A 237,461-nucleotide genomic window follows, 5' to 3' on the forward strand; every position below is an offset into this window, starting at 1 on the left:
GTCATGATTTAGGAAAAGAAGTGAAATAACATGGTGACCCTTACAGCCCATCTCAAAACAATCCTGTGTGAGGAATGCATGTTATTGACTTTCCCCTTGGTACATATTAATCTACAACATTCTTCACATCTGTAGGGTGTCAGATGCAGGAGAGAAACAACTGGTGCATGTAGAAAGCAGCATGAAGTAAAACTACAATCTGAGTCTCCTGAACAATAGTAAAATGCAGCAATCCACAAGGGTAAAGTGACCACTACAAAATTAACTGTGAGGATTTACAGCTGAGAATTAATTTCATCGCTATTATTATTTCAGGTAAAATAGTCTAAGTTATACACTAATTTATATGGAATCACAAAGGAAATCCTATTTCATTAAGTGGATTAAGCATTAATGTATTACCCTTTCCATTTTTATCTTCATTTCATAAAGTGCCTAACAGGAGGTCAAATTAAGAGACCAAATTAACATTTAAAAAAGTCATAGTGAATGTTATAGCACAGTGATTCTAGCCACACTATTCTTTATCATGATTGTATCAAGGCTATTTTAGCCTTGGTACTCGAAATTAATAACTGTTATTTCCACAGGGACCCATTTTTCCTGAATGTAAATCATTCAGCAAAGTCAGGCCGAAGAAACAAAAGCATTACTCATTTGAAACAAAGGTGTAAGCAGAAGAGGAAGAAAGAAAGCAGAAAGTGCTAAATCAGTTCCCCATTCTCCCTGTGTGAGCCATACAAAGGAAGCCCTCAGCAATGTCAACTCATGTTTATAACTGAAACCAATGGAGTCCACTCTAACCCAGTATGTCACAGCAGCTTTTTGAAGGCCATTCTTCAATTACTGACTATACAAAACAAGATAATGTGACCACTGCCCACATCAAAACTGACCCTTGTGCAAAGCCTTGTATAGAGTTACTCACCAGTGCAGGTCTCCAAATCAAATTCCAGCCACAGTATTTTGTTTGGTCGGTTTGTTTGTGGTTTTTTACACCACAGGCATTCTCCTGTTAACACAGTTTCCTAGTCTTTGCTGTTGTTAATTCATATTATCCTTAACTAACATTAAAAGTTTATCACTCCAATGTTACGAGATCAGTTTTCTAAGGAATTTCTATTTTACTTGTGTAATGTTGTTTATATGTCAAATATGTGTCAAGTCTGAGGGCACTGAGAGTTTAATAGCTTGGAGTGACTAGTGAAATCACATCTGGAAATCAGCATTGTTGGAATCTGAGTAATAAACTCATCTTACCATAATAACAAACAGGAAAGATTTCTGTGCAGAAATACATAACTTTGAGCAAATATTTTTTCTATTCTAATCTTCAGAAGCTCCAGTACCAGGCAGTAGGTGGACCATTCAATTTAATTAGTGCATCTGCTTTTTTGTCCTTTGCTGATTATGACCTTTCATTTGGAACATTTTTATACACCAGTGAAGATAGATTTCCCACATGACATGGGTGGGAAATGAGTAAGAAGAGTACCAAATGCAAATTGAACCTGTCCTCTGTAAAGGACTTGGATGTGCTGTCCTTCTACCCCTTTTTTCCACCAGCAGGCAACCCATTACCTCCAGGTCTTTTCCTAAGAGCTGCTGTTTTTGTGCAAAACATTTTACAAACATCCTATTCCATGGCTGGCTTTCCCATCATTCTCCTACTCCCACATCCAAACACAGCTTTTCTGTTGGCTGGTATTACTTCTCATTTTTGAGGGTCAGACTTCCTTTTCGTGAGATTCACCTCCATCCTTAGAGACTTCCCACACTATGAGAAGAACACAAAGGCAGCTCTGACCCCTCTGCCAAACTCTGCTTCCTGCTCTTCCCCTTTTCTTTCAGCAAAGGGCATTGTGGGTCAGTTGCTAGCATGGAAAGAAATGGCTTCTATCAGAGGCTGGTAAGCTCTATTGGGAGAAAAGAGGAAACATGACTGGGGATGCTAAGAGAAAGTCTTCCCTGGACAGCTGGTATTGGTTCTGTGGATAATGTGACTGAAAACATATCTATGGATCAGGTTACAGAACTTCTGCAAGTTCAGGCTATGTTTGGCAAATACTGAGGTTTCAAAAAACAGCTTGTCAAATTCACAAAAATTTGTATCCTGTAAGATTTGTGTCTCTGTAGCTAAAAAAGTTATTCTACTGCTAAGAATTATTGCTATTGTATTAAACAGGAACTGCAGGAAAGGAAAGGAAAGGGACAAATATGTCTAAAAAGTCCTTTTTTATTCAGCATGGGATGACTTTCTAAACACCTCTCAATGTCTGTTTTTCAGAGCTATTTTTGATATATCTAGTCTTGCAGAGATGTTTGGTCAAGATGTGCTGTGCTGATCCAGCTGACAGAAAGAAAAACTACCCTAAGGAAAAAGTCAGTTAAGGTCGGCTTTTTAATTGTCCTGTCAGAAGTACTGTTCAGAGTGAATCAGTGCCACTCAACCTGTATGTAGCCACTTTGGCCCACTGTACATCAAGGACAAAAGGTGTGTCAGGCAAATATGTCACCAAGAATGTGGGATTTTCCCTCTGAATGTGTGTCTCTCTCAGCTAGCTGTAGAGAAGGGGTCAGTCACTAATATAGACTACCTGGACTTTAAAATACCTAAACTGGAAAAAATAAATTATGCTCATGCCTGAGGCCATGAGTTAGTCAAAGACCATTTTATATTAACACACAACAGAAATATAGTTTTGTGCCAGCCCAGCAAGGTCAAACCTGTAAGACTGAAAAGAAGGGAGAAGACAATGAGATGCTAGTGTTTGTACTTGGCATAGATAATCCACCCATCTTCTGGTTTTGCACAAAACAAATTCTCATATATGTAGATGGGGAAAGGAAACAGGTACATTTGGTCCTAGCCTACAGTGCATTTGAAAAGACAAAGCTTAGGAAAGGCATGTTTGCCTGAAGCCACATTCTTCTTGACCAGGGAAAATTTCTTCCTTTCCTTTCCATTTGGGCAGGCAGTCACTGGTATGGACTTACAGATGGGACAGGTTGAGGAAAGTCACTTCAGTAGTTCAGAAACACAGAAAAGAGCTTGGAAAATAATGTTCAGTGTTTTAGAACTTGCAATGAGCCCAGTGTGAGGCAGGGAGATAACAGATCTAGCAGGATGGCAAACAGAAGACAGCAAAGGGGTAGAGGAGTTGTGGGTCCAAAGAAGCTGCTGAATGAGGTTCCGTCTGATCATCTGTCCACATGTCTATTGACCACATGGAAAACAATGTTGGAAAACAAGCCAGAATGGCCACACTGGTCAGTCATCCTGATGGCAGTCCTCCAACAGGTGGAGTGGATTATGGAAGGAAGAATGATCTGTTTTGTACAAGTTATTGCTGGATAGTTCCCAGATGTGTTAACAAAGCTGCATGCTATTCAAACAACCTCTCACAGGGTCTATTCTGGCTCTTCCTCTACCTCGACCCTAATCTTGAGAAAAAAGTCTGTTAGATAAGCCAGTGACCAGCTTACTTAAGGAGTCACATTTCAGTGGTCTCCAGAGCTCAGAAATACAAAAATAGTTTTGTATAAAATTGTGCAAGTTTACATGGTTCTGATATAATAATGTGCTTTTTTCAGGTACCACAAAAATGGCAAGACAGCTTACTGAGCTGTGGCTTTCTGCATTTACAGGTATGGTCCCTGACAGCTGTTTGCTTCCCCTCTGCAACTGGAATGAGACTCCTTGTCCTGGCTTTTCAGTAAGTCCATGGCAATCAAAAGTCAGGAAACTAGCTTAGTACATGTTTTCCTAAGCAATGAAAAGAGACATTCAGGCACACAGAAAAATCAGCAGACATAATGACATTAAAATACTCCTGATGATTTTGCTATATTTTCTAAAACACTGCTTTTGTTTGAAAACAGTGATGTTTACAGCCCCCTTTAATGCCTTTGCAATGTCAACTGACTGTGGCCAAACAGATTGAAATAATAGCTGTATTCATTTAATAGAGTGTTAGCTTTGAAGTTTAATTATCAGGGGTAGGAACTCTCCACATTCAGGGAAATGCAGACTGAAGTATAAAATCCCCTTGGCTGCAGATCATTTCTCTACCATGTCAGTGCAAGGAGGAATTTCAATTGCGTGCCTGCAGAAGTGAAATCAGATCTCTAGACTGTCCTTGTTGCCTCTCACAATCCCAAAATCTGATCCAGTCCATACAACCTCTCACTGATTTCCTTCCAAATCCTGACAAATTTTTCTCCTCTTTCCCCAGAGTGACCCTTGGGAAATAGGAACTTGACTGGATTGGATTCTTCCTTTCTACTGCTGTCTGTACCACCTTCGGAGCATCCAGCACTGCGGCTTTGGCACAGACATCAATAACCACATAAAAAATCCTGAGACTTTGGGAACCATCCCAGCTATCTGAGAACTCTCCCAGAAGAAGGAGGGACCTTTCTCTGCTGTTTAACATTTTGGGCACTCTTCTCACCTCCATAAGAGGTAATACACTCTCCTCCCACAGCAACAAAAATTGTTACTTGCATTGCAATAATGGAAATTGGGTAGATCAATCCAGCTGGCAGATCTGACCCATGCAGTCCATCCATCCTGATGTCTTTTATTCCTATGGCCTTGAAGGAGATCAAGAACAATCGTTAGGATGGCACACAGGCTACAAAACCATTTGGAAACCTCTTGCACTTTCAGGACAGGGTTGGGTATTTGGAGTTGTGAGTGGCCACAGCCACATTGGACACAGTGACAGTTCCCAGCCTGGCATCCAACCCCAGCCTGACTGAGAAATTCAGAACAGTTGATTTTAATGTTCCCAGGGAGGTAAGAGAAGAACAACACAAATCACATGCCTGGAGCAAGGCAGATCTGCTTGGGAAGTGTTGTTCCTCAGGATTTGGGGGTCTGTGAACATTAAGCCTAAGGGTTTTTAAACAGGATTCCAATTCTTCTCTGAGAATGTCACTGCACTTCATCCAAACAATCCAAACCTGCTGACAATCAAACCAATCTTTTCCAAATCTAGTAATGGCCTTTCCTCACAATGTCCATTCTCAGCTTATAGGCTTAAATGTCAGTTGTTTTTCCTAGAGTTTACTTTTCAAGCAATGCTTAAAATACTATATTTCTGAAACCACAAAACAATTTCCTTTTTGTTCATCTCCTATACCTCAAAAGAGATCATGGATTTAAACATTTCAAAAGTTAGATGTGCACCATTAAAATTTTTCACTTCTGTGCCAATAAAATCAATTACCACAACTTCTCACACAATTATTTAAAATGTCAAGGTGTTTTTTTTTTTTCAAGTTGAATAAACCAAATTACTTTGACTCAACTATTATATCACAATATCTTATTGCATTATTTTAGGATTACAATAAATGAACATATCATAATGATATGAAAATACAAGATCAAATTCAACAGCTTGATGGTGAGTCTAACCATCATTTTAACCTCTGACCTCTAACTTTAAAGCATTAATCTCAACACTGATTGCACAAGAATATGCAATGAACTGCCCATACAGTGTTCACGGTAAACAGCTTTGCACCTTCTCCCCCAGAATTAAAAGGTGAGATAGAAAAGCGCATATTTTCTAAAAAAAAAAAAAAAAAAAAACCAAACAAAAAACCACTTCGCTTCTGACAGATAAATCCCCTTAAGCTAAAAAAGGCAAATAGGATGTAATAATTAGGATGAGTTATCCAACATGCAAATCTGTTCCCATGGATTGCTCAGGAGCTGCTGAAGGTTATTCAGCAGGTTTATCCAGACACTGGATTCCTTTAAAAAAATCATATCCTGGTAAAAAGGAACAATGGAACAAATGGGTCCTGCCCCTTCACAGAACATCTGGCTGACATGTAGCTTGCTAAAAGAGTGTAAATGATTTAAAGAAAGGCTAAGCAGAAACGTACATCAAGTGCCATTATTTTATCACCAACTTTAATCACAGGCTGCTGTTCAGGATGGTTTAGAATGTTGGTTGTTACAGAAGAGATTTCTGTACCATTATTAGTACCTCTGAACAAATGCAGTGAGCATGGGAAAAAAAAAGACAGCAGGAGGGAGAGAGTGAGAGTGAGAAGGAAAATGTAGCAGCGGTTAAAGCATAGTTTAATAACTCCAATCTCAGTCACTTTTTTCATATGCATTGTATGTGCAAGTCCATAGTACAGCATAATGTGTCATAATTTGGCCTCCAATTCTGACAGCACTGCTTGACTTGGGCATTAAATCATTGCCCCGAGGAATTCACATTCTGGCAATTCCTGATGGTAGGGCTGTCATCTCCTCCCACACATGACCTATCATTTTTGACATGATTGAATCAAAATTAGTCAGTACATTTAGATGTAAATTAGAGACATCCAAGAATAATAATGAGCACAAAAATATAGCTCTGTGTAATTGACACGGCAACAGCTTAGTACAGTCTTCCACAGTGTCCTCGAAATTATTAATATCATGATAACAGAAGTACTGTATCAAAAAAGTGAGAAAACTTTTCCTTTTTTTTTTTTTTATTTTATTGTTAGAGGGGCATATTTAACTAACCCTTAAATCCTAGAGAAAATCTGTAAGTGTTCACCCACCTAACATTTGCATTACCCATATGGTCTTAACCAGAGAAAGACTTAACTGGACAGCCAAGGAGCACATGAGGGTGTCCTGCCCCTTCATATCCCATCCTTCCACCTTCACCACCATTCCCCCTTCAGACAGTGGCCACAGCCTGCCCTGGTCCCACCCCGGGTCCCTGAGGGGGGATGGCCAGGCGCTGCTTCAGGAGATGATGCCTTCCAAAATCATCAGGACTCCTGGGCACTTTCTAGTGCAGCCCCATAGCAACATTGTGCCCAGCATTTCCCCCCTTATAAGCTCCTTTTTAATGTATTTTACCAACCCAGACCGGTGAGACCATCAGGAAGAGTCCAGAAGCCACCAACACACTGCTCCATGGGCCCAACTCTCCCCACATCTCCCTGGACAGCTCTGTCCAGGCAGAACCCAGACTACCCTTGGGTTACATCACCCCTTCCCAGACCAGGGGAGCAGTGATGAAAATCCCCAGTTATCACACAAGGAAGGAGGGCTGAAACTCTTGAAGATAAACTATGCTGGTCCTTCCCTAGAGCTCTTTCCTTCCCTTGGCAAAGGGCCCTCCATGTCACCACAGCCAGAGGGAGTGCCCACACCAAGAGTGGGTGTGAGGGGTACAAGAAAGAGCCACTGACTTTAGGGAGGAGAAACACCCCAACTCTCTAAAGAGTGGGGTGTGTAACATGCCCAAAGTACTCTTCTGTGAGGTTGAAAGAAGAAAACAGGAGTAGCTCTTGATTTTTCTGTTTCCCTACTTCCAAAAGATTTGAGTGACCTCAGGGCCGGCAGGTGCCTGAGAAATCTTGAAACCAGAGCCACTTTACACACTGAGCTAAGGCAGACAAAAATAGGCACAAGATTTAGAAACATTTCCAAGTGGTTTCTGTGTTTTCCCTACAGAAATGTCATTTAAAGTTTCTGGTGGCAGTGCTTTACCCATGGGGTATGCCAGCTCTGGTGTCCTGGAGGAAAGGCTTCCCACCATCAGCTGTCTCAGAGCCGTGGGGTGCATCACAAGGGGAGGGCCTGATTTTGTTCCTATGTGCCCAACAGGAAAATAAACAACTGTTTAGAACTCAAACAGTTCAATGAATCTCTCCCTTTTTTTTTTTCTTTTTTTTTTTTAATATATGGTGGGAGCATTTACATGTGTTAATGTGGCACTCAGTGATCTCGAAAACCCAAGTCTGTGCTGCTACCTTGAAGCAAACCTAAAATCTCCTGGGGTCATGCCAACATCTCAATGGTTGCGTACTGAGTATCTCCCTAAAGTCTTTGATTACCATGTTGCCGGGGGAAAAAAGAAATTAGCTGGAACAATTTCTGTGTCAGTTGTGTGTGATGAAAGAGGAAGTGCCCAAGATTACTATGTCCTCAATGCACTTGCCATACCTTCACTCAACAGAGATGTTAATATTTTGAGTAACCAGGTGAAGCAAGTGTCAAAGCTGCTTTATAGGAATATGTTTTTCTGGAAGCCACAAATCATAAAACCATTTCTGAAACAATATTGCAAACACTACAAAAGTTTCCCTGTGCAGAGCATATATGGCCAGAAACACTGCTTAGTGAAACAAGTCCTGGTAAGAAAAAAAAATTCTGCTCCTTGCAACTCAATTTTCAGGGCTGATTAATAATTTGTACCCTGAACACTGAAGTTTTCAGGTGTCTACCACCTATGAAAATGTGGCTAATGAGGGCGTGCAATCTGTGAGACTTAAATGGCAAGGTTTACTGGGTGAAAACAATTTTTTTGCATACATGGTCTCACTAGCTCTGTTTAAACAACAAAATAGAAATCCAAAAATATTTCTGTTAAGAGAAGAAAAACACAAACAGTTTTTATGTATTTCAGGCAGATACCACTATTTTCTTTCACAAGAGCATAAGATGAAATGCTATTTTTCTATTTATTTTTGGGACTGTCACTGGATATTTTTTGCCCTTTGAGTTTGTCAAACCACCCAATATGTGCTAAAGCATCATATCTTGCATTCATAACAAATTCAGTAATGGGCCAGTTGCTTCTTGGGGTTGAGAACAACAGAAAAGCCAGAGAAAGTAAGCCTAAATGCAGGTGCAGGTTACACTGTATTTTTCTGGATTATATTAACTCTGTAAGGCCTATCAACTGGACTCAGAAAAGGTAGCAGCAATTAAACTCATGGAAAGATTGCGCACTGGATGAGCATTCTCATTCTTATTAACAAATTGTGCTAATTTAGCAAAAATGAAGGGCATTTTAAAATACTGTTTATATTTGATGCAGAATGCTACTGAAAGGGCTGACATTTGCCAGTGTAAAATAATGTTCTTCTGGCAACAAAGAAAGGGCTTTGAAACCTACACAGAGTGCCTGGCTTTCCTTCAAGGACTCTGTCTGAAAATGGCTGTCATCTCCCACTTTCTCTTAGCAAGGACTGATTTATTTAAAAAGCCTGTCTCTTCTTTTTTAACTCAAAGGATGTTGCTTCTAGTAGAGATGACCACTGTAGTGGGTAGAGACCAAAGAATAAAAATGAGGTTAGAAAAATGTAAGAGGGAAACCGAAGAAACAGAGGACAAAGACTGAGAGTAAATATATGATGGAGAAGGTAGAAATAGGACTGTAGTGCCTTTTTCAGACAGAACTATGGGATAGATTCAAAAGTTTCAGAAAGATGAAAAAAGAAGGAGTTGGCAAAGATCCAAGTGAATTTCCCAATTTATGGAGGATGCAGCTGAGATTCAGCGAAGTTCCAGTGAACTGCCAATGGGAATGAGCAGGAAGAGGAAAGGCCTGCATTTCAGTGTTACCAGAGGTAGAAATCTAAATTCACCATCTACAAATTCAGGATGAGAACCTCTCAGTAAAGTTGAAAATAGTCAGGACATAAACCCCTATACCTAACAACATTCCACTTGAAGTCCTTACATTTGGGAAAGTGAATTATGCTCTCTTAGCTTCTGGTAACACCAGTTCTGATAAGCTCCCCCTGCAGTCTGCACTACATTTAGCAATCCAAAAACTCAGGATATGGACAGAATTCTGCCTCTCCAAGCAGGAACAGAAATGAAACATTATTTCTGAAGTACTTGAGCAGGCTTCTAAAGGCTACAATAAGCCCACACAGCAGCCCCCCTCCATTTGCAATTGTTTGGCTGACTCAAGCATACACACCTGGCATTTGAGCCTGTAAGTTTTCTGTGCTGTCTAGGTGGCCTGGAAAGGCCCAGAGATGGCCTTGAAGAGCCCGGTGCTTCAAAGGACGAGGAGAGACTTCTGATCTTGTCTCGGTCTCGGTGTTTATTAATTGTTTATCTAAAAGATTTTCTTTCAGCCCGACAGAGGTCTGCACAGCAAGTCAGCCATGGGCACACTGCAAGCACCCCGGGGTGGTCACTTATCTTTATACCCGAAGTTACGTGTACAATATTTATCATTTCTCCCCAATACCTTCTACCCTTATTAACCGGTGCACTTTTAGTAATAACCAATCCCAAAGTGCCACCATCACCACAGAAGATGGAGGCCAAGAAGAAGAAGAAGAAGAACAGGACACGCCCCAATTCCTCCATCTTACTTCTTTAGACCCCCCTGTACCAAAATCCTAAACCCTGTGTTTTACACTCTAATTAACTTATCCCTTCACCATACACCCAGTGAAACCTTCCCAGTCCTCATACAGGCGTCGTCTCCTGTGTCGGATCAAAGTCCAGCCACCAGACACTTCTGGCAACATTCCAGGACTCCCGAGCCCCCCCAAGGGTGTTCTCGGCCACTCTGCACCTCCATCCTGAGGTGCTGAGATCCCACATGAGCCCTACCCTCAAATGCTTTACAGTGTTAAATCAAGGGGAGAAACTGCCACAGAAAACCTCTTGTCTGTTGTGTAAAACCTGTATAGCTGTAGTGTTGTATTTCCCCATGCAGCAGGGTGGACAATGTTTCCTTCTCTGTGAGAACACATGGGTGGGATTGCCCACATGAAGTCGAAGTGTTCTGGCTGGCGCCTGCAGAACCAGGACCCTACTCCTCAGTCATCTGGCTGGTTGTGCATAGTTCGTCAGATTAATTGCCAAAGCAACACTTACACTTTTGTATCTGCCTTTTTTCATGTCCTACTCTAATGGTACCAAGGAAACCAAATGCAAAAAACAAAGGTATTAAATATTACATTATAAGAGAGAGCATAAAGCGCCTTGATAAGGCTGACAAGCCAGCCTTGTGGGAAAATATTACAAAAAATAATTCTCTCGCAAACTTTAGCTGTGTTCTTTTGAAATAAGCCTTCAAAAATTGAGGCAAATCCCACCTCAGTATGACATGCAGCAACAATAAAAGACACATGTGATATACAAAATTTCTGTCTGATAAACAGACCAGCCAAGCTACATCAAATTAGGTAATTAATACTTACTTAGTTTGTCAGAAATGTTTAGGGGAGCAGCTGATTCCTGAAAGTGTCATTATGCATATAGGCCAGCTCCTCTGGCATTTCTTTACTTGACCAAGAAAAGCCTGATGCAGTTAAACCATAAGGTCTCTGTATACAGCTGTATTTAATGATTGCCTCTACATTGTATCAATGACTGGTCTAACTAGGACAAGGTGAAAACCCGCCTCCAGCTCTGTAGAGGCAGGAAAGCAGAGTGTATGTTTATTATCACCCTGGTGAACAGATATTCACAACTAAAATAATAACACATTGTTATAAATAGGGCAACTCAAAATCCACCTGGAAAGCAGAATATCAGTATTTTACAAAAGTGTTTTGGCAAAATAAACTATAAACCACATAAAACACATTCTTTGGAAATAGTTAATCTACTTTGCATACATAGGTAATTTTCCATGTACTTCCACTACAGCAAATGGTAACCATTTTGAAAATTCTGAAATAGTCTTCATAGCATCATGGAAAAATTCTGTTACTACAGAGCCCTGCAGAGATTATAGAAAAATGTATTTAATTTCCATATTATGTTTTGTTTGCCTCAAGTAACCAGGCTTTTTGCATGACAAGAAGTATTCAGGAAAAAGCATTTATCTTGGGAAAAAAAACAAGTGAACAAACAAAAACCAACAAAAAACACAAAACTTTCTTCCTCTTCCTACATTTGAAATTAAATGGGGTTTTCTAGTCTACAGAAGTTATCACGGAATGTGTCATTCCATGACATTACAGGATTTATGTAACCCCTGATGCCATCTGTGTCAAAGAAGACTGCATTCTGGAGAGTCATTAGCAAATCAACAAACACCTGGAGGATTCCACAGGAGAGAGAAAAAACAGGAATTTCATACTTGGTTGGCTCCTCTCATAAATCCCTTAAGATGATTCATGAAGATATTCTCATAGAACTCTAGCATTAATTCAGTTGTCTTTTTAGGCCCCATTTTCTGCTATCTGTAACACAGGAGGTACCATCTGTTGTCATACTGTATAACAATATTTCAGTCTCACATATATCCTTTATGAATAAAAGTGCATTTTCACAAGGATTGGTGCACTGTCTAAAAGATTTTTGATAGATAAAAGCTGTATAGGACAGTAACTGGCTTTATTTGCAGCATTCCAAATCAAAATATTTTCTTTAGACCATATTAGGTGTTATCTGGATTTCAAACCATCCCCTTTATTCACACATAATCAACAAATTCAAGAGTGAACCTCAGGAAAAGATCATCCTCCAATTCCCTGGGCTGCCTTGGAAGATATTATTTTAACTGCAGGATTCTCAAGAGTTTTCCCTGAACCCTTTACACACATTGTCCATCTGCATCTCTAATACTCTTGTTCCTGAATGCTACACCTGCTCTTAAACCAATGACACAGATGTTTTTTGAGCAGATATTGAAAAAAACCACAAGTTCTCAAGTGGCTGCAGTTCAGTTGGTCTTGTTTTGTATACTTTAGTCAATTTATTTCTTTTACTCAGTTCATTCCATGAGTCTTTCATCTAAAAATTGAATGGGGAAAAAATCAGCAGCTCACATGAGCATTCTATGCACATTTTCAGTCAGAAGATGAACTAGAAAACAAACTCAAGACACTGAACAAATACGCATCTCTTTTTATTGTAAACATAATAAACTAAAAATTACCCAGAGTTGCATTCTGATGAACATTAAAACAGTGGAACCAAAAAAAGTGGGATTTTTAAGAACAAGTTCCGATGTCCTCCATAGTAGAAAATATATTTTCTATTAAATGCAGAATTTATCATGGAGCTATACCATGACTCAAAAGAAATCCCCTTGCCATGTTTTGAGGTAAGGGATCACATAGTAAACAACAACCACATACTCTAAGTTTTGGATGCTTTAAAGACACAAACCCCTGTTGATCACCTTTCTTCTTGTTTCTTGCATATTTGATCATCAGTTAAATAATAGCATGAACTCTGAGACAATCATCATTAGGCTTCAGAGTCAACAAGATATTGAAGTGAAAGGACTGAATATAGGGCATTCTGAGCTGCTGTCTCCAGTTATTACAGAAGCTAGAGGCAACATGGCATCAATTTGCTGTCAGTCCAAGTGGGGAAGGCTATTTTTGCAATTATATGCTAGAGGCTATTTTTAATGAAGGATTAGAATTTGGAGCACAAGATGACAGCTTCCTAAAACAATAGGGCTTGTTCAGCTGCTGTGAGCCAACATCATTCATCTGCTGAGTCGTGGCCCTGATCCGTCAAAGCACTGGATCTTCAAGGAGACTATTTGCATATTTTTCAGTTTTATTACTTGAGCACCTGGGAGCTTTTTGTCATGGGCAAGAATGGCACTGTATGGACACCAGCAAAACAGCCCTGTCCCTAGCAGTTTGCAGTCTAAGCTTTCTTCAAGTTTAGGGTTCTGTTGGATTGAGGACTCCCTGGATCTCCTAATCCCCTTCTAGTAACACAGATATTATGAGACAGTGCGCAAGTACAGTATTTCTCTCTTCCAAACTGCACCAGTTAAAAAAATTACCAGGGAGGAATATTAATATGACATTAGGAAATCCTTACTTGGGCTAGAATACAAGGAGAAAAATGCCCATAATTCTGAATCCAGGATGATATTTTTTGCACTTTAGAATAGGAATGTTGTCCGTAATATTCTATTTTAGAAAGTGCACTCTCTTCTAAGGAGTCTGCAATTTGGCTTCATAAGTCACCAAGTTCTTTATTACGTAATTAATTTACCCCATTAAGCAAATTGCAAATTCCTTGGCTGAAAACAACTGTCTTACTGAAGGGTTAACATGGATTCTCAGCTGCCAACCCTTAAGCTTAGTGAAGTAACAGAATTAAAATGGGCTTAAATTGTCATTTTTGGAAGAGCTCTGTTTCTCTTAGTGTTTTGGCACATCATAACACAGGCTGTTGACATGCACAAAAATCTAATACAACATGGTGAGTCAAATTATTTGGCTAGTGTCACTCTGCAGAAGTCTGTCACTTTGTTAATATCCAGATTTGATGGATTTTGGAAAAATGTCATTCTATATCCAGTGTTCAAGCTCTTTCTGCTGGGAGTGTAGTGAAAGCTATCCGACCTCTTACGTTACATAGAATACTCTAGCAGGCACTTACCCTGAAGTTTTGTGGTCATAATTTAGCATGCAGCTACAGAATATTACACACAAATGTCTGCAGATAAAACAAACAAAGTCCTCTGTGAGTACAGCTCAATGGGAACTCAAAGTGTCTTACAGTGGCAAAAAAAAAAAGAACAGCCCTTAGATGCTTAAACAGGGAATGCAGGAACAAGAGAGGATTTATGGCAATGGTGAACACATGTGGTGTCCATTCTCTAAGAAGGAAATGGTAAAAATGGAAAATGTGGAGAAAGCATCCCAAGAGCTAAAGAAAATGCTTTACAATGGGACATTCTAGGAGCTCAGTATATTTACTCTTTTGAAGCACGACTGAGAAGTAATATGATTTCAGTAAGTAAATATCTTCTTAGGTAGCAAATACTGTGAGAATTTCTAGAAGAGAGAAGTACAGCAAGAACCCCAAGGGTGGGAAGCTTAAGCTTTAGATCAGAATAAATGTATCTGGGGTTTATGCTGCAGGACGTGATTAAGTTTTGGAACTCTGTTCTACTTGAAATAGCAGTATTCTTTCACATTTTTGGACTTCTTCCTTGTAAGACTGGTCACCACTATGAAGATATTCTTTCATTGGAGCACAAGTTATTTGGATTTTATGTCTGTAATTTAGGATATGTATGGGTCTGTGATAATACAAAGTCTAGATGACATGATCATTTCCTGGCCTTCAACTCTACATGTTCTGGGGAAAAAACAGATACAATTTCTTCAACAAGGATTTGCACTCTAAATTAAAATATTCATATTTAAAATAATCTCATTCTTAAGTCCCTGATTCTGCCCACTGAGTATATTATTATATAATATCAGATTAGAAAATTCAGCCCACTAGTAGGCAAACAGGGTCACCATTCCATTCCACTCCATCTTATATATGCGAGGAATACCAATAATCACTACTCCCAAGAGCCCATATTTCACACTTGACAAATGAGAGAGAAGCATAGCCAAAATTACAACAGTCAAATGTTCTGTTGATTCTACAATTATTCTTCATGAAAGGGCAGTGTACTAAGAATACTACCCTCCTAAGGATACAGTTACTTGTTTTGTCTGTATCACTTTAAATCTCATCAACAATGCGTGTAAAAATTACTGCAATAGGTGGATGTCATATCTTTCTCTCAGTAATACTTAGTGTTCACTGGCCAAAGACATTCAATTCAATCAATAATCAAAGGGAAAAAATAACAGTACAGTAAAGCATAGTTATCAGTCCAGGCTCTACTCAACTGGGTCATTCCAATAATATTAATTCAGAATTCTGCATGGCACTACAGCAGGTCCAGTGGCACTTGTGAATTACCCCATCCAGATTTTCCACAGCTAAAAAGATGCATCATAAATACAAAACCCCATAACCATCTTATATTCGCAGGGGTATTTCTGCACGATACATGATATAACTGGTTATGGCAAATCAACTACCTCTAGAAACTAGAATTTTTGAAAACCTTCTACACCCTGAATGCTTTCTGTGGCTTCCAAGTTAGCTAATATATTTGCCTGGTGTAGATCCTTTAGATTGATTGTACATTTCTAATGTGCAGTTGTGTATAGCATATGGAAAGAAAAATAAATAGTTAAAATGCTGCAAAAGAGAAGAGTTGAAATACATCCAGCTAAACAGAAATAAACACACACTTAATGGGGAAAAAAAGTGAAAAAAATACTAATTTTAATGTGAGAATGACAAAAGAGGTTTTTCTACAGAAAATCCAAAATATGTCCCACATTAGGGTGCACCCACAGAGCACCTGGGGCACTTGACCACTCCCTAGAAGATTCTGGGTTCACCCTGAGATGTCCAAGGCCCCACATCCTGACTGCAATGACTGCACTGCTCTATGCAGTGCCATAGGAAGGGAGGTTTTTAGAGAGAAACTTTGGCTGATCTCCATCTGTCCCATCTCTTCAGCTGGAGGAGCAGACAGTGTGGTTTGGCCCTCCACAGATACAGGGGAGAGACTGCAAATCTTGACAAATCTCTGCTGGTTCCATTTGGTTTTGCCTGAATTCCACCCAGATATTTATTTTCTCATCAGACACCCCGAGCTTGCTACAGCAGGCCTCTTTTGAGGGGTTTAAGCCACAAAACAAATTACAACAGACAAAAAAACCAATAATTTTTTGTGTCCTTTGAGTGCAAGGTTTTCAAATGTACTAAGTGATTTTGAAATGTTTCCATATGACACACACATGTCCAGCTGAGACCTCTTTAAAGTGTCCCAATTTACAGAGGTCAGATACTCTTAATTTCCTTAAAGTCTAGTGCCTTTCAAAGGCATTGAGATGAGCATTCAAATGCTGAGAAACCTAAAATCACTAAATTGCTTTGGAAAAACTTGAGCTAAAAATGTACCTAACTGCAAGAGATTGATTTCAGCTGCCTGACATCAAAACCCAACAGTTACCTTTTCAGAGGCCAAGAGCAAGGCTTACTTTCCCTGATAAAGTGTTCTCCAAAAGGAACTCATTGCATCTGACGGAAAATTAACACAGGGCATAGAAGATCACAAAAGACTATGACCTTTCTCCTATATAAATATTTAATCAGGTACTTGACCTCACCGGATTACAAATTAACAGTAATTGGGACCCAAAAGGTTTTCTCCTCTTAACAATTTTTTTCAATTGAACATGTTATTAAATTGGTTCAACTATTTTTTTTTAGTAGAAGGGAATTTGTTACTTACGAAAAATATATTGAGGGACATTAGGAAGACTGCCATGCCTCATACCAGTTTTCTGTATCCATGTGTTCCTCTTCTTCCCCACAAAGAAAGTCACCCATCTTACCTAAGTTTCAGCTGAAGAGATTGTAGACGCAGGGCACAATGTAGTTTGTCCTGGACCCCAAATTCCAGACAGCAGGTGAGATGCTTAGAGACCCCTGTTAATATCCTTTTCACCTTGTACATGTTGGCAACAGAAACAGGGAAACTTCCAACAAAGCTTTTGATCATTTTTCAAAGCAGCAGAGGATGGATTTTGATCTAAGCTGGGACTTCAGTTCCATTCAGGACAATGATTTTCCAGCCTGGGAATTTTGTGTGCAACCATCCTATTAAATAACATGCACATGTCGTAAAAATTATATGGGCTTGCCTGTCCACTCACAGAACTCATGAGTCCACAATCTGCACTCAAGCAAAACTACCACTGAAGTTTCCAAGAAAATATTCATTTGCCCCAGGCTTTCTGACCCCAAAAAAAAAAAAAAGTTTCTTTCTTTCTTCATTAGTGTAGCAGTCTCCACAATTTATGCTATATTTTTATCAACAACACAATTATTCTCCCTGCATTTTCAAAAGTTCATAAAGCATACGGAAAAAATTCATATGGAAGGAAACAGCCTGCACATTTATGGGAAAGGACTTTTACTGGACATAAAATAATTTGGTTCAGCTGTGTGCAAGTTAAAAGAGAAGAAAAAACAAATATAGCAATTTTTTGGGATTCGTTGCTTTTACTTTATATCTGTAATTAAAAAACAACTTTGAAATGACAACTCTCTGCTAGCACAGATTCATTCTTATCTGCAAAGGGCCATGGACATTTTTAATACCCTGCCCCACAGGAAAAATTCCCATGTCAAAACAATCTCTGCCGTCCTGAACAAGAAGGTCTTTTTCCCTGGGATTTCACATGGGCATCTTCAATTTCAGCAGGCATCACAGTGCTCAACACAGCTCAGTTGCAACCTTTCAGGTCTAGCAAAACCTTCTTTGGATGGCCAGAGTCTGCCCTGGATACACAATGTGAGGAAGAAGCCTGTGGAATGAAGAGCCTGCCAGTGACAGTTTTACATGTGAACTGGACATAGCATGAGCAAAAGGAAAACTCAAAGAAATGACAGTGGGAAACAGGTCTTCAAATTAATCCTACTATTTGCCAAATTAATCTCCATTTCAGGGCTGATGGAAGTACAAAGGTGACTTTGAGCCCAGTTTTGACAGGTAAGTGCTGGTGATCAAAGAGACATCTTGTTCTTGAAGATTTTCGGACCTGTTCATTATGTCATGAAGACCAAGGTCATGCTGACCTTCACCCTGGCAATAGCCAAAACCACAATAAACACCAGGTCCCTACAACCCACAATGCTGTACCAGGCTTGTGCTGGGATGGTTAACCAGGGGGATTATACAGCTCTTTCTTACAGTGACCTTGCAGTTCTAATTTAAAAGAAGAACAGGGATATCAGCCAATCCTAAAATTTAAATAAGTTTTACTATAACCCAAGTACTGAGATGATACATTTGTCTGAGAAGTCCATTTACTGGCTCAAGTCCCAGAATGCAAACCAGGTGATGTATCTTCACTGTTTTTTTCTGACAGCAGTAATCTTGCTGAGGTCTGTATTTCTGGGCTGTGGCAAACACCTGGTGACTGTTACAGTTCTTTGTCCATTTTGACTTCTCTAGGCTGTTCGCCAAAAATCACAGTTATACGTTGTTCTTTGATTTAGTCTTGTTTCTATGTCTCAGGCACCCATGTAGACTTGTATAGCCGAATTTCCTTTTTTTTTTCCCAGGGTTCTCTTGTGCCAAGCATTTTCTGAGCAAATTCTTCCTTATGCAAAAAGAGTATGCTCTGGTGTTCCTCTGACATCTATGGTTAAATTACTGGAGTCTTTATAGGTATATATGGGTATCTATGGGATTTGAGATGCCCTAATGTGTCCACCATGGCCTCCAGCTTTCACGTAGTAATGCACAGGTCTCCTTTAAGTCCTACATCATTCCTTGTGGATGTTTCAGGTATGTCTGTGCATCTTAAATGGAATAAGAAGAATCAAGGCTTTGATGTCTTATGTTAAAATGCATATGCCGTAGAAGCATTTGGGAGTTCAGAATTTGTGAAGTACAATAATAACCATTCGCTTTCTCAACAGTTATGCATCAGTTGTAACACATTTGATCACAGCTAAACCTGTGGTCTTTTCAATTAGTGATATGCCTTGAGAGATGCAATGCTTATTCACATAAATCATGTTTCACTTCTGATTTTGGAACCTGAAACATATCAGTACTATAAGCATAGCAGGCTAACTTACAGAGCTCTACTTGATGCATTTAAACCAGTCCCCCCTTAGGTTCACCATTTCTGATATCTGCCTCATCTGTGAATAAAGTGAAACTTCACTGGTATGTTTTTTGACTAGTCATTCCAAGGTGTCCTTCTTGATGAACATCTTCCCTACATTTTACTTTGCCTTTCTGTGATAGCTGCCATTCTTGTATGGCAGTTATCTTGTGTGGATCTCCAGATGATCCAATGTGAGCATGAGAAATGTTTCTGTTTTTTATCATTCTCTGCTTGTAGCTCACATAACTGCTTGCATAACTTATCCCACATTCAGGGTAAATACAGAGCTTCATACATTTATAGTAGTCATACACTGTGTTATAGCTCATTCTAGGTCACCTGGTTGCTTAAAATTACAATTTACTGTCACTAGCACGACCTCCATATTCACAGCCTTCTTTCAGCCTTTGGAAAAAAAATTGCAATAAGCTTGCTGGGTAATAAAAGCAATTGCAATAAGTTTGCTTGGTTTCAGTGGGTCGTTTCTTCTGTTTCATAAAAAGTTATCTATACTTTATGTCTTGTTTTTTGATTCTAGACAAAAATGACAGAACCTTTTATGGCTGTTGCATGTTCTATTTAGAATATACATTCATAGATCTGTCCTGTGTCACTGTCGTAGCCCTCGAGGCCTCTGCTGTAGGTGAATTAGGCATCATTCATTTTATGATCTACTTCTCTTATTAGCTAGACACTGGCAATTTGGAGTTGTTCAATTTGAGAATGCTTCTTCTTGCAATTTTTAGTGTTCTCCGCAATAATTCCTGATGTTCAAAAGTGCTGCTGCCCATTTCTCTTGTGTCATTCACATATATTTTCACTCCAGGACCACCTCCTAGTGTTTGGGGTGTTTTTCTGCAGTATGCTAAATGGTTTCCAAAAGACAATCCCAGGAAGCAGCATTTGCAAAATGGTGATTTGAAAGCAAATTTTGAAGTGTTCCATGTCCAGGGGAGCCTGCCAAAACCCTCTCTCTGTATCTAATATTCTGAAGAACTTGGCTTCTGCCATCTCAGCAAACATTTTGTTCCTTGAGAGCAAATGGAAATGTTTCCCTTTTTAAATGATCTTGTTCAGCATCTTGTGGTCACTGCAAAAATCTAAGACCAATCCTTTTTGCTATTTTTCTCCACAGCTACAAAGAACAAGCCTGTTTTATTGCTCTGACTGATCCTGTGAATGAAGCCATCTGTTGTCATGTTTTGCTGCACTTTTATTAGTGCCACATGTAAGACATTCTGCGTCTTCCATTAACTGTACCTGGAATGTCACCAGGTGACCCCTTTTTTCTGCAGGCACACTTCACTTCACGCATTGGCACATTCATGTCTGGTTCGGGTTGTTCCTGGGGCCATGAATCTACTGGGGTTTGGCACACATTTCAGTGACGAGACCAAACTTATGCCCATGGACCACTTGCTCTCCTTAATGCATTACCATAACGTCTTGTTTTACTCTTTGTGCCTTTGAACATCAGTGACACTTCACACTTGGCCAGGCCTGGAATTTGTCCCTTGCTTTCAGATTTCAGTCTCACCTTTGACTTCTCCAACTCCATACTTTCTTTTGAACAAGTGTGTTTCAGTTTTTCTCACTTCTTTCATTTGTGCTCCTGGGCCTAATTTGTGCATCACATGGAGGCCATTTGTGCTTTGTTTTATTAGGCATTCTTTTGACTTTGCAGCATCTTTCTTTGTGGAGCAAATGCACAGCTCACCTCTGCACACTATTTATTCATTTCATTACCTGCTCTAGTCTGAGTGATTTTGCAAACACATGGCTTGTTTTCCTTTCTTGATATTGGCACATATACTGGACTGGTTTATATTCATTTACATCAGCTGAAAAAGTTACTTTTGTCCTTTTTTTTAAAGAAAAAGTACCTGTATTTCTCCTCCAGACCTATTTGACTGGTGTTCAAGCATAGGCTCAAGCATTTAGTCTGAGAACTTTCAACTGATTCACCTCAAAATGTGTAGCTTTGAACAAGGGCACTTTTCATTGCCCTAAATTCACAAGGACTGGCTGGTTCTGAGACTGTGCTAAGTTAGTCCCTTGTTCCATCTACTCTATTGATAATGTCTCTTCTAGAGGATTTTTACCCCGCGATGGAACTTTGAAGATCAAATGTCCATTTCATTCACTTTGCTCTTGGGAAAAATAAGGTTTATATGACTTTAGAGTATATGAATACAGCCTCTACACATGTGCTTGAGCTTTCTCCTTACCTTTCCAGCATTCATCATCCTTTTCAAATATTGGTGATTTTTATCTACTCCAGGCACTGGTTCTTTAGCAGGGAGAAAAATAAATTCCATTTTTTCTGCTCAAGGAAAGTTTAGAGCCAGTTGGGTCTTCTTTTGTTTTTGTTTTTCTAGACCTTGAAACAGATCCTCTTGGTGGCCTGCTGATAAAATTGCTAAGCTACCACAATTGTGTCTCTCTTTGATGAAAGCAACATCTCCCATCCATGAGTCAGAAACAACCCCATAAGCCACACTGTGAGCAATCACTGCATTTCCAGTCCTTATGTCTCCACAGGCAATCACAGAAGATTTGCAGATCTGCCAGCCCTCCATCAGTTTGTGAAAGTTAGTCCTAATGAGGACAGGGAAATGTCACACCAGATTACACTTCCACAGATTTTTTGCCAAATCCAAAGCACTCTGTTTCCCTTCCCTCTTCCTCTTACCATTTGTTCGCCTTCTTGGGCTCTCAACACCCTGGTTTGTGATTCATTGCACAGGCAGACCTTCAGATTGGTGTGCCAGTAAGGCAAACTGCTAAATTTGGAGTTGTAGCTGTTATGGCAATGCATCACATACATACAGGCATCACCTGTAACTTCCTACTTTTAGCAATGTATTTTCCAGGAAACCTGTGGCATTATTTTATAAATCAAACCAAAATGGCCATGAAAAATTATGAATTTTTGTAACAGAAGATTTGAAAGACAAGCTAGCACATTTGGATCCAAATGAACGGTCAAGTATTTAATATACTGCAGCTAAACTCAGCAGACCGAAAGGAGTTTGTCTTTCCTTTTTTTCTGAACCTGCCAGGCTTCATGCAGAACTATTTTGAACAGAACAAAATTGTTTTGTCTCCTCTCCTAGGTAAGAAAACACCTCAGTGGCTGTCATCTCCATGAGATATTTCTTGGAGTTTTTCACTTACTTCTCTCCATATGGATACAGAGTTTTGCCTCATATTTGCTATTAGCACACAGATGCAAAGTTGCATAGTTGGACCAGAAATAGTTGAGATGTTTGTGTTGAAGTTCTGGTTTTTTTCCCCATTTATTTTTTCCTTTTTTATTTCAAAAGGAAAAATTGTCATGAAAGTGGTTAACTGTAGACTTAACAAATTTGGTGTAAGGACTCTCAAATTCATTTAGATCAGAATCCTTAGGACTAAATTGGGCCAATTGATCCTGGAGAAGAACTTCCCTGGTGTTTTGGGGCTTTAACTGTCATCATATTCTTCAAAAATGTAGCAGGCAGCTGAACACTCAGTATTCATCCCTTTTTACTAGGTTGTACTGCAAATACAAAAGTGAGTATGTCAAAGGGGCTACATGGAGTGCTGTGGTGAGAGGGAGATAATGTTAGGACCATTCTATTTTGTTGAGTTGAAATCTTATCCTGAACATGAGGGATTTCTGATCTGCGGGCTGCTCTGAGGAATCATACTGATATATTATTTTAAATATATATATATATATTTAAAAAGTCCCAAACATACTTCAACACACTGTTTGAAACAGTATGCATGCAACATTGATCCCAAATGAAAAATACTGATGTACTCTAATTCTCTTAGAGTGACTTGCTCACTTGTTTGCTTTTGGAAATGAAAGAAACATAATTCCATCTTTATACATGAAGGAATGTATTGTCTTTAATGTTTAATTCTTTATTCCCATTGTTTGACTTTATAATATAAGTCAAATATTTGCACTCAAGGAAAGGTATTAATCTCAAACCAGCCTAGTTATGTATATACGTTCAAACAAAAGGGAATCCCATTCTCATACAAAACCACTCAAATTACTTAGGTGCCTGCATGTATTCTGAAGATGGAATTGAAGGATTTTGGGATAAGGGAAGGGTCTGGAAATCCATCCAAAGGAGGCACCAAATTTAAATTTTGCAACCAGTATCGTAGTCAAATCTCTATTTAAATATCATTAATTGTAAATGTTATCAATTTCAAATATAACTGATAAATGGGAATTTTCTCAAAGCCTATACCATCCAGCTATCTATTATAGCATTAGAAAAACTGCTAAGTCATGGACCATTTAAAAAGAATTAGAAAGAAAAATGTGCAATTAGCTGGCCAGACATGTTATCCAATAGGAATGAAAAAAACAAAAACAACACAAATGGTGAAAAGACGTTTTTCCCAGCAATTTTTTCGTCCTCCGTTATATTTGAACATTAATTTTTTATTTTGTGCATAATTTTATCCATGATCAATTTTTTTAACCATGATCATTAAGCACATAAGGATTGTGCTTCATTTTAACAGTACCCACATTTATCCCCTAATGCTAAAAAACCTGTTCCTTTGCATGAGCCTCCTCTGCTAGAGTCAAAATATGCCATTGCCATGCAAGCAGCCCATCCCACTGTGCATTTCATTTGTGCATTGAGTGTTCTCTGTAAATAAGAAGAAAAACCTACAAACTCTTAGCATCCAAACAATTGTTTCTTTTAATGTAGAAACCCAAGCTAAGGTCTAAAATAGGCAGATATTAAACTTGATTAGTCTAAATATATGCCTAAGGACAGCTTTATGGTAATTCTGTGTATCGCCCCCTCCGCAGTCCATTGAGTTAAAAGTAAAAGCACAGACATGAGGCAAACATGGAAAATGCCATTACTGTATGTTGAGAAAAGCAGCAACCTGGTGTCTATGAAAATTTAATAACCATTGACTTTTTTTTTATTTCTTACTGAAAATCCAGGACAAACTTTTATTTGACAACCGTATGTCCTTTAAAAGAGATCCATAAGTCTTCAAATAAACCAGACTGTTCTTCCCTCTCTCTTTCCCCCTCTCTCTCTCTCTCTCTCAATCCCTCTCTGTCTCCCCTTTTAATGCCCACATCTCCACTATCAGGAACAAATATGATTTCTGATTGAACATCACTTTATTTGCCAGTTCTGTGGTCTTTTCTTATCTTGTTCCACACTTCTCAGGCTTTGTGGTTAAATTATGTATTAAGGTCAATGTCAAAACACGGAAGATCTGTAATCTACAGGGAGCTCCCTTTTATTCGTTATTACAGTGAAGGCTGAGTGCAACTGTCAGGGAGCTTGGGATGTGCTCAGCATGGAGGCTTGCTACACAGCAGGGCTCTACAAAGCCTCTCTCCTTGTTCTCCCAGGACGAACCCTTGATAGATTTACCCAGATAACCCATCTCACTTTAAAGCTCTCTTGTCTCTGCTTCAATCTGAAAGCTGTCAAGTGCACCTATATAGTAATGTCATAAATCAAACGTAAAATGTGTACACTGGAGACACTGCAAGTGTCATGTATTCACTTGTACTTTGAGATCTTCTAAAGTAAAATGGTGTCAGAATAAGGAAGGCTGGGAGGAATGTTTTTTTCCTTAAAAACGACAGAATATTTGAAGAGGTTGGCTGTAAACTTTTTTTAAAAAACTTCTGTTGTTATAAAGCCAGATTCTGGTCTATCCTAAATTAATCAGGGACAGCTATTTAGTAAACAAAAAAAAAAAAAGTTTCAGGAGGTCTATCTGTAAACAATGTGATTTAATGCAAGACTATGTATTGATTTTGTTTCTTTGGTTTTCTTCTTGACAAGCATTTGTCAACATGGATTTGTATTAGCTCCCAGGTTTGTTTATTAAAGACGCATCATTCTTTCCCTGAACTAGGAACAATTCTCTTGCAACAGGAGTACCACATCAGAAGGATCCTAAAACAAGATGCCAAGCATGACAAGAAAGCAAAGGGGGCCTCTATGTGGAACCTGCCATCACTGAACTTAATTTGTTTCATATCTTTAGATAAAGAGAATTTTAATTTTTTTATTGGCAGAAAAGGCTTGGCATTTCTTATGTAGTGGAGCCTGCATTTTATTTTTCTTACAGGAGGAAAGAGTTGCATTGCAACACTCATATTTCCTCATAATCAGATAACTCCTAGTAAAATATCCTAAAAATTGGTTGTGCACTTCAGGCTCTCTTGACTTTAAATGTCCTGACTCAAAGCACATCTATTTTGAGGCCAGTCTGCATATGACACACAAGTAAGGGAACCCGTGAATCAAACTGTATTGGGAGGTCATTAATCTGTGTTCCACACTGTGTCTCAAACAAGTTTACATCATTAATCTGCAAAGAGCACTTAGCATTTCTGTGAAAGAATCTCACCCGTTGAAGCCCTAAAAGAGGATTGTCTCTCCTTTTAAATCATTTGGAAGTGAAAAGTATCCAGTTCAGCTGGGATCCAGAGCGTGTGCGTTTTCTGGTGAAGGGCAAGGTGAGGCCCAAGAGGTGTTCTGCTCTGGAGACAGATGTGTGAGTCTGAGCTATAAACCAGCTGGTGCCAAAGGTCACCCCAGAGGGTGCCAGATTTTTTAGGCTGGGGAACCAGCCTGAACAGGATGTGATACTGGCTTTTTCATCCCCCTCCTTAGTGTGGATTGCAAATCTCCCCAGTTCCTTCACCAAACATATCTCTGGTCTGCTTAGGTTCATGGAGGTACTTGGATCTCTTGAAGCTACCAAGTAATTTATATTTATTTCTAATGTTTCTGATATTATATCATGCAATATTCAAAAAGGCTTCAGGTACAGGCAGTGACTTTTCCTGTACTCCATACTACTGATATACTACTGACTCCACACTTTATTACATGAGGTGTTACTCTTACACTTTCCTAATCTACATGCTCTGTCTTGTTTTCATTTAAAACAAAGGCCTTTCTGCATGGTAGTATCTGCTTCACCTTCTTTCAGTTTGAAGATGATGCAGAAATGTTTTGCCATCAGGATCTCAATTTGATCTATCTGGAGATGCACTACAAGAATATCAGAGTGGCCATGCTGGTCAGGTCAGAGGCCCATTTGCCCAGTTCACTGGACACACTTTTTAGCAGTTTACCCAATATCTGTAACATGGAAAAAAGAGCAGAGGAATGTCAAAAAGAACCTGAATTAAAGGAATCCAGGAAGCATTAAAGACTGTCTAGTCTTGTTGTCATCATCTGGAATCTTTTGATTATTCCAAGCAGGAGAGGACTTTGTGCTTTTCACTTTGAAGTGTAACTAGACCTACAACTCTATTAGTGTTCTTATGTAGAAAGACAAGACTTTATGAGGAGAGCAGTCCCAACCTCAGCATCTCCTTTACCAGGAGATTTTTTTGTTCTGTCTTAAATATTTCATTCATCATTATTGAAGATGAGAAAGTCTGAAAAAAGAGGTTTTTTTCCTGCCATTCTTCAGCCAGATTTCTTTGGAGTAATTCCCAAGTAATGGCAATACTCTATGTTACAGAAATTTAAAAGACTGTGATCTCACCAGTTGTGTCTCTGTATTGTAGGCTTAAATTCAGCTAGAGGAGGAATTGGCTGACAAAGAAAACACCTTGGCTGAATGCTTCAGTGCATGAATCTTTGTATACCTCTTCTTTATCAGATGAGCAACATTCTACTGAGATTGGTTATTACTAGAATTAAGGATTTGTATTTTGAGGATCATGATTTTACAGACTGTTTTAGTAAAGACAAGGTAAATAGAGCTGTGCTTTTAGATAAATGTACAGTCTAAGATATCTATAGAAAATACATATTTCTCTAAGAAAAATTGAAATTGAAATTATTTCACTTTCTTTAACTATACAAGATAAAAAGGCCAACCTGTATTCAGATTTTACTCAATCCTTCCTCACTTGTAACCTCTAAAAAGTACCTCTAGGCTCCAAAAGTACGTTTATTTATCTGGTTAATGTAGCAACTATTCTAACACAACATTTTCCTCCTTTTTGTTTTTAAAAAGAGATAAGTAGGTTTGTTGTTCAATGTTCTTCTTTTTGTAGAGGTAGAGGGTATACCCTAGAAGCTCATGGTTACATTATTATCAGGAGTAGCTGATCAAAAGAGGAATGAGCATTCAGCAATACAAATCACATTATCCACATTTTGCACTTTTAAATTCTTCTCAGTGTCAACATTCCTAGATTGCAAGAATAAAGAAAGCAACAAGAAAAGTCACTGAAACCCCTGCAGATTTTTTTAACAGGTCACTGTTAGGAGAGAGTTTAGGGCTTTCTTTAAATCCTTGCTTTTATATTCACAAGCGGTTGAGTGTCAGGCTCACCACTGCTCCACTTTACATGTATGCTTTCCACTTCAGAAGGAAAAGCCATGGTGCATCTGAAACAAACCCTATCTGAAGAGCCATGAAAATAACTTCTGACTACCAGGCCTAATTAATGCCTCCATGCTGACCTCTACATCCAGCCCATATCAAAAATGTTACAGCAGTGCTGATTCAACATGAACTCAAGATCAGGCAAGACCTGGTACTAATGAATACTAATGAACAGTAATTACTGGAACTCTGCCACAGAAACCCACTGCAGAGACATATGCTAATGGGCTTTACACAATCAGGCACAGGACTTCGTATCCACTAAGAAACTTCTGCTAGACTGAAAGCAAAAGGAACCATATGTCACATGCAACCCTGTTTGCATCCATTTCCTCCCTTACTCCCTCGTACCTGGCATCCAGTTTCTGTCTCCCATACTGGCCAGCTCAGACCCAGCTCAGGTCTGCTTTCCTTAGCAAGCACACAGGGTCATTTGCATCAACTTGGTGGCAGAGTTTGCTTTTTTTCTTGTTTCTCCCTCAAGATGGGCAAAACTCTCTCCCTTAGGATGGAAAAAAAAATGGGGTTTTAAGATTGGACAAGAGGAAGCTCTGGGAAAATCCTATTGCATACTGACATGGGCTATACGAAAGAGAGGGGCAAACTTTTTAGCAGGGCCTGTTATGGTAGGATAAAGAATAAATGTTTTTAAATGAAGGAGGATCTATTTAGATTAGATATAAAAAAGAAGTATTTTACAATGAGGGAAGTGAAACACTAGAATGGATGGTCCAAAGAGGTGCTGGAAGCCCCATTTCTGGAAAGCTTTAAGGTCAGGTTAGATGAGATTCAGCAACCTGATCTAGGTGAAGATATCTCTGTTCATTGTAGGAATGCTGGCCTAGATAGTGTTTAAAAGGAGCCTTACAACTCACAGCATTCTGATTCCATGAAAACATAACCTAAGGGAAAGGAATTTTAGAAAGATAAATCTTTGTAACCACTGTGTAGATAATATTTCTTGTTAGTGGGAGGATGTAATGGGAATATAGATCAGCATGTATGACATCTGGATTTCCCTGATACATATAACAAAAAAGGTACCTTCCAGAAGGAACACGTGGGATATTTTCAAATATGATGGTGTCCACTCTGACAAGCATCCTTCCTTTTATAAAGTCCAATGCTGATTCTGCCCTATTGAGACAATACCCAGACCTCAGTAAAAATTGATCCTGACATTACTTTGATTTTATTTTCATTTTTGAGGCCTAATCGTTGCAATAAAGGGATAGTCAAAGGAGTAAATGTCATGTAATCAAACCCCCAAATGAGATGTTTACGCAACAAATTTACTACACTGAGTTAGTGCAAGAGGCAAAATAAGTACATGGGTAAAGGAATCAGGCTTAGAGCTGGATCCAGCATCTAAGGTTCTCAGTTTGGGCAACATAGAGTTAGAACACCCCAAAATGAAGATTGAAGGGGCATTATGTATTCCTCCCTGCACTCACAGATACTTGAGTCACACAAGCTCTATAATACCTGTGGTTTTATTGAAGTCTAAGTGCCTGGAATTACATAATTGGAATCTCAGCTTTCACTTTACTTTGTAAGCCATTTTCTAACCCTGGTGGTTATGGGCAAGAGTTTATAAATATGACCCACATGATCACTAACGGCTCCAAAACAGAGTGTTAATTTAATAAAACAAATGAACAAACAACAACAACAAAACCTGCAAGTATTATTTGATTTGGCTTAACTAGGTTATTTAAAATAGCCTTCCCTTTGGAGTAGGTGTTGAATTACAACACTTGGAACTAAGGGCTGTGTGTAGACTGCATAGAGGATATGCTGTGAGTGCAGCCTTCCAAAGGATTTGCACCCATCTTTGAGCACAATTACAGTCACTGGCCCTGGCAGCTCCCTCTGAAACCTCTCAGCTACCAGGATGTTGCTGGTCACAGCCCACTCAGGCTGATTAATTTGCCATGTGTTGGTGGTAGCTTCTGTGCTGGCCCTCATGTCCATAAACACAGAAAGGAGCGTCAGGAAGGAAAAAATAACCAGCCATGTCAATTTCCACAGGGACAGAAAGAAAAAAGAAAGAAAAAGGGCACACAGCAGTTTTACTTCTTCATTTGACTGCGCAGTCCTACCCTTCCTCAAAAGATTTGAGAGAGTTCAACTTTCCCCCAGCAAGAGATGGGGAAAGCACAGCACTTGTTCACCTGACACAAGGGAGAGAAATGACTGACGTGACAAACAGCTGCATGTTGGGCCCTGGAGGGTCATGAGCACTAAAGAACACAGGGATCTGTGGTTAGCACTGCCAGTACTCAGTCACTAGCTTAGCTGTGATTTACCACTCTGTCCACTCAGATTTGTTGTTCTTTGTGACTTTTTGGTGCTCAGTTATTCTCCAGGTATTTTCTGCCTCTGATCCTCAGTCCCTGTCTTTTTTCTTCTCCATTTGCCCCTACTGAATGCACAGTTTTCCTATTAACTCACACATTCTCATAATTCATTTTTCCTCTGACATTTAAGTTCACTGCTCATTGAGCTAGGAATGGAATTTTGTGCTTTGAAGCATTATTTTAGCTGGTGTGTTCACTCAGAAAGGGTGATGGCTGGACCTGTTTACATTTAAAATTTCTATCTTTTTGGCTAGAACAGAAATATTTCATATCTTTCCCTTTAAATAGAAGCCTAAACTCTACAGAATCTGAACCTACCACATCACCTAGAGAAATGTAACAAACAATAAAGAACACTTCATGGATGAGCAGTTTGACATCTGGCTCTTACTTCTGTACTTCTGCACCTCCTCTCCAGCCTTCTCCCTTCTCCTATCCCTGCTGCATTCATATCTTCCTAACTGAAATTGAACTAAACAAGACATCATGAGGAACCTGTAACAGTAAGCAGAACCAGAGGTGTATTTATCAGCTGTACTATTTAGGAAAAACACACACCTGCCCACTGAAAGACCTCAGTGTACTTGACTTTCACTCTGAAAAGGCAAAAAACAGAATTGTTTTGCTACTTCCCAGTCAATATATGGAAATCCATATTCCTTGTCCTCTAAGATGTTAGTGAAGTTATTCCAATTCTATAAGTAAAGCAGTCCTAAACTCTTCTTGTCTCCTGGCCAGCAATCTTCTACCTGCCAAACAGCTCTTGCTCATTTAACTACCTCCAGAAACTCCCAGGGCTGCAGAGTTTACAGGTTATATTTCCTTCTTGTTCCTTTTTTTCCCCAAATAGGAATTTGATTTTTTTTCTCCTTGTCGATTGTCCAAAATTAAGAAATCAGTTTAACTACCTGGAGCTGACTGCATTATTTCTGGAAATAGATCCACAGAATCTTTAATTAGTTACTACAAGCAGAAAGAAAGAAATGTAATGTCTGTCTGCTTTGTTTGTAAAACTGCTCCTTCTCATTTGTTCATCAGAACAAAAGGCTTTCTCTCTGTCAGCAATCAAGCTGTTAAACTAGAATTGGATTTTTCCCAATTTTCCCAAATCAAGCATGTTTTTCAGAATTTAATATATTAACAATTTTGATCATCTTCATCAATGAATTCTTTTTTTCCCATGTTTTTCTCATAAAATTTTCCTGTAGCTGATGTAGCCAAAGATATACTCATTGGTAATAGACCAGACTTTGCTAACACAAAGGAGGTACACACTTTGTGAACTCTCTCAATTCAACCAGAAAACATGGGCAGCATTCATGAACATTTTTCAAGCTATTCAAGAGCGAACAGTAAGATACATCACCCAGTAAAATCAACATTTAAACACCTGCCCAGAAAATATATCTGAAGAGAAGTGCTCCTGCCACAAAGGCCATTCACTCATCAGACATATAGTCCCACAGCTTTAGAGTACACCAAGTCATAAAAAACAAGGTTTTATGGCAACTTTGGAACCTGTAGCCTTAAGTTTTGTTAAAAAAATACACTGTGTGGGTCTGGAGGTGAAAAGATGTGAGCTCAATGCCTTGAATACTTTGATATCCAGAGTGCAAGAGTCACATGCAAGCAGAAATAGATCTGTTTTCACACTCAACTATAAGCTTTGCCAGAAAGATTCCCATCCCACCTGGTAGTCCTTTCTTATACCAGAAGACAAAAACATACCCCTCTTCTAACTTGTCCTGTGGAGAACATAGTAAATTTGAGACACTTGTAAAAGCTGGCCTCTTTCAAAAGCTCATCTGCCATGTCTGAGTTCTTCCTTTTTACACATGGTAAAACTTAATGTGTATTTTTGTGAAGTATTCCAGGTTTCAATGAAGTGTGGAATAGCTGTTGCTTCATTCTAACAAAAAGTTTCTCTTAATTATTAGTAATCCATTGCTTTCTACCCATCTTGTTCATCAGCATTTGGGCAGTCTGGTAAGTATCTGAAATGTCTGAATGTTCTAAAATGCAGCATCTTTTTAACCTAAGTGGCAATTGGCTTCAGCCTTCAAAGTCCAAACAAAACAACACTGGCAATATGTAGCATTACTCTTTCCTGAGCTTGCTTCCAATGTCATGTTCTTCAAAGAGCTTCACAAATATCAAGAAAGTTCCCCACTTCTCTGTAAGACAAGAGATCAATATGGACTTTTTAAATATGATAGAATTCATGAGGGATGAAAGAGTTAAGCAATTTTAACCACAAAATACATAAAATTTAGCTTGGGACTTGAGCATTATAGCTTTACAGAGTCAGGTTGCAAGTTGGCTGAACGCATCACTGACAATCTTTAAAATATGTGGTAAGCATAAAAAATTCCCATGTCCCAGCAATGGAAAGAAATCAGATGCTCAGTGAGCAGGATTTTACACAGGATTAGTCAAGAATCACTTAGGGGATTCAAAGTTTAATGAAGGATGACAACAGGTCCTGTGTTTGCAACTTGAATCCTTAAAGACCAGTCCAAGGTTATCAAGACAGAGGTCAAGTCAAGGCAAAAAAGCATAGGTCTTGCAAGGCAAGTCACAAAGCACAGCAAAACTACAATCCATAGCAGAGTAAATAAAATATAAAGCATGCCAGATGGAGATACTTTTAAAAGCTAAGGAAAACTACAATCCCACAAATCTTTGGCTGACATCACTTCAAAACTAGTAGAATCCAAAATACCCTTCCCATTACTAGCTGGTTATGGGAGCGTTAAGCTGTTAACAGTTATTACATCATCAAAGAAGACATTGCGTTAATATGCTGTCAGAACAACATGCACCCCTTAAATATTTCCTAAAGAAATGAGAGCACCACTGTGAGGGGAAGGAAATGGTGTTTTAACATACATCTTGATGGTATCCTTGCATTGCATCATTCAGGGCTCGGTGAGCAGGTGCTTAAATAACATATTGAATAACTGAAGTTTCTGGTCTGGAGGTGGACCAAAAGAAGTGCGTCACGAAAATGAATCCTTCATCCTTTATGCTTTATTGTAAATAGCAGTGGAAAAGATCTGGATTTGATAATCAATGCTGAATACATTCTATGAATTCTGCAGATTTAGCAATTGGTAGGAATAGTTGCTCATCTTGGTGACTGCTGGAAGAGTATTGTTACACACAGATGTTTGCCTAAGTGAGTTTTTCCACTGACTCCACTGCACCACTGAGCAGGTCCTACAGTGCTGCAGTCTAATTTAGGTACAGGCAGATCAGAGAGTTTTTAAGTGAATCTTTAAAGACAAGCTCACTCAGACTCAGTGTTTCCATGCATCTTCATTCAATCATAGCTCAGTACTATTGGTTTTTACCAATAGTAAAAATAGTTTTGATGTGAAATGTTATGAGAACATTTTAAAAATATTTATAAAGGGTGGAATTAGGACATTGTCTCCAAATTCACACAAAGATTGAATGTATCACTTATAGAAAAATCACCTCTTTCTCCATTAAATCCCTTATTTTCTTTTATCTTTCAATTTATTTAATTGTAAATCTATTGTAGGAAAACCTCATCCAGAGTGACCTCATCATAATACATGTAGTAATTTGCCAAATAAATTTTTTTATGTTGGTGATAATTTCATTAAAGTTGTCATGCTGCAATGTTGGAGAAGTTTCTAAGCAGCTATGTCACAGGTGAGTAACTGTGCAAATGGTTATCTGACAGTAATGTGGGAGGAAGTTCTGTCAAGAAACACCAGATTTTCCATTTCGTGCAGGAAAAAGCTACTAAGAGTGTTACTGTTGAACCAGGAAACTGCTGGATTTTGCAATACCCCTTTGCGGAACCTTGCTCTCATCTTAAGGCCTATTCCTTTGACAGACAGAACATTTCACAGAAGGCAACACAGGAATACCCTTCAAGAATCTAAGAATCTCCATGGTTCTGCACCGAAGACATGTATGTTCATTGTTGAAAGCTAGTACTTGTTACTCATTCATCTTCACCCTAATGAGGATGGGGACTTGTTAACATTAGCAGATTTTAATTGAAGTAATTTAATTTAAATAAAGCAGATTTAATTGAATTTAATTGCATTCATATACCCATATACACTTATACATATGGAGGTCCAGGCTTAAGACAAACCTGTGGAGGCAAATGGACAAAAATAAAAATCATGTGCCTGTATGTGAATAATTACATTGCCAATGAATGGACTTTTGGTTGCTATGTACTACAAGAGAACCTACTTGAGGTTCCTCCTCTCTTCACCTTCTATAGTCAGCTCCACCAGTTGTACTTCATTCTTTTGGACAAGCTATCCAGCAGTAAAGCAAAAAGTTTCAAAATACCATAGATTTTTGTTTTCACCTCTCCCATCTCTGTTAGAATAATGGTGAGGTGAACAATTAGATTACACAATATGAAGAAAAAAAAATCCAGATCTTTAGTACTCTCTTTTAAATATAAAAGCAGAAAAATTTGTGCTTTTATATTTGAAAGAGAGTACTAAAGAGCTGGATGTTTAGAGAGTACTAGAGATCTGCACAGTGCTTTGCCCCCACTCCACCCTGTTACAATACTCAGCTCTGGAAAACATAGTTTCCTGTTGCTCTTTCTGAAACTCTTCAGCAAGATGCCTTTTTACTGAGAGCTGTGTGAACACGCAGCTGTCTCCTAAGAGTGGCAAAAGGCAAACCAAGGAAATGGGAGGCAAAATGGCCCCTGAAACCTTCAGAGAGAACTTATGGCAAGACAATGACGAGAACTCTCCAGGAACTCTTGTATCTCCAGGAGTTGAAGATATGAGATATTAAATAAATGTTTTATCTCTTGATAGTAGTGCTCAAGACACAAGGAGTACATGATCAATAGCACCTCCATGTCTACAAAAGAAAATTAAAGACAAAGGCTTTGAGAGAAGTCTGCCATTGCAGTAACTAACCCAAAGTCACAGGGGAGCGATATATTCCCTCTTTGGCTGTGCAGTTCTTCAGCCTTGTGCTCTTTTTTATGGCTTTTATTTCTCCATAATACTCTTGCCCTGATCTGGAATTGTTCTCGCTCTGTGTAGAAAACAGAAATCTTCAGAGTTTTGGCACTGAAGTTCTAGGTGATGCATCCCTTTATTTTGCCACTACTAGCCTTTCTGCATGCCTGAAAGTACTGCAGAATGAAGGTACAGACAGTGAAACCCTGCCACCCAAAACATAAAGGAAAAAGAGTAGAATTTACCTTTTAGTCAATCCCTGACTGTACTGTGTTATCCCTGCAGATACCATTCTGCTCTTTTCCCACTGTATCCACAGTGTCAAAAATGATAAGCCAAAAACTTTTTTTCATACAGCTGAAAATATATATTTCCCAAGTCTCCTTTCAGATTTGATTGTTCCATTTTTATCACAGATGAGATTATTTTGTATATGCAAGCATTCTTCCTTCTAGATTCTTTATTTTTTATATTGAAACTACCATTTCTCAATTTTACAGTAATTTCTTTTTACTCTTGACAAAAATCTTGATTCTTTCTCTATTTCTTTTCTGAACTAAAATATTCTATCCAATTAAATTATCATCTTTCTCCAGTATTTAGCATGAAGAGTCTCACTGTTTAATACATACAGTCATGTATTTCTTCTGTCCAGCACTTAGTTTTTTCTTCAACTTTTTGTACCTCAAGGAAGATTCATATTTCACCAAAAATAAAGAATAATAGATTAAACATATATCCCCTCTTACCTTCAAAAGATCCAACCTAACTCCCTCTTAATGTGTGGAGGTATGCAGCCTTCATCCAGTTTCTACTGGAGACAATGAAAATACAAATTTGGTCTTTAAAGCAGATAATTCAAGCCCTTGATAAAAATTACAGCAAATACAGGTAATAACCAGAAGGAGACATTATTTCCATAAATGGAGGAAGATACCAGTCTTGAAGCTATAAGTCTCCCGCTCGCATGTGGTTAAAATCCATAAAAATACTCTAAAAATACTCCTTTAAAGAAATAGTGAAAAAATATCAGAATATCATATGACACAATATAACCCATCAGAGTAATAAATCAAAGATTCTAATCATGATTACAGATATTATCTCTTATTACCTGCAAAAGAAAATATAAGCCAGATATCCTATTTTGTATCCAGAATGTCTCTAGCGGCTTAGTAGCTTTCTAATGAATATCAGCTTAAAATAAGCTCATCTCCTTAGAGAGCTGCTTCTGTGAAGGCAATATTCCCAAAGAAAACCCATGACTGCTAAATAACCTTTGTTATACTCATATGGCAATGATCTATTGGCCTAGGAAGCATGTACCTTTTGTATAATTCTCAATAAAAGGTATTTTTTTTCCCTGGGAGGTTTTAAGAAAATATCCCTTTTAAATGTTGATGTAAAACTAATTCTCTTTCCTGACTGATTAAAAAAAAATATTGCTGCTGTGAAGGAGAAATGTCAATGAATGTGACAGCAACCCAAGCTGCAGAAGAAACACAACAGTAGAAGAAAGACAAAGCCTGTAAGAGAACTAAATAAAGGTGTTTTCAAAACAATCTACTTAGATGATGTGAAAGCCTTTAAAATCTCTCATGTAAAAATTTTTTTTGTCACTTATGTGTATTTCACACCAACTTATATTGAAGAATCCTATCAGGCTCATGATGTAATTCTTATTCATCCCATGAAAGCTATTGGAAATTTACTACATAGCACCTTTTGCTAAATAAAGCAAATCAAAAGAAAACCCATTGTTATTTGAATATGCTTTTCTGACAGATATAGTGCAGTAATGGGGAAACTTTCAGCAACTAATCTGTACCCAACATAATTACAGTATTTGATAGTTTAGTTTTGACATATTTGTTACTTACCTCATTATCTTCCTATAAACCTAGATCATCATATTTAATTATATTTTAAAAACCCTCCATCCATACTGGAAAGTTTTAAGCAGCATTCTTTCCCTTGCTCTTTCAGTACTTCTGGAATATGTTGTTTGATTAGTGCATGCCCTTTCCTCATTTAAATATGCTAAAATACTCACCTCTTCTGATTAGCAGTCTGCCATGCAAAGCCTTTGTGTTGCACTTTCTAGTGATTTGTACTGAATTTCACTGAGATCCAAGTGTGTGTCTCCTCTTTTCTATTGAGCTCATTTATCTTTGACGGTCAGCCTCACATGTGCATTTGGTGTCAAGTGTTGGAGAGAGAAGCAGTCACAGAAAGGCCTCTGCTCCTTACTCTTAATTTTAGTACTGAAGGGAATGTGGATTCGATGCCTAGCAATTGCCTTTCAAATCAGCAGCAGAACCACAGATAATTATCAGAGTTTGGATTTGAAAATACTGTGCCAGACAAAAGGCTTCTTGACAAGTCTGCCTCTAGGGGATGGGAAAACATGGCAGGATGAAAATCACAGTGGCCTAGTACAACGAGAAAGTAGTATACAACCAGTTCTTGGGTCAAGATCCCACAGTGGTTTCAGCATATTGTTGCTACAATTCCCAGAGCAGGGGAGGGTTGAATAGGTACCATGTGTCTTTCTGTCTCAGTATTTCCAGAGCTTTTAATAAATCAAAAGTTCTTCTTTGCTGGGTATCTTTCATTTCAGCAGATTTCAATGCAAATAAAGGGCCAAAAACATTACATTGCAAAAATGGGGTAAAACCTGCCTTACTGAGGCAGTTGACAGCTCAGGTGGCAAAACTGAAGCCTCCAGCATCCCTTTATCACTGGCACACCTTCTTTGCTAACTGGGCAAATGTGGGAGCACTGCACTGCCCAAGGTATCCCAGCAGGGAAGAGAAAGGCTATGCTCAAAATTAAGTGAAGAACAAAAAAATGGACCTGTGTCTTCAAGTCTTTTATGTATATACTGCAAATCTTTTGAAGAGCAGTTAGTGTGTCTTTACTGAGAGACAGTAGAGCTGAAATCCCTCAGGTGTCAGATCTGAAACTTTAGAATAAGTGTCCTTAACACCTTCCCACAGGCACACCTAATTTTTCAGCTCAGTCTCTGGTTCCCTCAGATGAGCACTCATGGCACAATGTGTGTTAACCCTGAAAGGTACACAACGCACACAGCACATCCTACAGACTCAAGAGTCACACCAGCATCTCTGAGGTCAGTACTGAGCCTATTGGTTTTAAAGCTCTGTCACCATCCAACAATAGCTGTTCAAACCACTTAGCTGCATTGCAAGCATATGTGAGGGCATCAGAATGCAGCCAGCATAATCCATTCAAAAAGCATACCATCTGCAGAGCACCCAAGCTCCCACATCCAAACTCAGCTCTGCAGCTCCATCACAGCAAAGCCAGGAATGGGCAGTTTTCCTCTGGGACAGGTAGACAAGCTGTCCTCAGTCTGCCTGTATTAATGCTGGCAGCTTTCTTGTCCATGTAGCTGCTTCTGTACCGCTCAGAACTTGTGACACCTACTCCCCAAAACACATCCAGGTGGTATGGAGGGGGTAAAAAGCCCTTCTAAATCCTTCCATCCCTGAAAGCAAAATTTGGCCTTAATGGACAGTCAACTAGATGCAATTAAGAAGGGGTAACAGTGAGCAGCAGAGCAGAGAATGCCATCCATGGTTCACTGATTATTCCATAACAAACCAGATACTGGGAATTCTTCTCAGAGGAGAATGCTGAGATCCCATGAGGCAGAAAGGAACCTTTTGGAAGGAAAGTGCTGGCAGCCCAAGGACCCAAATATTTCCATCTAAAGCTATAATTTTTCGATGTGAAAAAACAATGAAAAAAGAAGAACTAAAAGAAAACACTTTTCCCCTAGTAAGGAAGTCTGATAAAAAGAGTTCTTTCATCTAGCATTTGATACTCAAATGCACTTTCCCATTCACAGTTGGATGGAGATTTTTTTCAAGTTCAACCCTAATTTATTTATCTTAAAGCAGGCAATGTACTGTAATTTTACAATAAAGGACTCCCAATCAAAGCTTACCTTATCCAGAGGTAATTAATACAAAGATTGTTGAATTAAAGATGTGAGTCTTGACACTTTGGCGGGGGGTAAGGGACATGGTCTCAAAGGCACAAATTATGCCTGAAACAGACCAATTAACACCATGTATCTTCTTTTATGTTAACTTCAATTAAGGTTTCTTAAAATTTTTAAAGTTATTTTCTTCTTTACAATCTCAGAATGTCAGAAATGTACATCAAAGAAAAACGCTTCAGTATGAACACCATAGGTAACGCTCATTTGCACACAAATCTGCATATTGGAAAGGAGTTCAGAGCCCATTTTGCATGAATTATTGCCGGATGTGAGTCAATGAATTAAACAGCTAAAAAATAACAACCATCCAAGTGATTATAAGCTGCACCTACTTATGTTGACATAATGAATTTCAAAAAAAAGCATATCAGAATTCAAGTTATAGTGGAAATAAATAGGTGATTTAAAATACAGCGTTAGCCAGGCACAGGCCTGTGTATTTTACAATACTTTTCAAATTCATTTTGCTTATCACGTTTCACATATCCTGCACTAGAAAAGGATATTTTTTTTTACCAGATGAAACAGAAATGGAAAAAATTTCACACTCTCATGTCTCTTGGTTTTGACAGTAAATCCATTGACTTTTTTTCAGTATGTCATCTGTGTAGCTTTTATTCTGCAGTCACCCATCTAAAAGATCACTTTGTCCTTGTACAATTCCTCCTGCAAGCTGCCATCTCTTCATTTGCCACTGATTTGCCAGAACTTCCTTCTTTTCCTTGTGCCAGTGTGCAAGCAACATATTCCTGAAACTGTCACAGCAAAAAGAAACATAGGCTAGCATGACTACTGCAGAAATCTATTACTAAAGATAGATTTGGTTCTTTGAAGGGTAAAATTATAGTCACAAATAAATATCCAACTAAAAAGCAGAAATTCAAAGGTTTTTAATATAAAGCCCTTTTTTTGAGTCAAATTTATTCTTTCTAGGATCTCTATGTGGCTCCCCTGATTCCAGTTTGCTCAGTCCTAAACAGAATGAGCTGCAAACAATAGACTCCTGTGCTGGGGCCTTTTCTCCCTCAAAACTTCCTCACTCATGAAACAAGAAATTTTTTTTTGAGCTTTTATGCTATTTGTAATTGTTTTACTGACTGCTTTCATTAATATATTTGGGGTTACAGATTTTCCACCAGAATTCATAATTAGTGTACCACAGGGCTTTTGCTATATAGAATTCAAACCCCAGATTGTGTAAGTGGTTATATATGTCAATTGGCACGCTGCTTCTCTCCTTGTTAGATGACATCCCTCTCATAAAAAGAATAATAGCTTGAGAAGTTTGAAGTTGACTGCATTTTTCAAAAATCAAGAAAGGGCTTTAAGAAAAAAGTGCTAAGCAGGATTGCAAAAATTCTTATTGCACATAAGGGGAAAACATTCCACAATGAGAGTGGTTATGAATGGGAACAGGCTGCACAGAGAGACTGTGCAATCTGTCTGTCCTTAGAGACATTCAAAACACGACTGGAAAAGCTCTGAGCAGCTTGATCTCACTTGGAAGTAAGGTCTGCATGGAGCAGGGGGCTGGACCAAACATCCTCCAGAGGTCCCTTCTGACCTAAATCTGTGCATGGCTCTAATATGTGACTCTACAGCCCCAATTAATGGAAAAAGAAATTGACTGGTTTAAAAGCCTGATGTAGTTAACAGCAATGACTACATTTTCCTACACATTCTTACTGCTCTCCTAATAACTGCCACACTCACTGTGGTGCTTGAGCCAGCGACAATCCAGAATGCATGCCCAGAGCAGAACTTGGGTGTTTTTGAGAGCTGTGGGTTGCACTTTTCTATAGGTTACAACATTTATTATAGTAATTATAGCAGCTTGTTCTTTAAAGAGCATTAGGAGAAGTGGAGCATGACCCCAGCTTCCACCACATTAAAAATGACTTAATCATTCCCAACCACCACAGGAACAAGTAATGGTTAAGGTCAAATGCAGGTTTTGTATGTACTTTGCTCTCTAAAGACCCTCAAGAGTTTGGTAGTGATAATAAATTTTACACCTGTATTACCTCCATCTTTTTATGTTTGTGATCACAGGGCGAAAAGGAAAAAAAATGAAGAAGAAAGAAAAAGCCAGATCAGCTTAAATTGTAAGGGCTCACATTCCATCTGTTTTAGCTCATTTTTTGTCTGAGATGTCAGTATTTTTTAAAGACCAGCTGTGATAAAACTTATCTTTGATCAACAATTCTGAAAACACTGGCCTTTGGCCAGACTCATCTGTTTCTTCAGTTTGAGCTCAATTAGAAGACTCTACTTTTTCATGAACTCTGTCATGAAACTCCTAAAGAACTGCAGTTCCAATGGGCTGGAACCGTTCTCTTGGGTTACAAGCAACTTGTGCTATCCCTGCTACCAAAGTGAGCTTTTTACTAAAATCAGTAACAGAGCTTGATCCTTCTGAGCATCCCAAATCTTGCTCACTGAGATTAAAGAAAGTACTATGTGTATTAAGAGTGATTTATGGCCTTAGTGAAGGAAGGCAATCTCTTTTGGTTTTAAACCAGAAAATTTCTGCCTGTAAAGAAAATTTCTGGCTGGTTTCTGAGAAGAAAAACTATGGTAGCTGATGTTTAGCCAGCTAATGGGATTGTATCAGCAAGCTGGTATTTTCAATGAAAAGCCTGTGCACAGACACTTACCTGCAAGAAATGCAGGTGATCTGTGTGCTGTTTTAGGATTCATAGTGGACCATTGTCCAAAAAGTGTGGAATCACTGCTGAAAGCAACCACCACTACTACAGGAAGAAGGGGTCATCCATTTAGCACTTCTTCTGAAGAACACCAAGTCTGACCAGGAGGCCCAGCAACTAGTGTTTTACCACCATAATACTGAATGCATGAGTCTGACTCCTGCTTGGTCAACCTCAAAGAAAATAATGGAGATTAAAAAAAAAAAGAAAAAAAATTAAGATGTCTTTCCTCCTTATGCACTCTTGCTTTATCTGGACATAAATAGTAAGGATTATCTATGTTGCCATCAGTCATCTGCCAGAAAAAAAGACTGAGGCCATTGGGCAAATAGCATAATTTCACACAATATTTTACCAGAGCAGGGTAGTACAGGAAGGGTTTGTTAGCTGTGAGTATCCATATAGAGACACGTTATTATGGCTATTTAAGCACCTAGAAATTATTAGAAATAAACTGTAAGGCATCTGAATTGGTGTGTCTGAACATCAAGAAAGCAGTGAATGCTTTTATCTTTGGCCAACTCCTTATGAATAGATTTGCAGAATTCAGTCTCCAAACATCATCATGGACCAAACTCTACAGAATTCTCACAATTGTTACTATTAGGCCAAGTAATCATCTCCAGAGCTAAATTATGAAAGTACTCTTAAGTTATTTAAAGCTAGATTAGACAATTCTCCAGAGAATATTAGGTGGCAGGGGGGGAAAGGGGAAGAGGTGGGAAATGAGGACTTTGTTATGATTAGACTGAGGCTATAAATAGGAAGATATTAATGCAGGGCAGCATTACTGAAAGAGCAATGCTGTTTTATGGGGTTTTTATAATCTGAAACTAGGGAGATTCTCACTTCCCACAGCAGTCTCTGCCATCCCCAATTGCTCCTATTACACTGACCAGCAATAACACCTTGTGGTTTCTCATTCATCTGCAGGGCTCTAACTTGTACCTTTCTTCCCAAGGCTTGTCAGAAACAGGGAGATCTTGCACCTTCCCCATGAGGCTGTGTGTGACTTTTGATTCCAAGGTTTACAGCTCACGTGCATTTGGTTGGTCCAGGAGGGCTTGGACTCTTAGAGCAGAAGTCTTAGAGTAATATGGTCAAGATAAGTTCACCTCTGTGCTCCAGAATGAGGAATGCATAAGATAGTCTCCAGTCTCCCAATGAGGAGCATGTAAAGATGTGTTACACATCCCCTTAGAAGTAGACAGCCCTTCAGTCCACACTTAATAGACTTTGGAAGGTGTCATGTTTTCTTCTGTGTGACAATATGTCTTTTGGTTCAATTAGCTGGAAGAGTAAGCTCAAGGTTAACAAGATGGACACCTAGAAATAGTGGGATGTTTCCTCAGCCCCCTCCCATTGTAAGGATTTACATGTATGCAAGTGAAGGTAAAGCAATATTCTAGTTTGGAAAAATCTGTCTTTGCCCACTACCTGAACCTAAAGATACACAACATGTACAAAGCACAGAAAAGCCAAGCACTTCAGGCAATATGTGCTATCCACAATGGCAGAATTCCAAGGGAACCCCGAAAAACAGGAGAGTGTGGTGCTTTGAGAAACTTGGCCACCTACTTTTTAATGTCTTTTTTTTTTTTAATTACGGGTGTCTCCTTCCTTTATCTGATTTTTGCTTGTTTGTTTCAAGAATTACTTCTTCCTTGACATCTCAGTCCAGAGGTAGTGAAAGTTATGGAAGGTGCTTCTTCATCTGTTGGATTTCTAATTCTGACCCGTAGCATTACATTACAGGTGCAAACAGGCATCAACATACTGTATGGCTTCTCAGTAAAACAAGCCTTTCCTTCAAGTGCTTTCTTAAAATAAGTTTTATGTGCCTATCAACATGAGCCAGAGTAGTGTGTATCTACATTCTGAATTCACAGAGAAAATGGAATGTGACACCCAGCATTATGGGATATTCAATTACTTCCAACCCACCTGCACACTGGCTTGTCAAGGCCATGTTATTGTGTTCTCTTCCAGCTTCTAACATCCCCACAAACATCACTCGGCATGAGAGCTTACTTTTTTCTTTCAGTCTTCAGTGTGCAGGTTAAAGATGAAGCTGAGGAAAATGTTCCATAGGCACAGGCACTGGAGCTGAGCAGATGGCTTCAATAGGCTTGGTGGCACGCACACATGAAAGCAAACATGCCTGAAGATGGGAAAACATTCTGCTGGCCTAATTCCCACCCTGATCTCAACCATTTTTCTTGTGATGAAGCTCTGCTTGTTACATTTGCCTGCAGGAATAGCAGGTGAGTTGTCGGGATGGGTATGTGAAATACCTACAGGATTTATCAAGAAAATCACTGTTCATGGAAATAAATTATACCAGCACTTCTGCTCTCCCCATGAATGCACAAGGGGGCACATTGTGAATCATATCACACCATTGACTATACTCTTGCCTCAGTTCTTGCCCTAAGTCCCCTCTGCTACTTACTGAATACTAGTCCTTTCTAATAGTTAAAAAAATCCTTGGTGCTGTGGCATTCCAGAAAGCACAAGCAAAGCTCAGACCTCTCTTCTAGAGCAGCCAACATCTTTCTTCTGCCTGATCAATGGTATTTTGCTGCAGCTCACACAGAAGAAAAGTCCAACACTGCGACAAGTAGACCTTCAGAGACCAAGGCCCACCCCTTCCTGCCACTGCTGTGTGTGGCCTTCTGGCTTAAAAATGCTTTCCTTCTGCTGCAGTCACTATATGTTTTAAGCCACAATTTTGTGCTAGACTTTTTCAAGGAAAAAAAGTCCTTCTAAGGATTGTTTAGGCACCCAGGGTGAGGCAGAGCCTGTGCACGTGAGGCTACAGAAATTATCACTGCCCTGCTTCAGTCACTTGCAGACACTGCACGCAGAATTGCTTGTGGCATCTCAACAGAAGACAAGAAGCCAAGAAACTGACAAGGAGGAGAAATACAGACCCTTCTTCTTTTTTTCAATTCTAAAAGAAAACTTTTTAAATGCAGACCTGCATTTCACTCCCTCTCAGTCTCATATATCATCAAAGTTTTTTCAGTAACAGTAACTTGATTTTAAGCATAATAATGCACAGAGGACTGCCCCCCCAACCCCAATCTGCACATACAGATATGCTACAAGACATTTTCCAAATCCCTCCTGCTGAACCTGGTTTAAAATCAACACTCAAACAGCAGAACATAGGCTATGGTTGCTATCCACTTTAACAGGTTCTTGTTGAAGACAGAATTAGCAGGAAGGCAAGAGGTAAAAAATCACTGTTGCATCGTCTCTGGCACAGACTCTGAAACACCACTGCTTACCTCTGACCACTTTTATTCAAGTGATTTATTTGAAGGATCTCTCAGGTCAGCCAAATACAGGTCCCCAGCAGAAAGCAAGCAGATAATATAAACAGTCAGTGCGTGCACTCTCATCCCTGCTTATTCTTGCCCAATATACTCATTTTTCCATTTCCATTTAGCTTGATGGGCACAGATTGGTAATTTCCCATCATTCTAATTAAATGCATTTGTAGCATTGATATCTTCAGAGCCATGACTTCTTCCAGGACAATAGTACAAGGAAGAAGAAATTCACATGACTATTAGGCTAAGAACATTTGACTCTCTCAAGTACTTATTTAGTGGTGAGCATTGGTGTCAGTGTTCTGTGTCATTGCTAGGGTAGGACTTTGATCCAAAAATGGTCTTACAGGAGGCTGCTGTTATCATTATCACATCATATGGCAAATTTTAAACATGACCTTTGGAAGGCAAAGGTAGACTTCCAAAAGATCATGTTAGGAAATGGAAGCTCTACCTGGAGAACGCCTAGACTGTTTTATTGTACTGCTAACTCTCATCATCATCAGAGGATTTGCATGTGACACTTCTCAGCTATTCACTGCTCTTTATTGCACAATTCCTGAACAAACCTGAAATTATAAAGCAGGAAAAAAATTCTTGGGTTTATTTTGCAATATTTGGGTGGCTGGATTCTCTGTTGCTTTTTATGATACAGTGAAAACCTTTGTGACGGCTGACTTGTGATAGAGCACTTCGTTTGTTCACAGCACTGAGCAGCCTAGAAACAAATGTCAGCTTTATACAAAGATGCAATAATTAAGTAAACTCTAAAAGTCTGTTGGCTTTTGAAGTAATGCTTTCTGTAAAAGTTGTGTAGCAGAAGGCAAACTAACCCACAGGTGACTGTCCCAGCCACATCTGTAAGAGCAAAGCTGCTTCTGTCACACAAGCAAACTCATATTCATTGCATTAAGTCCCGGCTCAATATGTTTTGGAAAAAACAATGCCATTTCAAAGCTGCAACTGAGAAAGGTAAGCATACATATTAAAAGAGTGCAAAAAAGATTCTTTAATTGTCTTCTTTTTAATATTATCCAATATTTTTGCAGAGCACAAGTCAGAGAAAGAAGCGAGGTGAATACAAGGATGATCATTGCTTCTGTTTATCCAAGAAGTCCAACTTCACATGAAACACTTTTTCTTTAACTCTTTGAGAAACAAGTCATTAAATAAGAGCAAGAGAGAACATATGACTCAGGTTAGGTTAAAAACAGTAATATACTTTCAGTCTCTTTTTACATCAGTTTTCCAGTGTTTCCTTGGCATGAATCTTATCTATACTGCAGCTAGTTAAAAGGATTCACCACTTCTGCCTCTCCTTCGCACAGTGATATCTGAGAAAAGCACCATCAAGCCAGGAGGACAACACTCAGTGAAAATAACTACTAGAGATGCCAGGCAGCATTACCAGGAGCTCAGGGAGAAATTCAGAAATTAATTACATCTAAGTAATTAGGAATGTCTATTTCTTGCAGGTTTTTTTCCTCAAGCACTTGCCCAGGACTTGTGGATAATATTTTTGCCCTTCCAGCTAATAGCATTTAGGGTGGAAAAAATTAAAGCAGATAATTTCACATTTTGCTGAATTCCAGTGGGTTCTAACTGGATCCAGCGAAATAAGTCTAGCAAAACTGCTCATGCAAAGAACAAATTCAGTATTATAATGTATTGAAATGCTGATTTAAGTATCGTATCAGTAGATTATACTGTCATCTAGTGGCAACTACTTAACTTGCATTGCAAAATACTGGAGACCAGTCTACATACTGCAAATTCCTACCACGCAATTTTATCTTGACCAGCTCTCAAAAACAGTCAAATGTTCAAGGAAACTTTCAAGAGCTTTCTCCATAATAATTGAAGACTCATATATGCATTGTGACCTTGACCCTCCTGTACACATTGAAAATAAAAAGCCCCTAGAAACTACCTCAGAAGATGCATAGATCCCCTAAACTTATCCTACTTCCTGAATAGTGGAAGGTAAAAATCATGAGCTGAAAGTTAGAGAAAAGCCAGAGCCCTCCATCAAGGTGCAAAGGAAAACATACTAGTCCCTAATACATCACATTAGGAACTATCTGGTGCTGTTCTACTCTTTTTTTATAGGAATGCATTTTACTTGGACGTCACTGACATAAGAATGCATGAAGTTAAATGCTAACTTGGAAACAGATTAAGCAATAAACTTTTTTCTTCCTTCACAGGAACTTCCAGATGTTCAGAGAACAGAAGTAAATGGAAGGAAAAGGACAAAATCACTAATAGATGAATATGAGCAATGATTTAAGCATGATTTAAAAACCACAAGTTTGTTTAAGAGCCACAATTCTAGGTGTCTGCCTCATTCTAACATAAAACTGCCCATAAAAATGGGCAGTTGATTAAATGATTGTTAGAATCAGTCCACTATTGACAGAGTCAGACAGAAAGAGCACAGTGGCATTAAACAGTTTGCCAAGCTAAAGTACTGACCAGTATGCTCAGAGAAAACCAGTAGTTTTCAATTTTCCTATGCCACCAGCCAAAGCATACAGTCTGGAGTATCTGTTATCTTTTATTTTTCTGAAGGATAATACAGATATGAAAGAGATTTGAAAGAGAAGTCCAAGGAGAAGAAGAGGGAAAACAGGAAAGAGTGAGCAGATTGAGCAAGCACTGAAGGATGAGCCCTAGGGAAAAATGTACAGGACCTTTGGGGCCAGATGCTGGCTGGAAGTGAGGAGTGTGGACACAGATGCTGTTATGGCTCTTCAATCATTCTGGTGTCCCGAGACAGGGATGAGTAAGGCTTGGGGGAAGATGCTCAGCCCTGTCTGTGCCCTTGTGCTGCAACACAGACCCCCTGCATCCCTCTCCCACGGATAAACCTCTATCTGCCCAGGGAAACAGGTGTTTGTGCACCCAAGAAGCAGCTCTATTTTGATGCTCACAATAGCACAGATTTAACCAGCCCTTTTGAAGACAGGTCATGCCTCTGACAGTCAGGTTCTGCCTGCAGCGCTGTGCCAGCATAACCATAGCTCACCTATACAGTGTCTGTGTAAGAGAAAGCATGAAAATAAATGCTGAAAATAACATCTAGCCCGCACCAAGAAGGAGGTTTTTCAGATATGTTGCTGTTATTGGTAATTTTTTGTTGGGACTTTTTCTGGACAGATGGCTCCACTCTTTTTTCAGACTATTTTATATTCAGTCTCTTGCACATATTGATATTTTGTTTGCTTTTATGGATTGCTGTGGGAGAGATATTAATGTTTACTGGACTAGACCTTTGGGTTGGACTTGTGCAGATGTCCTGGTTGTGAAATCCTATGTTCTCCATTACCTATTATCCTTCTCCCAAGCCATCCAGTTCTCCAGTGAATTCTCTTTTTATGGCTGTAACAAGTAAATTTTCTGGCTTTCACAACTCATGACAAATGGCAGTTTTCCACAATTTATTTACACTTATATTTTTGCAATTTGCACAAATGAAATGATCTACAGGAAGGGATTTTCAGTAGTATAAATACATGTTATCACAAAGAACACATTTGTAACAGCATTAAAGAAACTTCAAAACTAAAAAGCATTTTGATTGCAGCAGGCCATTTAACATGCATACTCCTCACTGAAATTAAGCTACATTAGCTAATCAGTGAAGAAATAAGAGAAGCAATATTTTGGTGTGAATTAACAATGCTGGCTCTGCAAGACAGTTAATTGAGATCTGAACCATAGGGAATTACAAACAAGAGACCAAAATATTCAGAACTAGAACACGTTCTAAAGTTTGACAGCACTCTTACTTAACAAAAAATTTCTTATTTTTTCATCAGAAAGGCATGACCAAAAAATCAAAACCAAGGGGTGACAAATCATTCATTTAACTGTGTTTGTAGCTCAGGTTTAGAGAGAGGAAAAGTTCAAAAGGAGGGGTAATTTTTTTATCCTGTGTTTCTAGACCTGTATTATCATATGGCTACTGCTACCAGTACTCACTGCTACAAAAGCAAGCAGTCTTGAACAAGAAACTGCTGTGCTAGGCACTGCACAGAAAGACTCAGGCCTTCCTTAGATATCTTGGATACAGGAGACAACAGATGGATGGAGACAGACCATGTTCTGCAGGGACTTGAGGGCCAGGCAGGAAGGACCAGTCCAGAGCACGGACAGCCCAGCTCCACTCTGTGCTTTGAGAACAGCATTTAATCAAGGAAAATAACCCCCTCCACAAGGAATAATATGATGAATTGTCTCCACTTCTTAGATGGCAAGACAATCTCAGCAGAAATACTCCTTGAATAAGCACAAGCTTTATACATACAGATGATGCTGATGACTGTCCTCTACTGACACAAGTCAGAGAAGCCTGTGGTACCCCACAAGGCTGCCTCAGCTGTCAAGGGATGATGTCCAGAAACCAAAAGTGTTTCAGAAAAAGCTGTTCACACATACATCTCTTCCATACTCTGTGCTCTGCCCAGCTCATGACAGAGCAGGGTTGAGTGTGCCCATTCTCAGCCCCTTGCCTTAACTGGTGAGGAAGATAGCTCTGCAACACAGCTTCTCTGCTATAGGCTTATCATTTAAGACATACTACTAGATAACTTCAGTTTTAACTGCTGTAACAGCACAAGAATTACATTCTTATGGACCAACCTAATGCTCATTTTGTACAGTCTTATAATCTTGTACTGATTACACATTTCACTTTTTCATTTATATTATGAACTCTCAGTTGCCAGGGGAATGTGGAAGACTGGAGACAGAACAACATGGCTAATACAATAGAGACCCATATTAGGTTGTAAGATTCAAGGTATATTTAATTTTTAAAAAGTTATGAAGAAGGACGCAGTAAACATAATAAAAATGAAGTGGCAGGTGGAAGTGGTTAATCCACAACTCAGTCTTCACAGAGGTTGATTGTCCACGTTCACACCTGCAGTGAGCTCCACTGCTGCTCTTCTGATCAAAAATTCCAGTCCTTGGATTGCTTAGGCCTAAGACTATGGCAACTAGGGTAAAAAACTGAAATCTGATCTGCCTTGGTAAGGGTCATCTTGTCTTCCATGGATGTAGTTTCTCAAATTGTACTTAATGAAGGCAGAAATCATGACTGGAAACTAGTGCTTTGCAGGATGTAAGATCTCTAGCAGCCCACACACCTATGGAGATGGGAACTAATGGAAAGCAGCTCCCAGGCTGCACATGCATGCTTCACTTTCTTCAAAGCATTCTCATCCATTGTTGGACTGAGACAAATACTAGACTGGCTAAACAGTCTTTTTTGGGGCACTTCTACATCGTCAATCTGTGTTTATTCCCTCAGAATTTGTTAAGGAAAAAAAAATTAAAATACTTTTCATTTTCCTGCCACAGCAAACAATAAACATTGCCCCAGATCTTCACAATACAGGTAGCAGTTCCTCTGTCTTACTACTGCAAGCACAGAAGGGTTTGCTGTGCTCTGAATTTTATTTTAACGAAGAAGTAAAAGTAATAGAATCAAAAAAAGCAATGGAGATTTTTTGTGGCATTTTGAAAGCTGCTCTGAAAATCTACCATTTTAAAAAGATATTATGTCCCATCCAAACCCTGGTCCCCAAGGCCAACCCAAAAAACAAGGCCAATGAAGAAATTGCTCAAGAACATAGTGCCTGTTTTCAATACTGACTGAGAAGGACAGGGAAAAAGTGCCACATGACCAGTGAGTCTGGAAGATTTTAGAGTTTGAGGCTTCGTCTGCAACACAAAAACTTAATACAAGAGCTCCTTCTGGTTTTTGACCCCCACCACAAAAAAAAAAAAAAAAAAAACCAAAAAAAAACCACACAACCAAAAAAACCCAAAAAACCCACCACCAAAAAACTAAAAACTTGTTTACTTCAAGAGTTTTTGGGCGTTCCCAAAGAACCAGATTTATTCGTTTGCACTGCTCCAAATTTTCATAAGAAAACTGGAAATGTGCCTGGTGCTGGATATAATCTCAAGGAATTTACAATCAAAATGGATGAGACAAATGTATTCCAGTTTTACAAATGTGAAACCAAAGCCTCAAATTACACAGAGTTAGAAATTCAATTTACATTCCTGAACCTGATTTGAAGCCTTACCTGCAAATATCTCTGTCCTTTATTTGTACAAATTTATTTTATAATTTGCCTAATTTACAAAGGCTACTAAATTTTACACCTGAACATAAAAACTGACACAGTTTAAAGAATTAATAGGAGAACAAACAATGCAGTCTTGTGTCCCATGCATACTGCCACAGCTGAACTTCTGCAGCACGGTTCCTTTTGGCTAGGCACCAGTGCCAGCCAAGGGAAATGAAAGAGCATTCAGCTGGCTGAGGTGGGATGAAATTAATGTGCCACAACCGTGTGCCAGTATATCAAGACTTGTCCTCATTCAGACAACCACTCTTACAAGAATGAACAATCGTGAACAGCAATATCTTAGTTATGAGAAGATTGAGAAGTAATGGCAGAGAAGAAGCAGAACCACAGGTGACATTAGTACTGGCCATACCTGCAGTGAAGCACTCTACACTTGTTCTGTCACTTCCCCTGCATTGTGGGAATGCAAAATAACTCTCCTTCAAGTGTTCTTTAGGGACCTGTATCCTTCCACAGAGCAAGATCTTGTTGGGTGCCATGTCTCACATGAATGGTGCAGGGCAGGTGTTCTGCACTGCTGATGGAGTTTCCCTTGTTTTGCTGTGTAATATCACCCTGCTAAGGGAAGAAAATGGAATAGCACCTTCTATTTAGGAATCCCAGACTGGTATGGCCATGAAAATCACGATGCTGCTTCATTTTATTCCCTACTCTGACTGCAATAAGTTTTCTATTGCTCTAATAAATTATATGTCTTTGAAGTGAGTGCTTGGTGTAGATTTAGATCCTAATGGTTAGTGCACTATTTTTCTCTTGATACACCAGAGAGACATGAAGTGACATCCTCGTGAAAGTTTTGTTCTAACAAATTTCCAGACTTTAGCTAAGTATATGTAAAGGATGGATCTCAGCATTTTGTTACTAACTGGAGATTGGTCCTGACTGTGAAGGATGTGAGCTTCCCTTGGGCTGCATTTGCTGTTCAGTATGCTCAAAGGGATTTGCTCTTGCTGCAGAGCTCACAGATTAATCTGGTCCCTCTGAGGCATGGAGAAGGTTTGAGCCAGGTCCTTCTAGTCAAATAACACATTTCACAGCTACGTATCTTCTAATAGTTCCCGAAATCACATTTCCAGCAGAATTGATCATATGTTCTAGTTTTATGCAGTCCTGAAAAGACCAAGGAGTCAGACTCAATGATCCTTATGGGTCCCTTTGAATTTGATTTTAATTACAAATAAAGTATCTGATACAGTAAGCATATTTCCTTGCTTATGAACCAGCTCTTATTTCTACTGATGTTTTTGTTCATAAATTGCTGCAAGCAGCTTGGACAAACAGGAGGTGGTTTGCCTGGATCATTTGCTTTGAATATCTGACATTTGTAATTTACACTGGGTGATTCCTACCTTAGATCAATAGTCAGACATTTGTCCTTCTTGATTAGATGATAAAATTTAATGAGAGAAGATACAAATAGATAATGAATAATAACAGCTCTTTACATTAATATTGCATTACACATTACTTAGCCCCAAACCCAGGCATTAACAAATCCAATGTAATTGACAAGCCACAGTTTAAGAGGCCAGCAGACATTGTCAAATGCAAGATGAGTGCAACCAAATTTCTTCCAAGTTCTTACATTGCAGCATCCTGACAGCTCTAGCCTATGCTGCTGTGGTGTCTCTAAAAAAATAAGGTTATTTGCATACACAGTTGAGTTTTTTGTAAGGCACAGAGACACAGAATTGTAAGAGTCACATTTTTCCTATCTCTTTTCCTTTCACCTAAAAATTACACTCACTCAGTTTATTTCTACAGAAACTTCACTAAAGATTTTTCCTTAAGTACCTTTTTGAATAAGGGCCAAAAATCATAAAATTAAGAACTTAGGACTACAGAAATAAAATTATTAAGCTAGTGCCTGGGGGAGCTTATAAGAAACCACCATAAAATAATAACAACAGTAATGATCTCATAAGAAAAGGGGGGTTGGTGTGCACATTTGTGTGTTTATGTTTATATTCAGTTGCTCCTAGAAAAGTGTATTACGCAATATAAGTCAGTAAAGCATCCATGGAAATTATTTTTAGAAGACACAATAAAGACCATACCAAACATACTAATATAAGAGCTGCTAGGAATAATTTCATGTATCAGGCACACTCTTTCTCACATCATGTGCTTGCAGGACTGATCCCTCATGGCATGACAGACTATGAGGGAGACCCTTGCTGGTACAAAGGTGCCATGTAAAGTCAACTCCACATTCCTCTGGAGATGGTTAAAAACCCCTTACAGGGAAACTTATTAGAGCCTCTGCTTTGCATAAAATAAACTCACACATAAAACTTTCAGGGTCCTCATCCAGAGTCCAGAGAGACAGTGAAAATGTCCTTTTCTTTTGATGAGTGTGGCATTGCCTTTCCTTTTTTTTCTGATTTGTTACCTCAGTCCAAGTCCAGCTCAACCCTTCAATTGTATGACAAAAAACCCCAGCTTCATAAAAGTTTTTCATGATTTCTAGAAATGAATTTTCTATCTAAAAATGGCAAGGCCTTGAAATATTCACAACATGATATGTCTGCATTTGGGTCTTTAGAGACCATAGATTCAAATATACTTACATCCCATTTTTAAGTGTTTCATTCCAAAGACTTAAAAAATCATTCTGCTTTTGTTAATGAAAACAGGTAAACAGGTTCTCTTGCACAGACACTTGCTCCAAGGATCTAAGGCTTTAAGACAGACATATTTAATGAAAGTACAATAGTTAACTTGTGTTGTCTTATAGCTAACTTTTGTTAACTATGTTAAATAAGGCTGAGCCATAGATCTGTAGGAAATAGCATCATTAAACAGTAAATTTGGCATAAACTGATCTTCTAAGGAGTGAGAATATTTGTCAAGTCAAATCAACTCTTACAGTCTGTTTTAGACACAAAAAAAAAAAGAAGAGGGAATGTCAGAAATGTCAAAACACTTCTCAGGAACATTGACACCTTGTATCCTCATTTTCCAAATAAGACACTGATATTTTCCATTTGGAAAGGTATTTTTTCCTTACGAATTGAACTGAGGTTCATAAAGGAGGTGTAAGAAAAGGTTAAATAAACTGACAATCAAACACAAGGAATTGCCTGAAGCCAGCTGGTCTTGGCATTGTTTTTTAAAACCAAAATTTTCAAATTCATTGTAACTAGCTTCAAGAAAACCCATAGCTTCTTAGCTGTGGGTTTAGAATTAAGAAGGATTTGCCTCCCTAAATTTGACTGCCAGTTCTGACAACATTTCCTTGATGACCTTGAGTACATCACTCAACAATCTGTATTTCACCTTCCCTTTCTATATAACTGAATTTCCCTTGGATTTTATTGAAATCATCTCATGTCAAGAATACCATTTACCAGTATGGATTGTCATTTACTTATCAGTTTATCTGTGACAAGGCTGCCCTGTAATGTCATTGTCATCTTATTAACTGGGAAAGTAGAGTTTCACATGTGTTTTTATCCTAGTATGGATTACAGCAGCTTGGTGTGGTTATTTCCATTCCTCTAAGTAATCAAGTGGGTTTTTAGCATGTTTGTAAGCATTCCTAAACTGCTCAGCTCACACTTGCCCCTTGGTGTTTTCTTCAAAAATAATTTTATTTAACTTTGAAAATTAATAAAGAGAAAGGCTGTTGAATGCACAGTGCAGCACATGATTCCTTCCCTGATGGGGGAGTTCTCTTGCCCGACCTACTGCATTCTCATGCTTTTTGCTTTCCTCTAAAGGAAATTGAGTTTCCACAACTGAGCTTTAACCACCAATAAAACACCAACCCTCTGGCACAGGCCATTACCAGCAAGGCAAAGCAGCTCACACAGAAGCAGGTACTTGTGCCTAATCTGTGCTCTGGGACCTCTCAGAAGTTTGGCAGCATCAATTACTGGGGCTAAGCCATCAGGAAGGTATTTACACACAGCAAGTTTCCAAATGCACTTGCTTTGTACAACACTTGGTGGTCACATGGGCTGCCAGGTGGCACAGGTCAGGGACAACAGGAGGCCTCTGCTCCCAGGGGACTTGTGAGGGATGCAGTCTTGCTGTAGGGCACAGCAGCAGCCACAAGTAGTGCAATTTCTCAAGCATTTGATGACAAAAACTCTCTCTTCCAGCAACAAGCAAGAAGTAAAAATATTAGACAATTCCTTGTATCTGTGGGTCTCATTTTGCAGCAAATGGAAGAATTTGGCTCCTTAACCATAAGAACCTGAACAAATGTGTTTATCTAAATTACACATAGATTTTCTATAATGCAAATGACCTCTTGAAACCATCCTACTCTGTCCTGCCTCAGCTCCAAAAGAAAACAGCCCAGGGACTGATCTCTCTCACATCCCCACCATTAAACTCTCTCAGCAGGATAGCCAAGCCCAAATCACAATATGGCAACAGCTCCAGGCAGACACTGGGCTGCCCAGCAGAGCACCAGACTGCCCCAGCCAGAGCCCACATCCAGCCCCTTGCTCTGGCTCCCGTTCCTGTGCTGCTACTGGAACACCTTTGGCGCACCAACAAACTTATCTGGGAGGGGAAGAGAGAATGTCACTGCTACTGTCTCAAGGATGGGATGCTACATCACACACCCAAGGCTGCAGCCATTGCCCGTGGGAGAGGCAGACAGAGGGCCAGGGCACTGTCCAGACACCTCAGCACTTCTGTCACAATCTGTCCTCTGAAAATGAAGAGCCTCAGCACACATCCTACGGCCCCTCTGGAGTACAAAGCCTGACAGCAACACTTCAAAAGCATGAAGGGGTAAATCTTCAGCTGATGTCAATTTAATCAAACTATGGCAATGAGTACCAGGAGGGGCTATTGACCATACTCAAAATCACTGACACACAAATGAGAAACCAAGGTGAAATTCAGGTGACCTGCAGGACCTATCATCTCTTTGTGGAAAGCAGAGTAGCTACTACAGACTGGGTTTTGATAGGTGATTTCATAGCTCAAAGACCATCTGTTTCACAGTTTTCTAGTTTGTGATACCAACAAATGGAAAAACATTTCTTCCAAGCAGAAGTACATACGTATTTTTGGGGATGTTTTTTGTTAAACACTTTAAGTTCGATGATATTTGATTGAGGGTAATGGTTTATGTAACTTAATCATTTTTGTTCAATTCCAGCAATGATACCTCACCAGTTCTTAACAGGACTCCAGTACAGGCTTAGCTGCTTTGCTGAACTGAAGTGAGATTTTATTCTCAACCCAAAGACAAGCAAATTATTGAATTTGCAAAGCAACTTTCTAGAATTCTTCCTGGAACAGAGAATTCAGAAAAGCATGAACTTCTTTTTCAATCTGAATCCACATTTATTTATTTTTTTAATTAGGGCAAATCCAGATTTTTCTATTCCTTCCTGAAACAGCCACAGAATATCTTCTATGATCTCATTCTCTTACAGAAATAAAAAGTATGCTTAACTCCATAAAATATGTGTTTAGCATGAAAACCCATAAATTTGACTAGATATTGTTCCATTTGTTAATACCTCTTTCAGCAAAGGACCATGATTGTGGATGAGGGAATCTCCCCAGGTTTCCAAACTATTAATACATATTTTTAACAGAGCATTGTACTCTTTTATACAGCAAATAAATAGTCATACTTATTTGCAATGGTCATATAAGCTTACTTTTGAAGACACTCACTCAATTCCTGTTGAAATCTACAGCAAATTTGTGATTGAATTCTATGCCAAATGTTCAGCACCTGCCTCCCTTCACTGCATGCCAGTATGGCCAACCTTCCATTCATGTACTTAAAATGTGTTTAGAACCTCCCACAGGTGTTCTGAAGATACCACAGAAGACTGATAATTAGTTCACATGCTACAGCTTTTCTTGGTACTCTACAGCTGCACATTAGTATTTGCAGACTTCTTGTTTGTCACTGCTAGGTACCGCCACATCTGTCTTCTTTCTTGCTGGGCTCTTCCTGCTATTATGATATCCAGATTTTAACATAAAAATAACTTGATTTTACATAGATTAGAGGAAAAAGTTTTATCAAAAGACCACGTTTTTTATTGTACTTTCAATGAAATAAGTTAATTTGAAACATGAAGTAGCCCTAGTCTCCAGAAAGTCCATCTCCCAGAAGAAAATCTTCCATCATTTTTTATGGTCTGTTCCAGGCAAAATCCCAAAGAATTTGGTGGAAAGTCATCTTTTCTGACTCTAAGGTTTGCCCTCCAATGATTCAATAATACAGATGATCAAGCCGTCAGAGATGTCTGAGGAAGCACACACATTTGCTGTGGCAGAGTGGCACAAGCAAGACACATTAACACCTATGCTGCCGCTACTGAGCTTTATCCAGCAGAGAAGATTCTTAAGCGAGAGGGATTTTTCTTTGGAGATTTTATTTGTCTCAGGCTGCCTTAAAGAACATTTTCTCAGAGCATATGCCTCTTTTTATTCTTTTCTTAAATAGTAATTACCAGAGCAATATCTCTGCAAGAAAAATATATGGTAAGAAAAAATAGATTTGAAAATTTATTTTCTTTAGAAATCTGGTGTTGTCCAAAACTGATATTGATTTTTTTTTTAATTTGTCTTGAGGAAGCACTGCTACATGCATTTTGACATGGTTATAAAAGCCATGCAAGAATGACTGCCAGATATTTGAAATGCACATCTTTTCCATTACACCAAGATGAATACTGCCCTCTGCTATAAATACAGGGTCTGGTAGCATTCCCATCAAAGTTAGGGGCAAATTTCCCATTGACTTTAACAGTGCAACAGAGGGCCTTTACAGAACAGACAGAGCACCTTTTTATTTCTGGATAGGAAATAGAAAAAAGTGAGTACCAAAGTTTCTGATCAAAAAGAAAACAAACACACCTTATGGGCTTTTTAATAACTTTTTCCTCAATAAAAGCAGTAAAGTTGGTCAGAAATTATTATATGTTTGAACAGAAGGCATACTTTCTTTCTAGCCAGGCATTATATCATTCAATCTCTGAACACAGAGATGTAATATAAAGTAATAAAGAGGAAATACAACATAAAGTAAGATTCAGACATATTAAATTGCTTAATGAAAACACAAGAAAAGGACTGAGTAGAAAATATGGTTTCCTTTATTGAGAAAAATTCCCCTTCAAAAGATTAATCAATAATAACATTCATATTTCCTTACGTATTTTTTACATTTATTTTTTTAGAAAATTATTAAATATCTTTATTGAATATAGATTGTCATCCTTCTGCAGCCTGGCCTGGCAGCATCCTGGATAGATTACTCTCTGCCTACTCTGTTTCTCCTATGATGCTGACTCTTCTAAGCAGCACATTTCACAGTTTCATTTCAGATCATTTTTGTCACTGACTTCTACCCAGTAAATGTAAACACATATTTGCAAATGCACCTGGGGAAAAGGAAATCCTGTAGGATCATGCTGCTGGTAATTTGGAGATGAGTTAAACACTTGTTAACACTTAACATTTTTATTCTCTTGTACTGCACAGCAGATTGAGGCTATGAGAGTATTGTAGACAAACAACCAAGATTACTATTTCCATATTCTTTGACCCTAATCCACTGTCCACAGGCTACTAAAGATTTGGAGTATAATGACCAGGATGGCACCCTCTGGGGATGAGGTGCTGGGCACAGAGCAGGAAGGGTGCAGGTAGCTCTCAGCCATATGAAGATATTTAAAAGTTCAACCACTCCCAGATTAGCCCATTTCCTCTCTATTTGTTCTATGACCTGACATCAAGACAGCAATCCCTACATGTATGGGAGAACTGGTGTTTTGGACAGCAAATATCAAAAAAAAATGAGACCAGAGCCAGCAGACAAAATAGAAAATTTGTGGAAGTTGAAGGTATTCCAGCACAGCATCCATGCTTAGGTTGTACCAAATCTTTGGCAACTGGTCCTCAGCTGGTTTAAAAAAAAATGCTTTCATGCTGACAAAAGCTTCCACAGGGTGTGTGATCTGCAAACAGCCAGATCTCCACATTTCCCCACCCCAAACCACTGGAGATTAAGCCCAAAACTTGTCTTCCCTGGATGGTACCCATGAGTGTCTCTTGAGGGATTTCTAAAAATTAGTGAATATCATCTGAGGCTCCTTTAACTGCACTTCATGAATAAGGAGCAGGAAAACAACAATGTGCAGAGTGCAGTGACTGGACTGAGCTGCACCCAGGGCTGGCTGAGCAGCAGCAGGCAGGTGAGGGGGCTGGAACCCCCCACATTCTACACATGCCACACAACACCAGCTGCAGCAGCGCAGCAGCTTCTGGAGATGCTTTGGGTGGTTGTGCTGGCATGAGAGAAGTCACAGAAGGGGGACAGACGGAGAGTAAAACACCACAGAGCATAGAAGTAATCTTATTTATATATCTGAGTTAAATCTGGCTAGTTTCTAGAGTATCACTATAGGCAGTTTGCAAGTATCATCTGGAGCATCATCTCCTTCCAATAGAAACCTCTAGTGATGGTTTATAAACAGAAATGCGGTCAAGCTAGAAATAAGCTGTTACACAAAATGCTGACATCTCTAAATACCAAGAGTATCTGATATATTTTTTTTCCTCACTAAAAATGTTGCATTTGTTTTTCTCAGAGGAAGTAGAAATTACAAAAAAAATCAACATTACATTACCTAATCTTTCTCATTTTCATTTTTAATTCCCTCAGCATGGGGCTGAGATAGCTCTCCTCCTTTGCACTGAGTGCCATGACAACCACCAGACCCACCCGGTATCTGCACTGCCATTCAGCTTGTTACCTCAGGAAAAATGTACACACCAAATGCTCAAACTCTTTTTAAACCTATTAAATATAAATAACTAATATGATCTGACCTAGATAGCTGAATGTAATGTACCATAACATCCCAATATAAAAAAAAAGACCCGTAGTGTAAATGCATTTATAAATGTTATGGAGACTAAGTAAAGTTGCTACAATGAGTTCATCAGTTTTATTTTAAGAGAAGTTTTCCTTAAACAAAATGTTTTCAATATCAAAAACAGGAGAATAGCATTCAAGAACTTAGGTATTCATTGTATGCTATAATTATAAATTTCCATGAAGAGCGTTGTAAAAGCATTTCATACATATGTACTTTTATAAATTATATACATCATAAATCTGGATAATTAATATCCCCAGAGAAAAAGTGTATTTTAAGTTGCCCTTAAAGATCTAGTTTTTGCACCTTATTGGAACCTAAAATGTAAAATACCACAGCTTTTAGCAGAATTTGTCAACAAAACAAGCTGTAGTCACATGCACACTCAAACACAAATAAGCAAAGTAAATATATATTAGTTCCTTGCCACTAGCCATTACACAAACATCACTTATGAATAGGTGCATCCAACTCAACCATCAGTCTTGTGTTTTCCTTTCATGTTGTAGTTTATCAATATGCTAGAAATCCCATGGGATACCAAATGTCCAGTTTCCATTTGACGTGCAAATACCAACAATATATCCAGTTTTACTTCTTGTCCTTATAAATTATGTTACAGTTTTCACAGATAGTTTATTTAAATGTCCCAATATTATCCCTAAGAAGCACCATTATTCTGGCAGCTGGAGAATAATGCAACAGAAGGTAAGATTCTCATCTGAAAAATTACAAAGAGCTGTTAAGATCAAGCTCACACTCTTCAGCTGATGCAAGCCGTGCATTTAATTAGCACATCTTTACCTCTGCCAAATTTAAATGACTGCATCTCTTGTTGATACAGGAAAAATGCCTAGCACTTGCACCCTTAACCTATAACTGCTTTTAAGATGAAGGGTTTGGAGTTTTCTGACTGATCTCAACTTTATTCAGTTTAATTCTCATGTTCTCTAAACAGTATTTTCCCATTCTACTGCAGCTTTCTTCTCAATCATTTCTTCGGTCTTCTTCCCTTGTATCACTGAATTCCCTAAGCCTTTATTTTGTATTTGATTTAATTTTTGTCCCTTAAATGTCTCTCTAAATACTTAATTGCTTTTTCAGTTCCCCAGATAACATCCAGAGACGTTCAAACATTAATGGCCTTGCTTCCAGCTACTGACCAGCCATATAAATCTGTTCACACACCACAACTCTCTTCATGAAAATTGGGTTCAACTCTGTCCTAAACTTCAATACAAAATCTGTTTGAAATCTGCTAATTTAAACCAGTGTGCCACAAAAAACCACAGTTGTCAATGCAAACCACCCACCTTCATGACCCTAATGTTTTGACACATTTGAATCTGTCAGGAAGTGCAAAACAAATGAATTTCATTTGTAGCTGGGAGACAAATAAAATTATTTTGGGTGGGGCTTGCCCCATAAACTAATTCCATTAGATTCAGCATTGCCTTTCATCTGGTACCACATCCATTCATCTTTTGCTCAGAAACAGGAAGAGGAGGCTGCTGCTTCTGCCATCCTTGATTCAGACCACATGAACCCCAGCTCAAAGAGGCACAAGTTGGCTGGGGGCTGGAATTTGGTCCACAGGAGCTGACAAAATAACTTTTTTCTCTGCTTGAGATCGAACTACTCACATAAAAGTGCAGCAGAAAGAAGGACTGTAGGAAAACTTAACTAAACTGCTCGTACATGTTGTCCTCTGCAATGTTCTACAATCTGTCATGTTCTTATTTCTCTCCTTCATCACAGTCTAAGTGGGGGGGGGGAAAGATAAACATTTAGCTAACATGTGAGATCATCTCAATGACTTATTATTGGGACCTTTTTTTATTTGTTTACAGCTGTTGCAAGAGAATTCCTTTCATTAAAGTATCACCTGGGCATGACTTCCAACACAAAATACATCAACTGGAATCAAGTATGAAAACTACCAGGTATGCAGAGCTGTGCCATAGAAATGTGTTGTTATCTGGTCACCTCCTGCATGTTACCCCATATTTTTAAAGTTTAAATGAGCATCTGAAAGAGGAAATTGATGGTATAAGACTGAGAGAAAAAATATGAAAAAACTAAAGTATCAAATAATCCCTGTTGAAAATATTTCTAAACAAAAAGATAACCAGAGAAATGAAGCCACATATATGACTCAGAATTAATTGCACTTGACTATTTATTAAATACATGTGCATTTCTATGAGCATGAAGAGGAGTCTTTCCAGCAAGTGTGAATGACACACAAGCACCATTAGCCACAGCCCCTGGGGATCTAAACCAAACAGATCATTGCTCATATAAGAAGAAGGTAAATAGGGTAGAAAATGTAAAAGTCTGACAAACTACAGGACTATGGTCTGACATTGCAAAGGATGATAAGCAAAAGCAAAAGTAAAAAAGGACAGTAAGTGATGTCAGTGGTAGAGAAATCAGCTGCATTACAGATACATAGAGGTACATAGTTCTGAAAATTTCTTTTTTTGAAACGAACAGTGAACTGTTTTTGCTGAACCAGTGGCTATCAGCTCTGGAGTAGTGTTTCTTTTACAGGCAGGCAATATTTCTGAACTGGGTTTCAACTAAGGGTCTTGGCAAACACCAGTGTGGATAACACAGGCGGATCCATTCTGGATGTGTTTGTGAAGCACAAGTATAAACATGACACCCAAATTTCCCAAATATTTCAGACCCAGGTGGACATTGTAGCAATCCAATGTGTGCCATGTTTGCATTTCAACACTGATCATGTGTATCCTGCCCCCTTCTTCAGCGAATGCAATCCACAAGATTCCGACAAGGATGTGTTCTTGCATTACAGCACACTAGCATTAGGGCTTTTTAGGGCTTAACTTACCTCTTACCTTCAACAAAGTCTTGAGTCTATCAGGGGGAAACCTTGTTTGGGGTTCAAAAGACAGGAAAAGGAGGTTTGGTATGGTATTTGCTATGTACAATGTATGTGTAAGAAAGAAAAGATAGTCAATTTCTAACACATTTAAGCGTAAGGACTTTGGCATCTTTAATTTCCCTCCTCCCTCTATCACCGCTATAAAAGCAAGGCTGCTTTTAAGTGTGTTATTTTTTATCTTGTTTTTGCTTAATTTTCCATTCCTCTAGCATTCTCTGTCACAAAAATCAATAGATACTAATATCATTACATGGTATTAGGGGGTGTTATGGGTGTTAGCTTTGCAATAACTTCTGGACACATAGACATGCAGTTTATAATTTGTCATGTACCTTTTCCCCCTTTGCTCTCATACATACCTCCCAGGGCCTCGTACTAAGAGACACCATAATGCACATCTCTCTTTTATGTGACTCAATTGGTCAGGAAAAAGTCAAATACATAATTACCTTTGCTAAATATTACATTCACTTGTACAACGCCTAGGAATAACAATACTTGCTCCTTTGTTTGTGAGACAGATATATGTAACAACACTTCTACTCAAAATTCAACAACTAAACCCACTGTGACAGTAAGTTTTGACACATGGAAAATGGACTTCTTGTTTCACGGTATCTTTTCAGACTGCACTTCATATGCACTGCATTACAGGGAGCAGTTATGTTGTAATACTCCCTTTCATAGCTATATTATGAAATAGTGCAAAAGGAAAGGAAAATGTTTTTTCAGTAGACCACCAAGACAGTATTGCACTTTGAGAGAATAAATAGTCCAGACCCATGCAGCATTCACAAACTGCTCCTCTGCACAGTCATGGGTTTTATTTAGACATTCAGAGCAAGAAATATTCTGCTGCAAGAAATATAGATGCCACTAGTTACTGGGAAAAAAAGTCTTTTATTAATGTTTTTTAAGACAGTTTTATGTGTCTCCAACATATCATTGACCTGATTTGCCGTAAATACATTGCTGTTTCAACTACCTGGAAAACAGTAACAAAACCCAACAGAAGGGTCCGTCAGTAATGAAGATACACACATTACTGCCTCACAAGTAGCTCAAGGCTGAAATTTAAACCAAAAGAGAAAATAATTAAAGCAGTAGATTGGAATTGCTCATTTTAATGCTGCCTAACCCGTCACAAATAATACAAAAATTCTCTTGTGATTTTGAAATCACTACACATTTTTAGTGAATGATGAAACATTACAAGGAAAAAGAGAGGCAGGCACATGTCTTTTTATATGATAGGAGAGTATTTGTACTATGTCATTATCATTTGAGAAGAAAGAGAGGTATTTATCTGACTCATCAGATTTGATAAGGAGAGAGAGGTGATTCTTCCTTCAGTGAATAGAAAACATAGATATATACAGATTTTTCTTAACTTACAGCTACAAATATACTGCATGCCTTCTCCTATTAGCTGGTGATGCAGTTTATAAGCCTCACTTCGGAAAGAGCAAATCTAATATCCCCAGTAAATGTTCAGGAATTTTGCAGTGCTGATGGCATAATGTATCTCAACAAATGTGACCTAGAGGGACTGCAGCATGGCAGATACAGAATGGGCACAGCCTCTGGATACAGTATGTGCAGGTGCCAAAAGGAGAAGAAGCAAGAAAATCCATTCCCTTCAGCACATTCACATCATTCCCATTTCCTGAAAGACAGGATAAGCACATACACCAGCTCCTACAATGTAGGGGGAAAAAAGGGTCCTTTAGCTGTGGCAGTAATGGGAGATTCTCTGTTTTTCTCTGCTTCATGATTTGGAAGAGCTGTCTTGCAACTGAGGTCAAGATTGTAAGCAAGGTTAATACAAGTCTCCCAGTGTTAAAAAGTGAAGACTCCTGGAAAATGAGTCTTCATTTTCCAGGAGAAGAATTTTCTCATACTCTTGAAAAATAAAATTCACCTGTGAGGCCTTTAGAGACTCCAGTGAATCACTTCTTCAATATGGCTACAAGTATTTCATCTTGTTTCCACAGAATAAAGAGGAACACGTAGAGGTAACATACACAGATCCTTTACCTCTCAAGTCACTTAGAACAGATGAATTTGAAGTTGCCTTATTCACCCTCAGAGGAGTTGTGTAAGGAGTTCAATATTCACAGTTATGTATTTTTAAGCAAAACACTTAAAATTATATCAGTAGCATACACGCAGATGGGTGTTTTATGTTATGTTTATATAAAAGCCCATTCAAGTAACTGTTTCAGCCTTTGGGAATGGCAAGAAGGGAGGCTTTACTTGATGAACTGCACAGAGTTACCACCGAGGAGTCCCTGCACACATCTCTAGCAATATAATTTTCATGTTCTTTCTTCAGCAGACAGCAGCATGGTCATTAGAGAATACAAGAAAGAGTTTTCCAAAGCTTAATAGGCTTCTGCCTTCTACATCTATCAGTACCTTGCCCACAAGTACAAGCTTTTGTACTTGATGGACCCACCAGTATGGGTTTGATCTACTTTAGGTTTTCTAGTTTTCCCCACTTCTCATGTCCAAAGGGGATGCTTTCAAAGTCCTATCCTGTACAGCATCACCTGGACTTCAAAATTCAAAGAGTTTTCAGCTGGTGCTTAATTTTACCCTTTCCCCATCCAGAACCTCCCTTCCCACTTCCCACTAGGCAAGGATGACAAGTCCATCATCATGCATATGTATTATTCTCAGCTGAATTCTGTCTTTCGCAATCAGACTGTGGTAAATAAAAGGTATGGCCTAAAGAGGATTCTGCTTTGGCTCTTATTTGCTTGTAAAGCAGAAAAGAAAAAAAGGGATTATTCTTCTCTTTTTGTAAGAGATGGGTATCGAAAGAAATAATTTAGTGTTGAAATTCTGTATCTACCAATCTGGTATCTTTTCTAAAACAGACTGTTCTGCAATACACTCATGCAACCCAATTATATGATTGGTTTTATCTTTTTATGTGCATTTCTTTCTTCCCAATGGCAAACTAATCATTAGACTGTGCACTTGTGCAAAGCAACCTCTTGGACAAATTCTACTTGAGAGCTTTACCAAATTATAGTTGTATTTTAATAAGCCCATGATCCAACAGACAACAAAGTAAACAGGAAAAGCTCTGCTGGAGCCAGACTCTCTCTGGGCTTTTCAGCTGTTTCTGTATGTAAAATTATTAGTTCATGTTTACATATTCATGCATGGGGGAGAACAAGTTCAGATTTGACTGTCAATATGTATATGTGCACACCACAGTTCCTCATTTGTTGCTATTAAAAAAAACTAATAAACAAGGCTTTGTGAGTTTACTTTTCATTAAAAAAACTCAATAAACACAAGTGCTGGCTTTCTCCTGCTCTCAGCATGTAACCTCAACATAACTCATTCTACCCAGTGAAAATTTTCACTGTTTATCAGTTTAAAATTGATCCCTCTTTTCTTGTTTACTGTTGCAATAATGGAATAATGGGTCTGGAGCTGAAAGAAAATAGGTTTATTCTTATAAATAAAAGAAACACAGTCATATTCATGATAACATATTTCCCTGGTATTGTAGAGTTATGAAAATGGAGAAAGGGGAAGGGAGTTGCCATTGTGCAAATTTCTGTTAAACAGATGAAATAAGTCCATGCAGTATGGCTTCCCTGTTCTGGCAGCTTCTGCCTCCCTTTATTCCACTTATATTTTACTGAGTAAAATTGTCTTCTACTGCATCTCTCTGTCTTGGTAAAGCAACATCCTGCTGGTCAAAACATTAAGTATTGCTGAAGTCATTGGTATCTCAAGGTATTCAACATCTCATTTAGATTCTGATCCAAAATATACTGAGATAACTGATGCATTCCTCTTACCAGAGTATGATCACATCACAATCACCTGGGCAGGCTCTTTTTCCACCAGGTATTCTGTAATGCTCTACACCATTTGCACTGAACTCAACTGTTCAGAAATTGTGGTGTTGACATGTGGCTAGGAAATTCCTTTATCCCCAAACACAACTGCATACTGCTGGCTAAGGCCATGCACCCTTAAAGTCAAAGATGACTCTTCCAGCAATATCAAGGGGAGCTACAGTGGTTCCTTTGGTCAGCATATCCTGGCCTGCAAAACCAACAGGATCTGTAATCTGCTAAAGTTGAAATCTTCAGAGGAAAACCAGATTTGTGTCACATGTTCCAGCACAGTCATAAAAAATTTTCACCTACTCAAGTGAGTTCCAAGTGTCCTTCTCCAAAAATACCTCTTCTACTCTTTGTGGACTTTGCTAAATATCTGGCTCATCTAAATTCACCACAGACAAAACAAAAGCAAATTAAAGAACTGCATCAGAAAGGGTAGTCCTGTCCTCTTAAGTACTGATACTTATTTTATGGGAGTCCAGCAGAGGTCATATGAGGGACAGTGACTTATTTTTTTTTACTTTTATCCCATCATTCTCTCCCTTCTCCAGGAGCAACATAGTCTCAGAGGACAAAGACTGGAGTTGGAGTAGCTCTAAGGAGCCTGGCTCATCCCCTGGGCTGCAGTGCATGATGTAGAATGGTCAAAAGCAGATGTATAATGGTCAAAAGCAATTCAACAAGCAACTTGTCTCTAATGATACCCAGAACCTTGGGGACAGGCAGTTCCACCCAGACATGTTGGTCTAGTAAAGTACTTGTCCCCTGCTCCATCTGTGTAACCATTTCTACATGGTGAAAAATAGGGCTGAGCTGAGCTTACCACCTTACCCATTGGGAACTGCTGACTATTGAATGCCTGATATCACAACCCTAACACTGTGTGGAAAAGGGTTTTGATACTTAAAAAGTCTTCCCAAAGGTATTTGATTCAGTAGGTCAGTCTCCTGCCTAGTCAACACAGTTTCTTCACTTTATTACAGAGCAGCCATTAGGCTGCAGTTTCAAGCAGTGTTTTCCCATTTAAATTATCTTACTGCATTAGGGTAGCAAATAAATACATGTGGACTTTCACATCATTGGCCTTGCCAAGTACAAGTTGGTACCCAGTCTCAACTTTCACTGAGATAACCTGAGCTGAAGATCTCCAGCATCTATCTTACAACATCTCACAAATCATGCTTAGAGCCTTCATAAAACCCTTTTCCTCCTTTGTTGCCTACATCTTCCCACCCATCTGTTTTTAAAGTGATACCTTTGAGGGGAAGTGAAGGTTTGCTGTTACATCTTGCATCTGTCCGACTGCCACTTTACTGCATAACTTCTGCTTTGCTGCATTCTCCAGCAGTCCATAAAACTGAGTTTAAAAAGGAAGCTCCTCTCTACAGTCCAGGTGGTGGACACTGGTTTTATCTCCCTTTCCAATATCTTAGAATATAATAATCAAATTTCCACAGAAGATCTATCCAACAGAACTTGAAGTTTTAGTTTATTTTGAAAAATCAAGTGTATTTTATATTTACTTTCCTATTATTTTGGTATAATACCTTTTCATTCAAATAATCTTGGATTCATTTTCTGCACTATATATATTCTTTTGTTCCCATCACCCAAGTAGCTGTTTAATGGTTAGCTACAAATTAGCATTTGCTTGATCTCAGGTGTCTTTCTGCCTAAAGAATTAGTGGTGCTTTTGATAATATATACTTGAAAGGTATATTGTCTTGAACATACCTCTTGAATATACCTCTTTTGACCTACTTGTTACCATAATGTTTGAGGTTTCTGTCAATGTGATTTCTCTTTATCATTTTTCTTCCCTTCCCTTTACCAGAGGCTGATTTTCTTCTAACAACCTATTTCAGTTCAGTAAAACTCCCTTTATTTTTTAATTTTCTTAGGTTATTGAAGTCCCCAGATTCCAAAAACATTAATTTTACATTTTGTCAAATAGAAGGAAGTTCAGTAGTTTCAAACAGAACCAGACTGAATAATCTTACCTATGTAATGTCCTTTTTCCTTCACTTTGAAAAATTCAGCAACTGTAGATGAAATTCTTGTTCCTGTGACAGGCTGAAATGAAAATTAGAGTAAGCTTTATTTCATTAGATATAAAATATAAAACTCTCTGTCACTTTAAAAAAATTATACATATCACATTATATAAGCAACATGCAGACAGTCCTGATCCATCTAGTAGGCATTTTATTTTACAAAGACCCCAATCTTGCAATCCAATCTGAACAGAAGAGCCCTTTCACTTCCACTGAAAGCCAGTGAATCTATTAGGCACTAGGCTTATAGAGGTGTTCTGGCACTTTAAAATGCAGACAGGCTCATAACAAAATCTTTTTAAAAAGGTACAGAAAATGAATTCTCACTCCAGCTCATTTCTGTGTGTATAACATAGCCCATTATGTTTTAGATGAAACAGGGCAAAAAAATTGAAACATAATTTTGGTTTACATTAAAAAAAAAAAAAAAAAAAAAAAAAAAAAAAAAACCCGAAAAAAAAAAACAAACCAGAGATTGAAATTTCTTTCCCATGGAACAAGAAAAGGATAATTTAGAGAATGTTCAGAGGATGGACATTTGTTTTAAAGACCTTTGAATTTGTGAGAAAACAATTCATCTCTCTGAACTCTTTCGTGTTCAGAGATGTGGTGGGTACTGCATTGTTTCCACTTGCAAACAATACCAACTGCAGGTGCTCACAAAGAGGTAAAAGGCTTCATTTTGCATCTGCATGTACAATCCTTGCACCACTAAAGAACCAAGGCTGGGATTGCTAAATTCTGATTTTTAAAAGGGGACTATTTTGTTGAAAAGCAGAATAGCTTCATAGTCAATATAACATGCTTTTAATTATAGAATCATAGAATGGCTTGAGTTGAAAGGGACCTAAAAGACCATCTAGTTCCAATCCCCCTGCCATGGGCAGGGACACCCTACACTAGATCAGGTTACTCAGAGCTCCATCCAACCTGGCCTTGAACACTTCCAGAGACAGGGCATTTACAACTTAATAATTATATAGTATTACAAATACACCAAAACGGCAATTATCAGATTTTAATTATTCACTGAGTTTGAAGATTTACTTTCCAGGTAATTTCTCAGAGATGACTGCATTTGTCTTCAAAAGTAACAACAATTTCACACTACTTTTTGTAGAATATGATAACAACTTCACTAAGTTTTATCCAACAGTGGAGAAGACCCAAACTCAGAACTGGTAGTTGCAATATGAATGAAAGGCTCCTTAGAATTAAAATATATTTGAATGCTTGGCTATATATGACACTATCTATTCTAACTATAAAGACCATAAATGGATATGTAATGATAAAGTATTTTAAATTATCCCTTACCAAATACAGCAAGGTTTCTGTAAATTTCATAGTGACTTTTTCTTGGAAAGAATAAATGTTTAGGAAATTACTGCAAACGAAGCTAACAAGTACAGACACAGAATAAGAACTCCTGAGATATCTCAAGCTGATTTTATAAATCACTCTGTAATTTATAGAGTGAGCTTATGAAGTTGATAAATTATCATTCCAGGATCTCACTGGAAATCTCCTTTTCTCTACCATTATCCTCAGCATTAGCTCAAAGGCCTTAATCAAGACCTCCTACCCTGCAGACACAGTGCAGCGATCCCAGTCGTGCAGCTGAGAACTGAGCAAGCACGGCAGCTCTTGGCTAAATCACTGCCTCTATCTGTAATTGCTAGTGTTTCACAGCTGCCCACACTGGGCAAGGTCTGGCTTATTTCATAAGGCCTTGATATCTACACTAAAACAAATAAAGAGAAACTTCAAAATAAAGATAAAATTATGTATCTTTATGGCATAACAACATCATACTTTTGCAATGGTTTTGAACATTTATAATTTAAAATTAGGAGTTAAGGAGGAAAAAGGGCAGAAATTGTTATTACAAACTGTCTTTGAGAGGAAATTGATTACAAATATTTGAGAAGTCTTTCTAAACAAAACAATTTTATCCATACAAATTGTTGTAATTATATATTCATTACCTCTGCCCACCACTGCTGAACAAGCTAAAACTGCAATGGTTAAGGCTTTGAAGAATTGGCCATTCCATGTTCATATGGACTTTTACTATCTCTCTAAAACTGATTGAGAATGTTTTCTGATTTATACTCAAAAAAAAAGTTTTAACTGCTTGACAAATATTTCATTGTCCCTATACAGCTCACTGCTGCCACTTGTTTGGAAAAATGAAAGGTAAGTTGAAAAATGCACCTTTTTCATTTTCATCTCTAATTGAATTCTCTCTTGACCCCCTTATTCCCCATGGCTGTATTTCAGGTTTTGATGATAAGAAAAAGAATTTTGTATTTGGATAATACAATTTTCTCACTTGCCTTCAGCGACCTTCAGCTCAATTTCCTCTCCCCAGAGACACTGTATATTATAGAATTGAATCAAATTCCTTATTCATAGAAAAAAAGTTCCAATTTAATCTGAATATTCAGCATTTTACACTGGTCAGGGTGATGGATGGCAAATTGAAATGCTTTTGGTTCAGGTAATCAAATGGTAGAATTCAGACTTGTATTGAAAAAAATAATGAAGTCTATTCAATATTCTCATAAGGTGCAAAAAATGCACATTACATGGTAGAACTGGGTTTTTTTCTTATTATCTAACCAATAACATCTCCACCACAGAAAGTATAGTAAAATATTAAGAATTTATGTAGGTTAGAAGATGTGAAAATCAGCCACCTTTGGGGGGAAATGCAGGCATCGTTGTAAGAGTGCTCAGATGAACGAGTACAAAACTGGGGGAAAAACAGACCTGTTCTCAGAATGTGCCTGCAGTGTTCAGTGGGGGGTTACTGAAGCCTTTTAATATGTCTTAAATGCTTTTTGAGAATAAAACATAGCCCTTTTAATCACTTCAAGCTGCTTGATATACTAAACCACTGCAATGTTTAATTTCCATCCCTGAAAGTTTTGTCAAATAATGTCATCAGGCATCTCATTTTTTTCCAAGGACTATCATTTGGAATATCCTCTTGCTACTTATGAAGTTCAACCCCAAAACAACAATTGATTTGAACAATGGCAGCTTGGCACCACACTATTGATGAAACTTACTTGGACATTTGTGCTTGGACAATATGTCTCCAGGAAAACAAGAGTGTAATGACACTGCATAAATTTACTTTGGCCTAAATTCCATCAATAGTTACTTTCCTCCCTTCTAGAGATGCACAGAATTACGCAGTTTGATTTTCAAAGACTGCATACCAGTTATTTCTTTTCTAATTATTTGGAGTATTTAAGCCACAAGGAATGCCTAACTGTAGGCACCACTAACACTTAATCAAAAATGTGATGCAGCAACCTAAATGTTAAGGCACTGTGTTAAAAATAAGTCCTAGGCTGCCCTTACTGACTGTACTAGAATTTGTTCCTTCTCTATGTTTCTGCTCTCACTTCACACACATGAACCTGGTGCACAGGCATTATCCAGGACAGCAGGATGAGGGGAACTCCTGTTCAGAGAAACTTCCCCATACCTTGCAGACACACCTTTTCAACTAGGGAAGAACATTTTTCATCAATTTTTCTTCCTCCACACCACAAGTAAGCAGTGCTCAGACTTGATCTTCCTCTGGGGAAAGACAGAGCTCTGCATGATGCTGGGCATGCTCACAGGGAATTTGTGTTCTCTAAGTAACCTATGGGTTACTTAGAGAACACAAATTAGCTTGTGCAGTTTCACAGCTTGTGCAGTTTCACAGGCACAGGGTAAAGATGGGGTGTGACACAAGTGCAAAAAGTATGCATAGAAGCACTCTGAGGAGCAGGATAAGTGCTCAGACTATCAAGGATAATGGCTTTTTTAGAAATACTTAGAAGTTAAAGCTCTTAATGTCTAACTAACTCTTAAATTAAGATATATTTGCAGGAAATGGTGAATACCTGTGACCCACCAGCAGATGTGGAGAGAAGAGCTGAACCTAAGAAGACACACAAATATATTAATTTCAGTCTGTTGTATTTTCAGGGTTCCCAGATGAAGGAAGGAATGATGCATCTGACTCCAGGTTCTTAGAAGGCTAATTTATTATTTTATTATTCTATATTATATTAAAGAATACTATACTAAACTATACTAAAGAATATAGAAAGGTTACAGACAGAAGGCTAAAATGATACTAAATAAAAACTTGTGACTCTTTCCAGAGTCTCGACACAGCTTGGCACTGATTGGCCATTAAGTAAGAGCAATTCACATGAAACCAATGAAACACTCACCTGTTGGTAAATGATGTCCAAACACATTCCAAGCAGCAAAACACAGAAGAAGCAAATCAGATAATTATTGTTTTCATTTTTCTCTGAGGCTTCTCAGATTCCCAGGAGAAAATCCTGGGCAAAGAGATTTTTCAGAAAATATGACGATGACATCAGTCAAGCCCCAGATTAAAAAAAAAAATTACATTTTTTTCAACTTTTCCCATAACAGCAATTGAGGAACCAAACAATACGTGCACCACTGTATGGCATAAGGGTGGTTCTGCAATGGAAGCCACTAACAGGCACACTGATGAACAAGAAAATAAGAGCCCAACTACCCTTTTCAGGTCCCTTACATCCTCTGGACTTGCAGGAATATAAATAACTAAAATGCACTATTTTATAGGTAAAAGTGAATAGATACCAAATAGATAGACAAAGTTTGGAGTGTGTTATATAATCAGAAACACAAAAATTAAGATGTCACAGAAGAGGTTTTAAGCATGTGATTTGCAAGTAATTCAAGAAGAAGCTTGTTCTCTGTCCTGAACAGGATGGAAAACAAGTGCATAGTTCTGACTAATCTATTATCTGCATTTCAAGGTCCAGAACTAAGGACATTTGCTGCATGAGTTTACTTCTGCTGAGCTATTTGGAACGTCTTTTGTGAACACCTCTATGAAAATATTAGAAGTGTAAAACAATATGACAGCAATTTTTACTACACAGTAAAAAGGAAAATTAGAAAAAATATCTTAATTTTGTTGAAAAGTTGCATTCCAGTCTTGTTCCTTCCAGAAGAGTTCTTAGTACCAGTCCTTGCAGAAGGGCTAAGTATTGAGTCAGGACAGTCAAGATATGTGAGGAAGTGCTTAAAAGTCAGGAAACAGCAGCATTGAAATACTAATACAAGCTAGTTTCATGTTACCATGGGGACTATTCCCAAAGGCCATATTAGCCTATGGTCACTAAGCCCCATGGGGGAACTTTCACAACCAAGGGATACCAACAGGCTCTTCTGGAGGGCAGTTCAGATCAGGAAACCAGCTCCAGCCCAGAGGAGTCTGCATTACCCAAATAAATTTAGCCCCTGTGAATACTCTTCATACATTCAAATTACATTCTTTAGCTGCAATTATTCTGCCCAGGATCATGTGGAACATTATGCAAGCTTTGTCTTCTTCCAGTGTGCACTTTTCTCATTTCCATAATAGTCCCATATTGGATCTATATCTTGGCAGTTGCTGACTGCTGTCACATTCACTTCTTTTTTCACCTGGTAGTATTAAAGGTAAATGTTAATTACAGGGACTATTTCTCTAACCTTGTCTCTGGGACAGAATATTTACTTGGGAACAGTATCGTTCATCACAGCTGCAGCCTATTTCATAAATGCCTCTCAAAAGCCAGACTCCTTGTCTGCTGCATATGCTGCCTCACTGAGGACTGGGGGAGCAAAGCAGCTCAGCCAGCCATTGTTAGTGCCCCTCCAGTGCTCCTTTCAGACCAAAGGACAAACATGGTTGTGACAGTGTGCAAAATACTCTGGCCCAGCGCTCAAGAGGCTTTTGTTCTTCATCTGTATCGTCTGTGTGCTAACCCCAGTCAGCCTGGAGAGGAGCAGAGGTTCCCATGTTAGCTGGCACAGCAGTGTGAGCCGCTGATACACTCTGAATGCACGCCAGCTTGGGTAGCAATTTAATAAAGCAGCTGAAGCTAATGCCATTTTTTGGCACCACATAAAAGAGTTTGTTGTAGGGTCACATATATGCATATAAAGGGTCATGTACCAGCAAATTTTCAGGAAATAGTAGACATGCACATTATTAGACTGAATTGCTGTCTGGCTCCAATATCTAAAATATGTAGCCAATTCTTAACCCTATGTCTCAGCATTCTGATGCACTTAAATCAGAAAAACGTGTAGGGTTTCTGTGTCTTAAGTGAAGTTTATAGAGTAGGAGAAGAATACAAAGTAGCACCAGATTCTATACAAAAAATACTTGAAGAGCAATACTGCTGGAATTAATGCCACTACTGACACAATATTTTGATTAAAAAACACTTTTCAAAATCTGAGATTGCCTCTAAAACCTCGATTTTAAAGAAATTAATCTGGGGCTCTTTTTTTTATTAGGATTTTTGAACCAATAATTTTGTATTTCCAATACTTTCTTTGCAACTACAAGGACTCCTTTTAACATGCACATTTAATGGGAGATAACATTATTACATAATCATTGGACTCTGGAGCTTTATAAGAAAAACACTAAATCTTATTAAACTTGTGATAAAATTATTGGTGTTGGCAACCTTGCAGACATATGCCGAGAGCTGCACAGTGTTTTCCTCCTCTAACTACTGTAACTAAAAGGACTTTAATGAGAGCAAAAGAATGTGGCTCTGTCTGCCCAGAATCTTTTGGAATTTTCACTTTTCCCTAATGAAAATGAAAACAAATACTTTTCTTTTTTTTTCCTGTAAGCTTTTACGGACATCTGAACTGACTTTCATAATGAAGAAGGATTAAGCAAACTCAGGAAAATTATAAATGTGGTTTGTATTAGTGTACTAATTAGCTCATAAATTTAGAAATAGTTAATCTTTTAGTTTTGCTGAATGAAAATAGCGGTCAAATCGCAGATCAGATCTTGTAAATGGAGTAATGCAGCAGTGAATTAAACCCCCCAGAGCATAGGTGTCTGATCTCATAGCATTATGAAAACTGGAAATTTTGCTACTGACTTTGAAGAGCACAAGGTGAATTTAGCCAAAGTTGTAAAATATTACTCAAGCAGCCAGATACTTAGCAAATAATAATAAAAACAATGTGATTTATTAGGTGTGTACTTCTCATTGTATTGTAATCCAACAACTAACTATATTAATTATTTTTAGTTCCGTGAGCTAATTAGAGCAGTGGTAGCTGGCAAAATTCTGTGGTTTACTGCAGTTTCTATTTATTGCAAGTATTTATGTACATGGATATTCAAAAGACCCTGCCCTATAAATATTCATGTTATTACAGAAACAGTTGTGGATACCAAGTAATAAAAATATACTTGTTCATTACATGATTTACATTTCTTTAGAACTGCCAAAGTAGAAAAATAGTAGAGGCACTGTTTTACACTGCCCAATTGATAATCTGATGAAGACTGCTCTGATGAAACAAAGAAAAGTAGATTCTATCCCAAAACAAGTTTAGGTCTCAGCTCTTCAGACTGGGTCCTAGCCAGGGGAAGGAGATGCAAGAGCCAGGCACCTGGGCATGGTAGCAGACAAGTAGCTGGCAGACATTACAGGCTGCTGGATACAAGAGCTCAGAGTCTTCTCTCCCCTTTAATGATTGCACCAGGACAAGGTTAGAAGAGAACTGGGCTCAGTAACACTCAACGTGGAGAATGAATGGACTCCCATTCTCACACCCCATAAACATCCTCACGCACACCTTGTTAAAAACCACCCCAGAGACTGCATTTCAAGCAGTGTTCCATAAACTCCGTGTGACCTGGATGCAAAGCTAGATAAAACCATCAGATAAAATACAGCACCAGAAGTATGTGAACCTGGGATTAGAAGATCAGGGTGACTTAATACAGAACCAACCTTCACATCTGGACTGCTGTAAACATCGTTCAGTCCAAGGCCCCTGTGGAAAAAAATAACACACCAACAGTAATTCAGTAAAATGTATAAGAATTGCTCATTGCTAGAGCCCTGCAGTGATATGCAGTAAGAATTAATCTAAAAACATGATGGCAAACAACTGCTGAATCCATTTTCTTCTTTGGCTTGTAGTGCACCTGCTCTTACAGTATCTACATTTTATACTCTTTTTTCTTTTTCTTGCAGAGATATAATATTCCTGCTTTAAACCAACTGCTCAGCTAAGGAGAGAGCCAGTGGCATGGCCTTATTCTAACTACATGGTGCATGTGACAAGGAGAAAACAAAATATGTCTGCAAGTACAGAATGTTTAAATGCCTCTACTCATAACACAAGCTGGCAGGTTACAAAATAATTTGTAATTATATCTCTTATTTGCTCTTCAGGAGTTGTGCACCAGCAAGCTACTAACCAGATCCTATATTACTGCAGTATTCTACCTCAAGGTGGTATGAGACAGAGAAAATTCAAGCCTCCCATGTCAATATTAGGCTCTTTGGAGAGCATTGCTGGCTGCCAAACACGTGCACCAAGTCAGCATTGCTGACATATTTTTGCCTGCTTATGATGCTACTTCTGGAGGCCATATGACCTATAGTTCACCATTCCAGCTCTATTTTTGGTAACCTGCTGCAAGACAGGATGGAGTGGTATAGTTAGCTGGTATGGGTACATAGTCCAATGGATTACCATTTACTACCATTTTCTTAATATCTATCTTCATTTTAAATGATGCAGCATAAGGCAGGCATCTCTTCATTCCCCCACAAATTAGTACCAGGACCAGCAATCTGAGTGACATCTTATGTCAGTAAAGTCTAACATAACGTATGTTAGACTTATCCTTTACTTAGTGGAAAGCAACATTTACACTCCTCTGAAGTGTCTCTGACTGCATACCATAAGCAGGTTTACAAGGAGCATCACCTTGGCAGCACAGCCTCCATGAACCCATCAGGCCAAACTTTTCAATAACAACAACTTAAATAAAAGTGACTGGTTTGTCAGAGTCATTCAGCACACCTGCTTCCAACTGAATTAGCACATCAGGAAATCAGGACACATTTATTTTAGTGCTTATATATAGGTTAGAACTGGACTTCATATTTCAAAGTTGTGAAATATGCCAACAAAAGCATTATAAAAGCATTATAAAAACAAAAGCTTAATCAAAATGCAATATTGTCCTTAAAGCAGCATTCAAAAGAGGTACTGTAGTTCTCTTCCTTGAGTGACAGGCTATCATGGTTTAACCCCAGCCATCAACCAAATACCACACAGCTGCTCACTCATTCCCCCCCCCAGCAGGATCAAGGAGAGAATTGGAAACGTAAAAGTGAGAAAACTCATGGGTTGAGATAAACTCAGTTTAAGAGAAAAGGCAAAAGCTATGCACACAAGCAAAATAAAACAATGACATTAATTCACTGCTTCCATGGGCAGGCAGGTGTTCAGGCATCTCCAGGACAGCAGGGCTCCATCATACAGAAGTGACTTGAGAAGACAAGAATCATCACTCCAAACATCCCCCTCTTCCTCCTTCTTCCCCTCTTTTTATATACTGATCATGGTGTCATATAGTCTGGAATAACCCTTTGGTCTGTTGGGGTTGGCTGTCCTGGCTCACAATCTCCCATGCATCCATAGTCTGCTCATCAGCAGGCAGTAGGAAAAGCAGAAAAGGCTTTGGCTCTGTGTAACCCCTGCTCAGCAATACCAAAAACATTTATCTCTGTTCAATACAAATCCAAAGCAAGCCCCATACCAGCTCCTGTGAAGAAAGTTAACCCCTCCCCAGATAAACCAGCACAAAGGCACATGAAAAGCTCCAGAATAAGGACTCAGAAAGATCCTACAGTGAACTGTATTTTGATCTCCGGCACATATTCCACCTCAAACTGCCAGTCTGTTTAAGGATGATAACTCTGCTTTTGAGGCCGGATGAGAGCACATCTGACACAGACCTGTGCAAGGAAGTAAATATAATACTCCAAAAACATTTATCCTATCTAACTTTAGACTCCTAAAATGTAGTTGTGTATGTTTCAAATACTAATTGAGATTCTTATTAAGTAGTGGGGAGGAACACTTTTAAGTCATGTTACAGCTGATCTAGGTTATATATCTCCCTCTGGATAACATTTATCAGGCCTTAGAAATGTTGCTTTAGCACAGAGAGATTGGAGACATCTCTTTATTACCTGTATGTCTAAGTTGTACAGACCCAAGGTTATCAGAAAGAAGCCCAGCTGTCACTGCAAAATGCTCATTAGAAATGGAAATATTCCTTATGAACACCACTGCCCTGTGTCACTGTACACAGTGACAAATAAAGGCAAAGGAAGACTTTGATATTTAGCCAGGAACGTACATCGGCAGTGCTGCTAACATCACACCTGCTGAGTCAATAGCAGTGAAGCAAGGTCAGAAAGGAGCTGTAGGCAACAGAGCAACAAGAGCTGAATGTGGCTCTCCAGTTTCTGCTCCGGGGTTAGTACCTCCACACTCAGCATGGAGGGAGGTACTGTGCTACACAGCCACACCAGCACGGTGCTGTTAGGCCCCAGCACTCCTGTTATTAACTGGCTCAAATTATATCAATGCACCACTCTCTTGCACTTATTAAACAAGTGCCTTACCTAAAGCATAGTCTGTGTCTTTTACAGCAATGCTAAGTGTGACCACATCACTAAACTTTCAGTTGGATACTGTATGCTTGGTACTTTAATATTTAATAATTATTCAATGGATTTTAAAGGAAACCATCTTTAAACCAGATGGATACATTTCCTAAAATGGTAAGACACTAGAACAGATTTTTGTTTTCCATACATTAAAAGCAATGTAAAAAAGGTTCAGCTTCTGTACTCACTATGTCAAGCAAGAACAAGGAAATAGCAGTCAAAAAGGATTTCAAGTTTCAATTCTCAGTGGAAGATCGGAATAAAGAGGTTCAGTTTAGGTATTTCTCCACTTTTGGCCAAGTTTGAGCCCCTGTATCTCTACAAAAACACACCCCTACCAGTAGATACACTGCTGAGTGGACCTGATTCAAATAGACTCAAGTTCAAAACATCTGTCTCAATTGCCACTACTGGCACAACCTGATGAGGATGCCCAAAGTGTTTTCTGCTTAACAGAATTCACATGGAATTGATTCCTCTCTCACACCAATGTTATCCATGACACAGTCTAATGAAGTCAGAGTTAGAATTGCTTTGAATCTACACTAGCATGCATGACAGAACACTATGACTGTGTGCATCTCTCAGAGGGGCCTTTTTTCATTTCTTTTTTTCTTATTTCTAATGTTCCTCTGGGAGATCTCATTGCCAGTTTCAACAAAGGGCATCATCTCTTTGCAGATGATATCCAACTCTACAACTCTGTCAAGTCAGTCTCTGATCCCCTTCTTCCCACCTGTCTTCAACATGTCAATCAACAGATGGCTACACCATCACTAAGGAATGCTTCAAAGGCATTCAAAATGTTTTAAAAGTCCTCTTTGTTCCATGTCTCTTGCTCTGCTATCAGTCTTCTTAATTCAGCCCTTCAGTTCTCCGCCAAAAATCTTGCTGCTATCCATAACACAGGGTTTTAAATTTCTTTTCTCTACTTAAAAAACTACTTCCATATTATATAGAGATTTATCCATACTTTGACATCTGCTTCCACTGTGTTATGTTGAATGTTCTACTCCAGTTTAAAAAATGCCGTTTTGTCCACTGTGGCTTTGCAAAGGCATATTTTCTAACTTCATCAACAACCAACCAATGGGCAGGAAACAGAATACTACCCCACTTCAAAGAGGGGAGACTCCCTCAAGAACTTTCAATGTCTTCTTACATGCAGAATCTCATTTTAAGACTTGTGAAAATATATTTCAGTGTTTAAAGCTGGAAGCTAAAGCCTTCTGATATACTCAGAAGAATAATACTGGGTTTTGCCAGTAGACTGTTATTATCTATCATTCTGGTATTACCTAAATGTAATTGTGTTGGACTGTGCCAGATTTCTCTCACAGCATCTTGGCTTTTGCTTCTTCTAAGCCCTTTCTTATCTTTGTGTCCTCTCCACAAGCTTCCAAAAATGAGAAAGCAAGCACATTCCTTCACTTACCCTATTTTACTCTTGCATACATTTTCAAGCCTTCCCTCCAAACCACTGTATCATCTTCAGTACAGCCCCATTTCTACAGCATTATTGTTCCAACAATTTGTAATAATAACTTTTCATAAATCCAGAGAGTGTCTGCTGGTAAAGAAATTGGCAGAATGTAAAATGGATTAACAAAAGTGAAGCATAGACACATGAGGAAAAATCAGTGCAGTGGGAGTAGGGAGTCTGATGTAAAAATACCAATGAGTCACTGATGCAAAAAATATCAAAGAAAAAAAACTATATGGGCCAATGGTCAACCACCTAAACCCCACTGATATATGCATCCATGGAGCCTCAAAGGGGTGACAGCCCTGAAAGCTGACAACCACAAAATCCCAGTGTATGTTTTCCAATACAAAAACGGGGCTGCACAGATCTAGCACACATCGTTCTCTTAGTAAGGGGATTATCCTTCTATTTGTTACTGCCTCCACCTCCTCTTTCATCCTATCATTTGCAATCCCATAACACTAGTGGTAACCATAGCCATTGTGTAGAAAGAGCATTTTGTGTTCTCCTTTTAACAGCATTTAGCAGATGGAACCAGCTCACTTTCACAGAATCACAGAATGGGTAAATTGTGTGGAAGGGATTACAGTGGGTCATCTGATCCAACCTCTCTGCTGAGGCAGGCTCATCCTAGAGCACATGGCACAGAAGGGCATCCAGATGGTTGTTGTACATCTTCCACAAGGGATACTCTACAACCTCTCTGGGCAATCTGGGCAATCTGTTCCAGTGTGTGGTCACCTGCACAGTAAAGACATTCTTGCTCTTATTCAGGTGGAGCTTCCTGTGCATCAGTTTCTGGCCCTTGCCTCATGTCCTAGTGGTTGGCAACACCAAGAAGTGTCTGGACCCATTCCCTTTTAATATGTATACACATTAATAAGGTCCCCTCCTAGTCATGTCTTCTCGAGGCTGAACAGGCCCAGCTCCCTCTGCCTTTCCTCTTAACAGAGATGCTCCTGTCACCTTACTCTCTTTGTCACCCTCTGCTGGACCCTCTCCAGGAGTGTCTTGGGCTGGGGAGACCAGAACCTAGATGGGACCTCACCAGGGCTGAGCAGAGGGGCAGGACCACCTCCCTCGACCTGCTGGCAGTGCTCCTCCTTGTGCATCCCTGGACAGCACCGGCCTTGTCCCCAAGGACACACTGCTGGCTCAGGGACAGCTCGCTGTCCACCAGGACATCCAGGTCCTTCTGGGCAGAGCTGCTCCCCGCAGGTCAGCCCCAGCCTGTGCTGGTGCCAGGGTTGTTCCTTCCCAGGTGCAGGGAGGAATTTGCTTTTGTTGAACTCCAGACAGTTCTTCTCTGACCCTCTCTGCAGCCGTCGAGATCTTTCCGAAGGGCTGCACAGGCCTCTGGGGTATCAGCCACTCCTCCCGGCTTTGCGCCATCAGCAAACTTGCTGAGGAAATACTCTGCCCCTTCATCCCTTTGCCAGCTCCCCTCAGAGAACCAGTGAGGAGCAGCCCGTCAGAGGCCGAGACCTTGTCAGAGCTCTAAGCTGAGCTCATACGGCGGCGGTGGCGGTGGCGCGGTCAGGGCAGGGCAGCGCCGGCCCGGCGGCCCCCTCTGGCCCGTCGCCATGGCGACCAGCGGCCGCGTCCCGCGGGGCGGAAGGGCCGCGCTCTCGCGAGATGGCGGCGGCCGGGCCGGGCCGCGCCGGAAGGAGGCGCGCGTTTGAAGGCGGCGGCGGCGGGAAGGGGCCGTGGCGGAGGCGGAACGGGGCAGGTGAGCGTGGCTGGCTGGGGCTGTGGAGTCACGGCGCTCCTGAGCTGCTGCTGCGGGCTCAGTGCGGGGCCCGGCCGAGCGGAGCGAGCTGTGGCCGCAGCGCCGGCTCCCCGCGCCGGGGCGGTGCCGGGCTGGCCCCTGCCCAGGACCGTTCCTTTCCAGGCGGGTGGCGCTTGAGGGTGCCTGAGCGCAGCCGCCGGCGCCGTGACGGAGTTGAGCTTCAAAAGTAGGGAGACGAGTTTTCTTCACTTTTAGAATCGGAATAACTGAACTGCGTAGTTATCGAGGTTCAGAAAGTTTAGGTGGTGCACTTTTAAAAGGCTTCTCGTTCTGCCGTGGGACGAAGATGAGCTTTAGGTTTTAATAGGATGTTCGCTTGCCAGGCGTTATTCGGTTCCAAACTGAAGTGCTTGTTTTACGGCTTGTTCAGCTAAGTATTTGTATATAGAATCATTTAGGTTTGAAGAGACGTCTAAGATCATCAATCATGTATCTTTTATCATGTGATTTTTGTATATAGATTAAATTTTGTGAAGGGCTTTAAAAAAAAAGCACACACGGGAGGAAGCATAGGTTTTTATTTGAACTGTACCAAATCATGAAGTAATTGGATGCTGGAAGTCTTTATAGTAAATTTTGTTTTGTTCTCAGTGTTTCATTCCAATCCTCTGTCTCTCTAACACACACACAAAAAAAAAAAAAAAAAAAAAAAAAAAAAACCAGAAAAAACTAAAAACCACCAAAAACCTGTTTTTTTTCAGGTGAGTAACTGAACCTGAAATCACACTGTTGCAGTTCTTGAGTTACATTGGATTTTACATTGGTTTTGAAAAGCTGCAAAAGTGAATGTCACATAAGAGGTTTTAAAATATCAAATGGCAAGGCTTTGGGAATCCCTCACATGGGGGGATGCAAGATGTGGAGTCCATATCACAACTTCAGAATGAAAATCAAGCCTCCAGTCTTAGTTCTAAATCTCTTGACTGAAAGACTTGCTTATTAAATCTTATTTGTTTTATCACTGGAGTTTAGCATAAACTGCTTAGATATTTACTTCTTAGTATGTTCAGTTATAAGTATTTTCAAGTCCTAGTTTCCATAATACATGTGTTTTTAACACATATTCTTAGAGGATATTTGTAATATTTGTTAGCTATCTTTTTGAAAAAGCCCAAGTGCAATTTCTTGTTCTCCAGTCTCCACCATTTACACAGTATGCTTTTAAAATAAGTTATCCATTATTTAAAAGAAATTATTGGAATTGACTCTGACTGATTTATGGCTTACACTTATAAAATGTTGTTGAAGTCACATGTTAAAATATAATTCTCAGCTTCTCTTGGTATCTTGAGGGAATCAATATTAACACTTTGTTAAATAATGCCTGTGAAACACTGAAAGGTGAATGGAATATTTATATGATTGTCAAATATTTACTTTGAATTTGAACCAACAAAACAGGGAAACTGGCAGAAAATGTCACCTGGCAAAGTTCTGCAACCTGCAGTGGAAATGAAGGTGGATGAACTCTTTTTGTGCTGGTTGAGTCAGCCTGCCACTCAGCTAATACTAAAGGACTGCTTGAGAAGAATCAAGAATAAGGAGAAAACAGAGTTTGGTAACACAGATTCAGGAAACAGTAAAAATAAGAACTTCACCAGTAAAAATTCCAATTCCAAGCAGTGCATATTAGGAGATACCAGATTGCCTTTGTTGTCTTTGAGTCCTCCTCAGCTTTCTACTGCTCTTCCATTGGCAACTCCAGCTAGCTCAAGGAACATTTCTAATGTTAGAGCAACACATCGATCCTCCGGGACCAAAGAAGTAAGTTTGTTTCTTTTTAGATTTATTTGTTTAAATGGAACTGACTTTTGTGTTTGTGGTATTGGCAAATTATGTAAGTAAATAGTTACCCCAGAGGAGGTATCAGGAGTGGAGTGAAGCAGCTGCACTGAACCTAAAATACCAATGTTTGTGTATTATTAGTGGATAGGTGGCCTGAGCTTCCATAAGACTATCTTGGGTCCTTGCCATCTAATTGTGGATAAATTTAAGTCCTTGTGTTTGTGTTCCTTTTGTAACAGACTGCCTTGACTGCAAATATTCCTTTGTCTAATGATACCAGGCACTGTTGTTAGTACAAGACTCAAATTTGGCTTCACTGGATCTGCATATTAACAAAGTAATTGTTTTGGTACTGCATGGTACACTCAGCACTTCCTTCCTAATGAGCGCTTTATTTGTAACAGACAATGCCCTCTGTGCAAGGATGGCAACCCTGCCCCCAACCTGAAACCTTCTTTTTAGGCTTGCAGTTCAGTTCAAAATCTAGTTTCTAGCTCTTTTCATAAAGAAAAACCAAACTGGATAGAAAATTTTGTCATGACTGACAAAATTAAGTGTTGCTTATGTATTATCAACAACCCTAGAATCATAGAATTACAGAATGATTTGGACTGCACGGGACCTTCATGACCCTCTAGTTCCAGCCACCCTGCCATGGACAGGGACATCTTCCATTAGACCACATTGCACAAAGCCCCATCCAGCCAGGCTTTGAGCACTCCCAGGATGGGAGATGCACAGCTTCTCTGGACAGCCTGTTTCAGTAAAGAATTTCAATAATTTCTTCATAATATTTGATCTAAACCTACCCTTGGTTTAGTTTAGATTCAAGCCCTTTTAGTTGTGTTTAGTTTAAAGCCCTTTCCCCTTGTCCTGTCACAACATGCCCCTTTAAGTACTGGAAGGCTTCTCTAAGTTCTCCCCAGAGCCTTCTCTTCTCCACATGGAACAACCTCAACTCTCTCAGCCTCTCTTCTTTGGCAAGGGACTGCAGCCCTGTGATCATCTTTGTGACCTTCCTCTGGACTTGCTCCAGCAGATCCACATCCTTCTTTTGCTGAGCACCCCAGAGGTGGGCACAGCACTCCAGCTGGGCTCTCACCAGAGCAGAGCAGAGGGGCAGAATCACCCACCTTGCCCTGCTGGCTGGCTGATTTTGTTGCAGCCCAGGATGTTTGGCTTTCTGAGCTGCAAGTGCACATTGCTGGGTCATGCTGAGCTTTTCATCCAGCAACATCCCCAAGTCCTCCATCCCAGGGCTCCTCTCAGTCTGTTCCCCACCCAGTCTGTTTGTGGCTTGGGATTTTCTTGTCCCAGATGCAGAGCCTTCCACTTGACCTTGCTGAACTTCATGACATTCATAAAGACTTCAAAGAGTTTTTATGCTGTTTGTGCTATAGGACTATAAATTCATACATTTTAATAGTACTGGAAGATTTTAAGAGATTGTAATTCCCAATTGCTCTATATACTTTGGTATCTAACTTATTGCAGTGTCCAAACCTGGTATCCCAGAGAAGCCTGTTCAGTTGGGTAAGGGTAGAGAGGATAAAGCTGGGATGTTTAAGAGGATCAGTTATTTATTGTTTGTTATTGATATGCATTGAGTGTGTAGACTTACCCTTTAAGCCACAGGAGTAACAGCATGACACTTTTGCACTTAAACATTTAATCTGAAGTGACCTCTTGGTTTCATAAATACTAATTTTCAAATCTAGTCTGACAACTTCCTAGCTCCAAAACACCACATGTCCAGTCCAGTGTTTGTCTAGATTGACTTTACAATAACAGGGACTTGTGTTTATGTACAATCACCAGCCAGACAGCAGGGCATGATGATTGATTTACTTTTTTGTTGTTGTTCACACTATTATATTTCCTGTTCTAGTAAAATGCAGATAGTCAGTCAACAGATGCTCAGTTTATTCTCATATCAGATAAAAGCAGGCAAAGCAAAAGACAAAGTTTTCTGTTAAAACTCACTGTTATTTACTATACTTGATCACTAACTTGTGTACTGCAATTTCTCTTCATGTGTCTTGGTTGATTGCTTGAAGTAAATTCCATACAGAAGAACTAGAAGAGATTAATGAAGAGTAACATCCTTGACTTAATTGGAATTGTTTGTATAGTGCTGAGAGAGAACCTAGAGGAATTAGGTTGTTCCTTGCTTGAGTAGGTTGGGGAGGGGGAATTTCCAATCATATTTATAGCTTTATTATTCAGGTGAACTAAATCTTCATCAAAAGTTTCTTAATCTCTAAGTGTAAATTGCATTTTCAGCTGGAATTAGCTCTTAAATACCACCAAGAATTGCATGTTCTGCCACAACAGTGTATTTTCTCTTAGAAAGCACAATGTACCCCAATTTCTTCCACAAACTACCTCACACAGTGTCAAAACTAATGCATCTGCTGTTGTGCATCTTATTATGTTTCTCAGATGAAGCCACAATGGTTCTACTTACCTCATATGAGTTTTAAGTAAGTTTGAGGCCCTCATCTTGTTTCTATAAGTGGAAGAAAATGTTTCAGATGCTGGACCTACAGTACAAGCTAATACAGATTAAAATTCTAAATATCAGTACTAGAAAATGATAAAAGTTAATGTGCTTAGCTCTGTGTGCATGTGGGTGATGTTAGGAAAAGGCTTTTACATCCAGTCATAAAGAGCTGGGGAATTATTTCTTTTTTGGACTATGTAAGTCAACTTAAGCATCTTACTAAACTTTTTCTCTTGTGCACTGGAAGTCTCATAAGGCAGCATACAAGCAGTTAACCTACTTTGGCATGATACATTTTCAGTATCACTGAGCTAAATCACTGCATTTGATTATGGGTAAGGCTGCTATATGCCTTTTTCCTGTTTCTTAAAGTGTTCCTGCAATTTTTTTGAAGGATAATACAAACAATAAAGCTGATAACATAAAACCACCATCTTTAAGTAATTACCAGGAAGTAAATATGATTGTGTAGGAAAACAACATTTTCATCCTACAGGTTTCTGTACTTGTTAGCAAAACATGTCTTTCTGAACAGGAAGCATTCTTAATTAGAATCTAATTAGATGTGTAATCTTTTTATACTTTAAACAGTAGCATATGAGCAAAATAAGTTGGTGTGCTGATGGCAACCATTAAACAGCATTAAATGTACTGTAGCTGTCAGCTATTGTATTCAAGGAGATCTTTGCTTTTTTTCCAGAGATTGGCTTATAATTGAAGCCTGTGGGTTATATTTCTATCCAAAATACAGAAATTGCCATGTATTTTGCTGAAACACTAATGTCATGCCAGAGGAAAATTTGCTGTCTTTCAAGATAGTTGGAGCCCTCTCCTGATTAGCAAGTCAAAAGTACTTATTCCAATAATGAAAGAACCTACATGGTCTTCATAGATTTTTTTCATCTGGACAGGTCACTTAAAAACATGTTAAAAGTAAAAAACATGTTGACTTAATCCAAATGCACATTTCAAAACCTTTTCAAAGCTCTGCCATGAAAATTCATCTTTCAGGGTGTTTTAATGCAAATGAAAACAAAACAGTGTTTGTTTAGGGATTTTTTTTCCTTTATGGGAAAAAAAATGACACTTTCCTTTATGCTTTACTTTGCTTCGCTTGCATGGTGCCATTCACAGTGAGGCAGAAATGTGACTGTCCCCATTGTGTGAACATGTTAATTGCAGAGTTCTGGTGCTTTGGTTATGTGATGTGAAGTGCTTGCTAGCACTTGGTATTCTGCAAGTAGGCCTGTGATTTCTATGTACTATATGCTTCAAATAACAAAAAAGTAGAGACAAAAAATTTCAGCATTCAAGTCTCAATTATTTTCTGAGTGTATTGTTGAAGAAATTCTAGGGCTGTAACTTTGAAACTAGAAGGATGCTGTAGATTTCTTCTAACCCTTATCACAACTGTAGATAGATTTAACAGTGTTTCTTGGAGTCTAGATTATCCTAAGCACATGGGGCATACACAATTGTACACTGGGCATCCTACTGTCAAAAATCCCAGTCCTCAAGGTCTAAAAGGTGCCATGGGCAAGATGTTTAATCCTGACCAGCTGGTGTGCAAGGCATCTGGGGAAATTATTCACAGAATTCCCTATGGGCATTTTGTGGGATGGTGTTGTAGAGAGAATGCGATATAATCAGAAGTACTTCAAAGTTATTTTCCATTTCTCTGCAGGGTCAACCTTTGATATAAAGGTACTTCTTGAAATGGTTTCTTTGTTTCCTTTATCTGATAAGCATGATGTTCCTGCTTGTTATCCTGTGGCAATTAAAGCTCATTTTCCTCCTATTTCTGTAACTTGTAAATGTTTTTACTTTTTTAATATATGGCTGCTTAGCTTCAACATGAGCAACATTCTTGCCAAATTTTTGTAATCAGTTGCTTGATTTAAACGTAGTGATACTGCTGTGATCCATTGTAGTTTAAAGAGAGGCTAGAATGAAACCTTTTAACATGGGCTGAAGTCTGAATAACACTTAACAGTTGCTTTTTGAAACAAATTAATTCTGAGAGCTCCGGGTGGAGAGTAGCTGGGCTGATACCATCATTTTACAAAGTGCGTCTGCATCTGAATTGCTGCCTCGTTCATAGCAGAACTGTGAACTCCAGAGCCTGGGCTGTGCTAGCATTGCTCTGCACACCAGGTTGTGCTGTGTGGTCCAGCACAGACACTCCCTAACTCTGTGTCAGACAGATAGTGTTAGTAGTGCCATGTCCTATCACTAAGTGGGCAGGATGCTGGACTTGGCTTTCAACTCAAGCCCGTGACTTAAAGGGAGACTGTAAATAACCTGCTATCAAACTGATGTACTTTCACAGTGATAACTGGGCATTATGAGAGATGTCAGCATTAGTGTGATCTCAATAAAGCTCCTTCTATGGTGCCAACAAAGAAAGGGCAGCCAAAAGTTCATATTAGAGTCTGGAAGAGTGCAGTTATAGGTGCTCCTATAAAATCATTATTAGCTTTGAGTGGGGTGATGTAATAGCAGTCAACATAAGCAGCACTGGTAGTATGTTGTGTTATTCATCTTAAGCTTTGCTGTACTGAATAGCTTGGAATAGAAGAGCCATTTTCCTGATTAAAGAACTAACTGTTCTTTTTATTCATAATTGAGAAACTGAATTGAGAAACTGTTGTAGGGTTATGATAATGCTCCTTATTCTAACTGTATCTTGTTACCCTGGCATGTAAATGTTACTCTTGTTGGCAGTTATATTGATTTTGTTTACACTTTGTGCTTTATTTAAAAAATAATGAACTTTTGTCCTCTTTCAAAGTGGCAGTTGTACTTGTGTCCTACTGGAAACTCATATTTTTATATGCTGCATGCAGTCTAAGAGTTTTTTGGCATTTCTAGTACTGAGAAATGGAAATCAGAATTTTTTAGCTTTCTTCAGGTGAGTTTGAAGCTCACCTGAATCCTGACCAAGGACAATTAAAATTAATTCAGTTGTGAATTATGACATTTATTAATGACAGTCACACCTGTGTGAGTAACTGGCACTTAAAAGCAAACAAAAAGAAGTTCAAAGCTATATCATCATCGCTTACAGGTCATTACTTTTCAGTAGCTTCTCTGTTCAGTCTTTTAAAACAAGTAAACTTAATTATAGCTTTATATCAGTCATTTAAACAGTCCTTTTTTTAAAATGGGTGCTCAGTCTGTGAGGAAATTAGGTATTGATGTAGATGAGATAGCACTTTTTTTTTTTTTAATCCAGTGATGCTAAAAACAGTGAACCTGTTTTTAAGAATTTCTTCATATGTCTTACATTTACTCTGTCAGCAAGAAATAAACTTGAGGCCAAAAGTATGTATGGGCTTACTTCAGCATAAAACCACAAATGCAGCTCATCCAGTGAACGAGTTTGTCCACTGTTGTTTCCTAGTCAATGAGTGCTCAGGACTTTTCAGCAAGCCATGTTATGAGAAAAATCTTCCAAATGCCAGTGGTAAAACCACATGACCAAGTCTTGGCAAATTAAGAGGTTTTGCACTCACAATTTTCTTACAGTTGCCTTGCTTTCATTGTATTTAAGTCACTGCATTGATTCAATAAGATACTAATTAAGCCTACTCATTGTTTTTCACAGTCAGCAACAAATGGTTACTAAATTTAGTGTTTTAAGTGTGCCATAATATGTAAATAACTCCTTTGTTATTTACATATAATATGCAAATGTTATGGTGTTGTGGGGTGCTGTTAGTGTGTCTTCCAGTTAACCCCATGATACCAGTGTCTGGTAGATAAGAATAATTTGTATTCTGCAAACAACAGATACAACTTAAAATGAGTCCATGGAAACCTACAGTGACCAAGATGTGTTTTTAAAAGCATGTTCCAGTATTTAATGTTAGATGTGCTCCTTTTGCATAGCAATCATGTGAAAAATAGCTAGAAACTGTAGAGCCACCTATGTACTGCTTCTTGACCACAGGTGCTTGCAGGAACGATGAGCTCTTGGGATATGTGTCCCTATGTGTCCCATTAACCTTGTGCATGCTGTTTAGTTTCATTTCATATGGAACTAGCCTTGGATATTTGTTCTGTACAGATCCTGCTAGAAACTTTGGCTGATTTCAGATTGAGTGGGATGAGCTGGAAGTCTAAAAGGAAAATGTACATGGAATCTACATGGGGAGATATAGGGGGAAATACTGAGTGGGTGCTGAAGAAATCATTGCCAAATACTTGCATGATGTGTTCAGTGTGAATTAGGTTCAGTTTGATTTTCTTGACAAAAGAAGCCTTGTAGAACTTATCAAATTACTTGATTAGGTGTTTTTTTTTTTTGATTCAGCAGAATCAGGAGAGCAGTTCTCAATGAGTTTTATTCCTTTAGAAGCTAGATTTGTATTGATAAACAATAAACAATCTTCCAAAATTTGTAAACATTTCTAGGAGATGTGATGAATACTGATGGATGGTAAATAATAATCTTTGTGACATACTTTACCCAAAGATGAAGCAAAGTATTTGAAATTATGCAATATTGAAACAATGAGCTAGATTATTCTTCTACCTGCAAAATCTTGGTGAATAGTCATTTACAGCAAATACTGTAACAGGAGACTTTCCTGTTGTAGTATCAGATTTTTAAACAAAAGATGACTAATTTTCTTCTCTTACTTGCTTTTAACATACGAAAAACACCATGTAAAATTTTGACTCCTTGCTTATTTATCAAGTGACAAAATTAAGCCCAGTGTTTTAGAACAATTTTTCCAGACTGCTTGAAAAAAATATGTAAAATTTACATAACGACTTACTTCAGATGGAAGTACTGAACAGGTTATACAGTGTTTAACTAAATTGCTGGACAGTTATAAAATGTCATTTATGTTCTTAATACCAGACTTCTAAATTACTGTCAACTTCTAAGTTAAGGTGGCACAATGTAAATAATAACAATAATAACAGTCTAGAAATTACTAAATATCCGAAATGGCCAGTGTGACTTTGTAAAGTTCCATAATGCATATCATTAAACTTGGTTGTAAAAGCTGTTGTCTCTTGTAGGAAAATTTCTGGCATTCTGAATCAGCCTGAACTAATTGTTTATTTTAATCTAAGTCTGCTATTCAGAGGCTTATATTGGTAAAATTACAAGTGCATGCATTGTGGACTGTAGCTTCATCTGTGGATAGCCTCTGTAGCATCACAGTTGATTGAAAATGTAAAAGCACAGCATCTTATTAGAGGAAATGTGACTAATTTGTGTAATCCATAGTAGATTTTTTCTTTATAGCTTTCTCTCTTTAATACTCACCTCATCAGCATCAATTTGGGTGGTCTTGGTTTTCATGATCTGATGAATAGGTTCATGTGAAGATCATGAATAGTAAATAGGCTTCATCTGCAAAACTATTCCAACAACCTTTTTCCCTTAAAAGTCAGTTTATGCTGTACACAAATAAATAAAATGTGAAGTGACTTTTTTTAAGACGGCAGAGAACATGAGAATTATTCTAAAGGGTTGTAAACCATTCCTTTGTTGTCAGGCATTGGTTTTATAACTTATTGATGCTTGCCGAAGTTAGTCTGTCAGATGCAGTTGACAAACTGAAAAAGGCCTTTGCTATGTCTTAGGAGTCCAGGCTGTGTAATCATAGCAAGGTGACATGTATCTTATCTTAGTTGTAAGCTGATAATGGCCCTTAGCAGCTGGTGTTCATACACGGCTTTCTTTTGGTAATGTGCAGAAAATCTGATCAGCCCCTCCTTCCTGGCCTAACATGACCACACATCTGGCATCTAACTGCTCTATTTTTACTTACTCACTGTCTTGTCTCCTAAGAATTCTGGATTCTCTTAAATGCTGTGGAAAGAACTGCCAGGCATTGTTCTGTCTAATCCAAGACTACTGGAAAATTTAAATAATCATTCAAGAAGGTATTTACATGCAAGACTTCCCATTCCAGTGGGGAGGCATTGCATCCTACAAGAAAAAAACTTATGTATCTAGGCCCAGATGCACATGAACTCCCTCCCAAGGCCAAAGGATCAGTTTCTCCTTGGGAAGGTAGATTTCTGAACTGCACAGTGTCAACCTCTAGCAGTTCATCAGGATGTCATACTCACTCCAGGAAAACTGTCCATGACTTTTAAAGCAATCAGTTTCCATAGCTGGTTGTTGAATATGAGCCTAATGACTTGATTCCTTCTGCTGTGTGCGCATTGTACGTGTTAGCTCCCTTGGGTTTTGGGAGTGTACTGCTGCAAAGGGATGACTCCCATCCAAAGGAGAGTTAGGCATGGATAGTAGTACTTGGTTATTCTGTTCAGTTCACAAGTGCATTGTCCTCCTGTTCTCTTTTCATGCACAGCAGTTACAAATGGGAAGTTGCTAGCAAAAAGTTAGTTTCAGGATCTTTCAGTATAGCAAAGGCGAGGTATGGACCATCTGGCTTAGAAATAATTCTTGATAACATTAAATAATGGTGGTAGTCTAGACTAGACAATGATGTTTGAGTGGAAAAAAAAAGAATTCAGCATTTTAGGGTTGTTTGGTTTGGGTTTTCTTGTTTTCTTAGTCTAGCAAAGAATTGCTTCTTTTGTTTGTCTTCTAGTATATTTATGTAATTTCTTCTTTGTATTTTTTTGCCTCATAGTAGCTGTGTTTTAGCAAACATCCTTAGCTGATTGACTTCTTGTATATTTTCCTGACCTATTTGTTTTTACTAGTGCCTTCTTTCTACTTTAAACCTCTGAATATATCTTAAATACTACATTAGTCATGCCATATTTTTTTTCTCTGTATTGAAAAGGTGCCACCTTGCCTTGCTTCTCTTAACTGCTGTGTTCTGCCCCTCACTATTAAGTTACTTTTGTAAAGGGTTGCATTAGTTGCATTACAGCCCTTTACAGTGACTGATTTGGAGGTACAACAATTTTCTTTCCACAGTTAACCCAGAAGCCACTCTTAGTTTCTGCACCATCACAGGCTGAGAATGCTGTTGGGCTCCATGCTGTTGCCATTGGGATTGCCTATTCAGCCTTATTTAAATTTCCTCCAAAAGCCAAACAGGCTTTCTGTCATCTTGGTTCATGTTTTATTGGGTTGAATGCTAGATTCCAGTAACTAAAGTTTTTATATGGCTGAAAATTATTTTCTTGGGGTCTTCCTGTAATGCTTTTTCCAGATTTGAGGTCACTTCCACTTAAGAGATTAAGATGTTAATATACTGCTGGTATATGCTTCTGACAAGAAATTCTGGTTTGCTAGGCAAATACTTAAGGGGTTTTTAAAGTTGTCTTCCAGGTTGTATTTCCTCTACAATACCCAGAATATTGTGTTATTTTTGCTGTGTTACTCTTGTGTATTTTCAGATCTTTGTTAAAGTGATGAACTCTTTGGCCACAGTCCTTGAGTCCAGTCATTCATAGTGTGTATCTTTAGCTTTGGAAGGAAGCTCTGAGCATGCATCTTCCCCCTGTTTGTTTATCTAGCTAATAATAGGCTGCCAGGATACTTGAACAGCTTCATGGCTGGCACCCAGACCTTCACCCAGTAAAGGATTTTGCCTTAGCTTTCACTGGAGAGAATTCAGATTTAGAATAAAAGTAACACTAGAACACTTCCAGTTCAGTCAGGATGAAAGCTGACTTTCCCCTGTGATTAATTCATGACTGAAAAGGTTAAAACAGATCTTAGGGGACTCATGACCACATTGCTTTATAAGTGCTCAGTCTCCTTAAATGTGGCAATACCAACCCCTTTTCCATTTAGATGGTGAAAATTATGTGATTAGTAGCCAGTTGCAATCTCTGGAACAACAAATTGCAACCTGTGAACAACAAATACCCAGGTATATAAATGGCCACTAGGTTGGAAACCATAGTGCTAAAACATATGAGACTAACAATGGGATTGACTTGGAGCAGTGAAGTAATATTACGAGAAAGCAATGCAGAATATTCAAAACACTGAACCTGGTTTGCTGGCTAAGTTATGATGGGTTCTGAGTTCTGTTTGAATAAAGGAGGGAAATACACACCTCCTTCAAAAATGGAGTTCAGAACATTTCTTTGTTACTGAGGCTCCTTCAGCAGGTTCAGGAGCTCCAGGCCTTTTAGGTTACAGACTGGCACTTCACTCTTTTAGGTTAGCTCTCAGTGTGACAATCCATCACCTTAATGACATAGCACAGCCACATCAAATGAGACTGTGCATGTAGCAGCAAATGGGAATGCATCACCTGGTTGAAAGGAATGAAAATAGCAATTTAGGTGAGAAGATGCCTTTCCTTACCTCAAATAAGGGCTGTTCTGCCTAACCTGAAACACAATCTGCCTTGCAATACAACCTTCCTGACCTTCCACATTTTGGTCTGGAATGGTTATCTGTTGCCAGAATAGGATTCCTCTCCTACTCTAACACCTCAGTGCTTCATCTCAAGTTCCAGGCACGCTGCTGTTGTGTACTGCATGCCCAGTTTTTTGTTGACTTCCCTGTGGCCAAGATTTATCCCAGGTTAGTTGATTTAGTCTTCCTAAAAGACAGTGAGTGACAGCCAAATTTGCTCAATGCAGTTGGATAGTCTGGTCATGCCAACCACAACATGTCTGACTCTTGCCTTGTCAATTCCTTTCTTGTTCTCCCGCTTCCAAAAGAAATAAATATCTTCATAACGAGCTGCAGTAGAGAAGTGGGAGGCAGGGACTGGACTGGATACTAAATTAAAACCAAGAAAGCAGGTGTTTTGTCATTATTTACTTTCTAACAGTGTGTCATAAACTAAAAAAAAATCCAGTTAAGACAAATCATGTTTCACTAGCACTTTTTCATAGTTTTCTTAATTGAACAGGAATATTTACTGTGGGATTTTAATGCAGTGTTACATATAGAATGGCTATGAATGGATAAATATGGCTAAAGATTGTATGGGAGTAAAATAGTGCCATTCAGTAAAAGAAATCTCTGACATAGTGGTGAAAGAGTTGTTTTGGGCTGTGTACATTTTGTGTAATCAGGAAAATGGCCTTATTTAAAGTAGGAGGGATGAAAACTGAGTAGGTTTGGCAAGGTCTTTCATTTTATGCTGTTTGTAACTAAACTTGTGCATGACAATTATGTTGATAATAAATAGCCAACATCTCTATCTTTAGAGAATTTGGAGGTGCTAACAATGTTCACAGCCTGGAATAATAAGAGTTACTGTACTCGTAATTGTAATGGTGATATTTGAAAAAAAACAAATCCATCAAAATAACTAAAGATTGCTATGATAAAGGTATATCCATTTAAAATGTGAAAACTCCACTAGTTATAAGTTATTGTACCTAAAACTGCAAAGGAGAAGGAACTGAAGGTCACTTGAATTTTCACAAAGCTTATCAGATTTCTGTTTCCATGAAGAATATTGATGTGTATTAAAATTTGGCCTCACCACCCCCATAAAATATATTTGAGATTCAGTACACTGAAAATAGAGTGGTAGTGGAGTCTAATGCTAGTGAAATGTGACAGGTATGCAATCTAGCATGTGGACGTTAATGTTTATAAAGCTACTTAGGCAAAAAAGTATCCTGTCAATTTTTTCAAATTTTGTGACATCATTTATATTTCTAATGTAACCTTTTGGTAAAAAATTATTTAAAGCAGTGTTTCAGTGTGGTAACATTAACTTCATTTCTGCTATGGTTTTCCATCTTAACATTTAAATTTTTAGATTCTTGAAATACAGTAACTGAGGTTTTTTTTACATCAGTCTATATCTATTTATTGATTATGTGAGCCATTCTGAAAGCCTGTCTGAAGCTCTTTGCCATTGCCTTCATTGTCCCAGTGTAATAGGGTTCCTACTAAAGAACAAAATAGTTTAAAAGGAATTAATTGCTGTGTAATAAGCCTTATCCTTCGGTGAGGTTCTTCATTGAAGCTAGACAGTGAGTGTTTTGTGACAGAAGGGAAAGCTGAGGGGGATGGGAGGAGGAGGAAGCTAGAAAATAACACGGCTGGCCTCTCTGCATTCCTGTAGAGCTTGCCTTTTTTAAAATTGGAAGCTGCTTTTATAGATGCTCCTCCAAATACGGTTTTCATTTTCCATAATGTCCCATTTAGACTTTGGAATGCCTGGATGAAAGGGCAGGCCCCCAAAGTGACTTCCCAATCTGTTTTTGCAATTCCAGCCAAGTTCCCTTTAATGTATGGAGCGGGCGAAGTTGAGCTGACTCTTATAATATCCCAGAAGTCGGGTGCAGCTGCTGCTTTAAGCGGCACTGAGAGATAATACAACAGCTCTGCTATTTACTGGGACTTGAGTGCCTGGACTGGCACACAGAGACATTATATGAAATCCGAAAGCATGAGGATAAAGGAGATTTCTTTGCGGCAAGATCCCGATCTAAGAAAGGAGTTGGCACTGCTAGCTCGAGGATGTGATTTTGTTTTACCTTCTAGATTCAAGAAGAGACTGAAAGCTTTTCAGCAGGTTCAGGTTTGTCTTTCTGTTCTCATACAATTAAGTTATTGTTGTCAATTGTACCTTTATAACCACTCAAACTGCAGGCAATGCTTGGAAGCTGTCACTCAGCTAGCAGAGTTTTGATAGTCTGTTCCATATATGATGATTTCTTCTGTGTTTTAAAGGACTGTGGTGGGGGTTTTGTGCAAAGAAAAGATGAGAGTTTGCTGAAGCACATACCACAGCTCAAGTACAATGTTTGCACAGAGGTATATGCAGTGCAAAGTTGGTACATTTAATGCTATTAGGCTTTTAAAGACTCTTTTCCTTAATCTGTATAATTGCAATCTACATACATTTCTCTGGGGGATTTAATTTTCCTCTTATCGGAACTGGGCATATAAAAAATACTGAAATAGGCTGTAACTTCACTAGCTCAAACATAATATGGTTAAAAGTGCTTGCATACTTGCCTGGTGATCCTGAATTCCTTTAGATTGTTTATTTTGAACTTTTTATTTGAATGAGATCAGTTGTTGCTGCTTGATTCACATGTGTACTGCTGTTGTTTTGTAGCAGTGAGTTAAAGCTACAATTTTCAAGTGTGCTTAAACTTGAGAATAGAAATATTTGAAAAGTAAAATCCGAAGGGAAACTACTTGTAGAGTCAATGTTGAAAGAGATTTGTTATCCTTTGGAGTGAGAAAAAACATACAACTTTTTTTGAGAAACTGAAATTTGGTATTTCTTTGAATACCCTTTAAGACATACAGTGATATCTGAAAGCATTCACTTTGACCTTACTTCACCCTCACTTCTAATTCATGTACTAAAATAAAGGTGTGTCAGTGAAGGCATTTGTGAATTTTTTTCACCCTTTTTTAATTAAGGAAAGTTTAGCAGTTGAATAAAAATTACATTAACTTAGAATTTCTGGCATTGTTAGTTATTCTAAATATAGCCTGCTACTTAATTTTGAGTTCAGAGCACTAGTGTCCCTTCCAGATGACCTTCAAGAGAGGGACATAGAGCCCTATGACCCTAAAAATGTATTGGACTTCTATCTTCTATATGTTTATTTAAAATTTGTTTCAAGTGATCTTTATAAACAGTGTTTATTCCTTTGTGCAAAGCAGAGTGCCAGTGTTGACTGTGCTGATTTACACCATTCAGCATAGACATGTGAGTTAAAGGATTTTTGACTTGTGTCTTCAGTGCTAAACTGGAGACAGGTACATTGATTAGAGATAGCAAGAAAAGAAAATATGATCTTAATTACCCAAAAGTAGTGGTAGCAGTTAATATTTGGGCACCTCAGAGGAGGAGGCAAGTTCAGTCTAGTCATGGCATCCTGTTGTAAACAAACACAGCATTACCTTGTGTGGTGCCCCTTAACTTGATCTGTCTTTCATCGAGCGATAGTTGGATCACTTGTACTTTTACAGGGCCTTTTTATGTTGACCTAGAAAACATCTCAGTGTAGTATGGTTCAGCATAGCTCCAAGCTACTAACTGCTTTAGAAAACAGCTTGTCTAATCTGTAGGGGCTCTAGGATGCTGCTGGCTATAAACTTGCAGTGAAGACAGTGAGCAAGTATTTTTCATTTTTTAACCAGTCTTGCACTTCCTGGGTAAATGGCAACTGTAGAATAATGTATGATAAATTACTTCATTAGATTACAAAATTTTTTGAGCAAAACAGAATTAACACACATATAAAACTAGAATATGAGGTCTGTCATTGCTCAATTTGATAGAAAGCATTTTCTCTTAAGTTCCTTTTTTAGGTGATGGTTTGCTTTGACCCCATGATGTTAAGGAGAACTTTTTGGAAGTATCATAAAAAATTAAATAGGAGTGCTAGTAACTGTTGATATAGAAGATGCGTATTTTTTACCTGCTGTTTTATGTTAATTCCAATTTATCCTCATAGGTTAGGTGTTTTTCAAATAATAGTGTTTATCAGCTACGTAATCATTGAAGAAATTTCATGTTAAAATTAGAGACTCCTTAGAGATTTTGTAGAATAACTTGAAACAAATTTTTATCATTTCAGTTGCCAAGCTTTGTTGGTTTTGGAATTTACAACCTCCTATTTCCCTGTATAGGCTTTCAGACACAACAGGTCATGAATATGATGTAAAATTAGAATGGTAAAGTCAAACAGAAATGGAAGCAATCTATTCTTCCATATTTCTACTACAATCTTGTAATTTTATAATTTGTTAAACAAATGACATATTCTCGTTAAGAGGTTTGTGCTATTAAAACCAGCATCTTAAAATAAAAAATTAGTAATGGTGCTGAATGGTGAAATAACATGTGGCTCAGAATCTGCTCTGAGGTGGGTTGGATTGACTGGTCTTCCACAGGTTCCAAGAATTCTAAGGCAGTGGCTTTTCATATAGGGCCATGTAAGTAAATAATCTGTGTAGGTAATCCCCTGTGGTTTAGAAGGGGTGGTCATTAGAGCATAGCACATCAGGTTTCTTGAAAATCTTTAAATAGACCACCAGTAGGTGGGTTGTTCTAGAAAGTGGAATAGGCTGTTCCTCAGTTTTAATTTATGGATGAGAATTGAAAAAACCTGAGCAAAGTAGGGCTTTATGGAAAGAGCTATTTCTCAAAAGAAAGATGAAGCAATACACAACTGTTGAAACATTCTCTGTTACCTTGGGGAGCTAAATTTCTTAGTAGGTATTTCTGGCTAAAATGAAGTAAAACTTCATTCCATCTTACCCTGATGTTAATTGTAAAAACAATGTCTTTCTTAAGTACTTAACGCCTATGGAATATATTGAGCTGGGAATGCAACGCTTGAAGGGTCGCTGTGCTTGTCCACCTTGCTTGTCAATTTATCTGAAACTTTGGAGGAAGAAGAAACTCTCACCTTGTCAAATGTACTGGCACCTTACAGATGTGAGCTGAAAGGCTCAGCACTGTATTTTAACCAGTGTCTGGTGACATCCCTACCTGTCAGAGCTGGAATATAAGCAGCACCATTATGCATGCTATATGAGGAAAATATACCTCAAGTTTGAAACATAATTAGAATAAAGTACATGTGTGTACACTGACATGCTTATACATTTAACTCAGTGTAAGCTAAACCTTGGAAAATGGGTATTTCTTGATATTTAGAGGCCACATCGCCTTACAAAACTGCAGAGTTCTAATTTTAAAACTAGACTTTTAAAAAATCAAATAAATTCATGCTGAATATAATTTTTTAAAAGGAGCTAAAACAAATCTACCCTAAGATTTTAATTAATCCTCTCAATGTTAGTGACAGACCTGTGCTGGCATATTTTTTGATACTTTTAATGAATTATATCTTTATCTGCTGTGCCTACTGGGTGATCCCTTGGTGTAGTTGTATGCGTCACAACTCAGTGTGAAAATGGAGAACTACTCATTTCATGACCACCTGTTAATGATACTAAATGCTGCTTACACACGCTATTTATGTCAGCTGTATGAGAACTATTTCTTCAGCTTCTGCAGTGTCTCACGAGATTGGCTTGCCTTCTGAGTGAAGTGGCTTTAGACTTTAGTGCCTCTTGATCATTTTTACCTTCCTTTGGTGCCAAAATGCTGCATAAATGCTTGTGGCATGTTCAAGCAATGAACACGGAGTCTGTAGGTACTAATGTGTGCTGGGCTGGTGTATATTTGTGATGTAGTGCACACAGTGATTCTTTTAGTCATGAAGATAATTCTCATTTCTGAGGCAAAACTACTTTCAAAAAATTTAATTGAGGCTGTTGGGTTTACAGCTATAGTCTCAGAAGAAGGTTGTGTAACAATTAGAGGCTTCAGGCACGACAGCTTTCCTGTTAACATCAGTTTTCTAATTTAACATAATTTGTAGACCTTTTAACACCGCAGGGAGAGGACCCAATATTCATTTTTACATAATACTTTTACATCAGGCGCACAAATGCCTTATTAAAGAACACAAGTGTTTGCTGGGAGGGCCAGAGATGGAATACAAATCTCATTCTGACTGTAGCTAATAGGTACACTTGATGTTAGCTTGCTGATATAATGCCAGTTTTCCAGAGCAGGTGCAAACGTTTAAAACAGAATGAAAATATATAGGCTGCCCGCTGAGACTTACTAGTTAACATGAGGTTTTCCATAAATTGTTCACTGCTAGTGCATTGCCAGGTTTTAAGCTCTAGTCTCTTAAAAAGAAACTGTAAATAAGCTGGTAGATTTTTGCCATTTCTGTAATGGAGACTCTTGGTTCAAACGTAAAATGTATTGGCTGCCTGTGATAGCAGCTTCTTTACCTGCTCATGTCTGGTCATAAATCTATTTTTTAAATTATTATTACAGAATATGTGTACTGTTTCTATAGAAAAGCCAATATGGTGAAAGTTTGTTACAGCTTACCTGCATTCATGGTTTAAGAGTCTAGATGTCAGTTCCCTCTGCAGCTAAGTTTTGTGATGCAGCAATTCATACATTGAAGAGTTCAGATGTACTTATTTTTTCTCTTGAAATAAAACATTCCCTATTCTTTTCTCCATTTGAACTAACACTACTAATAGTAGATGTTGTATGACTATTGGTAGTCCTAAAAAGCCTGAAACAGTTCAGCACATCTTCATATACAATGTCCTTTAACTTTTGCAGGGCAAGAGGGAGATGAGATTGTTTTCACAATTGTCCAAATGAGAATTTTTCAGGGCATCAGCAGACAAGCAGGTGACAGGATACTTGCTCCAGCTGTTGACTTTGCAGCTCTATAGCAAGGCTGAACTTGGTGACATTTCTTGTTTGAGAGGATTCTTCTTGAAGTCAATTGCACCTAGTGATTGAAGCTTGCTTGTTGTAAACATGTAAGGATAAAAAGCTATTGCAGAGTTTAAGTGGATGTCTGTCTTAGCTGTATGTGTTACTTTTGATGTTGAACTGATGGCCTGTCCTGACAAGGGCTGTTTGCTGTAGACAAATGTTAGAATTGCCTCGGGTGTACCTGTCAGTCCATTGGCTGTGTACAATCAAAATAATCATGTACTAGGAGGAACTTGCCAGATTGTGCCCCAGAAACAGTTGGGGAACAGAATACACTGGGAAGGAATAGAGGAACTGATTTAATCTGCAATCAGAGTATTTTCTGAGGAAGCTGCAACTATATGACTAACAGTACATATTAGTGATTAGGATACTTAATTTGACATAATTCATAAACTGTATCCTGTTTGACAACAACTCACAGGCACTAGCAGTTATACTATCAGTGACTAATTTTTCTACTGCTTTTGTCTTATGAAATGTAAAAGAAAATTAGAAAATTTTAGGAAATTGTGGTTCGTGGGGTAGGTTTTTCTGAAGACTCCTGTTTTTTTTTCATTTTATAATGTGTACCCTTTTTCGTTTTTAAATTAGTAAGGCATATGAAAGAGAGAAAATATCTTCACTGGATAAAAAGTGGCATCATTACCAGTGATGGCAAATTCTCAGAGCAAACCTCGCTCTAGAAGCATTTGGTAAAAGTTTTGTCAGCAAATGAAGCAAGTTACCAATGGATGTAGATGCAATGTGGAATGGTCTTGTGCCCCTTTGGGGGGCACAGGTAACTCTACATCTTCCATTTTGTGTTTGTGAAAACCCAAGTGTTTTCTGAATAAATCAATAAGTTCTTCATACTCCATATTTTTATATTGAAGCTCTGTGTAGCTGTACAAAGAAAAAGTATGCAGCCATATTTGGAGGTGTTTCTACAGCAATAATGCTTTTGCAATAGCATCTTCCAGTTCCCAGCAGGACTGCATGATTTACCTATGTCAGCTCTACCAAGCTGCAAATTGGGAGAATCTCAGTATTTCCAAAATCAGAGTTGTAGAAGAACTTGAGTGAGACTTATGTTAGTGCAGCATATATATTACTGAAAGGGAGGAGATTGGTAAGTGTGTGCTATAATGGTTAGGTATCATGCAGAAAAATACGTTTACCTCAGCCTTCACTAACAAGTGAAAATCAGATTTTGACCATTTGAAAGTTTCCCAGTGCTACTTTTCTTGTGTATATGTGATATGACTTGCCTGTGGTGGCCATTCACAAATGCTTTTAGTTGAATGTGGTTTTAAATTCTATACCCCAGATAGTATGTATGGAATGCATTTCATAGATTCAGGTGGAAACTTTTGCTGGATGCCACTGCCTACAGTCTCTTCCTACATTAGAATATGCTTTCCCAGATGGGTTTGTGTAGATAGTCCAGAGTTTTCCATGCTCTGCTGCAGTGCTGACACTTCAGTGGCTTTTTCTTGGGGATCATTTTGGCTATTTCAATTTGGCTTGGTTAAATAAAGGGGGAAAGTGTTAATGATAGTTGTACCATAATTCTTTATGCCTTATAGGAAGATTTTCAAGACTTATCCACGTGGTGGCCCTTAACACACCATTTTTTTCAAACTGGACAGGCTATCACAAAATTAAGAGTACTACTACTTACTCTGCTATCTTAAACTAAGAGGAGAAATTATCTTCATATAGCAAACAGCTTAAAAAAACCCATTTCATTTCTTACCTCAGAATCAGAAATTAGGGTCTTCTTCAGGCTTCATTTTTACTGTTACCTAGGATCCTTCCTTGTGTTACTCCTGTCTGCTCTAATCACTGAATCTCTTCTAATTTGTTTATGGAATTGCAGCACTGACATGCTGTAACATGTCAGTGATCCCAAAATGGGACAGAGCCGTGTACGGGTTCATCTCTAGAGTAAAGTCAATTCATCATTGAGGGCTAACATTTGCATTGAACACAAGACCAGATTACCACATGCCTTTTTACAGAAATAGACTTGAGAGTAAATGGCCAAGAATATGCATAAATGAGATGAGAGTGATAGTCCATTTATTTAAAACTGAGATGAATGCACAAACTGGATGCAGGAAGGAGAGTCCCACCGTATTTTTCTGGTCAGAATCTGAACACAGGATTGCTAACTGGAACATAGGCTGCTTTGGGAGATTTGCTGAACCATGCTCTCAGACCTTAATTCGGGTCTCATGTATAAAATTGGAAACAGTGTAGGTTAAAGTACCTTTTTTCTTCTAATGGTATATTGCTAGAATTTTATGGGAAAGTGTATTAATTTTTCCATTTCCTTCCCCCCATGTAGCACAAATATTGACTACAGACCAGACTGGATGAATGAAATTTTCATTCATCGGAGTTAAGGCTAACAGCAAAAGTAAGCTGGTGTAAAACTGCAGCAGGGTTAAAATTAATGGATGTTTATCTCTTACTGTGGAAAGAAAGAGAAGCATGTATGATAAAATTAGTCTCTATAGCCCATCTAAAAACAGCTGCCAGACAGTCACTGAAGGATAGCAAGCTGAAGTCCAGGATAGAAGGAAACAACTGGGACTAAAATGATTGTTGCCAGAGGAAAGACTTTTACATATATACCTTGATGACTGGTTTAGCATGGGTTCATTCTCTGTAGGTATCTCAGGGTTTGATCAGTTTTATATTTCTGACTAAGTTATGCAAAATTAATCACAATCTTAGCATGGTTTTAAGCCTGATGTAATCTGATTTTAAACAATACTGCTGCAGTACTCCCTGATCTTCCTTATGTTAGCAGCAGAACCACGTTGCTTCTAAGTGGCACCAACTGAGTGAGATTTGGTGAAGACAAATAAGGAGTTTTAATTTTGCTCTTCAGCTGTCTTGGTGACCTGAGGCAATTCACCATATTGCTTCAATGTCACTAGTGAAGCAAGTAAATTCTGTGGAGGAAGGGGAAGATGCAGGTGTGCTGTGGTATAGCTTATGCCATGCTGTAAAGTTCATTATTAAGATTTCAGATAAACTTAGTGTTTTTAAGATGATTTTCAGTGCAATAATTTCATTTTAGAATAATAGAACTTGGCTGGAAGAAGAACCCAGAAATTTTCAAAGTTTTAAGTTGTCCAAGGATCATCTTTCACAGAGGAGAAAATACTGTTTAGCACACCAAGCTGAATGGGAAGTAGTACAATCAGTGAACTCTTGCAGTAAAAAAATCTCATTAGTTTGGCTGGAAAGATGCTAATGAGGATGACACAGAAAGCAATAAAAGCATCACACTTCAACTCAAATAATTTTAAATGTTAATGTCTACCACAAGGTCAAAAGAGCTTATGTTACAGAGGGCATGTTTCTCTGGGCTTCTTCTGGTGAAAGTTCTGGTAGTAACCTTACTTTGTCTATCCTGAAACAGATTTTTGAAGGCGCTTCAGCATGTTAAAGTATTTTATATATTAGAACAGGTTTTTCAAAACTGTTGTCTTTCCTCCAAATGAGAATGAACCCTTTTCTAAATAATAGTAGTGCAAGTCTTATGTGAGATTTTCAAGACTTAAATTCCATAAAACTACTGATAATGTCAATTGTTTATCCAGAGGGAAATGTTGACTTTCACTTTGCAGTCAATTAGATAATAAGCTTAAAAGGAAATATTTCTGTGATTTTATTGGTCAGACTTAGATTGATAGCAATAACAGAGCAGAGGGATGGGAAGGCTGGTTAGGTGTTCCTTGTGAGCCTGCTTACTGACAACTTTTTATTACATTCACAATTACTGTTTAACTGATCAGCCATAACACACATTGTATTCTTAAGAACTCACTGAATTTAATAAAGACTCATTAAAAAAATTTTACCCTTTGAATCTCCATGTTGGCTTCCATTTTCTGTTTTGTGTCAGGGAACTTCATGCAGTTATCTGTTTTCATTGTTGGGTGGTTGCATGGATATTAGGATTTAAAAGTCTGAATTGCATATCTCTGCAGAAAATCCTCTTAGCTTATTATGCACTTTGGTTCATCCAGGTAAGTTTAGCATAAAGTAGAATATATAAGACTAGATGACCTAATCTGTTGAAGAACTAGATTAACTTATGTACTGCACATTGTAAGCAATATTGCAACAGACCTTTTTTCCTCCTAAATTCCTAGTTGAAAATTACTAAGGAATTGAACCAGCCTATTTTATCTATTTGATAGGCAAAAATCTCTTTATAGTATTTTCAATATTTAATGCCTTTTTTTTGGGGGGGGGAGATTGTGGTGCATCAGTTAGTAAAATCCTAATGTAAAGTTGGATGTAAATGTGAGGTAGAATTTTTGGGGTCCTTTTTTGACCCTGTTGTATGCATTCCAATGACTTTTCTCTAGTATGATCATTATCATGGAAATTCCTGTCAAATACTACAGCAAGAGCTGACTGCAAATTCTGTAAGTATTTTTAAATGTTTAAGGTTGGGCTTTTTTCAGAGAAACAGGAAGAAAAAATGTTGGTGTAATCAACATTTCTGAATGAAGTTATCTTATTCTGTAGTCCTGTCAAAACAATGTAAATACCAATCAGTTCAATCCAGATAGTGATAGGACGAGGGGGAATGGCTTTAAACTAAAAAGAGAGGAAAAATTCTTTACTATGAGAGTGGTGAGGCCTTGGTACAGGCAACCCAGGGAAGTTGTGGATCCCCCATCCCTGGAAGTGTTTAAGACCAGGTTGAATGGGGCCCTGAGCAACCTCATCTAGTGGGTGGCGCCCCTGCCCACAGCAGGAAGGGTTGGATCTAGATGTCCCTTCCAACCCAAGTTCATGTCTTAATCTCAGAAATGTCTAAAAGAGTATTAAATTCACAAATATATGTACTTTGCTTCTTTTGCCAGCAAGTCCTTTATAAGTGAGGTTTTACTCACTTGCATTTGAATCCACATGTTCAACCCCTTCATGGGGCTCAGTGTTTCTGCTTTGGCAGTTGCTACATGCAAATGTTAGAGCTAGACATTACTGAGCATACATTATTAAAATACCTGGGATCAATTCCTCCCTTCCTTGTTATTTCAGCAATATATCCTGTACTTGAATGATTATATCATAGCATCAGCTCTTACAATTAAGAGAGAAGGAAAAGCCCACCCTTTTAAAATTTCCACTGTCTTTATTTTTTGCTTATAACAAAGTTAACTCTGCTGGATGCCACTCATCGGGTGGTAGATGTAAGAAGACTGTCTAGCTTGAAGAATTAATTTCTCTCTTTGGAATATGGTGTATCCATGTTCTCTGGTATATACTAATATGTCACTGTATTTTAATTATAATACTGATTTATGCCATTTATATAAACAACTTCTGAAAGAAGGATTGGAAAAGGATCTGGAAAGTTGCAAAATTAATATTAGAAGTTTTGCCCTTTGAACAGTGACCTCAATGGGATAACAACTTCCATTTCCATTTCTTTCACTGTAAAAATCAAGGCAAGTGTTGGGTAGCTATGGACAGTCTTTACAATTCTGTTTCTCAAGAATGAAAACTGGTTGTGTATTAAAGGTTTTCTTGAATTCTCCAACAGACAAATCTTACAGAAGTTTATTTACATTACTGCAAACAAGATGTTTTCAAGGAATCCTCACTTCCCATCTGTTATATAAAACCTAAACTTCAGTGGCAGCTTTGCAATACACTTACAGATCCTGGACTTCATATATACTTATTGCAAAGTTTAATGCTCCCTTCAGTCCTGGCACTTCAACACACATCTGTTTGAGTTATTTACAAGCTTATATAGCTCTTTTCCTTATTTCCAAGCATGCTGTTGTTGGTACTCTTTCTCAGCAAGTTGCAGGGAAAATTTTCACTGACCAAGCAAGTCTCTTTTTTTGAGTTTAGCTTACTGTTACAAGTTTTAAAGGTTTTAACTTAAAACAACAGGAAAATGTAGATCACTTTCTAAATGTTAAATTGACCACTGAAATGGAGTAGTTGTGCAAAAAGATTAATGAACTATTCCTGCAGATTTTCCAGTCTAAGACTGGATGTTAGTAGGCTTCTGGCTCTTATTTTTAATGCAGGAATTCCCCAGTTAAAATTATAATTCATTTTAGAACAGCCCAATCTCATGCAATTAGTGCATTTAGATTGTTCTGAAATAGCAGAACTGACTCCTTCATCAGCTATGCAATATGTGCCTCTACAGAAGTAACTAGCACCTGAACAGAAAATAGTGACATTTTTAGAGCCCTTTTAGTATCACACATTCCTTCATTAGAGCACACACAGCAGAGCAGCCTCAGTTGTACAAGAAGCCTTTTGGTTATTCAGACTGAGAGGAGAATCTCTGGCCCTTCTTGGGAAGGTGAGAAGAGGGAGGAGATGTAATATCAACTTTATAGTGCATGAGTTGGAGCTCATGGTTTTGGACAATGTGCTTCTCTCTTTGGTACAGTTCCTATTCCTGTGTTGACTGACATTAACAGCACAATTCAATTGTCCCATTCCAAGTTGCTGGTGGCATTTAAGAAGCATTAGCATGCTCAGATCATCCACGTGGCAGATGCAGACTGAGAGCTGTGCTGGATGCCACAAGGAATGTTCAAGGGCATTTTTTTTCGTGCCCTAGATGGTATTCTCACTAGATGCCTATATGTAGGCACCAAATAATTCTAGCAGAAATGACTGTGATCATACACTTGCTAATACAAATGAAGCCTTTTTATAGTTTCTTCTTTTGTCAACTTGGAGAAACCAGCATGTGAAAATAGACATCTTTCAGTATAGGGAGAGTTAATTTGTCTTGCTGGGACAGATTTGTAGTCTGTATTTGGTCTTAGAATTAATATTCCGTCTTACAGGTTAAATATTACATATTTTTACAGTAAGCATGCTGAATTCAAATGTTTCAATATAACATTTTCATCTTAGAAAAATCATTTTTCTTCAACTATATGTTTGTCTTAAGTTCTGAATTGGTTGCTGAACTTCTTCCTTATAATCTTTGTTTTGAACGTGTTCCAGACTATAAGATGAAAAATAAATAAAAAGCCCTTATCTTATAATTCTTTTAAATAACTTGTGCTTGGATAGGTCTTAGTACAAATCCTGAATTGAGATTTCCATCTATATTTAAGAACAGCTTATAACCTGGACCAATGGAAATCATTTCTTGTGTAACTGTGGTATCTAAATTAGTGGTTTCTGAAAAAATATAGTATCCAATGATCAAATGGTTCTGATGACAGCTTTTCTTTTTCTCCTGGGATCTTTTCCAGTGTAGTCTTCCCTCTGTTTCTAGCTTTGCTTTTAAAAGAAATTTTCTATCTGAGGCTCTAAATTTCCCTAGCTGTGGATTTTGAAAATGCCTTGCTTCTTTGTACTAAGCTTCTTCAAAATGCTGATGATATCAACATTTGCTGATGATATCCTCATGACATCAGCAACATTCAGGGAATGTTAGTAGTCTGTGATTTGCACTTTCCCTTTTCTTGGATGAGGCATTCCTCATCGGGCACCTCTGAAAAGCTGGAGCACCTGCTGCTCTGTGGCCATTTGAGCAGCTCACATGGGAGTGGTTGTCACAGAATCACAGAATATTCTGAGCAATACTGGAAGGGACCCACAAGGATCATCAAATCCAGCTCTTAAATGAACAACCTGTACAGGGATTGAGCTCATGACCTTGGTGTTATTAGCAACATGCTCTGATCAGCTGAGCTAATCTTGTGTCAGTCCAGGCAGTTCTTGGAAATGGGGAAAATAGGGTAATTGCAAGAGCTCTTGGAAAGTGCTCATGGGTAGAGCTGGGCTTGTAGAATGAAACAAGGTGTTCACCCCGTTACAGACATTATTTGTAGTGCTGGTGGTGATTTTACCTAGAGAATAAAGCATTGCTGTCTTTAGACTTCCTAAAATTTTGGAAGTCTGGAGTTGGAAGGGATTTTTGATACCCTATAGCACTCTTATTTTAAACTACTTCATCAACTGGACTGGTGAACCAATGATAAGATATTAAAAGTTGTTACTTAACAGTATTCATAGAAAGTGATAGACATTGACTCCTGGTGTCACAGATTCAAGGTAACATTTTCTTCTATGGAATAAATCTTGTGACATAGTTAAGGTAATTCTGCAGCTGTGGACAGGAATTCTGGCTCAAATGCAGAGGAGAGGAAGGAAAGGTTAGTTCAGAGTTTCTTTGGGTTTGTGGGTTTTTTTTGTTTTTTTGGTTTTGGGGTTTTTTGCATATGTAGCATTCCAGTGAAGGGTCCTGGTGTGGAACTCTGCAAATTAAAATCTGTTGTCCATAAGCACCTAGTTCTTCCACTCACATAAGGAAGGACTATAGTTATGGTAAAAGAGCTGGGTATGTTTACAGGCACTTTGGCAAAGGTGATAAAGAGTAAAAACAAGGGTTAGGGTTTTTGGAGAGATTTTGAGCTTATTTTCCCCCTGTTATGATTGAAAATGAGAGATTAGATGCAGAATCTTTAACACATTCATCACTAGGACAAGTCACCCTATAGCAATGTTTTTACATTTTAATAGTAGTATTGGGAATAAGGACTTTAATTTGGTTTAATTGCTAAGTTTGAGTTGTTTCCTAACTCTGTTGTTACTTTACCTATTATCTTTGCTTCTATGCCGTATTTGGCATTCTTTTGGAAACTGACTACTAGGTAAATTCTTCTTTACTGAACTTGAAAGCTTTTAAATAAATTTCTCTTGTTACAGGTCATCTGGGGGATTTTTTTAGTGATGTGGTGTATCACAATTCTTGAGAAACAGCTTTCTAAACTCTCATGGTATATACTTTACCTAAAAAAAACCTCTCTGCAGGCATTGTTTGCTACCTTTATAAAATCTATAATTTTTTACAGCGAAAAACCCAAAATCTTCATCATAACTTTATTAAATAGGTTGGTGGCTTGTAACAAAGTTATTATATTTATTTCAAAACCTTGAATCTGTAAAACTAGAAGTATTTCAAAAGCAAATTCTTTCATAATATCTGTTAAGATGGAGGTTGAAAGGTTTTTTCCTGAAACAGATAATACAATGTGAGTAATTTCAGGTGTCCCCAAGAAGCTGTCCAATGTATCAGTCTTGAAATGTGATATGTGTTGAAGATTGAAGTTGTTTTTATTAAATATTTAACATCCTAGAAGTTTTTCTAAATGACCATTTTTGGAAATACTCATCAATTTTTCTGATGTGCCCGTATTCTGTAATAGTTTATTCAATTTACAATCTGAAATCTTTTTGAAGGTGTGTTGAAAAATAGAATACCAAGAGATTTAAGTCATCTGTGGAGGACTGTGTGATTTCATGGTACTTGACTGTCAAATGTGTATTTATCTATTTAGGTTCAAACAAAGAAGGAAGAAACTTTGCCACCACCACATAGTCAAAACATTCCAACTTTTTACTTTCCTCGAGGATGTCCTAAGGAAAAAGTAAATATAGATGCTGTGATTGCCAAAATTGAGAAAACTTTTTCTGAATTTCCGAATGAGAGGGCAACGTTAGAAGACATGGGTAAGGTTGCAAAGGTGAGAACTTGCTGGCCATTTTCTTTTTGTACTGTACTCCTGTGGAAAGGAAAGATGAGTTCTGTGTGCTTGCTTTTCTTGTATTGTGTGTTTCCATCTCCCACACATTAGTATTTAATGATATTTTACATCGTTGATAATAGTTATGTGGAAGTTTTTGCATTAGCTGTCTATCAAATGACCTTATAAAAAGAAACAAAACATTAAAACAAAACTTGAACTACTTTTTTTGCTGCATAAGTAACCAAATACTAAAGAACAAGATTGTATGTTGTTCTCCATTCCACATTGACCAAGAGAGTTAAGGCAAAAGCACTCCTAATATATGTTTTGTTTTCAGATATTCACACAGGTTGGAGTTTTTTTTCTCATTCTGCTAAACCTCCATTGCAAAGACACTGGTAAAGACAGGATGGTTTGGTAACTTGAGATTATAGCTCTCAAGTTATTCTTGAAGAGCTACTTTAGAGTTATGGCAGAGTGACAAAATACTTAGCTTAGAAAGCAGCAAATACTTTTTTAAACTTCTCTGTAAATTTAAAGACAATAAGCTAGTTAATAATGGACTTAAATTTCCATTTTTTTATATTGAATTAATGCTTGAAATCTCACTGCAAGTTGTGATCTTGCTGATGAGTTTCAGGTTCTCATCTATGTTCCTGTCACTTTGTCCAGGGTCTTGAAAAGAGAAACTGACTGCTCACAAGAGCGGGACTGGGAGTTTGCCTCACCAAAACTTTTTTACTGCTAAGCTGAATGATAGGATCCCTGTCTTCCACAGGTCCTTCCAACATAGAAGTACATAGAAGTAAGGAGGTAGGGAAGAGACCCTTCTCTCTCAGCAAGGAAGCTGAAAGGGTCTGGTCACCTGTTATTCAGTGATGAGGACAGTATTCATCACAACCACTTCTTTTATTCTGTTTGAAGTACTAGTTAAAATATTGCATGAGAAGTAATTGTACTTTTGCTCCAGTGACCTTACACATCTTGCAGTATTCAGTGGTTTTGGAGATCCTTGGGGATGCCAGCATGTCTGACTGCTCCCAGCTGGAGTCTGTTTTAGGCAGGCTGGGCTCTTGGCTGTTACAGCTGCAGACACTTGGGCTTTAGGTGCTTGTGCTTACACTGGAGTTGGGAATGTGTAGCTGTTGAGTACCCTAAAGCGAGATCCTGCTGCTCAGGGCAGGCTGGCCTGCTACTTAAAATTGGATACAGGATGTGCCATGCACGTGCAAAGGATGCAGATGAGTTGAGCCATCTTCTGAGCCAGACAAGTGTCAATTTGCTCCAGTTCACAGGGTCTGTAAGTGTGCTGTCTTGAGCTTAGCTTAAAGACATCCAGCTCTTGAAGTGGAGCTTAAGATGGACTCTGTTCAGCTGCTTGGAGCATGGACAGACAGCCACGCAACTCACTGTGTTAGTCCATTAGGAATGCTACAAGTTTCCCTGTGTTTTGCTCTCCACTTTTGGATTTCAGCCTAAAGTTGCTTTAAATAGATTATTTCAGGACGTGAAGCTGGTTTCAGAAACTGGTTTTAAAAAAATCTCTTCCCTAATGCTTTTTTCTTAACACTTGTAAATTTTGAAGGATCCATAAATAGAAGAGTAGCCCTCAGATAAGCAATCAATAAGCTGACTTGATGTATACTTTAATTGTAGGCTTGTGAATGCCCACTGTACTGGAAAGGTCCTTTGTTTTATTGTGCTGGAGGTGAACGAACAGGATACGTGTCAGTTCATAAATTTGTTGCAATGTGGCGGAAGTAAGTAGATTACTGTTTTTAGAAGTACTGGGTTTTTTGCATTGAAATGTGATATTTTAAGTTCTGAATGTGATCTTGTCTTGTAAAGGGGAATAAAACACTTTGCCATAATCAGCTGTTGTCAGCAAGCTTGTACATGGGAAAATGTAACTAAATAATACTTTAATATAAACAAATCTTCATTTACAGGGTTTATAGATTTTAAAATGTTTGGGTAAATGACAGTTCATGAGAAGTGAAAACCATTGCCCTTACTTGTAGATGCCAGTTCTGAGCAATGTGCTTTTTATTTTTAGCTCTTTTCTAATTTTAACTTTAAATTGTCCTTTCATGTAATCGATTACATGGTGTACCCACCTCCTTTAACATCAATTTAAGAGACATTTCTGCTTTGATAAGTTCACTTGGAGCATGGTTTGACATTTGTAATGACCTTTTTAATAAATATTGTTTCATAGGCCTTGCTCTAGGTTGCCTGCATGAGGTAGCATGAGCAATTTTCTGTGTAGAATACTAAGTAGAAATATTTCCATTTCAGAGTACTTCAGACCTGCTATGATGATGCTGCGAAGTTTGTTCATCTTCTGATGAACCCTGGATGTAACTACTTGGTGCAAGAAGACTTCATTCCTTTTTTACAAGTAAGTTGCAGTTGAAACTATTTCTAGGAACACCACAAAATGATGAACTGGCAAAGCCCTGAGTTGCTTGAACTAAACATACTTTTTCATGGTCATCATTAAAGTTTATTGATAATATTTAGTGCAACTGACTTTGCATGATCCACTGAGATGCTAGTGACTTGTTTTACAGTTAATAATTTTGTATAAGGTGAGATGTTTTTTAAGCACCCTGGTAAGATTTAAAATCAATTGTAGGAATAATATATGTATTAGAATCTTTGATGTTTCATAAGTCAGTTAAAGTTATTTAAGTCAGGTAGCCCTTTGGAGGGCAAAGGAGAAGTGGGATATGAATTCAAACCTAATATATCTTTGTTGGAAGAGCAGCAAACACCACCTATAGAAATGAGTGAATAAAACCTGAATTGACTTCACTGAATCATAGACACAGAATTACAAGGTAGGACAGTCAGCAGTGTTCAAAATCCTCAGCTTATCTAAAATACAGAGAAAAAAACCCTATTAAAAATATTTCTAAAATACAGGAAAGCTTTTGTTTATCCAATTTATTTAAAAGATTATTTTATTTTTAAAAGGTTTGTAATGTGATTTGTCTGAAGCCTTGGTGAAAACATAGTTATCAGTAATGATTGTGGTAGTTAGTTTAAACTGTTTTGGTTAAGGAATAGCAGGTGTGCTATTCTTTGCTAATTGTCTTAAATGGATACTAATGAATGCTCCTTGTGATATTGTTTTTTGTAGGATGTGGTGAATAGTCATCCAGGCCTTTTATTTTTAAAAGAAGCATCTGAATTCCATTCTCGGTATATTACAACAGTAAGTGATTTGTATCTGGAAAAGCTATTTTTTGGTTAACTAAGGAAATCAAGATTAGTCAAATGTCTCTAAGCATCTTTGTCCCATGGGAAGAGTAGAGTTAGAGCAGGCTCTTAAGTCTTCATTTCTACGTAACTAGAAATTTTGTGGAAAAGGAGTCATTCTTAGGCCTGATAGTTATCAACATTTTTAAGGAATTGCTGAATTTAATACTAGTAAGAGAAGCAGTGAATTGTAATAGTGTTGGATAAGTTAATGAGCATTAAATGAAGAGCAGGCTGTTATCTTAAACTCTTGATTGTGGCTGTAGACTGCATTCATTAGAATCCTGACCTTAGTCTGGGATTAATTAAATGAAGTCTTGAATGAAACATCTATATTAATATGATTATGTTCAGTATTAAGTGAAATAATGATAATATTGAAGCTGCTTGCCACTTGTCTCTCTGGGGACTTTTCTTCCAAGGAAGGTTTTTGTGCATGAAAAGTTCAATTCCTGTCTTCCCAGGGTTATGTGACTGAAGTATTTGTTCTGTACCCAAGGGAGAAATCGGTGACATTAAATTTTCTCAACTGAGGACTAGACAGTCGATTCCACTGAAGTCTCAAAAGATTAAAATTCTTCAAAATGACATTCAGTTCACTTTCTTTGTGCATGTGAAAACTAGCTTAATTAATATTCTCCAAGAAAAAAAAAGCCATGCATCCATCTTATATCCATCTTACACTATGACCCAGGTTAAAATTGTGGAAGGTTTTTTTTTGAGAGCATTTGGGTTTTGTTTGTTACATCCTTCTTACAGAGACTTGCTGGCCTATCAAGTATGTCCTGCTGCATTAGGTTTTGCTTCTTGTTATAATGATTACCTGAGCTCACAGAACTTTCCTGTCAGTTGTGATTGAAGGAATTGTTCTGCCTGTGAGTTGTTTTGTTTCTTTGTGGATTCTTCGTTGTGTCACAGCCTGCTCTGGTTAAAATTGTGAAAGCTTGCTGAATGACCTGAAAAAGAGTAGGAAAGAAAAGGTCCTGCAATGTCCAGTTACTTTTCTTTGGAGGAACAGCTTATTGGAGAAAGTTTAGCAATATTGAATAAATCGTTACTGGAAGTATTTTATTAACAAAATTCAGAATATTCTGAGTTGGAAGTGACCCACAAGAATCAAGTCTAACTCTTAAGTGAATGATCCATACAGGGGTCAAACCCACAACCTTGACATTATTTGCACCACGCTTTGACCACTGTGCTTGTTACAGTCTTCCAAAATTCTGTCCTGCAAGTTATTAATGATAATAGATTATTTTACCTATAATGAAAGAAGCCATTTCATACCTGTATTCAGTTAGCTTAACCTTGCTACATGAAGCTTCATCTAAAGGATACATCCAGCTGCAAAGCAAATGAGCCATTCTGCTGGGTTTTTGTATATACCTACACATATGTATGTGTGTATGCATGCACATTACATACATCTCTTTAGCACGTGTTGTGTAAGCCATGAAAGCAATCTGGTCTGTCTCCTAAGATATGTTGTAGGTTTGTTGGTCAGTCCCGTTATATATGGCCAAGATAAAGCTGAAATAAGTTTAAAATGTTTGCTGTTACAAATAAGATACTACATTTATTTTTTCAGGATGTTAGGTGCATATCTGAACTATGAGTTCTTGAAATGGTAGTCTCTGTATTGCAGCATTTCTTCTCCCTTCTGACAAAGCACTCTGCAGAATAGTAAAGTCAATTCTCTGACAATTTGCTTACGCTCTGCATCAGTTTACTTTAGAAAGCAGTTTAAGTTTGTTCCCAGTTGTCTTTACCAAACATTCAATTTTGTTTTTATTTTTAGACCAGTTAAATGTATAACAGATGAGATAATGACATGCAGACGGATTAAGTTGCAAAACTAAGGCAAAAACCTTTTTAGAAAAAATTGCTTTGTAGTGTAAGCCAAAAAAATAGGCCTTCCCTAAATTCACAATTAGAATTAAGTTAATTAAGTTTCAGAGGCAGGATAATCTATTCTTCTGTCTGGAGTCATTGAACCAGCTGTTCTTGTTCAAAGTAAGAACTGAGGAGCTTGCTGCTCTACAGTTTAAGTTTTCTTTCAAAACTTCATCAGTACATTATTCTTCTATTTGTAATTTTAAAATGATTGGTTAGTTTAAACTATTGATTTACTACAGTTGAAGTCTGAAGTGATAAAAAGCTTAGCCTGTAGTTGGGAGGACATATTAATTGCAGGAAAGGGATTCCTAAGGAGAGGAATCTTAGTACCTGCTCTCTTGCAAGTGAAGCACTACACATGCATTACTGAGTCTTGCCAGTTAGCAGGTATAATCAAACACCAGTTGAGCAGTTGTAGTTCATAATATGCTTGGGGTGTTTTTGGTTGTTTTTTTTTTTTGTTTTGTTTAGTGGTGAATAACTGACTTGAAATGTACACCTGGTTTTCTTAAGTCAAACTAATTGAGGTGAATCCTGAATTCAGTTAAGTAGCAGAAAAAATATATTTTGAAGTCATATTTCAAGTCTTGAGTTTGTAAACTAAATCTGAGAAAATTAAAGCGAATGCATGAGTTGCCCAAAATAGCCATAGAACCATTAGTTTGGAAAAGACCTGTAAGATCATTGAGTTGAAGTACATGTAAAATTTATTTTTAAAGATGTGTAGAGTACTCATATGAATGTATTTGTTTCTGGTTCCAGTATCAGTCATGGCACAAGAACTAGTTTCGTGCATAGATTATTTTATTTTGTTCTTCACTTGGAAAATATTAATGTTCTTTTAATGCTATTAACAGGGGTTTTTTTTCCAAATAGAATGAAGTAAAATGGGGAAAAACATTCTCTTTGCACCTGCAGGAAATATTTCTGTCAGATGTAGATTTGTTGTGTTTGTAGACTTCAGAAGTAGCAACATCTGCTGTACTCTTAATTCTTAAGCAGTCCTAATTCTATTTCTGTAAAATCAGTTATGAATAAAACAGTCTCACAGCAAATGCAGGTCTTTAAATCTGAAGTAATAAGATATATTAATAGGTTTATTTGATTGTATCCTGTAGATCTGGAAGACTTGAGGTAGTGAAATCGCCAATATACATATTTTGGATAGCACATAATATTCTGCAACATTACTGAGTGAGATATAGGTACTGCAGCATTGAAATAAAACTCATCTAGATGAGTTTAGATATAGATTTAGAAATTATTTGAATAGTGGATAATATGACACAAGAGAAGTTCTAACTAATGAGAACAATAGAAATAGGGGAAACATGGAGCTCTCTAATGCAGCTGTACTAAAACATCTTTGAGAAATATTTGGATGGGTATTTAATTACCATAGCTAAAGTTTCTTTCCATTTTCTCTTTTTTGCAGGTCATACAGAGAATATTTTATACAGTAAATAGGTCCTGGTCTGGGAAAATAACTTGTAATGAACTCAGGAAAAGCAACTTTTTGCAGGTTTGCAATATCTAAAATTTTGCAAGACAGATATTTCTGGAAGTTTTAAAAAACTGCATTAACTAAAGGCTTAAGGGAGTAACATAAATAGCATTTCTTCCTTTTCCAAAAAGTAATGAAGACCCAATTGCATTAATTCTCATACATTAGAATATGTTTAAATGTAACTTTTTCTATCTGGAGCTGTATACATGTAAATGTGTGTAGCAGAAGTTGGTCTGATCTGTTCATTCTTTTGTGAATGCATTCATTTTCTGCCACGTGTTCAGTTTTGCTGTCACACTGTATGGTGTGCATTGTCCCTGAAAACAAAAATTGTTCCACTGAAATAGCTTCCACTTAATATATTAACTTGTTCCACTTAAATATTAACTTAGTTATGAGAACTCAGACCATTCAAAAAATAAATCTTACAAACTCTTTAATATGTTCTGTTTGTCCTTCTGATAATAGAATGTGGCATTATTGGAAGAGGAAGCTGATATTAACCAGCTGACAGAGTACTTCTCATATGAACATTTTTATGTTATCTATTGCAAATTTTGGGAGCTGGACACAGACCATGACCTCTATATTGATCGGAAGGATTTAGCTCGACATAATGATTATGGTATGACAAATGAAGCACCTTTGTTTACATGTATTAAATAACCTGTAAACTTTGAGCTGAGGAAGTGGTTTAATGCCAAGGACAGTTTCATGAGTCTGTTGGTGTAGCTGGTCCTGCTGACTCAGTGAACTAAAGCAGGACAAGTCATCTGTGATGCTACTTTGCATCTACAAATACCAGATTTGAGGAAAATTCTGAATTTGAATTCTGATCTTGATAAAGAAGTAGGGCAAATATCACTTATGTGTTGGTGTATTATAAATGGTTTTATTTGGAAATTTTGGGTTGTTATCTTGGACAAAATCCATTTTACTGATATTACTCAAGTAGCATTACTTTTATGGCTAGATATGGATAGAGTAGAAAAGGCAAACATACCTTCAGGTACTTGGCTTATTTGGAGTTTTGCTAAATCAGCTGCAGTGTGTTTTGCTTTAATACTGTTAAGCACTAGTTAGCAAGTTTACATTTGCAGCATGTACAATATGCATTGACTGTGATTCTATAGTCTTGCATGCTTGTTTCTATTTTAAATATTCTTGTGGCTTGTATGGAACTGTTGGGGCTCTTTTTAGATCCTTGTGTCCACCTTCATAGTGTTCCTTTCAGGACTGGAAAGCTTACCTAAGCACAAAGTGATTATGGAGTATTATCCCACATTAAAAAGGATAAACACAATTCTGATTGCTTCTCAAAATTTGCCTACTAAAGTTTGACTGTGCTTTAGGACAGTGAGAAAGGAAAACTACTTTCATTTGAGTGGCTGCTCTGTTAACTTAGTACATTTTAGGAAGAAAGCACAACCAATACACACAACTAATAATTGCAGTGCCACCTGCAATTTAATTTTGCAGATTCTTAAGGATAAATTGAATATCCTTTACAAAAGTAGTGCTTAGTTCAGACATGTCTGTAAAATCCCTGAAATGGTTTCAAAATAGAAGCACGGATCAAAACCATGTCAAAAATAGACCCCTGTCAGAATCAGTAAGGTATGTTTATTATGTGTGATCGTGCCAGTTCTGGTTTGGCTCTTTGCCAAGGTCATGTAAAACTTACTGCTACTGGAAAACATGATTTACTTGTCAAAGAAGTGGGAAATGCAGTTTTATTAATCAGCCAATTTTATTACTTGTATTGCAATTTGATTACTATTTCTGCATTAAGTTTGAATTCAAAGCTGGGTGGTTGTAGTTTTGCTTTGGAGGCTTTGTGTTAAGTGATCCTCTCTAAAAGGACTTAAAGGGATTAATGAGCACTACCCCTGATCATTCTCACTGATCTGTGTATGTAAGAGGAGAGTTCCAGTAAACTCTTCAACAACAGGATACATGCAAAAATAACTTGCATAGAGTTGACTTTGTTTCAAACTTTTCTTCACAGCAATTTCAAATAGGATGATAGAGCGCATCTTCTCAGGAGCAGTAACAAGGTACTTGTTTTGTATGCTGGTCTAAATTCCATTTCATTTTTGCTTGTTAAATTCAGTGGTATTCCAAGGGAAAAAGATGACTCCCCTCACAAAGGAGCAGTGAATTTCAAGATGAGATTTGTAGTTTAAATTCTAGTAGTACTGGAGTGGTCTTGGAATGTTTGGTACGGTTCAAGTTCTTCACTCTCTTTACCCATATGAACACAGGCCACTGGGTATTGTATGATGGGAATGAAGAAGGAAGAAATCATTCTTTTTCCATCCCTCAAACCTATAAAATGTGCGAGGAGAACTGAGCTTTTAAGTACTAATTGTAAAATCAATGCTTATTGCATCAATAAATTTACAAGAATGCCTCCGGTTGAGTTAGTTCACATTTTTGACAGTCATTCTTCATTTCTCCCCTTGGGATTGACTTCCTCTTTTGTATTTATGGCATTTCATTAATTTTTGAAATGTTTCCTAGCACAATATCTGAGATAAAAAGCAACCAATCAACAGAAATAAAAGCTGAAATAAGAGACTTACCAGGAATATGTCTAGAGCTTACTCCTTTATCTGAGTTTTATGGGCAAGACAAAAACATATACCATATTTTTTCAGACATCTTGAAGTTAAAACATCAAAAAATGAATTTCATTATTGAAATGTAATATGTCTAGGAACTGCCTACCTGACTTTTTACTAGACAGGTTGACTCTGTGCAACTTACTTGGTTTCTGCATTTATGAGAGTAGAAACAGACAATTATGTTCTTGCCATGGACATTTACTTCCTTAAGCTTTCTGTTTCATTTTTATCTTCATATTTTCATTCCAAAACTTTTAGCTAGTGGAGTTCTGTAAAGCTTTTAAGTTCTCATTCCTTCTACCTGAATAGAAATTCTAAAAAGCCTCTGTACTTGTGGACAATATATCATCAAAAATTTTTGAGATGGCTCTTCTGTTAACTATTTAGCATCTTATGAACACTGGATCATTTAGTAGTAAATAGTTAATACCAACAACGAAAATAATCCTTAACTTTGCTTAGTAAAAGCTAGGTGTTCTAAAATAAATTTTCTATCTTTTTCCTCATTGGCCTCCAAGAGGTAGAAAAGCACAAAAAGATGGGAAGATTAGCTACGCTGATTTTGTCTGGTTTTTGATATCTGAAGAGGACAAGAAAACACCAACTAGGTAAGAATGAATTTGTTTCAGCAGGAATAAAGACTGATTTTGTTTTTCCAGTCCTTAAATGGGGACCACTGATGAACAGCTGCAACTCTAATGGAAGAAGCTTATACTATAAAAACATGAGTGGAAAAGTGGCCCAGTTCTTTGCATCATCTGTGTTTATCAGTGTCTCCTGTTGTAGCTGTAGAAGTCTAATTTATTGACTTTTAAGAGGCTAATTCAGTGTTATTGTTTCATAAGTTGTGTGTGGCCTATTTATAAACAGGGCCATAGGTTAAGGATGTTGCAGCTGTTTCATGATGCCAGTGATTCTGGGAAGCTGTGCAGCTCCTGTATGGTACTGATGAGAAACCTATCATGTGACATGTCACTAGCTTGTTCAATATGGGAACATGCCCAAAATACTGAAGTTGTCATGTACAATTCAATTTTCCATTGTCTCCCTTGATTCTCTTTTTTAATGGAAAACTATGTGTTTTAGTCTTCTCCTACATCCCATTAACACATGTGTTTTCAAATGCAATAATGGATGGTGTAGCAAATACCAGCAACTCTTAGCACAGTAGCTGGTGTTCAATAACTTTCCATGGATTAGTGGAATGTACTCTTAAATCTAGTTTTGCCTTTGAAACAAGCAACATGAATTCTTGAAAATCTGTAGTAAGTTTGTCTCTGCTGTTAATGACTGAATTTCAGCATTGAATACTGGTTCCGCTGCATGGATCTTGATGGTGATGGTGCTTTGTCTATGTATGAATTGGAATATTTTTATGAAGAACAGTGCCAAAAATTAGAAAACATGGCCATAGAACCTTTGCCTTTTGAAGACTGCCTGTGCCAGATGCTGGATCTTGTAAAGCCACAACATGAAGGTAATAAACTCCTTTTCCATCTTGTTTCTCTGGACTTAGTGCAGTCTTAAGAGCACTCACTTGGTCATACAAACAAAATGCCTTGAGGTTTTCTTTTCACTGACATCTGTTAAAGCTTAATAATTGATTGGTCATCCAACAGCAGGCAGGCATTCTTACCATACTAAAATTTAATATGCTGCTTTAAAATTCCTTGTCAGCTTTCATTTTGTGATTGTAGCCACATTTAGCCTTGAGTAAAACCGTGTCACTATCTAGCTGAGGTGAGGCTCTCAGGAAAACCTCTTGATGGTTTTCACCCATTTCTCACCTCTTGCAGTGCTCATTTGAGCTTCTCTGGAGGGAACAGTTTCTAAACCGTGTTTGTCTCTTAGACCAGTATTGACTTCGGTTACATTGGAAGCCTGCCCTTAGGAAATTCATGACAAGGGGGGATTAAAATTAACAGAATAATGAACTTTTCTGAGTTTTTACCTATTTTTCACATTTGAACTTTCCTTGACCTGCATTCTACTCTCCTGCATTTGACATGGTATCATCTTTAGCTGATACAACTTCAGTTTACCTTTTACACTTGAGAAAAACTTAAGAATACAATTATGGTTAGACAACCAAGTAAGTCAGGTTTATTGCCCACTTTCTTTCTAGTATTAAGAATATTTAAATTACAAGAAACTTAATTTTTTTAAGGCACTTGTCATTTATTGAGATGGGATTTTTTGCATGCTGAGAGAATTGAAATGGCTCAAAATCAGAACATAAAGCTTGATATTCTTATTTAAACAAGTTTAAATGGATTTGCTTAGTGAAAGCACATCACTAAAGGCAGATAAAAATTGTAAATGAAGAAGGAATATTAAGTGTGATTCATCTGAAAGCTCCATCCCTGATATCAATGGAATGAAGTCTTAGACCAACATTGTGTAATGCATGGCGGCTAGGGGGCATTTAAAATGAAGTGGGCCAAGCTCTGAGAAGCACATTTATGTTTTATGGTTGCTCACAATCACCTCCTGAACTCAGTAGTTCCCTTCCAATCTTATGTTATGCTTCTGAAAGGCTTTTATAATAATATTTCTGTTCTACATTTGAAATGAAACAAGATAGATGAGATGCATCAATGTCATGAGGATAATAAAAGAAGACTATCAAACACAACCAAGATGAGTTATTCAGGGTGACAAAAATGAAACCCAGTTGAGAAGGGTTGGGGTTTTTTTGTTTTTGTTTTGTTTTGGTTTTTTGGTTTTTTTTTTTTTTTAGTTTAAACTGAATTATGTTTAAAAGGTGGATTAAGAAAAAATCTGGTTTTCTAATACAAAAACTAGCAGCATAACTGATGTTTCACTTTGTAGCTTCGAAACAAAAGAAGACACTTTCATAAAGTATGGCTAAACTGTGATACATTTTCTATAGAATGCTCTGTGTGCAAAAAAGCAAACTTGAATTTCTGGAGACCTGAATTAATTACTTAAATTTTACTCCTCTTTTGTTGGTGTTTGAGAGACAGTGGTAGGCATCTACACAAGTGTTGCGTGTCTGAGCTCCCATTGCAATAAATGGAAACTGGAGAGCAAATCAATGAACCAAATATAGGAGTCTAACTTAAACTGGGAGCTTATGTAACTAGGATTCAAATCATTTGCTTGCTTGTGGAGAGCTGCTGCCACTTGAAATGGTTCTGTGCACCAGCCATCTGTGTGGGTCTGACAGATAGGGCACAGGTGCCACGGGGGATTTGTGTCCTCCTGCAGCACCAGTGACGAGCCAGCAGAACACACTGGGGCCCTTCATGACAGATGCAAGCGTGGCAACCATGTACAAATGGGATTTGGATTTTGCTTCCCTGTGATGTCCTTGAGTTACACTTTGTTAGAGGCTGGGACAGTATGCTGAGGAAATACTGTTCCAAGTCTGGCTTTTATTGAACTCATATTCCATAACATCTTCAGTTAGTTCCTATTTGATTAACAATGGAAGATTGTCTGTATTCCAGGTGAATCAATAAAGGGGAGTTGTAAGGATAGTCATCTGTCTTCCCTTGTGTATCTCATATTTTTTAGCCTTTCTGCAGAAGCTTCAATATTCAGCTTTGAAACAGGATAACATTTCTGAGCAACCTGACAAATGTTTCTAATGCTTAACACATCCATTGATTTGAGTCTTTAAAGTATCACACTATAAAAATCAAACAAAACACCTCTGAGCATTTAGCTTTCCTCTCAAGTAGTAAATATTGATCAGACTGGACAAGTGTGGCAACCTTGACTTTATGAAAAATTCATCTGTATGAAGCATAGTCACACAGTGTCATGTCTGTCATACATTTATCTGCTCAAGTCAGGGAAGAGAGAGGGCTGCTGCCATAGGAGATTCCTACCTGCTACCCAAGCACTCCTTGGGAAGGAATGGCTAACTCACTAGACTTCTGTCTTTGAGGAAGCTTAAACAAATACCTTAAATGATTTTTAATAGCTGAGGGATGTAGACTGCATCTCACTTCAACATTCTGACAGGCTGTGGGATATGAAAACCACAGCAAGGGAAAAAATATGAACCATTTCAAGTTTTGTACACTTTGAAGGGCACATCTCTAGGTATGTATTTCATCTGTTTGCATCTTTCCCATTGCATTAAGGATCAGTGACAAATGTTGCTAAGCAGCGATGACTGAGTAGTGATAAAGTACCTTTTGATTCCTCCACTTTTGAAATGTAATAATTTTCTCTCTAGTAATCTTATCTCATAATCTTCTTTACAGGAAAAATTACTCTGCATGATTTAAAGCGATGTAAGCTGACAAATGTGTTCTTTGATACTTTTTTCAACATTGAAAAATACCTTGACCATGAACAGAAGGATCAGTTCTCTATGTTGCGGGTGAGTTATGAGACTTTAAGAGTCTTTACAGCTACATGCTTAGCAATTAATACTGTTTATATTAATGAATTAATACTGTTTTCCCTAACATGCAACATGATTGTTTAGGATGGTGAAGGTGAAAGTCAAGAGGTCTCTGATTGGGAGAAATATGCTGCTGAAGAGTATGATATCCTGGTAGCAGAAGAGGCAGCAAGTGAGCAGTGGAACGACGGGTAAGAATGCAGCAGGACAGTTAATATGAATCCTCTCTACTAAAATACAGCCTCACCACCACTATCATTTATTTAAAAAAGAATAAACACTTCCTTCCCAAAACTCTTATTCTAGAATATGCATCTTTTTATAAGCCCTTGTTTTTAAATTCGTAACTTGGTGAATTGAACCTTCAGATGACTTTTGTTTTCTGTTTAAATCGGTGGTGAACTCATGGGAGAAACTCAAGGTGCTGCTCTATTTTAGTGTGCACAGTGGAGTCTTAGTATTTAACTACTTTGTCCTATGTCTTTCTCTGAAAGAACAGCTGATGAGCACATAATGCCTTTATAAAGCAGTTTTAAAGAGCAAAAATGCAGTATCTAAAGCTCATTCTCTGCACAGTCCTGTTAAGTAAAAACATGATGAAATTCAGTAGTAGTTGGGAAGACATGCATGAATGTGAGTCACTCTAACCCAGGACCTGGTCAGTGGAGCAGTGTGTCAGTGTGTGCTTTGAATTCTTTCAGTAGAGCTGCATTTCATACTGGGAAGTTCAGCATGTGATAGGAGAGAAAGCTAACTTAAATTCAGGGAATTATTACAGAACCCTGGTGCTGTTGTGGTTATGCTTATTATAAAATGTTGGGAAGTATGTTTTTCCTGCAGCTGCCTTGTTAGTGTTCCAACATTTAGGCACTTCTTGGCATAGTTAGACTCTTTCATTTTCTTTTTTTTCTTTTTTTTTTTCTTCTTTTTTTTTCTTTCTGTCTGCTTCTAGGTATGAAGCAGAACTGAGTCCTGTAGACCATCAGAAGGCCAGTGTTCTAAAGTATCAAATGGAGAAAAGACCATTTTTTGAAATGCCTTCCCATCTGGCTGATGTAGACTTGGATGAATATGGCTATGATGAGGATTTTGAATAGAGGTTACTGATGGTCAGCACTTGCAGAAGAGAAGGGACAGTCTGCAGCAGGTCTGCTACACACTGATACTTTTCAGTGGGGTTTTTTTCCCCACTGAAACATATCAATGGGAAAAGAAACACTTTCTTTAGTTTTGTGCTAAAAATATCTAATCACTACACTACCTTGTAAGCAAAAGAAGTGCATTTATATGGAATGATGAGATTTTTGTATTTATTCAATAGTTTATCGTTTGTAAAATAGATTAAAATATTTATTTTCAGATGTTGCATAATTCCTTTTTTGGAAGAATAACAATATTTGACTTAAGAGAAAAGTAATCTACTGTTTTTATGAGAACTGTATAATTCTCTTTAAGCTGATGTGTGGTGCACTGACCATCTCCATCTCACCTGCGAACAGGTGTTTCTGTCCTGGTATGGGAGGTAAGGAGACAATTTACACCTGCAGTGTGCTCATGCTCATAGACAGCCCTCTTTTAGGTTTTATGCCTTGGTAAGGAAGAGATGTGACAATGAGTGCACAGTTCAGCATTCATTTACAAGCAGAGTTTTGTCTGACAAGCTGTGCATATTAGTAGAATACACTAAAGTGAACACCCAAGACAAGCTGTTTTTCTTTTCTGTGTAGTCCTTGTTTGCCCCAACTTTAATTTTGCCCTTTTAAACTTCAGGTTTTTTGATGTTAATCATAAAAAGATTATTTAACAGTGAAGTCTGAGTGTTCATACTTGATCCAAAATGGGTGTGTTAATTCATGCAGAAGGAACCAATTTTTTTTTTAAATCCTTTGTATAAATGTTACTTGATCAGTGATGTGCACTAATTTGTTGTGGGCATTCAGTGATTTTGTCTGTCCTCCCCTTTGCTTGTTTGCTATTGACACATTCCATGGATATTCATCAGTGTCACAGCAGCTTGAAATTGTTGCCTCACTCGTAACTGTTAAACAGGTTTTGTTGGGAAAAAATGTAAAAAAGATGTAAGTTATTTTTTTGGTTGCAGTGTAGATCTTTTAAAATGTTTAGAAAACATGTTTGTATTTTCAAATAAAGATTTTCGTACATGTAATTTCACAGATGTCATTTTTACATACTTCGCACAATTCATGTCTTGCTAATAAAGAGCCATTCAACACAGGATGGGTTACACAGGTATGCAGTCTGGTTGGGTAATTACAACAAGCTGCATATGCAAAGCAATCAGCCTCTAGCAGGCTTTTCTTCATCCAAAAGAGTATTTGCTGAGCAGCTGGGAGAAACCTGTTGTGCTCAACTCCTCATACCACCTCCTGCACAAACCTACACACCTGTGTATCAAGAAACTCACTGCTGAAGTGCTGGTGAACCTCACTGAAGGAAACTCAAGTAATTGTAATACCATTTGAAGGATTTTGGTTAATTATTTCAGTTTTAATACAGACTCACCTATGTCAAATTTCTCCAGGGCTGGCTGGATCCCTTTCACTAACCTGCCCATGGTTTGGGGCTTTTAAGCAGTAAAGATACACAGCATTTCTGTGATGCTCTGGTCCCTCAGGGAAAGGATGACCAACTGGCATTGGAGAAGGTGATCCTGAACATCTGTTACACTGCAAGAGATGCATTTTCCTACCTTAAAACTTTTCTCAAGAAGGGGGCTTGTTACTGGACAGGAAACAGCCACAGGCTTTCCCACAGCACTATGGTGCAGGGTCAATCTCTTCTGCAGAGCCTGTAGCTGTTGTTGCCACTTTGTGTTTAATGAAGTGCCTGTTAAATCCTGCTCTCTATTATACTTGTGCTAACCAAATCCCTCCTTTCCTAAATAGAATGTATCCTGCTGTTTTCAGAGCAGTCCTTTTTCCTAAAATGAGTTTGAGGATTACTGGACCTTGCCTCTGCAGGGTAATTACCATCCCAATCCCACTGTTACAGAAATTAAAGTATCCATATGTTTGATGTGGTTCCAGGTATAACTGTTTTCCTAGTCAAGCTGTATTCTGCCTACCTGGTGAGTCCTTAGGCCTAGATAGACAAACCATCCACAGATGGATGAGGGGAAACAGCAGCAGCCCAGTCCAGGTAGGGGGAGTTACTGATGGAGTCATAGAGGAACCTGAGAATCACCTCCCTTGTGTCAGCCTGCATACCATGCACAAGGAGAATCATGGATTTCACTGTGGCCACTTCAGTGTACTCAATACCTGGGCAACAGTCATGGCTTTCACTTCTATCTTCATTGGAACTCCCTGCTCAGCCTGTGGAATAACACAACTGCAAAGGCCAGCACACATTTGCTGCCATTCTTTCTCCATCACAGTGTGGGAGTATCACTTACACATTCAGTACTAATGGATAGCAATAGTTCTGTAGTTTATTTTACATAGTTACAATCCAAAATATATATATATATATATATATATGTATATATATATATAAAAATAAAGCTGATATGATCACTGCAATGTACAATTCCAGGGAGCAGTGAGCAGGGTAAGTGAAAGCAGCTCCCACTCCCCAGCCGACTGCCACTGAAACACTCGAGTGACCATCATTTGCAAATTCTTAATGCAAAAACCCTCTATTTATGCATGGCCATATTTACAGTCTATTTACACTGTCTTTCCAGGATTTTTCCAAGTAAACACCACATGATCACTATACAAAGGATTTCCAGAGGAAAATACTCAGCTGGTCCGTTGTTTCTTTCTTTGTTACTCTGAAGCCTTCACACAGATTTTCCAGGAACATGTCCTGATGCTAAACACATTGTTCTAAGCAATGGAATTCAGAAATACTTTCAGATGATTGATCCAGGTTTTCCATTTTACAGGCAGGAAATGGCATTTGCCATCAGCCAGCAGGTCCCAGTGCTCACAGGTGAGCCAGGCTCTTTTCTCCCCTGCACTGGGTGCAAGGAAACACACACATCTCCATTTGGTTATCTTAAACAGTAAAAAACAGGCCAGCAGAGCACTGGCCTCACATGCTGCAGACAAGCTTGTCTCACCTGGTTCACAGTGTCTTTGATTCAGTGTTTGTCAATACCCTGATTCCAATCCTGCAGCCGTGAGCTTTTCCAAGGCAGCATCAAGGATGAGGATGCAGCTGAGTAAAGATGCTTAGAAGGCCCAACCCTGGAACTGCAGCAGCCACCTCAGTAATGCCCACAGCCAGCAATGGTGAGAAATCAACCATAGTGCTACAAGATGGTTCTGGCTGGAGGCCCATGGGCACAGAGACAACGTGACCCATGTCTCCTGCCACCTCAGTTTGACGAATTAAACAACTTGCAGAAAAAACACAGCGTGTACTTCACTTCTGGTCATCCTCTCAGTGTCTTAACTGTCCTACATCACAAGAAAAAAAGAGATTAAGTCAGTGCTCTCCTCTGAAGAAAATATCATTTAAGAGCCTATAAGGAATCAGAGTAACAGTGCAGCATTAAACCATTCAGCAACTTAGACATAGAGCCAGCTCTTATAAAGAGCTACAGCTTCCACAAAAGGCAAGAAGCATTTCCATATCCCAAAAAGCCCAGAAAAGGTACAACAGGAAAGGCACCATACTGCCTAAGTAGTGTAATTTCTGTATAGCTTTGATCTTTGTCCATGGAGTTAAATTCTTCTATTATCTATGTTCAGTAGGAGCTGCTTCAAGTACATGGGCCAAACTCTCTCATTTTAACATGCATATAACTGAAAGAAAAGGTAGTCCTCTTTAAAAATTTAAGCCCACCATATGTTAAAAAAAATTGGCTGAACTTTACAGCAAAAACTCATTTAAAAAGACAAAAATCATGCAAAGTCCGAATGTGGTGGTTAGATCCCAGATAACCAGTCACTGGAAATCAAGGAGTTGCCTGACTCACTGCAAAAATACTGTCTGCCAAACACTGAGTTATGTTCTGAAGTGCAGATAACGGGGAACAACCTGAAGGAACTGCTCAGCCCCCTGTAGTGGCTGACACAGAAACCTTTAGGGGGCAGAAGGGGTGTGATTAGCTGCAGCACAGGATAAACCACGGCCTTTCTCTCCCCTCCACCCCCTTCCTTGTACAGCCACTCCACAAGGCCCTGCTGTACAACATCCTGAGTTCTTGCACTGCACTGGCCCAAATGGCTAAAAGTCCTTCCCTGCTGCAGTGACCCAGTCCAGGGCTGAGCTGAGGCCAGGCAGACAGCTGCAGCTCTGCCAAACTTGGATCCCAAAGGCAATCAGTGCCCATGAGACAAGCCCTTGGCTATGCTGGTTGCCACTCCAAGCCCACAATGTTCTCATGCTTCCCTTCAAATCCCCAGTTTGTTCGGGGACAATTTAATCTGCCCAACAGCCATGACAGGGAAAAGGCAAGAAACATGGGATACACCAGCAAGAGCCCAGGGCTGTCCAGTGATCAGACACATTCTGAGTCTTGCAATCCAAAGAGCACAATGCAAACACCATTTCTGAAGCAGATATTCCCTGCAGGCCACACAGCAGTGCCATCTCTGCAATGTGTCAGTAAAGCGAAGCAACTGCAGCAAACGGCTCTTAACAAGGAAGCTTCACAGTATGGGGAAAAAGAAAGGGGATCCTCCTCTTAATGCATCCTAAGTGACATTCAATCCTTACAAACGACCTAAGGATGTCTTGATACTACAGTAAGGATTGCCTCTAAAATGTAGATTGAGCTGAAGGAGGAAACTACAGTTGCAGCTGGAAAGGGAAGAGGGCATCCTCCTTTTCTCATCCTGAAAAGGGTCACAAAAGAGCAACCCCTTTGCTGCTGCATGGCTACCCAGGAGACTCTGACCTAACACTGACCCACCTCAACTACAGCTGTCCTCAGAGCTGGAAAACCAGCCAGAATTACCTGGTCTGTACCAACAACATCAACGTCTTCAATTGTGTCTTCTGGACCCTCCGCAGAGACATCTTCTGTCTTAACCTCATCTTTGCTGGAAAAGAAAAACAAACCAAAAAATAGCTAAGTCTTGAGATATCTCATAACAGAGGCTGCACATGGCAGGGAATTTCACATAGTAAGATCTGCTGCTGATATCCATGTAAGGTAGCCTAAAGTTACTGGCCTAGGATTTCCCATTATGAAACAGGTTATGCTCTGAGGAATTTTCAATAAAGCTGTTCAGAAACAAAACACTAGTTTGAACAGGGGCTACCTTCATGTTTAATAATTTGTTCTACTTTACTTGTATTCTCCAGGTTCATTTAGCAAGTGTCCCAAAACCTGGAAAAGCATGCATCTTCCCAGGATTTGTGTTTCACCTTTTAACCTACTACCTCAATAAATGAACTGAATTAAAGGAAAATACTTCAACTGAGCACTTTGATTGCTCAAAAGTAGACTCCAGACTCCCTATTTCTGCAACACCTCTCTCACATCCAAGCTGTGTGGAGTTTCACTGTGGCATGTCTGCATGCTGCACACCAACACTTCTCTAAAAGAAAGCCACAGGGTAACACAGTGGTTAACAGCAGATCTGCAGAGACAAGAATCCTCTTTCATTTCCAGAAATGCAGAAAACACTTATTGTGTGGCTGCAGCAACAGCCAGAGAGTAACCAGCACCTAAGATCTCCAATCTGGACATGGGAAGTGGGACAGGGAACTTTCCTCCATCCTTGTCTTTTTCTCTGCACACCTGATAGTACTTCAAGAAAGCACAGAAGCCCTGTGACAGTGGCAGGAGAAAGCAGCAGATGTAGATACTGGACTGAGGAAACAAAAAAACACAACCTGTCCTTGGGACACAGCCCATAAGACAGGAGGAGCACACACCCTGAGCTCATGAAGTATTACAAAAACCAGAAGGTGGATAGGGAGACCCCAACTGTCAATGCCAGAACAGGTGGAGGAGCTTGTAAGACATCAAACTCTCACCAGTATCTTCTACGCATCCCTCCTGGACAAAGGAATGGCAAACGTTCCTGCAAGTGCATCTCCTGAGATTTCAGCCTCTTTCTGCTTTTCCCTGCTGCAGAGGACACCTGGGAAACACACTGCTGTTCTGGGGCTTTGCTTCCTGCTTCAGTCTGGCTGGTTTCAGGCACAGACCCTGCAACAGAGAGCGAACACAGTCATTCTTCAGCCTCACCCTCAGAGGTCCTGAGATGGACATTTCCAGTATGTTCCCCACAGCAGAGAAACAATTGGGCCAAGCTCAAAAGGACATCTGGAGCAAAGCATTCCTTATTGAAAGAGACAGCTAAAAGCCACTTAAAAGAAAATCCATTTAATTTGCCCACTGGTCATTTTTGCAATCTAGATTTATGAACTTGGCCCTGGTCCATAACTGCTATCAATACTGCTGAGTCTATGTAATGCTCAAGAAAGCAGGGCCTTTGGGGATACAAAGGAACAAGCTCTCTGAAGGCAAGTTATTGAAAAGAAGATTTATGAGAAAGAATGAGAAAGAAACTAAAGGACACTGTAGGAAAATTTCCTTTCCTCCACATACTACTGCATATGTCCATAACACTTAGCATGTTTATTAGCAATTGTTTTCATAACAGCTTTATTACATTTTAACTAAGTCCCACCATATCCATCAATGAATACTTCATTACAGATGGGCAGTCCATAAATGCTGCCAAAGCCTGGATGCAGCTCATCTAAATATAATTCTTTAAGGTAGGAGTATAATTTTACAGACTCCCTAGAAATTCACCAGAGAGAAAAACCCTAGAATATGATTTGGCCCAGATAATCTGGCCTGAAGACCTGAATCAACTTCTGGAAATACCTCTCCTGTCTCAATTATCTACAGGGCCTAAAGCAACAGTGTCCTAAGTTAACAATTAAAAGCAATCAACCAAGTCTCAAAGGCTCAGACAAATGCCAGATTTTAGTACACAGCATAATTCAGATAATCTTGAATTCCCTTCAGTCCAACCCTATTGCTATTGAGTGATCAAGGGACCTGTAACAACAACAAAGCTGAAGGCAAAAACCACACTTCAAACTGGGAAGTCCACAATATCCAACACATCATGGTACTCTACTGCTAATGCAAAACATTAAATACATTTTAGCATGTGCAAATTTGCTACAGCTAAGCAAAATAGCAGATACAGCAGTTTTTCCAGACAGACAAAAAATACAGCTGATCAAGAACTGGGAAGTTTTCATACCATTAGACAATTTCCTTTTAAAAGAAGATGTCTTAGATGAGCCCACAGGGGGCCACTCTCCCAAACTGCCAAGGACAGAGCTCTCCTCATCTTCATTTGACAATAAAGAGTTTCTGTACCAGACCAAAGGCTGCCATTTGTCTCCTCTGCAGGCCAGTGGCTCTGTTACATACCTCTGTAAGTAACTGTACCTGGAACAAAAACAAAAGCAAGCATAAGGAAACTCACTATCCTTCCATTCAATATCTTGGGCAGGTATTGCAAGAAAGGGTTTTCACTTTACTCTCCAAAGGTGCAAACAGAACTGTTGAAGAGAGGGCACTATTTTTCTGTGAAATACCTGATATGTCTGAACTATCTATTTAAAATGCAAACATCTTCAAAGCTAAAAGGGTGCTTGAATTTTTAGCATTAGAAACAACACAAGATCCCCAGAAACTACAAAACTACATCAGCTTCTATAAAGAGTTTCCTGTGCAGGGAAAGTCTGCCAATTGCTGCTGCCAGTAGCAACCTGAACAGAGCAGAAATTCTTCAAGGATTCATTTCTTCTGGTGGCCTTTTCTGCCTTATGAACACAAAGAAGACCCCAGGCAAGAGATGCTCCCTGTGATTCAGTAGTACAGAAAACAGTACAGGTCAGGCAATGGGGGTTTTATACCATGAATGCCTGTTCTGTCAAAATTTAAAAAAATAACAACCAATTAAACCACTTTTCTATATTACCAGCTCAAACTCAATCCAGTTCTCTCACTAAAATGTCAAGTGTTTGCAAGAAGCAGATAACTGCTCTATAGTTGTGACAATACATGGGATGTGGGAAACATTATCTCAAATCCTTGTTCTGTCTGATTCAGGCCAGAGATTTGACACTGGGCCTTCCTGAATCCCAGGTGAAGCTAGCACCTTTCCTGGAGCAAAAAGGCCATCTTCAAACACTCTTATTTGAAAAACAGGACATTTTCAACAAAGTCTTTCTGACCCATTCCTACTTAATAACAATAAGAAAAGAAAACCAAAGTCTGACTCAGGATTAGAAACCGGATATTCACCACATTTCAGCTACAGTCCATCGCTTTAAAATCAAGCCCAGTGTTGTTAAAACAGACCCCACCTTAGCAAATACCAGAAGTGACGGTTTTAACACCAGCCTGTGCAACATTTTTTTTTTTTTTTGATTAGGAGAGTGGCCTGGAAAATATCAGACATTTCATTTGCTTTGCAAAACAAGAAAACCAGTGCTGAGAGGAGGTCAGGGTAAGCACTGGCTCTGAAACAATTAGAGTCCTGGACTCTGGGGGCCCCAGGGATCAAGAAACCCTGGTAATGGAATTTGTTGGTTCCAAACAAGCACGTATTGTAACTACAGTTTCAGGGTCTAATCCAACTGCTATCAATGTCAATGGAAAGACTCCTACTGATTCAGGAATCAGGCCTTTCATGCTGCTTGCTATTCAGCAATTCATTTCTTGTGTGCATTTTGTGGCACAGAGCAACTGACAAGCCAGGTATTTTACTGCTAGAGCCTGTGCAATTACAGGGGAGAGGGTTAAAGTCCATATACTTCCATGGTGTTGAAATATAGTCCTTTCTAACAAATGCCCATATTCTGTATCTCATCTGTTACAGGTACGTTCACATATGTTAACATATAGACCTGGACATCAATCCTATGATTAAAAAGAAAAATGAAAAAAACCAGATGTTTGTTTCTCAAAGTTCATGTTGACCTAAAACATTCCATCCAATAATTTATGATGGAGCTAAACCTAAATATTTCTAAGAGGAAATATAATCTCCAGTCTCTGCAAGGCACTTATGGCCTCCCAGAATAGAAACTGTTATTCTAGAAATATAGTAGGAACGTACTTGTGGATAAATTGCAATTTCCCTTCTAGCAAATTTTATTGTTTCCCATTTGTTCCAAGCAGTAGATGGAAGGCCCAAAGCAGTAAGAAGTCAAGTGCATTCCCTACTAGGTTCTGTTATTCTCCACAAAACTTCTCCATGAATAAACCTACCTGAATGCATCAAATGTATCTGATACATTCAGGAATATACTTCCAGAATATATCCTCTGATCAAGAGGTTTAATATAGTCCTAGGGAAAAAATATCAGGATTTAGCTTTGATCTGCCCCATCAACAATTAAATATTTTCCTCTTGTTTGATTAAAAACAACTCCCAGAGGTAAATGAAATTACCGTTTTTCAAGGACGGTTTAACAGGAATCTACTTATTGCATGGGTGTGACCACAGAGGCTTACAGCTCTTTAAAATACAGACAACAATGGACAGAGTTATAACTGTCCAAACTGGGGCCTGGAGCACTTCCCTGATGAAGAAAGGCTGAGGGAGTTGGCATTATTCAGCCTGGAGAAGAGAAGGCTCTGGGGAAGACTTACAGCACCTTCTAGTACCTAAACAGACATGAAAAGAGAGCTGGAGAGGGACTTTCTATAAGGGAATGTAGAAATAGGAGAAGGCTTTAAAAGGCTTTAAACTGAGTGTGAGTTTAGATTAGACATTAGGAAGAATTTCCTGACTGGGACTGTGGTGATGCACTGGAGCAGGTTGCCCAGAGAGTTCTGCACTCCCCATCCCTGAAAGTGTTCAAGGCCAGGTTGGATGAGGCTTTGAGCAACCTGATCTAGTAGAAAGTGTTCCTCCCCATGGCAGGGGGGTTGGGACTAGATGATCCTTGAGTCCTATGGATTCTATGAAAACCAATTTTAGTAGCAGATCTCAAAGATTCTCATCTGAGAAAAATGCAAGAATAGCAAATGAAGTTATCCATATCCATAGATTATGGGTCAGCAATCATTATATGTTGACTACTTTTCTTCTGCATTTTGCACTCCAGCTTTGAATCAGTTTTTTCAAATGAATTGTGTTGATGGCAATCATTAATAAATTGTGTCATGTGAAGTAACAGGAAAATAGACATTTACTATTCTTGACCCATGTTACATAAAACCTGGCTGATGATTCCCATGGAAGTTCTCCTCTAATGTAAGACAAAGTGACATGGGAACAAGCAAGTTACACAGAGCTCAGAAAGATGTGACAGTTGGCTTTCCTCCCTTTCTGCTGACTTCCTTTCAAAAGTAAAACTCTTCTTGTTGTGTACTGAAGTGATTTGCTCAGAAATGCAGAAAGGCAGGTGTGTCTTACTGTCCCACATCTTCAAATGTGCTTTCAGAAAAATGGAAATACCTGGAAGTATCTCTGAAGTGCAGAGATCCAGATCCAAATGAACAGCACTGACTAAGGAAGTAATGCTAAAGGTCAAATAGAAGGAACAATGTTACTTCCATCTCAAAAATTATCAGAGCTGAGGCAGGTGAAGAAGGAAATAAGATACATACCCATATATCTCTCCAGGTGCATAATACCCTACTGATACAAAAACAAATCTATGACTCTTATAGCATTAAATGTAAGTATTTAAAACATGACCCACTGGATCAGGGCACATGCCTGTGTAAACAGTAAATTCTTGGATTTAAATATCTATATAATGAAGAGTGTCACATATATTTTTATTCCAAATATGTTCCATGGAATTCACATAATTGAGGTCTGAAGCTTTGGAAATAGATAATTACAAAATAATGATCCCTGCATTATTTCTTCCACAGTATTTTGATTTACTTTTCTGTTCAGAATAGCATTCCTGCCACTCCACTAACCAGTCAAGTCACAAATCTCTTCCACCAAATTAACAGCCTTTCCTTCAGAAGAACTGCCATATGTGGCCACAACTATGTGTAAGAAAAATCTAGAATGCTTATTGCAGATACAATCTGAAATAACTACTACTACAAAATTCAACAAGTGTGTCTCAAACTAACAGCCTGAAGGGCAGACTGATTTCAGAGGTTCTCTGAAGTGCCCTTGAGCAAATTCTGCCACGCTGAAGTTCAAGTGTCCTTTGTAGAGGGATACACAAATCACAAACTGTGTATGATGGTATATGAGAACTGAACTTACACTAGTCTTTTGTCTGGCTTCAGCAGCTTGTTGGAAAATTCACTGATGATTAACAGAAAGCTCAAGTTAGGAGGCAAGCATTTTCCATCTACTCCAGTAGCTCCTTGAAAAGCAAATTCAATCCCTTCCCTATTGAAAGAAAAACAGAAAAGAACAGAGTAATAAAACAGATAAAAGAGACAACTAATAAAAGCAATGACCACGGACAACATGATGCTACATGGCACATACTTGTGTATCATGGCTATAGATTCTCTAGATTTCACTTGGTCCCAACCAAATGTTAGTGAAAAGCGACGAGCAAGTTCTTTGATGTTTGCAAAGGAAGGAGAGGAGAAGTCCACACCATTACTGCTGTCTTGGCTTTCTGCATGTGTCTGAAACAGCTGCAAGAGAAGTCTCAGATAAGCAAACACAGGTAATCCTACAGGCAAACAAAGCATCAGGCAGACAGAGAGACAGACACAGCCACCTCACACAGAGAGAAGCCTCACAGAAGAGCGGGTGAGCCATGTGCTTCTGAAGCACTGCATGGAACAACGACAAGGAACTGACACAAAGCACACTGCTGTGCTCCTAAGACAGGCACAAACTAAAAAATAAAAATATTATGTGTATAAACAAAAACCTGATTCCTGAAGATGATGGTCCCACTGACCTCATCTCCTGTTGGGGCTTCTGAATCAACCCCCAGAGGCCTAATTTGCCTGAGATGCTTTCAGAGTAGCACAGTGCAGATACAAAGCTGCAAGTCTGGCAGCACCATAGTCCCATTTCGGAGAGTAAGAGTAGGTCAAAAACACATCTTGAGCTCCATTAACTGTGCTTTGGGTTTTTTTTTCTAATAGAATATGGAAGTAGCTTGTTCTTGTCAACCTGTTAACTTTCAAGGTCAGGCAAAGGCCAAAAAGGGCCTGTTGTCTATGTGATACCTAAACGCCAAGTCCTGACTATGTCAGCAGAATATATGTAGCCAAATGCTGCTTAGACTCATCTAAGCTCAGATTTCAAGGGCTGGTTCACAGATCTAAGCCCCTGGCAATATGTGTGAAATAAGCAAAGCTCATGTGTCAGTATCCTCGGGAGGAGCCTGCTCTCTGGATTACAGCAGGACTCCAGGCTAGAAGCAGCTCTGGCCATGGGCAGAGCTGGCAAAAGCAGCTGCTAAAATAGCTAACTGGCTATCAGTCAGCAGCTGCAAGCAACTGAGACCCTTCAGAAGAGCTGCAAACCACCTTCATCCAGAAAAAAAAAAAAAAGCTGAAAATACAGGGGGAGTTGGAGTGGCTAGACACAGGCACATCCATGGGTCCTCAAACTGAGAAAGAATTAAGGTAGTCCATAAAACACAACGTAAGATCCTTAACATTTATTAAGAGACATCATGTCCCAAGAAACACTTCATAATCTCACATCAGTTCTAATATACTATGCACTTGAAGATTAAAAACATGACCAAAAAACATCATGGACAAAAGAACCTTTTAAGATAGGGGTAATGATTTGAAAGGAGTTTTAATTGTGACATGCAAAAACAATATACATAGAAAAAGTGCAGGAAAGGAAGTAAATTCTGTCACTAGGTTTTCTAATGATTTTGAATAATTATGGCATGGGAGGTAAAAATCTTCACTGTGAATACAGGTATCATAAGAGGCCCTAGCCTCTTGCTTTTATCTTAACCTTACCTGCTGCAGACAGAGAATCAGTGTCTTGGCACTCTGAATTTTGTCATTGTACCTCGTCTTGCTTAACGTTTCTTTAATTATGTCTCCAAAATCACTGTAGGTCTATTAACAGCAACAAAACAATTGAGAGTTAGCATTCCCCTTCTTTCGCACTGGGAGAACACAAACTACATGACTGTTCAAGTGACACAAGAAGTTCCTAAAACACTCCCAATTTCAGAACATGCAAGTTAAAAGATGAAAACTGTGTCTTTTATAATATTTCATATGCAAAGCAATGGTATGCTCTTTGAAGAGTAATGTGAGGATCAAAATTACACTGAAATTGTTAAGTATTAACAACTAATTGATTGTCAATTCTTAATTCACAATTAATTGTAATTCTTTAAAAAAAGCAAAGCCTCACTAAATATGGAGTTTTCTGCACTTTACTAGTGCTTGCCAATGAAGCAAAGAACAAGATTCATATTCAGGTATTTCCAAAGTTCTGTCAGTTGACTCAAGGAAACTGCCCACTCCGATGATCTTGGTCCTCCTGAAACCCCCTTCAGAGTGGCTAAACCCTGGTCATCTAAACCCTGGGACTCATGTGAAATCTAGGCACCTCCATATGCACTGTGTGAGCTGTATGAATTAAGCTGAACACTTCAGGGTGAGAACCTAAACACGTGAATCACTCTCCAGCCATAAACTGCTGCTCTGCAGTGGCCTCTCTGGAGAAGCTGAGGAGCAGATGTCCAGACAGACACATCCTCTCCTCAATTTTCAGTTGCTTTGTCTGCAGTGAGGTACCTTTGTGGAACCAAGAGAGGAGCTCTGCCCCACTCCTGCTTGATTCTTTTGTGATTATCCCAGGACTCTGAGCCATAACACTTATTTAACACCCTCTTTTGCAAACACTGGAGACACTTTCAAAAACTAAAATGCACTGGTAGGAAAAAAAACCTTATCTAAAACATTACCTTCACATAATACTTATAGATCTCAGCAGCTGCAGTCATCTCTACCACGTTATACACTATTAACTTGCAATATGCTGCCAGAAGACTCCGCTTTTTGTGCAAGTCATCAAGTTTGCAAGCTTCATCCTTTCCCTCTTCTGTCAGATCTAGGAAAACAAAAGCACTGAAGCTTTGTTCTATTACTTTATTCAAGGTATCTCAGTTTAAATGACCAACTTTCACCTAAATAGCACAGACTCAGCTGTTCAGTAACAGGTGCCACTGCTCATTCCTGTGTACATCAGAAAACACAGGTTTATTCCCATTTCAAAGCTCCAGTTGGTAACAGTGAAAACAGTCTTCTTCCACAGTCTCCTACTCTGATCTTCATAGGACTTTGGCATTTCTACTAGTCAGAATCTCCAAGTACAACACTGCTCACAGTTACAGAACTGAACTAGCAAGTAGAATAAAAGGCACAAACATACCAAATGGAAGGGACCTGAAAAATTGCAAACACATTTTTTTCACAGAATAAAACAGATGGTAGAAAAGAGCACATAACTCACTGGAAACCCTACAAAATTGTCACACACAGTCAGCAAGAGTTCCAATTAAATTCTCCAAGTTCCAATAAAATTCTCAAAGTGCTTATCAACAAGAGTAAAAGGAAGAAAAGTCACTTAATACCATTAAGAACAAGTGTCTGGAACATGAGTTACTAGCTGGATAACTCGTGGGAAACAGATATTCTTAAGTATCTCTTTTACTTTTCATGGGAAAAAGATACTCTTAAGAGTTTCCAACAGTGCTAAAAAGGTGCTTGGGGAGAGTTTGTTGCAGTAGGAGAGCCAAGACACACTCTCCTGCTGCACATGTGAGCTATCAAATACCAAAAGACTTCAGTCTCTGACCTATAATTTTGGTGTGGACTCTTTCTGCTTCTAGAATGACTGTGGGCCTGGAAACAAACATAAGGCAAATGACTGATCAGAAGTATCTGAAAGTTAAGAGTTTAAACTGGAATGAAAGCTGCCAGCTGTGCACACAGACAAGCACACCTTGCATCACAAAATCACTTGTTCGGGAAGGAATCTGCAATAGGGTGAAAGGGATCCTTTGTGGGAAGAACTGAAAAATTGAAGGCATCACAGAAAAAAGGTTTCTCAGGCCATCTATCCCAAAGCAGGATCAATTTTATCAGTTTCAGAAACGTAACATAAACATCCTGAAACATAACCTGCTTCAATAATTCCCACAACTACAACCTACTTGTGCAATCTTTTCTACTGTATCTTTACTAATTCAGATTCTCTTACTATTTCCCTTTTGCAATTTTGGCCATGCAATGTTGCCCATCAGTGGTTCTTGTATATACACCATGACCTAAACTGTGTGGTGCCCAAACTGAACAGAGAACTCCATCTGAACAGCTGGAGAGGAGTCAGAGAAATCTAGAACAACACTTGTTTTCTCAAAGCATGGCACTTGAACTTGTCCTCAGAACCCCATCGAACAATCTATTTTCAAAACACTCTCAAAAGAAAATCAGCCTTCATAATTACAGCCTCAATACAGCATCCAAATGTGTTTGAAAAAAGGCAGTAGAGCAACAAACACTATTTCCCACTGGACTGAAAGCAGCCCTGAGGAAAAGGACTTGGGGTGCTGGCTGATGAGAAGCTCGGCAAGGCCCAGCAGTGTGTGCTCACTGCCCAAAAAGCCAACTCTGCTCTGGGGTGTATCCAAACCAGTGATGCCAGCAGGGTCAGGAGGTGATTCTGCCCCTTCTCTGCTCTGCTGAGACCCCAGCTGGAGTGCTGTGCCCAGCTCTGGGGCCCCCAACACAAGAAGGATGTGGACCTGCCAGACTGAGTCCAGAGGAGGGCCATGAAGATGCTCAGAGGGCTGGAGCACCTTGCTTATGAAAACAGGTTGAGAGAATTAAGATTCTTCCACCTGGAGAAGGGGAGGTTCTGGCGAGACCCTGTAGCACTTTCGAGTACCTAAACAGGGCCAACAAGAGAGGTGGAAAAGGACTTCTTTCAACAGCATGTAGTGATACAATGGGGAATGGCTTTAAACAGACAGAGGGCAGATTTATTTCTTGGGCATAAGGACTTGACTGTGGTGATGGTGAGACACTGAAACAGGTTGCCCAGAGAAGCTGTGGATGCTCCATTCCATGTTGAAGGCCAGGCTGGATGGGGATTTGAGCAACTTCCTCTAGAGGAAGGTGTCTCTGTCCATGGCAGAGGTGTTTGGAAGTATATGATCATTCACGTCCCTTCCAATCCAAACCAGTCTATAATTCTGTGAAATCAGCCCCACAGTCCCAAAATCAAAATCTACTGGTTCTTTACTCTGATGGCCTAGAAGGGTCCATGCACTGACACACTACAACACTGCAAGGCCTTCCTCTAACATTTGGACCATGGAAGACAGTATACCAAACACTTTACTCACCTAACCCCACTTTACTTCAGCCCTTTTCATCATACAGGTGAATTGGTTAACCCACAGTCTGCACAGATCAAAGAATTACAGGGTTTTTTTGTTTGTAAAGGTGACCAGCTAGAAAAAAAAACAAAGCAACTCACAAAATAACAACAAAAGAAAGGCCAGCCTTTTTCCCTGATACATTCACTGCAGATGACAAATGATAGCAAAAATAGTAGATTGTTTCTCCACTGATGATGTCTAACCTTTTTTTTCCTCTTCTCCATCCATGAAAACGTGTTCCTGGATAAATGAAAACAGTTTTTCCTGAAGTTCTGTGTTAGGAAGATAACCTAGAAGTCCAACTGCTTCTTCATTATTATTTGAATCCAGGTGACTCAAAATCAGCAACCAGTCACAGAGTATCATGAAGGCCTGTACCAAGCAAATAAAGCCAAAGAAGGATTTAGAGACCATGTTACTTTTTGTGCCAATTCCACTCTGCATTTCCATCAAACACAATCAAGTTTCCATCCCACTTGTTCCTTGCAAACTAAAGATTTCTGTTTGCCTCAGCTGTGATGAAATGCCCCAGCTAAATCCTTAAAAAACTTGTATGTTAGGATGCAGTGTACACAAGTATCATGCACAAATACCACCTAAAGATCTTCAAAGTTGCGTGGGCAAGAAGAGCTGTATTATGTTGAAATACCCCTCTTTTAACACATGAACCACTGGACAATTTCTGCATTTCTTTAAGTAATATTCATAGCAAAACATAAATGAAGCAATGATAGCAACCAGTACACTGGTCTAATTAGAAAACACAATGATTTTCATTCAGATTGAGGCCTTGATTCTGCAGATGGACTCATGCAGACAGCACTAACTTGTAGCATTTCAACTAACTTAACTTTAGCTTTTATTTAAAAGAAATAGTTGAAGACTGGGGTTTTTATGTGTTATTTCTTTGCTAAGAGACAAAAACACAGCAAAAATTTAATAGAATTAAAAACCAGTATGAAAAAAAGGCAGGCATTTAAAAGGAGATCTGAGCACAAATGCTCATTAAGTGACAGAAAAACACAAACCTTTTCTCTTACATCTTTTTCCTTATGGTGGAGGAAGCATGTGCAAATCTGACTGAAATGTCTCAGCTGCCTTCTTAGTGGAAAAAGAGTCTCCTAAAAACACATTTAGGAAAAACAAAAGGACCAATATGTTAGAGACTACGATTCAACAGAGAATTACAGAACAAACAACAGTTGCATCTTTCTTCCACTCATATTATTCATTTAAGATAGCACAGCTGATGACATGATGAAAGAAGCTGGCATTTCACAGAACAGCTTACTAGCTATGAACAACTGCATCTGTCACAGTTGCTGAGGCCAGTGGAATTCAGCAAGTCACAAACTCTTTGTTTCTCCATCTGTAGGGAGGGCAGCATGTATTCTGTTATTCACTTCATCTTATCTGTATAAAGCAGTGATAACAATGGAAGTAGAGTCATAAAAACCTCTGGTCCATTCCACCTAATGTTCAATGTGCACTGCCTTCTGGAGTTGGTTTTCTCCCTTCTTCCCCTAATGACTACAACGAAAATAGGGTTTAACTTTGGCACTCAGAAACTTAAGACACCACACTTTGTTAAGATGAATCCAGTATGGGAGACTATTTGGTTTGCTCGCAGCTGTACAGTAGACTTTCTGACCAGGTCTCAGCTGTACTGCACTGAGCTCTGAGCCATCAGTGTAAAAGGAATGCCCTTCAAGAGAGGCAGATTTCATGTTACGCAGCTCTACATGTATAAGAAAAGGGATTCATCCCAGGACATGCTGAGGAGAACCAGGTAAGGGGCAATACATTCTCCTAACACTGCTAGGGGAGGAGCAAGGGGAAATAACAGAGCTGCTGTCCAGGAATTTTTTTTTTTTTTTTTGCTCTTGGAACTTCTCTATCTGCCAACATCCAGATTTGGCCCTGCAGAGTGCACCGTCACATCTGCTTCCAATCAAAATTTGCTCCCATATGAAGGCCAAATTAAAAAATGTGCTGCCCCATTACCAAGCTGAGCTAACTGTGTCTGGAGTGAAAGGCAGAACACACTGGAGCAGTGAGAGATGTGGGGATCCAGGCAGGAATGGAACGGGACGGGAATAGGCAGTGAATCAGTGGCCAAACGGGTAACGCCCCAGCTGGCATTCCTCACGCCAATGTCCATGTCAGCGCCTGTCCTGGTGCACACGAGCACCAGGGAAGGGGACAGAATGACAAAGCAGCACCCACTGGAGTCAGAAATCATCATGAGGAGGAGCCCCACAGGGTACACATTCACACATGAAATAAAACATAAAAGAGTTTTCCTTTCTGGTGTCTCAAACTAGACTTTCTTCTGAAACATCTGCTAAAGCTTGATACTTTTAAAAATCATGTAAATAAATAGTCAACCAATGAGAAAATTACCACCTTCCTCATCCTTTCTGACAGAAATACGCAGGTTGGTAAATGAAGAAAATTTAAAAAAGAAACAAAGTTACAGAATGTCCTGGAGTTTTCACTTAATATTCTTTGCTGCTTAAAACAAGAAAACAACAAACTGGCAGTGAGACAAGTTCCTTATCTCCATCAAGCCCTAGGAATTTGATGCACATGTTTTGCAGTAAAAATAGCAGTGAACCATTGTTCCTGCAGACTGAAAAAGCACATACAGGTAAAAAAAAAAAAAAAAAAGAGGATAATATAGAGAGAAAATGCCTCAATTCGATTTGGTTTCCTCAAGAAAACAGACAAACTATCTTCTTATAAGCTTGCTTTTTCAAGAAATCTCAGAACAGGTAAATTAGCTTTAACTTCTATAAGGGTAAACTTCTATGAGGTGAAACTAGCTTCAAAATTACAGCAGCGACCAACCTTGGGAGAATTTTCCGAAACTGCAGCTAGTTGCCACAGGAGAGAGAAATAAGTGCACTGGAGAGCTGGTAGGATAATCTGCAAATAAAAACACATGTCCTTTATTTACATTAAAGGCTCAGCAGCAAAAAGCTTAAGACTAAACAAAGCATTCAAGCCTGACATTCAGCATGCTGCTCACATGAACACTTCCCAGTTGTATTTAGATCCTTAAAATAAATTTAAAAGGTTTACATATAAGCAAGCATTGCCCCCTGAGAAACTTCATTACTAAGGTGCTGATTTTGCAGAACTTCTGAGACATCTCCATGAGTTCAAGGGAAAGCAACCCACATATCCAAAAGTGTATTCCCAGAGGCTCACTTGAGCTTAGCTCCTTGGGAGTTCTTTAAAGCCTTTGATTAAAGACAGACTCCTCCAGAGGCCAGTTCAGAGCAGAAGCTAAACCTTGGTGCTCCAATGCTCCATCTAAAGGAGTCCACTTCTACCCACTGGTTGCAGGCTCTCTCTACTCAACTAAACTTCACCCCTTGCCAAAAAGTCCCCCAAGTTCTCTCCTGCAAAGAGGGGCTGGTTTCATTCATAACTGCTGAAATATTTCACCTTGCAATCCTAGAACACACAACTCCATCTTCATACAGAGTTTGAGGTGAGGCAACCAGATAACCAAAAGGCTGCAGTTGAGATAGCTGGTAATTATAAACCACCACAACAAGAGTCAACGTGTAAGCAACAGATCCAAAGTATTCCAATTTCTGGTTACATGCAATATAAAGGGGGTTCCTCACGGTCCCAATGATTTCATATGTACTGAAACTGAGACTATGCAATTATCGGAAGTACTGAACGTGACCAAGGATCAATCCAGATGTCAGATGTCCAGATGTCACAGTTCTGAAAACTTTCCAAACTTAATTCATATAGAGGCATTAATTTACAGATTCCAATAACCAAAGACAGCCTCAGTTTCCCAGACTGAGAAATGGACACAGTATCTTCCTGTCTCATAGGGCACTGACATATAAGATTATTTAATACTTTGTATTTCTTTGTGCTTTCATCAAGAAAAACTTCTTTCAATGTTAAATATTAACTACTCACCAGAACAGGCAAACTGCCGTGTTCTGTTTCAAACACCAGGAACTTTAAAGTCTTGTCATACAGATTCCATTTGGTGAGATCATGGGCACTGCAGATGAATAAGAAATAATAGTGATACACTAAGCAAGAAATGAAGATTCACCTGATCAAACAGGTTAAACGTATCCTATTTTTGCCTTCATATGATGTATAGAAATAACATTAAACAACTAAATATTAATTATGAGGGGGAAAAATTAGGTTTTCATCATCTAACACTGCAGTCTTTAGACCATAGCTTTACAGTCTACACTCCTACCACAAAACTGCAGCGCCATGAGGAGAGGAAAAAGAAACCTGAGTTCTGTATCTTTTCCTATACTTTATGCATAGTCTTCAAGTACCCAAAAAGGTCTAAAGAACAATGTCCTCAGCCCACTCTAAAAGACTGTTTCTAATAGTCTTGAGTATTCTCAACTCAACATTAGACTTCTCTGTGGAAAACCACAGTAGCCCCAGCAGGCTGGACAGGTAATACACACATTGAGAAGGCCCAATTCCCCTAACCTCTGTACTAGCTTGCATGACAATTTACCAATCTCTGGAGAGCCAAGGTTTTGAGAAATCATATTTAACAAAAGAAGATCAGATAAACTAAAAACAAAATGCAGATTACGCCTGCTACAAAGAACAACTGCATTCACTACACCCCCTTCAGAGTGACCACCAGTCTTGTTAGTAAGGCTGTGGAAAAACACCTAACTAGGACAGAGGCACCACAGAGGGGATCTCTGTGTCCACTCCAACATCTCAATTCTGTAGCATAAACTTCTCAGCCACATTAGGGCTGATGCTCAATAATGAGTCCAAAAATAATTCCATATCCAAGAGTACAGTTCTATTAAAAAGAAACTAAACCTTGCAGCACCTCTCATAGGGATCACTTTCATTCTCTTGAGAAAAAACCTGATAAACCCAACAAGCAATTCTCACTTTGCATGTGTAAGGTTGATACTTTAAGTACATGGGAAAATAAATTGTGTAAATAAAGATCTCACTTATGAAAAGCTGCTACTCTTCTCAAAGTAGAATGCATCCGGGAAATTTCTCCTGCGTCTGTACAAAATCCTCCTTCCTAAATCATGGAAGTTTGGGAAAGAGAAAGGAATTAGCCAGTGTGGGCCAAAGGAAAGACAGTGTTCCCTTCCCAACCAACCCACAAGCCTGGATCACTCTCCTCCAGCCCTCTTTTAACCTTTACCTTTAACCACGCTACTCATGTCCTGCTCTACAGTCAAAAGAAAACAATATAACTGCACAGGAATTTTGTACAAGGGAAAATCCCTGTCATTAATAAACCAATGGCAGCCCCCCTAGAGGTTGCAGTATTGCTAACACAGAGCAAAAAGTAGCAATTAGTCTAACATGGTCCCTCACACAGTTGCTAAGGATCTCTGGAAAGCTAAGTGTTCACATGGTGCTGACCTTCCCTGCTTCCAGCTGCCAGATCACATTCAAAGATAGCTAAAAATATATTAAATACTTTCCCATAGATGCAATTGCTGTAGTTTCCACAAGTATACTATGTGATTCTGGGGGACAAAATATACAACCAGGAATTAGAAGGGAGGAGTTCCAGGAGAAAAATCTCTTTATTTAGATATAGATCACACGACGGAGGAGTCGAAGAATCCCTGGTCTTGCACTGATCTTGTTTCTCATAAGTACACATTCTCCCACATTGACATAGATCTCTATTTACGACCAATAAAATTAATCCAATCTGAGGTTAGGGGATTTTTTGGCTTGACACATTTTGCAATATCCCTGTGTCCAATAAAAACTTGCCAGTGTTAACTCTCATACCATGGCATGACACCTGTTCATGACGGCACAGTTGATCAGATCAGCTGCAGGCTTCTGTTGTTCTGCTCAGCCAGCAAGCTATTCATATCCCACCAGCTGTTTCTGCTTTTTAGACCTAATGAAAAGCTTTGAGGGAGACTGCAGTCCTCTTCCAAGGAGGAAGGCATTATTTCCAAGACCCTCAAAGCTATACAATCTGCATTTTGCTTGGTTGGACTGCTGTTTGCTTGTTTTTTTTCCCTACATCCAAGTGACAGCACAAAGGGCATCCTATGTACAGTCAAACATGGAGAACTACAGAACTGTACCTTTTTGGGGAGATTCTCATCACCTGTAGACCAGCAGCACTCACTAGCTGATTTTGCACATAGTATCTTTGGCACAGCACTGGAGTAACTACAAAGCAATTTCTTAGGTCCCGAATATCTGGTGTAGCAATTTTGTTCCTCACAAGTACACATTCTCCCACACTGGCACAGATCAACAAAATAATTCTGAGGTTAGGGGACCTTTTGGCTTGACACATTTTACAACATCAGCATCCAATAAAAGCCTGCCAGAAGATATACAATGCCCAATTGGTGGCATGGGTTACCTTGTTTATTATTTTCCCAGCTCTATTCCTGCCAAAATATACTGCCAAAATATATCTGCTTCATTAAAATGTGAAGAACCATTCTTTTCAGAGGTGCAAACTCATCTTTTAGAGTTCTGCCTCCTTCAAGCAGAAATGGCAGGTGAAGAATAGTTCCATATCCTCCTTAATTTTCTTTGTCTTCCTCTTTTTCCCTAGGAAAACAGTCTGCTTACCCCTCAAAGAGCCACACTCACCTTTTGCCAGAAGCAATCTAGTAGCTGGTTAAGCTGTTTCATCAACTCATCTATCATTTGAGTTCGAGCACAATCCACCTGGCTATAGATGGCAATTTCCTCCCGGCAGAGGATATAATAAGTCCTGGAGGAAGCCTCCAGGACAGACATGTCGGAGTGTTTGGCCACAATGTCTTTTATCTCTCTCAGCAAAGCATCCAAGTGCTGCACGTGATAAAAGGGGCATTTATAGGTAAATTGTACAAAAATCCTTTTATGCTTCAAATCATTTCACTAGGCCCATATATCCCTATGGGTCATATAAACAAGATGAAACAAATGCCACTCTAAGCAGAAGAGGAGTAGAACTAAACACCACAACATTTTTTTTCTGTGTTTATAGCTCTCTTTCATCATTATGTCTCTAGATCTTCCTAAAGAATGAAGCAACTGCTTTAAGTTCTACTTTAGCAATACATGGCTAGCATTACATAGGGAATAAATGCCTTTCCAAAGGACAGGTCTGTCTTTAAACAGTAGAAGTTGTCTCCATCAGCAATGGAGAAAGTTTTGGATCATGTCAGCAACAGGGTTCTTCACTCTTAGTGGGAAGAGGTAATTTGTGCTATTGTGCTGACTTGCTCTCTTCCAGTTCAAGTTTTAGGCTGAAATTAACCTCAGAGTGTTTGCCTAACACTGCCTCCCTGTAAACACCCCTGCTCAAGAATATGTTAAGCTATTTCGAGGATTTCATCTATCCGTTTCTGACCATCCCTTTCCCATCAGCAGATATATTATCTCCATTCTTATCTTTCAGTCACTGTCATTCCCCAGCAGCTGGGAGTCAGCCTTCATGGAGAATGAAACCTATTCTGCAGTAAACTCCTGGGAGACACCAACTTAAGACACATGGCATAATCCACCCTCCCTCCAGCCAGGAATGAAAACACCCAGGGCTGGGTCTACCACACAAAACCACAAATCGTTATCCACCAAGGCCCAACCCCACGTATCAGAACTGACAAGCACTAAGGCCTTTTTTTGCAGCTCCAAACCAAAAAGTAAAGCCTGAATAAGAGCACTTTTCTTAAGGTATGAGACCATTTAATTGTATTTCAACAATTTTCTACTTGTTCCAAATCCTGTTAAACTCCCGACATTGTCACATAAATAGAGCATTCCACGTGAACAGATTATCCCAAATCCTATTCACCTTCTCTAGATGTCCCGTACTGCAAACATCTAAATCATAATACTGAGGAATCTGCAGAAGATTTGCCACTTTTTGTGCATCTGTTGAATACTGCAGAGAAAAAACAGGATATGAGTACATTACAGGAATTTTCATGAAATATTTAACATGCATTCATAGAGCAGCTGTTATTTACCTTTGCCAAGAGCTGAGGAAGCACCATAATAAAGTGCTCAGTAATTTTGGTACAATCTTCCAATTGGATTTTCTTCTCTTTTACTGACAAAATCTGCAGATAAAGAACTTGGTTAAAATTATAAAATCTCTGGGATTGAGTGGAATCTTACATATAACACAAGCTTAACTTATATTGCATTGTCTCAAGCATATCAACCTAAGATAGAGACACTTTTCCATGAACAAAACCAGATGATTTTTTTTTGGTTGATCTTAAATTAGATGCAAATTGCTGAACAGCTATATGTCATGGATAAAATGCTCATCATTTGTCAGTAACATGCTTCAAGTGGCTCTTCTCTAATGCTCATCTCCTTCAACATCCACTTCTAACAAGATCTAGAGGTGAAAAGACACTGCAAAACTTCAGAAAAATAAGTTATTTTATTTCCTAAGATACATCTCCAACTAGGAACAAGCTGTCTGGCAAAGTACATAAGGCAAAGATAATGTGATGACAGGACAATAAATAAGACTAAGATGCACTGACTTTTTTGGCTGCACCTCTGCCCACTGGAGGATGACCTTCAGCTGCTTCTCTGACTGTTGCGAGGATGATTTCAATGAGAGCGCTTTCCTGGGCATCACTCAGAGCTGGAAGTAAATCAGCCTCAGCATCACACAAAAGAAAAGTGAAGATGCAGCAACAATTGATGTAAAGCCTACTCATTTACCTGAGGAACTGTGGAAGGACACTAAAGAATGCAGTGTTGCTAAATAAACAGCTAAAGAGTGCTTGACTTCATTTGAAGGAAGTTATTTTCTACATTTAGTGAGTACCATTAATCCCTTAATGGCTTCACTTTTTGGGGCAGTTGGGCTTGCAAAAACACAGGCAGTTTTAATGAGGTCTCCTACTGACTAGTGTCTCATTTAGGACGAATCTTCTTTGAGTACCAAAATGTTCTAACGCACTGGGTCTACAAATTGATTTTAATCACACAATCAACTCCGGGTCTACAACAACTATTCACAGAACGGTTTGGGTTGGAAGGGACTTTAAAGATTTATTTAAATTCACTTTAAAATAATTCTACAAAAAAAAAAACCCTCTAGTGTTAGATGTTAGTGAACTCAATACATTACTCATTTTCTTTTGAGGAAGGAGTAAAAGCCTGACAATAACTGCATTTCAATCTATTAATACTTTTAGATTCTACAGTTTTGGACAAACAAAGCGAACACTACATAAGCATCATGGCTTAATTACACAAGTATTTACTGGACAGGTTCTAAACTAACATTACATAAATACAGAATACTGAATAAAACAAGTATGTTGATATAAATATTACACTAGCAGTGCATTGTTGCATCTGCTTTGTGGCACTTGGGGACAACAATCTGGGAGCAAATGGTACTGCAATATGAAATGATCCTAAACTAGCTAAGGCAAGGTTCAAAAAATAGCACGGGGAGATTCATTCAGACAAAACTAAATTCTTTGCTTACCCACCTTCTCCATCTTCTTCATAATTTTTTAATAGAAGAGTAGTCATGCACTCCCAGTCCTTCAGGAATTTGCCTGCCCAGTCCCACAAGCTGTCTACCAGGTATGCAACATGTTTGTGTAGCTAGGGATTAAAAACACAAGCTTATAGAAGCAAACACATCACTAAAAGAAATAAGCTTCATATGTTCCTCTCCCTCTGTCCAATGACAAAGCTCTGTCATTCACATATATATTCAAATGCAGTATTCCAGCACATTTATTTCCAGGACAATCAACATTTAAACACCATGTGTTCAACCTGATACAAAGCAGGAAAGTGGGATAAAAAATCAGGAAAAGTAGGCAAAGAATTGCAATTTTCCTTTTTAATACAAGTTTAAATTTAAATTAAATAATCTCTGAAACTATTGCTGTATATTGCTGACTGTAACAGCCAAAAATGCAGTCACAGGACTAGAAACAAGTCATCCATCCAATTCTTTGCAGAAAGATTCAAAACTGCTGTGCCTGAGACACTTTGGCTAGATAGAGATCAGCACCCCTGCAAAAGCTAAACAGTGAACTGTTTATCAGCACTTAAGCTGATAAAACTCTCATAAAACTACAGTCTTTGGTCAGCATGGAACCATGGTACAGCAACCCACATCTGCCTCCAGAAAGACATGGACATATACCAAAAAACCTTAATTTGGTGGCATTAGTTTTTCTGGTTGTTTCTAGAAACTGCCTCAGCACTGATTCTCTCCATCAGCACACTTGTAAATTAGGTTTAATACAACAGAACAGAAATGGCTTCACTAAAAACTTAATCTAGAGAGTAAAAACATTTCTAACTCCACACATTTCAGAGCTCATCAACAGAAATTGCTTTCAAAAGCAAGAAGATAACTGATTTAACACGCAACACTGGATTTAAAAGGCTTACTGCACGGCCAGTTCTCACCTCACTCTCCAGGAAAAAGTGTATTAATCTTTTCAACTGGTCAGTGCTCGCCCCAAACTTTCCTCCTTTGGGCTGAACTTTATCTCCCCCATGACTAAGCAGCCTGCCAAAAGAAAAGCAAGTCAGTCCAGTTCTGCCACATTCTCCTTACACTCATTTACCAATGTAACACTAATTCTGACAAGATCACAAGGACTTCTTTCTCTCAAGTGTCTACTTATTGACCCCAAATCTCATTAGACTTTTTTATAAGATGAAAGGAAAAAAGATTGTTTTCCATTGAAAAGAGAGACATGCTATCCCTGTGGATGCAGAGACTATTTCTGACAGTTTCACCAGCACCCTGCCACCCGTCTGGATGATGGATGCAGATTCCATAAACTGACCATACAACAATGTAGGCATTTGCTCATGCTTGAAAAGAGGCTTGCTCTAGGCCAAATTTAAAACCTTAACAACACAGCAGAGATATTACCACACAGCCACTATTCACATCATAGTGCATCTTGGAACTGCAGCTTCTTAAGGAAGGCACAGTACCTTGTAATTATAAGAGGCAATTAACATCACAAATACAGTGGAAACTCTGCTCTTCCTCTTCTGTCTAAAGTATGAACCACAGTATGACACTTCCATTTCCCCCTTTATCCAAAATGGTTCTGACTACTACCCACAAAAAGTGCTAATCTCAAGATAAATACAGGAAGGCCATCCCTGCAGATTAATGTAAGGCCCAAACAGCTTGGATTTAAGAGCTAGACCACACTACTAAATGTCAGCAAAAGCTTGTGCATTCAGGAAGAGTTTCTGCTGGCATAATTTATGCCAGCTAAGTAACCTTAGTTAAAATATGCAGACATGGAAGAGATTTTGTGCAAGCTGAGAAGAAGGGGCAGCAGGGGTGGAAAGCATAAGCATTTATACTAAAACTTAGCAGTATAACCAGGGAAAGGAGGGTGTCACTAACATCTCTTATCACACCAAAACAAACATTCTATACTGGAAAAAGTGCTGGAGAGAGGCAAACAAGAACAAGGATGAGATTTACAAGGTCAAGGTGTTCATAAGGCACTGGCAAAGTTATCAGGGAAATAACTTTGGTAGCAAAATGCAGCTGAGTTCTGACAGGAGAAACATCTAATTTATGAGAGCATATTAGGACCAACACAAACAACTAAGTCTAGCAGATGTAATAGCAGATTCATCAAAACAGAAGTTACTCTTCATTTGTCTTTCTGTTGGACTTAGCTCCACAAATTCCAGAATGCCAACATTTCAGTTAGACAGGAAAACACAACTAGGAAGAGATTCTGTATGCATGGAAACATGATTATTATTTCTGAATGTTCCCCCACAAAATCCTTGCCTAAATATTTTTATTTTCATTTATTTTTGTAAGTCAAGATTATTTCTCTCAGTGCTAAAGACAGAATATTTGTCTCTTCCCTTTTTAGCATGCCAACTCCATACAACTTCATGCAAGCAGTGTTATAAGAAGCCCATTTATAAGAGTTACTCCTGGGGAAGATAAAACCTGTATTTCATTAACCTGACAGGAAACTGGGAGGGTTTTTTAATCTGCTGCATCTCTCATTATTCAAAGCCTTTACAATGTATAAGGCAACTTCCAAAGGGAGACGAGGAGGCCATTTTTGTGATTAATCATCAAACTATGAAAATCCAGCAGATGCCAGGTGACAGATTAGCTTGTAAGAAGCAAATAGGAAAGTAGAGAGAAAGAGGGCATGTTCTCAACATAGCACGGCACTTGTGGATCAATTAGTTTCAAATTCCCTGTGTTAGTCTTGCAACTTTTCTCATACCTATTGTTTCAGGGCTGTGCAGAAAAACATGCAATTATCCCCAGACAGCATTTCTCTTCTGATTACCAGAAGAAAGGTGGCCCATACTTTCATCAGAAAAATTAATGCTTAATATCCCCCTTAAATAAATCCACCTTAATTCCAAAACTAATGAGACTATGCAAGAAGTAGGCAGGCAGAGATACCTTTTATAAAGGAATTCCCCAGCTGCTACTGCAAGCGGCCGGTGAGTGGCATAAACAAACTGGTATAACATTTCACAGTCTTCAGCTGATAACACATCCCCACAGTTCCTAGGCAAAAATAACAACGGAAGTTATAGGCCAGGTTTATCTGCAAAGAATAGCATGAATGCTATGTCCAGCTTTTACTAGGCTTGATTCTCCATAACCCTGCAACTTGTTTACACAGCTATGTGTAAATTTTTGTAGGACATTTCTAAAAATGCTCTCAAACAAAATTGGCAGTGTTCTTTTACTCACTGTGTAGAGAAACAGAGGTTTGTGTAAACCGTGACAAACCAGGCCCACTGCATGGACATGAACAATAATTTAAAGTATAATTACAGTTGATCAGTGATCACGGAAAAAAGAGTAATAGTAATAAAACAGGAAAATCATGCATTTACTCTATGCTTAGATGTTCACCACAGAAGATAATAAACAATTAGAAACCTTCATTCTGTAGTACAAATTATTCTTAAGTCATTTATTAAATTATATATATATAAAATATATTCTAATATATTCTATTACACTAGAATCCCACAAAAAAGGAAATCAAAACACATTCTTGATGGCACGCTTATGGCTGTGACCTCTCTGCACAAACACATTCAAAGTCATGACTTTTTCATTCAGCTACACATCTTGAGAACACCACATGCCACTAGTAAACCCAGAACACTCTCTGAGAGATAGAAATGGTATTCATATCAACTATTTACAAAAAAGAAACTGAAGCATCAAGGTTGAATAACCCAATGAAGAGGTACCAGAGCAGTGAAGTCCAAATCCAGGATTAAAGTTTCCAAATAACTGCTTCTTGCTGCCACAACAATGTCACTGGACTAGGCTACTTCAGAAAATAAAAGAGCAACCCATGAGATCCTGACACTTACTACACCCAGCTGAGAGGAAAGGGTTTTTATTGATCACTGCATTCAATCCTTGAGTAGTAACATTTTAAAACCATCTACACCTGTGGTCCAACACCCTCTCTGCAACTGAGGATTCATGCTATTCTTCAGCTAAGGGTGATGTCTACAGAAAATCAGCAGTCTTTCCTATGCTTGCCCATTTGCCTCCAACCCATTGCATCCTTTAGCATCCTCACAAGTCACAAAGCCCCAAAATATCCTCCAACCTGACTGAAAAAGAAGTGAGCTCCTACTAGGTGAGATTATCACTGGAGCATCCATTAAAAAGTCTTTAAATGAAAGCGCTAATGGTATGTCTCCAAAAATGATGAATCAGTCTCATAGGATAATGTGAAATAAAAGCTGCCTTACATATTTAAGGCAGGTTTTGGTGGACTCTTTAAACATGCAATTACCTAGAGAATATATTTGCAGCAATAGAACATATAGGAAGTGTAAAGGAATACATATCAAGAAATCACCATAAAGAGAAATATTTATGTCACTATTTAACTATCTACAGAACTGAGAAAGTACAGTAAAAATGTGTTTATTGATGTTAAGCAGTAAAAAAATAAGTAATATGGTTTTATGGTGCATTAGAGCACATGAATAAGCAGTGGTGTGTCCTGTGAAGCCATGAATGATCAAATTTATTAAACTTCTACAAGTTTAACAAGTGAGAGTAAAACAAAGAATGACAACAAATAGCACTTACAGGAATAAAAAGACATGATATAATAAATATTAAAAGGCTGTGGGGAATTTACAGAAAAAATAGCAGTCTGACAATGTTTCTTTCATTTTTTAATGTCAATCTATTATTGAATTCTTTTAAAGCACTAGTTTCCATGAAGATGTCTTTGTCATTTTTTCTCTATATATTTTTCAAAACAGGTGGACAGCTGGGAATATAAGAAATTTCACAAACATATGGTGATCTGAACTGAACCAATTCAGAATCATAGAGCACTGAGGATGGTCAGCACCTCTGCAGAACATCTGCTCCATGAGGATCAGCTACAGCAGGTTGATGTGTCCAATCCATGAAGTCAAAGACTCTACAACATCTCTGGCAATGTATTCCAGTATTGGATCACTCCACAGTGAAAAACCTTCTTCTTGTGCTTAAATGAAATTTCCTGTATGAACATGCCACTCAAATGCACACATTTTTTCTATTTAATTTTTTTTCTTCTTTGTATTTCAGGTTTTCTCTCTTTAGCACATTTATAGAAATAATGAATGCAATACCTGAATGTTTCTATTTTAAAAGAGTTCCTTGACTAAATCATTCAGATAGCTTGAAGACCTAAGCAATACCTATCTCTCTGGATAGAAATCAAGGACTCTTCCTCTCCAGCACTAATGAAACTGCTTTTCCATAGGTATTTTCTACCCTTAGAAAAGGAATCCTGGTACACACCAAGTTGAACATGAGCCACCAATGTTCTCTTGCTGACAAGAAGGTGACTGGTATCCCAATGGTATCTGCATTAGGTGTTACCAGCAGGTTTGGGGACGTGATCCTTCCCCTCTACACAGCACTGGTGAAGCCACACCTGCAGTGCTGTGTCCAGGGCTGGGCTCCCCAGTACACAAGACAGACTGGGGAGAGATCAAGAAAGGGTCACAGAGATGATCTGGGGATCATCTTTCCTGGAACTGGAGCATCTCTCCTTTGAGGAAAGGTCAAAGGAGCAGGGACTGTTGAGCCTGGAGGAAAGAAGGTTCAGGGGGATCTTAGCAATGTGTGTAAGTACCTGGTAGTGGGAGAGACAGGCTTCTGCTCCTGGTGCCCAAGACCAGAAGCAACAGGCACAAACAGAAACACAAGAGGCTCCTTCTGAACACTGACAAACATGTTTTTACTGTGAGGGTGGCAGAGAACTGGCACTGGCTGCCAAGGGAGGCTGTGGAGTCTCCATTGCTGGAGATACTCAAAAGCCATACAGATGCAGTCCTGGGCAATGTGCTCTACGAGGCTCTTCTTGAGCAGGGGGTTGGACCAGACAACCCTTCTAACTTCAGCCATTCTGTGATTTCCAAAATCCCAACTTCTCCATTTTTAATTTTGTCTTCTAAGAGGTTGGGAATTTATCCATTACATTCATCTAGTGCAGTATTATTTACTCCCTCCTCAAGACATAAGTAGGTGAGATGCTGCTCCAGCTGCAAAGGAAGCACTCCCAAACAGCAGAGAAGCAAAGGAAGGCAGAAGAATCCATTTCCTTTGCAACACGAGCTGACAGACACTCCTGACACCACTGGAGCACCTGATCTTCTGCCTTTTCCTTTCTTGAGTGGGAGGGAATACCTGTGGGCACTACTACTACTATTACTGTTCAACCACCACTCTCTGACCATGATGAGGTTTAGGCTCATAGCTCCCTCTGAAATGAGTGCCCAGGCATTTTACCTGCTTCTGCAAGCAGCAGCATTGACTACACCTGATACCACCAGCACTAACATTGCCACACTGAAGTGTGCCTTTCTTTTTTACATCCATCAGGATATCGTCAACCACACAACAAATACTTCAAATACAGCAGCAATACTGCTGCAAATTTACAGCCCTCAGCATGCCAAGCAACAGATAAAGGTTAAGCCAGAAGTGCCTGCCAGTGTTTAGGTACCTAAAAATAAACAGGCATGGCCTTCCACATACCAATCTCATGACATACCACTTTCTCTGCACTTCAGTGTGAACATGTCCCAGTCTTCATGTCCCAGAGGAAACTGGGACATTCTAGAGGGAGATCACAGACCCATTTTGTTCCGCATATGGCACCAGTTGAAAGATTTCATATTTTGCTTTTTGTTTTATTTGGTTGCATGCAAGAGGTATGACTGCTGGAGTAGCTTGACTTGGTCTATGCTGTCTGCTCATACCAAGGAAAATCATCAAAATCACAAGAGTAAAATAAAAACACACCTGACACACTTTAGAGTTTTACTCTAGCCTTTGTTTTTAGTGGTTGTGCAGGGCAAGATCTGGTACACATTATTGTGATGACAATCCAAGGTATAGCATCTCAATCAAAAAAGAATCTGGTCACTTCGCATTTAAAATTAAGTCAAGTTAAACATCCAAATCTGCAGATGCATTGTAAAAGTAGTATATGTGCACAGAACACTATCAACCAAAACACCATGTATGTTAAAAGTATTCTAATGTCTGCAATAAAATTTTAAATACAAAAACCATGTACTACTAAACTGTTCTGCAATTTCACTCTCACTCCTCTGCTCTCATTGCAGGTTATTTCAAGACACACTTCGGTGATCAGCAAAATGACAATATGGTTGCCACTAAAATGAAACAATAGTCCTTTCCCACCCACTGTACAATGGGATTAGCATGTTGCAATACACTGTGATTATGCTGTGGCAGACCGATGTGTTTTGTGTTTAAAACTCAGTTTAATTTCTAATTACGTTTAACTAAAGTAAATCAAAGTCATTTTCCCCTGGGCTATTTACATATTCAAGCTAATTGTGGATTTGTGCCCCTACCCACACCACCTGTAACCTTTCCCCATGCATCTACTGTGGTTTCCTTATTTTGCTGTCTTTTCCAAAATCCCTCTACGCTTTTAGGTAGTTAAGCACACAAAAATTAACAGAATTGTCTAGCAGTAGGTACACTGAACTAATTTGCCTCCTAAAAGGCAATGTTTTTTTTACCTTAGTCTCTCATTGTCACTGATGCTTCTCCTTCTTTATTTCCTTCCTAGTTCTATTCCCTGTCAGATCCTTTGCAACATTAATGCTAACAATTATGCATAATTCAGTACCATTAATAATTTCTATTATGCTAAACCTCATAGGCTCATTTCCGTTCCAGGATCACATCATGCTGTATAAAAACAGAAATCTACTAGCCCAAAGACTGCATTCAATTGAGACAACATGCAACAACAAGAAGGAAAAAAAACTCTCAGCTCACAGAGATACACAAGAAGAAAATACAAATATGGATTTGAAAAAAAACTAAGTATATGCATAGCAAGAGAAATCTGAATCAGCACTGGGATTTTTTTTAATAATATAACACACATAAGTGAATTGAAAAGATCAGTTTTTTCACTGCCTCTCTAGGTATCAAGAGAGAGAATGTAAAGGCACAGCAGCTTTATGGGGCAGTAGGATACAGAGTAGTCAGTGTACATTCCACAGAACTGGAATGCAGTGATGGCTGAGAGATGCTCAAACCTGTTACTACCATACATGGAGCACAGCTTTCCTGCCACTGTAAAACATCACAAAAATGGTAAATTAGCACCAAAGTCTTGCTTCTATGCTGACCCAAAGGACAACTATGGAAGTCAGTCAAAGAAAGTTACTGACATAATGTATTTTTCCCAAGAAAAATTACCCAACTGAGTAATTGGAAGAAAAAAAGCTATTACTGGATGACGCATGTCATGACGTAACAAAATATTTACTCCAAGATTAGAGACATGGTCTGAAGGTCTGTACCTCATCAATGAAGATTATTTTTTTTAATTAATGATTCCTGATCAAATAGAATTCAGATAGAGGTTCTTTCCAGTAGCTTTAAAAATAGCTTTCAGAAACTTGATCTGAAAGGTGTCTCACATCTCACTAAAAACACAAGTTGGGTCACTTGGATTCAGTTGCCAAATTTGCAGATGACAAAAGTAGTCATTCAAAGACAAGCCAAGACAGCGTGGCAAAAGTGGCAAAAATTTTATTCCACCACTGCATACTAGTAGCCATGCCATTTACACAAGCTGTCATTTATTACTTCATCATCCCCTTTGAGGCAGGGGAGTTGCTGTCCCCAACTCAATTTCATGCTTTACTGCATGTATCAAGCAGCACTACTGCTCAAAAACCAGACACACTTTTTGTGTGTATCTGGATACACACAAAAGCTTTGAGCTATGAGACACATCTATTTGAGACATATTAGCCCTGCAGGTTTTTGTTTCTGCACTGCCAGCATCAAGTCCTTTCTGTCACCATTGTAGGTACTAAGGCATCAGCTTTTCCCCTGCTAGAAAAGGACCTTGATGCAGGCTCTTGTTAAGAAGCCTGTGCATGTGACTGGCTATATTGTTTGCATTCTCCTCACACAGTTACAGACTGGTCAGCACTACTCTTATCAAAGAGAAGAGCTGTTGTTGAATTTGCTTATTGAGTCTCCAATGCACACTTTCACCACTCCAATAATTATGCCAAATCAGCAGGGCTCAGACCAGCTGGGGGTGTACCGTGGAACAAAGCAGGATGGCTATGCAACAGATGAGCAAAAAGAAAGAATGTATTTGCTAGGTCTCTACATAGCTTAATTAAAAACAATTTCATAATGTATTAATTTTACTTATGAAAATTGCATCTCATGATGGAAAAATATCATTCAGAAAACTTTATATGGCATTTATTCACACTGGAAACCATATTTAAGCAAAATTCAGAAAAAATTGCTTCAGGGAAAAAGAAACATTGATCAAACTTTTATAGCTGCAGTTTGCATTAATGAGAAAATGATCCCTTATAATAAAGCCAGAGATGATAAACAGCTGCAGTGCCAATATAGCTCTTGTTAATTCAGATACGGAACAAGTGCAGCCCTAACTGGTGTATGGAATCTTTGTACTTCAACAATGGTGAGCTGCTCCTCCTAGCACAGGGACATGTTATCCATGGGCCCTGCATTGTGCTTTGTTCCAACAGCTAGGCACCATGGGGAACCAAGGGATGTAGGCATGGACACTGAACACACAGGAACAATATAACAGGAACAATATAACCCTGGCTACTACCAGTGAGGTCCAAACAATGGCACTACCTTCAGAAGAGGGTGCAGTGCTCACAGCATCATATGCTGTTCTGATGTGCCTATTGAAGGAGCCCTGGAAAAATGCCATTCAAACCAGTGGAATGTGAAGTGAGACAGGAGACAATCAAGCAGCACCTCAATATACAAACATACTTGAAATTTAATGTAAATGTCTACAGCACCACATTAGTTAGACCACTAAGGTCTACATGCTCCTCTAGCAATGACTAATACTTCTGGCTTAAATAGAGAAGCAAATCCCACAAGGCTATTGGATAATGTCTCATGCTGTACATGGAAATAAGCATCTACATCACCAAAATTCAACTTACACTCTCAGACAGAGGAGACACTGAGTCCTAACATCTCAACTGTATTATCAATGGAATGCAATGAAGTTCTTATTCCCATTTTGCTTTGAGAAAGAGGGACAGAAAATTTATTCTACACATATTTTGCAAATAAAGACATTTCTAAAATAAACATGCGGCTCAAGGATGTATCAGAAAAAGATTTATATACTTCTGTAATACTAAGTGTAATTCTTCCCCACACTTCCAGCTTGCCATTATCCTACCAAAGCTATGGCTGGCAGGTAAATTTCCCAAGAAAACAACTCTTCTGTTAGTCTTCCACCTCAGCAAAATCACACACTTGATCATTTCCTGTCAGTCTGCTATGGGCTCAAAGGCTACCAGATTCTCTGCCCTGGAGCCAAGAATCTGAAAGTCCAAATTCCATCAACAGCCTCAAAGCTCAAAGCTTCCTGCATCAGGTGCAGAGACAGGGAAGAGGGCAGAGTTCTCCAAGCTTCTGGTCAAGACCTGGCAATCCTGGGACAGAAGGTGGGGTGGGGACCCCATCTGCAGTGGGAACTTCCCCCAAGATTGTCAAATGCTCTTTTTGAGAAAAGCCAATATTAAAAAAGGTGAGACTTCCTTTCAGAGGGAAACACAGATATAAAAACGTAGTTTTCAGACTGAATCTCAGCACAAGGGCTTTCTTAACACTGGCATTTCCCACAGAAAGAAAATGTCATGTCTTGAGCAGCTTTAACTGTAACTCATATCCTGCCAGAAGCAACTGTTTCCCAACAAGTAACTGATTACAGGAAGATTCATCAGGTTTGTACCTGGATCTTGTTGCCATTAAAACAATACAGTAAATTAAAAAAGAAATTATTTACTGCGACATAAGCATCAAGAGTTTCATGGCTTGAACTGCTACTTCATGGTCCTTGTCCAGAGGCATGGACACAATTCGATCCTAATGGATGTAAAATGACAATAAAAAGATGTAACATGGTTTGTTCTCAATAAACATGTATTTTTTGCTACAGCTAGATCATCTACACTAGTACAGCAGAGATTTATTTTTATTTCTGCAGCTATTTCCTAAGAGACATAAGGCAACTTGATTACTACCAAGTAGTTCCCCAGCCCCTGAAAATTACAGCATGTTAATTTTTTAACGGAATTAATCATGCAGTAATATGATATTTTTTATACATGTAATGTATGTGTTCACAAGAAATTAACTACACACTACAAATTAAAAGTGACTGACAACTTGTTTCTTAGATGTTACTACTGGCACTTCAGTATGTTAAATGAAGGTAAGCCTCAAATTACAAGCATTATCTAATCAGTTTCTCCCACTAACAGTAAAGTGCCTGCACCTACACATTACAGAAGTCAGTGCCTTGCTGAAAAGACAGTTAAAGTCATAAAGGTACCTCATGGCATAGCAGCAATATTGCTATGCTCCAGAATTCACAATATTGTAACTTAGTACACAGGCAAACAACTCAAAAAACTGAAAAACTTCCCATCCCATGAAACCAGGAACTTGCACACCTCAGTGTGGCCTATATCTTTAAGATACTATTACACCTTTAGACTTGCTTGATTTGGAACTATTTTAGTTTCCCCATTTAACACATGGTTTCTAAATCTCTGCATTCATTTTCCTTTGCACCTTCCTTTTTCTCACAATCCAGTTGGAAGGTATCTAAATCCACAAGTCCTGAGTCTGAACACTCAAGGGTAACAGAGGGAGCGTGTGTAACTCCTGTTTGCAGGAAATGGATTGATGGCTATATGATTACACTCCCCATCACTAAGAAAGCATACTTTAAACTTTGAAAATGGTATTTTATGCGTAATTGTTTTGATTTCTTTTGTTTAGAGGGGATGGAGTTGTTTTGGGGTGGGGGTTTTTTGACTGGGGGATGGAGTTAGCAATAATCCATTTATACTGCATCCTCCACACAGGGAAATTGCAGCACAAACAGCCTGGAGCTATTTCATCACTCTTTATTGAATACCAATCCTGCGTTTGGTTACAGAGCTTACAGCAGTCAGAAAGATAAGGGACTACCACATAATCATTTAAAACAGGGGTCAATCTTAGATAGCTGAGTTTAATTCTGAATAATTTATTACTAAGATACCAATATTAAGCCATTTCATGTTCTTGGAGGATATGTGATAAGCATTTTTCACTATTAGCAACTGCTTTGACACATAGGTAAGCCCTGCACCTTTTGCAAAAACACCATGGGTTTGCTACCACATGCAGGCATTGATTTGTCCTGACATTGAATCATGTCCTGATTCACAGGGACTGAGATATCAATCACATAATCTTCAGCTTTCTTACTCAAATACTGAGAAGGTGCAACCCTGCTAGGGTAAGAGCAGCTGACAAAATCCTTAGCAAGGCCAGAGTTAAAAAAAAGTAAAGGGCTAACTTCTTAAATGAGTTGGGACGTTGGAATATGACAGAGTACAGGGTCAGTGAAGCCACAAAACAAGCACTGAAAACTACAGTGTATCACCTGATTTGTTCAGAAAGGACATAAGGGATCCTTCTTCAAGATTCATACTGACATGGTAGACCAAGAGAGAGCCATTCCCACATCAGTGTGATACATGGACAGTCAGTCCACTATCAAGGTTAACCCATTATCAGGGACAGCAAAAAGAGGATCTTTAGCATAGGAAATTCTTTGTCATCTGCCAAAGATCCTGTAAAAAAAACTGGGCCAATCTGGATAAATGGTGGGGATAACTGACCACAGTGCATGCTAACACCATTTTGTGTGAACTAAAGTGAAATGGAAGAGTTCATAGAAACAGAGGGAAACATCCCTGCAAAACTCCTTCTATTCAGTCAACAGTGTTTCTGCAGGAGTCTAAGCTCCTCCAAAGTGTTTCTGCAGGAGTCTAAGCTCCTCTTAGTCAAGAGAGTGGGGAGATAGCTCTGATCAAAACATCAGGCCCTGTGTGTACACCCAACCTGGACTTAAAAAAACAGCAAACAGTAATTCATTTACCTTGAACCTGTTAGTAAAGAGATCCATCCTGGCAACAAGTTCTTTTCTGCTATAAATTCCCTGCAGCCCCAGAAGACACTTCAAGCGCACTTCAGCTTGCTGTAAGACAAAGAGAAATTGGCTAACAGTAAAATACATGTATTTTGTTAGTCACCATCAGCATTTACAGCATGTAAAAAAGAGCTCTTTGTGGGTGCCTACAGCAGACTATCCAAATGCTGCCTCATCTTCTTTATCAATGACATCAGTACCAGTTTGTTTGTGTGCACACACACTCATCTCCCTCTCTTACACACACACAGAGGAAGCCTGCAGTGAGCCAAACTCAAAGGTAACATCAAAGTTTGTGTATGGCTCCCTAAGAGCCATACACAAAGAAACTCTCACAGACCACTGTTAGTAAAAGCAACAGAATACAAAAGATACAGGGATTGTGCTATTCATCTGTTAAAGATACAAAGACAGGAGTATGGATGGCCTGCTTAGCACAACCAGCACTCTCCCATACATCAGACTTTGCTTGCTTTTTGTCAACAGCTGACTGGGACAATTGCTAAACACAGACAAGGAGTCCAAGAAATTACAGATTTCTCTAGATTCCCAGAGGAAGAGGTACAACTTAGAAATGCACTGTGGATTCTTATAGAGTCAAGCACCATGCCTTCTCCCTGTTTCTGTTTTACACTAGAACATGATATTTTAAGTATTGTAGGGAAAGGGTTGTTTTGAATTCAGCCTAATTAGTTAATTTAGGCAAAATATATTTATCCATACAAGGTGTTATTTCATACTATTGCTATGCTGCTTCATAGATGCCTCAAAAAGAAATCTTTTCCTTAGCCAGCTTTTCAATTAGTTCATGCATATTGTTACATCATTCAAAGGAAAAAGCTTTAAATAGAACTGGGAAAGTGATTTTGATGATCCAACATAGAAAAATCATGTGTTCTGTAAATTTATAATGCTAAGCATATCAGCAGAGATACTAAGATGAACTGCAGGCTTTGAATCAGTCTCTTCATATTTCTTCCTTAATTCCTCTTGCTAACAATAGTAGTAAGAATAAACATAGAAATCCAAGAAAGGAGACCACCTACATACAGGCTATCCATTGCTACAAGTTCCTGTTCACCTGCTTAGATGGAAAGCCAAGGATGATACCCAGGGGCAGGCTTTGACTAACAGCTCTGTTTAAGACAGCTTTTTGCTAGAAATATAAAGTGAAAGGTCAACAGGTAACAATATACACTGTTCTGTAATCTGCCCATGACACACCAGCAGTACTTATTCTGTATTATATTTTAAAGTCTCTGAGGAAGAGACTGCTGCCCACACCTGCTGCTTCCTACTGCCACAGAACTCACTCACAGACAGCCCCAAGGTGGCACCATCACTGCACACTGGCACAAACTCAGCTCAGCCAAGGTACTGCAAAGCTGGCTTGGTTCTTTGGTTCTTTCAGTTGCCTTTGGTTCTCTGTCACAACACTCTGCTTGTGAATAGGGACTGAAATTGTTTGTGGGCAAAGGGACAACAGTGTGCACTGGTTTGCTGAATGGTCATACAGCCCCTGGCACACACCTGGAAATGTCATTTGCCAATCAGGTGGAGTCAAGTGTAGGTCTGCAGACATAATGTTAAACACATTAAAGTGTACATCTCCCTTCTGAGGTTTCTATCCAAAAGCTCTCAGTCACAACCCCACACATGTATGTTCCTTTAAGTGTTGAGAAAATTAACTCTAGTAAATAGAAACATATAACTACTTCTGTGACTACTTCTGGTATTTTTCCTAAGTTTCCATCTGCATTTTCCTTGCTTCTCCTTCTCAACCACCTCACCTTTTCTAAATTCAACATTCCCCATAGTTTTGGAAGGATGTGAAGTAATGTTGAATGATCAAGGATATCTCACTACCTTCAGGTTCTTTCAACAGTAGCATCAGCAAACACAAACACCCAGCCACTTACTCCCCTCATCAGAACTACCATTCTAATCTCAACAAAAAACCTGCCTGTCTGGTGCTGCAAAGCCGTGACAAAGTGAAGGGGAATTATGTAAGCACATTTTCAGGATACTCTGAACACATACACTCTGCCTCAGCTGTATCATAGCACATTTTGATCCTGACCTGATGACAGAAAACATCAGTAAAGTGGTGGGCAGCTCTAGTGACCTCTGAGAGCTCTGCACAGGCTCCAGCACTGCTTGAACACATTCAGTTATGAGATTTCAGCCCCACCACTATCACAGAGATGGGGCCAGTCAATAAACCTTACAAATACAGGCTGGGACCTGGATGGTTTGATAGGACTGCTGGGTCAACACTTCCCAGACTATGAACTGGGAAGGTCTACTTCTGAGTTACTCCTGGATAGCAAAGACAACCCAACTGTCATTTGAGGCAAAACAATTTTAAAAACTGCTCTCCCTCCCCAGCCTTCCCAAAAAAATCCATGACAGTATATAAAAAACACTGCTGCCCCTGTTGGTGCTCTCATTTTGAAATCAGGCAATTTGCAGTAGTGGTACTGCAGCCACCAATAGTGGCACACTACCAGGTCTCAGCCAAATGCAGAATATGGAAGACACTCCACTTCATCTCACTCTGCTTGCATCTGCATTGCTTTCAGATTAAAAAAGCCTACTTCCAGTTCTACTTCTTTTCTACTTCCAGTTTCCAGTAAATGGCAGTGGGTGAGCTGTGTGCATTAATTAGAGACACCAGCTGTTAATCTTCACTGCAGAGTACTGCAAATGAAGACGCATCATCTTCAAAAAAAAAGGCATTTTCTTTTGAGAATTCTCCAGATAAAAAGATATTGTGATCAGATAAAATGCATGCAGGAACAAACGACAGTTCCCGACTATTTGTCGCCCTAAAACCCCAAACGCCACCTTCAGAGGGAGGGCGCAGGGCGGGAAGCGGGAGCCTGGCGCGCCCCCTGCTGGCCCCGTGGCAGAGCGCAACCCGACCCGCACGGCGCGAACATCGCCCGCAGCCGGCACAAACAAATCCCGCGGGTTCCAGCATCCGCACAGGAGCTACAGGCGCCTTCAAAGGCGGCCTGCAGAAGTACAGCGTGCCGACTTCGCTAATTAGCCGCTCCCGATAAACATTCCTATCCCCCTGAAGTCTCTCATGCTTTCTCAAAGCAAGAGAAAAGGAGTTTTTTCACAGAAGCACAGAACAGTCAGGTTGGAAGGGACCACAATGGTGCACCTGATCCATCTGGTTGGTCCATCTGGTCCAACCTCCCTGCTCAAGCAGGGTCATCCCAGCACAGGATTGTGTCCAGATAGCTCTGAACATCTCCACTGAGATGCCTATGACCTCTCTGGGCAATCATCTCTGGGGAACAGTCACCCACACAGTAAAGTTCTTCCTCAGGCTCCAGTGCAACTTCCTGCGAATCAGTTTCTGCCCACTGCCTCTTGTTCTACTGCTTGGGGTTTGAACTCACTGACTTTCTTTTGGTTTTTTTGCTTGTTTGTTTTGGTGGTATTTGGAGGAGTAGCAGGACTTCCTTTAAACCTTTCAGAAGTAGCAGGACTTCCTTTAAACATTTTCTGTATCTGTCTAACTCTATAGGAGAGATGCAACATTGAAGACTATTCTACTACAAGAGAATAGTAGTAGACAATATTTATTTTTTCATTCTTTATAATAATCTAAACAAAATGTTCAATGTCCATCAAGCCTAAAAGCAGAACTTCAGTCAACATCTAACCTTCTCAAAAGATATGAGCCATTTTACATTTCAGACATAACTCCCAATTCAGTGACATATAAATATAACTGCACATACAGGGATTCACACAGAACTGGTGTTATTTAGTGTTAAAATGGCTTTTAAAATATAACCTGAAATGGGGAAGAAAGTAAATTCTTATTGTACCACGGCAGTCTTAAACATCTACTCTCAAGAATTTAAATGCTAGGATTCTTTCAAAAAAATTAAAATTAGAAAACTAATGTACTGCCCTAGGCAAAAAAAAAATTAAACTTTACCTTATCGTAAAGCATCCATCCAACATATTTTAAGTAGCTGTCATTCAAAAAAGCATCTGGGTATGTTTTAATCCAGCTGCCAATTTCTTCCATGCAAGTTGCTCTGATCTCGGGGATAACATCCCTGTGAAATTATAAAATTGTAATATTAATACATTAAAAATTAATTTTAAAACCAATTATGTTATTTGCAATATTTTTATGTTCCGGAATTTCAAAAGCATGTATAATTCAAAATATTCCAAGTATCTTCATATTAATGTTATAAGTTACTCTTCAATCAGTACTTAGACCACTCTTAGCCACAAACTATTTTGCAATTCTGGATATCTTCTCATTCACAAATACACTGCTCTACAGCCAGCAGGAAGAACTGAAAGAACACACTAGAGAGGTCCTTTTGGAAGCCCAGATTCTTAAAAATAATTTAACTGCTACACTTTGCTTGACACCATCAGTGCCTCCAGGATGTTTAACTTGATTCTCCTATCTGTACAACCTGAGCAGGAGTTTCTGGGGAATGCAGACACACGTCACAGCTTTATTTTCACTCTTACCGGTAACGGGTTAGAAACGTCCCTTTGAAAATAGCATTCATCATGTTCTGTATCTCTAGAAGCTTATGCTCATACTGAAATACAAAGAGAACTGAATGTTAATATTAGTCCCACAATTCACTACACATGAAAAATTTTCATCAGGGCCCTTAGAATACCACTGCGATGCAAACTGCTCATGTTTACATGTGGTACCAACATAAAATGAGGGGGCTATATCTGCACTAGCAACTAACCTTTTTATGGCTACATCCTGAGGAAAGTATAACAACTGCTAGCCTTGGGAAACAAGCTACTTGTTTGATACAGTGAGTCTTGATCTATCAGAAATCACACAGAAAGATACAGCACAAAGCGATCCTCACATACTTTTCATGTACTCAAACAGAGATGGAAAAAATGCAAAGAAATTTTCAAAATACACAACAAGCCTATTAAAAAACTGAATCCCAAAAATTTAGGTAGGAATTTCTAAAATGCAAGTCACCTAATAAAAATATTCCCTCATCCACAGCATCAGGAAGGGTGACAAGTTTGGGTTTTCCCTCCATCACACCTATCTCCTCTGTCTTTGAGGATAAGATCAGACTTACAATGATACTAAAATATCCTGTCTCACCCAAACACTCCTCTCCACAAAAGGGGTATTGTCTCAGAGAAGCCCACAGACACCTAAAACTCAAACCAGAGGTAAGTGATTCTAAGGTCAGGAGACAAGGAACTATACCTGATGTTCATTCACCAAGTCACCCTCTCCCTCAAACCACAGTTATTTTTTACAGTTACAACTCTGCCTCTGAGAGCTGAAAAGGAGCTGTCTTTGAGCAGGGAAGAAACAACAGAAATTGAAAAGCAAAAATTATACAGGACATCCCTGAAGTTCAATCCATTTTTGTGGAATGCATTACTTACACAGAGATGACACTTTGTCTGTGTCCCTTTTGATTCACTGTTAAAACTTGGGCTTGTAATTTGTACAAACATATACAAAACTGTACTTCCACAACACCAGAGCTACTGAGACAATGAAATTTTTGTGTAAATCCATATTTGTGTGAAGATCAAGAGCTAATGATGCCAATTTAGAAAAGCAACCAGTAGGTGAGATATCACAGGTTGACAGTCCATAGGGCAATTTTTACTTTAGTCATGTTTGTACCACTTAATCCAGCCAGTCACACCTGCTCTGCACCTTGCATAAAAAAAATATATAAACCTCAGAGAACTGCAGGGACCCAAGAGCAAGCAGCCAGCAATCCTTTTACACTTTCACAAGTCTCCCATACAAGACACTTCCCTAACCTCTTTCCTTTTTCTCTCTAGCTGATCAAGTCTGTAACTGGTCCTCTTGCCACTTAGCCTCTTCTTCTCCACCTCATACAATCTTTGAGCATTGTGCTTGTTGACATCAAGGTTCAGATGGACACTTACAACTGCTGTCAGAAGTTTCATTGCTAAAAAAGAAACAAACCCAGCACAATTAGCTTAGCTCAGAGACATGCAGCATAAATATATTCACCACTTTACCACAAAAAGGATATGGTTAGCCAAATCCAGCTTATATAGAAAATATGAACACGACTAGATTATAGTAATTTGCTTTAAAATACAGTGTTTATTTTAAAGGCAGACAATGATCAAAAAAGGAAAATTAACTTCTATTTCTGGTGATTTAGAACTTTTGGTCAGAGTTCTGGTCAGAAACGTAATTTACTGGGCAACTCTCTTGTAAGTTTATGCAACTCTGACTTTTCTGCAAGAGAACCTAGAATTGTGGAACAGCTGATTGTTGGTAATCAAAAAGAAAAAAATTGAAAAAACAGTGAGGCTGGCTCAGAAATTGCTGGGAATCTTAATATACTACTGGAATGGACAAAAATCCACATTCCTTTAAGGATTGCTGGATGATTTGAACAGATTTCAAGTAAGTTTTTTGAGCCCTCAAAGTAAACAGCGTACTTTAGAATAAATTATACTTTAAGTGCTCTTTGAACAGTAAAGAGGGTATTTACTGGCTTTTGGGGAAAAAAGTAGTAGCTTTAGTACCATCACACTGCATGAAACAAAAATGTGTAATAAGCTATGTTCTTTTCTTGCACAGAGACCACAAGAATAGCAGCTCTCCAAAGGAAGCTTCTTAAGGTGAAGCACCTACTGCAACCTCATCACATTAGTTAATGGAGGGAGAGAAACAACAAAAAACTGTGAAAAATCAATCAGTTACTGAAAAATATAATATTCAAAACAGCAAAATTCTGAAGTCAGTCATGTCAGGCATTAAAGATTTCTTTATAAAGAAAAATTATGTTAGATCTATCATATCTAAAGCATTCAAATTCAATTCAGATACACATGGGAACAAAAAGTTTATATTATGGACATTCATATAACATACACTAGGAGGAAGGTACTCTCAGTGCATAAGAGAACTGCTCCAGTAAATAGTTTTTCAATTTAGAGCAGTTTTGTTAGTACACAAGTCAAGAGAACTCAGCACCTCTAGAGCAACTCTGCAAGTGATTTTACCTGCCAAAGTGCTTGTGTGCCTGAATGCTCTGACCATGGAATCTGCTAACCCTGTAAGCAGCGAGATGATGGCATCCATCAAGTAGTTATCATACAGGATGCTGCACTGGCACTGCTGCACAAGCACTGCAATGAATTCACAGAAATTGGCCTTGAACTTCTTCCAGTAGGGCCCTGTTCTGATCAGCGGGTAGTCTTCATTGTCCTGCACAAGAGAGACAAGTTGAGAGAAAACACACTAATTAGTTCTGCTTGTACATTCCCATATCTCCCACTGAACATCAGAGAGAGTTCTGCTGACAGACAGTTTCACTTCATCCCCCATAACTTTTTCCATTGTTAGTATTCCAAAGTAGGGACAAGCAACTAGGATACAAGCAAGCAGAGAGAGAAAATAGCTTTATTTGAGCTACACTGTCATCACTGTCATAACAGCTCACTTTTGAAAGCAATGTAAGCAAGGTAACTGTGAACAGACAAGAGGGAGAAAGTGTGGGAAGGCAGAGCAGAGTAAGTAACTTTCACTGGCATAAACCATGAGCACCCCTGGCTTATTCTACTTTCTCACAGGTAGCAGTGCTTCCCCACTTCCCTATCCTTCCTCTTCCTGCAAAAGTAAGGTAAAATCAAGGCAGAAAATGAAGTAAGGGAAAAGTGGAGATAAACAACTCTGGCATGAACAGGACAGGACTGTTCTCCTCAGCAGCACTGCCAGCTTGAGCAGTTTATCAGGCTAAAGCTCAATGCCAAATACTCAGTCATTCACCTATACCGCCTGCACCTGGGTCTCCAAAAACCCCCACAGAAACAGTAAGTGAGCAATACCTTTGACATCATGCAAAAAGCAAATTACAATAAAAACATAAGTGTCCACAGTATGGTTGATACTGCCAAGAGGAAAGCAGACAGAGGGAAGGTGAAATGACTTCTCACACGAAATAGTGGAAAGTATACTAGACAGACTTTGTAAATGGCAGCCTCAGACAGTGTGAACATTTCATGTACACCTCACAGATCCCAGGAACGGCTCAGAATATGAATTTGCATCTTTATAGTTTCCATGTGTGAGTGAGGTCAAGGAACTCCAAAACTTCACTCACTGTGGAAAATCTCCTCCTGAAGGCTGGCCACTGCTCAGCTGTCCTTCACCAGTGGGCAACCACCTTCTCAGCCCCATTCTAACACAGCATCACACTCAGCATAACCTCCCGTGCTTCTGAAGTACACTTCATGCTCTTCTCCTGTAACTATGTTTCCAATGCATAGGGACTGCTGCTTGCTTTAATGAGAAATGTCAATACAGAATGATCACAGGGCTGGCTGCAACCCAAAGCACATCAGGAATTTGGAATATGCTCCTGACCAGGCTGTAAGAGTCAGTTCAGAGCCTAACAGTAGCAGCAAGTGCCAAAACAGAAAGGTAAGTTTCCAGCAAGCCTCATTTAGTGCTCCTTGATCATGACATGGACAGTAGAAAGACCATCTACAACTTCAGGAAATACCTACTTTATCACCATAGCTTATTCCTCAATCTGAAAATTAGCACAAAATACACAAAGACTTGTTACTTTTTAAGAGCATTTCTACTGCCCATGTTTTTCACACTGGGATACTCTTTAATGGTAACACGCACGCTGTAACCATATACACAACATGAGGGGCATGCCACCTAAAGTGAGGCACCTAACTTGGGATTCCCTTAGATTCCTTTCATAAACAGTAGAGAGATAATTCTGCTTCTAGAAATCAAGTCAGATTAGACCCTTAACACAGGTTCTTCCAGAGAACTATTCAAATCACTCAACAGAGTGATGTGAGCTCCTGCTCTGACTGAACCAGAAAATGTTTCCTTCTTTCATACAGAGTCTACAGAAAGAGAGGAAAGTCCAAATGAAGTGCCAACAAGGAGTTCAGATAAATTCCCCACAGAAAAAGCTATACTACAGTTGTGGGAAACAACAACAGCCCTACCATGTCCACCGGCCAAGTAACTGTCAGGATCCAAGGATAGGCCATGAATTTCTTATACTGCAACCCAGTTTCCTGTAATGCAAGAGACAAAATTTTGAAATTTGGTTGTTAATGAAATGGCACACACAATTCATAGACAAAAGCATTTCAAAACATGCAACATATTTCAAAGGCCATTAGAACTTCAGCCAATGTGTGCTACAGGCGGCCCACACAAGCCAAAATACTACAAAAAACCTAAATCCTTCTCATCTGGGTTTTGTTGGTTTTTGGGGTTTTTTTTTACTAACCAATGACAGAAGAAAGACACACTTTTTATATAAAACCTGAGTTGTCTTGTTATGAATAGGAGACAAGTTGTTTACAAATTTAGAAGCAAACATATACAAGGTATAACCCCCATTATTAATTCTAAGATATGGCTCCACAGCAAGTCTAAGTACATAACCCTTTTCAACGTTTGGTACCTAGATGTAAAACATCTAAACTCTAAAAAAAACTTTCTGAGCTTTTCAAATTAGAGAAGAATGTTTTCAGCACTAGTGCAACTTGATTCAAGATGTTTTCTGCAATTATTCCAAAACAAAAGGCATTAAATCTAGAGTTCTTTATCAGGTTCAGTGAAGCACAAGTATTTCTGTCCTCATCTAGCTATACAATTAAGCATCAAAGTTAACTCTTCCCTTCCTAAATGTCTAAGCAACAAAATGGGAAAGGAAAGAAAAACCACATAAAAACAAAGAACTGCAAGAAGTAAATGTCACAAACAGGAAGAAAAGCAGAAGAAACAGATTATCTTAAAATAGAAGAAAAACAAAAAATGGTGTCAAGACAAGACTGCCTCATCACTGAGGAATACCATGGTTCACAAAGATGAAATAAATGCCTCCATGACCCTATTAAAACCAGTCTCTGCTTCTAACATCAGTACAAGTTTTCACAGAATTACAGAAAGACTGAAATTGAGAGGGACTCTCTGAGATCATCTAATCCAACCCCACCTGCTCAAGCAAGGTCAGCCAGCATAGGCAGCCCAGTGCTGTGTGCAACTAGCACTTCTGCTCTCAACCCCTGGAAATGTGGTTAGCATAACTAATGCAATTTTAAGAGCAAGCAGCCCTTCTCTGTGACCAAGCAGGTCACATATTCATTCCCTTTCCCTCATTACCAGGCCCTGAAGGTCCTGTGAACCAAGCAGACAAATCAAACAGATTAACTTCCCTCCCTCACAGTCTCACTGTTCCTGGGCGCCAGACCAATCACTCCCTTCCTTACCAAGCCTGTAGATCCCAGGCATTCAGCCAGGCAGGTGGTGGCAATGACCCAGTCAGAGAACAGGGAAGCATCACAGCACCCAGAGCATTGTCAACAAAATCAAGGTACTGCAAGGTCTAACTGGTGAACTCTGACCACAACTCCTACTGGACAATGAGACCTGAGCTATATTATACATTCTATATTATGCTATTATATTGATTCTACTTATAGAAATCCTGTGCCATTTTAATCATAAATTCTGCTCTATACTAATAATAACATACTGTTAACAAATAAAGCTTTAATTTTTAACTACAATTGGTGCCATCATCATTCTGTCAAGGATCCCTCAAAGTACACATCCTTTCCCTCAGTGTCAGGTGATGCCACGAGCAGTCAAATAATATCTGCAGAGACTCCACAACCTTTCTGGGCAACCTGTTCCATTGCTTGATCATTCTCTCAGTAGAAGTTTTCTTGTGTTCAGGTAAAATTCTGTCCATTTTAGTTTGCACCCACTGCCCGTCGCTCACCATCTCACTCCACACCACTGAGTGGAGCTGTGCTTCCTCCTTGTCCTTCTGTCACATCAGGTATTTTATGGGCCAGATTCCTTTGAGCCAGCCTCTTTCCAGACTGAACAGTCTCAACTCCCTCAGCCTCTCCTCATATCAAAGATCATAAATCATCTTTGTGGCCCTTCACTGGCCTCACTCCAGTAAACCCATCTCTCTCTTGTTCTGCAAGGTCCGAATCTTGACTCAGCACTCCAGATGAGTCTCAGTAGTAGGAGCAGAGAGGAAAGATCATCCCCCATGACCTCTTGGCAATGCTCTGCCTAAGGCAGTCCAGGAGGCTGTTGGTCAACTTTGCAGCAAGGGTGCATTGCTGGCTCATGTTCATTTTGTCACCCACGCCAAGAGCTGCTTTCCAGTCTATCAGCCCCCAATGTGTAGTAGTGCACAGGGCTATTCATTCCCAGGTTCCCAGGCCTTCCTGTTGTAGAACTTCATGAGGTTCCCCTCTGCCAAACTCTCCAGTCTGTTGAGGGTCCCTCTGAGGAGCAGAACAACCACCTGATTTGGCAGCTAATCCTCCCCATTTTGCATCATCTGAAAATTTGCTAAGACTAAACTCTGCCTCAGTGTCCAGGTCATTACTAAATATGTAAAACAGCATTGGCTACAATATCAAGCTGGGGCTCAGCACTAGTGACTAGACTCCAACTGGACCTTTTGCCATTGATCATTTCCCCACAGGCCTGGTTGTTCCACCAGTTTTCAGTCCAGCTCACTGACCACTTAACTAACTCATACTTCACCACCATGACCATGAGGATGTTAGGAATTCTTTTCTTTCCATACTGAACTCTATTAACATTTCCCACTAACATTATGAAGAATTCTAAGAGGAAGTACTGATGCAAGGATGTAGTGCTGCAATTAATTAACTGAACAGCAATGCCATGGTTGAATCACTGAAATAATCAAGAATGAATCCTCTGAATGCTAGAAACAAAGAATAAAAATTCAAAGGCAAGATGATGTTAAGCAAATATCTGGCAATATTTTCCACTCTCGTTACTACTTTCACTATTACTGTCATTAGTTTTTAAAAAATGTTTTTGAAATCCCAGTAGTCCCATATGGCACTCCTCCTCGACTAACTTAAACCACTAACTTACAATTCCATCTTATGAGAGAACTCTCTTTACAGAGCATAGAGAATACAGCTTCTAAGGCAACTGCAGAACCTGCCTTTTTGCCCATGAAGACAGGTGAAAAAATTACAGAGCTGTGGTATTTCCAGGCTGATGGTAAAAGTAATCACATCTCTGTCAGAGTGCCTGCAGTATCATGACTGTTGTTCAGGGCTAATTTAGTTGGCAAAGAAGTGCCAGACTACTAATTCATATGGCTAGACACATAGAGGTTCATTTCTGTCAAAAAATTAGCCCAAGTGCTACTACACTTCTAAAATGAAGAAAAACATGTTGGCAAATTCATTCTCTGTGGGAATTTCTACAGCAGCTGGTCTTTGAGAGATGCTCAATTAAAACAAGGCTGATGGCTGCTGCTTGACAAATCAATTCAGAAGTGACAAACATAAGGGAAAAAAGCATGGAAGAAACTGTGAAAGCACTGCAGAAAATTTAACGTTGCCACAATTAGCCAAGGAGCAGTCAAGCAGTGAAACAGCATTGTAAAGCTATGTGCCTTTCTTAACAATCCCCAAGAAATTAAATACTCACTACTGCTTTCACAATTATCTAAAAATCTGAAACACATTTTTCTTCTTTCACATGATGTAATACAGTTATTAAAAATCATAATTGTCAGTAAAGCAGAAAGAACATTTTCAAATAAAATATCAGCTAAAAATATCTGAATTAATTCATCAGTAATCCATATTACTATTTTTTAAAGGACCTATCAACCAAATACCAAAGGAGCCATTTACCTGCTGCAGTGCTGGGTTATATCTACCTCTATAAAGTCATTGCAGTCAGCCCTAGTAAAACTCTCAAAATAAAACTTAACTTAAAAAAAAATCTGCTGCTGCTGCTAAAATGGGTCATGATGACAACAAATTTCTCTTGCAAAAAACTATATTTATTTTACTAAATTAATGCAGAGCAGTAGTAATGGTACAGAGCTCCTGATAAGCAACAGGAATTCCATCCAGGCTGGCTAATAAGGTAGAGACTATTGTTTATATAAAAAAGACATGCAAAATTAAAGTAGCACCTACCTTATCAAAGGTCTCTGTCATTTTTTGCATGACATCTTTCTTGTACAAACTTTGAAACATCTCTGCTGTTACCATGCCTAAAAAAAAGTAGTGTTTTAAAAAGAATTACTCACAACTCTATAACATTAATCAAGTCCAAACCACAGTAAGAACTTTATTAAATTTAGAAACACTGAAGACAGGGGAATTCTCTTTTACGTATGTACACTGGTACAGGCAACATACACAGAAAAAGATACATAAATTAATTTATAGGAAAAAATATTGATGAACCAAAACTGAAATTCCCATTAGAGAAGTCTGCTCTGTGCTGTCTGGAAAGGCTGTTTTCTCTGTTCATTTATTTACTTCAAGGATTGACTAAAATTTTACCCACAGGTCAAAACTAGTCAAAACCCCCAAAGTATTTCTCATAAGCGAAGGCATATTAGTCAAAGACCTAGAGGGGGAAAAAAAAAAGAGATATGTAAAAAGTACATTTCTAGCTGCTTAAATACACTCAGAAGTTTCAAACTAATAGGACAGTCTTCTTAAATCTCTTACTTGCCATCCTGAAGCATTTCACTAGCAGACTGTCCCCAGAAGGCAGTGCTTCAATGTTTGTTATGAAACAGACAGCTTCACAACTCTCTAGCAAAAGCAACTGCAATGAGGCAAGAGACTGCTTTTCTAGCCACCAAAGCAGGGAGCTGAATCTGCTAGCTGCTTATTTTCAAACAAGGACACTAGCAAAACAAAAGATACCAAGAAATACAAAACAAATGCCAACTGAAACACTGGATTTTAATTAGAACACTCATCAAAAGCACTGTCCCTATGTGAGGATTCTCCAAAGCAATGTGACATGCCACTTCAGAAACCTGACCCTGCAAACCTTGTTCAAATACAACTCTCAGAGCTGGAATGCTGCTAGCACAAAGAATTTAACCAGCAGCATTCTTTTCTATTTTGCCTGCCCATCTGGAGTTCGTCTTAACGAACAGTACAGATCATAAGTTCATGATTTACTGCAGAGAAAAACTCCATTTCAAAAAGCACACTTCAAACTCCTCTCACAGACAGTGGAAGGGCTGTGAAGAAGGTAAATTACCTTGACAGCCTGAGCACTGAATGAAGAAGTTGATGAGATCCAGAAGTGCCACATTCCTGTCTTGTTTATAAGCTTCAACCCAGTCAACTACTACAGACTAGAACAGATTAAAGAAGCTCATTAGTCAGGAGATGAAGACAGTTTGCCACACTCCACTGAAGATACCCACAATAAAGATAAAAACTAACACTGCTCCATCTCCATTAAATTACAAAACCAAGAATAAACTCCAAGCAATTCTCTTCCATTTCTAGTAGTTCTAAAAGACTCTTTCAAGTCTTAAACTGCTTTAGACAATGTTGTTTTTCACAGATTCTATGCTTCCTGTTAACAGGGAAAATTACCACAGTTTTAATAAATGTAATATAAAGAAAAATAAAAAAGTTGTCCTCCTGAGTTCTTGATTGCACTGAGGTAACAATTTAATTTAAAAACAAATAAATAAACACAAACAACAAAAAATCCAAACACACATTTAGCCTCTGCACCATCTAATTACTACTAAATCCTACCAGCAATTTACCCTGGAGGTTCTCTTTTTCTCTAGGACTTGATTTGTGCAGTAGGTTTGAAACAGTTCACACACTAACATAAGGCAAAAAACTGCTCCAGATTTCATTTCTAGGGCAGTACAGTCTACAGCCTGTAAGTGACATGGGTCTCCTGGGACAAGCTTTCCAGGCTTCAACCCATCAGTAGTTCCACACAGGTCTAATAAATTCCAGCAGCAACAGAACTCAAGCCCTGCTGCCTTCCCATGATGGTTGGCATAGCTTGGCATAGCCAAGCTCTTCAGACAGCTCTACAGAAGCTACCCCAGCTATAGCACAAAGGTTTCACATCCAAAATATAAATGCACTTTTCATGCATGTGCACACACACACACACACACACTCTTTGCTTACAAACACTACTCACCAGAGACATATCTATAACTGTACATAAAAATATGTGGGGCTCCAGATTTTCAAACACATATACAAAGATAATAAATGTGCTTAAAGAATATGGGGAGGTAGGCTTCCTCACATTGAAGAAAATTGCTAACTGTAGAGATGAGCAGGGAACCTGCCTATTATACTAGCTGCTGGCAAACTGCATTGGAATGAAGGTAAAGGATTAATAGTACAAGGCAAGCACAGGGGAGGAAAAAAGGAGGAAAAAAGAAATATGAAAAAAAGGAAAAAAAAGAAGGAAAAAAAGATAACCTGATTTTTCAGAATTCTGGACAACTAAATTTGCTATTGATGAATCTCTTCCACATTTTTTTAAATAATTATCTCTTTGTATATTAAGGCATTGTAGACTGGTTTAGGTAAAATTTCCTTCCTCTTTTTAAACATCTGACAGCTACCTCTTCACTAATTTACTGAAGCTGCAAGATGTTCTTTCCAAGAGCCACCACACTCACAGCAGTTTTCCAATCGAACATGTTTCTTCCCCAGCTAAGCCAAAATTTAAATGTTCCACATTACAAATAATGGAAATGACCACTGTTTATTACTCTTTCCTCCACCAAATGCTTTCAGAACTCAGTGCTGGGAATACCTGCATGGCCTGCTTCCCCATGCTAACCACTTCAAACAAGGTAACTGCCTCAACCACTTCTCCATTCTGCAGCTGGCTCACTCTTCTGCTAGCGGGAGAACTCCTCCTGATGTTTTCACACTGCTCTCGGACCTTCCGCTTCTCCCTCTGAAACGAGTCAAACACAGTGTGTGAGAAAACACAATACAACAGGCATTCACAGACACCAGCTTATTTCACTCTTACTGTAAACACTTCCCCAGGCTGCACATTTTATGCCCCAAAGACCCCAACAATTCCTTACCAAATTTGACCATACTAAAAGGAAATGAAAGTAAGGATTTACCAGTTTGAATTTTACCCATTTTAACAATGAGTCATAAACATAGGAAGATGTAACAGGAAAGAATTTTTTGCACAGTTGCACACTACCCAGAAGGCAGTTTTCAGCGGCAGCTGTCATTTCTGAATAACAGAAAGCAAGCACAGAAGCTCTTCCACATCTTTTCCCTCACAGGTTAAACTGACTACCTGCCAATTAACATCGGCTGCACACAAAGGAAGAGCCATGCAGAAATGAACTGACCACTCAAAAGCCAGCATTGAGGCTTTGCTGCCAATGGAATTTGAGGGTCAAGCTGTATCCAGTGACCAGCTTTAAGATGCATTGTAATTGCTGCATGCAGTACTCAATTTTGTAACAACTGAATGAGACACAAAATAAACTCCACAATTTAAAAGAATTAAAACTTTAAAAAGTTTTTAAATTAACTTACTGGTGTTTTCAGGTTGCCATTTCTCACACAGGTGCCATTCTGAGCAGGAGACTCAGGCACAGTCTCATCATGGACAGCATTCTCTCTAAGGTGCAATAAACATATTGAAGGAGTTAGCAGCAAGCACTCAGGACTACACACTTCAGGATAAAGCCAGAAGAAAAGCAAATACATGCATTTTAGGATTTTTAATTTGTTGTTTGGTACTGGTGACATTTTTTCACTAAAACCCAAACAGCTAACTTTAAAAGCACAAAAGAAATTTGGGGCCTTTTTCAGACTACTGGCTTTCCTGTAAGATATGCAGATAATCAGAAAACCAGCTAAGCTATCAAAGGTATCAAGGAAGTATAAAGTAAGTAAATGAAACAGAAAGCTGATGTTGACTTAATGCAGCCTTTGTTGACTTAAGAGCTTTGCACCATGAACCAGTAACATAAGTAGGCATTCACTCTGTGGGTGCCCTAAGCTAAACAAAGCAGCTACATTTGATGTGTTGACATTTTAAAATGAGAAGAACCTGGTTTACTTTGTTTATTAAACATGCCAAAGAAAAAAGACACACTAAAAACTTCATTTTCAAGTCATTGCTAATATCACGGAGGAACAATTGTATAAAGAAAGATGCACCTTCTGGGAGATCTGAAGCCATACATTTATCTGCAATGAAACCATGCCATTTTTCATCATTCCCAATGCTAACAATGTGCTTTGCCAAAGGTCATGTTTGAGTAGACGAGCTGGATCCCACTTGTGCAGCAGGCCCAGTACTGGAAGCTGGCTGCAATGGCCTCCTTTAAACTACAGTGGCCAGGACATGAAGCCAGTTGACTTGTACTACAGGAAGGCACAGAAAGAAAGTAAATATGAGAGTGTACAATTACTTCTGTTTTCATGACACTACTGCAACAAGAGCGTGTATGAACACAAGTGACCACTTTACAAACAAAGAAAACCAGTGTGTTACACTATCAGATACAGTCAACTCTCCAGTATCCAGAGTGGGCAAACACAGATGGAGAATTAACTGTTCTATGAATGCAGAGCCAGCTCAACTCCACCTAGGTTTATCAATGCCAGATAAGCATTTTTATCATTCTTTTTCCCACAATTGTTTTGCAAACAAATTCTGAGACCGAATAACATCAACTGCAGGACCAAGGTCCCAACATTATTTTGTTGGTAAGAGCAGACAAGTTTTATTTAAACATGTCTCTGTTTACTTTTTTAATCTACTGAGACACTTCAAGAATTGATGTAGAATGAGACTTCCAAAGATTCCTATAAAAATTCTATAGAAAAATAAAATTGCACCAAAATATATAAAATTTCTAAATACAATTATGCATATGCTTACCTTCTCTACAGAGAAATGGAAGTTAAATTCTGTTTATTATTTGCTACAGAAAAGTTCAAAACATGCCAGTGTTTGATAGATGGGAGGAAAGAAAATAACTCAGGATGAACCAATCCTTATACCAACTGTGCGGACTTCTGCATGCGAAGAGTGGGATAAACTATAGCTCCCAGCGCAGTCAGTATTCTATAAGAAATCATTCACAAAATTTTTCAATTGTCTTCTTTGATTTAAAATTGCAAGCCACAGAGATTAAGTAGCCCAAGTACTACCAGAGACTTCCCAGATGAAAAGAACAAACAGCAAGGGACAGCAATATGCATTGCTTCTCTGATGCCAGTTTGCTCTTCTCAGATCCTTCTACAGACCACAAAACCAAAAAGAATCCAAACATGTTTGGCAAGGAGCTGTTTCTCCTATGTGATTAAATCCTTCCACTCTTGATTTCAAAGCAGAATGCATCACTGTGGGGCTGGACTAACAGGTTTTTACTTGCACTGTTTCACACGAGCTGCAACTCAGGTGCCAGCCAGCACTGCAGTAACATGGGTTACCGGTTTCTGCATTGTACCTCAACATAACACCCAACCCACCTTCAAAACCTTTTCTGCAGTGTTTACAAGTACTATTTAGCAACTTACTCCATCCCAGAAAGAAAATAAAAGCACTGCATTTGATTATAGCAACTATATTTGAGTCCAAGTTGGTTTAAAACATTTAAATAATTCAAAAATCAGAACTGCCACAGGACAGTTCCGTCAAGGACTTGTCTGATCACGTACTGCTTTTACTATCTCTGTGTAGAACATACTTCTTTGAAGGTTTAATTCACACCTCTCCTTCCTAAGAACATTCTGAAGGACAGCTCTCTGGATGGTATCTATTGGCCTTGTGCTACTTGTTTCATTTCTTACGCCAGACAAAATATACTTGTAGCAAAAGCGGCCCAACAAAGTAAGGAAAAGGCACATGGAGCAGCACGTTACCAAAGCTCAGCAAAACCTCCAAGAGTGGGAAGACCACAGACCTACAGCTCCCTCACTGTAGGAGAGAACTGTAGGTCTGGGCCAAATAAAACATAGCTGGGGTGAAACCTTTTACAGTAACTGGTACACATGCAACTAAACATCTATCTTAAGCACTCAAGAAATATAACTAAGCACTAAATACTAGTATTAAAAAGCCATTTAGTTTCTGAACTGTTTTGGTTATCAGTGCACTGCAGCACATAGCTATGCCTCAGGAAGCCCTGGCAACAACAGACAACTTACATAAATGTAGAGGTTGTTTTTTAATCCAGGTACTACTAATTTTCATGTTTCTCTTTTCTTTCTCTCTCTTCTTTTTTTCTTTTTTCTTGGTAGCCTTTAATACTGGTGCTTCCAGTTAGGCTATTCGTGAGGCAGGTACAAACATTTGCAGAAACTAGACCAGCACCTAGAAACTGAACCCCATGAAACCACTGAGCAATTAAATGGGATATTTAAATGGAATTTTCATTTGCACAACTACATTTCTGTTGAAGAAACTGTTAAAAGAATTAAGACATCCTCTTATTCTCTTAAGCAAAACATAGGTATTACTGTATCTAGCTGGAGGAAGACACGGGGGTCACTTCTGCAGTGATCCCTATGTCTATCTCCATTTAACATCTCAACTATAGGAGTGCAATGGTAGGTTTGACAAATTTTGAACTAGCTGTTGTTTTTTTTTCCTCTCTTTGTTATTCTACACTATGTTGAGCACTTTGTATGCATACATTCACTGCCTCATGCACTGGAAGAAACAGCTCTCAGCCATTTAGTTGCTTCCATCAGCAACCATTAAGAAAGCATAAGCAGAAAGCCATTTCTGTTTCCACCTTTATACTCTGTTATGTATGGCTCAGAGACTCATTTTTACCTTGTGTTCATGCCACAATGTTGTCCTTTCACTAGCACTTGAAGTATTACTTATCAAACACTTTAAGCATGAAGGAAGCCAAGTCCCACATCTAATCCTCAGACCCAATATTACTGTGATAACGTCTGAATTCAGTTTTCTTATCTTGTAAACATTTAGAATAGATCTGGTGACTCACACTTGAAAAGAAAACATATCTTTACCAAAGAGGCAATATATTCCTTTTGTTGTGTAAAAGGAACAATTAATCTGTGCTACTGAAAGAATCCTACCTGTAAAATTTTAAAATTATAAATTTCAAAACAACTGCTTCATGTATTAGAACCAATATAAGAAGCTCCAATAAGCAACTGCCATGTACCTGCCTAACACCTCTGAAGGTAAAAGGCTGGTTTCAGATGAAACATACTGGAATGGACATATGGGAAGCTATATCTATCATCATGGACTACAACTCTCAGCCTCCATTAGAGCATAATGAAGCAAAGCACACGGAGCAAACAGGCCCAGAACACGAGAGGATCAGAAAAGACCAGGCTGCAATGAGTTCAAAGCACACAACAGCGGACATCTAAGAATGGTTTTGTTTGGTTCTTTGAAACCAAACAAGAAACACCCAAATGTTGTAACTTTACCTTTTATTTATTTATATTTATTCTAGTGGAACTTCTAGTTGCCATTGCATAAACAATTATATGAATACTTTATCTCATCTCAACAAACGACTTAGAAATACATTATAAAAGGAAGAAGACATGATGGCTCCCTGATAAAAACAACACAAAATATACAGAAGCAATGCCCCCAGCAACGCCTACAGGAAGCTTGCAGATTACTTAGCACTCTTCCCTCCCAGCATCCCCAAATTCTCTGATGAAGGGAACACGTGCACTGACAATGAATCTGCTCCCTTTTTTTTTTTTTTTGTAAGGTAGGGTACACATAGGCACTGTAGTGAATAAGGCACAGAAAAGCTTGCAAAGCCAAGCTCCCTGTCATAAACAGCATAAAACACTACACTAAGGAGATGCTAAATAGTAGACGAAAGGAAATTAGATGAAGATATTAGTAACAAAGCACAATGCAGAGCAAACCCCTTTTTTCCCCTTTCCCCCAAGGTGACACACCACAGATTGCCGCGGTGTCTGCACACAAACCCGAGGGACAGCACCCGAATTTACCCACACATTTTACAGACAACCTGTGCCAGGTCTTACTTTTGGCTGGGAAGGGTACTGGCTGCGTTGGGCTCCGCTATCATTTCCGCTACATTATTTCAGCAGCACAAACAAACTGTCACGACCTCCTGAGGAAACTTCGCCGAAATCGACAGTGTTAAAAACTTAACAACCCTTCGGCTTCTGCGGGCGGAACAGCGGCCGAAAACTGTCAAGAAAGGCACACAAAGAGACTTAATTCCACGCAAACCAGCCCAGAAACAGCCCCCGCTCCATCCCCCGCCCGGCTGCAGAGAAGGATGAAACAGAAAGAAATGAAACCTACCGACAACCGTGCAGTCCCTCCCTGGCGCTGCCCAGCGCGGCCGGCCCCGGCCCGGCGTCAATCACGGCGGCCGCTGGGCCCGGCAGGGGCGGGCAGCGCTGTCACATGGGCGGCGGCGGCGCTTCCGCAGCGGCCGGAAAGACGCGGCCGCTGACGGTCCCTGCCCGCCGCCCCGGGCCCGGCGGTGCCGATGGGGCCCAGCCGCCTCTCGTGGTCGCTGCTCCTACGCTGCCGGCGGGCGGCGGCGGCGGCTCTGGGCGCGCCCCGGTGCCGCCCGCTGCCCGCCCGCCCGCTCAGCGCCTCCGCCCCGCTCCAGGCCCCCCTGCGCCCGCCGGGCACGGGCGGCGGAGCGCCCTGGAATGGAGCGGCGGGCCCCGGCGGGGATGTAGAAAAAGAAGAAGAAGAAGAGGAGGAGGATGAGGCGGCCCTGGAGGAGCTGCTGGCCCCGTCTCCGCTGGCCCCGGGGCCCGGCGCCCAGCGCGTTGCCGTCGTGCACCCTGCGGTGAAGTGGGGCCCGCAGAAGTCGCCGCTCACCACGGGTGCGGGGCTGCGGGGGCGGGCGGGCTCGCAGGGAGCCGTACACCGGGGGGTCGGATGGACTGCCCAGGGAGGCGGTGGAGTCTCTGTGCCTGGGCGTGTGTGAGAATAGACTGGCGGCAGCACTGAGTGCCGTGGGCTATTGACATGCTGGTGTCCGGTCACAGGTTGGTTGGACTCGGTGATCTCAGAGGTCTTTTCCAGCCCTATTGATTCTGTGGCTGTGCCGCTAGCGTGAAGTGGCCCCGTGTCACAGCGGTGAAACCGCGACCTGTGGCTTGCCAAGGACAAGCTTGGATGGAAGGTCTCGGTCGTTCTCTCCTTCTTTGACAACTTTTTAAAAAACGAACCGTTAGTGAGTGCTGGCAGGCCTGTGCTTTGACTTGCAAACCACGCTGACTGTATTTTGGTCAGGAAGCAGTCGGGTGTCCCCCTTATTAGCACAGCGTTAATTGTCCTCAGCCCTGCTGCCTGCCCAGGTGGGCTGGAGTCCTTTGGCCTTAGGGCTGCCCAGAAGTTGGCTGCAGAGCAGCAATACCCTCCTGTCCGAAGAAGAGAGTGCACTGAAGATCAAGTCCTGAATAAATCCTCTCGGGCACTTAAATGCTTTTATGCAGTTACCTAGTGAAGCACCAATAATTGCTCTGTAAGGACTTTTTTTTAGGACTACTATTAGGTTTCTCTCAGAAATCATAACTAGCTAATGTATAAGCATTAATCACACACAATTAAAATATGTTATGAACTTGATGCTTCTCTTTGAACATTCTCTAATTAGAAGGTTGCAATGTAAGGGATTAAAGCATCTTGTAAGTTAGCTTTTTATGTATAGAATCACAGAAGGGTTTGGGTTGGAGGAAACCTCTGAAGGTCATCTTGTCTGACCCCTATAATGATACAGGACATTTTCCACTGGAGCCTGTTCAGAGCCCTGTCTAATCTGGGCTGAATATTCACAGGGAATGTTTACAGGACCTCCACCTCTCTGGGCAGTCTATTCCAGTGTTTCACCACTCTTATTGTAGAAAACTCCTTCTTTATATCAAATCTAAATCGAATCTCTTGGTTTAAAACCACTGCCCCATTTTATTGCAACAGGTCCTGCTAAAAAGTCTATCCCCATCTTTCTTATAAACACATTTTACCTACTAAAAGGCTGTAAAAAAGTCTTTCCAGGAACCTTCTCCAAGCTGGACAGCACCAACTCTCCCAGACTTTTCTCATAGGAGAGGTTCCACCTGTCTGGTCATCTCTGTGGCACTCCTCTGGACCTGCTCCAACAGGTCCATGACTACCTTGTGCTGGGACCCCAGAGCTGGGTGCAGCCCTGCAGGTGGGGTCACCAGAGCAGAGCAGAGGGACAGAATCCCCTCCCTTCCCTGCTTTGCTTTGGATGCAGCCCAGGACATGTTTGGCTCTCTGGGCTGCGAGCACAGTGCTGGATCGTGTCCAGTTTCTCCTCCACCAACGCCCCCGAGTCCTTCTCAGCAGGGCTGCTGTGGTCTGTCCATCCTCCAGGCTGTACCAGTATCCTGGGAGCTTGTCCTGACCCAGATGCAGGACCTTGCACTTGTTCACCCTCACTACTCTTCCATGGGCCCACTTCTTGCGCCTGTCAGTGTTCTTCTGACAAGATGGCAAGGGACACTTTGTTTATACTTATTATTTTATTCCAATTTATTATGCGATGAGCCTAAATCATGTTTAGTTTTATTAGTGCTGCTAATTCTAACAAATTCTCACATTGCAGAATAAAGCTTTTAACCTTTGCAGAATTGATGTAAGTGACGTAATTTTACAACTGAAAAGTAGGTAAAATATAAAGACACCTTTCTGTCCAAACATACAGAAGAATAGCAGTCCTTCTCCATTTATTTAGGCCCTCCTTAGAGCCTGAAACCTGAACTAATGTTTTGGAATGATTTTTGAAGCACCACAGATCCAATAGGAAATCTGTGTATTTTACAAAAAGTGCAATATGAGGAAAAAGTGGATCATGATTATCTTTAAAATTATGTTACCTCTTGGATCAATGTAACCTATTTAGTATATAAATTTTATTTTGCTGTCTAGGGAAACTTTACAAATGTGTTATGAAAAGGAAAAGTTTGGCATATCAAGACTAGAGTTGCTGATCTGATATTCTTCTGTAGCCTTTGTGATTTCACAAAGTCCTCAAAACTCATTGCTTTGCAGTGTAGATGGTAAAAACTCAAAAGTAATTGATGAACTAGAATACAGGATTCAAATCTACTGGTTTTAGCAAGTCACAAAGCAAGTCACAAACCAGTTTAGGTCCTTTAAGTGGCTGTGAAGTTAGCAGCAGGATATGCTGTGTTAGTAATTTCCAAATTATTGCTGCAAAACACCAAAGTGTTAATTGTGTGGTTTTGTGCTCATCTGAAATAATAGATTTTCCAGCTAGTTATTAATTTCACTTGTTGAAGAAGAAAGCTTTGTGATCTCTTTCCTGACAATACAATTAAAAATTCTCCTAAGCCAACAGCCACAGAAATAATTTATACTGTCAGAAAGATGCTTTGTGTGATAAAATTGCATCAAACTGTTCAATTACTCTGATTAGAGGTAAGACACTTTCCTCCTTGTGCTAGAGGTTAAAAGAAGTACTGTAGTTATTGGAGATCTGAGCAGAGTTCTGATGGTACATTGTAATATTCTTTTCTTTTTTCTGTTATTGTTATGTTCCTGAAGCTGAATTACAGATTGCTGAAGCCGTTGCTCTTGTAGATACTCTTCAGAACTGGACTGTTTTAGATAAAATAATTATTCCTACAAAAAATCCCAACAAGAAGTTTGTTTTTGGCAAAGGAAACTTTCAGGTTTTGACAGGTAAGGACTGAGATCTTTCAGCACTGCATCTCTCTAAATGAAAGACTTTTGCAGACAAACTGTTCAAGGATAGGTGTGGAAGCTGAAGAGAGGGAGAATTTTGTTTATCCATCATGCAGGTTTCCAGGCAAACTTGAAAGAATTTTTAAGGTTACAAAAGCAATGCAGAATAGACATAACCCCTGGTCACTGAAAATGTGTGAGTTAACTTAGTCTGTAACTTTATGTGATTGACCTAAGTGAAACTGATGCTGTTCTTGGCACAGTACTAAAGTATGCTCTATGAACAAAGACTATGGTGCCATTTGATGTTTTATGAGCATTCTGCTCAGTGCAAAATGGTTTATAGTCTGGGCATTTTAAAAAGAGAATTGACATTTAACACTGTATTTTGCAATCATTATCCATTTTTTAGAAAAGATTAAAAAATTGCCCCATGTGACAGCTGTCTTCTTGAATGTGGAAAGAATATCTTCACTAACAAAGGTAATTAAGCATAATATCAAATCATCTTCTTTGCATCACTGTTGTTTGGAAGCTGTTGATGTTAGGAAAAGGGGTTGGTTAAGATTCTGAATTTACAAATGTTAATATATGAAGCACCAGGTCTGAGTTTTATTGAAAAGAATCTTAATACCTATTGCATTTGTCCAGTTGATATATGTTTCCAGCATGTGCGTGAAATTTTCCAGCAGCTTACTACAATTTATTATAGACTCTGCTCCCACATTTGACACTAGCCCTTTTTAAAATGTTGAAAACGTTACTCAAGGTCTTTTTTACAAAATTAGGGTGTTAACAAAGATTTTGTTAGGAAGAAATTCAATATTTTGGATTAGCTATGTGCTCAAGTTTCTATATTTATAATAGATAGCATTTTTTTTCCCTATGCTGTGGATGCTGAATTGTATTTTGAATATGAGGTGTAAATTCAGAGCAGGCTTATAGTTGAATGTTTCAAATACTTAAACTTTCATTCCTAGCCCTTAAAAAGAAGCATTGAGGGGTGCAGCATACTTCAGTATTTTAACACTGGCAGTAAAACAATTGGTACATGAACTACAGATATTCATGGGCAAACTAAAATAAAAACTTTTTTGGGTTTTTAGTATGTGCAGCATCATGCAGGGTGTAAAGTGTATGCAAACTTTACAAGCAAACATTAATGCTTTGCTGGTGGTTTCAAATGCTTTCCCTGATTATAAAATGAAGTGGTGACAAATATCTCTAACAGATGGTTATTCAAATGCTTCCATTTGTTGATGAAAGGGAAGTTGAAAATGTTTCACTTCAATTTCCTAGTTTTTAGGAAAACTGTTTATTTTACAGTTGAATTCTTTCAGTACTAGATTTGTTAAAAAATGTTTTCTTTTGACGAATATAGATCTTAAGACAAAATTAAACAGGGCTGATTCAGGCAAGTATTTGAGAACATGTATACAAGCATTCTGGATTTTAGAGATGGCATAAGGAAACTGCTGCATATTTTAAGTGTCTTTTGCTGAATTAGAGCAAGGATGAGGGGTTTGGGTTGGTTGGGTTTATTAATTGTTTCATTGAAATAATTTTCCTGCATTCCTCTCTATTTGTTTACAAGTTTTAGTAATCTTTTTTATTTTCCTATGTTATCCCTAGCCATTCCCATTCCACTATTTCATAATTATTTTTTACAAGGATTTAACTACTGACGTTCTTGATTCTGAGATATGCTGTAAGACTTGTTGCAAGAATCCATAAAGGGCAGTGGAAGGATTCTCACTGAATTTGATGGGCCTAGACATAAAGTTTTACTCTCTAAATTCACTTTAACTCCTCTCTGTCTGGTCAACCAAATTTTGGCTTTGCATGCTCATAATGATTGCCCATCCATTGCAGTGGAATCCTGACTTCCTCTGAGTCCATCAGCTAACTAACTGCACTTGCTGTGTAGGAATTGATCTAGAGATACTGTGGGGGACAGAAGACATGTCGATTATTTTGTCTTGCATGGCTAAAGAAAGAGCTAGAAGGTGCCTGGGGCGTGCCAGTCTTTGACAGATACACCGTGGTGCTTCACATTTTTCGCTGCAATGCGCGGACGAAAGAAGCAAAACTGCAGGTAGCACTGGCTGAAATTCCACTTCTGAGGTACCTGGGCTGTGCACATCACATATCTACGTGGTTTAGTGAATATTTCTTTACAGTAACAAAAGCCAGCAACATTTACTGTAAAGAAAAAATACATCGGGTGTTCAATGATTGATTAGAGCACAGAATTATTTACTAGAATGCCATTATTTTAAGCTTCTGCAGTGCTGACAGGCAAAACCAGAATGTGTTCAATAATCTTACAAAATGTATTTTTCATGAAAAGGTCCCGGTTCTTTCTAAGACACAAGATGGATTGCAAGAATATGTAGGAATTGGATATGTATATCCCATATATAAAATTGTTGAGTGTAATAAGGAAAGCTATAAACAAGGAAGAATAATTTGTATTTAAATTTTTCATATTTCTGCATTCTGTGGCATAGAAATGTGTGCATGGCAGTTGGTGTGAGTTATGTGGATGTTTTTGAGGTATAGTTGGCTCTTTGAAATTTCAGAATAGCAATTACAATTTACCAAGAGAGTTGTAGGCTTTTTCAAGCTACAGTTGAGCCAGAAAAATTAATTTGTTTTTTTTTTTTTCTCCAGGCTTCTTGCCATGAGCAGGTTTTATTTACAACTCAGTCATTTAGTGGTTTTATTTGTACTATAAGAATAACACTACTGCTTCACAATTTTTAGGTATTTTGGTATAACTGGATTTTTAAAAATTGCATCCAAGTAACTGTTACTCTGCTGCCAGGTCAAATCTGAAAAACGAGGTGTCTCAGAGAGATCAGCAGAGAGGAGGTTCAAGATACATCATGGGCTCAGGTAAAGTCTAAATAATCTCATGATTTAGCGGATTTTTTTTCTCCATGGCTTTTAAACAAATTTAGTTGCTTCTTATTTTATTTGGAGGAGGTCAGGAGGAAAAACAGTGTTCTGTGTCTAATTAAACAAATGTACAAAAATCTATCAGAAAGTAAGTTAAATAATAAGGTTTGGGTCTGTGCTGGTCAAGTTTTTTGGTCAGTAACTGGTGAAGGATAAACTATTTGCTTGCCACAGGGATTTTTCATAAGTGCACATGGATATTTTAGAGTGGTTAGCATATGTTTGATAATTACTTATTCACTTTTTTAGGCAAGAATACATAGTTTTAGTGGCTTATTTTTAACCTCACTAGCCCTAGTGCTAGCTCACTTGATTTCCAAATGCATCACTTGCTATACAGTTTCTCTTGTAAGCTGTTCTGCCAATTACTCATTTGTATTTTTCAGGTGAAACATTTCTAGAAACACAGAATCGTGTCTTAAAAGAAAGGGAACTTAAAATCAGGAATGCCCTGGAGAAACTAAGGAGAAAAAGGGCTTTACTTAGAACTCAGCGCAGAAAATGCGAGTTCCCAATGGTCTCAGTAATGGGCTATACCAACTGTGGTAAGCAAAACCTCCTGAAATCATCACACAAAAGAGTTTATATTGTCTAGTTTTTAATTAGAAACTCTGGCCAGATTCTCATTTGTGTGTGTATAGGCTTCGTATTTTAATTAGTTTTTTTTAATTGTGTAATGAATATTTTTCAGTTAGGATGTAGTTAGGAAAGCAAATTAAGCTGCTTGGTTTTTTCAGTCTCCAAGACATGTTTTGGAGAAATGCCTAGCACCTATTGTGCCAGAAAGATTTTATATACAGTGCTAAAGACTGCACTGTTATTGTCCCTTTATATGAATCTCTACTACTTGATCAGAATGGGCACAGAAAAGTACACGGGTGTTTAGATCACCATGAAGACTTGAGGCGTAGGAAGATAATTAAGAGTTGGCTATTGATCTGAGAAACCTGCTTAAGGAGCACTGTAGCTTTTCGTGGATTATGTGTAGCACTCTGAGATGTGTTCCTAGGAGAAGCTAAATAAAGCTAAAGAGGTTTTTTTCTGCTTTTTTTGGTGTGGTGTGGTTTTTTAGCTTACACAAGTGAATTCTTAGTCAAGGCATAAAGAGATATTGGACTAGAAACTTTTTTCAGGTTGGATTATCTTAAGACAATTTCATTTTCTCACTCAGCTTCTTTAAAAAACAAAACTATCTTGCACTCAAAGATTTGGATTATACTGTATGTTTTTCTTAAATGTCATACTTCCATACTTTTCCAACTGAAGATAGATGATATAGGCATAGGTATAGGTATAGATATAGATAGATATAAAACAGTTTGGCATACACATAATTGAAATACTTTATTTAGGCTATATACTGAGCACTTTAATGACTAATTATATGAAGTATTCATTGAGTCAAATAAATGTCTCTATTATTATGTTCATGAGGAAATGTCCAATAAAGGCCTCAGCCTAATAAGGTATATATTATTAGCACTTATCTTTATTTTTTTTATTTAGCAAGTAAATTATTTCATTTGACAACAGAAGCACCGAGGAGTGTGTAAGTGCATGCTTCCCAATGCTGTCATGGCAGTGCTCTTCAGGTGAGAGATGTAGGTAGATCAAATGAGGTCAAATGAGTCTTTGATCATCTTGTGATTTCACAGCACAGCTGTACATACCAGTATGTGATTAAACATATGTGACCTTAAACCCAATTCCAGGTTATAAAATGTAAGACTGTCTTTGGATTTCCTAACATCATATAGATAACTGATGACAAGCTACAATTAAACAACTCAGGTGTAAAAACATATGTTACATTATACATTTCACCCGAGCCTTGCAAATTAAATTTTACTTGGAACAAGCCATTAAAATACTGTTCTTTTTTATTTAATTAGGAAAAACTACTTTGATCAAAGCCTTGACTGGGGAAGCAGGACTTCAACCCAGAGATCAGCTGTTTGCCACTCTGGATATTACAGCCCATGCTGGCTATTTGCCCTCACATATGCCCGTTATTTATGTTGACACCATTGGGTTTCTGACTGATCTTCCACATAATCTGGTTGAGTCATTTTCAGCTACACTAGAAGAAGTGGCTTACTCAGTAAGTCATCAACTATAAAAATTGGGAAATCAAATAATTTCATTTTAGATAATCCTCAAACCTTCAAAACAGGGGAAGTTAATTGAAATGCTGTTCTTAGCAAAGTATCTGACTGACTAAAGTAAACTCCTGAGATAATGATGTAAATATCTTAAAATAAATTAATTTTCTGATGCTTTACTTATGTAAAACATACAACTACAAAGGGATTTCAGAAGGGGCTTATTTGGAGTATATGTGTCCATCTCCATGATACTTAAACCAGATAAACCAGATTTTTCTGATAAAATATCTGAACAGTGCATCCAAGTGAGTCAAGGCTAACTTTCCTGGGAGTTAAAAATGAATTAAAGCATCTGAAATTACCTAGTTTTAACTTAAGGTTGCTTGTAGTCTACAAGTGGGTGATTGTGATGTGATGCAGGCAGCATGTAATAAATATAAATGTACTTTAGCAATTATTTTCTCATTAAAGTTTGTTTTCCTGTGCTATAACAAAGTGTAAAGCTGCATACATACACACAGGTATTTAAACAAAAACCCTGTATTATGAAAGGTAATGAAATTTAGTGGTAGCTAGATGCCAGAATGCTGCTAAAGATTAGACTTAACCATGTAATAGCAGGGCTTTCAAAACCTCGCTGAAACCATCCTGTTTGTCATTTACTTCTAATTATTTTTCAGAAGTATAAAGCAATGTCTCGAGCAAAGATGATGAAACTATTTGAATGCAAATGTTGAGTTTGGTTGCTTGGTTTTTATTATGGCAAACATTATATATATACTTGAACCTGGTACATTTTGTATAAAGCTTTTTAGTGCAGCATCAGTATTAGTATCCTGAGAGCTAAGCATAAGGATAGTATTCTATATTTTGAATGTAAAAATAGAATTACAAGTAACGGGGAGGTTTTTTCCCCTCTGTTTTTGAAACAGTTTTGCAGCCATTACTCTTCTGAAAGCTTTTTTCAGAGACCATTCTTTTTAATCTCCAGTGGTTTTGAAGCCTTACTGTTACAAAGCCTTGGCTTTGAACAAAATGGATCAGGTATTATTTGAAATCTGATTCTGTGACTAGCTTGATTGACAACATTTGCTTCAGGTTTGTGGGAGGCAATTTGTACTCACTAGAGGTGTAAGGCTAAGCTGCTGCAGATTTTCTTCCATCATGGTCTAATAAGCAGTAGCTTAATACTGTTTTAGTAGTTAATTTTACAGTGCTAATCTGCCAGTGTATTACCAAATGGATAGGAAAGTATTTTACAGTAATTAGCAATGCAAAAAATGGTATACAGTCTCTACAACCTGGTAAATGGTATTGTTTATTGATCTTTGCTAGGATCTGATAGTTCATGTGAGGGATATTACTCATCCAGAAACCATCCTCCAGAAAGCCACCGTTCTGTCAGTTCTGAGGAATCTCAACCTTCCTAGCCATTTACTGGACTCAATGGTAGAAGTTCATAACAAAGTGGATTTGACAGAAAGGTAAGCAGGAGATGCTAAGTGTACTTAAACATTTCTTATGTTCCAGAATCTTTTTCATTCTTAGTGTAGAAAAGAGATCCCACACTTCAGAATATATTTAATAGTGTTTCTCAGTCTTTTACATATGTAACTATGGTCTGAAAAAGAATTCATTATCTTTTAATTACAAAAGAAATCACTTGAGTCATACAAGAAGTGGCCTCTGTAGAAGGTGTCAGTACAGAGTTACTCAGTTAAATTGTCCGTGCTTGGAATATTTTCACAACCTAATCTTCATGAACAAATGTGCTAGCAATTCATTTTCTTTCAGGTATAAACCTGCTGAAGAAAATGCTTTAGCTGTTTCTGCTCTGCATGGGCATGGTTTAGAAGAACTGAAACAAGAAATAGAGAAAAAAATACTGACAGCAACAGGGAAGAAGATTCTAACAGTTAACATCAACTTAGAGGGACCTCAGCTAAGGTAAATAATTTTAAATCATGTGAAGGACTTGGAGAAGTATGAAACACTTAATCATTCATGTCTGAAAGTTTTCAGATCATATTATACTGATTTTAATCTGCTACCTCTGTTAAGAATAACAGATAATTATCAATGTTTTGTGACCTATTGACAAAAATTAGCCCCATTAGAGAAGTGAAGTGAAACACTTCATCTTTTAAAGCGTTACCTAGATAGGAACCTTCGAAACTAGACCAAGAATCACATTTTGTGCCATGTGTCATAGCTTTAAGATGCTAATATGCTTTCACATTTACAGCTGGCTCTATAAAGAAGCAACAGTTCAGGAAGTAGAGGTCTTGCCTGAAGACGGCACGGCCAGGGTGAAGGTGATAATCGGCAGTTCTGCTTTTGGCAGATACAAAAACCTCTTTCCCAACAGTGAGATTTTCATGTCATGAACCTGCATCCTGTTCCAGGAGAAGAAACTGATCTCCTCAAGAGGATGTGAAATAAACGACCTGTTAGTCTCACTGCTGAATAGTTTATTTTTCTTCCACACTTGATGGTTTTGGCGCATTTTAGAAATGGACGCTGTTTCAGAAAACTTCTGTATGGAAACAATAAGAGCTTTGAGCTTAATTTTGTCAGCAAGTACCAGGACAGCACTAAATTATTTATGTTAAACCTGTTGTTGGCTATAAACTGAGGACCTCAAACACATGGAATGGCATCTGACTTAACCTACAGGAAAAGAACCAAGTTTCTTACATCATACAAATTAAGCTTTTTATTGCCTTTTTCAGAAGAAAATAGTATTTATTATAGTTAAGGTATTTCAGATGGTCTTTAGAAAAGGAAAGTTAATGAAGAAAATATTGTTCGTTGTATATAAATAATAAAGATAAATCTGTGTTCAAGCAGAATGCGTGAATGTAAATAAAATAACTGCCATGTCTTATTGCAGTGAAGAAAAACAAATCAATTAAGGCATTAAATAAAGTTAGCTGTGAACATCTTTTACCCATACAGTTTTCTTGCCTACAGTAATTTATCCACAATACCTATTACTATGTCAGTTCTTGGAGAAAACATTTAAGGTACAGCAAACCTTTTCACAGAGGAAAACAATAGGAAAAAACCCACAACAGATCCATTTCTTAAGTTACGAATTACAACTGAGAACCAATAAAACAACACCACATAAAGGAAAAACCAAATATTGCACTCCATATTACAGAGAGAGATCAAGTTTTATTAGAATAAGAAGGGTAAAAAAGAGGGCACAAAAGATAGGCAGAAAAACTTCTGCAAACATTAGCAGACATCTGAATTTAGTTTTGTATATAAAGTGCATCTCAAAAGTGAGGTGTATGGATGAAGTTGCATAGTGAACTTTACAGAATAATTGGTCCTGTTTTAGTCCTGATGCTTGACATTTTTCTTGCTTTCATGATGATCTGTTATTACACAGTTCATTTAGAAAAACAGAATTAGTATGCAATGGGAAATAGCATAAACCTCTTAGTTTTGACATATGCAAAAACTACTTAGTGAGAGGAAAAATAATTACAAAGCTACTAAAATAGCTAAATAACAGACCAGGTGTGAAACCCCAAATGAGCATGATAGAAGCCAAGAATCTGTATTTCTAGGGCAGTTTAAGTTAAGATCAGGAATTTGTTTCCTCTGTGTTTCTTTTCAGTGTAAGGCATACTTAGGCAACACCTAGTAAAATGTTTAACTGCCACAGACAAACTGTGTAAGGGCCTCGTTTTGGTGTCTTTATCCCTGCAGAACTGGCATGACTAAGTGCAAATTCAGTTACCTCTTAAAAATTCCAAATAATTTTGGGCCTACCCTGTTTGTAAGGTAGCTCACAACTGATACTCAGCACATTGTTGTGTGTATATAGAAGATCATTTCAAATTGGATTGTCAGTGCAGCATCTCTGAGATATCAAAAATATTTTCAACTGTTCCTTTTGTTTATTTAACAGAAACTATGAAAACCAAAAAGTCAATTTCAGACTGATATAAAAGAGTAAGAATTTGGGTTACAATTAGTGCAAAATGTCCTTACAATTATAAGAAAGATAAAATCTTACCACTAAATCATGCAACTAATGATATTTTCCTCCTTCTTAGTCCTATGGAAAACAAGATTGAGTTCTTGGGACTTTTAGTATTGCCAGCTGCTACAGAATCAAAGCATCTCCAAAAATTACACCTATGCATAGTTCTTTAGAGACTTCAGCAAGGTACCTGCCCTCTTTTCTGTCCAAAGGCCTCAAAACCCTGATGGTGTTGGGAGACCTTTTCCTACTAAGCCTTGAAAGCATTACTGGTTTAATTTAAGTGGACCTTTATGAGATTCAGGATGTTTACAGCAGGGCACAATAAATGCAGACAAAGCCTCTTCAACTTCTCATAGACCAGGAAGCTGAGAATTAAATGCTATTTGTTCCACTTCACATTGACAGAGCAATGGAGGATTAATTTTTGCGTTAAGTTCTATCACATCTTTGACAAAATCATTGTTTCCTATAAAGTCTCCAGCAATGATGTTAATACATTTTCTTTTTGGTCCTGGATGCTGCTGCTTTATCCAGATTTTCAAACATGGAAGACTCTGGAGTGTCATTTTCTTCAATGATCCAAATGGGTGTACAAGAATATACCTTAAATTTTCAGTAAGGTTAATACCTGCCACAAAGAATTTTCCTGAAACAAAAATCAGAAAGTGACACATTAAATATTCTTTTGAGGAGAAGAGAAACTTCTCAGTATTGCATTACCTTCACATCTCGTTCCAGTGGGGATCATTAAAATACTAACTTCACATTCTTTCTGTATTGTTTCATGTCCCTATAACTGTTTCCCCTTGTTGCAACTGCATGCTGTAGTAAACAATTCCTGAGCCACACTTGGTTATCCAAACATTCCAGTTTAGCTAAATTGGTCTAGTTACCCATTGCAGTCTGAAGGTTCTCCACTGACTAGTCCTCTGTAAATTACTCCTCTCTTTCTGTGAGGGTTCTTTCCAAAGGCTGAGCCTTCCCCCAGTGGATGGGAGCGCAGGGTGCACCCTCCGGCTGGGGAGTGCTCTTCTGAAGCGGCTTCCCCGTCACCACCCTGTGTGTTCACTGCAAAAGCTGTGCCACATGTTCTGAACTGAACCTCTGTCAGACTGCACTTCACCAGCATGCTTGAGTGCTGCTGTTTGTGTGCAGCTATGCCCTGCTCGTACTGCTCTGGTATCACAGAATCATTACAGTTGGGAAAGGCCTCCAAGATCATTGAGTCCAACATTTGGCCAAACACCACCATAACAACTAAACCATGGCACTAAGTGCCACATCCATTTGTTTCCTGAACTCCTCCAGGGATAGTGACTCCACCACCTCCCTGGCCAGCCCATTCCAATGCTTAACCACCCTTTCAGTGAAGAAATTGTTCCTGATTTCCACGCTCAGCATCCCCCTGACCTGAGGCCATTTCCTGTTCTGGTTGCCTGCGAGAAGAGGCCAATTTCCACCTTACTACAACCTCCTTTCAAGTAGCTGTAGAGAGTGATAAGGTGTCCCCTGAGAGAAACCTTGTAGGAACTTCCTTTAACAACAAGGTTAGTGGAATGAACTTCTGTCACCATCTGTGCTAAAGCAGGACTGGACTGAGGAAGCAGCCTTCTCCCCATGAGGAGGGTGCAGTAAGTGTGTCTGCACTGAGGGCTCACTTTCTGTGGGTCACACCAGCGAGGTGGCCACCACAATCTCTGTGGTCTGTGCATGTGTGCATGCTGACAGTATCCACACAGCACACACAGGGTGGTTATATTCCAGAAGGCAACAATTGCCCAGCTTCCTACTTGTTCTGCATGGCTGTAAGTGCCCCTTCTCTCCTGCGAGCGATCTGCCTGTGCCTATGTCACAGACACATTTTCTGAAAAATCCTTTCCTTAGAATTTTTCTCCTGAGAAGCTGAGAGGCCTCAGGAACAAAATGTAAACAATGGTTATCTGCTGCTGTGGAATGCAACAGGTGGATCTGTGATTGGTCTCATGTGATTGTTTCTAATTAATGGCCAATCACAGTGAGCTGGCTCAGATTCTCTGTCCGAGACACAAGCTTTTGTTATCATTCTTCTTTTTCTATTCTTAGCTAGCCTTCTGATGAAATCCTTTCTTCTATTCTTTTAGTATAGTTTTAATATAATATATATCATAAAATAATAAATCAAGCCTTCTGAAATAATGGAGTCAGATCCTTGTCTCTTCTCTCATCCTGGGACCCCTGTGAACACCATCACATGCCTACCTGGCCGGCCCATCCGCTTCATGCGCTCCAAATACCGGATAAGAGCGCGAGTGGAGGTTTTGTTTCCCCACCAGTACGGGATGGGAGGCCACAGCTCACAGTGCTTCCCCAGTTCCATCTCCTCTTCGTACGAGACTATAACCTGGTGGCCAAGGTGCCACAAGGTCCGCAGCGTGGGCACCACCTAAAAGGAAGCAGGCCCAGGTTGAAATCAGCAACACAGCATCATTCCCTAACTCCACATACTGTGAGACATCACCTTGGCACAGATTCAGTTCAGATAGTTTAAATGAGCAGCCCAGTATGTGATGGGCTGGTCTACCAGCTGCAGGACAATACGACCCTAGGAGCTTCAGCAAATTCCTCCTTTCCTCAAACAATTCAGCTATTATCATGTCCATAACTCAAGGTCTTACACCTGCATAATATTAAACCATCCCTGTCTCAGCCCTCATGCACAAGCCATTGCTGGAAGTTTGTTAAGGGAGGAAGACTGAGACCATGTCTAGCAGGAATACAGACAGAGAGAAGCAGGAATAATTTTAGCAGATTTGGCACATTGATGCAAATTTGGCACAGTAACCACCAAATAAAACTGAACTGCTTAAAACTTAGTAATACTAAATGTGAGTCACCTAGAGCTACATTAGTTCTCCTTTCTCTAATTGGAAAGTTTATGAAACTGGGATACTCCAGACATTTTTAATTGAGAGAGAGAAAGACCTGAGTCAGACATTTTCTCCATCAGGTGGATGGGCTAAAATAGCTGTTAAATTTAAGTGTCTCAATATGAAATTACATTTTCCAGCCTCAGAAGTTACCATCGGAGAGAACTGAGGCCCTCTGACTAGTCTGATTTACAAAACCAGTATATTTAACAGGCATTGTTTCTTCTAAGAATGTTGTGGTTAAAAACTACATTTGCAGCTTGTGAAAAAGAAATGGTGGCTTTTTGATGTTCCTATTAGGTTATTAACTTAAATAAAAGCCAAAGGCACTTGAAAATTAATAATATAAATATTAGAAGAAAGCTGTGGGTTGAATTAATCCCTCTCAGTTCATCCACAAAAGAAAGAATGCAAGCTTCTATTAGGTCAGAAAATATTGCAAAATTAAGACACAAGCTTCTTAAGGTACAAAACTTTGTGGTTGACTGAAGCCTTTGCTTTACTCCAACTGCCTTTCTAAAGCTGAAACCTTTTAAACAAACGAGCAAAGATGTGCAATAAAAGCCAAAATAACAAGCTACCAGAGATGTGTATATAAACACAGGTGCTTATTATGCAGACAAAGCAGAAATTAAAGTCTAACAAGGGATTTTTAAACCCTAGTAATCCAGATCAAAGGAAGACACCTTGAATAGTTAAGACAATTAAAATTTTAAATGCAGTGTAATATTGTCACACTGTGGCCTGTGCCAGTACTACATACAGGCCTTGCCTGAGCTGCTGCTTCATAAACACTTTCACATTTAATTCTGTACAACAACAGAGATGTGGTCTTGAAAGACAGGTAGCAGTAGGTAGCAGTTTATTTTAGAACAAGTCAGCAAGTACTTGGATATTCAATGGCAAATCTGAATCTGTGATTGTGAAAAATCCCACAGATGCCTAACCTGCAATGGTACCACTAGGAAAATGGTGAGATCCACTGTGCTGGTCACAGACCCCATAGATATAAAGTTTTCCTACTCAAGGGTAGTACTTGGTTTGGTTTTTTATCCAGTTCTCTTCCTCCTTCCTCCCGGACACAACTCAGAAATGTTCTTTCTTCATCAAGTGATCTCAGACCATTCTTTCAATACATTTATTCAACAAGTTGTCATCAGCAACATCATTTTCCCCTTTTGCAGTTAATAACTTTCTTCTGTTTAAGGCTGGCCATGTGCCTGAAAGCAAATTTGACCACCTTCTCCAGTATCTCTGCTCATCCACAACTTACACACTCAAGTTATTTGGGGAAACAATAAAACAGTGTCACTCAGGTCTTCAGTTATTCAGCTGAGGCCTGAATATTCAGAATCCCCAGTTTTGCTGAGAATTGTTCTATTTTAACTCTGCTGTACAAAATGCTTTGAAGTGGTAATACTCACATGTTACTGATACACCAGCTTCAAAGGCAGAATTTGAATCATAAACAGGGTCATCATTCTCCTGCACCACTCACATCTCCAGAGAAAACCCTCTGTTCCTCTGCATCTTTGAAATGTTAATTGTTTAACTACTAAAAGCTCCCACACCTTGTAAAAAAACAGAGGGAGCTAAAAATCTCAACTTCTAAACTCGAGCAATCAAATATTTTCTGATTTAAATTAAGGCTTTTCTGGAGGTATGGGTAACTGTAAGACTGGTTAGGAGTAATGCCACCAGAAATGCACTGAGGGCAGAGATGCAATTAAGAGGGACCTCAACAAGTTGACAGAAACCTCATGAAGCTCAACAAAAGCAAATACAGAGTCCTGAACAGACTAATCCCACACACCAGGACAGACTGATGGAAGCTGGCAAGAAACTTGCTTTGCAGAGAAGGACCTGAAGATTCTCATAGGCATCAAGCTGCACATGAGCCAGTAGTGCCCACCTGGCAAAGGTCAATTGTGAACTGGGCTGTATTAGCAAAGGCACACACAGCAAATCAAGAAAAGGGGATCTTCCCTTCCATTCAGCAGCTGTGGGACTGAGCTCAGGTATTGTTTCCAGCTGGGGCTTCCCCAGTATAAAGAAATCACTGACGAGCGGGAGTGAATCCAGAAGCACACCAGCAGAGCCAGCAGAGGCTGGAGCAGAGGCTGGAGCATGACAGGCTGAGGGAGCTGAGTCTGTCCAGCATGAAAAGAGAAGACTGGACAGGTCTTACTGCTGTCTGCAAGTACCTAACGGTAAATGTAGAGAAGACTCCTCAGATATGCACTGCAAAGGATGGAAGTCAGCAGACACAAGAGAGATTCTGATCAGATAGAGAAGGAAAACAATGTTACTGTGAGAGTGGTCAAATTTTTCATGGAAAGGTTGTGAAATCTCCATCCTTGGAGTTAATCAAGAATGAACAGGACGCAGCCCAGCGAAACTTTGAAGCTGGTCCTACTTTGCGTGGTGGTGTTGGACCGAATGACCTCCAGAGGCCACTTCCAACCTAAACTGTTTTAAATAGAAAAAAAATTAATTTAAAATTTTTGCTGTGAAAAGGCAGAAAATGGATTCTTTAAATACTAAATAATAAATATAAGATGCACAACTTTTATTTTCCTTTCTTTTTTCTTTCATTTTCCTTTCTTTTCCTCTCTTTTCTCTCTTCTTTTCCGTTTCCTTTCCAAGAAAACTCAGACAGGACAATGGATGACAGTTGTCTCTACTATTGTCCCACATACATAACAGTCAAATTTCATTCCCTCCTCCACACTGTGGAATGTATGTTTGCTTTATCTCTTCAGTTCTATTAGATAATGACATATCTCTGATGCAGCAAACAGTACCTTTCCAAGGTTAAAAACACAGTGAAAGTAGAATATATCTAAAAATTTCCAATTAAAGATCTCACTGTGGTATATCATTCTTTTAAAATGTGAAAAAAAGGATCTCATACTTACATTTCTAGGACACAGTTTACACTGGAAAATCTCTTTTATACAGGCAACAAGATGATTATGAAGTCTTTTGGTTAATCCATCAAAATTCCTGCAGGCTATGATAACAACTTCCTGAGGATGAGTTTCTAACCACCTCAATATTTCCCACAGAATATCCTACAAGAAAGAGATATGGCAGCTTATAAGTTATCTGTGCTATGCAGGAGAAAGGACATTCAATCAACAGAGCAGTGATGGCGGAGTAGACTCACAATCACAATAACGAAAAACTGTGTTTTCTCAAAATAAAAAGTGTTTCTGTAATTATATAGGGCTTTTAATGCCTTCTTCCCTTGAAGAACTTCTCTCCTTACCATGGAAACAGGAATGCCCTGTATCATCCTGGCACAACACATGATAAACCCCAGAACATCAGGCAGTGGAGAGCAGGCACAAAGTCTGGTTTGAGGATAAGGAAAACATTGATGCTCCAGTATCATGTGCAGCAGCTCAAACTAACTTCCAGCCCTGCTGATTTTCTCTAATTTGAAGTCCTCACAAAAGAAAAACAAATAACCTACTCAGAAGAGCCAGGATTATGATGGCCCTCAAATGAAAAAATGGCACTGGTTTCATAGCCATCACAAAAGTAAGGAAAATACCTGCACAGTAACAGTTGTGTAAACCATATGCACAAAGTACAAATTCATAGAAGGATCATTAGCCTTGTGGGCAATCCTGAAATCCAGGTATCGAACTCCAGCCTCAAGTTGCTCTGTCACGGTCAGGACCTGAAAGGTGAAACAGAAGACAAAGCCCTGAGAACTTGAAAGAGATTTGTTTCTTTAGTTTAGAAAGCTAAAGAGGGGTACAAAGTTAGCTCTATGGCATTTTTCACAGGTCTTTCATCTTTAAAATGTTACTGTATGGCACCAAATTGCAACTTGGAAGCATTTTGCTCTCTGGCAAGAGGGATTCCAATTTCCCTGCAGCATTTACTGCAAGTACAGATTAGATTAGTTTCAGACAGTTGCCCTTGTTGTGTTCTGAAAGTTAAAGACCAATTAACCTGTGCATAAATACATCATTGCTCTTCACACAACTATTCATTTAAAAAACAACTGCAGGATCAGGAAGTTAGAAATGCTGTATTTATCTTATTAGATCAAAGACTTTACCATGGTTGTCTCTGCAGACCTCACACATCCTCAACAGAAAGAAAAACAAAAATAGAAAAAACTACTGGCTACTGTTCTTTTTCAAGATATAGTTTCTTATGAAGTTTGAATTAACCTGCAGAAGTCCTACAAAACAGAGGCACTCCTCTAGATCCACCTCCCTCAGAGCACTTCCACTGGATTTGAGGGCTGAATAGAACACATGATAAAGCTGCTTCTGAGGCAAAAAGTTCCAAATGATATGTCTTTTCCTTATGTCAAGACTCTCTTAGCAAAAGAAAATAGAATCAATTTAATTAGATATGTTTAAACACTAGTTTGTCTTCAGCCTGCTAGGGATGAAAAGTTAGGTTTCAGAAACCATACATTATACTGATTTAAGTCAGAAAGGATCAGAAAGCTAAATCAGCACAAGGCATTGCTCTTGAATATCTAGATTCATAGCTTTAGCACTATGGCAGAGCTTAAGGCACATGGCAGGATGCTCACTTTGCTCAGTTTAACCCCCTAACTTTCCTGGTTTTTAGACATGAATTTAGCCTCCCCAGGCTGTGCCCGAGGCGCTGGGATGGGACAGACCAGCCCCGGGTGCCCCAGAGTTCAGGGATGCAGTGGATCTGGCCAACACCTCCTCCTGGGCCTGCTGGATGTCCACCAAGCTGAACTGATCCACATCCCTTTGCTTGGAGTATGTTGGAGATGGGACTGTACATGGCTGCAGGTAATTTATAACCTCTGTGGCCAGAAAAAGCACCAAATGAAATTGCTGCTCTGAACTGCCCTTCGGATTAATTTTCTTATCTGTTGACTACACAGGAAAACAAGACAAATTAGACTCTCTAATTAGTCAGCTGGGTTTGGATACTGGATTAGGCAGCGTGAACATTGCCCCCTAAAGGGCAAAATTCAAAAGGAAGCCCTGAGGAGCAGTGCTGCTCAGTGCCTCAATCTCACAGCAGGCATCCAGGCCATGACTGGAAGTTCCACAGCCATTACACAGGAACCATTTGGGCCTCCAGACTGACAGCCACAGCAACTGGGGCTCAAGCAGGCAACTCCCAGGCACTGGGCCATCCAGGAACTTGGGGATCCTACCATCAGAAGGGCTCCACGGTGTCTGCTCTGCATTCCAATGGGTGGAGTCATCTCCCCACACAGATAACTGGAGCACAGCAGAGCTAAGGAGGGGCAGGATTGTAGCTGTGCCTCTTCCCTATCACCACTGGGACACTTCCTGCTTGTCACACTGGGTTTGGATCTGAAGATTATTATAATGATGTTAAGAGATTGTTTGTCACCAACAGGGTCAATTTGTCAGCCACAAACCCACAAGTGAGGAGGTTTCCAAATCTTTCATTGGCTAAAATCCCCCTCAAAAAAGCAGCTCAAAATAAACAAGGATCTGTGCTAAGCAAGTGCCCGTCAATGTCAGCTCATGATTGCTGGTTCATATTTGATAGCTGGTAATGTCTAAGATTCCAGTTTGCCAGAGCTGCTCGAACACAACAAAAGAAACCTTAGCATGCTTATTGATATTTATCAATTATTCAGTTTTAATTCTCTAATAATGAACTATTCCTTCAATAAAAACAAAACCAGAAAGATTTTTGGTACCTCTTTGATGTCAGGAAAGTGTATTCTTTGTAAGAATCTTCAAAAGCTGTAGCTTAGAACATGATCATCAATTTTGTCCTTAACATACATTTATGAGGAACAAAGAGATAACAACTAGCTTAATATTTGCACATTTCAAAAAGTTAACTAAACCTTATGTGATGGACCATACCTTCACTCTTTTAACCTTTATGGGGAAAAAAAATCCCTTCAACAAAGGATTCTTCTGTTTCTGCTGCTGGTGAAATACCCAGTATAGGTGGGGAAGGCAACTGACATCTCACACAACAGTGATAACAGAAATGACAAGCAAAGTTCAAGAGAAAAAAAATCTCTGTTAATTACATTAATATTAAATTTTATTTACCACTACAATAAACATGTGAAAAATGGTTTCTAGTACCAAGTGGTCAGCTTTAAACAACAACTACAAGTATCATCCCTGCCTCACCTGCATGCTTTTTGCCCATAAAAGATGATTAGATATGTGTGGCTCCTATCTCATACTCTGAAGTGCTGGATTTTGAAAGAGTAATTTTCTTCATATTGGCTGGAATAGAACTGTGTTTTGGATTTGAGCTGGAAAGAGCATTGATTACACAGGCATGTTCTTGCTGTTGCTAGGAAGGGCTTACACAGAGTCAGGGCCTTTTCTGCCTCTCAGAAGAGCGGGGGCAAGGGGCTGGGGGTACACAAGGAGCTGGGAGGGGACACAGCCAGGACAGCTGGCCCTAACTGACCACAGGGGTACCCCACATCATAAGGAGTCATGCTCAGCATATGAAGCTGGGGGAAGAAGAGAGGGAACACCAATGATGGTGTTTGTCCTGTTAAGACACAGTTACACATGATGGAGCCTGGCTTTCTTGGAGGTGACTGAACACCTACATGTCCATGGGAAGTGGTGAATTAATTCCTTATTTTGCTTTACTTGCCCATGTGGCTTTTGCTTTACCTATTAAAAGGTCTCTATGTCAACCCACAAGTTCTCCAGCTTTTATCCTTCAATTCTCTCCCCTATCTCACCCAGGGGCAATGAGAAGCAGCAGTGCAGAGCTGAGCTGCTGGCTGGGGTTAAACCACAACACCCAAGCACGGCATCTCATGAGAGCACAGATTTCTGGGCAGCAGGCTATTCTGTCATTGCACACTCTCAGCCCTGCAGCACAAGCTTCAACTTTGCCAAGGCAAGAAGAGAACACCAGACAATGGTTACCTGTGTTATAGACCACTTCATGATAATGGGGTGCACAATGCAGGGCAGACATTTGTTTAAAAACTTCACCAGCTTGGACTCATTGCCACTAACAGCAGAGCGTTTATCCAAACAGTAGGTCATAGTGTCGTGACTCCCTGTAGGATACAAAAATAAATGTACAGAAAATCTCTTTTCTTAACAACTCAAGACCACATTCCATGGCTACATTTCATGTGCACATCTGATAGGCCACCACATTTGCAAGCCACACACCTACATATTCTGAGAGCCTCTGTAGTTATGGCAAAAAGGTGGAATTGTCTACAGAGGTTGGTCACCTAACATTAAAAAACTTAGTGTGAAATAAACCATCTGAACTACATATGACCGTTGTTTGCCTCAAACCACAATAAAATGGTTTGTTTCAAATGGCCTCTTCCCTCAAAATAATTATCTTGATGTGAAAACATATTTTTTCAGGGAATAAATAGCTGAAGGCTGAATTTATCTAGAAATTGTCCTGTTTTCAGAGTTGTCCAAATGCAGGATTTCATTGTCCAATACCCTCACCTCTGCATGGGAAAATATGACTGAAAGAAGAAATTCATCTTCTTACACCTTTGACTGGACCAACACTTAACTTGGCCCTTTAACCATTTATATCTTAAATATCTGCTAAAAATGTCCTCCTGAAGTAAACCCCCACCTGCCCTACAAAAACAACAAACAAGGTGAGTGCTTGAGGGTTCCTGAGGCAAATCCAAGTTTATGCGTGAAAGATGAACAAGACCCTCATTTGATGGACTTCAAAAATTACCTGACTCTCTCCAGAACAGGGAATTATGCAGGCATGGGAGCCAAGACCAATATGCCCAAATACTTTATTTCCTTGAAGTCTTAACAAATCTGACACATCTCTTGCATCGTGCTTAGATGAAAGTATTGCTACTCATCATTTCATCAGGATATGGAACCAGTGATTTTGCTAGCTTTCCTGTTACATTATTTCTTCCAGTTTTATAAAGCATCAATAAGAAAAGCTAACAACTCAGTGAAGTGACTTGCTTGGATCTAAACAGAATATCTGCAAAGAATTTGCTTATCATTTTGAGGTTTAAGTCTTCTGTCAAAAATTAATTGTTCACTAGTGCTAGGAAGTGCTTTCTTGAATTGTCAGTCTTACTGGTACCAGTGGTAATATTTCTAATAAACACAGTAAAAAGGATTGGTTTGGAAGTAAAAATTCTTTGGAACTGTCAATAATAGTTTGATGTCTCAATCAATTTTCTCACCTTCTAACAGCCATTTTTAATATATTTATATCTTAAATATCTGCTAAAAATGTCCTCCTGAAGTAAATCCCCACCTCCCCTACAAAAACAACAAACAAGGTGTGTGTTTGAAGATTTCTGAGGGAAATCCAAGTTTATGAGTGAAAGATGAACAAGATCCCCTGTTACTGCTTTAAATACCCAAAACACACTCACTGCAGATGGGAGATCAGTATTGAGAGTAGGTAATAAAAGAAGAATGTGTTAGAAGATGTAGGAGTCAAACTATTAAATATCCATGGACCAAATCCAAGTCTGAGAGAGATAAGCAGGATTCCATTGATGGGTGTTGCATCTATGGATGCCAACCAGCAAATGGATAGCAATCTTTTACTCACGAGTCTTTTGTGATGTCATGAGTTACAGTAATGAAAGGAAGATGGGTACATCCATGACACAACATATATGATGCAAAGATAGTGAGCTAGCACCAAGCCAGGTAGCTCCAGACCTTGATTCCACCCCTCCCCAGCAGCACTGTGCTGAACCTGGTGCAAGCATAACACTAATTAATGAGATTTGCCGCTGTCTCATCATCATGCTTTCAGAATCCACTCTGTCATGCTTCTTGCATGCCTTCTGTGAGATAAACTTCCACTTCCAAATTGGGTTTCCTCCCTCTGGAAACCTGCCAGAGCTGTCTTGACCTGATTGGTCTTGATCTGTTTGTGTTCTGACTTGGGCTAGATCAGCTTTATAGGTCAGCTGGACAGACACCAAAATATTCTAAGCTAATAGCCTGCAATGCTCTGTAAAAGTCCTCTAGTGTTTGCTGAAATGGACTTGCCTTCAACTGTTCTTCATGCCTGCTATCCCTGCAGGCATATTCACAAGAACAACAAACATTTTCAAGAATAACAAGGTTATTAGGAGGAGAGCCAGGACGGCAAACAAACCCGTCAGTAGGTTCTCCACTTTCTAAGATGGCCAAGAAACACCAGGGGAAAGTCTTTTAGAAACATCATGGCTCTCTTTCCAGCAAAACAAAATCCCACTGTGTGTGCTACTGACTTTTAAATGATTTTTGCAATAGGAACAAAAATAGAAAAAGAAAAGACTATTACCTCCTTTCTTCAGTCATAAGACAGATACATATTTTCTTTTTTCCTCTTATGATGGTTAAATAAGAAATCTAGAGGGGTTTCTTTAATAGCACCTGTTGTAGTCCTCTTACACAGACTTTATCCTAAACAGAGATGTGCTTGTTTTGAAGTTAAGATCAATTCAAATTACATTATCTAAGAAGCGTCCATGAAATAAGTTTCTGGCTTTCAATTTTAATTGGAACTCCATACTCCATTACTTCACAAAAGGTAGAAAAAAGCCAAAACACTACAATTTTTGGATTCTCCCAAGGCTCTACCCACTGAAGACAAGACTTTACACTATCTCTAAATATATGCCTTTCCTAAAATTAACCTATGATCCTGTGGCCTACATAAAACATTCATCTACACACTGTGCTGCTTTCCCCCCAAGCTACCTGTCACATCTACTGGTGTGAGAGAAAACACAGGCTAGACTTTTCTTCAGAACCATTTTTGAAGTGGAAACAAAGGGAATCACTCAAGAGCTGATGGCCTTCAGTGCCTCGGAAAAAGTCAAGGCAGCAGAAAGAAGCAATAATATGACCAAAGAAAGGTTAATAATACACAGATATTGTTTAAATGCATTTACACATAACACGATAAATCCAGTTTTTATAAGCTGGGTCATGTAGAAAAGTAACAGTCTACATTAATAAAAAAAAAGTTAATTATAAGTCTCAATTCTCCTTTTTCTGCAACTTCACAGTTTCTTTTAGGCAGTACAAAGAAACAAATAGTAAGGTAAACCTTAATTCTCTCCTCCTGGAAACATTTTATTATATAGGAATTCACAAGAATTAATTAGGGAAATTTTATCATTGCCCAAATAAGTTAATCCTTAGATTATTAATAGTATCTCACAAGATAATGCAAAGTGCCTCTTTATTTTTATTTCTAAAAAAAAAAATAAAAAATTACTTTGTTACCCCTCCCCTCTAAGAAACACCAAACATTACAGACCAACATTATTTACATAACATCGCACAAACCCTCCCCCACACGCTGACCCAAATAATAAACATAGCCATCCTGAAATGGGACAAACAGGATATTCCAATGCTTAAATGGTAAGCTAACAAAACAGTGCAGAACAAAAGTTAATCTTTACCTGGAAGAGCTAAGTTATAGAGGGGAATATCCCAGAGCTTCTCTGGTAACTGTGACATCCATTGACCATTTTCATGGCACACGTGAACGAAGGTTTGCAAAGGGCCTTCCATTGGTATGTGCTCTGGGACTTCATAGGGTGTTCTGGGAGGGAAAAAGGAAAGAAAAACAATAAACCATTCCAAATAAACCACTACATCTACTGTGGTTGAATTAAGGGCATTGCACCTGTGAAGGAAGAATTTACAGATGTTAAAAAATGCCAACCCTTCCCTCAAGTAGATGCAGAAAAATGTCAAGAGCTTGCAGCCACAACATGTGCTGCTTTTGATAACACTGTCTCCCAGCACAATGCCAAAGGGTGGATTCCAGCTTCAGGTTTGCAAACTGACCAAGTGAAAGAAAAAATAGCCAAGGCAAAGGCAAATACAGCCAAGCCAAGGCAAATATACAGAGTTTCACTGGTATGGAGAAATTGCTATCTGTATTGGCTGTTGTGAAACCACAAGGAGTACCTCCCTCCAGTGTGAAACTGTGTCCATTCCTTTACCCTCTGCAGTCCCAGGAGCATGGCAAGGGGACCAAGGGCAGGGCTGGGACAGGGGCTGGGTCTGCTACCCTCAGGTCCCTAGAGAACACTTACCTTCAAGGATCCAGTCAGGTGCCACAGGAGTACTCTATGAAAAGCCTTTACAAAAATGTCAGGACACTGGATTTGCAGGTCATTCCAGCATCTGGGGTCAAAGAGGAAAACTTTCCTCTCCTTATTCCTGCTTTGGAGAACACCAAAGATGTTTTTACCACTCTTATGAGTCCATGATCATAAGTATTTCAGTTTGGTCTGACCTTCCTGAAACTACTCTGGAACTGTTCTTCTCTGAGATCCTCTGCAAAATTTGTAGTGGTCATGCAGGAGTGCCAGTGGAGAAAGCCCAGGTGAGAAATCATGCCATCACCAGGGCCTGCTAGAGTTATCCTGTTCATTTTTAATTTTATGATCTCCTGGATTGTGAAGAACACAAAAATAAGTTCTCTGTGTTTTGGGGTCTTTTGCCTAGTATGTTCCTAGTTCAGGTGGGGGTCTGAGGATTAGAGCCTTCCTTCTTTTCACTGCTTTCAAGACTTTATTTTGTCACAGATAATGTGAGAGTTTCTTCTGGCACAGTGATTACCAATATCAACATATTACCAATATCACAGCTTCCTTTTTAATGTTGTTTTTAAAAGCTGTCAATGTAAAAGATTCCTTCCTGTCTGCTACAGCAATCTCAGTCATATACATATTTTTGAGGTTTTGTTCTCTGCAAACACCCTCACTGGTCCCTGGTCCCTTTTGCTGCATCTTAGCACATTTACACACATCTTAGCACATCTACACACATTTACAGTGCTTATATGAAGAACATTTCCTTAAACATGGTGCAATATTTTTTTTTTGACAGTCACATAGGGTCATCTGAAAGGCAACTTCAGGAATTGCATTTCTAAGCTTTATGTCCATACCACACAAAAAGATACAATCTGCTTTTATACAGCCAATGCACAAAGCATCACCTGCCTAGCCTGCCTTGCTGTGTCTTTGGTGCATCTTTGAGTTGTAAGAAACAAATGGTCTCTATATGCCACAGCAGCCATTCTTATTCTTGGGAAAATATTCAGATCTCAGGCAGATCAACTCACCCATCCTCTGGCTCTGCACTTTGATATGATGAGCTTCTGTCCCCCACAGACCCCTGTTTCAGACAACAGATGTCTGAAGCTCATTTTGTCACCTTTTGCTGTTTCATGCTTCATCACACTGCACACCACAGCTGCTCTGCTCTAGTCTCTGCACCATGTAGCATCAGCATGGGCAGGGGCTGCAGGTGCTTAAAACAGCATTTCTGTTTAAAAAGACTGGATGGTCTCTCTTCTTCTCCAGCTCTGAAGCTGGCAGGAGCTCTGAGGTTGCAACACCCCAGTGTACAGCAGCACTTAGGCAGGTCCTGTATGCAGACTAGAGACCTGACTATAAGCATTGCTTTTGCTCTTCTGAGTGGGGAGATTTGCACCTCCCTTTCCAGAGCTTCTGGGGCTCTCCAAAGCCACCCATGCTCCCCCAGAGCAGGCACCCATCACCCCAGGGACCCACAGCAGTACCCTTAAGCCCTGCCATGCGGTCACACCTTGTCCTGGCACAAGCTCCTTTGCAACAACAGCACCCCCAGGATGCATCCAAGGGTGCAGGTCTGCCTGCTGCCACTCTCCTCCTGCCGTGTGCTCCCCTAGTTCACCACAGAGTCACGATAGCACATGCTCAGGAAGGCCCTGCAGAGGCATCAAGCCCTGCAATTGCCTTTACTGAGCTGTACAAGAGATCCCTTGGCATTGTCCAGCCAAAGCCCATGGGCAGCACGGCTGCCATCATTGCCCCAGCCTCAGCAGGACCAGGGCACTTCACAGAGAGTGTCCTGCTGGGCCTGAGGAAAGCCAGCAGAGAGCAGAAACAGCAAGACCAAGACACACTGCAGTCCTGCAAACACAGACATGTGAGAGATGCACATCTCCTTCTCCTCCTTCCCCTCTTCCACAGAACCCTGAGCCTGGGGATGGCAACTGCTGGCAGTGCATGGCAGGAGCTGCACCATGGCCATCTGCTGATCAAGTCCTGTACAGAAGTGCCTGGACCAGGTTTTGTCCCACTCCCCCATGCAATGCAAAGCCCTAGATGTTCACACTGCCACCTCTAAACTCAGCTGCTGCCTTGTGTTTGAGGGGCAGCCTTTGGGGAGAAACCAAGGCTTACTTGGAGAAATGAAACTGCAACTATTAGCTGCTGCCTCTCATGACTAAACCCTAAACTTCACAAATAAGAACTGCTTCTTTATTCCCCTTATCCAGATAGGTAAATTCACCCTACACACAGTACTGTCATAAACTACTGTGTTGGGTTTGCATGACAAGATTTTGGTAGTGAGGGAGTCTACAGAGCCGATTCCTGTGAGAAGCTGCCAGAAACTCTCCCCAAGTAGAACAGAGCCAATGCCAGCTGGCTCCAAGGCAGGCCAAGGGTGAGCCATCAACAACAGTGGTAGAGCCTCTGGGGTAACAGGTTCAAAAAGGGGGAAAAGTTGCTGTGCAACAGCAGCCAGGACAAGAGAAGCAAGAATATGTGAGAGAGACAACTCTGCAGACACCAGGGCCAGTGCAGAAGGAGGGGCAGGAGGTGCTCCAGGCACTGGAGCAGAGATTTGCCTGCAGCCCATGGCAAATACCATGGTGGGGCAGCTGTGCCCCTGGAGCCCATGGAGATCATTCTGGAGCAGAGCCCTCCACCTGCAGCCTGTGGAGGGTCCCACACTAGGGCTGGTGAGTGCCCAAAGGAGAATGTGACCCCATGGGAAGCCCATGTGGAAGCAGGCCTCTGGCAAGACCTGTGGTCTCATGGAGAGAGGAGCCCACACTGGAGCAGGTTTGCTAGCAGGACTTGTGACCCCATGGAAAGGACCCACACTGGAGCAGATCACAAAGAACAGCAGCTGTTGGGAAAGACTGATGTTGGAGAAATTTGTGGAGGACTGTCTCCCACAGGGAGGGACCATGCTGGAGCAGGAGAGTGTGAGGGGTCCTCTCCTGGGGAGGAAGGATTAGCAGAAACAATACTTGATGAACTGACCTCAGTGCCCATTCCACATCCCCCTGTGCCACTGCAGGTAGAGGAAATCAGGAAATCAAAAGTGAAGTTGCACCCTGGGAGAATGGAGGGGTGGGAAGTAGGTGTTCTAAGACTTGCTGGTTATTTCTCATTACCTTACTCTGATTTCATTGGTAATGAATACAATGTTTTCCTCAAGCCGAGTCTGCTTTGCCTTTTTTGTGGTGGTGCCTGGTGAGTGATCTCTCCCTGTCCTTATCTTGGCCTATGAGTCTTTTGCTACATTTTTCTCTCCCTTGCTGAGCAGCAGAGTGATGGAGAGTCTCTGGTGGGCACTTGGCTTCCAGTCAGGAGCAGCCCACCCTAACTACCCTCACTCCCCTTGCTCACGTCAGCATCTGACCTTCTCTGGGTGCTCTGCATACAGGCAGCAATCACATTTTGAGGACTTTACCGGGACACATGCAATATACAGCAATAAAACCTGCAGACCTATAAAGCCACTATATTTTTTATATATCTTATATTCAAATCTTTGAGATAAGAAGAAAGGAAAATTTCATACTCTTGATGTCAGGTAAGTTATGTAATACTATTGAAGGCAGATATTAAGCAGGCTGTGTTAAAATGTTTAAATAAGGATAAGGCATTTGCCTGCATCCAGGGCACCTGTTTAGAAAGAATAATTGAAGTTGTGATATGAATTACAGAAAAGAATTCTGAATTACAGGAAAGAATTCTCTTCCTGAAATGAGTTGTTCTGATTTGATTTGTCCAGCCCCAGGACACAGAGAGCACCGGGCTGATGTCCCTGGCCCGGAGCGGCTGTGCCCGGCCGGAGCGCGCTGGGCACGGCTGGGACCCGGCCCAACGCCGGCCAACGCAGCTCCTTCGGGGCGGCAGATATAATTAAAGCACCATTCGTGATGACATCAGTCAAACATGTGCTGCAGCCGACCCAGAAGCTAAAAAACCTCCAGGGCAGTTACGGGAAACCCTGTGAGGAGCAGCGCCCGGGCACCCGGCGAGGAGGAGCCGCAGCCCCGGCGACGATGGGGGCGATGGGGCCCGGGGCTGGGCGCTGCCCCCGCCTCCCTCCCTCCATCCCTGCCGCTGCCGGGCCCGCCGAGAGCCGCATCCCTCCCTGCCTCCCTTTCTCCGGGCCGCCGCGTTACTCACGGCGGGGAACGAGTCCGTGTCCATGCCGGCTCCTCGGGGAGCCGAGCGCTGCCCAGCCCGCCCGGGCCCGCAGCAGGCGGGGCGGAGCTGCCCCGCCCGGCTCCAGTGGCCGCAGGTTTGAGGAAGGTGAAGAAGGGGCGGGAGGGATGAAGGAGAGGAGGAGAAGTGGCGCAGCCCGAAGCGCAGAGCCGCTCTCTGGGCTCACGGGGCATTGCTCCAGGAGGAGCCTGAGGGCAGGCACAGGCGCGGGGAGTGCCAGGTATGCCGTGCTGCTCCTGCATTTGACGTCTATTAATGCAGGAAGGCTTAAGATAAATATTTACAAATATATATATACGTTAGAAGTACCTTACTTTTCTGCTGTGTCTGTCCAGTAAAGCTTGTCAGGGCCTCAGCTGTGGTGAAATTCACTTATGATGCCACCTGGCAGAAATCTTGGCAAGCTCTTCAAAAAGCTTTTCTGTGTAAAGAGGCAGGAGGTAAATAGATGAGTGAATGGCATGTAGAGGCAAACATGCTTACCCTCGGTGCAGGGTGTGTTCTCAGCCTTCCCAGAGAGATGGGGAAAGGATCTCACCTACCCCTTAGTGTTCCAAAGGCACACTAAAACACACATTTCCCTAAGTAAAGAATGGTGAGCTGAAACCCCAGCTGAAAGAATGGATAGAGAAGATTAGCTCCCCTTTCCCCACAGGGCAGCATTCCTAGAGGGTCATCTCCAATGGAGCTGTGATGTAAGTGCTCTGGGATCATACTGCAGTCGGGATTGGCAACACTTCAGGCTGCTGCAGTGTTGTGCTGCTTAATGCAAGGATGTATTTTCCAGACAGGCCTTTTTCACTAACTCATTTTTGCATGAGGCAGAGCAGTGTATATGCACAGAGCAAAAGTTGTGGTGCCAACAGCAGCAAGGTCAGGTTAACATTCAGCTAAAAGAATAATTTCCATTGGTGAATCCCAGGACAGCAGGGCTGCCTGGGTTTCAGGGAGATGCTTACAGTTATGTGTATCAGTCCAGGCTGCTGTTTATATATCAGGTCTTACAGAGTATCACAAAACTAGCTGCCAGTAGATGCAGAATAGATGTGCACCAAGTTTAGCACTGGGCACAAAAAGGATGAAATGCCAAAAGAAATGAAGTAAAGCAAAGGAGAAGGTAGGAAGGCAAAGACACTATTTGATGGCTGTGTGGTTTTTTACCACCACGATAGACAATAGCTGAGAACAGTTACAGAGAAGTGTTATTGTGCCCTTTGTAGAATGAAATAAGCAGGAAAGTATTTCAATCAGAAGAGGCTAGGAGTAAAAATCAAAGTCAACTTTAATTCTTCATTTTCTTATAAAGTTAAGACTATGAAGGTGTGACAAAACAACAGTCAGGCAGTCTCTGGATACTACCATGATGAATACAGTACAGCCAGACATGGTTCCAGCTTGTGAAACAAACCAGTGTGAAATTGCTTGGACTAAAAGGCAAAACATGACTGTGGAAAGAAAAAATGAAAGGCTATTTTGGTGTGGATTTGAAATGAGTAACAGAAAACTCAAAAAGGACCATGAAACTGAAATCCCACATTTCATTCTGAAGGCCTTTATGCAGGACTTTACACCCTAGTAACATGAAATGTCTGCTGAGTGATGTGGATATGATCTTGCAGGTCTCACCTCAACAGAAATACTCTATCAGGAAATCTCTAGCCCTGTCCAAACCCTTCTAATTCCTACCCTTTCAAGTCTGAGTTTGTGTCTCAGTTCTTTGTTTGCACTAGAATTACTAGAGATGTCAAGAGAGTTGCTCTTGGTTTAGTTCTGAGATCACAGTCTCTCAGGAAGGATTTAGGAATTCCATAAGCCAATGAATGACAGGAAGTTAATCAGCAGATGATTAAAGCCCTGAATAAGCATGTCTTCTGAGGAGCAGTCAAGGCAAGGATAACTTTTAGCAGTATTTGCAGAAATAATGATAAACAAATTTCAAGGTGAGGAAGCAGGGACATGAAAAAGCCCAAGATTTTCCCTCCTCACAAAAGAAATGTCTGCATTAAAAAGACAGGACAGACCTCAAAAGATAAAGAACTTACCTGAAGGAGCTTATCAGGTTTTGAAGCAATCAGTACTGAAGAGGTTTGAAGCTGGTAGCATCTGAGTGAGTCAAAACAGGCAGATACATCAGTGTGGGGATTGATGGAAGTGCAGCTCTGATTTATAGCTGTGGGTCAGAGTGAAGTTTCTGGTTAGTTAGTCACAGAGGCAGCAGTCATAGAACCTTAAACTGGACTTTATATATTTAAACACTTTGGCATACCAAAATATGATGCTCTCAGTCTGAGAGAAATCAGTTGATTTGTTCAGATGAATTAGAGGTTTGTGACATTATTTTGAAAATGTACAGTATTTGAGATGTTGCATGAGACTTTTGTCTTCCAACCCAGTTTTTTATTTTCAGATATGGAATACCTTTATGCTGTAATGTACAGAAATTATATAAAAATATACCACTAAGCATTTGAACAACTTTAACTGAATTGCCTGGATTTGTGGTGTTTGCTCTGAGGACGTGTCCAACGCCCTGGGCAATGTGTGTATTTGTCCCTGTCCTGACTTACTGATAAGTCCTTTCAACCTTCACCTAATTTCTGGCTTTGGAACAAACAGGCAGCTTAATATTTCTGAGGGGAGGTTGTGTTTCTAGGGGCAGCAGCCATGATGTGTCCTAAAAGCAGGGGAATCACTGAGGAGGCTGCTTGCAGCACCAGGGAGGTCACTCTGGGTAATAAAAAGACCTGGGAAGGAAAATGCAGCCCAGACCTGCTGAGAGCTTGAAATTGCTGGTCTGTGTTTGCTTCTAGAGTATGAGACCACAATGGCTACTCTAGCTTGCTGTGAGCAGGATGTGATGAGGATGGGAGGCAGTCTGGAGCCCTTCAGTGATGTGCCTCTAATAATCTGGCACCAGCTGGCAGGAAACCTTAGGCAGAAGCATTGGGGTGGAATTTAGGTGACCCAAACACATTGCAGCATGCCAGTTCCACCATGACGAACAGCTCTGGCTGTATTTGCAACAGGCAAAGCCAGTGATAAAATTCAGTGGCTGGTAAAAATGCTGTTGGGGTGGTTAGACATGGGGTGCAGTGTTGCTGAGAGGAAAAAATGGAGTTGAATTTTATTAGTGAAAATTTTAATTGAAATTTTTAAAACGTGGGGGAAAAAAATCCTCAAATTCTTCCATTTTGATCCATTCCCACCAATGTAAGAGAGGCTTCCGTGGGCATGGATCTAGGCGCAGGCAAAATAATCTTCCTCTCAAACAAAAGAAAGTGAGATTTTAATTTCAACTTAACTACACCATTATTGACAAGAAGAGTTAAAATGCCCTAAAATACTTTTGGTATTTTTGTATATATATACAGCCAGCTTACCTCATGTCTGGCACTAACAGTGTTTAAAACAAGGTAAGAAAAGCTCTTCCAACATGCACAGGAGAGCTGCTCGTAATGTCCTACTAGGAAGAGAAACTTAAGGGGAGATAAACAAAACTCTCTCCTCAGACGCAGCATCTGAGAAAACATGAACAAGAAGAGAAGTGGGCTTTGTTGCTAGAACCTTACAGAGAACCTAGGGAGAAACAAAAAATTAAATGCATTCTCATCCACCAGAAAGGATTTCAAGTTACAGGTAGAAAGGAAACCTCCTCATTCCTCCCTTTGCCATTAGTTTGTTATCTAACCCTTCAAACCTGTGGGAATCCCCTGCCCTGCATGAATCTCTGTCTTTTTTGGGAACAGGTCACAAAGCCCTCTACTCAGATGTCCCAGTCCCTGGAGAAGCTGAAGAGACTATGGACTCACTTTGCATCCACAAAGGCAGCTCTCAGTTCAGCATCAGAGGCAGCTGCCTGGGCAGTATGAAGCTGAAGCATTGCCCTGGGAAAAGCAGGACCATCAAGACACTGTTCCCTGTCCATGTCTTTCCTGTGTGCAGCTTCTAACTTGGTGGCACATGATGGGGAGGAGGAGGAAGGACTCTTTTTGTGCTTAAATTCGTCACTTTGATGAAGCTGAGGGAGTGAGTCATGGGTCCTTCAGCACCATAAATAGCATCCCACTTCCCTTCTGTTGTCAGCTGTGAAGATTAGGCTCCTGGGTCCTTCAGGACAAATGTCCAGTACTGGGCAAAGGTTGGAGGTAACAGTGTCTGGGTCTTTAAGCCATCCAGACTTTAACTCCTGTGGTTCTCATGTTGGTTTAGCCTTGGTGACCTTGAGTTGATAATGGGTTGCTGGGAAATAACTGAATATTCTTCTAAAGCTGATGAGTTCTTCTTCTCCCATGTATTGCTGATTTGCACTGTCACACATAACCTGCCATGGAGCAAGACCTTTTACAGTCCATGCTTCAGCAACAAAGATGACTCACAAGCTGATACAGATCAGATAAACTGCATCCTCAGTGCAGAGCCAGTCCTGTTCTGTGCCCTGCAGAGAGTCCATGAATCTTTTGCAGTTTCATGGACTTTGTGCTTCTTTTTGGTCTCTGCCTGCATTTCACACCTATTGGGGCACCATAGCAAAAGCAGGCAAGGATGGATGTCTCAGGTAGTGCAGGTATGATCTGCAGTGATCTGCAGTAAATGTTCATCCTCCAACAGAACTTCACTCTGCAAACAGCACCAGTCACCCATGGCAGAGGATTTAGATGCAGAAATGGTAGAAGCTGAGCTCAGGATGTCAGTCTGGGTCAAACTTTGCTAATATTAGATGCTAAAATCTACAACAGAAAAATTATATAGATTTCCCAAGGGGACAGATAACCTAAGAAAGTACTTCATCTCTTGTTACTTTTGCTTATTTTATTGCAGGGTAACAAAGCACCATGTTGACCTCCCATACTATCACAGGGCAGTAATTAATAGCATAGTCATTTATAAACTGCTTGATACATATTACTGGCCCTTTTTTGTTTTCCTATCCACATCTCCTAAATCCCACTGACCACTGGTAGATTGTTTTCCACTGGTACTTGTGTCAGGAATGTGGAGGTGAAAAATTGCACAAGGGCTGCAGCTCCAGGGTAGTCCCACTCCTGCACACCCAGGACAGCAGTTTTGCTGGAAGGGTTTGTACAAACATTTCAGTTAACTTTTCCCACCAACAGTTTGTGTTGTGGGGTTTTTGTGCCTGAGCTAATTAATCAGTATTCAGACATCCACTAAATATGCCCATCTTAAAACTCTATAATAGTATAATAAGTACCCTTCAAGTTGTCACATAGCATTTTTAGTTAGAGGATGTTGCTATCACTGTGTAGAACACGCAGCCTCCAATGTTGTCTGGCCATAAAAGCAGATTTATCAAGCTCCAAAATGTTAACAAACCACCTTCCACTAAAAGAAGGGGTAAGAAGCCATTCCAATGCACTGAAAGCTCAGCAGTTGTCTGCATGAATGTCACAAGAAAGACACAGAGAAGCTCTAGCAGTGACCAAACCGTACATGACTGTAGTTGTTTTCATGGTTCATTTTCCATGGCAATTTTCTTTCTCTTGGACTGCAGATGCAGTGAGACTCTTGTAACCACACCATGCCTTACCAGGGAAAAAATACACCACCTGTTATAAAAAAAAATAAATCCTACACAACACTTAAGTGAGAAGACTGTTTTCACAATTGGCTTTTCCATGGATTAGAGTGTTCGTGATCGACAGGTTTTTCTGTAAAAACAAAACTGGATTTTTTTTTTCTTTCAGTTATACACCTCCATATCTATTTTACCTGTCATGGCAGGGGCAACTAATCAATTTATGTTAATGAAACTGAGTAATAAATCTCCCTTACAGGAGCATATAAACACATTTTTTTACAGCACACATGTTAGAAGCTACAGGAAGGAAGTACATTTGTGGCAAGTTGAAATGCAAGTTTTTCCTGTTCCCTGGTTACAAGTGAAGAACATGATGTCACACTCATTGCTCATTGTTGCACTTATTGACTTTTTTATATGAACAGCTGGGCTAGAAAGATTAAAAAATTTCACTAAGTTCATGGGTATGATAAGAACCATCAACTAAAAGTTCAGCCATTGTTGTAAATGTATTTGAACCATTTCTGATCCTGAAATGGTCCTCAGGTCCTCTGATGTAGACAAAACTTTGTATCAACCTACAGGGTTTGACCCATATTTTCAGTCTCTGCACCATATTGAAAGGAAGGTTAGGGCTCAACTAGTGGGGAAAGGAGGTTAACACAAAACCAAACAATTGATGGTTTATAGGAAATAGAACCTGGCACCTAGGAGAGTTGTTTCTTTTTTGGTATGGGTTTTTTCCTTGTTAGGTTTGGGCTTGGGATTTTTATAAGTAGAAGGGAATTTTTTTTTAAGGAAATAATTTATGCAGTTGCCTAATCTGGTACAGTTTTTCTTCCTACTTTCTTACCCACGGCACTTTTTAAATCACATGCTGAATTGATGCAAAATCTTATCAACTGTACCATGAGGTTCTTGAAAACAGCCTCTCTTCAATGTTCTGATAACCTGACTAACAGACCCTTGGGTTTTAAACCAAATGAAAAGGAATGGGCATTGCTTGTGTCTTGTGGAGGTCACATAGAATCCTAAAATCATTAAGGTTGAGGAAGTGACCTTTAAGGTCATTGAGCCAAGCCTTTAGCCCAGCAATACAATGTTTACCTCTAAAGCATGTCCCCAAGTGCCACATGCACAGACCAAGATGGCAGAAGGTTCAAGAATGGGGATTTTTTGCACTTTCTTCCTACTGCCATAGGTAGAGGGGGCTGACACCCTTGCAGAGGGCTGTACACTGTAGGGCGCACTGGCTGCTGGTACCCGGTCTAAGAGGGTCCTGGTGATTCACCTTTAAACATCTGTGGGCCTTTACATCAAAAACCCTGCTGCATCTCCTCGTGTAGTTGTGTTGTGGCACCAAGTGAACCAAGCCCTGAGCAGCCCATCCCATCCCATCCCATCCCATCCCATACCATCCCACCCCAGAGCTGCCTGGCTTTGGCAAGAGGTTGAAAAGGAGACCCCTGCAAGGGCTCTTGCAGCCCCAGCAGTGCTCTGGTTCCAGGCCAGGAGATGTGACCAGAAAAACAGAATTAGAAGGAGGCACTCTAACACAGTTAGAATCAAACAGTCCTAGCCTCATGGGACATACAGTTAGCCAGGCTAACATGATTTTTTAATTGGGGTTTCTTTCTAGCAGGTAGGGTGTACGCAGCCACACTCTCATACACCTGCTTCTACCCTCTTCATATCTTCTCTTTCTTCCCAGCTGCTTCTGGATACAAGCTAACAACCCTCTAAAGTCAACAGGGGGAAAGGAGCACATCTAGCATGCCCATCATCTAACCTTCTTCAGACTGGCTCAAACAGAGACATACTGCTACCAAAGCTTTCTGGTTGATTTCTACACCCTTCCTAAGGACACCACATTACTAAAGACTCACATTTCAGGTGCCCTTACTTTTTCAGTAGTATGACCATAGTCTCCAACCCCCCTTTTCTTCCTGCTGCTTGTCCCTTTCCTTTTCATTGATGATCATCTCAGCAAGGAAACTCAGTCACCTTTCAAAACACCTGCTTTCCTTAACACAGTCAACCAAGGGATGCAGAAAGCACAGCCTCATACATGTCAGGCTGCTCCTTTCCAAGCCTGCTTTTTCCCACTGGGTCCTGTGCTCTGCAAGGACCATGCCTACTGCTTGGGGCACAGAGCTGTCTCTCAGCCCTGGAGCTGAGGAGCACAACAGGGAGTGTTCCACACCTGTCTCATGCACACAAACCTCTGTGCTTCTCATTTCTGTACAAGGGGCTTGAGCAGGTCCCCCAGCTTGGACAGCCACAAGAGAAGAACCTCAGGACAGAGGCAGCCGAAGACACTGAATTTTTTTTTTTTTTTGCCTGTGAGAGGAAGTATGATAAATTTGAAACTGTGACCCACGGTGGTTCACATTAGCACTGTAAGACAACTGTGAGGAAAAGAGATCACAAGATGCCACCATGCAAGAGCCAAAAGTTAGTAGCTGGAGAGCAAGTGGGCAGCTAAAAGGGGAACACAGTTCTGCTGTCTCTGCATTCATATTTACCTCACTAGGTATACTGCTGAGAAAGGAAAGTGCTGGTGCCACATTCCTACTATTGCAGCTTGAAAAAAGATTGTGAGATTATTTAGTTAAAGCTAATAAATCACTGCAGGGCTGGGTGAAGGGGAAAACAATGGTCCTAAAAGGATAAAAAATTTTCTGAGAGCATATCCATAAGGCATCAAAACATGTGAAACTCACTCTTCACCCAACAGACTTGAGCTGTTGTGTAAGCAAAAACTCCCCAAATGATTTCAGGCTTGCAGCTATTAGCACGAGGTTGAGAAATGCAAGTTTGTTTGCTCTTACGGTGTCAACTCCCTTTGCTCTCACAGACAGAGTTTAGGAGAGGGTAATGTAAAGGATATATAGGATACAATTGTGCAAGCACATTTTTGCAGAGGTCTATGTTCTTTTTCATTGCCTTGCTTATGGGAGTGTGACACCCTAGAGAACCAAAACCAGTGATATGCTTGTGTCAGAATGCTGGTGTACAGCAGGAGAGTGGTGTGCTTGCAGCTTACCTTTGCTCAGCATGGGCTCTGTGTACCACCCAGATTCACTCTGATGGCAAGCACTGGTGGTCAGGATGTGGTTCTTCCCTCAGGTCATCCTGTATGGGCTTTCTACCAGTGTTTTCAAAGAAAAGCCAACCAACAGTGATGCAGACAGAGCTGCTATCTTAAAGTCACATGTTAGAGTAACCACCCCAGCCACAGAAGTGCCCAGCTTGCACAAGACCTTGGCATGATAATTGTGGCTAAGAGAAGTATTTGCACAATCTCCAGTTACTATTTAATCCAACACCTAGGGCAAAATGTCAGGCTATTGTCTTGCAAAAGTGCAGAGTGATGTCAAGGGCTGTAAAATTTCTTGTACAAGCTTTCTCAATTCAGGCTCAGAAAAACACAAATAAAAACATGACTCATATTCTGACAGAGCAGCTGAGGCTCAGCCTGCACTTTGAGCAGTGCCTGACCAGGCATGTCCCTTCATATTCCTGTCCCTCTCAGCTCAATCAGGCAGGGCTCCTTCCAAAACAAAACCCTAACATTTTGCTCACCGTATAAGAAACAAGAGCTGGGGAACTTGTTTCTTCTCCACTCTACTTTACACACTTGTTTCTCCACTCTACTTTAAAACTTATCTCCAAAGGTTAGCCCACAGGCAACAGGCACAGCTTCGCTTGAAATGTGTGCAGACTGACAGGAGTAGTAACAAAATATGGATTTTCCTGCAGTTATTCAGTAAGCCTAGAAGTCTCTAGGGAATTTCTTAAATACACAAAAGTTGTGCAGGTGCCCCCAGGGAACTGGAAAGGAGTACAGATATCTCCGAGACAGTAAATTCTGAGGTATTTAATCCTTGTGTGGGCAAACAGAAAAGGAAAGCTCCTTGTACTAGGACAGCCGTGGTTCACGTAATCATGTCCCACTGTCATTCCTCTCTACACACAGTCTTCAGCTTCCTGGGAGTATTATGCTCCTTAGCAGCATTTTGATTGCTTTACCCATCAGCTCTTTGTATCATCTGGAGTTTCATCTGAACCAAACCTGGCTTGCACCTGGAAGTCATTCCCATCAGAGAAGAATCAGAGCCACAGAGCAGGGACTATAGTAGAGAGCAATTTCTAGAGAGTAAGTCATTCCATCCCAAACTAAAATCAGAGGGACCACAGCCTTGAAATTGCCATTTCTCTCCACCAGCTTCCTTTGATGCTTCTGGCAGCTAGCTCCCCATCTCCAGCAGAGACACAGCTCTGATGGAGCTGCTTGGTCACAGTTGCTTCAGGGCTTGCAGAGAAGGTCGCTGGCACAGCCAGCAGTGCATGAACAGATGTGCCTGGTGGCTCCTGTTGGCTCAGGGTGATGTGGCACCACAGAGCAGGCTGGAGTCAGGCAGGGGCACACAGTTCATCACGAGCCAGAGCATCTGACAGAGACATGGCACACACTTTTTCTTTACATCCCAGCACTATGTTGCCACAGAAGGACAGACAGCCAAAACCTGGTCCAACTCTGAGCCTGCTGCTACAAAATCATATTTAAAACATAAGATTGAGGGTTTCTGTAGGATATCAATACCATGTGTCATTATGCCCAAGAACTGTGGATTGGTTGAAGAGTCACAGTGCTAGATTTAATGTAGCATTAGAATGTGGCTTCATCATGAACTGATTCTACCTCAGGTCTTGTTTCAGATGCATCATCTATTTTCTGGAGTATCAAATTCAGCATTTAAAAGGAGTTTCAGTAAGAAGGGATGATGCCAGCAGAGGTCAGTGCATCACCGTACTCAACCTCTTTTACCTTATCTGGTAAAAAGAAGTTCAACTTGCAGATTGTGAATCTTTTTAAAGGGGAAAGTGATTTTAAAAATATTTATAAGTAACATGTTTGGAGAGGAATCATCCTAGTCACCAGCTCATCCTGAGAATTATGATAGAGGAAGAATGAACAACAAAAATCCCCTACTTCAAAAAAAATAAAGAACTTTTATGAATCTAGCACTTACTGACATCAGTTTCTCCATCACTCCTCAACTACACAAACATTTAAAGCAGATGCTGAAAATAAATGAAGAGTTTATAAAATTACCCTTTGTGGTTTTAATTATAAGAAAAGTCACTAACATGACAGGAGATACCCCTTATCTACAGTTCACCCTGTCTTTGCATCAAATCAACTGTTCACGGAAATGAGTGGTTGAAATGGATAAAAACCAATTGTTAAACAGGAATTTTGCTGTCTGCCCTATTAGGAAGTCCCTACTGACAGACTGTAGAAAACAGCAACTTGTTCTCAGTGACCTGCTTCTTATGGAAAACCTAGAGCAAATTCCTAGGATAGGCACCCTAAAACCACCCTGGCAGCTTTGATGCCTGCATGCCAAGCAGAGAGCACCTACACTGAAGAAGTGGTAAGGAGCTGACTCATGTTACTCCTACTCACTCTTGTGAAAGTGGATGCAAACAGACCTCATTGGCATTGGCAGAGAGTGGGAGAGTGCAGCAAGACCAGCAGAACCCAAGCAGGAAGGATGGGGTCTGAAGGGCTTACTATCAGCTTTCCTGGGCTCTGACATTTACCTTCCCCTCTCTCAGCAGTCACTCCCACTAATTCCAGTTACAGCAGACCCCATGTCACCAAAGCCCACACGGTGTTAGTGGAGTAGGAGGCAGCAGATGGGGCTCTGCTGGGGCTCTTCAAATCTGCTAAAGAGTTCTTAAACAGTCTGGTGTGTGCATCAGTTACCCACGAGTGCTGAGATGATAATGCTGATGTCTCTCCAGCTCTTCCAGGAAGATGGTCCTTCTGTATCTGTACAGTTTGCTCAGGGAAGTTGTGATGATATCAAGAAGGAATTCTTTATCATGAGTGTGGTGAGACACTGGAACAGGTTGCCCAGAGAGGCTGTGAATGCCCCAACACTGTCAGTGCCCAAGTCTAGGTTGGATAAAGCCTTGGGCAACCTGGTCTAGTAGAAGGTGTCCCTGCCCATGGCAGGACAGGGTGAGATTAGATGATTTTTATTCCTTCCAACCTTTAACATTCTGTGGTTCTGTGATAAATTGTGGTTGCCCCATCCCTTGCAGTGTTCAAGGCCAGGCTGGGTGGGAACTTGGAGTTACCTGGTCTACTGGGAATTGTCCCTTCTCACGGCAGAGGAGGTGGAACTAGATGATCTTTAATTCCTTTTCAACCCAAACCCTTTAATGATTCTTTTATCAAGTGTCCTTGGTATCCTTTACACCCCACTCTCATACCAGCAGGGTAATGGACATAACAAGCTGCAGAGAGGGTTATTAATTGTGAAAAAGGAAGCTCTTATCAAATGAGGGGAAACAAATTGAGCAATGCCAGGCTCCATCACCCTTAACAGAGATGATTCCTGTGCCAAACTACATAAATTGCCTTTGAGAATAGAGTTTGGAGAAGCCATCCAGGCACTTGGAAGGTAGAAGTGACCACTACCACTACACAGCCTCACCACGCAAAGGCACAAGCCTGTGACAGCACTCAGTGACCTCCCAGGTAACATTTTGACCTTTTGACCAGTGCTACCAACATCTGAGGGACAAGTTCAGGTCACCAGAACACAGAAGTGGGATTCAGGTCAATAAGCTTCACAGATACCTGCAGCAGAGACATCTACTGATGCACTACACAGCTAAGACTCCTTTTGCAATCAAAGGGAGTAATTAATCAAAAGTGTGCACTTTATCAGCCTCTAAAATCAGTTTGCTGAGTTACACCCTAAAAATGCCTTTCTCTTGACCACATAGTGAAGAATTCATTGGTTTCAAAGCAATAACCTTTTATTGAAGGTTATTGAGATTTGGAATTGTGTCTTCCAGTGAAAAGAGCTCTGGCCCAGGCTGAAGACTGGCAGAGGCAACAAGAGCACACTGCGGTGGGTAGCCACCCCAGGAGTAGTGTCTGCAAAGTATTGAGAGATCCCAGACTGGAAGACACAATTCCAGATGCCAAATTGTTCAAGGCCAGCAAATACACAAGATAGCACAGACAAGAGTGTCCATAGTACTCATTTTTAAAGCCAAAGTGAGTCTGCCTGTTCCCTGCTGTGCAGAATCTGGCAAAGCATTTGGGACGTAGCCCAAAACCCACCCACCCATTTACAGCTTGCATGAGTCTTGTTTTGGTGCAGGAGGAGGAGGACACAACATCAACACCAACTGTTTCTTTGACTTTCAGGTTGTCAATACTGCAGCACACTACACAAACAAACTCAATAAAGTGATGCTTTACGCAGCTCAAACAAGCTACAATCCTAGACAAATTTAATCTGCAGCTCTTTCAAATGGTGCCTACTGTGGATGAACAGGTCCATGGCAGAATAAAGAGGTGGCTGCCTTGCTGACATGGCATGGCACAGTTTTCAGATCCAGTTCTGCTGTAGGAAGAAACTATATAGATTTGATAATTTCTTATTGGTGCTGTTCACATCCTTGTTTTCTTTCAGTACTAACAAATAATTTGTTTTGTCAGTTTTTTAAAATATTTTCTGAATACAGAAATGAAGTTTGTGGCTGAATCATACCCTAATCTTCCTTTCTCCTTATTTAAAGACAATTGCTATCTTTTTCTTCCTGAACCTTTTAAGACATTACCTGCCTATAACATGTTCTCAGGTAAAACATTATTATCCAATATTCCTTGTGAAGTTCTTTAATATCTTCATGAGGAAACTCATAATCCCTTGCTGACTTGAAAAATTCTAAATTTTTCTTTTCCTGTTCAAAGTTAACATCTTCACTTATATTGCTGGTATGGACTATAATATCCTTCAACTGAAATCATTCTTCTAAAGAAAGAAGCAAAAAATGTTATTACAGAATTTTACCATCTGAGTACCATCTAGAAATATCTTTTCCTCTCTTCTGAACAGCTGACTAATCCATCCTTGCCTTCACCTTCCCTCTGTTACAACTGCACTTCTAAAATTATATTATTATACCTCTTGGCAGACGCATCTTGTTTTGAGCTTTTATTTTTTAAAAGTTTGTTCCTCTATCTTCATGTTATATTTATCACTCATCCTCAGTAGTCTGACCTAGTTTCTGCTTCTAGCTTGATCCTTTCTTGTGTTTAAGGTTCATGGACAGTTCATGCTTTAATCAAGCTGATCTCTTACAGCACTTTCTCTCTTTTTTCACAGTGGGGTAGTATATGCCTGTGGATGGATATTGTGTCATTGTGTGTATTTTTTGTAAAGCACTAACCCTTCAACAGCTTTTATTGAAGTCTGCCTTGTGTCACTCAGCTGCTATTCCTCCATCTTGTACTGGAATAATTATGAATCTGTTTTCTAATGGCCACTCTTCAGTGGAATTTCCAGCCTCAAATTCTCATCCATTCCTCACAATTGCAATGAATACACAAAAATCTCTCCTTTACTTTCCAGATTAAATCAAAAATTTTCCAAGCAATCTACTATATTTCTTTCCCAGCAGATATTCTTCATTATCCCCAGTAACCTTATGCAACATATAACAATCTTTTTTCCCTCCGCAGTTCTTTTCTGTTTATGCTACAAACCTTGGGAATAAGATGCAATTTAAAGGTCTATCTTGCATTCAAAAGCCAAATTTTGCAAAATTTATGGATAGCACATGTTTTGTTTGATAAGAGCACAAAGGTCAATTTCAAGATAGCTTCAGTCATAACACAGCACAACCCGGGGCACATGAGATCTTGCAAGTAAGGTCATTTCATGTGCTACTGATGTGGCATCAGAGAGTGAATATGTCTAGACAGCCCATGCACTTGTCTCCAGTCAGTCTGGGGTTTGCCTACAGGGTTGAAGGGTCTGAGCACTGGAAATCAGTGGATCTAGGAGTATGCCAAGCTGCTGGCTGCTCATGTATGTCCTGTTTAAAGTCATTGTAATATCACTGAATCACAGGGAAGGGAGAATACTGAGGAGACCTCTTGCATTAAAAGCATGCTTTTTCCAACACAGCTGGACATTCCCTTAAAAATATGACATTTCTTTATATAAAATTCCCCAAATATACGAAATCTATGTAATTATGCTACTTTCAGTGCTATGAGCAGAAAGAATGTTAAAAATTTACAAGTATACATGTGCACACAATGTAAAAATAAGGCAATTCTATAACACTCAATGCAAACTCCATTTATTTTAAACAAGTATGGAGTTTTTTATAGTCCATAAAAATACAGCATAAGAATAAAATAGTCATATTGTGATATTATATTCATCATGTACCAGCACACGGGCCAAATGTCCATAGAGGAGGCAGATGTGGAATATGTCATTTCAAATAATTACTAGTCAAACATAATGCAAATTATAAAACATAAAGCTGAACTTATATCCTAGGCAGACTTCAAGGTCCTAGGTGTTCTTCAGACAGAACACAAGGAAGAAGAATCTTCCTTTCTCTACTGTGTATGTATCACTAATAGGCTTTATAGCAGAGCCCAGAAAAAAAAAACACTTATTCTCCATCAGATCATATATGGGGCCTGGGATCATACCTTAGCAATTCTGCTTTCATTCTACAACAAAATGTTTAGGCATTCTTAATATTTGATATGTAAAATCAACATCTTGATTTTATCTTGATTTCTGTCTGCATCTGCAAAGATCCAGAATAAAGAGATTTGAAAAGCACAAAACCACCCCTATGTCATTATAAGGTCTTCTTTTCAAGACTGCTAAATCCATCATTCTGACCTTCTAAGTTTTAGACAGATTAAGTGAAGAAGATTTTTAAGTTCTAGATACCTTGAGGGCAATAGAACTTAAGAGAATTTAGCCACCTGCACCACAAATCATGGAGGCCTCAACAGCTTACTCTTTAAGGTAAACACTTCTTTCAGGAAACAGAACAATGGGAAGGATGAGAGAGATGAGCTAGCGTTTTTCAGAAACTACTTAAACCAGCTCAACAGGGAATAAGAGGTATCTGCACTTGTCTCAGGGATGTAGAGATGGGCTTAGTGCTAAAGGAATAGAACACTTCCAACTGAAATGGCTCCTTCTGTACTGAGCACAGAGAAACCTCTCCTTGCAAGTGCCATCAGGAATTCATAAAAACTTAAGAGTTAGCTTAGACTAACTAAGTTAGCTGAAGTTGTCTTCTATCAGTAAGAATCTCCTTCTTTTAATTGTGCTGGTACCTTAAGTGTTGTGTTACTCTGTTTGCCTGCTGTATTGTGTGGCAAAGACTGTAGGTACATTTTCACCTGCTGTGTCATGGACACTTGGTGTTTCTGCTGATTTCTGGTTGATTTCTGATTCTCTAATGGCCACAGTGCAGGATTACTGTATTTATCAGAGTGGCTACTGGGAAATGACAAGTTTACAGAAACTTTGCTGCATGTGTGAGAGGAGTACACTACAAGAGAGCAGTGGGACATAGCATAGGCAGTTATATGGTACAGAGGTGGGGTGGCTTTCCTGTCCTCATGGAGTACCCTCTAGTCCTGTTGTCAGGGGAAGTAATGCTTGTGAAACTGGTGTCTTTACATCAAACAGGTAAGAAATCCTTCATCACAGTTTATGAGGCCTCTTCTTTGTCACACAGAACAGGTGCTGGTTTATATCAATGCTGCAAGGGCCCCGACAAAGGAGGAGTGATGAGGATGACTCCATTGATATCAGAAAGCTAATTAATTACTTTATTATCCTATATTATTCTATACATCTAAAACTGAATCTGCCAAGCAGTCAACATTGCAGACAACTGCACACACTGCACAGCATCTCGTGACTGTCCCCCAACAGTCCCAACATACACAACAGCTGGCCCTGACAGGCCAAGGAAACAAAACACCATCACTTTGGGTAAACAATCTCCATGCTGCATTCCACTTTGGAACAAACACAGGCACAGCAAATGATAAGAATTGTGTTTTCTTGCTCTGAGGTTCAGAGAATTTGAATCCCAGAAATATTCTTGGGAAGGACTGTGCCTTGCTTTTCTCTGTGAAGAGAAATGTGAGGCTACGTTGGTTAGATAATTTAATCCAGTTTGGACCGAGGTGGGTCAACAGGTGCAAAACTTAGCAGAGGTGGCAGTTTAGTACTCTTTTCTTTTAAAAAAGACATAAAATGTCCACTATAGTCTTATTGTTCCCCAGATCTGGTTCTTATATCACAGATAACACAAACATTCAGTACACAGGTAGTACATGCAGTACAGAATGAAGGAATATTTTAGCACTGTTCAGGGATTGTTATCCTTGGGCAATGTATCACTGGAAAATCTTCTTGTCTGGCTAGTAATAAAAATTATATCAATAAACATTTTCTCCATTCCTTTCTGATTATTTTATGCTGATCTCAGAGTTCTGTCTCTAAGGCACATAGGAAAGGTTTGAACTTATACCCTCCAGCATTACTTGAATCTTCTGCTACTTGAATCATTGACCTGGTCTGGTCTTGTAGCCTAAAAAGAATGAAATTGTTTCTGCATAAGCAGAAACAATTATAGTAGATCTTTGACCACTGCCAAGTTGATTTTTGTAGAGATGGTCAAAAGTATGTGATAAATATGGTTTGTATACCACAGAGATAGGTAAAAATAAAGGAGCTGGCCCACATGCAAAGAATGCTGCCCTTGTTTTATTTGGGATTTGGGGAATTGGTTGTGTCTAATGGTTAAGCATTTACCTGTTGGACCAGTCTTCCTCAAGTAAATGAGTCAGCAATAAAAGGAAGAAGGTGTTTTGAATGTCCAAAAAACCTCCAATTTACCAAAAGTAAGCAATTAGTTACTGACATTACAAAATTTTAAAATTTATTTCAGTTGGAGTATATTTCCCATTGGAGGCCTTCAAAGCATCTAACATTTCTCCTACATCTAGGAAGGGAACTTATTTATTTATTTATTTATTATTTAAAATTTATTTATTTATTTACTTGTATATAGAGAGTTACTGGGGGAATCACTAGGCACCCAGGATGAAGATACCAGCACTGGAGGTATATAAATAGGTCTCCATGCACTATCCTTCCTTTGTCAAAGCAGAATTAGGGAAAGGTTTTTAAGAGAAAATGAAAACAGCAAGCTAGCACCATTGCAGAACAAAATAATTTTCCATTATTCTATTTCTAAGCTTTCTTGTCTCAGATATTGATAGGAAAGCAAAAACTGAAGGTGAAGTAAATATCTTTCCAATGTTAAAGACTAAAATTGAAGTCCTTAATAAAGATTTGACATCTTCTTATTTACATATTCTTTATCTGAGGGCTTGAAAAATCTCTCATTTCTTCTCTCATCTCCATGTAAGAAACAAAGCACCCTAAATTTTTCCTAATAATTTCCCAAAGTTTTTTGTTAATGTTTGTGTGGGTTTTTTGTGTTAATGTTATAATACAAAAAAGAAAGACAACTATTTCGTCAGGCTGGTGTACATCAGCAAAGGAAAAGCTGACAAAAAAACACTGAGCCTTGAGGCAGTTTCTGTAGTGGGAAATAAATGCTTGGCATGGACACAACTATACAGATGTAATGCCAAAAGTGAAGTAACTCCTCTCTTTAAAGCCCCAGAGAGTCATTGGAAAGCTTCCCCAAATTTCAGATTACTCTGTAATTTAATTTATTTTTCACTGATTCTGTGGCGGGTAAATCGCTGAACTGGCATTGAGGAGATGGAGTTGGTTTCCTGCTCCTGACACAGATTATCTGCAAGACCCTGGGTCAGTCACAGTGCAGTAACCAAGAGCAGCCCTGCCAAGAAGGGCTTGAGGCTGCTGGTGGATGAGAGGCTGGACACGAGCTGGCAATGTGTTCTCACAGCCCAGAAATCCAGCTGTGTCCCGGGCTGCATCAAAGGCAGGCTATCACAACCTGTATCAATCAAACACTGTAAGTTCCAAATTCTTTACATATTTTTATTCCAGTTTGCTGCATTTCAAAATCAAAATTAACCAATGCTGGTTACTAAGAGGGAGCTCAGACCAACTTTTGCTGCAGTTAGGTAGAGAATTTTACAAAACTAGTCAGTCACCAGCACATTTTTATATGCTTCGCAAGGTGAAGCATGGAATGGCTAACTTAAAATAATATTCGTTTAATGTCATCCAGTGTGGTATAGGTCAAATATAGATAAAACATAATAAATACTTATAAAAGGCAGGATGTACAAAGCAATCCCTTAAAAAGGAAGCCAGCTCCCATCAGTCTGTGCCATATTGCTGACTAGCTGGTTTATTTTCTGCAGGTTTCCCCTGGGCAGGAGCATATTGGTTAGGGCTGACCCTATGTAGGGCTAGCCCGCACCAACCAAGCACTCAGCCACTGAGTAACCAGCTCAGAGCGTGTCCTCAGCAAGGACTATGGGTACTGTGGATACATATACTATGGATATATGCACAAAAGGAACAAACCCACTCCTGTACCAGCTTCCTTCATGCCTTCATCAAGGCAAGGGGCCTTGGCCTCTCTTTGGTGAACTGAGGCTGGAGAACAGGCCCAGCATGGTTTTCAATTAGCACTGTCTTTTAAAAGCAAATTCACCAAACAGCAACTTCTGCAATGTGAAGAAAAGCAAAGTAGTGGGCCTTTGGGTAGCAGAGAGAAACTCATCTATCTTCAAGGCTTTTTTGGTTTGAGAAGCTGTACTACAAGAGAGAGTTCCCAAGGCAGAGAGACCTTGGAATGTTAGAGCAGAACACACCATGTCTAGAAATGGAGGAAGGAGTGGCTGGAAAATAGCAAACCAGCAACCCCAGCTTTCCCATGTCTGGGAAAACTCTAGCAAAAAAAAAATATTGCAGGGGTGGTAAGTATTTCTCAAGTGTAAATTGTTTCAGAATTATCTGCTTTGCTTTTCTGGCAGAGCAAAGGACCTAGTAAGTAGGCAATTTTGCAAGTAACTGGGTATTTTTTGTTAAATGAAGTATCTGCACTCACTTCCTATATTTTTTTTAATTAAAGGTTAGGACACTTGACTTGCCTCCAAATACCCTGCCACCACATTCCTCTCCAGATGGGGTAAACAGGAAATCTTGCATAATTCCATGTTCCTTGTACCAGTTTGGCATAGATATGGTGCCAAAGGGCATTTAGCACCTTTGCTCTTAAGAACCCCCAGCAGTTTAATTACTGCTGGAATTATGACTTAGGAAGAAAAACAGCCTATTTGTTGAGCAAACATTACAATAAGCTGAATCTTTTATTTCTCAATCAAGTTGTCTCTGTGCAGCTCCAGGGACTCACCTCCCTTCCAGGGTAAAAGGTAGGAGTGATAGGCTAAGCCTCTTCATCCTGTTATACAAATGATCTGATCAAGCAACACAGGAGAAAAGTACTGACTAATGATCTAAAGTAAGTGTCTGAAAAACATCTAACATGGGTTTTAGCAGACTTCAGGAGTAACTGCACTGAAATAATGCACTTTGGAAAATCCTGTTTGTGGCCCGGTATATTCAATAGTACTTAGGGAATAAAGCTCCCTTCTTGGTCCTCTGGATCTCAGATCTCTTTCTGGACTGTGGCCCAGTTCTGCTGAGGGGTCAGAGACACCACCTAATCTTCTCCAGTCACCTTTGAAATGTGTACAACGTTTTCCTAGGACATGTGGCTTGACCCATCCCCTGCCTGATCAGATCTCAGCACCAGATCTCCTAC

The 237,461-nt window shown here is 39.3% G+C and overlaps 4 protein-coding genes across 7 annotated transcripts; 2 read left to right on the forward strand and 2 right to left on the reverse strand.

Annotated features, from left to right (window-relative positions):
• The first annotated feature begins 82,736 nt into the window (after positions 1 to 82,736).
• PPP2R3B (protein phosphatase 2 regulatory subunit B''beta) lies at positions 82,737 to 127,710 on the forward strand. Of its 2 annotated transcripts, XM_058824944.1 has the most exons (14): positions 82,737 to 82,759; positions 84,221 to 84,583; positions 111,679 to 111,864; positions 113,524 to 113,627; positions 114,166 to 114,268; positions 115,013 to 115,087; positions 118,463 to 118,549; positions 119,003 to 119,159; positions 120,543 to 120,591; positions 121,680 to 121,769; positions 122,463 to 122,638; positions 125,400 to 125,518; positions 125,627 to 125,733; positions 126,495 to 127,710. In XM_058824944.1, exons 2-14 carry the CDS (start codon positions 84,236 to 84,238, stop codon positions 126,637 to 126,639), a joined length of 1,746 nt encoding a protein of 581 aa, XP_058680927.1. In that variant the 5' UTR covers positions 82,737 to 82,759; positions 84,221 to 84,235; the 3' UTR covers positions 126,640 to 127,710. The 2 variants fall into 2 exon arrangements, with proteins under 2 accessions (XP_058680927.1, XP_058680928.1); XM_058824945.1 differs by lacking the exons at positions 82,737 to 82,759; positions 84,221 to 84,583 and adding an exon at positions 97,355 to 97,561.
• A 1,270-nt stretch (positions 127,711 to 128,980) lies between these two features.
• Positions 128,981 to 186,834, reverse strand: LOC131554959 (cohesin subunit SA-2-like). The gene is made up of 33 exons (XM_058800598.1): positions 186,644 to 186,834; positions 186,358 to 186,526; positions 181,882 to 181,966; positions 181,127 to 181,273; positions 179,579 to 179,675; positions 178,489 to 178,565; positions 174,481 to 174,552; positions 172,510 to 172,714; positions 171,286 to 171,437; positions 169,984 to 170,057; positions 169,427 to 169,550; positions 165,415 to 165,513; positions 163,264 to 163,343; positions 155,316 to 155,423; positions 153,308 to 153,410; positions 152,368 to 152,485; positions 151,402 to 151,505; positions 150,871 to 150,963; positions 150,696 to 150,785; positions 149,504 to 149,707; positions 147,865 to 147,941; positions 146,828 to 146,915; positions 145,727 to 145,804; positions 143,905 to 143,997; positions 143,080 to 143,248; positions 140,396 to 140,541; positions 139,434 to 139,535; positions 137,977 to 138,131; positions 137,746 to 137,874; positions 133,753 to 133,943; positions 132,503 to 132,677; positions 131,475 to 131,559; positions 128,981 to 129,969 (listed from the first exon to the last, which is right to left on the reverse strand). Exons 2-33 carry the CDS (start codon positions 186,399 to 186,401, stop codon positions 129,961 to 129,963), a joined length of 3,573 nt encoding a protein of 1,190 aa, XP_058656581.1. The 5' UTR covers positions 186,402 to 186,526; positions 186,644 to 186,834; the 3' UTR covers positions 128,981 to 129,960.
• On the forward strand, positions 186,834 to 198,034 carry GTPBP6 (GTP binding protein 6 (putative)). The gene is made up of 10 exons (XM_058800599.1): positions 186,834 to 187,182; positions 189,893 to 190,030; positions 190,446 to 190,516; positions 192,027 to 192,157; positions 192,861 to 192,931; positions 193,381 to 193,539; positions 194,887 to 195,095; positions 196,435 to 196,583; positions 196,894 to 197,046; positions 197,345 to 198,034. The coding sequence occupies exons 1-10, from the start codon at positions 186,834 to 186,836 to the stop codon at positions 197,484 to 197,486; spliced, it is 1,572 nt and encodes a 523-aa protein (XP_058656582.1). The 3' UTR covers positions 197,487 to 198,034.
• Positions 197,704 to 217,442, reverse strand: PLCXD1 (phosphatidylinositol specific phospholipase C X domain containing 1). Of its 3 annotated transcripts, none has more exons than XM_058800603.1 (8): positions 216,784 to 216,866; positions 213,065 to 213,194; positions 212,423 to 212,565; positions 208,914 to 209,050; positions 205,568 to 205,696; positions 204,927 to 205,082; positions 201,341 to 201,524; positions 197,704 to 199,748 (listed from the first exon to the last, which is right to left on the reverse strand). In XM_058800603.1, exons 3-8 carry the CDS (start codon positions 212,532 to 212,534, stop codon positions 199,453 to 199,455), a joined length of 1,014 nt encoding a protein of 337 aa, XP_058656586.1. In that variant the 5' UTR covers positions 212,535 to 212,565; positions 213,065 to 213,194; positions 216,784 to 216,866; the 3' UTR covers positions 197,704 to 199,452. The 3 variants fall into 3 exon arrangements, with proteins under 3 accessions (XP_058656586.1, XP_058656583.1, XP_058656585.1); XM_058800600.1 differs by lacking the exon at positions 216,784 to 216,866 and adding an exon at positions 217,235 to 217,442 and having other exon boundaries at positions 197,705 to 199,748; positions 213,065 to 213,191; XM_058800602.1 differs by lacking the exons at positions 213,065 to 213,194; positions 216,784 to 216,866 and adding an exon at positions 217,235 to 217,320 and having other exon boundaries at positions 197,705 to 199,748.
• Positions 217,443 to 237,461: the final 20,019 nt, after the last annotated feature.

This window comes from Ammospiza caudacuta, chromosome 2 (assembly GCF_027887145.1).
Source record: "Ammospiza caudacuta isolate bAmmCau1 chromosome 2, bAmmCau1.pri, whole genome shotgun sequence".
NCBI classification, from domain to species: domain Eukaryota; kingdom Metazoa; phylum Chordata; class Aves; order Passeriformes; family Passerellidae; genus Ammospiza; species Ammospiza caudacuta.

Excerpts from the sequence above, each read along its gene's own strand:
- PLCXD1 (XM_058800603.1), bottom strand. The coding sequence starts at position 212,534 with ATGGAAGGCCCTTTGCAAACCTTCGTTCACGTGTGCCATGAAAATGGT. Across the intron at positions 205,697-208,913 it reads TGAAGTGGTCTATAACACAG|GTCCTGACCGTGACAGAGCA; the intron begins GTAACCATTGTC and ends TTCACCTTTCAG. Across the intron at positions 199,749-201,340 it reads GAAGCGGATGGGCCGGCCAG|GAAAATTCTTTGTGGCAGGT; the intron begins GTAGGCATGTGA and ends TTTTTGTTTCAG.
- PPP2R3B (XM_058824944.1), top strand. The coding sequence starts at position 84,236 with ATGTCACCTGGCAAAGTTCTGCAACCTGCAGTGGAAATGAAGGTGGAT. Across the intron at positions 118,550-119,002 it reads GGAAAAGCAACTTTTTGCAG|AATGTGGCATTATTGGAAGA; the intron begins GTTTGCAATATC and ends TTCTGATAATAG. Across the intron at positions 119,160-120,542 it reads AGCTCGACATAATGATTATG|CAATTTCAAATAGGATGATA; the intron begins GTATGACAAATG and ends TTTTCTTCACAG.
- LOC131554959 (XM_058800598.1), bottom strand. The coding sequence starts at position 186,401 with ATGATAGCGGAGCCCAACGCAGCCAGTACCCTTCCCAGCCAAAA. Across the intron at positions 143,249-143,904 it reads AAAAAGATGTAAGAGAAAAG|GCCTTCATGATACTCTGTGA; the intron begins GTTTGTGTTTTT and ends TGCTTGGTACAG. Across the intron at positions 138,132-139,433 it reads TGATTCTCTGTCTGCAGCAG|CTGTTTCAGACACATGCAGA; the intron begins GTAAGGTTAAGA and ends CTTCTCTTGCAG.
- GTPBP6 (XM_058800599.1), top strand. The coding sequence starts at position 186,834 with ATGGGGCCCAGCCGCCTCTCGTGGTCGCTGCTCCTACGCTGCCGGCGG. Across the intron at positions 193,540-194,886 it reads AATGGGCTATACCAACTGTG|GAAAAACTACTTTGATCAAA; the intron begins GTAAGCAAAACC and ends TTATTTAATTAG. Across the intron at positions 197,047-197,344 it reads TTAGAGGGACCTCAGCTAAG|CTGGCTCTATAAAGAAGCAA; the intron begins GTAAATAATTTT and ends TCACATTTACAG.